Source organism: Excalfactoria chinensis, chromosome 1 (genome assembly GCF_039878825.1).
Source record: "Excalfactoria chinensis isolate bCotChi1 chromosome 1, bCotChi1.hap2, whole genome shotgun sequence".
Lineage (NCBI taxonomy): Eukaryota > Metazoa > Chordata > Aves > Galliformes > Phasianidae > Excalfactoria > Excalfactoria chinensis.
Window position 1 is genome coordinate 142,410,515 of NC_092825.1, and position 288,358 is coordinate 142,698,872.

Sequence of the window (288,358 nt, forward strand, 5' to 3'; positions counted from 1 at the left end):
AGCATTAGAGGAGCTCTAATGTGTTAAACTTCAGTAGCTCCAGTTGCTGGAGACAGGCATACTGTATTTAGAACTGCTCATTACTGTCAGGACTGGAGATTTTCTTCTGGATATACTGATAATCAAAGCTTTGTACACCTGAGAACTTGAAATATATATACGCAACCATTGCTTTCAGTTTTCAGCTATGTCCTTCAACACCTATAAATGTGAGCTATATGAGACTTGTGGGTCTGAACTTTATTTTTCCCCTGAATCATAATGTAATTGATTTAGTGGGGAAGAAAAGAACCATTCATGCTGAGACAGTTCAACCACGGTACTGATAAAATATAGAATGACAGTACACAACTTTGTTATTCAGATGGTCAGGAGAGTTTAATTTTGCTGGCAAAAATCCCATTCTCAATTATATAAATGGAACCCAAATCAATTTCAGTAAGTTGAAATTTAAAGACCCAATCCATCTCTGAAGTAAATGTCATTGGCTCAAAGCCTTCTTTTAGCAACCAAAGTAAATGTTGAGGAGAGGGAACAACTGCTTTGCAAATGTTCAGTTTAGAGCTTTACTTTGCTGTGCGTTAGTAAAGTAACACACCAAGGGCTCTGAAACTGAGATTTTCTGATACAGAGATTATATCTGTAAAGATGTACTTATAAGAATGTAAGATATTTTATGTACTTTTTACTAGTTTCAGAAGCAAAGTTCTTGAACTTTTTGTACAAGTAGATGAAACAGAGTGAGGCTGTTCTACTCATTCAAGCATGAATATGATTGTTTTATGTATATATAGCTATGCTTGGAAAGAAAAGATAATCCTCATGCTTCACTTGTATATCATCTGATCTCTAATAGGAATCTCATATAAAAAATAGATATATAATTTCTGTTCTTTGCTGAGATATTGAATTCTGCATCTAAAATCATTGGAACTAACTTGTAGTGAAAAACAAACAAAAACAAACAAACAAAAAAACCAAACAAACAAAAAAAAAAAAAACACTCTTGTCAGCATTTGGCATGGGAGTGTGTATGCAGAAAACCAGAATGATGTACTAATTTCAGTCACTGTGGCACACTATCATCCAAAGAATATATTTTTGTGAATCAAGTGTTGAGGATATGAACATAAATGTCCGTAAATTTCTAATAGTTTTAGTAAAACAAAACAAAACAAAAACACAGTTGATTTTACTAAGGCAATTCACATTAAGATCCACTAAGCATGGTCTAAAATGCGTACTGGACAACAAGGGTTTCGTCACAATGAAAAATATGTGTGCACTCTCTGTGAACCTGGAAAGGAATTTAAAATGAAGGCATCTTAATCACATATCTGAACATGTGGTTTGCTAGTTCATCAGTTCAATCACTTTTATCCATCATATCCTTCAACTGTTGACCCAGCATGTGAAAAACTGTATGCCTTACTGTACCTACTCAGAAGCAGGTTCATCCACACAGCATGCAGTGTAGCTACTGGATTTATTAATGATACAAAGTAAACTTTATTATCATTCTACTATTTATTCAAAGTCAAGGCTAGTCCCTGGCACTCCTGAAATAATTTTCTTCTCATGCAGTGGTACAAGAGGACATCAATCTTTCTATTAATAGACAAAGCAGGAATTATATTTAAATTGGAACCGCAGGATTTTGAACTATTTTAAAATGGATTCACATACTTAGATATCTAACATGGAATTGAAGATCCTAATTTCAAGAGCTTGTTATTGAAAATCTTGCCTCAGAATGGCCTTGGAGACTATGGAATACCACGGGGACTCTGTTTCGCGTCCAATGTACAATGATAAAAAAATTAATATTCCAAAATTCATTTCAGGTGCCTAGCTCTCTCAAACATTTTTATCAGTCTTCCATTACATAATTAATTATCATAATGATGTGAATAAGTGCTTCCGAGTCTCCTTGCAAAATATGCAGTTGTAATTAATTCCTACCATTAATTCTAAAGTATTCCTAGAGTTTTCTTTAAGTGGTTCCCAAATACAGCTGACATGCTTTGATACACCTGCTGCTGGGTTGAACACAGGTTTTCGAAAGCTGGTTGGATATATAGGGGACTTTATTTTCCTGAGTATCTCTGGGATTATTTATCACTTGACATTATTCACATAAGAAGGGCAGAATTTATGAGTCTCCAAGTGGTTACGTTCCCACATTTTTCCTAGCTATGGATATGAACTTGTAAAAAAACACAATAGCCTTTCAATAAGTAGTGTGTATTTTCTAAATAATTAATATCTGTGTAATTTGAGATAGCGTAAGTACCTAGGTTCTGTTTTCTGATAATTGTGATACTCTTCTGAAAGTAAATGCGACAAGCAAAATTCACTGGCTAAATTTATGATTTGGTCATTCAGCTTTATAAAAGATGGAGGATGGGAATGCAGATTACAAATCTTCAAAGATATCTTCCTGAGATCAGCTCATTTTTCTATTTACAGTTGTAATACAGAATTGATTTAATAATAATAAAGTACAAACATCTCCCTGTTTCTTTAAGCAATAAATTTAAAGATCAAAGCAGTTTTTTTTTTGTTTGTTTGTTTTTGTTGTTGTTTTTTTAAGAAATTTTCACTCACAGAAATTAAATTGCAATGCTTGTTTATTCTGAATAAGTGAAATTCAAAAAAGCCACTCGAGGTAGTTTTTGCTATATATTTGTAACATCCATATTCTGTACAGTTAAACACTATTTCAATCTCTGATTTACAAGCACATATTTATCTTTAGAAAAGGTTTACTTTTCCAAAGCAGATATGCTTTCTGTTGATAAGGAGACAGATTATACATCTTGCATTTCAGCTGTGATGTAGCTCATTACATTAGTACAAATAACACAGGAAATATATTACTGAAGTGTATTCAGCCATGGCCAGATTTGATAGTACCTACCCTGCAAAGATCCATCATTCAAGGAAGGTCTTGCATGCTGAAGGGCCAAACCTCAATGAAATTAAGTTCCTAAAATAGATACATGCTCTTCTGCATCCTAATATTGAATGCAAAATGAGTAAAGTGTAAAACACTGCAGTGAACACTCTTCAGTATTTTCAGTTTGTTCTGCATAGATGTAATAAGCATCCCTAATAAAACAGGATAAATGCTTTATGATCATGGGACTGCTTGAATATGGAATTTAAATATCTTCACTTAACTGATAATTTATGAGAGAAATGTATAGAAAGCTGTTTGAATGGATAATATTTCATTTCAAAATAAGCAGTGAAAATTAAGATTTATTTCAGTTAAACTGTAAGTATAAGGAAGAGATCACTAACTTATTCTTTTTAAAATATCCTCTGATCACATATGTCATTACTTCACCAGAAATATTTAAATCTGTTAACTGAGCCAGCATATCAATGCATGTCTTTTTCCATAATCAAGTAACATTTTTTTCAGTCAAAAAACTGTTTTTTATTACATAAAAGAGACTAATGCAAGAGATAAATATGTGTAATTTTTATAGGCAAATTATTTTTAAGCACATGAATAAAGATATCTTACTCAGACTTGAAATACACTTTATATATATTTTTTAATTTTTTGACAAAATGATAGAAAACAGAGTCTGATTAAGTAGACTAATTGCCCTCCTTAAACATTTGATTAACTGTGGGCCAATATGTTAAACTACATAAAATCATTCAGTAGAGCTTCTCTGAATATACATTGCTATATTATTGCACTGAGTGAAATTATTGTAATGTAAGTTAAACTACACATTTTTTTGACAGTATAGAAAATATAGAAAGTGATTCCTTTTATATACCTTTCCCTTTCTATACATAAGAAGGTGCAACTTTAGGTGGATATCAAGCAGAAATCCTTATTTCAAAATCACTGAATGGAAGTCTAGGAGCTGCAGGACTTTGTCTGTCCTTTCATGATTCTCTCAGATCTTAAGAGCTACAGCAACTCACTGGAAGGATGACAGGGAATTAAAAATGCATTTGCAGTTCACATTAAATCTGCTCCTTTTGCAGTTGCAGTCTATTGTTCTAGCTACTCAAGACATAGATAAAATTAGTGCAAAAAGGATGAAGTGATAGATGTTTTTTAAAAGTAAGTTAAAAAACAGTTCCTTACACATTTTTGTCAGACATTAATGTAAATATACAGATACAATGTGAAGTGGATAAAGCATATAAAATATATTGGTAATCAATCATTAAACACTATGTCATTATTATAAAAAAGAATTTGAAATAAAATTTATTTATGTAAATGTGTCTATTCGGGATCTCTCTCTAAGCATGTTTGTCATAGAATTTCTGATAAAAAATGTTTGTAACTGAACAGATTAACTGCATGTATAATGCTTGGCTCATTTGTTTCCATAATATTAAGTGTCCCATGGACATATATCATACTTACAGGACACTGACACCAATAAAAATGAATCAAAGGTGAGTAATATTTGAAATGGCTACCAACACCTGTGCTATAGAAGGTGATAAAAATCCCAAACCCCAAATCTGCTACAAAGTAAACAGGATATGACTGGGAAACTATTGAGTATTTCAGATATACTTCAGAAGCAGCCTGAAATCAGTAGATAAGTGTGAAAAAATAAAAATAAAAATTGAGAGTTTTTTATGGAAATTAGTGGAGAAGCTAGGCAAGAAAACTGAATGACAACACTGTTAGAGGATACAATTGAAGATGAAGGAAAATATGTTAAAAATATCTTGGCTGACACAGCATAGATGTTCTAGACAGAGGCTGAGAATAATAAAAAGAAATCAGATAATTTCTAGATAATGCTAGAGAGCTCCAGGCTGTTAAAGGAAGTAAATTGGTGAATGTTTTTACAGCTATGCAAACCTAATAAGAAGGTTAGAATTTTAATGTGAAAGAGTACTTGCGGGAATAATCCAACAAAAAAGCCCTTAAGTGGCAGGGAGGGAAGAAAAATCTACTGTTTCAATGCAACTTCTGTTTTATTTTTCCTAATTATTAATTTTCTATAATAAATTCTAAATTGACCAACATCTGTCAGAGTATAGTTGTTTATCATTGTTCTTAAACCCTCTAAAAATTGTAGAATTCACTTCCTGTACATACACTGGGATCTTTGACCTCTATTAACAGTCTGACTTCATGTTTTATTCCTTTCCTTGTTCCTAACTATTTGCATCTAAGACAAATTTCAAACCATCATTTGCTAACTCTTTTTTTTTTTTTTCCTCTTCTTCTATGAAGAAGCCTGAATCTGCTGAATTTTGTCATGACTCTCTCCTCCACAAATAAGAAAGCATCGAAACATCAGTATCAGTGGTTACTAAAATGTTAAAATATAAGGCAATTAAAAATTGCTTTGGCCCAGGAAAGTCTGAAGTATTTTACAAAAAAGTATTCACTACTTAGAGAGATTATTAATTAATATAATGTTTTACTCATTTATGCATAATACTTTTATTTTTTAACTGCATGCATTAACATGCAAGTGCATTTAGTTTTAATACATAAGTTAGGTTTATTTTGTTTGCCAAGAAAGATCTAAATTATATTTTATGCTACTGTTTTTCCAAGTATATTTGACAAAATTATTTCTGTCATAGATCCTGATCTGATATTCAGGAAAACATTCTTATTTATTTATTTATTTATTTATATTTTCCCAAACAAACACACATTCAGATTCACTAATCGACTCATTGATCTAGACAGAAAATCATTTTTCCTAAAGTTAAATGTGAGAGGCTGGAGAACAAGAGAAAATATATATATACATATGTATATTACAAGAATAAGAACCAGGAAAACAGTAGTGTTCAGAGTGTGGGAACTTAAAGAAACTCTACCAATAAATGCTGAAGTCTAATATAGACAAATAAAGTGTGGAGACAGGAGAATATATATATATATATATATATATATATATATATATATATATATATAATTATTATTAGACAAAACAGTCATGCAGCACACCAGTTCCAAAAACACATTTAGAAGTTATTGCAGAAAAAAGTATTGAAAGCATTACTCTAGTTTATAGGCATAGTTGAAAAGGTAAACAAAATCATATGAAAAAATAAGGAAAGAATGAAACCCAGATTGAAAGAATCATTATTAAGTGTGAAGTGTTGGATCTTCTTAAAACTCCTTTAGTATACTATCCTTAATTCCACTCATTCACTTTTTTATAAGGATGTTCTTGTTCTGGACAAATATATATATATATATACATATATGTACATAAGACAATAATCTCTACAGTAGTGAAAGTAATGGATCTATCCTGCCTAGGTGACCTAAGTAATGACATTCAGAATAAGGAAATTTTGGTATAGTATCAAACTATTCGGACTGAACAGATAAAAAATGAATAAATGGAACAGTGAAAAAGAGGGAACTCCTGCAGAGAATAATTTACCCATATAAAGAAAAATATTTGGTAACACAAGACAAGACCACTAAAGCAACCAAACAACAACAACAACAACAACAAAAAGAAACAGGCAGAGATTGATTTTTTTTTCTTTTTCTTTTATTTTTATATATATATATATATATATATATATATTTTTAGCAAAAGAAGATATTAAAAGACACTAAGAAAAAAATATAGTAATAAACACATTTTAAATATATTTCTCTTCTGGGCTTCCACCAGGAGTGGGAAGCTTGGCTGGAATTTTACCAGGAGAGAAGGACTGCAGGAAAGTTGAGTCAGTTCAGTATTATTTGACAATATGACACATATGAACTAAAGAGATAGTAGCAATAATGATGGGATTCATCTGAGCAAGAAGAACATTTAAAATGTAGGTATAAAAAGCTAGATAAAATGAATTCTGCCAAAAGATTACTTAAAATAGTCTTTTCTAAAGCTGGATTTTTCTTTTACTTTGATTTGAACCTTGAAATGTCCTTCATTTGGACTATTTTATTTTCTGTACTCACAGATTACCAGAAGTAATTTTAGTATATCTTCAACAACATCGTTCTGTGACAAGAGAAAAAAACCTGTGGAAGAATGAAAAATGCATGAAAAGAAATAATATGAAAAGCATATCTGCTTTGATATAAGGGAAAACTTTTATATAGTTTTAAAACTCAAGATTGTTGCAGTGGAAAATATAAGTGCTAGAAATTATTTAGATGAGCTGCTAAACAAGAAGTTGCATTTTATTTGTATGAAGGTTAAACACAAGTAAATACAATGGATTACTCTGCATTTGAAGTTGCTTCCAAATGCTTCAAAGAAATCTGTGTAATTAATTACTTGTGCTACTTAATTAACATTTGTGCCAATAATTTATTCTATTTAGTTTTGAAATTTACTTCCATGATAAAACTCCAAAAGAAAAGATCTTTGCACTTTCCTTGGGTTCAAAATCTTCAGGTGTTATGAAAGAAAAATGATGGATTTCTTTTCCCCAGGCTCCAAGAATGGCAGTATTAGAACAGTAAGTATAGATTGTCCTGAGGCAGAGCTTGTACCTTATAAAATAAAGCTAAGTATTCACTTTTTATTGTAAAATGATGACAATTGCATTCTTATTCGTAACTCTGAGCTGTGGACTTCTTCAAGAAGGATGGAAGTACCTTGTGTAAATTGAACAGAAATGTGTACATTTCTGATTTATTTTTGTATTTATGTACTCATTTATTTATGTATTTATGTATTTATTTATGTATTTATTTATTCATTCATTCATTCTCCTAACTGGATGACACACAAGCTCTCTTATCAGGATTATTTTTTTTTTTCTATTCTTGTTTTTTTCAAAGACATGAAATATTTTTGTTGACTCTAGGAGGTTGTTATTGCCTAGAAAAGTGGGTGAGGGATAATAGCCAATCTATTATAGTAGAATGCAGTCCACATTTTACAATTTTTGTATGCCTTGGTATGTCTGCTTAGAGATGCAAGGCTTTTGAAATTCTTTGACAGAATGTAAAGTAGGAAACTGCTTAGAAAAATAACATGGTGAATCATCTAATCTAAAGCAGAAAACTAGAAAAATGTGGTCTCCATGTTTTCTGAAGCTGTAGAAAGGTATAAGAAACAATTCTACTGATACATAAATTGAATATTTTTAAGCCAATAAATTATTAACTGAGAAAGAATTAGACCTTGATGACTTTTTTTCTGATTTATAGAGGATAAATTACTTTCCATTCTGTATCTCATAACCAGCTTTATAGACAAACCCACACATCATATGGTGCCATATTTCACTAAACTATGATTTTCTGTAACAGTAATGTTACAGGCAAGATTATTCATATGACCTATGTAAATTATAACTTTGAAACATATATCTGAATTTGCATTTTTTCTTTTCATGGCTCATACTGAATCACTTGCCAGTGAAAGATTTAATTATTAAAATTCTAGCTATTTAATTTTAAAGATTTTCAAAATGTATGTGTATAATGATGTGTATCTTAAAATATTTTTTATATACGTATTTGGAATTATTCCATTAGTTTTTCTATGTAAAGTGTTATATGCAGTCAGTCCTTGCTGTCTAACTTGGAAGCAGTTTATTATGTATTACAAGTTACAGAATTTGGAGAAATCTTTGTTCTGTTATAATATGCCTCTTTGTTCACAGCATGAATATTAAATATTAAGTTCAGTGCCATGCTTTCAACACTTTATCTACTGCATCCAACTGAAAGCAATTGTAGGTGAATTGTACAAAATTTTCCAATACAACTATTTCAGCCCAAGAAGCTACGCTCTAGAAAAAGTGATCAAGCATTTCAAAGAGCACTCAGTAGCTTCTGACTCCTAATTTTTAAGAGAGCTCCCTCCTGTTGAGTATTAATGTAAAACTGACTACTAAATTTTGATCCCCTTGTCAAAACTACTGAAAAGTTGCACTGCAAAGGGAAAAACAGAATGAGGGAAGTAGAAGAGAGCATGAGTACCAAAACTCTGAACGAATGCAAATACTGTGTAAAAAATGCGAGAGTTATTTGAATGGTGATGGAGTGAAAAAATAGACTTGAACTTCAAACAGGGTATTTCTGTTCCTATTATGTTCCTCTCATCTCCAAATGTGCTTTTCTCATTCCTGTGTTACAGACGCAGAACAAATATAATGGTTACTTAAAGATTAGGATTACAAAGTTGAAATCAAATTTGATATTTCGATCAGATTATGTCGGTATAATTTGTCTTTGTGACAAAATTCTAATTAATTCAGTGAGAGATTAATTGGGGTTTTCATTGTCAGTGCAGTGAATGGTCTGTCTCAACTAGAAAGTAAAGGTAATCTAGCTAAATTTTAAGCTATAAGGCAACTCAGCAGAAGCATAGATTCATAGAATGGCCTAGGTTGGAACAGACCTTAAAGATCATAGAGATCCAAATAAAAACTTCAAATCAGCCTTCTGAAGCATCAGCAAATTAATTTTAATAATAAAAAAAACAATAATTTGTTTTAGCATATATTTGATTTATTATTATTATTATTATTATTATTATTATTATTATTATTATTATTATTATTATTATTATTAAATATTATTTCTGTCTACTCTCTTGTCACTTGCACTGGATTTGTTTTTTTTGAAAAGATAAAATGTGGAGTCTTGTACTGAGCAGTGTTTATGTCATGCTGCTCCATTTTTATCTAGCCAGCGGTAGGGCTATGAAAACTAGCTGTGCTCTTTATGTTTGTTTTATGGTTCATAGGTATGCTAATGAAAGGTACTGGCTCCAAAGGAATTATTTATTATTGTTTTGTAATATTGGTTACTACGTGTAGTTAAACATTGCTACATGTGTATTTATATCAACCCTTTAGTTAATAACTATGTCAAATCAGTAATTTTAGGTTATTTGTTACACAGTTCAAACATGAACAAGTATTTCTGAACAGTAAACACTCTAATGTGCTATCAAGGAGTGACCTCAGCATATTTGTATTTGTTGTAAAAACAAAACAATGAAAACCCCGACAATAACAAAGATTTTTCAGCTCTAATGTGGAAAGTGGCTTTGTTGAGAGTTGAACACAAAAAGGTCATGTAATGCTATAAATTTTATTGTTGCTAATAAGAATCATGAGAAAATACACAGGAGAGCATCAAATAAAACTCTGGCTTCTGTGATTAAAAATAGATTTTATAAAATCTTTACTAAAGATTAACTTGCTATGTATGTGAATCCTCTGGTAATGGTAGGATGGTCTTGACCCCATTCCAATCCTTTAATTCCCTTTTATGGGTATTTTGGAATAAAAATCTGAGGGGAAAAGAAAAGAAAAAAAAGGAAGAAAGCATATGTTACTTGTTGTTCTTTTTCTAGTATATTAACTTCAAGTTCATCAATAAGAAATAATGATTTAAGAGAATCAATCTGTGGAAAAGGAGTTTGTTTATTAATTCTGGTTGTCTGTTTCTTTGTTGTTTGTTTTTAGTTTTTCTTGGTATTACTTAATATTCATATGGAGACATTAAACCAAATATTGTCTTTGATTTTATGAGAGAATAATACTTGATGTGTAATATATTCTGATTCTTCAGATTATCAGATCAAATTATGCATACTTCAACACTTGAACTAACATAGACAAAATTTATTCTGGGTGTGCAGTCATACAGTATCTGTCACATAATTTGCTTACAGAGACTTTTTTGAATTCATGCTTCAGTGAGTAAAATCATATTCTTTAACATTTTTATACTTAATGGCATACTATTTGGTGTTTTCTAATATGATAACTTTCATTTCAAGAAGTCTTAGATAGATTAAAAAATATTATTTTTTGATGTTTTCAGTATAAATTAAGGTTTTACCCTCCCAAAATATGCAATACGTATGTTATGTAAAACTGATTGCTTAGTATATTTAAGAAGATTCTAAGCACATCTAAGTGTTGTTAGTAGTCTCAATTACATAGAGATTGTTCTGAGAACTACTTACTAATCTTTTTATGAAAACTCTTGTCATCCATACCACAAAGGCATAGAACCAGTATTAACAATGAGACGTGTTGTATTCATTTTCAATGACTGAAGCAGGTCTTGTTTTCTTTTTCCCATGCTGTGGAGATCTCAAAAATTTACAAAAATATGTCAGAATTAATGTCAATTTACTAAAACTCTCTTAATTATAAAGCATAGAATCATCTAATGCTTGGAGTTGGAATGGACCTTTAACGGTCATCTAGTCCAACTCCTCTGCAATGACATGGGATATCCACAGATAGATCAGGCTGCTCATAGCCTACTCTAGTCAGGGGTATCAACCACATCTCTGTTCAACCTGTTCCAGTGCCTCACCTCCGTCATTGTAAAATACTTCTTCTTTGTATCCAATTTGAATCTATTCTCTTTGAGCTTGAAACTATTTCTATCACTACAGATCCTGCTAAAGAATCTTGCTTTTTCTCTTGTAGCTCCATCATAGTTACTGAAAGGACACTATCAGCCTTCTCATCTCCAGGCTAAACAGCACCTATATTCTCAATCTGTCTCCACAGGGGAGGAAATCCATACTCAGATTATTTTTCTGGATGCACTTCCAAAAATTCTGTCTCTCATTTACTGAGGACTCCACATCTGGATGTAATACTCCAGCTGACATCTAACCAAAAGAGCAGAGGGGCAAGATCACCTCCCTCAGCCTACTGGCCACAGTGCAACCCAAGATATGGTTGGCCCTCTGGGTTGCAAGGGCACATTGCTGGCTCATGTCAAGCTTGCCATCCACCAGTATCTGGAGTATGTGATGATAAAATAATGATTCAAAGAAAATAATTTTCTGTCAAAACAAAAGATTTTTAATGGAGAAATGCTAGCTTTGAATGATGTTACATATAAATAAATAAATAAATAGGATGTAGCAGTAACATATCTATAGTGTTTTAATTTTAAAAAGTCAATTTTGACTTCTCACAATTTCACAATTTTGCGTTTTCTTATTGTATTGAGACACTAGCATTCTGGGCTCTCCTTTATTTTGTTGGTTTTGTTTGTTTGCTTGTTTTTTTTCTTTGTTATCTCATTTGGATAAAAACACTCTTCTTCAGTTTGTATTCATGAATAACTTTCAGAGAACTCTTTTTCAAGAAATATCTTTAAAAAAAAAGAAAAAAAAACTGCAGAAAATTATTGATGTTTGAAGTGCTTCAGAAGCACTGAAGAAAAAAGGTTAACTTAGAATTAGAATTAAAAAAAACAAACACAAAAACACAAAAGCAGATATTTTTCAAAGTAGTTTATCTATTTTGTACATCTAAAGAAGAAAAAAACAGAGCCATTTCAAGAAGATAAGTCTTAAATACAAGACCACCCTGTAAAATCAGTGTTTTGATACTTATTTAGTAGGACAAAGAGATTCCTTCTGCTCTCTGTAAATAAGCTACAAAATGCTGTTCTCACATAATATTATTTTCCTTATCATTCTTTTTGATGGCCAAAAGAAGTGAGATATCTTTGCTGTGGTTAAAAATACTGTTCAGTGTACGAGAGAAGGAAAAAAGCACAGAAAAACTGAAGTCTGAAGACTGTGGAGCAATGCCAGCTCTGCACACCAACAAGTATCTCATTTTTAGCATGCTGGACAAAGCACTTCTTTCATGGAGAAACTGTCTTTTACACCCTCCCCCACTTTCCTAGCTGAAAATTTTCACTGACTCTTCTACACAGTGTTATGTCATGATCGATGCTGAGAAAACATTGCCAGCTTCTTTCATTATAACCTGTTTTCTGTCTGCAATGTGAGGCACCAGAACTTTTAAGATTATTTTGACAAATGTCAGGTAAATGTTTTACTAGTACCACACCATTTCCATGAATAGTAAATTGAATATAAAGACAATGGAAAGTTTAAAAACCTCAAAACTCATGCAGAAATGTCAGAGTACTGAAGTAGTGAAATTCACTGTCCCATGGAGGTAAAGAGAATTTAAAAGACTGTGATTCAGCTGAGTTTGGAAATCAGATGAAACTTTGAGTTCTAGTCATTTTATAATTTGAAAAGGAACAGCAATGAAAACTGAGACCATAATCAAATGACAACAGCTTTATAGTAATAATAATGAAGCTTGCCCAGAGAACACAGCAGAGGCTGTGACTGTATTGACTTTGATGATGAGTGAACATAAAAAATACAGATTTGCTCTCAGAGACTTATAAATGAATTTGTGCTTCTTTATATTGTTTACACTGAGCTGTGATTTTTACATTTATGCATTCAAACAGAAGGAACTAGTTATCACCGAATGATCACAGAATGACCCGGGTTGGAAGGGACCTCAAGGATCATGTAGTTCCAACCCCCCTGCCTCGCAGGGCCACCAAGCATACGCCTTTACTAGATCAGGTTGCCCAGAGCCCCGTCCAACCTGGTCTTGAACACCTCCAAGGACGGGGCATCCACAACCTCCCTGGGCAGCCTGTTCCAGGACCTAACCACTCTCCTAGTAAAGAACTTCCCCCTAACATCCAACCTAAATCTTCCCTCTTTTAACTTAAAACCATTTCCCCTAGTCCTGCTATTATCAGCCCTTTCGAAGAGTTTACTCCCCTCCTGGGAGTAAGTTCCCTTCAGGTATTGAAAGGCTGCAATGAGGTCACAACAATGACAACAAATGAGGTCACCCCGCAACCTTCTCTTCTCCAGGCTGAAATGGAAGGATGCACTCTGTGTACTACTAATTGTACTCATGGCAAGCAAATCCAAAGCAAGTATGTTTCTTCCCCAGATAACTCAAGTCATTTTTTTTCTCTTCACTGAAAAAATCTGCAGTCTCATAACTATTCAGGGTATATAAACCCACATAATCCTGCATAAATCTATACTTTCCCTTCTTAGATCTGTTGAAAATAGAAAGAGATTGTCTTCAGTTCCTGAATATGTGATTTGTGAGGTGAATCAAAAAAGGTTCACGCCTTCTGCTCCAGTGAGGTAGGTATTCTATAGCAATATGATCAGTTAATGTCAGGCATATCTTACTTCAGACTTTGTCAGGTGAGCAACCACATCTCACAGATGATCCATATAGAAGCAATATTCTTGATGGAAAAAAGAAACTGAAAACAGACTTCTAATAACAATAAAAAGTGAAATACAAAAACAAAAAGGCAAACAAACAAAAAGCACTATTAGATTGGAATTTCATGTACAATTTCAGTTTGATCTTTCATGTGTGTTATAAGGCAGACTGTAATTATGATTTTATTTAATTGTTTATTATTTTCTGGAGACACTTCTGTCATTATGGGCAAAGGATAGCATACATATATTAAATAAGTGGCTAGATATCCAATTAGATTTTAACTTCACCATACTGTAAATAATGCCTAAGTTTTTTACAGGACACTATTTCATCTGTACATTGAATTCACAATTAACTTTCTCCGGGGCATTTTTGAGATACATATCAATGTGATAACTGAGTGGCTCACAAATATATTGCACATGCGACATCACTTTGAGGAAGGATAATACTATTATACTCCCCTGATGGATAAGGAGCTTAATATCAGAATGTTTAAGTGTTCATTACCTCTGGAAATTTGCCACTTGCTATGCCTGCAGTTTGAACAAATTATTTGTTCAAAAAGACTTCGTCTTGCAGTTCACCATCCTTATCACCTTCTGCCCTTCTACTCCTTTTACTACTAACTTAACATGACCAGGACATCCTCACTTCTTGACTCTGCTTTTCAGTTTGTCCTTTTCTCCTTCCAACTCTCCCTTTGCAGATTGGTTAGTACAAAAAGATTGTGAGCACGTTATCAAAATTATTTTTGACTAGAGAAATGTCAGCAGTGAAGTTTCACTGCACTCCTTGAGAGTTGCTCAATCTTTGCCAATACAGAGAGATAATAGTGTGCTAGACATTGCAATCTGGCACTCTGGGTGAGTATACAGATTGGCTGCATTAACAGTACACAGCAGGTGGCTGTGGTTAGCACTTTAAGCCCAATCTGTTACACAAGTGTCCTTTACACAGTCTCAATTATTACCAGTTCAAAGTATTGGAAAATTGTATGGTCTGTGTTAAAATCTATCAAAACTATATTTATAAAGAGTAAGTTTGAGCTACTAGGGGCATGGTCTGAATGGTCTAGTGGATATGGAAGTTTTTGAAATAATGTTACAAAACTGAGCATAGGGTAACGAACTAAGTGTATGATCTCATCCGTGTTTCCAAATGAGAATAGTCTTTCATGGTTTCTGTCCCGGTGGCCATGCCTAGAAATCCTTGTAGAGATCTTTGGAGATCACTGGTTGGTGTAAACAACAACCTATCAAGCAGCATACTGGGAATGAATGAAAACTGAATGAAAGAGTGGGATCCATTACTCATCCAGGACCCAGGACCCAAGGATCTAGGTTTGTTTCAGAAGAAAAAAAAAAAAAAAACAAAATACAAACAAACAAACAAACAAAAAAACAATAGGTGTACTTTTATTGTTTGATAGGATATGAGAAACCATCTTCAAACAAACAAACAATCAAACAAACAAAAGGTAATAAGGTTTCAAATTTTAAACTTGCCAACACTATTTTTTTCAGGGAGATACTAAAAAGGTATCTTTCTGCCCATGTTACCGCACTTTCATTTATCAAATCTTTTCATCATTCATTATATTTTTTAATTTTTTTTATTCTTATAAGATTTTATCTAGCAAGAACTTAATGAAAGTAATTTAATTGCTTATATGAAAACAGTAAGAAAAGCAGCAGAAATAAAGCCCTATAATCCTGATCAGTTTTAAAAAGGACTTGTAGTAGACAGTGTCAGGCAACATTTCAGGAAATATCAAATCCCACTGACATACAAGTTATGCTTAAACCTAGATTTTGTGCCATTTGCAGTTTTATGAAAATCAGAATGATAACAAATAATTCTGTTTTAAACTGGTTTATATAGTTAAATCTTTCTGAGGCAATGTTCCTGACTTAGTGGTCTTTAAAAAGGATCTGTATATTTTACGCATACAAAAATATTATAAATAATGAGTACTAGGAAGAGCATAAATTAAGAACTTCAGACCAGAACTAGGAAAATAGACTCAAAAATTTGCTTATTTCTAAATAAGCAAATACACCAATAAGATAGTAGTGTCCTCTGCTTTTTTAGTTTAATAAGGTGGTTATTTCCTTCTGTATATATTTCAGACTTAGAAGAAATTGTAGACTGACCAATATGTAAAAATGAAGAAATTATGAAGAAAAAAATCAGGAACTTAGAAGTTTATTGAAAAATAAATTAAAAATACCACAATACAGAATAGAATGTGGTGTTACAGTTTATTAGAAATGGAAAAGCAACCAATAAACTTATGTACTGATTTATTTAAAAGCAGATCATAGATCTGTTTTAGTTAGCTCAGAATTCTGTTTTGCAAGAAAGACAGAAAAACAATGCAAAACAAGTTTTTCTACTTATAGGGACAGTTATACAACAAAGAAGTGTGAAACTTGAGACAATTAAGTGGGAAGCAGGAGTCTTTAGTTCTTAATGGAGTCTGCTGAATAACTTGCTTATTCATTAATGAAGTAATTGCAAATGTTGGCTCAAGTTTAGTCTCATGTCACAATTTCTAAGTGAAAGGCTGCAAAGAAAAGGACAAAAGAGAGTTGTTTAAAGCTATCTTTACAGTCTCTGCATGGCTTTGGTCATGTTCCAGATACACTGAGAAAAATCACAGAGCTGTTCCTTCTTTATTATTTTTCTCCTTTTTATGTTTTCCTTCCTTCCTTCCTTCCTTCCTTCCTTCCTTCCTTCCTTCCTTCCTTCCTTCCTTCCTTCCTTCCTTCCTTCCTTCCTTCCTTCCTTCCTTCCTTCCTTCCTTCCTTCCTTCCTTCCTTCCTTCCTTCCTTCCTTCCTTCCTTCCTTCCTTCCTTCCTTCCTTCCTTCCTTCCTTCCTTCCTTCCTTCCTTCCTTCCTTCCTTCCTTCCTTCCTTCCTTCCTTCCTTCCTTCCTTCCTTCCTTCCTTTCTTTTTTCTTCCCTTCCTCCCTTCTTCTTTTCCTGCTTTCTCCATTTTCCCCTTTCTTAACCTTCCTCCCTTTTATCTTTTTTCCTTTTTCTTATTGTTTTTTTTTTCTTTTTCCCTCTTTCCCCTTCCTTGTTATCACCCCTACAAAGCAAATTCTAAAAATTACACTTTTCAAAAGAGTGCAAAATATTTTCTTAAGAAATATAAATAAATAAATAGATTTTAAAAGAAGATTTTTACATCTTGATATCTAGCCATACTTGATGTATTTTACTTTATTTGGCACATTTAGAATCACAGAATTATGGAATCCTTACAGTTGGAAGAGACTTTTTAAGGTTTCTAGTCCAGCTTCTCTGCAGTGAACAGGGACATCCTCTGCTAGACCAGGTTGTCCAGAGCCTGGTTCAGTTTTGTCTTGCATGTGTCCAAGGATAGGGCTTCCTAGTGATCCTTCCCCTCTACTCTGCTCTTCTGAGGCTATATTCAGAATACTGTTTCTATTTCTGGGATCCTCAGTTTAAGAGAGACAGGGATCTCCTAGAAGAATTCCAGTGAAGGGCCATAAAAATGATTAAGTGCCTGGAGCATCTCCCATATGAGAAGACTGAGTAACCTGGATGTGTCCAGCCTGGGGAAAAGAAGGCTGAGGAGAGATTTGATTAATGTTTATAAATATTTGAATTAAGGTGGAAGGCAAATGAATGAGGCCAGGCCCTTAGTAGTGTGTAGCAAAAGGAAAAGGAGCAGTGATATAAAACTTGAACATAGGAAGGTTCCATAAGAACCCTTCCAAGAACTTATTTACAATAATGGTGACTGTCAAATGTTGCTGAGATAGGTTGTGGAGCCTCCTTCTGTGTGAATTGATTCAAGACCTGTCCAGATGCCTATCTGCATTCTATTCTATTGTAGAGTACCTGCTTTAGCAGGGAAGCTGGACTTTTTAGTTGAGCCTGGGAAGGAAAGTCACCTTCATTTAAACCTGAACGTAGATAGAATGCATTGCTCTGGAAAAAAAAAAAAAAAAAAAAAAAAAAAAAAAAAAAAACTCTGTAAGTTAACAGTTTCTCATCTTTATGCAAACTGTTTAGTATTTCTGTGATTTCACAAATGGACTCTTTTGTTCCTAAAGTTACTGGATCATTATAGCTAATTAAATGTGTTTGCAAAATCATAGCAAAAAATTTGGTAGTTTGGTTGTAGGCATTTATCCTACATGGAGTATTATTATTTCAGATCTAAACCCTTCATTTAATAAATAATGCAAACAAATGGAAGATCCATAACTCATAAAAAGACATTTTACTTTCAACTGGAAAGGAACATTACATTGAAAAGAACAGTGAAATTTCTTTGAAATATGAGCAAAACGTAGCTTCAAGGATGCTTGTTTGTTTGTTATTTGCTCCTAGGGGTGCATCATCATTAATGGTATGATAATGGAATTATCTCACATTATTTAATCTGTAAATTTGTACCAGAGAGGTCAACTTGCTTCAGACAGGTCGTGGGTTTTTTTTTTTTTTTTTTTTTTTTTTTTTTTTTTTTTTTTTTTTTTTTAAATATCTCATTTTGGAGAAACTAATCACAGTGATTGATTCATTATAGAACACAGAAAGGAGGGCAGATGGAAATAATGACTGCATGCTAATATTTTTTCAAGATGAGTTGTATTCAGCCTCTGAAAATACAATACTTATATAAAAGGTCAATGTTTTAATAACAATGATTATTAACTGATGATTATATAATGCATGATGGGAAAAAATATTTTTTTGATAAATACTGTCCAGCTATAGTTCAGGGCCTGAGACAGACTCAAGAATATAGTAGTTCATTACAGATAGTGATTACTCTTCTGTAGCACTGAAATAGACTCAAGAAAATACCTTTAAATGTGTAGATAAAATTTTGATTAACAATTCTCATGGTTAATTTTTTCTGCTTGAAACAGTTATTTCTCCATTACTTTGCAAAGACTGAGATAGAATTAAGCAATATTTTGTTGGGAAAGTTTTATTAAGTTTATAATAAGAAATGAGCTGCATAATGGTTCTACACTGAGACTTGATTTGAAAGAAATCAAATGAAGAAGAAAAACAGCAACAACAACAGCAACAACAACAGAAAGAACCCTAACTGGATCATTTGAATGGCACAAATTCATGTAGTTACAGAATCTATAGTAATAATAATAAAAATCTATACGAGTAGTTGTCATGGTTTTGTGGTGTTGCTGTCAATATTCTACATCATAACATCATGTGCAGTATGTTTCACTGGAAAGTTCATGCTCCAGTTCCATGGAATGGCAGCGTGCCGAGTACTCGGCTCTTGGAGGAGGACTACATATTCCAGAGGACTTCGCAGAAGATGGTTCCCTGACCATGACATTTCCTGACTGGGAATCGAATCGGGGCCACAGGGGTGAGAGCACTGAATCCTAACCACTAGACCATCTGGGATATGTAGAATCGCAAATTCACATTAGGAGAACGTAAGCAGCCGTGTCATATGTAAATTACAATGATGAGCATATCTTTTGTGAAAATTTATGTACAGTTTTTACTGATAGCATAATGCCAGTTAAAAATGGTAATTGCATATAAATTTGAATGATAGGGTTGAGCAATTTGAGCTACAGATATAAGCAGGTAATAAGTAAAGATGAAAAATGATATTATAGTTCCTAAGATTTGATCATGTTCCTTTAATGATACTTCATTTTCTGCCTAATGAATATATACTTCTTTAACTTCTTTCAAGTAAGTTATGATTTGAAATGTTCATACTTTTTTTGAAACATTTAAACTAATGATTTCCTAACATTTATTTCAATTGGTTGTATGAAACACACCTGATAGAAAGTTACTGGAAAATTTGGTTCATAGATTCTCTATAGCTGCATGTACCCTTTAAATAAGCTTCACTCACTTCACTCATTTCTGCAAATCTAGAGAAGTCACAGGTGCCATAATAATTATTAGTAATACAGCAGTTTAGGCATTCTGCTCAGTCATACTGTCATTTTGTAAAATCAGTTGACACTTCCATTTGACAAAATACTTCCCTTGCATGTCAAGAAACCTACTAGTTCATAGGATAAATTCTGCATTACTCTCGAGCTTGACTGCAATTCAGAGAGATACTGTGATCTCAGTTTCTGTCAGAGATTAATCTATTAAACTTACTAAGCTCTGCTTAACTCATTGGGTCTGCATAGGGCTCAGTTGAAAAATATTGGAATCTATCACATTCTTAACTTAAATATCCAGTGAGTGGTTTAAGTACTTTCTCAAGTGGTTATACTTACATGTCTAACATTGATGGAAATTTTATAGACAATGACAACAACAAAGTTGATGTTGGGTTATTTATATTCTTTTCTCTGAAGTGTGAATTACTGTGAGGAGTAAAATGGAAGAGCCCTGTGGTATGAAGGAAAAATACCAGGTAAGAAGTTAATGATATGTTCCTAATGCAGGACGATCTGCATTTGTAGTTAAAAATCATCTGGCAAAAATAAAAAATAATAAAAATAAGAAAGGAAAAAAGAATATAAAGTGCAAGGTTTTGTCCACCATCATCCTACTTTTTACATATTTACATATACTACTCATCCAGTACATCGTCTAGTCATCAAATTGTTTCTGTCCTGTCTGTGTCCCTTTTCAACTTCCTGCTTAATCTCAGCCTCCACAGCCAGAAATGGAAATACTCTGTAAGTTAACAGTCTCTCATCTTTATGCAAACTGTTTAGTATTTCTGTGATTTCACAAATGGTCTTTTTTGTATCTAAAGTTACTGGATCATTATATCTAATTAAATGTGTTTGAACTTTTTACATATATTCACATATACTACTCATCCAGTACATCGTCTAGTCATCAAATTGTTTATAAACTGATTATATTAATCAGTTTTATAAACTGATTATATTATATATTATATAATATATTATATATTATATAATATATTATATATATTGTTTATATATAAATATATATAGATATATATATATTTAAATGTCTGTGCATATTTCATCATCTTCTTATGAACTTATTGCACTTATGTTCTTTTCACCAACAACTCTACATATGTTCATGGACTGACTCTCACAATTCTCTATTAATATTACATAAGACATCATGTTTAGTGGAGAATCAGTAATCTATTAGTATATTTAACTTCAGCAATTTTGTCATTCATACTTCTTAACAGATTTAAGTTACATTTCTCTTTTCTTTATACTTGCATTTATTATAACATCAATTATTTAAAGAAATAATTTGGAATGCAGAATTTTATAAATCTAATTTCTCAGATTTTATCATAATAAATCCACAATTCTTTAGTTCTCCAAATATTTTAAGTTTTATGAAGAAAGGAAAAAAAAAAAAAATCAAAGGTGAATAAATAATATTTGGGAACATTCTGTTTACTGAGATAGTATTTCCACATACAAGCCAAATTGTGAAACTTCAAGAGATATTTTTACAGATTCGTAGTATTTAATATTCTACTGTCTTGAATACTTAACTTTGACAATAATTTTAACTTAGAAAGAAAAGAAAAAATAATAGAAACTTCAACTGACATACATTTTTGTCATATAGTATTCTTAATATTTGATCTATTATGTGACTAATCTGAGAAATAAATATAAAAATAATTTATCATTTTGTTGTTTCTGAGTGAATCATTTCTGCTAATATGAATTATTTTCATAAAAGAATATACTGGAAAATATGAATAATAATGATGTAATAAGAAAAATATAAATGTTAATTGTATCAAAACTAAAGACCTGGGCAGAGAGAAGAAAAGTTATTTATATAAATGGAAAATCATAATTCAGAAACACAAACTTATGATCATCAGAGTTTGAATATGTAGAGTTCAGTAGTTACATATATTCTTTTTTTTTTTTTTTTTTTAAAGGGAATTCATAGAACAAAATTATTTGCTATGTAATTCAACTTTTCTGATGTGTATGAGTAGTGCAAAGTAATACATATTTACCATGATTATTCTATATTATAAGCAGGTAGAAGTTCTATACATGAAAACATGTATATCAAAATGTCTGATAAATTAACTGTTAAATTATGTCTATTCATAGATGAATAAAATGAAAAACAAAAAATAAAAAAGAGGAAAAATAATAAAAGCAATTAAAAAGAAAAAAAGAAAATGATAGTGACTTACTTGAAGTATGTTAAAAAAAAAAAAAAAAAAAAAAAAAGAAAGGTTACCAATGCAAATCTCCTCAGACTAAAGTGAAAAGAATAAAATAGAATCAGAAGCATCAAATCACAGGAACATCGAACCATAGAAACACAGACTGGTTTGAGTTGGAAGGAATTTTATAGATCATCTAGTTCCAGCACCTGTGACAGGTAAGGTCATCTTCACCTAGCTTAAGTTGCCCACAGCCATCTAACCTGGCCAATATGTGGGAATATGTTCTGGTGCCTCATTACCCTTGCAGTAAATAATTTCTTCCCAATATCTAACCTAAACCTACTCTCTTTTGGTTTAAAAATTATCTTTTGTCCTGTCACTACATTTATTCTTCAGCTGTTCTGTAGATCTCCTTTATGTACTGAAAGACTTCTAAAAGACCTTTCTGAAGCCTGCATGACTTCAGGTTAATAACTCCAACTACCTCAGCCCATCTTCATGGGAGAGGTACTCTAAATCTCTGGTCATCCTTATGACCCTTCTCTGGACTCTCCTACAGTTTCATATCCTTCTTACGCTGAGGGCCTTGGAGCTGAACACAACACTGCAAGTGGGATTTCACAGGAGGTGTTTGTTCAGCAAAATTATCAGCATTAATCTCCTAGGAACTGAATCTATCTAGAATTCAGCAACTGTTCTCAAACACAGTCTTTAAACATCATATTTAATGGCACATGTATGTTCACAAACATGTTTCATCTTCTCATCGAGGTATGTGGACTACATATATTCATGGACTACATACATTCAAAGTTCTACTTATGACTAATTGCCTTTTTTCTGCCTAAACAGAAGATATGACAATGTTCTCTTCAGATCAGTTATTCTTTTATCCTACAGGAGAGTGCAGCAAGGATCTTGCCATGCAAGGAGATGAAAATACCCTACATTATAAATATTAGCAGTTCGTAGTTGAAATATGTTCAATATGTAGTAAAGCAAACAACAGTGGTCACTATGTCAATTCCTTTCAGTGAAAAAGGATATGAATTGTAAACTACTTTAATTTTGATGAATCTTCCAGTGTGAAAGGGTCACATTGAGCTGGATGATTGTAAGGATGTTTTAACATGTAGATATCTTGAAGAAATCTGGAAATCTAATTTTGATTGCTTGCCTTGTCTTGTGTATTTGGCCAATAGGTTGATTGCCTGGATTAATTTTTTCTGATTACATAGTTGATTGCATATAGGTGTATTTTGCAAATCAACACTTAGCTCATAACGAACTTCACAGATTATCTTTTGCTGGTATGAATAAAAAATGCCTAATAATTTAAAGTTAATTGTTTACAAGTTCCTGGGTGATAGACTAAATTGTCTTTATTTTCTTACAAAGAAGAATAATGGTTTTATTTAAGGATAGCATTAACATAGCCAGATTTTTTTTTAATTATTATTATAAATTATTATTATTATTATTTTCTGAAAAAAATCAGTTGTATAAATGTGCACATTTATTTATGCCTAATAACACTTAGATACTCTGGCTGCTATGTTTAAAGAATGTAAACTCTTTACTGTTATGGGTATGATGAACCTATTTTAGTTTTATTAAGTAGGTGAAGGGAGATCTGAAGAAGAAAAAATTAGATAAAAAAGATCAAGATCTTCAGACTTAATTTAATTAAAAATAATTTGGATGCATAAGGGTTCATTTTACATTACCAATGTGCAACTAAAATGGCTCATTCCACGTGTTTCATCAGGAAGAAAATAAAAAATCTGAAATGAGCAGATTTTAAAAGAGAAACCAGCAATAATTTCTCTTTTTGCACATAAGAAACAAAAGAAATATAAGAGACAGATTAATCTGTTGGATGTATTCTATTGCAGAGTGAGCTTACAGTAAATTAGATTGAAGAAAGCATGGAGTTTTTCTCAGTGACAGTGGACTAAGATGTAAACAATGTTTTCAAAAGTAATAGAGATTAACAATTTTGTATTTTTAAAGATATTCTTCCTCCCTTGATCCTTCTTCTCAACATGATTTTACGAATATTCAAAAAATAATGGTGCAAATTAGTGACAATACTTCTAATTTTAAAATGTGTCTGATAGTCTTCTTTGTAGTTTATTTGTCATAATGTATTTTTCTCTGAGTCATAAAATGGTTTGAGTTGGAAGGGACCTTTAATATCATCTAGTTCTAACCCCCCTCCTATAGGCAGGGACACCTCCCACTAGACTAGGTTGCTCATAATGCCATCCAGCCTGGCACTGAATGCTTCCATGGATGGGGCATCCACAATCTCACTGGGAAACTGGGATTTTTTTATTATTAATTATTATTTTTTTCATTATTTCTCAATGATAGTATGCTCATACTTTAAACACCTGCTCTATAATCCATTTTGCCCACAAATAAAATATTATATCTCGAATGAGAATATAGATGATTTTGGCTTCACTAGTTTCTTGTTAAAATTTCAGTGGATGTATTCTAAATCCATTTACTTATTTATGAAAATTATAATTTCCTGCTATGCAAACATTTGGAGAGATCAAGAGACTTGTAGAACCCTGACTGAAGAGAGCTATCTTGTGTTCAAGGCTCAGTCCTTCAAGGAATAGCTGTGAGAATGTCAGATGGGAAAGACTAAATCCGTATCTCACAAAAATCCATATGCTTTGAATTTGTCTTTGCATAATAACAAATATTTGTTTTTTTGCATTGTGATATATCCCTAAACGCATGTTGTTACTTCACCTTCCTTGTTCATTATCTGATTGCACAAAGTATGCTAATGCATTGTTTTATAGTTTTATTGTAAAATTCAGATCAATATTTCCAGTGTCTTTTTTTTTTTTGTTTGTTTTCATGAACTTCACATACGGGTATGATCCACAGTGCCTTAAAGCTAGATTGTTAATATTTATCAGTTTAGTAAGGCTCTACTTTCATTGCACAGTGCAATGAACTTCTCTGACAGTAATGATTAGATCTCCATTACAAATGATGATCATTCAAATATCTAGCTCACAATTTGTGACATTTAGCCACTTTGAGGTATCTATAATAGAAAAACAAAACTTTTTAGAGACACTGATTAAATTCAGCAGCTAAAATTTAGACATGTTATTGAATTTGAGTTACCATAATTTATGAGAGATTAATACTCTAATGTATAATTTATAGAGGGGAATAGTATATTTACCTTTACATGACCCTTGTCTATCTGGAGCAATACTTGCCATACACAAAATCATATGTTATTGAAAATAGTATATTACAAATGCTCATGTTTTGGCACCAGAACTAAGCTGAAATTTGGCTAAATAGAAACCCAGGCCATTTTTATTTTTTTTTTCTTCCCCCTACACTTCTACTGCAATAAATAAATAGAAAAATAAATAAATAAATAAATAAATATTCTTTAAAGGGTGCCAGAATCCCTCTTCTGCATAGGAGAAAACATGGAGAGGTATTTCTAAGATAGGTATTTAGAGACAGATGAATGAAGGATGGAGAATAAGATCAAAAGCTGGGCTCTGATCAGATTGTGTAGGTGGTAACTTATTCCTTGGATCTGTTTTGAACAGTTTCAAAGTATTTCATCCAAGATAAATATGCTTATAAGGCGATAGTCTAAAAAGCTGTGAGTGTGTAGTCATCAGTTCCTCACTCTGCATTATGTAAGAGAGTAGAAACAGAAGATCAAAAATAAAGATAGATGCAAATAGTTCTGTAACTATGTCACTACTGATTCAGAACAGTGACAACAGCAACCAATTATATCTGAGATAATTATTTTATTTTTTCCTTATTAATCATCATTTTGAAGTGCATTTGTAAAAGTATTTTTCAGGGTTTTTTTTAATTCTCTTTTCCAGATATTCTAGCAGCTTATGTGATGCTGTGGCTATGACTGAAAGCATTTATTAAACAATTAAAGTTTTACTTGAAAATAACTTATGAGAATTATAAAATTGTCAAATTTTACCCATTATACCAGAGGCAGAGATCTATCTTTGGAAAATACCAGCTTGCAAGAGTCTACAGTACAGGGAAAAAAGGGCTTTTTTATTCATGGTTGCTTCTGCTCCTTCTGACACTGAAATAAATAAATAAATAAATAATACAGCTTTTAGCAGTTAGCATTTTTTAGTTATTTAATTAACTTTTTCACAGTTTTTCACATAGTGAGGAACAAGAAATAACATGATGTTGGAAGAATAAATGTAATAGACAGAAACTATGTGACTCAAATTTCAAGAAAATACAGTAGAAAATAGAAAGGAAGTGTAAATAAAATACGATAATCTCATTATGAATCAGTGCCAAAGAGAAAAACAGTGAATATCTTGAGAAAGAAAGGTTGGTGTAAAAAGGCAGAATAGCTCAGTGAAACTAGAATTAGATAGACAATATTAAAGCATATGCTGTGAAATAGGTCAGTGAGGGGTCAAGTACAGTTTGTTGGAATGTTCAGGGTAAGAATACTGAAAAATGTACCAGTATTATAGAGAATAAGAGAAAAACCAGGAAATGGGAAGGGAATTTGCCTGAGATAAAAGGATTCAAATGGGAGAAAAATATGTACTAAAGAAGGCAACATGGCCACCCTAGGAAAATAAAAAAACAAAACAAAACAAAACAAAAAAAAAACAGGTTGCTACTTCAACACCAAACATTCTTCCCTGGCTTGCTGTGGAAAATATCTCCTCTAGATTTAAACGCCCACTAAAACACTATAATATAAATATAAATTCAAACAATTAATGTTTGATGCCTGTCTCAAGATGAGGTCAACCGTTCTTTAAGGGACACAACTCAGAGACCAAGTATAGGTCTCTATAGTATCTATGCAGTATGAAAATCTGAAGTACTTGACAATTCCACATGTCTTGTAGATATGTCAGAGGAACTATAGGGGACGTATGCCTTCTTGGAACAGCAACTGAAGATCAAACAGAACATCTCATCCAGAACTTGACGCCTACATTTTTAGTCAATTGAATCCAGCTGAGGATGTTTCCTATTTAATTTTTACAATAAATTAACAGCTCTTCAGACTCCCTCATGTACAGAATAAGGGTGAGATTCAGTGCTGTGCATGCATAAGTGTCATACATGGATGTCTTAGCAAATCTGACCTGGATTCCAGGTGCCACTTCAGACTTCCTTGAGTGTATATCAAATATGCCAGAGAAGAACTGAGGTTTCATATGGCCTAAAATTTCAAACATCACTCAAGGTCTACATTTAGAAGTCCTCAGTACTTTAGTGATAACAGTAGGAACTCAAACCCTTTACTCTTGTGAGTCTAAAATTGGTCATTTAAAATAAAGTCCAGATGGAGGGTAAGAACCCCGTCCTTAATGATAGATTAGATTATCTGCCATTAAATAGACTATCCCTGATTCTGACACTAGTTATTGTTTATTAATCTCATTGCCAAAATAAACGAGAGATGTTAGTGAAATTATTTTTTCTGTACTTTGAATAATTCAAATTAATTCCTATTAGTAACAATATTTTTAATTCAAAAAAGCAGATCATATGTCTCAAATTTGGCAATAAAGGAAGGATAAAAATCTCTGTGCTTTTTTCCTTTATATGTACAGTGGAGAGAATGATGTGTGATTATCTCATGTGTGTTCACCAGTGTTGCACACCGTAATAAAGGGGGCCAAGGAAAAATTCCAGAATGAATTATTCTTATGTTCTATGACTTTGACTATTGTGTCATAAATAAGGCATATGTTTAACAGGGAAGAGAAAGGAAATTGCCAAGTATTAACTTGCCAAGTTTGCACAACCTGTTCTATGTGCTCACTGCTGCCTCTGGAAAAATCATGTGAGAAGTCAGTTAAAGACAGTACATACACAGAAGGAACAAATTAAGTTCACAGACAGAACCTTATTGTGGATTTTCTAGCTTTTGCAAGTTATTGGCTTCCTAACCCTTATTTTAACCTAATTTCTGTTAGCCTATAACATTATTTAACTCATACTGGGTGTCTAGTGTCTAGTGATTGAAAGGAGTGCACTTTAGAAACACACTACTATATAGAGTAACTCTGGTTTTGTCATAACCCACTCTCTTTCCAGTATTATTTTAAATTGTTTAATGCACAAAAATTGCTGAAATTGGTCTTTTCAGCTTTTCTTTTGGCACTAATGGACTGAAAGGTGTCCTTTGAAGTTTGTATTTATAGTAAAGTTACCTGCTCTTAGTTGTACTTTTCTAAAGCTCTGTTAGAATTCTGAAGCTCTTACTACATTTTTCAGCTCAGCAGACAAGTCCCTTTTATGCACTGAACTCCTTAATGTTGCAGAACACCTTCTGACAGCAACATTTTTTGTTCAGTTGCCCTTGTCTTCCACCTCTCGTTCACACTGACTCTAAAAACCTTTCAGTCCTGCAGGCACATTTTAAATGTTGAATAAAAAGCCAGTATGTAAGTCTTTCAGTCCACTATAAATGCAATGACCTAAAGACTCTCTGCTTCATTGAAGATCATTGTCTAAGTTCACCAATCATTATTATTATTATTTCCTTTAAATGTAAAAGTAATGTCTGGAGCTAGATTGTCAAGGATGCTTACCAAACACTGTTAAGAACTGTGTAAAAAATCAACATTGCAAAGTATGACTGTATAGGTTTATTCACTTTTAGGTAATGTGATAAAAACACTTGTTTTTAGAAATCATATGATTAGAACTATTATAAAATATTTTTTATACCATTATCTATGACAAGGAGAGATCAAAAAGAATAGAATGCAGTCAAGTCAAAATCTCAGGCTCATGTAACCATGACTATTAAGATCATCTAGCAACAAACCCCCTGATATAGACAGGGACACCTCCCACTAGACCAGATTGCTCAAAGCTCCATCCAGCCCAGCCTTGAAAACTACCAGGGAGGGGTATTCACAGCCTTGCTGGGCAAGATGTTCCAGTGTCTCACTAGCCTCACAATAAAGAATTTCTTCCTAATATCTAGTCTATATCTACCTGCTTCCAGTTTAAAGCCATTTCCACTTATCCTGTCAGTTCAAGCCCTTATAAAAAGTCTCTCCTCTGCTTTCCTGTAGGTCCCCTTCAGGTACTGGAAGGTGGCTACTAGGTCACCCTGGAGCCTGATAAAGATATTCATTACAAAAAATTAAATTAAAATTTAGAAGCCAATATTTAAAAATATTGTGGACTCCAAATTGGAAGTCTTAAGTGATTCTTATTAAAATAGTTTACCTTTCTTTTTCCCTTTCTTTTTCATTTCTGTATATAAATAAAAGAATATCAGAGCGTGAAATAAAATACATGTGGATACGAATCCCCTTCTCTTACTGTGTATGTTCTTCATATATCTTAGTGCATTCACTTTGTTATTATGCCTGAGATTGTGCAACTGCAAATATTTGTAGTTTGATTGCATTTGCATGCTTTATTTGGGACTGAGATGCTAGTTGCTTGCATCTAAAGTTATTACAAACTAAACATTTCAAAAAGGAAAATGATTTAAAATGATGCATATCACCTGATATTTAGTGCATTTATTAATTATGTTAATGAATATTTGTTTAGTGTGTTTTCCTCTTGGTAACAAGAATTGGAATAAAGGGGATTGAACAATGAGAAAGGAAATAATAGACATAAATCAACATGGATTTAGTCCTATACAAGTAAAGCAAATACCACTTGGCTATGTTTTAGAACATGCTGGTGTATGGGAACTTTTGAAACACAGTTTTCACACTGTTGAAGCCTGAACCTCTGATCACCTGAGCAAGCACTGAGTCAGCTGCAGGGAGCACAATTCACCTGTGTGACCAGAAGGGGTGGAGCCTGGCTGCACCTCTGCTGGACCCAATTTAAGGACTGACTGCCACTGAGGAAGGATTTTCCTCCTGGAGATTGCTCCCTGTCAACAGTTTACAGGCTGGTTTGATGCGGATCCATGACTATTGGGGCAGAGGGATTTCTCAAAATCCTTGCCTCCAGAAAAGGGGAACAGGGGGCAACAAAATAGTTAAAAAAAACAAAACAGTGGCAATTATCTGAGGAGAAATAAACTAATTTATTAAATACGGTATTGGAATGCAAGATAACACATTATAATACAATATAATTAGAATTGAAGCTAATAAATCAAATATAATGATCTGAAAGCTGTAAGCCTTACAGTAATACTGAAGTGATGTGTGAAGTCAGGACAGGCAGCAGCAAGGAGATGTGAAGGAGAAGAGTACAAAGATGAATCACAGAATCATAGGGGTTGGAAGGGACCTCCAGAGGTCAAGTCCAACCGCCCTGCCAAAGCAGGTTCCCTACACCAGGTCGCACAGGTAGGCGTCCAGGTGGGTCTTGGATATCTCCAGAGAAGGAGACTCCACAGCCCCCCTGAGCAGCCTGTTCCAGTGCTCTGTCACCCTCACTGTAAAGAAGTTCTTGTGCACATTTGTGCGGAACTTCCTATGCTCCAGTTTCTGTCCATTTCCCCTTGTTCTGTCTCCACACACTGCTGAAAAGAGTCTGGCCTCACCACTTTGCCCCCCACACCTCAGATATTTATAGACCTGGATCAGGTCCCCTCGCAGTCTTCTTTTCTCAAGGCTAAACAGACCCAGTTCACTTAGTCTTTCTTCATAGGGGAGATGCTCCAGGCCCTTCACCATCTCTGTGGCCCTCCACTGGACTCTTTCCAAGAGATCCCTGTCTTTTTTGTACTGGGGAGCCCAGAACTGGACACAGCACTCCAGATGAGGCCTTACCAGGGCAGAGTAGAGGGGGAGGCTCACCTCCCTCGATCCACTGGCCACACTCTTTTTAATGGACCCCCCCCCAGAATGCCATTGGCCTTTTTGGCCACCAGGGCACACTGCTGGCTCATGGTCAACCTGTTGTCCACCAGGACACCCAGGTCCCTATCTGCAGAGCTCCTCTCCAGCAGGTCATGAAATCTATGGAAGAAATTACTCAGACAGGTCTGAGTACACATGAAGCACTGACATAAGTAATCATGCAGACTATCACAGATAGTTAACTGAAAGCAGGTTTGGGATGTTTTATTTTGGAAGTGGAAATGCTAGTTGTCTTTCAGTGAAATATTAGACACTGTTCAATACTAGAGTGTGGTATAGGAACATCCAATATACAAGTGATGTCCTCACCCAAACAGGGAATGAGTCAAAACTGGGCTGCAGGGACCAAGCTTGATTACCTGAATCTGAAAGCAGTGCAACAGTGTATCAGTGGCAACAACTTAACTTCAGATCTAATGAATCTGTCAATTGTACTGTTCTTTGAATCAATATATGCTTATGTCAAAATCACCAATATTGTGTGATCATGATAAAAAATAAATAAACCAGGGACACAGAGACAGAACTGTCAAGTACAGCACAAGATCTGTAAGAAGCCTTTGTCCTTCTGAAGCAGAGATTAGAGGACAGCACAAATAGCTAGGACGTGATGTTGTAGGGTGTAACAGACAATATCAGTGGTTAACAGACGAAAGCAGCAGAGACCTGTTGGAACCTGAGTCCTGCTAGAACAATGTAACATTAGGAGGATAATTTGCATACATCTAATCTCAAGTAGTTCTAGATGTCTACATTTGAGCCACTGAACCAAAACAAATATGGACTGGCATAAAAACAATGTGATTCAGTCTGAAATTGTAATGCCTAAATTTAGGTGGGTACAATCAGAAGCTTATGTGTGAACTAGCTTCTAACCACCTATTATAATCAATGTAGATGTAATTAGCATTGTCACCAGAGCATACAAATCAATTTATTCCAATCTAATATTAGCATTTGAGGTTGAACTCAAACACAGACATCTGTTGAAACTTCAAAAACTAAATTGTGTTCTGTGGTTTAGAGAACTGCACTTGAGAACTGCAGAGAGAATATCAGGCCTGAACTGCTATTCTGTGCATTCCTTTATTCATCTGTGTTCCCCAAATGAATATGTATACATATAGTTATGTTATTAAACTTTCATCTATGACTATATCCATGCTTCCCAGAAATAATACCAATAGAAGAGAGCTCGTCTTCTTTTCAGGCAGTTGTTTTCCCACAATATCTTTTTTTCATATAGAACCCTTAGTTCCAATTATTTGCACTCTGCAAACACAAAACAACAACAAAACAGAAAACAACCCAAAAAAATCCAATTCCTCCCAAAGAAATGAACAAAAAAAAAAAAAAAAAAAAAAAGACAACCTCAATTTCTCCCAATCAAACAAAACAAAAAAGGATCTATCACCTTATCTATCACCTTATTTCAGTTTTGTTTTGCTTGTTTGTTTCTTTACTTGTCTTTTCTTTTTTTTTTTTTTCCCAAAAAGTTTAAAAAGAAATACATAAAAATGGACAACCTTATTCATTTTTAGAGCATTTTTAATTTAGAGAAACAACATTTTAAATAATTAGGAATGTGATGATGACCTGAATACATGTAATAGTAGGTATAGTGCACAATGCACATTGCAGTGTTTCAAAAAATGTACAACACTCAGTTGGCAAGCCTTGTTAAAACAATTTTGGTTGCATAAACTGAAAATAAAATAAAATAAAATCATAGAATAATCTAGATTAACATCAACACGACCTGCTGAGATCCATCACTAAACCATGTGCAGAATGCATTAACAAATTAAGTTCTTCAGCTAAAACTATTTCCTGAGATTTCAAATGCCTCAGAATTAATACCACATCATGTTTCTGGAAAATGAAAACATTGTATTTATCATCTTCCTCCAAACACATGAGAATGAGTACAGTCATTTATTATAGTTGCACTTAATTATTTAGAAGATAACATCACATGCCAAGTTTATGTATGTACATAAATCATTTTTTAGAGTCCAAAAATAATAAAATAATAAAAATAATGTAAGATGGAATATGAATTAGTTTGGTAACGTCAGCTGCGTCTTCACACATGCTTTGTAAAAATGCTAAAAGAGTAATAAAACAAGGAAAAAGTGGGATTTTTCATTTGTTTTGTTTTTTGTTTTTCTTTCCTTAGGTTTTATTTGTTGGTTTGTCTAATTGTTTTTGTTTGTTTGTTTGTTTGTTTGTTTTAGTTTCGTGAATGAATTCAGTGCAGGTTTATACCTTGTATTAGTAGTTTACTGTTTTCAGGTTTTAGGTTATTTAGTTTTTATCATACTATCTCATAATAACAATATAAAACAAACAAGAAAAAAGGAAAAAAAAAAAAAAGGCTTAAGTGACTTGAAGCACATACTTTTGTTACAAATTCAGATTTTCCCTGGAATAGGATTTTTTGGTACATAGACTTGTGAATACTGGTGTTAAAGAACACTACGAATTCAGCTAGATGTCACTGAAAGTTTGTCTTACAGTAAGACCCTGGGAGTCAGTATGTCTTGCCAAAAACTTGAATGTTTCAGTGAGTGACCCTTCCAAAGAAATGTAACTACTATGATCTTCTCTGTTTAGGGTTGGTCTAAGATATAAATGGAGCTTGAGAATGAAAATCAAGGTCAACAATTTAAACCAAAAAATGACCTTCTGACACCTAGTCTTTGGTCAGATTGAGAATGTAAACTACTTCATTATATGCTTAGTGAGGATAATGAAAATTCAACCTTGCAGCTGTGAATAGGCTACAAATCTTATTTTGTCCAAATTACTGAAGTAGATTTTTTTCTAGTTATCACCACTCTGATCTTGACTAGGGAGCCAACTGCTTTACACCTCTATAGGCTTGGCTGAACGTAGTGGTTAATGTTTGTAAATGGAACTGAAAGCTGAATATCATTGCTATTCTGCTTTCATTCAAATTCATCATATTTTATTCAGAGCCATCACAGTACAGTGAACACAATCAATGATAGCATGGGTTTCTTCAGGAAATTGAGGATGTGTGTAGGAGAGGGGTGATTAGTCTCCTGTCATTTCACCTCTACTAAACACATATGTATATTAATTTATAGAAAGGACATAACTTTATTATTATTATTATTATTATTATTTCTTTTGAAACTTCTGAATGATCTTCATCTTTCTACTTTATATTTTGGAGGAAAGAAAATTTCTTCCATAATCCTCGTATGAGGCAATTCCAAGGATTCAAGAGTTTATCTTCAGTTACCAGTAATTGCCACAAAATTGCCAGCAACTCTAGAATGAAGTCTCTCTTTTTTTTTAAACAGATATTCCATCTGTATATAAAGACCACATAAATGAACATTTAATGGATGTTTAAGTTTGCCTTATATGGACTGTTGTATTTGGGGGGTTTAATTTTGTTATATTTCTTTTGTTAAAATATAAAAACAAACAAAAAAAATAAACAACAACCACAAAATGGACAAAAATTTCTGATTTAATCATTGAAAGAAAACCAGGACACTGATTTTATTTGTTTGTTTGTTTGTTTTTGTTGTTTTTGTTTTGCCTTGAGTTGCTTTGTTTTATTTTCCTCAAGGATGAAATACTGAATAGGGAGAAATATCTAGGGTTAAGTCATGCCTTTATGTAAATTGGGTATGCTGTTGAATTATTCAGAGTGATTCACAGATAAATTTCCCCCAAGGACTTCTTTTATATGACATTCCTTATCGCGAACAAATCTGTGTAGACTAACTACATATCACAGACTAGATTTTAAAAGAAAATCAAGAGCAATAACGGAAAGAGAACTGATGAATTCTCAAATGGGAATGTTGTAGTTCATGTCAATATGATTTCTGCAACTTCTTTACATATTACAAAACAAATGTAATATATACATTTATATATAAGTTGAGGTGTAGCACAATAAAGATTATAGATAAAAATGTAGAATACAATCTATAGATTACAATTTCAATTACAGTGTATTATATTACAATCCAAAGACATTTCTCATTTATTTATTTATTTATTTATTTATTCATTTATTTCGGTCTTAGCTATCTAAACATAGCAAAAATTCAAAGCTGGATTCTATGAATTTGTTTTTTGTTGTTGTTATTTCCATTATCTCACATTCCACAGAAAAGCTACACAAACGCTTGTTACACTTGAAAGAAAAAAAAAAATCTAACTGATATCTTAATGGTATAAATAAATAAATAAAGTTATCTCAGATTTAATCGTTATAGAAAAGGAAGGGAACTGTGACTTGAAAGTACAGAAGACTCAATAATATAATTTTAAATGTTCTTCATACACTTTCTACTGTCTTCATCCTTGGTAATATGCAACCTTACCATATCACTCCAGACTGTAGTGCAGAACATTTCCTCTCCTGAGGAGAAATACAGTGAGTGTCTGTGATATTTTGTAGGAAGGAATACACTGCTGTTGGTGAGAGTTTCTTATTGTTTATGAAAAATCTGATTATAATGTTGATAAGTTCTTCCTTCTGGCAATTCTGCTTAGGATCATATTTATTTTTGTCTTTATAAAGTAACCACAAATGATCAGTTACTTGTCACTAGCAAAGTCTATCGTGTAAACTGGTTAAAAGCAGTTTTACAGATTATTACAGATATTACAGCTATTATGAAGAAAATCTACTAGGGATACCTAGCTTTTTTCATTTTCAGTTTTATGTATAAACTAATATATAAACCACTTGTGATTAGTGATTACATACTTGAAGACTATTAACATTGTCTGTGTGCATTTTCAGTTTTTTTACTGTCTCATTGAGTTCGCAGTCTTACAGGAACCAGTCATCAGCATCCTGGTTTTCTTCAGTAGCCCTCCTATTATTTTGCCCTGATAATAGAATCAATGCTGTATTACTGTTAACTTAGTCAGACATGCATCTTTGTTCTAGGGCAGTGAATAGTCATTGCTAAAAAATAAAAATCCATTAAACCATGTATGTGTGCATAGAGAGATTCACGTACATACAGATTAAAAGTTTCGGTAATTTAGAATTCCATAGACAAGGATAAATTTGGACATTAGGAAAGGGTTGTTCACTGACAGTATGATCAGACACTGGAACAAGTTTCCCAGGGCAGTGGCCATGGCACTAAGCCTTCCAGAGTTCAAGAAGTGTTTGAAGAACACATATATATGGTTTGAAGTCTGGTCGGTCCCGCATGGTGGAGCCAGGAATATGATACAAATGAGCCTTGTGTGTCCATCTCAACTCAGCATAGTTTATGATTGTGCATAAGAGCCTCAAAAGTGCAAATGATCTCATTCATTCCTTCCCTTTTGGAGAGAACTGAAAGAAAATTTTAGCATGAGTAATGAATTTTCTCAGTCAATTTTTATTATTAAAAAAGCTGTGTGGCTGGTTAAACAAACTCTTTTCTTTCTTATTCTTTTCATTTTCTTCATCTAATTATATTTTCAGTAATATGACTTTTCATTATCCAACAAATTCCAACTGATACAAGATTTATAAATAACTATAAATAAGTAAATATAAAGTTAAATCAATGAAAGATCCACTTGTTTGTTTTGTTTTTGTTTTTGTTTGTTTGTTAGTTTTTTTTGTTGTTTTGTTTTGTTTTAATTTGATGCTGTCTACCTCTTAAAGCACAGGTCAAAGTATCTTTTATTTTATTTTATTTTATTTTATTTTATTTTATTTTATTTTATATTATTTATTTTATTTATTTTATTTATTTTTATTTTTATTTTTTTTTTATTTTATTTATTTTCCCCTGAGTAAAAAGCCTGGCAAATAATCAGTCTTTTTTTCAGATTGTAACATCAGTCTGACAAGACTATAGACATCTGAACAGACATGCTTTTTGAGCTGTCTGTAGCATGAATCATTTAAGTTAGTTCTATGCTTTTGGAATTTGGCTTAGTTGACCTCTAGGCATTTCAGTGATTGCATTGGACGCTTCACCACAAAATTCCTTCCAAGATGAAAGAACTACTATTTAGGTTTGTCATTTTACTCCTAAAATGTGAATTAAAAGATCATTTATGTAAAACTTACTTTTTATCCAACTGTCTTAATAACGCAGACCAATGAGTCATCCTGAGAACTAGTAAAATATGCAAAAATTGACATGAATCTTTAGATGGTATTTAACCTAGGTCCTCAAATTCTGGTACATTTTTGTGCTAAAATGCTGAATTATATGAAGTTAAAATGAAAATGATAATAATAATAAAGTTGCTTTTTTTTTTTTTTTCACATCTTAATGAGTATTTATTTAATATTTTTTTAATGAAAGTGCACTCTTTTACTTGCTGAAATCCTTGGGGAATACTTCTAGTTTGTTTAAAATAGTGCAAAAAACTTTATGCATACTAATAAATGATTAACTAATAATGTTGAAATGCTCACAATAACATGCAGTTCAGAGTATCTGGTGAATTGTATAGAAATAACATATCTGATGAATTTATGATAAGCAGTTTTCCTGTTCAATCCATAACTTGTTGCTATTTTTTACAGGTAGATAACTATACATGATGATTTATCTAATATTTCTTTATCCACTTTAAATTATTTTTCTTCATTGTATATTTGTATCCAACTGCACATGATGGAGCAATTATGTAGCTATTATTTACTCCTCTATAAAATATTAACTTATTTATGATGAATTAGAACACCAAAATAAGAAAAGTCAAGATCTCTGCAGGTAATCTGATCAGGTACAGTAGAAATAATTTCCCTGATAGATATGTTTGTTTGTTTGTTTGTTTGTTTTTAAATGTCTGTAGTTTGACATTTATATTCCTTGACTTCCAGATGCATTCATACAGGATATTATCAAGCTTATATAGCAACCTAGTCTAAAAATGCAGCCACCTCACTGATTAGAGCTGCTTTCTTTACAGCATATGCAGTAGTAGAGGTTGACTGCTGAGCTAGCTCTCCTATTAAAGAAAAGCTGTAGCTTGATTTCTGTATATGATAGATTGGAATTCAAATTTTTTTCAGACAATTACTTGCTAAACTGAACATAAAAAAATAATAATAATTAAAAAAAGCATACTTTTTATTTGACTTGCATTATATGTCAGTATAAAACAAATATGAATAGATTTTTATTATTATTGTTCAGATGCATTTTACTTGAGCTATATCCAGTAGTTTTTAATCCTTTATCTCTTTTGAAAGCAATACTGAAACAAAATACTAAAAAAAATCCAAAAAAAAAAAAAAAAAAAAAAAAAAAAGCAAACATAAAAAACAGATAAACATTCTAAAAACTTTCCTCAAAATTATGTGAACTTTCTATCAGAATCAGGATAAGATATGAAGGTAATTAAAAATCTCTGAAGTATCTGGTTTATAAATTTATAAATAGCACCTGAATAGTTTACTCTTTAAAATTTTATTCAAGATATTAAAATTTTGGATTTAGTTATACCAATTACATATATACCCATTTTCCCTCATATCTTTCTCAAAATATTTTTTTCTCTCTTTGTAGCTAAAAAAACAACAACAACAAAGTAATGGCAAAGGAGCTGACAGTTTCTCCTATGCACATGCACATACACATGCAGACTGGTAATTTTATATTTCTATAAGCTATAGAACAACCCAAAATAGTACACCAGAGGTGGGATTCACCTCACTGAACTCTACTGTCCTCCAGTATAAAAATCCCCATCTGAGCTGACAGTTTAGCCTTCCATTTAAATTGGCCTATTTTAGCTATCTATTTTAAGTTGAGATGAACTGAGCCCTGGTATACTCACCTGGAAACCAGTTACCTTGAAGAATTTGTTACAGGTACACAGGGGACAATGATGTAAAACTGAGGCAACACAGCTGAAAATTGGGTAGGAAAAAAATGACAAGTAAGTACATGAATTTTCCTAGCCTTCACAGAGCTAGGATGTTAGCTTTTCACAAAGTATGCTCCAGGCAGCATCTTATTTAGTTTCACATAAAAAATTGAATTTAATCCCTTAACCTTTTAAATCTGTACTCTAATACACTGTAATCTAGTAAATCTCATTATGTTAGCTATGTTTTCAGTCTTGTTTGTTTTTCTGTTGTTGTTGTTGTTGTTTGTTTTTGTTTGTTTTTGTTTGGTTGGTGTTTTTTTGTTTTTGTTTGTTTGTTTGTTTGTTTGTTTGTTTTTGGTCTGGGTAACAGAAATACAGGTGATATCTCAGTTATGCCCATTTATTCAGAGTAACTCCAAGGAGTTTTTTTACCCTGAATTTTTAAATCTCTTCTTGACTTTTAACATCTCAAATTTCTGGACATACATCCTGCATCGTAGAAAAATGGAATCAGAATCATTTGAGTTGGAAGAGATCTTTAAAGGCCATCTAGTCTAGACAAGGACTTTGACAGCTAGATCATGTTCTGAGCCTCATCCAACCTGATCTTGAATGTCTCCAGGGATGGGGCAGCTACTACCTCCCTGCTGGAGAAGGCTTTTCGGTATTGGATAGCATACCCAGGAAAAGGGAGTATATTATTAATTGTGTGAATAGAAAGAAGAATTAGATTAAAACTACTTTCTCCTCTCGCTCACCTTTGCATTTTTGAGCTACTATAATTATTTTCTATACATGTCTGATACATTTTATTTGTTTTCTGCTCTGATGTTAAACATTATTCAAATTTTTTGTTATTCTGGGGATGCTGATGCTGTAAAGATGAAATAAAATTTGCATTCCAATGTTTATACTGATTCAGTAATATAAGTTTAGACTTTAATTTTTTACCACATTCTTTTTTTACCATGTTCTCTGTAGGGATGCTGTTGAAAGTATTTCTGTTGAATAGTAAATCAGGAATCCTGCAAATCAGATGACATTCTTAATTTCTCAGCATAGCAATAAAGAAATGGCACAATAAGGAATATTACTTAATTTTGGAAATTTTAAGTTTCAACTACAATTTTTATCAATACTGTTTTCAAATTGGAAAAGTAAAAATGAAATGAAAAGTATATTTCCCCCTCTTCTGGTTTCTTTTGGGCTCTGAGGTTTCTTTTGCACTTGTGCAGACTGTGCACAAGAAATATAATAATGTATAATTTTTGAGATGATTTATACTGAAAACAAACCAAATATGTTTAAAAGAAACTTGCAAATAACCTGACAGAAATGTCATCTAGGCTTCCATTCACAAAAATCTACTTCTTAAATGTACTATTCAACTGTGAAAAAATGACCTAACTTCTGAACGTGTTATGTAAGCTTTCAAATCCTGAAGAAATTTTATTTCTACATCTAAACAAATAAACCACTGATATTTTTATAAAATATATTTTTCCCCCCCAAGCTTAAAAGGAAGGCATTTTTTGCACATTATATGTTTCAGAAATAGTAGATTGGCTAGAGACTGATGATAATCTCATAGTACATTGCATAGCAGTCTGAGTTGAGATTCTCTTTGAGACTGAATTCCCATTAGAGGCATCCAGAATGCTGTTTAGGAGTGGAATGATCACTTTCTCTGCCAGTTATTTTAAATTGTGAAAGCAGTAACTGATAAAATATAATGTGTCAGAGTGGAAAAGTGCAAGTGTTCACAAAGAAATGCTGCTTCTTTTTACCTGTCTGCAAGATAAACCTTCAAATGCTAGAAAAAGGAACAGCTCCCTGGGAGCTACAGTGAGATATAAGCTGCAAGGTTTAAAGAAAAAAAAATAAAAAAATAAAAAAAAATGCTCCTGAACTACAGAAGTTTAAAGATGTTATTATGTTACCCTTCAAGGTGGAAACATAATTTGTACATGAAAATAGGGACAAATCTGAAACTGAGTTCAAGTGTGATAAAATTTGCTGAAGTGAACAAGAGGAGAGAATAGAAGGGAGAAACCTTTAAAACTTTTGCTCATTGTAGTGCAATGAAAAAATAAAAAAAAAAATGTAGACTAATGTGTACAAACATGATAAAAGAGAATAGAATCATGGATTGTGTCTACACATTTTACATTAAAAGCATCCGAAGACCCCCAAGGTTAACCTCCTGAGTAGCATCATTTTCCATTCCCAAAGCCTGTCCCTAGCCACCTGAGTGTATGAACTAGAATATTATAAAGTTCATATAGACAAACACTCAGAAGTTAATGTACCATTGACTGTGCCCAGATGGACCAGCTACAGAAAGCCCAGAGATAGTGTATGGATGAGAAGAAGTCACTGAAGATCACATGTGATCACAAGGCAGGTTGATATGCTCAAAATTTTTATTTCTATTGCTTTGAAAAATACTGTTCAGCTGAGCACAATGGTGCATCTGTGCCGGAGTTTGTCATAACATGACATAAACTAATTATATTTGTCATTCTTTGACTTTGAATTTAACTGAAATGAAGCTAGCAGATTTTTTGTTCCTTTAGAAAAGAAAGTTTGGTTTTTAATTTGTACACAATTCATCTACTGTATAGCAGCATACTTCCATACCAACTGATAATTACATTTGGTACTGTGAAATGCAAAGCTTGCACAATCTGAAGCATCATCAGCTAGTACCCAACTGGCTTAATAATTTTGTCTTCAAAAGAGTCTACATTGACATCTGAAGACAATTTTAAATCACATTTTAAGATACAGTATGTAGGTGTTGTTTGTGCTGGTTGTCAGTTTGTTATTACTGAAATCCTTACTATCATTGTTGCAGTTTCAGTTGACAGTAGCGATATGTGTTTCAAATGGAAGAAGCATGCAGTTCAGGAAGACTCATCATAGGTCAGTTCTCTAGTGCTTTTACTATTCCTTGAAGCTATCCAAGAAAGAAATGAAATCAGACAAGACTTACTGATGTACTGATCACTATTTCGTATAAGCCCTAGAAAACTGACAGTATTTTAAAACCCAACATTATTGAGATTAAATTCACTTATTTTTTTAAAAAAATAAACTATGGAATGAAAACAAATCTCCAATATAAAAATACCAGGTAACATACTCAAGCTTCTGCAGAAACTATTTTTGTATTACACTTCTCTCTAAAGAATAAATTATATATCTCAACATTCTGTTCTTATACAAGATGTGTTTAATAATAATAATAATAATAGTAGTAGTAGTGCTATCTTTTTGTATTTTCTCTCTCAGTTCATTAGACAAGGATTTTGTACAACTTATGTAAAAAGTGTTTACAATTAGAAAGGCCTAATCCTTATCCAGTACTAAATGGTGTAAATATTTAAATATTAAAATAATTTAAAATTTTAATATGTTTTTAAAATACATTTTTCTTTCTGAGTGATTGCAGACATGATCAACAAAAGCAGACTTAGGCTCTCTATGCAACTGAATGGAGATACTGATTCTTCACATATGGTGACACTCACTGTAACTGAAATGTCATAGTCCTCTATATGATGATTCCCTTTAAGGTGTCAGTTTTCCTGACATACACAGCTTATTTTGCTATTCAGATAGAAACAGAGACTTGATGACTCATGAGAGACTATAATCTACTCCACAAAATGTATCAAAGTATGTACTTGGACAAAGGTACAGTGACCAAAATTAATCCACTCAAACTGTTACAGATTTTGCTACAGATACATTAACTTTGTGGAGGAGTTTATACAGACCTCTCTCAGCACCTGAAGAAATAATTTCAAGTAATATTTAATTGCACAACCCATGTATCTCTCAGCTTTATATATAGTGATATAAAGCTAGTATAGTAAAGCAAAGCTGACGTGTGAAAGAGGAACAGAAAGTAAGATGTGTGTAACACTGGAGGGGGGGGGTTCTCCAAAGGGTCCGCAGGAACAGGAGTGTAAGAGGCCATGGTTTTTACACTATTGCCTCAAAGTTTGCTGAAGATGGACAAGTCCAGGCGAGCCCTGGTCAGGGATTGAGACATCCTTTGTCTGAGGGTAACAGATGAACAAGTCCAGGGGCAACGAGAGAGAGATAAGCTGCAGGTGAATGGTTGTGGTCTTTTGTGTGGGCTTATCTCAAGGAAGATGGCCATCTCAGGGGTACTCACATGACTCTGACCCAAGCCCCCAGGAATGTCACGTAAGCAGGGAAGAAGTAGGATAAAAAGACCATGGACAAACCATGAAGTTAGGTTTTCTGACATCAGATGCCTCACTGCATAAACAAATTCCTCTACTGTCACCCTACCGTTGCCAATGGACTCTTCTGGGCTTCCTGCTCGAGACTCTGCTCCGTGAGACCTCACTGCTCCTTCCACCACCTGCTCTGCGCTGCACCGGTCTGCTGCTTTTGTGGCCTGCCACTCTGCTGCTGCTCTCCCTTGTGCCTATTTCGCAGTGCAATTTAGTGTCGCAGATGACTCTAAATTGGCTGGGAGTGTGGATCTGCCTGGGGGTAGTGAGGCCCTACAGAGGGATCTAGACAGGCTGGAGAGCTGGGCTGAAGCCAATGGGATGAGGTTCAACAAGACCAAATGCCGAGTCCTGCACTTTGGCCACAACAACCCCAGGCAACTCTATAGGCTTGGGGCGGAGTGGCTGGAAGACTGTGCAGAGGAAATGGACCTGGGGGTACTGATTGATGCACGGCTGAACATGAACAACAGTGTGCCCGGGTGGCCAAGAAGGCCAACGGCATCCTGGCTTGTATCAAGAATGGTGTGGTGAGCAGGACTAAGGAAGTCATCCTGCCCCTGTACTCGGCATTGATGAGGCCTCACCTCGAGTACTGTGTCCAGTTTTGGGCACCTCAGCACAAGAAAGATATGAAAGTACTGGAGCAGGTCCAGAGAAGGGCAACGAGGCTCATAAAGGGCTTGGAGAATCAGCCCTACGAGGAGAGGCTAAGGAAGCTGGGGCTGTTTAGTCTGAGGAAGAGGAGGCTGAGGGGAGACCTTATCGCGCTCTTCCAGTTCCTGAAAGGTTCTTACAGTGAGAGTGGGGCAGGTCTCTTCTCACTAGTGACAAGTGGCAGGATGAGGGGAAATGGCCTTAAGTTGTGCCAGGGCAAGTTCAGGTTGGATATTAGGAAGAACTTCTTTACAGAAAGGGTAGTTAGGTACTGGAATAGGCTCCCCAAGGAGGTGGTTGAATCGCCATCCCTGGATGTGTTTAAGAGCCGTTTGGATGTGTTACTCAGGGATATGATTTAGCAGAGGTTTTTTTTTTTTTTTTTTTTTTAGAGATGGGGTACTGGTTAGGCTGTGGTTGGACTTGATGATCTTCAAGGTCTTTTCCAACCTGGGTAATTCTATGATTCTATGATTTTGCCCTGGACCAATGAAACAACGTGTGACGGGACACTGCTGCATCCAGGTGGTGACTATCCCTGCTTTTAAGCAATTCTTGCCCTTTTCCTACCTTTCCTATTGCTCACTTTCCCGTCCCCATCACCCTAATTTTTGGTAGTCGCTCTCCCTTCCCCATCCTCTCAGCTATTATTCCTAATAAACTTCTTAATATCACACTGGGCATAATATATTAAAAGAAACCTGTCTCCCTCCTGTAAATTGGAGCGAGACACAGGAGCCAGTAGCCTGACTGTGTAGGAAGCCTTGTTTCACACAAGGAAGCAAGTGAAGCCTCAAGTGTTGTGTTACTCATTATTGTTTTTCAAGTAGTACATTATTCAATAGTATTCTTTTAATTATTACAGTTGTAATGTTATTTTTAGTTATTATTGTATAATTAATATTAAATACCAAAATAAGTATTTGAATTAAGCTACGGATTATCTATACCCTTGGTATAATTACAACCCCATTAACTGATACATATCACAACCTGCGGTGTCGTGCTCACTGTATGGATGTCACAGATGGAAACTTCACTTGTAAGAGAGCAGCAATATATTTGATATAATACAGTGATTTAGCAAATCTTAATTGTGAATAAAACAGCAGTTAATAAGAAGATTGGAGATGACTGGATTTTCTGTACAGAGTGTAGGGTTAAATACATTCAGCCAGGAGATCCTCCTGTTGAATTGTGAGGATCGGAGTGGATCCCCCTGCTTTCTGAACTCCCTGAAACAGAGAGGTAAAGTGCCTAGCTGTGGCTGGATCCACTCCAGGTCCCAGACTTGGTCAGTAGTTTATTTTTAAGGTATTATGTGTGCACAATCAATCTAAAATATACAGTGTTAGCAAAATTATCAAAGGTTAAACAATTAGTCACTTACTGAGGATCAGTATTGGCAAGGTGATCTCTGCAATAGATGCAACACTGATAGGCATCCCTACTTGAAGAGAGATCCTGTCATGTAGCCAGATGCTATGCAGGAGAGTTTAAGGGACTCAGGCTACTCACTATTTATGAAGTAAGATGATGGACTCATAGTCATGTTTTGGCTGCCAAACCTGTTGTCTGCCCTCAGTTCTTTCTGCTCCTAGTTTTAGATAGATTTGTGATCACTGCCTGTTTTAGTGAGGCCTTCAGAGTCACCAGTACTGTGCTCATTACACGTCTGAGCAAGGCTTTGTGTAAGGGCTAGGCTGAATGAGAAAGCTGGGTGTGGGAAAGCACACTAGCACAATGGGAAGAAAGGACAGAAGGTATTAAAAGCCAGCACCATAGTTACCTTACGACAAGCATGAAAGCAAAGATTTCAAAGAAGCCTTGAGCTGTAAATACCAACAGAGCTACTGTAAGAGAGTCTTTTAAGTAGGAGGATAAGTTTACAGGCTTGCTGAGTCATCAGAACAACCTCTTGTGTAATCTTAGACAAGCTTGAGCTTTCAAAATCTGAAAGTTAATAATATGAAACCTTCTCCACTTTCACTCTGTGCTGGAGTGAAAACTGGAATTTATTTTGCTTAAGTGAATATTTTACTGTTTACTAATGAGTCATGAATGCAAAAAAAATATTACAAATTCATTTTTTTTGTTCTCTCCATCTTCATTTATCCACATATTAACTGACAGAACAGACTTAGCAATCACAATATTTTTCAGGGAAATTCAGAAACTTGTACCATGAATTCTGATTCAGTTTTCATGTTATTCTTAGCATGGACAGGGGGGAAAAGCAGTAAGTTACGAAGTAAGTTATGAAACAATTATTGCATGAATCAAGGGCAGCTGCTTGGCAACTGACTATTCTTCAGTTGCTAAATCCTTCTGTAGGTGTAGGATGACAAAGCTCATCACTGACATAGTAGAGCAGTATTAATGAAAAGGCAGCACAACCTAACCTAGGAAGCTTGATAAGTATTGCAAAAACCTTCCTACAGCTCAGCAGCCTATTGCAAGGTCTTGCAGAACAGCTTTCACTCGTTCCTTGTATTCACAACTCAGGATGTGAGACAGGCCATCTGAATTTAAAATATCTGCCTTATCACAGAATCACAGAATTATGGTGTCTTTTTTTTTTTTTTTTTTTTTTTTTTTTTTTCAGCCTCCTGTTAACTACAGGAGAAGATGGGTGCAGAGATATCTTAGATTACCATGATCTTCCTTCTACTGCAATAAGATGTGGCTTATATTTCATATGTTGTAGTAAATTAACTCAAGTATTTCAAATACAACCAATGAAGAAGGTAAATTCTGCTTTTTGTTTGTTTTCCAGCATTCTCATGATGCCAAATTATCATCATTTGTTGATAAGTTCCTATTGACATATCTAATATTTCAAATCACAATGTGCCATAGTTATTAAACTCATGCATCAAATATTTTCACTGAGTTTTGTTTATTTCACTTTAGACAGATGAACTTGAAAGCCAAATTTGTAATTTCCACAGAGAATATGATCAGTTTTTAAAAATATTTTTTTTTCTACAAAATGAAGTCAATTGTAATTTCTGTTAGATTCTCTAATTCCTTATTAAATAAACCACACAGCAGCTTTTCCCTGGTTTTCCATAGAAAATGGAACTTGACTACTGAAGAATTAACTTGAGAAGTTCACCTGGCTTTTTTGTAGGGGGAGAAGTTCAATTGGTCTACCAGCATAAAAATCTGTGCAATTTCTGTTCTGTATATCAGTGCTAAAAAGTTAAAAGCAACTTGAGTCTTTCTGGTGCAAATTTTATTTGTACTTGCCTGACACTCCTAGGACATTTAATCAAAAGACAAATGAAGTTAAGAAATGTGTGATTCACCTTACAAGAAATCGATGGCTGTAACTAAATGCATACATCTGTGCTGAACACTTTACACACTGGTTATGCCCCTTTTTCAAGCAAGTGAATACTCATGAAGCTTTATCATATTTTCTATGAAAAAGAATAATTTATTTTAGTTTTAAAGTCTAGCACTAAGCAAAGCTTCCTTGAAACTATATGAACAGAACATTCACAGTGAGGAATATTTAACCTTGAAATTACTTCAGTACCAGTATATTATCACAATTTGCTGCATGCTTTCTGATGCTGGTAAGCCTACTTCTGTTTTCCATTTAGCTATATTTCTCTCACATGAGTAATGTCAATGACAAAGTGATGAGTTATTTGGCTCAATATCAAGTCTTGAAAATTTGTACTTCATGTCTGACAGCTTTTAATAGAAGTTGGATTTAATCAGTTTTTAAAGAAAACCCTTTTTGCTGGAGTTAGCATTCACAAAAGCACTATTTGAGCACCATAGTTAACATTAGAGGCCAATGACTTCTTAATTTTAAATACAGAGGCAGCAGAATTTCCAGTTTTTCCATCTGACCCAGATTCATTACTTCTAGGGACAAAAATATGAAAATAAATAAATAAATAAAAAATACTGGGACACGCTCATCTATTTCAGTGGTATTTATCATAGGATTTTTATTTATTTATTTATTTATTTATTTTTATGATATTGTTCATAAGAGTACAAATTAAAAGAATGACTATCAACAAGTCAAATATATTGCTCTGTCATGTGTGGTTTATAAGAAATAAAGCTGATACAAACATTGGGCAGCAGAAGATACAGCAAAGTAATAGAATGATGGACAACCTTTACAAACTAGGTCTTATGGAAATCAAGGAATAAGGAATGCCTGGAAATGTTAAAATGATTTAAATTACTCAGAAATAAATTTAAATAACTAAGATGATAAAAGCATTAAAACAAGTAAACAAACAAACAAACAAAAACTAGAAGTTGTATTTATCTTTGGGTTGTTTTTTTTTTTTTGCCAAAGAGAACCGTACTGTTTCACAATCAGGCCCAAGTTCATATTCTTCACCCCTTTCTTGGTATCTATATTTTGTCTCAACTGTATGTCAAGTAATTCAGTCCTTTCAATTTCCAAATACTGTTATAAAGTAAAGAACAGACATTTAAAGGCGTGTGAATGAAAATTAGCCATCACAATGTATTTTATGATCTGGTGTAACATTCAGAGAGAATAAGATATTATCAATTTGTGATTCTGTTAGAGCCATTGAAAAAAAAGAAGTCATAGATATTCCTTCTTTGTAAAAGGTGAAAAGGTTCTTAGGCACAAAAAATGGGTATTCATTACACTCAGTTCAGTAGGAAGAAGGATGTCTCAGTTACTTAATGGGGAATAATGAAGACAGAAATGCAAAAATGTAGGAATGTAACTGTTGCATTAACTTATATGCAGAGGGCTACATCTCCATAAATATTCCACAAATGGAAAGAGAGACAATTAGTACTTGATTTCAGCTACTGTTGTTTTTGTTTGTTTGTCTTTGTTTGTTTGTTTTCCTGAAATTGAAATATATGACAATAATAAAATTATAATAAAATGTACTTCATATTTATATGATGGATTAATATTAACAAATATCCTAACAAATTAACAAGTGAATAACATATATGTATTATATATATATACATTTATATACATAAATATGTGTGTTTAAATAAGCAGATTGTAAACTATTTCTATACATTTAGAATTTTTTAATTTATTTCAAAAGCAATTGCTTTAGAGACAAATTTTACCAGCTGAGGCTTTTAATGTAATTGTTTAGGCTATTTTTCAGCATACTCTGCAGGTCTGAGAAAGATACTGTGGAGGAAAAACTATATATATATACTTGTAGCTTTCTCCTTTAAGATCCTGTACAGATCCTCTATTTTTATGTTACTCATAAAAAGTTGTTTTTTTTTTTTCCTTTTATTCATATTACACCAGCTTTCAAAAAGTTTCTGCAATACTATATACCAAAGGTTTTATCAGAGGACTGTAGGAAAAGCTTTTTTATAAGACAGAAAATTATCTAAAAGGTAGGAAATTGAACATAGGGAAGGGTCAGCAATAGCATTCTCCAGAGACTGATGGATAATTGTATTCTGAAGCATTGGTAATCAAAAAAGGAAGAATAAGTATGTGAGCAATAAAATTATCAAGTTAGTTCATGACACGAATTTCTTCATTTTAACTCAGTGCCATTCTCCAGAAGACCAGAAGAACATCACTGTTCACTAAAAGGACTAGTTTAATGGGTAGCAGCTGTCAAAACAAAGCAGCAAAATTTGGTTTTATTTCAAGCTTATGTTTGCACATATCTTGAGTAGTGTGTACAGTTCTGTCTGCCATTCTAAAAAGCCATAGGGAAATAAGTTCACTAAGAATGAAGAAAATACTTTACAAGAATGGAAAAGATGAATTATTAAAAATTACTCAAAAGGCAGGACTGTATCAAAAGAAGGCTTGTGTTTGAGATTTATAAAATACTGGAGTCATTTTTTAGATAAATAATTCCACCATATTTTAAATTACATATAATCAATTGGAGTCATTATCCAGTTAGTATAGGGAGTACTCAGACTCTCTTAGCCACATATGAAGGGACTCTTCCTTAGCTTGAGCATAATTATGTGTTGAAGTAGAGAGGGAAACTTCAGAAAACAACAAAAAAACAAAACACAAACATAGGCTGAAATGTGTGATATTTTTGTCTATTCCTTGTATAATAAACTTGAATGGTATTAACTCCTCCTACATTGCACCTTTGTATTTTAAAAGGATAACCAAAAGCACTGGACAGCAGAGAGAAGTAAAAAATCATTGAGGTTCTGACCTAAAAGAAACAAGTAACAGTAAAATGAACACAGAAGCACCAGAAAAATTCAAATATTCCTATAATGACATGCAAAATCTGATCAAATTTTACTTGAAGGTATTTTTCCTTATTTGTATATCTGAATACTCTACCTGAAAATGTTAATGTGTTGGAACCTGTAGCTGCTGATAATATTCACACTACCGCTAATCTCATTCCTTTAAAAACTAACTGAGACAAAAGATTTTCCTCACTCACTGGATGTGATTTGTGATTGATAGTATTCATCCATCATGCAAGATATGACTGTCCAACAAATGTCACTGAAGAACTAGCTAGTGTTCAATAAAATTATTGGTAAATCAGTTTAGAAGAGATGAAAGAAGTAGTCAGTCATACTTTTTTCATCTAAATACTTTTCCTTAGACTCTGTTATAAAATCTTACAAAAACAATCCATAAAGGTATTAGAACATGGAGGAACAACAAAAGTTAAAAAAAAAAAAAAAAAAAAAAAAAAGCATTTTACCCAAGAAAGATGTTGCCTGATTGAATTTGACAGAAAAACAAACACACAAACAAACAAAAACACAGAAAACCATACACAGACCACAGACACACTATTGCTTGAGCCTTTTTTTTTTTTTAATGTAATAATCTAATGCAAGATTATTTATCTATTTATTTTAGTTAGATTTTGCATGAATTTGCTTGTTATAGGTAAGAGGAATTAAACAGCTCAGTTATCTGCTCCTTCAGCTGTTGACTTAAAGAATTTTTAAGTAATATCTCTCAAGAGTGAAATGAAGTAAAAATCAAGATATAGACTAAGAATAATTACAAAAATTCGGTAGTATCACCACAAGTTTTCTTTAAGACTTACATAATGCATAAGATAAATAAGAACAAAGGTCAGCTATTCTGATAACCGGCTTGGATGTGTTTCAGACAGCTTGTCTTCAAACCCCAGTTACATTCATCTACTTATTTTTTTTATTATTTTTACTTCTCTTTAGAGAAGTTATGGATTTAAATCTGTACCCCCATATAACATATCGTACCATGTAGTATATGTAGTTACCTAATTCAGCAACAGTAGAAATACTAGTATAAAAACAGTATCTGGCCATCTGGCCATTCTCTGGCCATCATATGTCTTTGTTGTCGTTGCTATTAATATTATTACTGTTTCAAGACTTTTAATGATTCTTTTAAATTACAGGTGGTAGAAGTAGACAGGAATATGAGTTGAATACTCAACATCCATAATTACATAAATCTGTACTATACATCGTAACACTGTAGCTGCGATAATTTTCTTTCAATGTTTTCAATACTAGAGACATTATAAAGACCACTAAGTCCAGGATTTGCTCAACAAACCATGATGATCCGCTATTAACAAAATGTATATAATCAGGATGCTTTTACAATTCAACACAGATTGAGCAAACATATAATTAGAAAGCTATTAATTTTAGCAATGCAGAACCACTGAACATTTCTGTGCTTAGGCGTTCTTAGCTAGACTTTATCAGAAAATGACCAGATACATTGTGACAATTGTTCCTGCATGTTAAGCTTTGCTAAAAGTCATCACAAAAAAGGATTCAAATTGTTCATTTTTTTCCATTGTCTGTGAATGCATATTCTATCAGCCTAAAACTAGAGAAAAGATCATTTTTGCTTTATTATTCAGCTCAGAGGAATCCAGCTAGTTTTTGTTGTCTTATGGGTGGAAAGAGTGAATGATTTTCTCACTGTGTGTCCTCAATTCAGGTCTATCAACATTTCAGTCTATTGACAGCTGTGAATATAGAACGTTCTATCAAAAAGATGCGCAGACACTGAACCTATCTCCTCCTGCATTACTTAATTTTACATTCAAGCAAAAATGAGCAATATCACATAAAGGAGAGTTTGATCATATATCTGAAATCTCATCTACTTGTTTTAATCCCCTAGGCATCTCATGGAAGTCATAGGTCTTAATTCACAGCACCATGTAACACATGAAAAAGTGTACATTGCAACATAGTAACTATTATAAAATTATAAAATTATATTTAACTGCTTCTTCTATTATTGCTGTTAATTTCTTCTACCCAAAAAAACTACTTGACCTCTGTATTCTAACCTTAATATAATCATAAGTAAATTACTTTTGTTAGATGTATCTCACTGTTTCACAGAAGATATTGAGCTTACTGTGCATTAGCTTTGTCACAAAGATATATAAATGCAGTAGTCTATTTATCTGTATAAAGTGTCTGTTTATCTTCTGCTGTCCAGTGGTCAAATCTGTCTATCAAAATATCTCTATAATGTTCTATTTTATAACATACATTCTGTAAATTATTCTATGAAAAGTTATAAAATGTTTATAAAAACCAGCCTTTTATAGATTTATAGTCCTTATTTGGAAAAGTGGTTTTAAGAAAATAATAGCTAGATTTAACTCTTCCAGTTTTAGAAAAAGGAGGGCACATTCAAACGACTGTTCCCTCACCTATCATTATCAATGAGTCATATTGCTATCAAAAGCAGGGCCATATAGAGATTGCATTGTACAAACTAAAATAAACACTTTAGAAACAGAGTTGCATTAAAAAGCAACTAGGCAAATAACAACAGCAACAACAAAAACTAAGAAAAATATCTTTTTGAGAACGTAACAAAATAAGCATACACAGAATATACACAGATTATACAGAGAGTAGATGCAATGCTAAGAACTTTGTTATGACAGCATGAACTGCTCTCTGCTTTTTAAACATTTATACTGTGCTTTAGCGTCGTTATCATCTGGTTATTAGAGCTTCAGAAAAAACATTTAAATGCTTCATCTCTCCTCTCCACCAGTAAATGCTGCAGAAATGATAACTGATGAGAAATAATGTAGTATTTAATCACTATCAAAGTGAGCTTTAATGGCTGCAGGATGTAAAAAACCTTGAACACTGAGAATATATTCCATGGAGTTGCATTCACCAAGTGCAGTTCACTTGGACAAAACCTTAAAATGGTTGTGGATTTCAAGTAAAGAACAACATTCCTGGAAAACCAATTAGCTACTTTTATCTTCGTATGCTTCTGCCATATGGATAAGGATCAATTTTAGTTAATTGTTCACTATGAAAATGAAGAATTGGGATTTAAAAAAAAAAAAAAAAAAAGACAACAAAAATCTGAAAATCTGGCTAACTTCTGGTTTCATCACTAAGTTAAAGCTCATTTTGCAACTGTACCACCCAAAAGAAGTGTTAATTTGAGGCAACACCAAGCCAACATCTTCTGATTAGCAGAAAGTAGGGCAGAAAGCTGGAATCAAGATGACAGTAGAAGGAAAGAAGGAAATGAAATTCCACACACTATCTCACTGCTTTCTTAAGAGAATGAAGAGCATGTACAAGAAGAGTGCCTGCTTCTTTAACAGGGGGAGCCATAATAATCAAAAGGGCCATAAAGCCGTTACTGCCGCTTGCAACACTGGAGGCTTGGGTTCGAATCCCCCCTGTGGTGCAAGTGGTAGAAGTGCTGCTCTGCTACACAGAGGGCTTGAATCCCGGTGGTTGGACTTGATGATCTCTAAGGTCCCTTCCAACTTGCACGATACTATGATACTATGATACTATGAAAGCAGAACATGCAGTGTCAAAACTAGCCAGCAAAATCCAAAAGAGTTTTTTTTAAGAACCAACCTAAGTGAGGCCAATGGCTGGAACAGGGCTGCAGGTTGCAACCTGTGTATCTGGTGCTGGCTGTTAGTAGGGGCAGTGCCTGTATCTGCCCCAAAATGGTTATGCATGTGTATTTTCTGGCAAACCCTGAGGGGTGTAGAAATTCAGGTAATGTGCCAGGCTAGTAGAGGTGTGGTGCCAACACTTGGACACTTATGTGTGTGTATGTGAGGGTCAGTCTGGATGTGTGTGAGTGTGCCTGAACCAGGGACCTGCCAGCCTGAGGTGGGGACAAGACTGGACTCTTTGTGATGTTGTGGTGTGCAAAGATTTTGGGGTGCTGCTGAAGGCAGTACCTAGCCTGTGGTGATCTATTACTCACCATGTCATTGTTCTGTGTGTGCATTTGTGTACATGTATATGTGTGTCCTGGTCTGGGGCTGCTGGACTGCCACTGGAGGGGGTGGGTTCACTCTTAATATCCTTTTAACAGTTCTGTAAGAGTTAAAGAAATGTGCTGGAAGAAAAATCTTACTGCATTACTTTCATTATTTAGGTTTCCTGACTCCACTGAAAAATATTTCACACTCTGCTATATTCTACTGAGTTTCTGTGAATAGAAGGATTTGGATGGACACAAATTTTTTAAGTTCCTTTTGGACTTGAGTCACAGATGAGGATCATGAAAGGTCTTAATTGCTCTTTTCAACTTATAGCTAAAAGACCAACTTACCTATTAATTTAGCTGTCTATAAGATATTAAGAGTATAAAATTGCCAATTAATCCTTGTAAACATCAGAAGAAAAAGAACAAAATCTCTGAATCAAACATCACCAGATTCAATTTGATTGCTTTTTTAACCTCACACTTAAGATTTCTATCACTCATTTGCACTCAGCACTTCCTACTGAATGTTTAAAAAAGTTGTAAATGCTCCCTTTTGTGATTGCATCTAGACATTTATAACTATTTGAATGAACAGTCAGAAATAGAACAGAACTCAGTTTTGATAAGTAATTAGTATTTTATGTACAAACAGAATACTGACTCATTTATCTCCTTGTAGTATTAACATGATATCTCCTGAACTTATTTGTCCATGAACATTTTCACTGCTTCCCAAAGATATTTTTTCAAGCTATTTTGAAACTGGATTATTTCTCAAAAGATCTGCATTTAAACTCTAATGCTTTGGAAATAAATAAATAAATAAATAAATAAAAATCTGCTTTAATACTAACGAAAGACCTAGCTTTTCATTTGACAAAAGACTTTCCAGATTTAATGCTGTCATAAGTGTTTCACAGACCAGAATATTGTCTAGCCAGCATATTTATTTTTACTGCCATTACAAGTCAGAAGTGTTTCACAGACCAGAATATTGTCTAGCCAGCATATTTATTTTTACTGCCATTACAAGTGAGACACATTATTTATAGCTAAGACTGAAAAGCATGGATCTCAATGTATGTCAGTGTTAACTTCTACCTTTCAACATAGTATTCAGATTTACTGTTAGCTATTTCTGAAATTGTGATGTGATTTACATATCTGACTACAAATAGTTGAATAATAATGATTAACTGTGATGTATGAAAGAACTCTAAAACTTTCCTTAAGGAAAATTTTTATAATGACAAAATAGAGAAAGGAAAAAAATAAAAGAAAACTAATAAAAGAAAAAGTAAAACAATAAGAAAATAAAAAATAAAACATTCTGGAGTATTGTGCAAATAGTATTTCAAAAGAGCAAGTCCTCTAATTGAGTAAAAGGAAAATGCTATTTAATTCCCCTCAAGCTGTCCACATTGCTGCAATTGTGAATAATTAAGTCACTGATCAGTCTTTGTTAAAGACTTAAAAGCTGCTCTAGTATTAAATGGAGTGTGCTTTCAGGAAAAAAAAACAAAACATAACAAAACAGAAACAAAAAAAGTATGTGTATGGAAACAGTTGACCACAAATAAATAGAAAGTGTATGTATGTGTATTCATCTAGACACACTGCATGCATTAATTATTCTAAACCCATATAAAAGTATGGCTGCCCAAGAAGACTGAGAACTTGACTAATCAGACTGGAAGAAATGCTTTAAGTATGAAATTTCTGTTTCTTTTCATTTTGTCCTCCTTTGGAATCTAGTATTTATGACTGTTTTGATCAGACCTGGACTACATTCAAGGAATGCATTATTTTTCAGAGTTTTTAATATAGTCTTAGAATAATCTCCTTATAAACGGATTTGTTCAATTTAAAATAAAACCTGAGTCTTTCCTAGGAGTTTTCACTTCAAGGAAATGGTGATCTTGTTAAAACATGGCACTATATGATAGTACATACATAAAAATGACATGTCAAATTGTAAAATCAACACGTGGAGTGTTTCAGGTGTGCTTTAACCTGCTATGTAATAACTCGTTTCTAACTGTGCTGAATAGAAATTAAATACCACCAGTTGTCTTCTCATTGTAAAATATCAAATGTCATGATTTTTAGGCAATAAAAGGCTTGTCCTTACCTTATTGCTGAGATTATGAAGAAACTATGATTAGAAATTACTGATGCTGAACTGTATGATCACCAATTTTGCAAGGTCTGCTTTTTACTAAGTTGCGTAAAGCACCTCACTGCTAAAATGCGAACACCAGTCACCTAAATGGATGCCTTCCAAAATGAGGTCTAAAGAGGCTGCTTGGAGGAAAACAGGTCAAAGGTAAGTTTACTGAGTCTCTAAATAACAAAGTGTTCTGTTCACTGAACTTGTAATACAGTGCCATATTTGGACACAATATGTTACAGTAAATGCAATAAAACAGCTTAATAAAACATTAAGATTACACAGGATTTTACTTAGAAATCAGGAAGCTAATATATTATCTTCACTGCATCGATACATATATACATGTAAGTATATAAAATATGTATATTTTACTCCAGAATCATGCCTCTCTTTTTTTTTTTTTTTTAAATTTACATTTTTTTATCTTCCTCCCTCCCCACCACCCACGTCCCCCTCTCCTTACTCCCCCCAGAAACTATGACAGATAGGAAGAGCACAATAACACATTTTGATAGAGAAAATTCTCAACTACAAAACACTGTTTTTCAATATATTTGTCACCATTAGCTCTGCATTTTCACCTGTAATGAATAAAAACCAGCATGCTATGCTTCCAGAAAATCTTCATGGCCATCTGGAACGTGGCTTGTCTTTCCCATTACTGTTACCACTACTGAAATATATCATCTGTCTACCACCTGACTGTTCTAATATCCACTGTTTGCTCTCCATAAACATTCAACAAGCATCAATGAATTTCAGTGGGTGATTTTTTTTTTTTCCACATGGAGGAGCTAAATTACACACCTTTTCTTCATGCGCATTTCTGTGTCAGATGTCATTTTGTCAGACTGCCCCTCTGATGCCATCTGACAACAAAATTGAATGATATGTTGGCGTGAAGGTTCAACCTCTACTGCCATACCACCAATATCTGCCTTTGACCTCGTGTGTAAACATAATAAAATAGGAGGCATTACATTTGGAGCAGCACTTATATTGCCTGAAATATGTGTGTCACATAATATACAAGTATTTGGGTCATTAGCATCACATTTTAGTATTCGCTAAGGAATTGTTGCAGCCCTATCTTAACTCTACACATTGATAAGCTTTTCCTGTTTATCTAACAATCAGTTTCTATCAGAATACAAGTTGTAGTAAGGTTGCAATCTGTCTCTTATCTTTTATGAAGTAAGCAAATAGAAAGAAAACTTAAAATGGACATTGAGATGTTAGGCATGACTTCTCGTATATGCCTGATATAATAGCTATGAAAAAAACAGGAAGGGCAAGATGTTTAAAAAGGACAATGAATTTACAACTACATTTTAGACGAGATATACAATATTATAAACATAAAAGATTAAGTTTATATATGCTACATAATATGTGTATGTATATATGTATTATCGACTCTTTATTGCATTGTAGATTTAAGTTCCTGTAAGAGTTTTAATCTCCTTAAACATTTTCCTTGTGCTGGCACTGGTGTTATTAAGGTTGTGCTGGGATCTCTATCAGGTAAATAATTTATCTGATAATTAACCTTGCCCCAACTCCTCCCCCAAGATCAGATTTTCTCAGCTGCATATTTTTATATTGAACTGTGTATGTGGAGCCTAGAGGCTCATATTTGAATGCTCACAATCACAGTTTAACTTACATGTTTGCGGTGAACAACTTCTACTACACCATTAAATTCAAATTAAGAAAATTATCCTCACTTTATCAAGTAAATGTAGTGTGTGGGAGAAACAATACTATATTGTAAGAAGAAAAACTGTTAGACATTACAGCTAACTGCATAAGTACACTGCATAAAATAATGCCAGTTTTTACTTGCCAGTTTTGTTCTTGGTTGACCTGGGTTCATATATTATGCCAGTTTTCATCCTTTCTTTGCAACTCCCTTGTCTGCAGTAGAAAAACATAAAAATAAAAAAGGACTCCTTCTTTATAGTAGAAAGTGCTCTGTGTACTAAATGTAGGCAGAACTGAACTGAACTGAACAGTGATATTTCAACCATGAATCTATAACTCTTAGCAACAACTGCCTTTTGTGTTCACAGAGATCTCGAACAAAAAAGGCCTTTCCATATTTGCTTCTCAACGCAGCATGGAAAGCATGTAGCAAGTCAGTGAACTCATAGGCAAAGATTAGTTTCAGAGAATTACCAGTCATCAGTATGAAGTTGAGAATAAAAAATAAAAATTCATCTAGATTTTCTTCCCCCCTTATATAAAAAGTTTACCAATAGTGCAGTGATCTGTGCTAAGGGTTTTAGGCTCCCAGTCCTGGATCATTCTATTGTGGTTATGTTCTATTTCCTCTGTGGCTCTGGCTCTGTACTTTGTGGCTCTATGAAAAATAAATTAATTAATATAAATAAACAAGATGATCGCTTGTGGGACTGTTCTGAGGAGCCAAGGCTGAACATCTGGCAGGGGGACTGGACAAGATGATCTTTCAAGGTCCCTTCCAATCCCTGACATTTTATGATTCTATGATCATAGTTGTTCACATGATTCATCCAGTCTCCAAAACTGGCTGGCTTTATTCAAGCGACCTGTTTTGAGGAATCCCTCACTCATGCTTGAGAAAATGAATTGCTGTTTTGCCTAAACAAAATACATTACAGGGGCCACACTAGCAGCATGATTATCAAGTTTGAGTCATAGAAATGTCCTCTAGTATCATTTAATTTACTGGGACAGGTCAAACATTGTCTTAATTTGGGCTGGGATAGAGTTAATTTTCTTCCTAGTAGCTGGTATAGTGCTCTGTTTTGAATTTTGGATGAAAATAATATTCATGACATGCAGATGTTTTAGTTGTTGCTGAGCAGTGCTTATAGTAAGCCAAGGACATTTCTGCTTCTCATACTGCCCTACTGCTGGGAGTGCACAGGGAGCTGAGGGAGGACACTGACAGGAGAGCTTGCCCAAACTGTTCAAAGGGATATTCCATACCATATAATGCTATACTGAACAATAAAACTGGGCTAGTTGGCCAAAGAGAGCAGCTGATGAGTGACGGCTGGATATTGGACAGAGGGTGGTGAGAAGTTTTACTGTGAATTTTTGCTTGGTTTGTTTAATCTTTTTGTGGTGGTTGTTGTTATTATTGTTGTTGGTTTGTTTTTGTTTTTTTCTTTTCTTTCCTTTCCTTTCCTTTCCTTTCCTTTTTTTTTTTTTTTTTTTTTTTTTTTTTAATTTTATTTTCTTTCTTTGTTATTGAACTATGCTTATCCTTGTCTATGGATTTTCTTCAATTTTCTGCCCCACCACACTGTGGGTGTTGGCAGTGAACAAATGTCTGTGTGACATTCAGCTGTCTGCTGAACTAAACCAGTTAAATGCATACTTTTATCTGTCTGTTGGCAGATAAAAACCTGAGATCCTTTGGGATTTCAAGAACCTAGAAAATGAGTTCATCTAAAGCAGGCACTCATCTCCTGGTTAACACCAGAAAGAATGAACTATTTTAAAATCTCAAGATTTGGTATTCTCCAGAAGTTTTGAGGCTTCATGGTGTAAATTTGCTGTAGATCTCAAAATTATTTGGCTTAAAACAATCATGTAGGCTCTCATCCTCCATAATGGAGATGTCCAAAAGTTTTTAAGCTCAGTTCCTCTGATACTATTCAGCAATACTTCTACTGACAGGAATAAACTTCCATAAGCACAATAAAAAATATAAAATTTATGAACATTTCTAAGATAACTTACACCATTCTGGTATAAAGCTAATCCAAGCCTTTATTAGGTCCTTAAGGTACTGACTGCTGAAAGTCATGAGACAGCATTAAATTAAAAAACAACAACAACAACAACAACAACAACAACAAAAACAAAAAAACAAGAAAACATGTATTTGATACTCTATACATATTTCTATTTCCTGTTTTCTGTCTCAGTCTTTCTACTCCAGCTGTTACAAAATGAAGTAATGGGACAGGTAGACATCCAGATTTGTATCCCTTATTGTGGGGTTTGTACTATCACTTAAAAGAGTACGCGTCATGACAATCTCTTGACTTATTATACAGTTTATTTTTATATCTCCTACAGCAAAGTAATGTAATTTAACAAGCAATAAGATGGAGACTAAACATATCCACTCAGTAAAGATGTGCACCTCTGGATACCTCTATTTGATCTTAGAAAAATAAAATATTAAATGTATTTAGAAACAGAAACAAAGATAATAATAATAATAATAATAATAATTTTTGTCAGCACTTACCTTTTATTTAGCATATTGTACAGGACATAAAATCATAAAATACATTTTTTTTTTTTTTAATTTTTTCACAGATTTTGCTCAGCTTCTTCAGAATTTTAGATTCTCATCTTTTGATTAAGAAAACCCATCAACTTTCACTTCCAAATTATTTGCATTAAAAATAAATAAAGTCTTTAAAAGCCATAGGAGTTAATATTGCAAATATATAGTGAAAGCAGCATCTCAACTTGTTGCTAAATTAAGTTACAGAAAATAGAGGAACAATATAGCATGACAGGAAATTAAAAGACACACTATAAAATAGTACACTTGAAATCTAGGCCTGAGCAATAACTTGATGTATTTTTGTATTATTTTCCAAGTGAAACAACATACTGACAAACATATAATAACTAGCATTATTTTGATCTCTCTGCACTCATAAACACATAGGTGCTGGCACAAACACAGAATAGACAATCTCCCCTCCCAGGAAAGCAGCTAAAAACTGAATTTAATAAGAAGACAAAACAGCGTGATAAACAGGAACAAGCATATTATCATCAGTCTGCTTACATGTAGTTGATGTTTCTTATCTCCTTGTTTTTCTGTTTCCTTGCTTATTCTTCCTCTAAAGCACCTAGATCCCTCTCTTTCCATGTCTATGATTCCTCCCCTAAAAATGTGCTTTCTGAAATCCAAAGATGTTCTTCTACATTCCATGAGTTCCATACCCCTCAATAAGGCAATAACCCTCCTCAGCTTGAAAGGTAATAAAGAGATACTCCTGTTGACTTAAGAAATTTTACCTCCCAAGCCATGAGGCTGAAAACTGTACTCTGGCAGCCCTGACAGAAGCTGGAAGAGGGTACTCATTTTTCTGATTAGATTATTTTAATTCCTCTTCTTGTCACTTCTCTTCTACCCTTTATTGTGTGCGCAGATACAAGACTTTTATGACATGATCTAATGATCTTTAGCAATTAGATACAGAGGTTTGAATGAGTAGATTGACAGTGGATGCCACACTGTCTACATGATAGACATTTAACTATAATAAGCTGAGTACCAATCCTTAGCACAGGAACCTAGAGGATGTTTTCCTACAACTGGTTTCTGAATTTCAGCTTGTAAATCTCATGTGATTGGACTACAGTAGACAAAGCAGCTTATAGATTTCCTGCTGATGTAATTTTATTGTGAAATAATCAGTAGATTATATTCTAGTACAGGTGTCCACAGTATGTACAGCTGCACAGGCATTGTATGATCAGTAAAAATTGTTATTGCACAATTTAGTAAGTTCCTTTGGAAAATGTATCGTCTTGTTATATATGTTGCTATGCAAGAACTGACTGCAGTGATTTTTCACTATGTTTTTTATCCTTTTTTTCTTTAAGTGCTCACTGAAATCCACAAAATTAGGCCCACCAGTTACTGCTTTTCCCTCTGTAAGTTCTACATTTCCTGTTACTGAATCTTGTTGAATGAATTTCTTTCTACTTCTGAAAATGGACTGAGATTTAAAACAGAAGCTCTGACATAGCTGAGCTTCAGTAGTTTAATAGAAGCTTTTGGTAAAAATCAGGTCAAGTAGATAAGAGAGACATGTTCAGTAGGTCCTTTTACTTATTTTTCATGTTTGTGTCTATCATGTATGAGAAATGCTGGGATAGGAGTGTATGCTCATCAAGAGCCTTCTGTGAGATTATGCATGATGAATTTGGAATGAGTACCTCTGGGACTAAATTTGAATACATAATGTTGCTCTGCATATAGCTATAACATCCACAGTGACATATTCACCACTTTCTTGATTATAAAGCTGTGCCACATGTGCCACAGTACACTCTGATGTGAAAAGAAAAATAAAAAGGTTATATTGCGCAAGACTTGAAACACTGCAGTAAAACCTCCAGGCAGAAAAAAAATGTTATCAAGACATCAAGGAGCAAAATGATAGCAGATTCAAAGTGCAGAGTGATCAATACTCAAAGGAAGAAATAAAAGGAAAACTGTATACTGATTATCTTTCCTGTCACAAACGAAAAGAAAAATCTTCAGAATAACTTAAGACATAATATGCTACATCAGGAATCTGACAACACCTATATAATGAAAACAACTTGTAGAAGAACTAGTCCAAATAATGTAATGACAGAGTATGTCATTTGGAAAATAATATAAAATACTTACCATTTATGTTTTTACAGTAATGCAGGATATTAAAAGAAAATAGAGACAAACAACATGTAAGAGAAGTATTTTATTTCATTTTATTAAGTCAACTAAAGGAACAGGTTGTTCTGTACTTTTTTTCCAGTAAATGAACAACCACCTATATTTTCATCATGAATATTGTGTCAATCTGGAAGATAGAAATTAATGTTTTGTAGGGTACAGGCTAGGCCTTATTATGTTAATATAATTTGTTGAAAACATCTCACCTTGTCTTTGCATAAATTTATTTGAATTTAAAAATAAAAAGGCAAATAAATAACTGATCCCAAATTTTTTTTTCACTGAATCCTTCAACAGGAAGGAGCAGTGTATTATTAAATTCCACAAAGGGACAGAGTTCAAAAGCATCACATTTGAGATTCTGAGTTGTAGCTCTGCTATTTGTGGCTCAGTTCAATTCTGTAATTATAGGCCTTTTAATGGCTCTTCACACATTCCAGAATAACACCTTTGGCACTTTGCTGCTGATCACCTCTTAAGAACTATGCAGTTTTAAGGGAAAAAAAAATGAAGCTGACACTGTCTCTTTATTTAAAAATAGAGAAACAGGGTTTCACAATAACACTGGAAAAAAATAAATCCAAATTGTTGGTTCCTTGTAATGCTTTCACTGGTGCCACTCTCTTAGTACGTCTTAGAAAATAACAGGTTAATCTTCTGAGATACATATATCTTATTCATACAGGAAGGTACTAGTATTATTTGCCATTATAACATTCTTAAATATGCAAGGAAGAAAAGAAACACATAATAGCTAGGTACTCTTAATATTGTTCACAAAGAATACACTTTGTGCTTACCAGAATGTGTACATGAAGTTATAATTATTCACACATTTTTATTTTTATTTTTCACTGTGGTCAGGATTTTTCTTCAAAGTGAGAGAAATTTATACCAATGCATTTGCTTATGGTAAAGTGTTTCAAATAGTTGTCATCTAACCTGGTAAATGGCTAAACACAATACTGCCTACCTCTCCAGTGGGATAAAGGAGTATATTGAAAATTATGAAAACTAATGGACTGAGAAAAGGATAGTTTAAGTAGAAAAGAAGCAAACTACTACTACTACTACTAATAATAATAATAATAATGCAGGAAAAACAAAAAGAATAAACAAGGCATGTAATGCATAATGCAATTGCTCAACACCTCCTGACAAATGCATAGCCACACCCTCAGCAAGTGCATCTCCCTGTCCCAGCTAATACCTCCCTCATTTATTGCTGAGTATGACATCATATGATATGGGATATTCCTCTGTCCAGTTTGGATCAGCTTTCCTGGCTGTGCCTCCTTCTATCACCTTGTGAATCATCACTTGTAAGGCAGTATGAGAAGCTGAACAGTCCTTTACTTATGCACAACTAAGTAGCAACATCTGTGTATTATCAGCGCTATATTCATCCTAAATTAAAAACTTGGCATCATATAAGGTACAGAAGGAAAACTGAGGAGTAAAAGGATATTTAGATGTGAATGAACACTCACCTCAACCTGAACCAGCAGGGTGCCCAGATGACTAAGAAGGCCAGTGGCATCCTGACTTGTATCAGAAGTAGTTTAGCCAGAAGGAGCAAAGAAGCTCTCCGCCCTAGTGAGGCCACACCTCAATTACTTCATTCAATTTTGGGCCCCTCAGAAGAAAGACACTGAGGCCCTGAAACATGTACAGAGAAGGGCAGTGAAGCTGGTAAGGGGGGTCTGGAGCACAGGCCTTATGAGGAGTGGATGAGGGAGCTGGAATTATTCAGTCTGGAGAAGAGGAAGCTCAGGGAAGACTTTATAGCTCTCCACAACTACTTGAAGGAGTGTTGTGGAGAAGTGGAAGAAGCTCTTCTGTGGAACTACACAAAAGTTGTTTCCTGCAGATGTTCCAACTGGGGAGGTTCAGGTTGAATATTAAGAAGACTTCTCTTAAAGAGTAGTTAGGCATTGGGAAATGTTGTCAGGAAAGTGGTAACGTCACTGTCTATGGAGGTGTTTAAGGAAAAGGTAAAAGCAATACTTAGGGACACGGTTTAGTGAACAAAATTGATGATAGCTGGACAGTTAAACTAGATGATCTTATGACGATCCCACCATAACGATTCTATGATATTCTGAAGGTAATTAACTCTATCACAGTTGAAATCAAGGCACACATGCTAATTAATAAAATGTAAAACTTATTTTAAAATAATACCTGACATATATTGTATTGCCATTCTGTATATTATTTTGTACTTCTCATATTTAAATATTGTTAGACCATTGATAAGCATGAGACATTTTAAGTACAATAGAGGAAAACCAAGAGAAAATATTTCAGATATACTTTTAGCTACTTTACTTATGTTTTTACAACTGAATATAGAAAATGATTAAGAAAAAACTGCTGAATCTGTAGTAGTATCTTATATGGAACCTATAGGAAATAATTTCCTGAGAGCATTGAACAAATGCAATATCATAACTTGAAAAAACCTTACAGTATTCAAGATTTATAGATCAGTTTGACTCCCAGCAATTCTAAAAAAGTCTTAGAAATATTTTGCACATGTAAATTGGGAAAGGTGCAGTTCTATTAAAACATTTTATTTGTTATTTGTTTGTTTTTGAAAGTAGGTGTCATATTTGACAATTGTGTTGGAATTCAATGTCAATAAATCTGACAGAATGATGGAAAGGTGCAGTAAACATTGTGTGGCAAGATTTCTTAGGGATCTCTTGTGAGGAGTCCACATTAGAGGCTAATATTTAATGTCATGAGTCATCTTGAAAGAGAAAAATAAAAGACTAATGAAATGAGATACAGATATGCTAAATGACAGTGAAATTATAGTAAGCATAAACTGGATATTTTGTGTATACAGTAATATGTATAGCACTGGAATGTCAAAATCCAGTTTGCAAAAAAGACGAACATTTAAATTAAGCAGCTCTGCGTTATCTAATTTCAAAGGGACAAAATTCTTTAGTGTACTGCTGAGTCATCTGTGATATAGCTATTGCTGCCTTCACAGCTTTGTCTCATTTTCCTTGATGTAGACATATTTAGACATATTTTTCTATAGTATAATTAACTTATATATATATATATATATATTTCCTCCTGTATGCATGGCACAAATACGCTTTCAGTTTTTCCACAGCAGGGAAAAGAACTGGAAACCCTGAATTGTTCCTTCTGCTCTAACCTAACTCCAACGAACTCCAACTGCAATATCTCTTCCCTGGCAAAATGTTGAAACAAAACAGAGCACTGGGAAATCAGTCTGCAATCAAGAGATATTAGGAGAGAATTAGCTGTACAAGGATAGAGTTTCTCATACCCAAAGGACTACCTTTTGGGAGATTTTCATGTTTCCGTGCAATTGTATCCAATAAGACATTGAAAACCCTCAGGAGTAATTTCTGAGCTCAAAATAATTCCTCAAAAAGAGAAAAAGCAAGAGAGAGAGTGTTAGTAAAAAAGATAAAGACATCTACCCACTCTCAGTCCTCTGAATCTTTTTAATTCATTTTCTAATAGCTTTCATAGTATTTTGAAATTCGGTGGCCTTAATACATGAAAAATGCTGTCCATTTCTAAAAGAATCTCATATATACTAAATGTGGAATTCCTGGTTGTAGGAAAAATAGATGGTGATTGATAAGGACTGATTTAAAAAGTTAAATATATAGACATTCTTCAGTGTTTACTTACACAGTTCAGGTTATGTCAAAGTATGTTGTTGACATTATGACAGTCAGAAAAATGAATATCTCATCCACAGTAAAGAAATTATAGTAGGAAAAATAATAATAAAATAAAATAAATCAATGTTTATTTTTCATAGTTTTATTTGATCATAGTTAAATTACAGAAGAATATTGAAATAAATAATGCAATTTAATAATCTGTACCTCTTAGATTTGCAGAAAGAATGTAGGTGCTAGGTGATGTAGGTGTGTAAAGAAAACAGCAGTTTTTGTAGATATTTGTGAAGTGGTGAATGAAATGCAACTTCACATTTAACAAAGGGTAAAAATCAGCAAGATTTATTTATTCATCTCAGCTTTAAATTAGAATTAAAGCAGAAAGCTAAACCTCAGATTCTGATGTCAAATGACTATTGCAAATATCTGCCTGTTGTCTCCTTTAAGAGTAGGGATTATTTATGTCGGAGCTCACCTAGTTAAAAAATTAGTCTTCAGGACAAAAGGTAAGAAAATTTGTAATATCTGATGATGAAAGATTAACTGTGAGAGTAGAACTTACACCTGTAGCTTACATTACCAGGATGAAAAAACTGAGATTTGTTTTCTCATTCTTTCAGATTAAGGATTTTAATTTCATTTGGAAAATGCATTAGAATTTCTCTATACACACAAGTATTCTTTCATATTTTCAGATTTGGATTGTGATTTCTAAAGCTAAAAATTATGATTTTTGTTTTCATTCATCTTATTATTTAAATGTTCTACTTTCTTTTTAAGCAAAACTCAGCGAACAAATCATTAGGAATAAAGTAGTATATGAACTTAGGAAAAAAAGAATTTAATGTTTTCATATGTTCTTCAGGAATAAAGCAATTTCTTTTACAAGTGAAGTTGTTTATTCCTGATTTAACTGCTGCTTAACTTAAATATGCTCCTTACCACAGACATATTTTAGATAACTAAGAGAGAAGTTTTGTCTTCTGGTTTTCATGGACCACCATGCAACATCTTTACAGCAGTTTCTACAGTTCTTAAAACATTTGTCTGTGAAAACATCAACTGATTGGGAAGAAAATGACTAAATAGGAAAATTATTTACAGAAACAAACAAACAAAACTTGATAACTAAAACTGTATCTGGTGAAAAGTTCAGGATGTGGGTGTAATCAGATACGTGAGGTGTATATAACTGACATTAGAATCAGGTGCTAGAGATGAATTTTGAAGATACATTCTCTGTAGTTCCTGGGATATGCTTGACAGCTTTATTCCAGAGAAAAATTACAGAGAAGAAAGCAAAAACAATATATTTATTTGTCTTTAGTCACCTATAACAATGTCATGGTTTTATTATTTTTGTTATCATATTCTACATCATAACATCATGTAAAGCACTTGGAGTTATAGAGTTAGTACCTCACTTCAGTGGACTGCTGATTTTTTAAATACCTGGTTCTTAGAAGAGAAGAACTACATACCCCAGATGTACTTTGCATTCAAAGGGGAAGATATAGGTCCTGGCAAGTCACAGGACTTGCTGTCTCTCTCACTGCCTTGCAGTGTGTGGGTGTTCTCCCCAGCCATTTTGCCAATAAGGCCTTTCAGTAAGGCCTTTGGTTTCAGACACTCTCACTCATTTCATTTGATTTATTACCGTCAGTTCCAATTATATATTATATTATATTGTGTTACCTTGCATTCTTATATTTAGTAAATTAACTTTCCTCCTCAGATCACTTATACTGTTATTGTGACAGGGGGGCAGTAGGCTTGTAGTTGAATATCTGATTGCAACTCTATTTTTTGAAAATTTGCAGGTAATATATTTGTGTCAACTGAAAATGGAGTCACTGATATACAAAAATAATGATGATTTTTCATCAAGCTCGAAAAATATTATCACACTGCTTTATCAAAAGGGAAAGCAAAGCTGCCATATTTTTCACTATTCACAGGATTGTGTTCAGCCAGTGCATCAGAGTCCATAAAATTATTTTTTTCTGTAACTTCAGTGAGCACAGCACTGCAGCCTCCGCGTGTCCCAATTTTGGCTGAGGTAGTATTAATAGTACACCAATAGTTTGGTTGTTACTGAACAGTGACTTCATGCCTAAGGCCAGGCAAGATTGTCTGATGAGGAAGAGCTGCTGCCATGATGGCATGGGACAGGGATCAGTCTGCAGTACAAGCTGTTCTGGGTTTCATGCTTTCTTAAAAAATGATCATCTAGTTGTAGCCTCCCTACCATAGACAGGGTTGCCAACCAGTAGATCTATTTGCTTACGGCCCCATCCAACTAGACCTTCAGTGCCTCCAGGGATGAGACAGCCACTACTTACTTCTCTGGGCAATCTACTTCAGTGCCTCATCACTCTCTGAGTAAAGAATTTCTTTCTAATGTCTAACGTAATGTCAACGGTTTACAGGCTGGTTCAGCCCAGTTCTGTGACAAGTGGGGCGGAGGGATTTTGCAAAATCCGCACCTCTGAAAAAGGGAAACAGGGGACCCAAAAATAATTAGAAACATCAGCAACAATCTGAGGAGAAACAAACTAATTTACTAAATATGGTATTGGAATGCAAGATAACACACTGTAATACAATATAATCAGAACTGAAGTTAATAAATCAAATATAATGAAAGAGTATCTGAAAGCTGCAGGCCTTACACTAATACTGAAGTGATGTGCGCAGATGGGACAGGCAGCAGTGAGGAGAGGCAAAGGAGAAGAGTGTGAAGAAGACTGATCAGTTGACCTTGTCAGGAGTTCTGTCTCCTCTATGACCGCAAAGCCACAGAATGTAGTTCTTCTCTTCCAGAAAGGTACTCAGAACTGGAGCATTAACACTTTAAACTCCCAGAGCACTACATGATGTTATGATCTGGATTTTTTTTTTTTTTTTTTTTTTTTTTTTAATATCAGAGGCGTTATACACTCATTAGTCTACCTCCTCTGAGCACTGTACCTATAGAATCCTTTCATGTTATTTTTCACATTCCTTGTCAAGTTTAATCCCATCTGAGTATTGGTTTTCCAGTTCCCATCTCTGCATGTCTGGATAGCATCCCTGTATTTTTCCCAGGCCACGTGTTCCTGCTTCCACTGCCTGTGTGTGTCCTTCTTATCTTTGAGTTTGACCAGTTGGTCATTACTCAGTCATGCTGTATTCTCTCCATTTTCTATAGTGGGCAATGAAAAGCGCTTTTTTTTTTTTTTTTTTTTTTTTTTTGCAATCAGAAATGTGACTCACCAGCTCTGTTCCATTCCTATGTCCATGAGGACAGTTTCCCAGGGGATCTCATCTAATAAATCCTTAAATAGCTGGAAGTTTACTATCCTGAAGTTCAGAGTCCTGACTCCAGTCTTTGCCATGCCTACATTCCTCAAGACAATAAACTTGACCAGGGCATGATCACTACAGCCCAGACAGCCCCCAGTCTTAATCTTTTAAATGATTTATTTTGTATTGTTGAGTGTCAATCCACTAATTCTTCACCTCCAGTTATTCAGTCATGTTTCTCAGATGAGAAAGTCATCCTCAATGGACTCCAGGAGACTCCTGGATCTCTTGCAGCCCACTGTATTGGTTTTCTTGCAGACAACCAGGTGATTAAAATCCCCCATCAGATGAGAGATGAGAGCCTGTGAGCACAACACTTCTTGCAGCTGAAGCAAGAAGGCCTCATCAGCAGGCTCCCCTTGATAAGGCAACCTGTATTAGACTCTGACCATCTGATGTCATTTATTGGTCTTGAATTTTAACCCTCAAGTTCTCAACCTGGTCATGACTGTTTTCTCAGAGGTATTTATTCACAGTCTACCCACTCCTTCACACAGAGAAAAACTCACACACTCCTGCTACTTTTCCTATGCCTTCTAAATAGTTTGTAGTTGTAGTAGAGCAGTGGTTCCTAGATTCCAGCTTAAAGGCAGTATACTCGTTGGAGGATAAGTATGTGCAAAGCAATTTTTAGTGTAACTGAAAGAGACATTATACAACCTGCAAACAACAGGTCCACCAGATGACAAAGTCTGGGAGAGGTAGTATAAGGGATGCTCCTAAAATAATGTCTCCTATTTTATTATGTTGGCCCACAGTATCACAGGCAGATGTTGGTGGTATGACAGTGGTTGCTGAGCCTTCCTGCCTATATTCTATTACATTTTTTTGCTGTGTGACAGATGGCAGAAGAGGAGCAGTCTGATAAAATGGAGGCTGTTATATATATATATATATATATATATATATATATATATATATATATATCTCCATGTGTTATACACATTTCACTTGTGTATAAGCAAAGGTGTGTCATTGATTTCCTCCATGTGGAAAAATATATATTCATTGACATTCATCTATTTTTGCTGTACATTTATGAAGACCAAACAGATCTTTATGGTGGCAGCATGCAGACTCTTATTCATCAATAGCAAAAACAAGTCTTATGATGATGACTGTATATTGTAGGAATTTTCTGTACCAAATAGTATTATTGTGCTCATTTTATTTTTTGTAGTTTCCATATAAATAAATGAGACTTCACATGCAGAGTGACCTGTGTGCATCTGTATTCTTTTGCTGATAATGTTTGAAGTGTATAGATCATTTATGGTGATGATATCTTTCATCGCTTTCAGAAATATCTTGATTACAACAGGATTAGCAAAAAGCAAAATCTAAATCTTGGTGAGGGGAAAAAAAAAAAAAAAAAGTAACTTCACTTTCAAATTATCTGCCTTGAAAGGAATGAAAAAGAGCAAAAAGAACCTAAAAGAATCTGTCTAAACTGTCAAAACTAATAAAAACAACTTTTCTGTTTTGCTACAGCTGTCTTTCAGAACAGTCAGTGAACAACAGCAGTATCTATTTGAAAGTTCTTTATGCCTCTTACAGTAATGTTGCTTGCGTAACTAGAAAGAAATGTTTAGTCTCAGATTCAAAACTTTTCTGAACTATAATCAGTTTGCCACCCTTAGGATTTTTAAAAGATATCTGTAATATTTCTGAGAATAACTCTGCTGATCTTCAGTATACAGAACATACCTTAACTGTACATTTTTTGTTCAGAGACTCAGAATACAAAGTATAAATTATTTCAGCTGAACTATTAATGGTATAACTGTAAAAATGAATGTATGTTGGTATGTTTGTTTTTTTTTTCGTTCCCCCCCCCCCCCCCCCCCTTCCATATTCAATGAAGAATCTCTTGGTTACTTATTATTATTGAAAATAATGTTACTTTTCTGAACATTTTGAATAGATTTTGTCTCTTCTTCCTAGCATCTCTATAAAATATTTTCTATCACTTGATCCCCATCAAATGTATTAATATATTGATTAGCCAGTATCAAAAAGCATGACTGAGGTTGTGCAGTTCTATGTAATGAAGTATAAGACAAAAAAGGAATTAAAAAAAAAAAAGGAAGAAAAAAAAGAAAAAGAAATACAAAGTATGATCAGTCAGATTTCTGAGGAAAAACAAATAAGAAAAAAAAACCAACAAAAAACAAAAAAAAACCCACACACAAAAAAAAACAAAACAACAACAAAACACCTCAAAACACCATATTTAAAAGGGTAGAAGATCTGACAATTTTCTGAATGTCACTGTTTTTTGGCTCAATGTATTTGTCATAGTTTTATGATTTTTGGTTATTGGTATTCCACATCATAACATCATGTAGTGCACTGGGATTTAAAGTGTTAATGCTCCAGATCTGTGTACCTGTCTGGAAGAGAACTACATTCTCTGGGAGGTTTTGTGGTCAGAGAGGACCTATAACTCCTGGCAAGTTCACCTGATGTCCCTTTCTTATTCAACTTTCCTCCCTGTTGCTCGTCCTGACCGCACACATTGCCTCAGCACTAGCGTAAGGCCTACAGCTTTCAGATACTCTCTCACTGTATTTCATTAATTTTTTTCATTTCTAACTATATTGTATTATAGTGTGCTATCTTGCATTCCAATATCATATTTAGTAAATTCGTTTGTTTCTCCTCAGATCTTTGCTGCTGTATCTAATTATTTTGGGGTACCCTGTTTCCCCTTTCCAGAGGCGAAGATTTTCCAATATCCCTCCACCCCACTAGTCACAGAACTGGGCCAAACCAGCCTGTAAACCGTTGACATTCTTGGTGGCAGATATGGGCAAATGCTGCTTCTTAGCTTTTTAGAACAAATCTCTCTCTGTTCTTAGAGAGCTTCGTTGGAGATGTTTATTTATTTTGCAATGCTCACTGAAGTCTTGACCTTGAAAGTCCAGGTGGACTGCCAATATTCTAGAATATTTGTAAACTTTGAGCGCTGCTATCTTGAAGGGAGTATGGAGAGGATTGGGAGAGACTTTAGAGTGACGGACATCCACGATGTCATGGAACTTTACTCCTGAACACCTGGAAGATCTTGAGAGCCTAAACAGATATTTGAGACAGGAATGTTGTGTTTCAGGCAGATCTGAGGAGGCACAAATGATTTGGGGCCTGGCGAGTGCTTATCGGCCTTTTTTTAGTACTATCACAGAGAGGGAGAGAGTTTCTGAAATTGAGAGAGTCTCCAAGTTGAAAGAGTTAGTCTCAGAGCTGACAGGGAGAGCATCTAGTTCTAGAGAGAATCTTTTTGCTGAGAAACAGAATCTCCAGGCTGAAAGAGAGTTTCCAGGAGAGTCTCTGAGTGGAAAGGGAGGGTCTCCGGAAGACAGTATGAAGTTCTGTGAGAACTACCTTCAATCCAAAATCAACAGCCTTCTGAATAGTGAAAAAGGACCCCATAGTAGATGAAAAGAGAACACTTTGCTACAGAAAGGGAAAAGGAGCCTCACTAAGGCAAAGGGTAGTTACAGATAGATAGTTTATGTTAAGGGAGGGCAGAGAGAGGGGGAATTGCAGACACTATGTTTGAGAAAACAAGGGGATGAAGGCCATGAAGATAAGGATGGAACATCCCGAGAACAGTATGGTGATTAGATGTCCACAGAGCAAGCTGGAACCAGTTTGGGGGGTGCCCCTCCTGCAGGGTCAAAAGTTTACAGCAAGGAAGACGATGAGCCTTCACGAGGAATATTATGAGCCTTCATCCCACGACCACCCCCGCAACTCACTACACACACGCAAGGAAGGAGGGACTGCATGCTAATGGGGAGTCAGGAATGTAATGAATATGTATCCAAATTCCTGCAAACTATAGATTATGTATTAGTTCAACCTATATCTGTTGCACGCTTTCTCCTAACGGTGTGCAAGTGAGGTGGAGCTATCCCCCTTGCACCAGGGTGTATGTGCATCACTCATTAAACATACCTGCCTTATAGCTACTTCGTGGTTATGGAGTTTGATTCCGCAAGTCACTTCAAACAGTGAGACACCCTCCAATCTGAACTAAATACTCTCATAATCAAACGAGACAGACTCTAAGCCAAGCTGCAGACTGAGAGCATCGGAACTGACCAATCTGATCAACCACAGTTGGCACCAGAATCAATGTCAGTTGCCCCTGTAAAAGGACAGAAAATGAAATGAATCTTGACTCAGAACAGAAGAAGAAGGAGGAGGGGAAAGGAGAGAAGAGAAGAGAAGAGAAGAGAAGAGAAGAGAAGAGAAGAGAAGAGAAGAGAAGAGAAGAGAAGAGAAGAGAAGAGAAGAGAAGAGAAGAGAAGGAATCTGAAAATGAATGAAATTCAAGGCCTAAGATAAGACTTCTCATGCCACCCAAATGAGCCTATTGTCACCTGGTTACTTCGATGTTTACACAATGGGGCCAGTAGTGTGTGGCTAGATAGTAGGTCACCAACTGGGTGGCATTGCTAGAGACTCAGCCATTGACAGAGGTACGTACCAGAATGGGTCCTTCACCCTCTGGAAGCGGATGTTATTAGCCGTAAAAGTAAGATACCCCTTCAGAGATAATCTGATGCCTAAGAAAAATAAATGGACTTATATGGAAAAAGGCATAAGTTATTTGAGAGAATATGCTCTGGTAGAAACGTTACATAGCCCCACTTTCATTCCTGACGAGCAAGACCAAGAGTATGATCCTGAGAGAGTGAAATGTACACCAAATATGTGGCATATTTTCACAAAGACTGCACCAGAAAGGTATGCCAGTACATTTGCAGCAATGTATGGCAGAGGGGAAAGAAGACCCCTTGTAAATAAACTGATTAATAAACTTCAAGACTCTAAGTTGCATTTACCCCCTCTATGAGCTTGTGTTTCAGCCACTGCAAAAGTAGCTGAAAAACTGGACGGAATAGAGAGCAATCAAGATGATATAATAGACGAACAGTCTACTGTGTGTTATGCTGAGGGACCTATGGCAGCACCAGATACAGCTAAGAAAGGAGGAGGGAGAACAGCCTGAGAGAGGGAGAGATTAGAATGTAGAGACCTTGTGTGTTTAGAAAAAGTAGTGACTTTTACAGGTGGTGTAACTGTTGGATTTATACTGTAAACCAACTCAGTTAAATAGTCTACATTTAAAAATGTGATATAATACATATTTTCATTTCTACAGCAGAAAATGAACACAAGATTATATTATCAGTCAGATTGTTCTGATGATTGATATTTTGTCTGAATTATCTCTGCAGTAAAATGGGAACTACAAGTACAAAATACTCTCCCTATAGTGATTTAGCTAGGCAGGCAGCAATTAAAAGAACACTTGTTGATCCAAATCTCTACACATTGCTAATTAATTTTCAGGGAGAGGAAGCAAGTATGTGAGAAACTCTTGTATTCACTATTCCAGGCTTATGTGGAATTACTATGAATCACAATTTATTTCTGGCTTTTGCAATAGTGATCAATCTTGCGAAAAGGTGCATGGGATAGGAGAGATAGAACAGTTTATATTTCCCACTTCCCAAGTCGAATTTTCTTGTCTGTTTCCTCATTGGTGTCACAGGGTTATCCTTAGATATACACCTGTGACAGGGGAGCACAGGCCTCAGGAAAAACAAAACAAACAAAAACAACAACAATAACAAAATGGAGTTTGCCACATGACCCAGCTGGCCCGGGAGAGAAGGAAGGGCAGAGAGTGAGCAAATAGTTTTAACAAAGAGAAAACACAATGACAGTGATCTGAGGAGGAACGGTAATTTACTATGTTTACTACATACAACCAAATCATACAAAATGAGAGTAGCCAAAGTAGAAGTCAAACCACGATAGCATGTGCTTTTCACTGCTGTGAGCTGAGATGGCAGAGGTAGAGAGTGTCTGGGGTCCGGTCCAGAGTCCCACCCCACTTCCTCTTTGCGCCAAGTCTGCCAGGGATGCTGCCCCTCCCCTCCCTTCTGGGAAACCAAAATGCCCAAAAAAAGAAATAGAGGAGCAAAGCACTGCATATCATTTAGTCAGAGAAGTCCCTAGCAGATGCAAGATGGCAGGCTCCTCCACATAACTCTTCCTACTTAGTCCAGTGGAGAGTCCTGCACTGCCCAGCTACCATCTTCCATCTGATATCCACACACTGCAAAACATTCTTGCATACTTTTTGCCTGCTTCATCTGTGCTATCACACAAATGACCTTCAATAAACTTTGGGGAGAAATAATCTCATCCTACATTCACCTTGATCCTACAGTCATCTTCTCAGATAGGATTATTTTGGCATCTGTTGGTAATTCAGACACAAGTAAACACAGAAGATCTCATACTCAACCTTTAACAAAAGCCTAACATAGATACTAAAAGTATCTATGACTAAACTAAACTGTAGACTAAACTACATTGTTATCATCGTGGTGTGGAGGTCATTTTGATATGTGACAAAAAGGAAAAGGGGCAACTGTGGTGCCACATGAATGAATTCATGTATGGAAGCTCACAGTAGTGTCTAAGTAAACATAATTATTTTGACTCATTATATAAATGTTTAATTAGGCAATGCAAAAAGGAATCAATTCATACGGTCTAATACTACAGAAGTCTGAAGATATTCAAGACTGAACACCTACTTGTGCAACTTGGTGTAGGAAACCTGCTTTGGCAGGGGGATAGGACTTGATGATCTCTGGAGGTCCCTTCCAACCCCTATGATTCTGATGATTCTGTGTGATTCTATGTGATTAGCATGTATTAATGCAAAGAAAACAACAAAGAGTGCTTGGTTTCTTTGCACTTTTTAATCCCGAACCTTTATTCAGAGACAAGATAGAGTTAGTTCATGTACTTGCACAAAACTGAAGAAAAGGTAGCCAAAGAACCTCCTATTTAACCTAACTGTGTTAGGGTTGATCATAATAGAAATTCCCATGAATCTCTTATTGATCCTTTCTCTATTCTACAAGGTGTAGGGAGCGGGGGAGGGGGGGGGGGGGGGGGGCAACTAAAATGTTGTAAACTTTCACCCACTGTACTCCTACAGGTTTTAAAAACTCTATGGATCTTCTTCTGCAAAGGTGAATTTGTAAGTCAACAATGTACTTCATAAATAATAAATGCAAACCTTTCCATACAGTTACCTACCTTAAGGCAAAAGATAGAGACAACTTTCAGCTTTCTATCTGACATTTTAATCTCTGTTTGCCTTAACATTCAAAATCCTTCTACTCCTACTGCTATTATACAGACACCTCTGCAGCGCTTACTCATCATCAGAAGATGTGAGCTGAAGATCTGTATGAGGAATTTTCTCTAGCCTTAACATTCCCAGTGTGCCAATTTCAAACTACTTTTATGGTTTTATGTTTGCCAAGTAGACATGCCAGCTTGTAATACTTTTCATTTCAAATCTTCTGCTGACATGTTTTTGTTTTAATGCATTCACCCTTTCAAATAAGCTGCATGAAGAACATTCAGAGTACTGGGAAGAATAAGCAGACTTTATAATAACTGCATTTCTATGACAAGCTTTGATGTATTCTATATTCACACCTATCCAAAATGTACACATCTAGATAATGGCTATTAAAATAAGTCTTTTCCTTTTTTTCTACTCTTCATATTTGTTTTGTCAGTAAAAAGCAATATACATATATTTACATTACTTTTCAGCTATGCAAAGTAAGCAGAAATTAAGAAAAACATGAATGAGCATTTCTTATCTTTGAACTGAAAATTTCAAAAAGTCAAAGAACAAGTAAATAATAAGTCAATATTATGAAGTAATTAAGAAAACTGCACACCATTAGAACCTAAAGCAAGTACTAAATCAAGAAATAGCATATAAATACTGATGATAGATTTTTATTTTTATTTTTATTTTATTTTTATTTTATTGTTAGATGTTGCAATAACTCAAAAATTCTGCAATTAGAGTCAAATAGTCAGTACAAAAGACCAACATTCTATACTTCTGTAGAGGACTTCTCCACTTTAATTTTCAAAATTACACTATTTGCTTTCACTAAATATGGATTAAATATTTACTTTATAGATCTCTACATGCCTTTCACCTGTCCCCCCCCAAATAAATATCTCAACTCTGTACCATGTGTTGTACCTTTAAAGAATCTTTATGCTAGGAAGCAACATGAAGGAAATTGGTAGAACAACAGTAAAAACAAAACAAAGAAAAACAAAGTAAAATAAACAAACACAAGAAGCAACCAAATCAAACCTCCTGTCTACTCTGAGAAAATAGCATCTTTGCTAAGTACAACTGAATGTCTAAAAGGATATAAATGATCTGACTGTTAATATTTGTAGATATCTTCAAATCCTTCAACAAATCATTCTTGACCTATTTTGCCGCTTAAATCTAGGTTACCTAGCATCTGTTAAGAGACATTTAACTAGTTCTCCTAGTCTCTTCCCCTCGTACTCAAAAGGGTTTACCTACCAGATTTTCTGAAGAATGCAATGTCCATTAAAGTTGCCTACATGGAAGTAACCGAATTGAGCCTTCTTGATAAGGTAACCCAAAATGTGTATACAAACTGGGAAAAGAACTCTTCAAGAGTATCCCTGCTGAGAAGGATGTAGGGGTCCTGGTTGATGAAAACTTAATGTGAGCCAGCAGAGTGTGTTTGTTGCCTAGAAGGCCAATGGTATCCTGGGTTCCATCCAAAGAGGGGTGGCCAGAAGTTCAAGGGGCCACTAACATGGGAAAGTTGCGGAGCTGTTGGAGAGGGTCCAAAGGAGGGCAATAAGGATGATCTAGGGGTTGAAGCACCACTTCTATGAATACAGGATGAAGAAAGTGGGCTTGTTCAACCTGGAAAAGAGACAAGGCTCTCTACAGGGAAACCTCATTGTGGCCTTCCAATATCTAAAGGAAGTTTATGAACATGAGGGATTTATTTATTTATTTATTTATTGTGATAGGGCAAAGCGGAATAGTTTTAAACTAAAGGAAGGGAGATTTAGATTAGATGTCAGGGGAAAGCTTTTTGTTGTTGTTGTTGTTTGTTTGTTTGTTTGTTTTTTGTTGTTTTTTTTTTTTGATGAGAGTTGTGAGGTACTGGAACAGGCTGCCTAGAGAGGCTGTGGATGCCCCCAACCCTGGAGGTGTTTAAGGCCAGGTTGGATGGTGTGCTGGACAGTCCGATCTAGTACTTATCTAATGACTTACAGAACTGCCTGTGGCAGGGGGAGGTGGAATTTGATGAACCTTCCAACCCAAGTCATTCTATGATAATACATAGTTTATTCCAGGATGTCATGGTTTTGTAATTTTTATTATTGGTATTCCACATCATAACATCATGTGGAGTAAAGAGAAGAAGAACTACACATCCCAGAGGACCTCTGGGAAATACATCATGGAAGTGATGCTTGCCCTCTCTCTCTATATCCCATTGCCTGGAAGCGGGTGTGGTGCCTTCAGCTTCAAAGTAGGGTTCTCAGTCTTTGGAAACCTCTCTCTCTTTCTCTTAATTTATTTGATTTATTATCCTCAATTTCAGTTAGACTGTATTATATTGTGTTTTCTTGTATTCCAGTGTCATAGTTAGTAAAATAAGTTTTCCTCCTTAGAACGCTGCTGCTTCTCTGTTTGTTTCCTTCAGCCCAGCTCCCATCTCCCTACCTCTTTCCCCTTTCCCTTTTCATTTGTCCCAACCCCATCATGGACATAGATTGATCTAGATAACTGTGACTCAGGAGCATCTATTTCTCTTCAAGGTCAGGAATGACAATTAACCACTGAAAATATAAAAAACAGGACATATAAATTTCTCTCTGGTCTCTTCACTAAACAACTCCGAAAAGACACATTTAAAGAGGAAATAAGAAATAGAAATGTATTTTAATAGATACATATAATTTTGCATAAAATGCACAGGTACCCTTAAATGAAGAACAAACTTTGTTACTTATAAAACTGTATGAAAGTAATATCAAGGAGAAATACAAATGAAATAGTTATGTATTCTTTATTAAAAGATTAAAAAAAAAATTTTAACAACTCAGCTACATTCTTAACAAAAAAAATGGATATTGGTGGATGCTTTCAAGCACAGAATATTTATTCTACTTTCAACACACACTGTTTGTTATATATATATTTTTTCTAAATGCTTACTTAGATAAATGATGTGTCATAAAGATGAGTAAAGCACAGAATCAATTGTTTGTACTATATCTTGATGGAGGTCACTTCTAAGACTTCTCAGAAAGATTCAGTTCTATTGTGCTGGTAGAAAAGTAGTGACTGTTGTGGTAAGGAATTTATGAAGACTTTGAAGGAAAATCTTTGTGTTGCAGTATATTTATAATTTATATTCACAGATGGTGAGATATGTAGTGTGACAAGTAGAAATAATCACTCTGTCATATTGCCTAAACCTATTCTCATAGATATGATGTTCAAAATATATTTTTCAGCATTGTAAGAATACAAAGGCATATTCTTTCTTTTATTTATTTATTTTTATTTTTTTAAAAACTATTTACTATTGAAGATAAAATTTCCATCTGTTTCGAATTACATATTCATCTTGCATTAGGAAATGAACCTTCCTGACTGACTCTCCTCATGTCAAGAATTTATTACTCAAAGAAATTCTTTTTTTTCCGACCTATAAATATTGTTCTGTCTTAGACTGCTCCACCAGGGTCTGTCATTCACTAACAGAAAAAGACCTCTCCTTCAGAGTGGTGGCCTCTGTATATGTTCTTTGAAGAACATGTTCTTTGCTATTGCAAAGCCCTTGCAAGATACAAATGAAAAATGCTTTCCATTTTGTAATATTCCTTTAATGAAAAAACAGTGACTTTTTATAAACTTCTTATACAGTTTCTTTCAGAATGTGTGTTATTTCTCCATTATTTATTTTTCTGAAGGTTTTAAAAATGCCTGATTTTTTTCACTTTTTTCCTGAAACCTTATGTATCACCAATTCAATTGCTTGCAATCATACCACAACTTCCATAATAGTATAAAACCTTACAATCAGTTTGAGACGCATTAGTCCTCTTCTGTCCATTTAGTAAGATAAAAAGATATTTGATAATAGTTACTTATTATCCAATGATATAGTAGAACACAGAGGGAACAAAATAATATAATTTAAAAAAAAATAAAAAAATCAGATTTACCAGAGTCAAAAGATTAACAAAGTTATTCTGTATTATTCTGATAATTTTGTAAGTCTTTAATTTTAAAGGATGATAAATTAGGTAAAAGTTGAAAATATAGGGGAAAAACAAAAGATGAATGTCATAGGTTAACCAAAAATCTACCTGCACCCATGACAGGGGAATAGACGGCCTCCAGGGCCGCTATCCCAAAAGGAAAAGGGAAAAAGGGAAAAGGAAAATAAATAAAGCGGCAACAATCTAAGGAGGCACACTTATTTACTAAATACTATATCAGAATAAAGAATAGCACAATATAATACAATATAATTGGAATTAAGACTAACGAATCAAGTAAAATAAGAGAGAGTGAGTCCCGAAACCGAGAGGCCTACTGTAACTCTAGGTGAAACGGCTGGAACGCTCCCACACGGCTCCCCCCTGGCTGGCAAGATCCAAGAGAGTGAGTCCAGCACTGAATATAGAGTCCTTGTCATATGACTGACCGTGATGTTCTCTGGGACATTCAGTCTTCTTTTGTGAGCAGCATATTTGTCAAAATTATCCATGCTTTATCATGATGTTATGATGTGGAATACTGATAGCAAAATTACAAAATAACAAAATTGCAAAACCATGACAATGAATTATTAGCGTAAATTATACAGATCTGCAATTACAAGCCCACTTAAACATTTACAATTGTGCAAATCACTACATTAACTTTCATGAAAAATAAATAAGTGACTTTTCAAGATGATCAGACAATGATGATCTTCTATGGGGTTGTGTAACAATGCCTACAGAATTCAAGAAATATTCCTAGTTGACATAAGATTTATAGGAGATGTGCAACATGAAAAGATTTAGTTTTTAGCTACTGTATAGAAACAGTAAAATATTATCCCAGCAATTAATATCTAACTAATCAAAAAATGAAATAAATTGGCATATGTCGATGGGAAGATTAACACAATTGTTTACACATATATAAACCAAAGTACTCTCCCAAGAACCACAAATTTCAAATGTGGATATTCACATTAAGACACAACATTTCTTGCTAATGTTAGGTTGTTATTTATATTGCATGTTCACTCACTAAACTACTAGTGATTACTGCTGAATCATGCTACTGGACATTGCTCTAATAAACTATCCTCATTCATGCATCTCTCATTCATATCTAGTAATGGTAAGACACTGATAAAAAGCCTTTAAGTACTGAAAAGTAATTGTTTGTACATACTATGTCATGATTTTATGATTTTGTCATTGTTATTCCACATTATAACATCATGTAGTGCACTGGAATTTAAAGAGTTTATGCTCCAGTTCCAGGTATTGTTGGTAGTTCCAGGTATACCTTTCTCAGAAGAGAGAAAAGAACTATGTATCCCAGAAGACTTCACAGTTCCATTTCCATTTTTGGTTCAGAGGGAAAGATAAAACTGTTTGCAAGTCATGAGGCTTCCCTTCCTTTTTTTTTTTTTTTTTTTTTCTGGGGTGGATCACAGAAGTCTTCATAGTTTCAGGTTCATCCAGTTGTGTCAGAACAAAGAAAGGACTTATAATATTTCAACACAGCATTTGAATATACATTATAATGGATGAAAAAGCAAATTAGTAGAATAGTTTTACTGGGAAGGTTCTGTGATATCTGCAGAGATCAAATCTGTAGAAGTATTTTTGAAAACATACCAATAGTGGCAATGGCACATTTTATTTTCTCTCCAGATCTATAGGAAGATGCAGAAGGAATGAGAAACTAATAATAATGTGAGACCTGGAAGATCTTAACTCCTCAGTCTACATGCACACTTTAGTTCCATCAGAGCTAATCATAACTAAGCTCACGGAATGAGCTGTATGGGCACCTTATTCTACCTTTTTCTACACTGTGTAATGTTTTGGAAAATTTACAAGGGATCTATCTGCTGTACTGTAAGGGAGTCAGAAAGAGGTGGAGGGAATGAGAGTTACAAGAGAGATGAACAATCAAATAATGCTGACTTTAGGGAAAGAATATGCTTCTAAACAGATTCTCACAAGGAAAGCTTACTGAACTGATGGAAGAGATTTCTAGCATGAATGTCAGCATGACTCATTCTAATGTTTCTATCTTTTTGCTTCCTGAAATAGATATTAAATAAATAATTTTCTTCACAGGATTCCTACAAGTACTGCTGTAGCTGCCAGGTTGAAAAAAATAAAAAGAAAAATGAGTGCACAGTTTGAGACACTGAGCTCCAACAGAGACCTTTGCTGCTGCAAACCCACATGCAACACACGTTGTAAAGAGCTATTTAATGAGAATTTCCACCAAGAGGAGCAGACAAGTTCAGGGGATATGTTTATACATGTTGTGTTCCCAGGTGCAGAAAATTCTTTCTATCTTTAATGCATCATCAAAAGGTTTCAGAAAACTTGGACTGGATAGACAAGGCTACAGGTCAAGTAGTGAAAGTATAAAATAGCAAGCATGAGCTTACTGCAAGTACCGAAATATGCCAATAGCTTTATATTTTTGTAGAGGATTTGCATTTCTATTAGCATCCAGTGAGCCAAACTGAACAATTAGCTTGGCAAATATGTTGACTTTTGAGAGACAGGGTAACAGAAGGCGCCTGTTGTAATGTTCAAATATTTAATTGTATTTTTGATCCACTTGTTTCTTTTCTGAAGTATACTGATGTTAAATGTCCTGTTGTAGACAGATGAAGTTAAAGCAGTTCTTTTGTTACTGATAAAACCAGTATGTAAGAGAAGCTTCTCTGAGATAACAGTATCTTTTGGTCTAAACGTTGTTTAGAAGCTTTGCTTTGAATGACTGATATTTGCTACTAAAAGGAAAAATACCACTAGTCACATTGGGCATAGTTGCCTAGAACCCACTGGACATTATAAAATAGACTGATACAAGACTATGTCTAAACATGTAGATAACAATTGATTACATATGTGATCATCTGCATGCACAATAAATGTTTAATAAAGGGAGGAAGCCCATGTCCCACTCTTTTCTTTGAAGGGAATGAAAAATATATCTATATCTATATTTTTGAATTATTTCTAAGATGAGTGCCCTTTTGTATAAAGCTGAATAATTAGATCACAAAACTAATAAATAGGAAGCTATGTGGCCTACTCCAAAAGGCTTCTATTTCATTATGTTGGCTCACAAAGTCAGAGGCTGTTGTTGGAGGTATGGCAGTAGATATTGAATCTTCCCACCAATATTTTGTTACATTTTGTTGCTGTGAAACAGATAGTAGCAGAGGGAAAGATTCATTAAATGGTGTCTGACATGGAAGTGTGTATGAAGAAAAGGAGTGTCACTGAATTTCTCCATGTGGAATAAATTGCATTTGTTGATATTCATTGATACTTGCTGAATATTTATGAAGATCAAACACTGGATGATTGCACAATGATGCTATGGATGGTGTATTTCAACAGTGATGACAGCAACAGTGGGCCACTTTGACTGGCACAGACTTCTGTGACTACAGCATGCAAACTCTTGTTCATCATTGGAAAAATGCATAGCTAATGGTGGTGACTATTTTGAAAAACAGTGTCTTGTAGCTGAGAATTTGCTCTATTAAACAGTATTATTGTGTTCTTTATATTTGTTTTAGTTTCCATGGAAATAGAGAGGAGGCATTTCTTTTGGAGCAACCTATGTATCTCTTGTTTCCCTGTGTCTGTGCAGTTTCATCCAAGCTGCTATAATTTGAGCAATAGAACTTTCCATTTCTAAAATAAGTTCTGCAATTATTAAATTATGCATTTGAACTGACAGCAACTGAATTCCTCTGCTTCTGCAACTTCTTACTGTCTACGGATTGCAGTGCAGAAAGGAGCCTGAAAGCATGGACAAGGAGTCCAAAGTCAGAAGCCAGACATTATAATTGTTCCCACCAGATTAGCAGAGTTCATTGCACACAGGCGCAGTTACATATATTACAACTTCAGTGGAGAAAGATTAGACCCTAAAGGATATGGAAGTAAGTTCTATTTATTTTTCTGAATCTCTCTCTCTCTTTCATCTTTATTCTTCTGTGTGGGTAGTTTGAATTGTGTTTTGTGGTTCTAAGTCTAATAATTCTCTGGAATGTTTGATATGTTCAGTGGACCAAACTGTATTTTTCTGTTTCTCACTGACATGTATTCCCCATATATACAGCTATTTTATAGAAACATCAGAAGATTTCTTTGCTTGCATCATTTAGTGTATTATAGTACATTAAAAATGTATTTTGCTAAGTGACAGATCATATGTTATCTCAATCTCTGAAATTAATAAGTATATATAGAATAGTACTTGTAGTGTAAATATTTATTGAAGATCTAAATCTATTGTTCTTAGTATTGGACTTCTATTTACAACTTCTCTAACTATTTTATGATCCTGTACAACTTGTCACTGAAATCCCCACTTCTCCTTGTCATGCAAATTCTTATATCTTTCATAATTAATTATAAATAAAAGTGACTTTAAAATATGTTATATTTGGAATTTTTTGTATTCCTGGGTCAAAGCTAAGACTAGGGTAAAACTTGGCTATGAGGTACGTGATTTACAGTGTAGATTAGGAGTAAAACTACCTTGGATATTGAAATCTGTGAAATATAAAAAAAAATTATGGTAGAAAGATGGCCAGATTCTAGATCTGCCTTAAGAGCCTTCACATGATGATGTTGAGTAGACTTTGGTTGTGTTACTGCACATGTTGTCAAGATGAGAAAATAAAAAAAGACCGAAGGGAAAAAATAATAGTAATTTAAAAAAAAAAAAAAAAAGCATCTAAATATTTAGAACAAAGTAAATTAAATTCTGATGTAACAAGTAGCAAGGCTTGAATGAGAGGAAAAGGAAGATAATTTCACTATAATTTAGTGATTTAGTTTTGCATAAGTGTGCAATTTTGCCATAAATTTCCAGTTTATCTTTATTCCTCTGAACCAGTTTCATGAAAAAAAAAAAAAAAAAAAAAAAAAAGCCATTGTTATGTGAAGAGGGTTCATTATGGCCACCAGCCTAGAATATTCTGTTTATAATTGCATTCAGCTTCATCTCAGACTTCTGTTCCCAAAATCTGTAGCAGATCTCAGGGGTCTTTCTGTTAACAACTTGCTTCTCAGTGTGTTAGAAAATGCTTGTCTCTCACAGAAGTCTATTATGTGCTTTGCCTAATCACATGGATACAGACAGTTCCCAAATACAGGCAGTTACCATTTACTAATGAGAGATGAGCACTGATGCTATGGTTGCTATTGTATAAATCCAAAACATGAAACAATATGATCTTCGTTATAATAGGCTCGTTGAATAACTCAGGCTAGTAAGAACATATTTCCCAGAAAGCTTTTGATTTTCATTGTCAGATGCCTGTCATGACCAGATAGGTTTATAAAAGCTGTATCTTCTTCTGACTTTTGGAAACTCATCTAGATCCTGGATTTTTGCCACTTCACAAATTTGCCAGCCAGCAGAACAGATGGAACTCACAAGAAACAGGCTCTTTTCAGAGCTGGGAGGTGATTGTGTAAGGTGACAAGGCTAATCAATTTATCCGCACATCCTAGGTTATATTTAGCAGAGGAAAACCTTTCACAGACTCACACCGCACTAAGCACAATAAAGCAGTAAGCAGTCATGCATAGTGAACAGTGAAAGAGAATGTGATTTATGAGGAAGGTAAAAGGAAGAAAGAAATCTTGATAAGTTTGCCTTTAGATCATTTAACACAGCAAATATTTCCAGTGTTTTCTTTTGCTTTCTAACAGTTTACTTTCTAGAGCTACAAAATCGCACCTTCTCTGCTTTATATCACGACACTTTTAATGTAATCTTTTGATTACTGTAACTTAAAAATCATTACAATTTTTCCTCACAATTTTTTGCTTCAGTTTCTAAGTAGGTTTCTTGGTCTTTGGAAAACTCTCCCTTATTTTACTTGATTTATTAGCTTCAGATGCAATTAGATTGTATTATATTGTGTTATCTTGCATTCTGATATCATAGTAAAATAAGTTTTCCTCCTTAGATCTTTGCTGCTGCTCTGTTTATTTCCTTGAGACCTGCTCCAATCTTCCTACCCCTTTCCCTTCAAATTTTTTAGGGAGCCAGAGGGTCCATGGGCCCACTGCCCCCTTGTCACAGACATAGATTGATCTAGATAACTCTGTGATGCCTTTCTTTCTTCCTTTCTTTTTTCCTTCCTTCCCTTCCTTTCCTTCCTTTCAAGTTCACCCACAAGATCTGAAGACAGATGTGTAATTCAACTATAATATAAAATGCCTGTAAGCTTTTGAAATGAGTTCAGAAAACAAAAAAACAAACAAACAAGTGAGCACAGCTAGAAAGTGTCTTTGTAATATGCTGTCTCTTCTATTGCTATAATTCTATTAGTCAAACATTCAAATCATTGAATTCACTTGAATGACTTGAATGTGTACTTACGAAGGAAAAATATGATTTTGAAATTTTCAATTAACTCTTTTTGAATTCTTTCTAGCAGCATATTAATTAATAAAGTGATAAAATGCTGTATGTTTCATTCTCCTTTCCTTTCCTGTCCTCTCCTCTCCTCAAAAAAGAAAAGCTGCAAAATTCTTAAAATATGAATAATAAAACATAAGCAGAGATTACTATGATTTCAAAGCATTAGTTGCTCTGCTAGGACATTATTTTCTATAACTCAACAGCTATCAAAAAACACAATCACATATTCCCAAGCAAGTGTTTTGCTTTGACTTCTTTATTTGAAATAGACGATTTTAAATTAAGAATTCCAAGCACCAATTATATTACACTATAATAAATGTGAACTAAAGAAATCTTATTTTGAACTTTTTTACTTCTACATTTCTAAGGACAAACAGAAATTTAAGAGAAATTACAGAGTTAATAACCACAGATTCTGGGAAGCATGTATTAGATTCTAGGTAACATCACATCTTAGCATTTTACATTCTGATGCCTTAGATTTCATTTCTGAATAATCTGAACTCTAAAGCATTATAAAATATGAACAACTCTCTTAAACATGCATGATGTATAGAGAGAATGGTATTCACTGTAATAAAAATGTAGTCTTCTGAAGTCCCCTTGTTTCAGTGAAGAAAACCTCTTCTTTCTAGCTATATTTTATTGTACCCAGGTATGAACCTTAAAACTGCTCCTTTTCTCTAAGGGCAATATAGATTTCAAGAGAAATCTAAGGGGTTGTGTAACTCCTTACTATTAATCATCTGGAGTTACCTGAGTGGATTCACTCATAACTGCTGTTCTTATTCAGTAATTTATTTGAAATGCAAGTTAAAGAATCAGAATGCTAATCTCCTCTTGCTTTTATATTTGACAAATGTACTGGAATATCTTCATATCAAGTTGCATATATCTGCTTAATGACAACAGCACATGTCATATCCAGGAGTCTGAATTTACTTTTGCCTTGAATCATTATGACCATATAGGACTGGTTCACAGGAACATCAAAAGAATGTTGAAAACTTGGATTTATATGAATCTGATTTATATGAATCTGACTAATGATCACGAGAGAAAAGAATGAAATTGAAGGGATCAAGGACAATATTTCTTTGGGTATGTATAATCAAACTGACCTAAGGAAGGATGGAGGACTACCTTAAAAGTAACTGGGAGAAACATTAAAGGATACACACACAGGAAAGCTAAAACCGTGAAAGTGTGAAAGTGTGTGTGGGGAAAAATAATAATAATAAAATAGAACACAATGCAATATTTGTTTGTTGTTTTGCTTTTTTTTTTTTTTTCTTTCATATCCTCATGTATTATCTAGTTTTTTTATTTTAGTAGAGATAACAAGCTCCTTCTTTAAAAAATAAACTGATAACTGTTTCCTGATAAATGACGATATACTCAACTAACTTTTACTAGATAAATACAGATACACTAGATAAATACACATGCTTGAAAGTGATGAGAGAAAAATTCTTACACAGTAGCTTCAGAAAAATACATCTCCTTCAAAGTGGACCTAAAGTAAAAGTATATACATATAGAAGTGAAATAAAGAAAAAAAAAAAAAAAAAAAAAAAAAAAGAGGCTTTCACATTACAAAGATTATGGCACCTATGATGCTTCACAACAGTATTAAAATATAATGTAATTATGTAATGCTAAACATTATAGTCCAGAAGCTAACTCTATTCATCTGACAAAGACACAAAAACAATGGGAGGTTTTCCTCAGGTAATGGCTGTACAGATAGTCATTCCAGAATGATGGATGACTTGATATGCAAATGCACAGTGCTACTGATATTAATTCACCAACTTCTGTGATATTTGAGGGGAGATATATGACCCTGTAAAGCTCCTAGTTCAGGAAATCCCTACTGAAACCAGATTCTGTTATTCTGCAGCTTCATTACTGCACTGTCATTCCCAAATATGAAGCCTTGGGTGTGCTAAACTTTCACTGCTATGTTCCTGTCTGGGCACTGTACACATATTTAACATTACTGTGGACTATATTAGCAGGTTTGATACATACTCTATTATTAGGGTGGACTCTTCAAACTCATACATAACATTAAGCTCAAATGCATGCACAATGACACTCTTATTGCCATGGTCAACAGTTTTTATGCTTTTAATTTCCTAATAAGCAGCCAAACGGTGCCTCCTCTACATATGCTGCTGAATATATATATAAAATACATTTATTTGTCTAACCATTTATGTATCTTCTTTCATCCTCTATTATAATCTCCCTACTAGTATAGGTAAAATAATATATATAAAGGACTAGACAAATGTTCAATCACATCATATTTACCTTTCTGCTTCAATCTATTCTGTTAAGGGTTCCTTACACTCCTGCTTCACTTCACATTTTCAATGCCTTGCTTTCATTGACCTCACAGGTTTTATCTACAGTAAACAATGATGGTGCCTTGAGCTGAAGCTATTGAATTTCTTTTACTTTTGAAAACTGCATTATTTGTATTTCTGTTGATTTTCTGTAGGAATCATAGAATCATTTTTTTTTTCATGTTACAGTATATGCATATTTTCTGGACCTCATGCCCTCTGGAGATGCTGGCGTCTGGTGAAGAGATGACTTGAATTTCCTAGAAGCTGAGAATATACTTTAGGGGAAGAAATAACTTATAACAGATCTGGAAGATGAAGATGGATCTGGGAAGTATAGTCAAACTTCAGGACCAAGGAGGAAGGAGGAGGGAGAGAGCAAGTAGATGAAGATGGCCAATCACATTTTATAAATGAAGGTGACTTGACATGTTTTGTAAATAGAGGGAGTCTTATTGTTGCTGATACCACACACTGAATTTGATGCAATGATAACAGGACAAAGTTTTAGTGGATGATTGCTATTTTCATAATTGAAAATACTTAAAACACCTGATCTCAAATTATTAGATAAGGACTTATATAACATTAGTATGTCACTATTCATTTTTATGGTAAACATATTTAAACTGCTATTACAAGACATGCTTTCTGTTCCCTCTTCCCATAGCCTGAAGTCATTTATATCTAGCTATAGCTACCTATGTCTAACATCTTTCTCTGCATACTGGAAAAAGTGTGCAGAAGAGCAGCAAAGACTTTCAAGGGTGTTGACAAAAATTAAATAAGACAGATGAGTAATGGAAGAAAAAAATGATGACTTTGAAACTTTGAATGGCATAAAGAAGACAGTTGTTTACTGTCGTCTTTCAAAATACAAATTAGGAAACACTGAATGAAACCAACAGATGGTAGTTTCAGAATAAGCATACGGAGGTGGCTCCTTATAAAATGCATACTTCAATTGCATAACTTCTTACCACAGCGTACAGATGAATTTAAAAAGCTTGACAGACATTCAAGAGATGATAGACAAGTCTGAGTAAAAGAAATCCATCTAGAAGCTCCAAATACTTAGGATGATTAATTTGACAGGCTCTTCACATGGAGATTATTGCAGACTGGGAAGTTATATGTGAGAAGTATCATCAAGAGGTTATCCTACCCTACAAATATGTTCCTACACACTCCTATCTTTCTACTGTTATTTCCTTTTGGAGGTGGTCTTTTGAAATAGATGGGCCTTTGGACTGATCTGTTATGTCCACACTTATACTATGGTATTATGTTCTTTTATGCTCTTATGCTTTGACATTGCTTAATTTGTTCCACTATCAGAGAAAAGGCTGCAGTTATTACAGGGAACCTCAAAAGGAAGTACCAGAGATGTCTTGCTTTCAGTCATTTCCAGGAGGTGGTTTTAGATTTTTAAAACTTTCTAGAGATTAAATTAATGGTTTGAAATATGAACGATAACAAACAATAAACAAAATTAAGAAAAATAATTTAAAAAAAAAAAAACACACAAACAAAACATAAAATCAAAAAATCCCTAGAGTTGGAAGGGACATAGGGACATTTCAAGGTGACCTAGTCCAAATCCTGTGCAATGAACAGGGACATCCACAGTTAAATTAGGTTGCCCAGGTCTTGATCCAGCCTCACCTTGAAAGTCTCCAGGAACAGAGCATCAGCTACATCGCTGGGCAACCTCACCCTACTCACTGTAAAAGACTTTTTCCTTATATTCAACCTAAATCTGCCCACTTTAAGCTTGAGGCCATCCCCCTTGTTCTATCACCACAGACCGTGATAAAGAGTCTGTTCCCCGTCTTTCCCATTTTAGATATTGAAAGGACACTAATAGGTAATCTTGCAGCATTCTCCAGTCTGAACAGTCCCAGCTGTTTTCAGCCTGTCCTCATAGGAGAGGTGTTCTGTCCCTTGGATCATTTTTATCGCCCTCCTCTGGATGTGCTCCAACAGGTCTATGTCTCTCCTGTACTGAGAACTCCACATCTGGATGCAATGCTCCATAGGGTGCCTCACCAGTGCAGAGTAGTGGAGAAGAACTGACCTGCTGACCACACTTCTTTTGCTGTAGCCCAGTTGGCTTTCTGGGCTGTGAGTGTACATTGCTAGCTTGTGTCCAGCTTCCCACCTACCAGTACCCCTAGTTCTTTTTCAGCAGGGCTGTACTCAATCCTTTCATCCCCTGGTTTGTATTGGTAATGGGAGGTTGCCTCAACACAGCTGCAAGATCTCACATTTGAATTTTTTAATCTCATGAGGTTCACCTGGCCCCACTGTTCAACTCTGTGTAGGTTCCTCTGGATGGCATCCCATCCCTCTGGTCTGTCAATTGCACCCTATAGCTTGGTGCCATCAGCATACTTGCTGAGGGAACACTCAACTCCACTAACAGTGTCACTGACATTAAAGAGCATTGGTCCAAGCACTGACTCCTGAAGGACACCACTTGCCTCTGATCTTCATATAGACACTGAGCCAATAATATTTCCCTGTTATTTTTTCCTAACTACTTCTGATCTAGAAATCATTAAATCCATCTTGTAGCTGAGGAAAAGGATTCACATAAATATTTGCTTGCAATTCATCACACACACCAAAAAACAAAACAAAACAAAACAAAACAGCAAAACTAAGAAACTGAATAGTCTGAGCATGTCTGCTTCTTTATTTTTAATAATAAACAGTATAGATGATATTTTGTAGTGATAATACTTTAACAATTTAAAATGCTTAAGAATGCTTAAATGTGTAGCTATAACTGCAATAAATTAACTTTTATTGCTATTGTTGAAAGTATTTTATAACAGAGAACACAGAAATTGTGAATGTTTTATAATAAATGTTTAATTCTCAAGCATTTCAAAAAATCTGCTCAGATATTATTATGTGTATTCAAAAGCAATAGTTGAAGTTTTATGGTGCACTTATATATATAATCTGGAATGCGAAAGTAGAGTCTTCCTGAATCTCCTTCTTTGTTCCCAGGATAGTCAGAAAGATTAATTAGTGTATCAGTGACACCCCTGCCCTCAGCTGTCATACTGGGGGTTATTTAAGATCACAGGTAAGATTTTATTTTAATAGCTTTCTAGATATTTGTATTATTTATATTAATTAAAGAACTCCTAAGGTAAATTTCTAATGATCATAAAATGACTAGTTTGGAAAAGACCTCAAAGATCACCTCTTTCCAATCCCTTGTCCATTACATCAGATCCACTAGATTAGATCCATTAGATTAAGCTTCCCAAGACCCCATCCAATCTGTCTTGAACACCTAGAGGGATAGGGCTTTCACAGCTTCTCTGTACAACCTGTGCCAACGCTTCACTGCCTTCTGAGAAAGCATATATTGTTGTTTTTTTTTTTGTTTTTTTTTTTTGTTTGTTTGTTTGTTTGTTTGTTATTTTTCCCCCTAATATTTAACAAGCATTTCCTTTCTGTTAGTTTGAAAAGAGACTCCCTTTTCCTATCACTATCAGAAAGTGCAAAATTGGTCGCCCTCCTTCCAAGCTCCCTTTAAGTAATGTAAGGTAACATCACCTCCCTGAAACCTTCTCTTATTCAAGCTACACAAACCCAACTCCCTCAGTACGTTGAGAGGTGCTCCAGCCCCTCTGATCATCCTTGTGGCCCTCCTCTGGACCTTCTCCAACTGCTCCACATCCTTCCTGTGCTGGAGGCCCTAGGCCTGGATGCGGTACTCCAGATGTTGCCTCACAAGGGAGAGTAGAGGGGGACAATCATCACTTTCACACTGCTGGCTGCCCCTCTTTTGATGTGGCCTAGGGTACTGTTAGCTCGTTTCAGGATTTTCACCCACCAGGATCCCATGTCTTTCTTCACTGTGCTGCTCTCAACGAGTTTTTCTCCCAGGCTGTACACATATCTGGAATTGCCCCCAAGTAAAGATTCATGAACCAACTTGAACTGTATTAAAGTTAGGTAGATAATGTAAAGCAGTTGTTGGCATTACAAAATGAAACATTTACAACACCAGAGTGTAATTCATCCTAACTGTCTTAGACAAAGAATCATAGAATCACCAAGTTTGGAAAAGACCTATGATATCATCCAGTCTAACCATCCACCAATCACCAATAGTTCTCACTAAACCATGTCCCTCAATACAATATCAAAATGTTCCTTGAACACCTCCAGGGTTGGTGACTCCACCTCCCAGGGCAGCCCATTCCAGTGCCTGACCACCCTTTCAGAGAAGTAATATTTCCTAATATCCAGCCTCAGTCTCTCCTGGCACAGCTTGAAGCCACTCCCACTAGTCCTATCACTAGTCACACAAGAGAAGAGTCTGACTCCCAGATCACTACCATCTCCTGAAGTTATAGAGTGATATAGACAGCAATAAGGTCTCCCCTGAGCTTCCTTTTCTCCAGACTGAACAATCCCAGCTCCCCCAGCCACTCCTCCTAAGGCCTGTACTCCAGTCCCCTCAGCAGCTTTGTTGCCCTTCTCTGAAAGCACTCCAGGGCTTCAATGTCTTTCTTGCAGTGAGGGGCACAAAACTGGACACAATACTCAAGGTGCGGCCTTACCAGTGCTGAGTACAAAGGAATAATTACTTCCCTGTTCCTTCTGGCAATACTGTTTCTGATGCAAGCAAACCAATCAACCTCCAAAACAAACAAACTGATGCTTTTAAGAAATGACAGTTTAAAAAAAAAAAAAAAAAAAAAAAGTCTCTATATTCAAATAAATTTATAAAATTATGGAGGAGCTATTAAATGCTATCACTTGCTAGACAAAGAACACTGTATTGCTTCTTTTTATTCCATAAATTTATCATCAAACCTGCAAGACATCTTATTTTTATTAAATGATTCAACTTTCAGATAAAGAAAAATTATTGTACATGCAGTAGAGTCAGAGAATTGATTAACTGTAAATAAAAGTTTTATGATGATATATGCTAGGCTGACTTTAAGATAATTTGCATTTTTTCCCAGTTCATTCTTTGTAAGAGTGATTTTGTCCTGTCTTCAGAAATTGAAGGTTTTACATTGTTCAATCATTCTGAAAGAAATTTGTTTAAGTAAACTTACAATTATCTTTCACATCAGAGATAACGGCGGATTCCTATCATATAACTTTCTACCTTCCTTTCCTTTCCTTGATTGGAAATTCACGAGCAGTGATTTTGCGGGATACAGTAATTTAGAGGAAGGAAGCTGTATGTTTTTGGGCAGAGTTGCTATTCCAAATCACCCTGGCAAACTATAGGAATAGGTTGATGGTCTACTGATTAATCTCATTAAACTACATCAAATGTAAAATCCTTTATGAGGCAGAGTAATTTCATGTCTCTCTTGAGAGAGATGTTGAAATGTTGCTTTATGGAAAACAACCCAGTTTCCTCATATGCAAGAACAGGAAACAGCTCTGGACACATATTCAGTGCGACTTGACAGTAAGAACATTAACCAGGTTTAATGAGCAAAAGCGTATTTTGTCCTGTTTTAGACTTCCCCATACAAAGAAGGAATCAATGAATAGCAGAGTTCAGCTGAGGAACACCGAGGCAGACAGGGGTCTGGAGCATTGGACATACAAAGAAAATCTGAAAGAGCTGGATTTGTCAAGGCTGGCAAAGGAAAGGCATCAAGTTAATATGGAGTGACATTTATCAAATACAGCAAGAAGATTAGAGGAAACAAACCAAAGTCACTAGAAGGGAAATTCCTACTGAATACCAAAAGACATTCTTTACAGTGAGAGGCTAAATATTAGAATGGCTTACTTAAATATATTTCTATTTTTGATGACATTCAAAACTTTTCTAGAAAAGTTGCTCCTTCTTTGAGCAAGAAGTGTGACAAGATGACCTATGGAGGTCCTTTCCCTCCCTTCCCCCCGCATGGTTGTATGATTCTTTTTATTGTTAGACTTTCCATTTTTTATTTTATTTTATTTTTTTTGACAGTCTCATCCATAGACTCTGATATATATTTGTGTATATTTATAGTTGTTTACATATATGCACATTGTAGATACATATATAAAATATATACAGGAAAATAAACTAATGCTGTGTCACATAAATCTCACTGAGTCTTTTTCTCAAAATTTATTTTTAATAACTGAATTAAATGAGGAGCTTAAATTAATCATGAATTTGATTTAAATGTTTATTTTTCAATTTTATTTTTTTTTCTTTCCCTGAACTTGTTATTAACATGAGTAAATAGAGAAAAGAATGTGGAAAATATAGTAATTTAGAGAACTAAATAATCCTTCCCAAGAATGTGGGAATGAACAAACCCTCTACTGGCACACGTAAACTGAAAAATGATAATGACTTACTTTCATCAATGACTATCAGAGTTATTTTCCTGTAGATGTGACATCTCTGTGTGGACTTACAAGATACAATAAGATTTATCTATTACACAAAATTCAATCAGTTGAAGCTCATTCTGAAGCTGTCTTTCATTTCATGCATTAAAAACTGAATGTAGCCGTTTAGGTCAGCTGCAATCATATGTCAACTATTAAATGTCTAGCATCAAGAGACATTCAGTTCATAGTGTGTAGTATTTTGCAAATTATCATAATGTGAACACATTTGTATTAAAGCAAAAAAAGCAAAAAAAAAGAAACAAACAAAAAAACACAACCAACCAACCAAACAATCAAAACCCCTAGACTTTTCTGTAAGATGTTTAACTGCTTTTTCATAAGCCATCTCTGATTTCACAATTATGTGAAAGTAGAGTTGTAAGGTTAGAAAAGCAACAATGTGGGAATCTGGTTCCTGCTTGAAAGAAAGGACTGATGAAAGAAGATGGAAGGACTTGGCTTTATTTTTATCTTTTCACATCAGACTATGCTGTTGTTTTTAACAAAATATTGCACAAATAAAATAAGAATGCTATGTAAAAAACTTTGTTTTCTGCAAATTGACCAAATATTTTTGAGAGAAAGCATGAAATTGATTATGAGAATGGTTTCAAATAATATTTGAGAAATTAGTAGAATGTAATAGTTCTTTAAAGAAATCATCTGCCTTAAGGAGTACATCTTTATTGGGATTTCTGATAGCAATCTGTATTTTGTTTAATTCCATATGGAATTGCATTATCAGATAGTTCAGTTTTTGTAAATATTCCACAATCTCTTTTATTAGGCTGTGATAAAATATATTTCAGTAAGCTTCAAAAGCTCGTGTGCTTGTTTTCATACTTAGTTGTTCCCATATTAGATATGCATTCATTGTTAACATCTTTAAATATATCCACACTTTATCAACATAAATTTTGCAGTTAGTCAAAACTACTAAAATACATATAGTCATGCTTGATCACATATGTAAGAGGCCATAGTTTTTACATTACTGTCTCAAAGTTTGCTGAAATGGACAAGTCCAGGCAAGCCTTAGCCAAGGTTCCAGAACTCCCTTTGTTTAAGGGTGACAGATGGACAAGTCCCTGGAGCTACAAAAGGGAGATAAGATGCAGATGAATGGCCCTAAAGTGGTCTTTTTGTGTGGGCCTATCTCAAGGAAGAGGGCCATCTCCGAGGTATTCACATGATTCTGACCCAAGCCTTCCAGAAATGTCTCAAAGGCTGGGAAGAAGGAGGATAAAAAGAGCATGGACAAACCATGGATTTAGGTTTTCTGACATCAGATGCCTCACTTCGTGAACAAGGAGTTTTTCTGACATCAGATGCCTCACTACTTGAACGCCTGCATGCTGAAGAAGATGCTTGCATGAAGAACTTTTAGGTTTCTGGCCTCAGATTCCTCCATCGTCGTCCTACTGCTGCCAACAGATTCACCTGGGCTTGCTGCTCGAGACTCTGCCTGTGAGACCTCTCTGCTCCGCAAGACCTCGCTACTCGAGACTCTGCTCCGTGAGACCATGCTGTTCCCCGAGACCCTGCTGCCCTTTCTACCTCCTGCTCTGCACTGCACTGATCTGCTGCTTGCGGCCTGCCACTCTGCTGCTGCTCTCCCCTACGCTTGTTTTTCCCCAGACCAATGAAACAAGGTGCAACGGGATGCTGCTGCATCCAGAAGGTGACTTTCCCCGCCTTTACGTAATTCTTACCTTTTTCCACCTTTCCTATCGCCTACTTTCCCATCCCCATCACCCTAATTTTAATATTCGCTGCTCTCCCTTCCCCATCCCCTCACCTGTCTATTATTTCTAATAAACTGGTTGGATCAACATTTGAATGTTTTTCTTCTTAATCTCACGCTGGGCATAACTTATCAAAAGAACCTTGCCTCTGTCTTAAATTGGAGTGAGATAACATAAAACTCAGAAGAATATAAATAAATTGCTCTGGACTCACATAACATACAGAGGTACTTAAAATTATCATCCACCCCTAAAATCAATATAGTTCAATGATGTTGCATTAACAAAAGCTTCTGAAGATTATGTCAATTTCTCACATTAAGGAAGCAGAAAAAAATATCACTGCTATGCAATGACAAAATATAAAGTTATTAATATTTCAGTGATCTTGAAATGTAACAGAAGTTACTTCTTAACTTTATTTTACCATGGAAATGAAAAAACAAACCCTACTGAATTTAAACCTTCTTATGAACTCAGAAATAAGTGTCTGGGCTGACAACTTACTTATATGCAGAGTCTCTGGCTGATTCTATTTCAAATTGTCAAGTTATTATTAACCCCTGAGAACAGCAGCTTCTGGTAGAAATTAAGAGTGTACCTGAGAGATAGAATTGCTGACACGATTCTACAATAACAACTTATCTAGCTGTAACATTAATTCAAACTGACCTCAGCTGCCACGTAAGCGAGTTGAGTTACTAAGGAGACCTGCTCCTTGCAAAATTTTCTTTCTGACGTTTGGTAAGAGAATATTCTTCAGCTGTTTGAGTGATTCTGACTGTTCTAGTGATCAGAAAGGTCTTTTAAGTTGTGCCCCCTGAACTGTGGCCACTGTCTCTGAGGGAGGGAGACAAAGACAATGAGAAATAGACATAACATAAATCATAAAATCAGACTTTTCTGGGACATTTTCATCTTAGAAACAAAACAATAGTAGAAATCTAGATAAAAATTATGCCAACATCTGATTGTATTTAGTATGTCATTTACCATCAGTGAACACAAAGAACTGCCTTGTATCTTCAAAAAAAAAAAATTATCATTATTATTATTATTATTATTATTATTATTTTTAATGCCATCTTTGTTATTTTGTCTTTCATGAAAGGTGACCACAACATTTACAGTATCTTCCATAGTCACTGCTTATATGTAGGTTCATTTGAAAGTTATATCTCCAATTTATTTCCATGTAAACTACAACAACTACAAACAGCATGAGAACACTGTTGGATAGAGGAAATTCTCAGCTACAAAACATAACTTTTCAACATAGTCACCACCACTAGCCAATTTACACAAATGAGATGATCTAGATACTCTTCATTTTTTATTTTTTTTTGTGTGCCAGCTGCACATGGCTGTCCAGAATGTGTATGATCTTTCATGTTGCTGTTGCTGTTGCCACTCCTGATACTCACTACCCAACACCTGACTGTGTTAGCACACCCACTGTTTGGTCTCCACAGATGTTCAGCAAATGTTGATGAATGTAATGAATGTCAACGCTTGGATTTTTTTATTTTTTTTCTTCATGTTGGAATTCAAAGATGCACCTTTGCTTCACAGGCATTTCCATGTCAGATTCCGCTTTGTTGGATTGCCTAGAATCAAAATTTATCAGAATATTGTTGGGAAGGTTCAACCTCTACTGCCATACAACCATAATTTCCTCTGACTTTTTGGGCTTACAAAATATAATGAGAGGCATTTATGGAGAAGCCCTCATATATATTTTCTAAAGCAAATACTGAATTTTGACATGCAGTGGTATATGCACATTACTTCTACATAGTAAATTTTATCATGCTTAGGCTTGTATTTATACTTAGAAAGAAGTCTTTTAAGTTGTCTCTCCTGAATGGTGTTCAACTCCTCAGCTGCCTCTACACCAATGTGCAAAGACTAGGAAATAAACAGGAGGAGTTGGAAGCCAGCATGATACTAGAACACCATCAGTTGTCATCACTGAAATCTGGTGGGATGATTCTCATGACTAGCCTGGAGAAAAGGAGGCGCAGAGGAGCTAAAGAGGAAAAGGAAATTAGGAAAGAAAAAGAGGAAGGAAAATAGGAAATTAGGAAATAAAAATTAGGAAAGAAAAAGGAATTAGGAAAGAAGTGCACAGGCTGGTAAACATGACAGGAGACAGTATATAACTGTTAAAACATGTACATGGCAGAAAGGATACTTATTATAGAAATGTAGAATGTTATTTTCTGTGCCGTATGCTCCAGGCTTCTAGATATCAGCATCCCTAGAACTTACAGAAACAAAGGTTATTATATACCCACAAATTTAAATTCCTAAATTCAGTCATATTTTTGCTGAAGATGAATCTCACACTTCAGTGAAATTGAGACCAAAGTCTTTTACTTTGATTAAATGCTTTATGGATGACTGCAGTACAAATAAGAAACTAAACTAGATTTAACCTAAAAGAAGATACTTCAGATAATGTCATGATTGCATTAATCATTTTCTTACTCAAAGCTTGTAAAACAAACTATTATGCTGTTCAGACTGTTTATGTTTGCTACTGAAGTGATGGAAAGTCCAGAAACATTTCAAACAGAGTCTAATATGTCTGACTTTTGTCTATATGACATGTCTAGTATAGACATATGTCTAATATGTCATGGTCTTTGAAATAACTTATAATAATTATTATTATTATAATTATTAGTTTTATGGATTAATATCTGAACAAAATTCTTATCTGTCAGTTTAAGAACAAACAAAATATTGATAAATGATTTTTTAATTATTTTTTCATCATATGTATAGTCAACAATCACACAAATTTAACAATTAAGTAGAAATATGCCAGTTACTTTGAATGCATGGCATATAACATGTACTTCATGTGAATTTTTCCTGAGAAGCAAGATGGAGGACAAGAGAAAAGGAAGACATGTAGGACTGGGTGGAGGAAAGTGCTCAGTTACAATGGTGATAACATGTATATCCAGGCAAAATGTCACTTCAGGAGGTTATATTGAATGCCTGTGTAACATGGTATTCAGCAAATATAAATATTCTTTTTCTATTTGAAAATGATGGCATGCAGCTTCAAAATGTTAAAGAAAACATGGTTTTTTTTTGTTTTTTTTTTGTTTTTTTTTTTTTTTTTTTCTCTTTCTTCATAGTTTGAGTTCCATTTACTAACACTTGAGTCCTTATGATGTTGAAAGGTCATGACAGCATTTCTACATTTCATCTGACCTCTACTGCTTTTGCTCCTTGACTTCAGTATGGCATGTATTGTTCTGCTTAAGAGCAGAAAGAATAAACATATAAAAGCACAAGAAATACATCAGCCTTTATATTAACATAATAATAATAATAATAATAAATTCAGTGAACATTAGATGTCAGGAAAAGAGAACATACAATTAAAATTATAACAACAAAAATGACAACAAATAATCATATCACAAGTGGAGAAAAGTAGAATGCTGCAGAATTAGGAAACCAACCAAACAACCACAATAACAATGAGAACAAAACTTGCCCGGGATCTGGTGGGACTTGTAGAGAGGGCTTTAAACTAGATATGAAGGGGGAAGATAAAGCCAGGCCTTCTAGAGATCAGCCTGGGGAAGCAGTATTGGGATAAGGAGTGAGGCAAGGGGCTCAGCTGAGGTGCATCTACACTAATGCACGCAGCATAGGCAACAAACAAGACGAGTTGGAAGCCATTGTGTGGCAGGCAAACTCTGACCTAGTTACCATAACGGAAACGTGGTGGGATTGCTCCCATGACTGGAGCACTGTGATGGATGGCTACAAACTCTTCAGGAAGAACAGGCAAGGAAGGAGGGGTGGCAGTGTGACTCTCTTTGTTAGGCAATATGCTGTAGGCGTTAGCGAGGATTCAGAATGTGACGTGGCAAGACCTCCCCTGTTCCTTCCCCTGCCCTGTGATGTGTATTGGGTGTATATTTCAGACGTACTCTCAAGGGGGCATAGACAAAGTGATTAAAGTATATAAGGTGCTAAATGCCCTTAATAAACGCCATTTTGCCATCCATCACACCGGTGTAGAGGGGCTTTGGTCTTGGCGGGGAAGGACACTAGATTTTAGGGCAGGGGGGGTGGTTGAACCATGGAAGCACACAGCGACGGGGAATGATTTCATGCTACTGAGATTGTGACTGGGGACAATACAGTTGAATCCCTATGGGTAAAGACCAGAGGAAAAGGGCTGACAAGGCATACATCATGGTGGGTGTCTGTTATAGACCGCCAAACCAGGATGAAGAGACAGACAAGGTGTTCTATTAGCAGCTGGCATGAGTTGCATGGTCACCAGCCCTTGTTGTCATGGGGGACTTCGACTTCCCTGACATATGCTGGGAGTACAGCACAGTGCAGAAGAAGCAGTCTAGGAGGTTTCTGGAATACGTAGAGGATAACTTCCTGATGCAGCTGGTGAGAGAACCCACGAGAAGACCTGCCCTGCTAGACTTGCTATTCACAAATAGGGAAGGCCTGGTGGGAGATGTGGAGGTTGGGGGTTGTCTTGAACAGAGTGACCATGAAATGGTAGAGTTCTTGATTCTTGGTGGAGCCTGGAGGGGAAATAGTAAAACTGCTACCTTGGACTTCCAGAGAGCAGACTTTAAACTGCTCAAGAGACTAGTAGGGGGAGTCCCCTGAGATACAGTCAGATAGTAAAGGGGTCCAAGACGGCTGGTTGCTCTTCAAGAAGGAAATCTTAAGGGTGCAGGAGCAGGCAGTCCCTCTGAGATGCAAAATGAGTCAGTGGGGAAGAAGACTGGTGTGGATGAATAGGGAACTATTCTCAAGGCTCTGGGAGAAAAAGAGAATCTACCGCCTGTGGAAGGAGGGATGGGCAACTCAGAATGAATACAAGGAAGTCATTAAGATGTGTAAAGGGAAAATCAGAAAGGCAAAAGCCCAGCTTGAATTTAACCTGGCCTCTGGGGTAAAAAGGAATAAGAAACTCTTTTATACATCAGCAGTAAGAGGAGGACAAAGGAGAATATCCACTCTTTGCTGGATGAGGCTGGGAATGTGACCACTGAGGATAAGGAAAAGGCAGAAGTTCTGAATGCCTTCTTTATGTCTGTCTTTAAAAGTCAGACCAGTTATCCTCAGGGTACTCCTCTCTCTGACCTGGTAGTCTCAGCTGGGGAGCACGCTAACCTGCCTGTGATTCTGGAAGAAACGGTTAGAAACTTATTACTCCAACTGGACTGCCACAAATCCATGGGGCCGGATGAGATTCACCTGAGAGTGCTGTGGGAACTGACAGAGGTGATAGCTAAGCCACTTTCCGTTATCTATCAGCACTCTTTGTTGACTGGTGAGGTATCAGAAGACTGGAGGCTGGCCAATGTGACTTCCATTTACAAGAAAGGTTGTAAGTAGGATCTGGGGAACTACAGGCCTGTTAATCTGACAATTTGGAGGTAGGCTATCTATCCAACACTATAAGGTAACACTCATACTTACGTGGAGCAGTTCTTTCAGTTTAATTATTTGTAGTTATTTAATACATTGCATGTGTTTATTGATTTGTTTACTTTTATTTTGGTAACTTAATAGCTCACTTATTTTAATATTAATAATTTTGGAAATAAATTAATCTGCACAAATAAATTACTTTAGAAAAATGAATTATGACCTGTTGAATTAATCAACCAATTTCTTCCATGCAAGTTCACTTACAACCCTGTCATTTGAATGGAATATTAATATATAGTAGCAATTTTTTCCCTTATTTAATTGGCTTATTAATCACAAGTTGGTAATATGAATACGTCGTGTGTTCTGTTTTATGGTCCATGCTCAATATATATTGTATCAAAGGAGAAGAATAATTTCTGTTACAGAAATACTTATTAAACTCTTCCGTATTTCTTGAAATATTGTATAGATATGCTCCTTTTAGATGCTTGAGATTCCAAATGATTGTTTCTGCTTAAATAGAACTAAGGAAAAAGGAAGCAACAAAAGTACACAAAGACAGTCTAAAAGATCTGCTTACTTGTAGCAAGATTTAAATGAACTGAAACAAAAATATTGTTCTTTTGGAATAGAATACAATCTGTTTGTTGAAAGAAGTCTGTCTCGCTCCAATTTGCAGGAGGGAGGCAAGGTTCTTTAATATGTGTATATACCCGGCGTGAGATTAAGAAGCAACGGTTCAAATGTTGGTCCAACCAGTTTATTAAAGTCCTAGCCGTTTTAGGGAGATGGGGAAGGGAAGGTGGGCGATAGGAAAAGTAGGAAAAATAAGCAAGGAGTCTGTAGAGAGCAAAAGAGATAGTCACCACCGTGGGTCCAGCGAGGTACACCGTAGGTCCGTTGATTTCAGGAACTCGTCTGATCACCGTGGGGGATGGGAGAAAGTCAGGAAGCACTGCAGCAAGCCGGCCTTCCGAAGAGGTTTCCCCTCAGGGAATTCTCCGTCAAAGCCATTTCTGGGAGTTCGTCTCCAGAGATCGTCTCCCAAGATCGTCTCCAAAGATCGTCTCTAAAAAATCGTCTCCCAAATCCCCAGTTTAGCGAGGGCCTTTTATCCCCCATTTTGGTGGGGTTGTTTTTCTTCTTCTTTGAAGTTTGAGGATCACAGGAATGCTCAGCATTTTTGGGGATGTATCTTGAACAAACACTGAACTTCTAAACAAGCAGGAAAACACTCCTGGTAAAATGGTTTAATATCCGCTTCTCTGATATTCCTGGCAAGCAAGGATTGGTGGTGCCAGACACAGGCATTATCGCCTTCTGCAGTGGTCTGCTCCTTCGAGCAGCACCCCCGGAAAAGACTGTTTGTCCTGTTTGTGCTTATCTTATCAATCATAAGCAGAGATGGCACAATAGCAACCACCATTCCCCCTCCTAATCGTTAGCAGTCGCCAGTCAGAGTCTTATCATCAGAGAAACCTCATGACACAAGCTTTGAGACAACAAAAGAAAACCAGTTCTGTCCTTCACAAAGTCTTGTGCAATTAAGACAATACACATAGCTTCCTAAGTTAGGCACAGACTATTACCCCTTGACCACTAAATATAGTTCAAATGATATGTTAGTTTATAAATATTTTGTTGTATTTTTAATATGTGTTATATAACATACATCTTACTGCAGCCAAAATCCTTGCTCTACCACTGATTGAATTTAGAGATTAAAAAAAGTAATAATAATAATAATAAATAAAAAATAAGTGATCACAAATATCACAACATACTGATTAAATGCTTTAGTCGATTTAGTCTACTCACATGGGCAGCTGAGTCAATTAGGAACACAATATTTCCTAGCTAGAATTAGAAAATCACAAAACAGGTCTACACTACATATGATTGGGGCTTACAAGATAGGCACTGTACGCAAATAATCATATTTGGAACATCAGTAAAGGTAAAGGAGTAAAATGCTGAATTGTACAAAAAACAAGGTTTTTTGTTTTTGTTTGTTTGTTTGTTTGTTTTTTCCCAGTTTTCTCTGATCAAAGGAATACTGGTCATGATGATACAAAAGTATTTAAGAGTGAATTGACAATGCAGAGACAAAAGAGCACAGATAGAGAATATATATATATATATATATATATATATTGTTGACTCATATTTAACTTGATGTTAACCAAAAACCCCAGATCCCTTTCAGCAGCGCTGCTCTCCAGTCTCCTATTCTTTATATATATTCAGAATTGTTCTTTCCCAGGTTGAGACTCTGGCATTTACTCGTAAACTTCAAGTGGTGGTGATTACTCGACTCTTTAAATTGTAAAGATCTCCCTGGAAGGCCTCTCTAGACTCAGTGTAATCCACAAACTTCCTACATATACCTTCAAGTCCTTCACCCGAATCACTGATTAAAACATAAAAGAGAACTAACCCTAAAATGAAGATCTACAGAATCCCATTAGTGACTGATCACCATCCTGATTTAACCTCATTTCCTATAACCCTCTGAGCATGATCCATCAGCCAATCATTCACACACTATGTTTTTGTCTAACTGTATGCTAGACAATTTGTCCAGAAGAATATAGTGAGTAACAGTACTGAAGTCTTGCTGAAATTAATAAATATTACATAAGCTGTCTCCCCTTGGTCAACAAAATGGGTAACCTTGTCTTAAAATAAGTTAATTATATTGGACATTTCCCTCATGAACCTGTGTTGATGGTGACAAATGACTGCATTATCTCTCACGTGTTTTTCAATAATTCCCAGAATAATGTTTTCTATAATTTTTCCAGGCACTGAAGTGAGATTTTTAGGCCTGTAATTATCAAGATAGCATTTTTTTGCCCTTTTTAAAAACTGGGACAACATTTGCAAGCTGTCAGTCATTTGGGATCTCTCCAGATTCCAAAGTCAATTGAAACACAATTGAAGTTTCACACTGGCATCAGCCATCTCCTTGAGAACCCTGGAATTAATTACATTAGTCCCCTCAGCCTTGGATATGCATCTAGCTAGGGCAGTAAATCCCACAAAAGTTCAAGGTTGACTGGAAGCTTATCGTTACTGCCGTCACAGTCCTCCAACTCAGGGCTCTAGGAACTTCCAGAGTTCATCTCTTGTGTTGCAGACAGACATAAAGCATTAAACATCAGTGCTTTGTCTGTATTGCTGTTTATGACGTTTCCATCCCTATTAAGTAAGTGTTATCTTTGGTTCTCCTTCTACTGTTCTCATACTTTATAAAAGCTTTTTGTTTTATTTTGCATTGCAATGGCCAGCTTCAACCCTGAGTTTTGTCCACATGAATTTTCTCCCTTTAATGACAAATATCATCACTGTAGTCCCCCCATGTTGCCTGACCATACCTCTTGTTGCCATACACTTTCTTTTTCTGCCTAAGCTCTGAGAGAAGATCCAGGCTCAGTCAAGCTGGACTTTTCCTCTGCTTGCCAGACTTTCAGCAAACACTTTTGGAATTACCTGTTCCTGTGTTCTTAAGAGATGGTACTTAAAAAATGAACAGCACTGATGGAACTTACTACCTTCCAGAGTAATCTCCACAGCAACCTTTCTAATTATTTCTCTGAGCAGCTTCAAGTCTATTTTCCTCACATCCAGAGTTGAGGTTTTGGTGGTAGTTTTCCTTCTATCACCAAAGATGTATAATTTGACCTCTTTTGTCCACTATGGCCAAGATAGCCTTCATGAGACTCCCCATTTACAAGAAACAAATCTAGGGTACCTTTCTCAGTTGGATTCTTTTAAAGCTGTTCAAGGAAGTTATAACCAAGGTGTTGTAGGGATTTCCTGAACTTGTTTATACCTGTTGTTTGATATTTCTTCTTCTGGCAAGTTAAAATCGCCATAAGGACAAGAGTATTCAGTCTAGAGGTGTCTTTCAATTTCTTAAATGTTGTTGTCATTATCCTGGATGGCTGACCTACAGTATATTCCCACAACAGCAACAGATTTACTTGCTGGTTCCTTAATCCTAAACTTAGAGGGTCCCAAACATGTCATCACAGATGAAAGCGCACATATAGCCTAGTGCTTCCCTCATGCAGCACCACCCAGTCACTTTACCTACTCTGTCTGTCCCTGCTGAAGAGCCTGGAATCATCCACTGTGACATACCAGTTACAGAACTCTTCCTACAAGTTTTTGTTTCTGCCAATGATAGCATATCTCTGGGACTGAGCCAAGACTTCTAACTCATCTTGCTTGTTTCCAACAATCCTTGTTACTGAAAAGACATTTATGTTTGTTTTTTTGTTGTTGTTGTTGTTTTTTTTTTTTTTTTTTTTTTTTTTTTTTTTTTTTTTAATACATTAGTGCTATACAATGAATAAACACTGAATTATTGTCCCAGATTTTGATCCATCAAGATGGAAACAAACTCATCAAGGGAAAGTCAAAAGTATAGATGTTTAAACCAATGTTTAATTATGATTTAATGATGAATGGCTGTTAAACCTGGAGGTGGATACAAATTCTTTGCTCATAAATTCCTAAACTTCTTACTAACAGAATTTGGCATGATGGTGTATAACAATGATCCTTTTAGTTTTTTAATTCTCTCTCTTTAACATTGCTTACTATTGGAGCTGCCTACTCCAAGATATCACTTTGATCTCACATGTTTTACTAATTTTTATAATAATAAATAATTCCCCTTCTCATTCTCTGTCCATCCAGTTGTTGTTAAGTTCAGCTTCTAGTACACTATGCATATTTCTTTTTCCAGAGATTTAATTTGAATGCAATTTCGTGTCCACAGAGAAAAGTAGATGCTTCACTGGTTTCTACATAAATACTTCTATCACTAAGAATTTTCCGAATTGAGGCTTTTAGCGTCAACTTTTTATATATTGTAAAAGCAAGTGAAGGAAGCAGAAAGCAAGTTAGATTTGTTGTACACTGGCAGCACTCAAAGAAATCATTTTTCTGTGAAAATGTATTTTTCTGAAGCTTTTACCTGTGAACGACTGAGCATTTCCTCCTTGCCTGAATTAGAATTTATGCCTGCTTTAGAATTAATGCCCAATCATCTCCTAAGTCGAATGCAGGCAAAAGGCTGAGAAGGAAAAAAAAAAATAATAATAAATTAAAGAAAAAAAATCTATTGTTTCTGATGTATATATCATTTATAAATTGAATACTGTAAGATGGTATGTTATGAAAGTGTTGCATACATGCTTCAAAACTTTTTATTGCATTTATAATCATGATATGTTGATATGATACAGAAATTTGAGTTCAGACAAATCTGTTAAAAAAAAAAAAAAAAAAAAAAAGTCAAGTAGTCCAAAGTCTTGTCAGAGAGATCTAATTCTTCCTTATTCTACATTCTCATTCCCACTCAAAACAATTCTCACTCACATATGCTACATATAAAGAAAACAACAGTGATAGATACAATTTTTTCAGATGAAGTTGAGATGAAGAATAGCAATGCCTATCAAGACAACAAAAAAAGCTAAGTTTGGTTCCTCTGTTCACTCTGGAGTCAATTAGTAAATTAAGTCAATATGACCAGTGACTGTTCTGTCCCTGAGTATAAGCATGTATGACTTTTGAAATAACTTGAGGTATTTAGAGACAGTAACACAGGACTAACAAATGCAGAGGTAATTCTTCTGAACTGCAGCACTATACAGTACAGGATATCTTGCACATTTGAGATGAGCCAGAATGGCTTCACCAAAGGAAGATTGTGCTTGACCAGTCTTGTAGCATTCTATGATGGAATGACGGCATTAGTAGACAAAGGAAGAACAACTGGTCTTGTCTAACTGGACTTCTGTAAGACCTTCAACATGGTCTCATGCTACATCCTTATCTCTAAACTGAAGAGGTGTGGATTTGAAGGCTGGACAGTGTGGTGAATAAATAATTGATTAGATGGTTGCAGCCAGACTGTTGTCAATGACTGTGTATTCAGGTAAAGACCAGTCACAAGTGGTGTCCCACAGGGGTCTGACTTTGGACCAGTGATCTTCAAAATCATCAGCACAGACAGTGGGATCAAATGTATCTTCAACAAGTTTGCTGATGACACCAAGTTGAGTGGTGCAGCTGACACAAAAGAAGGAAGGGATATTGTTCAAGGCCTGGACAGACTCAAAAATGAACACAAGAATCTGCAGTAATATGTCCAAACCTGGTGCCCCCAGTACAGGAAGGATAAAGAGCTGTTAGAGCAGGTGCAGAGGAGGACCACACAGGTGATCAAAGGGCTGGAGCACCTCTCCTATGAAGAAATAATGAGGGGTTGATCTGGTTTAGCTTGGAGAAGAGAAGGCTAGGGGAGATCTCACTGTGACTTTCCTGTACTTGAAGGGAGCTTACAAGTAGGAAGAAAATCAACGTTTTACACAGATCTCCAATAGTTATAGCAGAAGGGAGAATGCATTTAAATTAAACGCAGGGAGATTTAGGTTAGGAAATTTTTACTCAGAAGATGGTGAGGCACTAGAACAGGTTGCCTAGAGAAATAGTAGATGCTCCTTCTCTGGAGACACTGAAAATCAGCTTGGATGAGATCCTGGGCAGCCTGATTTACTGATTAGCAATCCTACCCATGGCTGAGGATTTGGAACTAGATGGTCTTTGAGGTCCCCTCCAACCAAAGCCATTCTATGATTCTGTGATTCTATGATATTCTGATGCAGCATTTGTGGTAATGAACACCTATGCTTTGATAAATATCAAATTACTAGCTAAGTGTAGATCTCTAAAGTTTTAAATGGAATGTTATCCCCAGAATCCTCCTAACACTGCACACAGAATATTGAATTATTTTTAATTGCATTCTGTTTAGAGATTTAACTGTCAATCCCATTATTCATATTCTAAATACTTCATTTAAGCTACTCATGCAATATTATCAGACTATATTACTCTTCATCTGAAATGTTTGCTAGCCCAAAGAGAATATAGAGGATTGGAGAGGAAGGACTGAATTATCTGTTGGAAAGAAGGAAACAGGAAAAAGAATCCTACAAGGGCAGTTGAATGTTTCCAGAATATTGTTTGAAATTAGTATGATTATCATTAGTATGATTAAAGATACATGCTATTATTATTTCTTTGGAACTGGTAGCAGTTACAGTATTCCTATTTAAAAACATGGAAACATTAGCAGGATTTTAATTTTACTGCTGGGTATTTTGCCACCTTGTTTCATAGCCACTTAACTTACATTCGTTTCTCTGTCATTTGTTGCCTCTCCTATGTGAAATACTTCTATGTAAAAAACATTTACGTTCAAAAGCTCAGATGTGTTTAAGTATATGAGTTACTCAGTAGTGGCAACAGGATATTCAGTGTGCTCCAGGGCACAGAGATAGTGTGACACTGAGGCAAGTTTGTTCTTGTCTGATTCTAAACCAGTAATTCAACAACATAATTCTTCCACATATGTAGAAGCATCCTGATGATTCTTTTATTAAAACAAACAACAACAACAACAACAAACAGCAAGCAGTGGTCCTGAACTTCCGAAATGACAGGAAGTGAAGACATAGCTAAAGGTCCTTACCATAATTCCTGTACTATGAAAAAAAAAAAAAAAAAAAAAAAAGGACTTTTTCAAATCACTGTAGAGTCACTGAGATAATTCTTTGAAAAGCTATTAATATGCTGAACTTATATGAGCTTATAGCTACCTCTTATAAGTTATAGAAAGCTATGTGAAAGTTATTGACACAGTGGAATATAGAAAAATTGAAAATTTTCATCGGCCATACTTGATATTCTGAGATTATCAGTTGGTTCAGCCTGTAAATTTCTTAGAATAGAATAATCAAATATTAAATTACTTTGATGATGTACTTATAGAGAACACTTTTTTCATATAGACTAAATTTACTTTTTTCCGTGACTACCTATCAGAAGAAAACTATGACTCTTATTACGTAAGCAGCATGGAGAAGGAGCAGGAACATGCATTTTCACTCGGCATGCTATACTTATTTGACGTACACATATATACAAAGCCTATAAGCTTTGACTCCACCCAGAAGAAGGTTCTGACTAAGTTTAAACTTTGGGAGTCAAGTGCTCAATTCATTTACCTCAGAATAAATTATATTGAATATGGTACTGTGTGTATGCCCCTTACTTCTCCCCCTTTTCTGTCTTATGTTCTCATCACACTAGGATAAATGGACAAAGAGCAAGTACCAACAGGGGACTTTAGGGACCACCACAGTCCCATCTGCCTCTGAGTGATGAAGATACATTTACTGAACTAGCTTTATTCCTATGCAGATTTCAAGTCTGACTTATATTTCAGAAGACACAGACTTAGAAATATCTGTTTTCTGTCCCAAATACTGGAGAGTTACGTCCTTACAACTTTTTTTGAATGCACAGAATCACTTACAAAACTAAGTGATATCAAATAACACAACTGGGAACAGCTAGATGATGGAAATTCTACCTCACACTGACACTTGTGGTATTGCTACAGATTGATGCTACATTGAGAAACCAGAATATTTTTGTTCTTAAAGTCTGATGGTTTGTAGTCCAGATGGCTTACTTGCCCTATTCTAGGAGAGAAGGATGAAACAGAAGTGCATTAACAAACAGATCTCCCACTACCAGGGTGACGTAGGTTCTGCCAGCTCCCCGTAGTGCAGTCACAGACATGGGAACTGTGGGAGGTGTGTCAGCTCTTCTCACTCAACTAAATGTGAGCAAGTCACACAACTCCCATTCTCAGTATATTGTCTCTTGAATAGGTGAGGGAGAAAAATGAGCAAACTAAGAAAGTCTGGGACAAAGAATTTGGGAAAGAAGCTAATCAGTTAATAGAATAAAAAAAGTGGCATTATGGGAAAGAACAAGAAGTATGTTAGCACAAACTACTGCATCTTTGTGTCTTTTTATGAACTAGAAAGTAATTATAGCTCATTTACAATGTATTTTAGAGCTACAATCTTGTATAAAAAACATGTAACTTCGATATCCAGATTTTCTGCCAAAGTAACAATCCGCACCATTAAGAGTTATCTGACATTAATCAAGAAAAAAAAAAAAATAGTGCACCTTACTGGTTCTATTTCACTGTTGAAATGGTCAATGTATTTTTATTAGGCTCACTAACTTTGTTTGCAAATAAATACACATTATCCTCTAAGATCTACAGTTTTGACTGTTGATTTAAAATAACTGTAACCCTCTTGTTTGTGTCAGAGCCTTTCTCTGCTGCAACTCCCCCTTGACTCTGAGCAATTTTGTGTGATATCCATGTCATTCAATTTATGGAGAACAAGACACTCAGCATGAATAACAAAACCAGTTATTATGCTTTGTCTTCTAGACAATAAAAAAGTTAATGCCCTGCAAATGAACATTGTCAACCACTGCAGACTTATCTTTTCTGAAAGATTGCATAGGCAGACATATTCTTATTAAATTAGATTACACTTGGCACTTGCATTACACAAGTTAAGTTGCATTCTGTAAACTAAATGTTCATTTCAAGAAACATGAGTGTATTTTTCCATTATACATCTTCCTTGCATATAGATGTGTTGATTCACTTACAGTCACAGCTTGGAAGTACATGGGATTTTTTTTGTTGTTTTTCTCCCTCTCCAAACCTCCCCCCAGTACTTGTCCCTTCCCACCTCTCTCCCGCCCCACCCCCCACCCAACCAACACACACACACACAGTGGTAAAAGTTGTGATGTCCAAGACAGAGTTAAATGAACACAACAATAATTTTTTTCTAGATGGAATAGTCAAAATTTGATTAAATTTCTAGTAGTGTATATGCAAAATGGAAGATGCTATGTCAGAATATATCAGGAAGGTTATGTCCACAAGAAATGGAACAGAGTGCCATTGGGTGAGGGCCAGACAAGCTTTAGTCCTGTGCACTATTTTTGTCATCTGTATTGCAGGAAGATGGAAGATGGACTGAAGCAGAGAATCGTCAGTGGTATGGATGAGCTATTTTACTTTAGAAAACTTCAAGGTTTCTCTGGATTATCCTACTGTATTAAAAAGAAAATAAATAAGGCTTAACACTGAATTGCTCTGAGGAATTCACAGAGGAATGTGGTACTAAATATGACCAGCACAAGAATAAATTAACACTATTTAACTATTTTCATTAGCTAGCATGAATTGTTGTATAAGATAGTAATCAAGTACTCCAGATCTACATTCTTTCTATATCTGAAAACTCAAGACAGCACTACAAAGGATATTTATATAGAGTGTCAGTTCACACAGACATGTCACTGCTAATTTATTTTGCAAGTGAAAAAGCTTACTGAAATGCTGGCAAAATACCACTACTTTGTTCAAGTTCAGTGATCTAAACTGAAGCTCAAAAGTTCTTCCCAGTCCTCTCCTCAGACTTTTCTCTCATGTTTATCCTTCTGCTGCCTGCACTACAAGGTGTGTGTAGGTGCTTGTAGGGCTGCATGCTGAACCAGAACAGAGAAGCAGATCTAGCTAAAAAATAACAGATAAATGAAAATAAATTATCATTTCATTGTCATGCAAGAACTTAATCCACTCTACACTTAGCAAACAATTATACTAGATAAATAGAAAGACAGGAGAAGAAAAAAAATGAAACAATAGATGTCGTACTTTGTACAGTAAAGTTTAAATTCTGGCATTACTGTTGTCATGGTTTTGCAATTTTGTAATTTTGCTATCAGTATTCCACATCATAACATCATGTTAAGCATAGATAATTTTGATGAATCTGCTGCTCACAGAAAGAAGACTGAATGTCCCAGAGAACACCATGGTCAGTCATATGACAAGGACTCTATATAATCTCACTTCAGTGCTGGACTCGCTCTCTTGGACCTTGCCAGCCAGGGGGGAGCCGTGTGGGAGCGTTCCAGCCATTTTGCCTAGAGTTCCAGTAGGCCTCTCGGTTTCGGGACTCACTCTCTCTTATTTTACTTGATTCATTAGCCTTAATTCCAATTATATTGTATTATATTGTGTTATTCTGTATTCCGATATAGTATTTTAGTAAAATAGTGTGCCTCCTTAGATCGTTGCCACTGTATTTATTTTCTTTTTCCCTGTTTTCTTTTCCTTTTGGGATAGTGGCCCTGCAGGTCATCTATACCCCTGTCATGGGTGAAGGTAGATTTTAGCTTAATCCATGACAACTGTTTTGATGTAGATTTAAGAAACATATATTCTTAACCCATGCAAGTAAATTAAGATTATGTGTGAAACAGAAAGGGACATAAAAGATAATAAATACAATAAGAGAGAGAAAGAGAGAGAGAGAACAACAACAAATAAATAAAAAATAATAATAAAAAAAATCCAGTGAGATTTTTACCTTGATTTTGTGAAAATAATGCATCACTGTCTAGTGCAATTGAATTGAACAAATGTTCACATTGCCAAAATATGATTACATGAATAAGATGTGACTGTGAAGAGAGGGATCTGTTCTCTGGTAAGACTAGTCTTATAAAACACTAGTAAAGAGACATGATCTTTTTCCTATTTATATATATATATTTATGTTGAATATCTGATTGCACGAGTATATATTCTGCATAAGAATTCACAAGGAATTTATTTATATTGACTGAAAATGGAATTACGAACATACAGATGAAAACTGATGATATTTCCAAAAATCTTGAACTATTTTCTCAAATTCTTTTATAAAAATGGCAAGTAAGACTGCATATTTTCCCTGCTGTTCACAGGACTGTGTTTAGCCAAAATATTAAGTATATAAAACTATTTGCCATAAATTAATTTTCATTTTGAATGTTGCTATGGTTTGCAACATAATACAGATCCGCTGGTTTTAACCTTGAAGACACACGTATAACTCATTTAAATTACAAAAATTTTAAGTACTAGACTTTCACAATGACTGTAATAACATTATTTTATGAAATAATATAAAACAAGATTTATTAACTAAGTGAATGTTCTCTTAATTACAAAAAATGTGTCACTTCATAGGCACTTGTGTAGGTAAGTTGAAATTTTATTGGTAATCACTGTGTTTTACTCAGCAAGTGGCTCAAGTTCGTGTAATATGTAAAACAGAACCACAAGTACATAGAATCACAGAATCACAGGGGTTGGAAGAGACCTCTGGGAACCATTTAACCAACTCCCCTGCTAAAGCAGGTTCCCTACAGTAGGTTACAAGAAAGTTTCCAAGTGGGTTTTAAATATGTCCAGAAAAGGAGAATCCACAACTTCCCTGGACAGCTTGTTACAGTGCTCTGACACTCTCAAAGAAAAGCAGATTTTCCTCATATTTACATAGAAATTTCCATGTTTCAGTTTGTGTCCATTGTGCCTTGTTCTATTACTGGGCACACCAAAAAGAGCGTAGCCCCATCCTGACTCTTATCCATTAGATATTTATAAGACTGAAGTTTTATAAATGCTGCCTAGATGCTCTCAATAATACTCAGCCCAAGGCAGTCTGTGACCTTTACTCAATAGTGGGCACAGAATTCCATGAGAGTCTGTAGGTTATCAGGGTTGCCTTTTTTTTTTTTTTTTTTTTTTTTTTTTTTCCTGCAGGAAACCACTGAGGGATTTGACATCGGTGTCAAAAAGATTCTTGATCTCTGTCATCTTGGGGTCTTGACAACAGCCCTGGGTAGCCTGTTCCACTCCCTTTTCCTAACACCAACCTGACCCTCTGCTGACACAGCTTCAAACTGCATCCTTATGCCCTGCCACTGTCACCAGAGGGCAGACATCACTGCTACCCCTCTGTTCCCCTGTGAGAAGCTGTAGACTGCCATGAGGCCTCCTGTCAGCCTTCTTTGTTCTGGGCTGAACAAACCCAAGCATCTCAGTTCCACCCCACCTCACACATACTGCATCCTCCAGGTGAGCCCCTAGGATGCGGCCAGGACTGGGACTGGTATCCTCTGAGGTGCCACACTGAGACAATGGGAGGAGTCCAGCAGATGGCCCTGAGATCCCTGCGGCAGCCAAGTGAGCCCTGTGGCAGAGGGCAGAACCGGGACTGATGTCCTTTTACCTGTGCTGGGACAAGAGGACGAGTCCAGTCGATAGCCCAAAGCACTCTGAAGCTCTTTAGGCAGTGTCTGTGAGAAGCTCCAGCAAAAGATGTTCCTCTGGAGAAGCAGAGGACTTTGGTTTGGTTGGGAAGAAGGGATGATGTTCAGCAAGAAGGCTCATTCAATTTGTTTTTTCAGCACTCTTTTTACAGGATTGGACAAAAACCCACTTAAAAGGGCAATACAAAATCATAATCATAATAAAAATGCAAAATCAGGAAGTGCCGCTCTCTTTTTGGTACATTAGTGTGCACTGGGACTACTGCAACCCCTTCTGCTCCCTCCAGTGCCATACAACTTTGCTCTCTGGGGTGAGCACCCCCCCCAACCTAAAAATATGGGAAGCTGAAAAAGTGTGTGATGATGATTGAACAGTGAGGGGAGATTAGAACTGACTGGGTGGCCATGAGCCAGCATATTGCCCTGCATGGTGACCAGGAAGACCAATGATATCCTGGAATACATTAAAAGCAGCATGGCCAGCGGGTGAGAGAGATGATCCCTCCCCCTATAATCTGCCCTCATCCAGCCTCATCTGGAGTACTGTATCCAGTCCTGCACTCCCAAGTACAAAAAAAGACCGTGATTTCCTGGAAATAGTCCTGCAGAGGGTCAAAAAGATGAGAAAGGGCCTGGAGCATCTCTCCTATGAGGAAAAGCTGAGAAAACTGAGTCTGTTCAGCCTTGAGAAAAGAAGACTGAGAGGGAATCTTACTAATGTTTATAAATAACTTCAGTGTAGGAAACAAAGGGACATGGACAACCTCTTTTCGGTGGTCTTTGGGGACAGGACCAGGGAAAATGTCTACAAACTGGGGCATTGTGAAAGACAGAACTGGTTTTCTTTTGTTGTCTCAAAGCTTGTTTTGTGAGGCTTTTCTGATGATAAGACTCAGACTGGCGACTGCTAACTATCTAGGAGGGTGAATGGTGGGTGTTATTGTGCCATCCCTGCTTATGATTGCAAAGATAAGCAGAGACAGGACAAGCAGTCTTTTTCAGGGGTGCTGCTTGAAGGAGCTGACCACTGCAGAAGGCGATAATGCCTGTGTCTGGCAAACAGAGGCACCACCAACTCCTGCTGGCTTATCTGTGGGCCAGGAATGTCACAAAAGCTGGTTTTAAACCATTTTACAAAGAGTGTTTACCTGCTTGTTTAGAAGTTCAGTGTTTGTTCGAGATACTTTCCCAAAAATGCTGAGCATTTTTGTAATCCTCAGACCTCAAAGGAGAAGAAACTAACAACCCCACTGAAATGGGGGATAAAAGGCCCTCACTAAACTGCGGACTTTGGAGACAAACTCACAAAGACACCTTTGATGGAGAATTCTCTGAGGGGAAAACCTCTTCGGAATACCGGCTTGCTGCAAAGCTTCCTGACTTTCTCCCATCCCCCGAGGTGATCAGACATGTTCCTGAAATCAACGGACCTATGGTGTACCTCACTGGACCCACGGTGGTGACAATATCTCTTTTGCTCTCTACAGACTCCTTGCTTATTTTTCCTACTTTTCCTATCGCCCACCTTCCCTTCCCCATCTCCCTAAAACGGCTAGGACTTTAATAAACTGGTTGGACCAACATTTGAACCGTTGCTTCTTAATCTCACGCCGGGTATACACATATCAAAGAACCTTGCCTCCCTCCTACAAATTGGAGCGAGACAGGCATAGGAAGTTCTGCACCAATATTTGAAAGAACTTTGCACAGTGAAGGTGACAGAGCACTGGAACAGACTGCCCAGTCTGACTGTGGAGTCTCCTTCTCTAGAAATATTTCAAGACCAATCTGGATGCTTACCTGTGTAACCTGCTGTAGAGAGAGTGCTTTGGCAAGGGGCGTTGGACTTGATACCCTAGAAGTCGCTTCCAAACCATACATTTCTTTGATTCTGTGTGTCTGTGATCTTTGAAATGTTATGAATTGGATACATGCCTAATGACTGGTGGAAAGCCAGTGTCACTCCAGTCAAAGATGGAGAAGCCAAGAAATTACAGGTCAGTCAACCTCATCTCTCTCTCGGGGAAGGTGATGGAATGACTTATTTTATATGTCATCTCCAAGCAAGTTGTTGTGTATTCAGCAAGGGCATATCATGCTTGCCCTTTCCGGTAGCCTCCCATGATGTCAAAACTGGCTGTGTAAATGAGGGGAAAGCAGTGGAGGCTTCAGTAAGGATTTTGACAGTGTCTCCTACAACATCCTCCTAGGTAAGCTTAGAAAGTATGGAATAGAATAATGGACAGAGAGATTGACCAAGAGCTGGATTACTACCAGAGCTGGAAAATGTATTAGATGATGACTTTTTACCTTAGACCATTATGAAGAAATTATTGCATCAATTGATTGATCATATGCTAGTAACAAAATGAGACCAAGGAAAGGAAAGATTCATACAGTAAACTGGCTTTCCTTAGGGAGCAGAAATGATAATATATCCCTGACACTTGTACTGATTTTACAAAAAAAAAAAAAAAAAAAAAAAAAAAAAAAAGACATTTAAATCATTAAAAAAAAAATGTTAAGGTGATACTTTAAGAGAATTAAGAAAAATATGTTAAATTGCCCTGTTTAAAAAATGTGTCTAATTTCAATTTTTTTTCCTATGACTTTCTAAGGTGAAGATAACCAATAATATCATAAGGGGAAGGGAGGGAAGAGCGACTCAGAATGACTACAAAGAGGCTGTTAAGATGTATAGAGAGAAAATCAGAGAGGCAAAAGCCCAGCTTGAATTTAACCTGGCCTCTGGGGTAAAACAACAAGAGACTCTTTTACAAATGCATCAACTGTAAGAGGAGGACAAAGGAGAATCTCCATTCTTTACTGGAAGAGGCTGGGAATGTGATCACAGAGGATAAGAAAAAGGCAGAGGTTCTGAATGCCTTCTGTACGCCTGTCTTTAAAAGTCAGCTCGGTTATCCTCAGGGATCCCCACACTCTGACCTGGTAGTCTCGGATGGGGAGCGGACTGAACCTCCTGAGATTCTGGAAGAAGCGGTCAGGGAATTACTACTCCAACTGGACTGCCACAAGTCCATGGGGCTAGATGAGATCCACCCAAGAGTGCTGTGGGAACTGGCAGAGGTGATAGCCAAGCCACTTTCCGTCATCTATCAGTGTTCTTTGTTGACTGGTGAGGTCCCAGAAGACTGGAGGCTGGCCAATGTGAATCCCATTTACAAGAAAGGTTGTAAGGAGGATCCGGGGAACTACAGGCCTGTTAGCCTGACCTCAGTGCTGGGAAAGGTTATGGAGCAGATTGTCTTGAGGGAGATCACACAGGAGGCGTGGGATAACCGGGGGATCAGGCCTAGCCAGCATGGGTTCATGAAGGGCAGGTCCTGCTTAACCAACCTGATCTCCTTCTATGATCCTGTGACCTGTCTGCTGGATGAAGGAAAGGCTGTTGATTTGGTCTACTTAGACTTCAGCAAAGCCTTTGACACTGTCTCCCATGCTATTCTCCTGAAAAAGCTGGCAGCCCTTGGCTTGGATGGGTACACTCTTGGCTGGGTAAGGAGCTGGCTGGAGGGCTGGGCCCAGAGAGGGGTAGTAAATGGAGTCAAATCCAGCTGGCGACTGGTCACAAGTGGTGTTCCCCAGGGGTCAGTGCTGGGGCCTGCCCTCTTCAACATCTTTATTGATGACCTGGATGAGGGCATTGAGTGCGCCCTCAGTAAGTTTGCAGATGACACCAAATTGGCAGGGAGTGTCAATCTGCCTGAGGGTAGGGAGGCCCTACAGAGGGATCTGGACAGGCTGGAGAGCTGGGCTGAAGCCAATGGGATGAGGTTCAACAAGACCAAATGCCGGGTCCTGCACTTTGGCCGCAACACACCCAGGCAGCGCTATAGGCTTGGGGAGGAGTGGCTGGAGGACTGTGTGGAGGACCTGGGGGTACTGATTGATGCTCGGCTGAACATGAGCCGACAGCGTGGCTGGGTAGACAATAAGGCCAGTGGCATCCTGTCTTGCATCAAAAACAGTGTTACTAGCAGGAACAGAGAGGTAATTGTTGCCACAGAAGAAGATAAGGCAAACCTATGTTGTCACAGAATTGTAGGGGTTGGAAGGGACCTCTTGAGATCATCGAGTCCAACCCCCCTGCCAAAGCAGGTTCCCTACACCACGTCGCACAGGTAGGCGTCCAGGCGGGTCTTGAATATCTCCAGAGAAAGAGACTCCACCACCTCCCTGGGCAGCCTGTTCCAGTACTATGTCACCCTCACCGTAAAGAAGTTCTTGCGCACATTCGTGTGGAACTTTCTATGCTGAAGTTTCAGCCCGTTACCCCTAGTCCTGTCCCCACTCACTACTGTCCCCTGTACTTGGCACTGGTGAGGCCACACCTTGAATACTGTTTTCAGTTTTGGTTTCAAGCTGCGCCAGGGGAGATTCAGGCTGGATATTAGGAAATATTACTTCTTGGAAAGGGTGGTCACACTATAATACAATATAATTAGAATTGAAGTTAATAAATAAAATATAAGGAGAGAGTATCTGAGAGCTGTAGGCTCTACAGTAATACTGTAGTGATGTGCGTAGTCAGGACAGGCAGCAGCAATGAGAGATGAAGGAGACAAGTGAACAGGAGCGGAAGAGCCCGATAATGTGATCGTGACAGGAGTTATATCTATCTCCACTCTGACTGCAAAGCCCCCCCGGGGGTCATCAATAAAGATATTGATGTGGACAGACCCCAGCACAGACTTTACTAGACTTTCATAAGACCTATCTTACCTGAGAAAATATCTTTCAATTTGCCATCATATTAGTGTTATTTGGCAGTATGTACATTTGTGAAGAAGGAAAAGAAAAAAAATTCAAAAATCCCTAACAACCACCTTGAGAACTCATTAAGAACTGCAGTATTTTCCATTAAAGTGGAGTGATGCATTAATTTGAAAAAACAAGTTAAAATACCCCACTAGTTTTCTGGTTTTTTTTTTGTTTTGTTTTGTTTTGTTTTTTCATAAAAAAATATGTATATACAGTTTTATTACTTATATGTTTATTAATGTATTATGTATTTTCTAGGCACCCAATTCCTCTCCACTTAGTGAAGCTCAGGAAAGCTAAAAAGTTCGATACCCATGCTCTAGATGTTCAATTTTAATTCGCTGTCTACTGTATTTAACCAGAAGAACACAAATCTAGTAGCTATAAAATGAGGATTTTAGAAAATTTAACTGTAAAGAGCAATAGATATTTTGTCATGTAATATTCGAATCAGTTTTTTTCTTCACTGATCCTGTGTTAGATGACCAAGATGCAGGCTGTGTCCTAGAGATTTCAGAAGTGTTGCAACCACTGTGAAAAACAGATAAATAAAAGCAGATATATAAAAACCCTCACTGAGTCATTCCTCCTCCATCTGTGCGTTACACAGCCTGTTGTCCTAAACAACCAAATTTATTTTTTTTTTTTTTATTTTATTTTTTTTTTAGATACAGAGTTTGAAACAGATGCTAGGATTAATTCATCTTACAATTAGATTCAGCAGGCTGTTCTCTTCATCAGAGGTAAGAATTGCAACATCTGTACATTTCTGATTACTCTTCCAGGTTTCATCTATCTTAGTTGTCTGATAACATTTGAACTTTGACACTGTGTAAAAGGTACATAGTCATTGTAATAACATATATAATTATCCTTCCCAATCAAACTGCTTCATCGTATTACAAAGGGTCACCTAAATTATCACAGAAAAAAAAATTCTTTCTATACTTCAGGTCAAAAATCTTGTGCTTCACTAACAATACATACAAATATGATAAATGATACAGTATTCAAAGTGGTTCATGTTGATAATGCTAATGATTTATAAAAATAAATTGAAAATGGACACTGGAAAATAAACTCAAATACTTTTATGTGACAGTTAATTTGATGTAGTTTGTAAATATTCTGCAGAGTAAGAAACAGGCTTTGTTTGTCTTTTTTTAAGATGAGATGCTATAATGTGTTAATGAACATTATTTGTGGCAGAAATTTCCTACTGAACCTGCTTGAATTGGAATTACCTGTACATTTTTTTTTAACATTAAAACATTGTTATTTGTTTATATAAACTTAACAGAACCATAGAATAACTTACTTTGCTAGTCATTTACTCTAGACTCTCTCTTCATTGATTGCTGATATGTGATATACATTTTCTTCCTGTCTCCAGACAAAATTGTCCAACAAATCCAGCTGCATTTTGCCAATATTACTATCTCAGTATGTGTTTTACATACACAGTATGTGTTTTTCAGTGAACATAATGTTCAGGACACATTGTGTAAAATTATGACTTTATTTTCCACACATTCTGCAGGAAAACAAATTCAGCTTTATAACACTAGGATGAAATTAGGAAGAATGAGGCTGGGTCTGTTCAGTCTGGAGAAGTGAAGGCTCCAGGAGGACCTGACAGAGGCCTTTCAGTAACTAAACAAAAACAAGGAAAAAAATGGGACAGACTCTTAAGAAGGTTCTGTTGTGACAGGAAAAGCGAAATTGGTTTCAAAATAAAAGGGGAGAGATTTAGAATGTATAAAAGGAAAAAATATATATATTGTATGAAAAGGGTGGTGAAGCACTGAAACAGGCTGTTCAGAGGGGTGGTTGATACCCCATGCCCAGAGATGTTCAGGGTGAGTCTGTACAGGCATTGAGCAACCTAATCTAGCTGCAAATGTCCTTATTCACTACAGGGGAGATGGACTAGATGAATTTTAAGGGTTCCTTTCAATTCAAATGATTCTGACTCTATGATTTTATAATAATTATTTAATGGATTTTTCATTTTAGAAGTTTTTGCTCTACTTTAAATATTCTTATAGGACAGTGTTTTTTAGTCACGCAAACTAATGTGCTTTGAAATACCAAAACTGCTTGTTGCAAAGCAAAATGTAAGAAAAATGCAGTGGAGCTAAAAAAAAGTTTTTAAAATGAGTAGTTTAATAATCACGTTGTTAGCAATTGTGTCAAGGGAAATAATGTTCACATCTTTTCAAATGTCAGCCAATTCTAATCCAACTAGAAGGGGAATTAAGTATGATTTAACACTACCTGTCTAAATTCTGCTATCTTCACACAACAGTGGGCAAATAAATGAGAATATGAACATCTTGAGCATAAGACTGCTGGTGAAAAAATAGTAAAAATGGGGTTGAGAGAGAATATCATGAGAGGGGAAAAAATAATGATATAAAATAAAATAAAATAAATACAGCAATTCTATGAAATTAAACTTTCCAAAATAAAATAATCTGATTTTGATCTTAATTGTAGTAAGAGAAAAGTCGTGCATTTAGAAATGTTATGACTGTTTCTGTCAAGGAGACAGACATTTTTCAGTGTAATAGAAGAGACAGATGCAACATCATAAGAATTTCTGATATCCTTCTTCCTGAAGTAAACCATTATATTGTTTTAAAAATAAACAAACTGAAAAACAATCTTCCTGAAAGTAAGTATAAGTTATTTTTTAAACAAAAATTGGAGTAGCAGCAGAGGAATGAAAATTTGTTATCCCCTTCTGAAAATCAGAATAACTCTCTACTTCTCCTAAAGAATAAATACCAGTAGAAACAAATTCTTCCCCTCCTGTTTATGCTCAAGGCTATACATCAGACTTTCAGTTTGACTTATGCACATTCAGTCTCCCACGGCATGCTAGTTTCTGACTGAACTACTTACTCATTTTGGTGATAGTGTACCTCAGCAGCCTCATATTCCTCCAGGATACTTGGTCAGGTCAGGCTCAGGTCTTTAACTATCTTTCCTAAATTTCTTGAAGATGCACACAAAATACTGGAGCTTCTAGTCTATCAATATGGGCTTGAGAGGAGAAACAAGTACCTGGACTCCAAGGGCAAATTGGAGTTACAGATGAAAATAACTAAAAGCATGAGAAACACCATAATTACCAAGAAAACTGTAATATAACATTATAGAAATACCAGAAACAACTGGTCTTTCTCAGAATTTGATCTAATTTTTTCAAGGTACCTTGACTTATATTTGGTTGCAGAAGTGGCTGTATGCTAACAAAGAATTTTCAGTTTGCTTTTCTAAAACTGGGATGGATTTTATTGGACAATAAGAGGGACTGATGTGTAGGATGAGAAGTAATGGCCTCAAGTCACATCAGGGCAGTTATAGATTGGATATTAGGAAAAAAATATATATTTTCTGAAACACTCATCAAGTGTTAGAACTGGCTTCCCAGAGAAGTAGTGGAGCCACTGTCCCTTCAAGAAACATGTAGAAGTAGCACTGAGAAACATGGCTTTGATGGCATAATGGTGAAGGGTTAACTGTAGGACTAAATGATCATAGAGGCCTTTTCCAGCCTTAATGATTCCATATGATTCCATGACTATAATCTTGAATATCCTCACTGGTTAAGAGACAGGAAAAATACAATAAAATAAAATAAAATAAAATAAAATAAAATAAAATAAAATAAAATAAAATAAAATAAAATAAAATAAAATAATATATATATATGCATGTACTTTGACTTTAGTGTAACAGTGCTTAAATGTTGTCAGTCACACTATCAATGTTCACTTGCAGGTGCAGAAACAGTTGGAGAAGGTTTGTGAAGTTAATATTTTTTTACTCAGTTGAAAACTGAAGAATCAAAATTATTTATTTTAGGGAACACTGCACATTTGAACAGTGGAATAAATATGAAGTTTGTCTTTTGGGGTGTTTGCTTGCTTGCCTTAACAATTTTAATAAACTGACCTCAAAATCAGATATCTTTGCAACTGTTATTAAGAACATATATTTCTTACATTCTTCATCCAATAGACTGCAGCAGCAGAAAATTCTGTATATTAAACTGTATATTAAAATAAATAAATAAATAAATATAAAATAAAATAAAGACTTCCATCACATTTATGACTTTGTTGCTTTATTTGAATGCTTTGATGTGACTACAACACTTCCTCTTGGAGCACCAAGATACAAGGAGACTTTCTTGCTTAGAATTCCAAGCTCCATGAACAGTGAATTTGTGAAACAATATTTTTGGAGGAGAAAATTCATTTTCTTTTAAAGAAAGATTAATTTCCCTCCCCCCTCCCCAGAGTAATTTGTCCTGATATTATGCTCTAATTCAGGAACCTTAAGGTTAATTATTTAAATCTAAGCTATTAAGCTTAAGAAATTCTTAACAGCAAATGAATAAACAGGAAAATCCCAAAAGGAAATATACCACATATAAATTAATAGTTCTCTCCATTAGTTATAAAGGAAACATAAAATTACTTATTTATAATTAATTATTACATATCTTTAACTGGATGAGACATTCACACACTCATTTAGTAAGATAACTTTCTATCTTCAAATTTTATAATTTATTCTCCTTTTCATTAAGGGTTTGACAAACACACTCTTACAAGCTGTTACAGCTTATTACAGCTGTTAAAAATGAGCAAGTTACTCTTTCCTTCTGTTTTTTTGTTTTGTTTTTTCCAAACATGTTTACTCCTATTTACTTGCTAATCAAGACTGATGTCCAGTTTGTTAGCCAGAAAATCACACTTGTGCCTCTGGTGTTGCCCTAAAACATTTCATTACAAGTTTTCTACATTCCCATATGTTTTATACAATTCCACAGGACACCCCATATATTCCAGCATGGTTATTTGTCCCCATAACAACCATGGCAGCATTTCCTCCCCGCATATTTATTTGCTTGTTTGTTTGTTTGTTTTCAAATCAGATACAAGGTCATGACAATCTTCTCTAAGGCTACATCTCAGGGGTTACTTTAAAGATCCATCAGTCGGTGACTTAAGACATCTGGTCTTGGTACTGTCTCCATTATTCTCTGCTTCTGAGAGTTCACATATCTGGACATTTAATCATTTTTTTTCTTCTCTATTTTTATGCTGTGTCATTGTTAATATTCTCACAAACCAGACTATGCACTCTTACGTTGCACTTTGATTACACATTTCCATTTCATATACACTTGCAAGTGCAACTTGAAATTGAGATGATGCCATTTGTTCAGCAGATAATAGAACAGTTCAATTAAAATAGATGAGACCTCAATATGACAAATTTAATTCCAAAATAAAGGGAAATTCTCCTTCAGTGTGAAACGAAAAGAGATATAGCATTCCTAATATCTTTGAGTTAATAGCAGAATGACTATAATCCACTATTGTGATGCAGCCATGATGAGGGGAAGGGAACAAAAAACAAAAACAAAACAAAACAAACAAAAAAGAACACTTATTTTTAGAGTATATGAGTGGGACATATTCTGGCATATATAATTTAAATTTATACATTTGCTTCAATATGTTTGACCAAGTGGGATAACATTTAAATTGTTACGGACAATTCAGGTCACCTACATTCTAAAAGTGGAATATATAAGGAAAAGAGTCTTCAGTCTTTCAGTATGAAAGAATAAAATGGTATTGTAACCTATTAAAAGGAAAACAGTAATCTCATAAGAACTTCAAGGAGAAAGTTATATAAACTAATAGGCAGTGCTAACACAAAAGTAGATCAATACAGACTGGACATCAATGAGTCTAGTCTTTAATCCTCATAAAATTAAGATACTGGAACCTAACTTCCACATCAGAACAGAAAGAAAAAAATGAGAAGATCTGTGTGTAATTAGATATCACTGGATATATATTTTAAACTTAGATATTTCCTGTTACAGTGATTAAGAACCCGAAGACTATAACTTCAATTTCTTGAGACAGATTATTTTTTAGATCAAAAACTACTTCTTTAAATATGTGTCTATGATGTAGGGGAGATCAATTCTTTGGTGCTGGTTGCCCTCCCAATCCTTCAAAAATTTGGACCTGGGATCTGTTCAAGACACTCATCATTTCACTTAGTGTCCAGAGAAGGGTAAGAATGGAGAAAAAAGAGACTGTATCAATTCAGGAAACAGTCAGAATATAGACGGTGACTTGGAAAGCACTACTAGTTTTCATGATATATATATAATAATAATTTCTTCTTTTTATATTTAATGAATAATTAGGGAAGAATGAGTTTATGTAGTGGTGTGTGTGTTTGTGGGAGATGGTAGCAAAAGATTAAGACAGAGGTGAACAGAGATAAGAATACTAGTTTATGTCCCCATGCCCTTCCCTATCACCCTGGGAGTTCTGTAGTATCTTTTATGATGTCCAAGCTATTCCTATCAATGCCATTCTCAATCACATTGTGTATGTGTGGGGGCTAGCAGACAGAGTTGGATCACCTTCAGCTGAACCACCAAAACATCCTGGATCCATGGCTCTGGCAGGCAGAAAACCTCCTTCACTGATAAATCAAGTTGACACATGGCTTCCTTTGTCCCCCGCAGCAGAGTTACAGTGACTTGTCACTTCTTACCATCTGCCATGTGTGGTTTGTTAGTAGGCACATCTGACTCCTCTTCAATGTTGAGGGCACTGAATCTACTGTAAAACTTCATAAAATTTGGAAAATTAAGAAATGTTATAAGGAGAGATGAGTCTCCAGAGCAAACTTTCACAGATCCCCAGAGAGCTGGGCTGTAGGAAACAGTTATCTTTGCACAGAATTCACAGTACACAGTCTTTTCCTCATTTAGGTAGTTCTAAAGGTTATCAAAATAATTAACAAAACAATTACAGTGAATAAAAATAATTAGCAGTATATTAAAGAAGATGCAGAAAAGATCATTAATAATCTAGCCCAGCAAAAGCAGTGCTAAACTGAAAGAAAACCAGGCTAGATATAGGTCCAAATATAATTTCTATATTTTATCCTATGATTGTCATGACTACAATCAGGATATAAACTATTGCAGCTGAATAAAATGACTCTACTTTTATGTTTTTGTAATATCAGTCTGCCTGTGGTCTTAATAAGGTTTATTTGAACATGATTATTTCCAGAGATAGAGGAAGTATGATGTGAATTTGAAATAAAGTACATTTTTCCCCACTCGTTTCTCTCAATCAAGGGATAAATTAAGACAACAATGAACTATATGTATATTCCACATAGAACTCTGTCCCACTTCTGGGAAACAGCAATAGTAGTTCACAAGAAAGATGTCCAGTAGAAGATTCTACATACTTCTTGAACTCCGGCAGGCTTGGTACTGTGATCATTTCCACAGGAAGTCTGTTTCAGTGCCTGACCACCCCCTAAGAAAAGTACCTTTACAAAACATCCAGTCTTAACCTCCTCTGGTGCAGCTCTGGGTCAAAACCCAGAAAAGTTAACAGGAAACCTCTGATATTTTTTCTTTTACTCATGTCCCTCAAACCTTTGCTCTTCTCCTGGAGTGTGAAAAAAGTAAGCCAAAATAGAATAAAAAAAAAAAAAAAAAAAAAAAAAAAAAAAAAAAAAAAAAAAAAAAAAAAAAGAAGAAACTAAGATGATTTTAAAACAAGATTATAATCTCCTTATTAACATCAGGATTAAATCAGATAATCTGACTTTAAGTTCTTCAGGTAGCTAGTCAACAAATCCCATGGGGGGATCTGTCTCAGAAACAACAGAGCTGGCAGATCTTTAAGGAGGACTACCTTTAAGAGCACATGAGCTCTCCATCCCCAGTATAGGAAGTCAGGAATGGAAGGCAAGAGACTGGCATGGATGAACTTGGATATGCTGATCAAACTGTAGAGCAAAAAGAAAATGCAAAAACAGTGGAAGTAGGAACAGGTAGCCTGAGAAGTTCATAAGGAAGCTAGACTGTGTAGGGGTGGGTCAGGAAGGCCAAAACCCAAGTGGACCTGGACTTGTTTAGGGGTGCAAACAATAATAAGAAAGTCTTCTACAACTATATCAAGTAGAAAAAGAAATTCTAAGAGGGTATTACCCTCCAAGTGAATCACAGACTGTTAATAACAGACATGGAAAAGGCTGAGATGCTCAACAGAATTTTAATCTCAGTCTTCTCGGCAACTGCTCTTCATACACCCCTTGAGCAGATGGGTCAGAAGGTGGGTATTGGGGAACCAATGTACCTTCCTCTACAAACAAAGTCAGGTTCCTGACCACCTGAGAAACCTGAACATCCATGAGCCTACTGGTCCAACAGGATGCATCCCAAACTACTGGCTGATGTAGTTGCCAAGCCACTCTCAATTAAAGTCTGGAAAAAGGCAATGTCACATGCCTTTCTAAGTAGAAAGGATGATAAAAATTCTACTCATAAACCAGCTAAGTGGCAGTTGGAAGAATAGATTATATTTCCATTTGTGCCTGTGAAGCTAAATAAATCATGTAAGTTTACCTTTTCCTAGTTTTATCCATAGATAAAGTACCAAAACAGATCTTTCAAGCAGGGCCTAGATTCTCATCAAACACATGAAGTACCTGAAATTCTGTTCCTGTCCCAAATAGCATGTTGTTATATAAGAGGAAGGACACTCACAACTCAAAACAGCAGCAGCTACATTGCTGACACGTAAGTCTTCTGTTACTTCTTCCCCACTCTGTCTCATTTCAGTTTTCATTTACTGCTCCTAATGTTCTAGGAACTCTTTGGGATTTAGACTCAATGCATTAATAAATTAAATATTATCATCACATTGTGGAACATCTGTCTTCCTTCTGTCACTTGGACTAACTTTAATTCCTCTGGAAGTTTACCAGCTCTGAGGTTTGGGGTTCACAGGATAACTATGTAGGAAGCTGGTGAGAAATGAAACTGGAAAGTTCAGTGAAATATCACAGAGAATTTATTCAAGTGTATGGATTTGAGTATATATTGATATAGAGAACACCAATGTAGATAAGAAAACATTCTTTTTTTCCTTTGAAGTCCTTAGTTGCTATCCTTAGACCATAGGATAATTAGATCACTAGCTAATTAAAACGTACAAATTAATTGCACTGATTATTCTTTATATGATATGATAGCCCTTTCCTGAAAAATGTTCTTTGATGAGGGAAAGGAAGCACTTAACATTTTGCCATTGAAAGTTAATTGCTCTCGTGCACCAATTAAAATGACACAGAATTTGAACTGAAATGCTTAATGTGCTGACAGAAAAATAAATAAATATATAAATAATTGAATAGAATAGAACCACAGAATCATTTAAGATGAAAAGATCCTTAAGTTCATCAAGCTAACAACCAACCTAATGTTATCAAGTTCTCCACTAAACTGTGTACCTAATCATCATGTTGACACAACTCTTAAATATCTCCAGGGACAGTAACTGGCAAGAATGCAGTACTCAAGGTGTGATTTCAAAGAACAATGTCTTTGCCTCAGAAAATTTATAAGACTTATAAGACTTTATAAGAAAAAAAAAAAAATAAAAAAAAAATGTAGGGTTTTTCAGCAAGCCAGTGGCAGAGAGTTGATTCTTCAGTGCTGGCTTTAGCTTTGGCAGAAGCTTCCCATGACTTAGGGAGAGAAAAGTAAATAATACAAATAACAAATACTAGACTTAAGAATGGCTATGAAGAAGTGGCAAGTAGGAAAAATGACCTTGATCATGACTGTAAGTTATTCTGAACATATTTCATACTGATCACTTTTACTGTAAAAACAAGGGCAGTAGTGCAACACAGAACATCGGAATAAATACTGTCAATTCTGCATGTGAATATGGGTCAGAGAGTTCTTATCTCCCATACATCACTTCCCTCTTTGTAATAAAATTTGTTTGTGAATTTGTTCTTGTACATCTTCTTAGTTACATAATCAAAATGACTAACCAACTAGTCTCTTTGAGTCAGACAGGAAATGTAATATTTTAAGTAAATAACATCTAAATACTAAGTTATAATTCACTAAGCCACAGAAAAATATAATTTTATTGTTTATTATCATTTTTAAGAAACTTTTTAGAGAAGACTAGAACCCAGTATTCTCTTCTGTGGTATAACAGTTCATCTAATTAATCACACCTATGCTTTCTTCCTTTCGTTTCTCAATGACTTTTCTGCACCTCTGCATTGTTTCTGTTTTAACGTGAGAACGTTAATTCCTATTTTTAATTAAGCTCCTTTCCATCTTTTCCCTTATTACTATATATAGCTGGATGGTTAGACTTGATTTTATTAAAGGGAAAAGGATATCACTTTTGGCTGAGGCATTGTTATTCATATGAACAGAACTGGAATGATTTCTGGGCTAGGAGATATACAGCTCTTTCTGTGGAAAGAGGTTAACACAGTCTTAACACTGAGAGATACAGCTCTTTCTGTGGAAAAAGGTTAACACAGTCTTAACATTCCCAGTCATACAGAAGGCACATCACAAAGTAGCTGTCCCCTTCGTATCATCACTATGGATACATATTCTCTTTGACTCAATAGCCTGAAGCCATAAACAGATTTTCTCTTTCAGCTTCACTGAACACCATCAGGACTGCTTACTTGAATGCTTAGGACTTAGTCTGCTACTATTTCTTTTTCCCCCAGTTCCTCCTACTAAGGTTTGTAGGCAATTTACTACTTCAAATAACTTCATATTGCCCTCAAAACAAAACTCTATTGATTATTTGCAAGCAAATAAAACATTGGTGTTTCACTGTATACTGTTCTTTATCTTGTGTCAGTGTGCTATCTGATGATTTTGAAAGCCACCTACCATGGATAGCTTGGATACCTTTTTCCTTGAGAAATAAATGTCAAAGATTCTCTTGAGTTCAATAATATCAAGATTTCACCACTTGCTTTTCTACTTATGCCTAGTGCATGATATAGTATCCAACCAATTAAATGTATTTAGTATCCATGGATCTACATTGCTCAATCATTAGAACCTCTAAAATGTTTGTAGCATTTCAGAATCAATTATTTTAAACCAATCATATGCATTTCAGCTTTTAGTGATTTAGAATTGTCAAGACAATGATAACAATCAAATTAATTAGCATACAGGTAAACTTGTTCTGTTTTTATAGGTCTTTTTTTATGATTTTTTTTTTATAGATCTTTTTTGCTTCAGTTGAAAGTTTATAAAAGTATTTATTTTTATTTCTAAACATCTTAAATCACGTTTTGTCATATTTTTCTTTCCCACGCTAGTCAAATCAATACAAGTAGCAAAACTGTCCCTCAGGTAGCATAGTTGTTAAAATAACTATAATTTTGCAAAATCAATAGAAAGGACTACAGTACATGAGTATAGAATTATACATCTATAATGTCTAAGAGTATTAAGCCATAAAGTGTCAACAGTTTATGGGGGCTGGTTTGGTCCACTTCCATGACTAGTGGGGCAAAGGGATATCACAAAATCCACACCTTCGGAAGAGGGAAAAAGGGGACCCCAAAATAATTAAAAACAGCGGCAATGATCTGAGGAGAAACAAACTCATTTACTAAACACGGTATCAGAATGCAAGATAACACACTATAATACAATATAAAACTGAAGTTAATAAATAAAATATAATGGAGAGTATCTGAAAGCTGCAGGCCTTACAGTAATACTGAAGTGATGCACACAGTCAGGATGGACAGCAGCAAGGAGAGCCCCATCAGGTGACTTTGCCAGGAGTTCTATTTCCTCTCTGACCGCAAAGTCCCCTAGGGAATGTAGTTCTTCTCTTCTGGGCAGGTACCCAGAACTGGAGCATTAACACTTTAACTCACAGTGCACTGCATGATGTTATGATGTGGAATGCACTGTTGCTGTCAGCAATAGGTAAATAGTTTCAGTATGTGGATGGGAAGGCTATGATCACTTAAACAATAGATGACCCCAAAATTCACTTGTAAAGCATTGTATCAGACTTTTACTAGGAAAAAAAAAAAATAAATTACAAAATATAGATTGCTCTGACCTCCAACTGTGTCTTATCAGGTCTTTCATTCTTCCTATTATATCCTGCATTTGTACTACTCCCTGGAGCACAATCCTGAATATGCCACCTATGAAATGTAGCTGTCTACCCACAGGCCTGCTAAGAGAACACTCTCAAGTACTTCCTTTAGTTCTCATCTGTTTGTGCTTGAGCAATGTGTAAACCTCCCCTTGATGATTATTTCATACTGCTCCTTTTGGTCTTTTTCCTTCTGAGTTCCTCTCTATCTTCAAGACTGAGTTTCATCACTGATTTACATAATCTTCCTTTCCCAGTTAAACTCCAGTGTCTCTGTTTTCCAGAGTCTGGTAATGAACTGCATGTTTCTTTCTGACTCATTTTCGTTAACTAGGAAAGCAAGCTAAAATATGGGAAAATATTCTGCTGAGCCCTAAGCACCTTGAAAATCTACCTTGGAGGAAGAAAATGTTACATAACAAATTGAAATTAATAATTCATGGCTTAAGATCAAAACTGTTAGGAACAGAGTAAGAATGAAATGTTTTGTGCTGCTTCACATGAAAAATCTCTTTGGGACTGATTGGACTAGAAATGATAAGTAATATCAACTGAATTTATTTGTGCATTTTTAGAAAACTCTAAGAAAAGCATAGCAACAACATTCTGGGAGAAAGGGTAACTCATTGCTTTCACATGTAACTTGTCAATTCCTTATTCTGAGACAAAAGAATCAAATCTGAATTTATATAAAAAATGAAACAACAATTGAACAAAACAGTTAATAGTGCACTGAACAAATCCAAGAACCAATTAGAATCATAGAACTGTAGAATTATAAAATACTTTGAGTTGGAAGAGATTGGAAGGAACCTCTGAGGACCATCTAACCCAAATCCCTCACAATGAACAAGGACAACCACAGATAGATAAGGTTGCCCAGGAACCAGGAACCAGCCTCCCCTTGAATGTCTCCAGGGATGGAGCATAAATCACATCTCTGGGCAACTTGTTCCAGTGCCTCAGCCTCCTCACTGTAAAAGAGTTTTTTTCCTACATCTAACCTAAATGTACTCTCTTTGAGCTTGGAATCATTTCCCCTTGTTCTATCACAACAGACCCTGCTAAACAGTCTGTCTCGTTCTTTCCTGTAGCTCCCCTTTAGATACTGAAAGGCTGCTATCAATCAGATCACCTCACAGCCTTGTCTTCTCCAGGATGAAGAGTTCCAGCTATTTTGGCCTGTCCTTGCAGAAGAGGTGTTCCATTCTGTGGATCATTTTTGTGGCCCTTCTCTGGACACTCTCCAACAGGTCTATGTCTCTCGTGTACAGAGGACTCCACATCTGGATGCATACTCTGGATGAGGCAAAGTAGGCAGGATCACCTCTCTCAACCTGCTGGCCATAATTCTTTTGATGCAGCCCAAGATATGGTTGGCTTTCTGGGCTGTGAAGGCACATTACCAGCTCATGTTTAGCTTCCCATCCACCGCTATCTCTAGGTCTCTTTTGGCAGGGTTGCACTCTGTCCTTTCATCCCTCAGCTTGCATTGGTAGTGACGGTTGTCTCTACTCAGCTGTAAGACCTTGCATTTTGATTTGTTGAACTTCATGAAGTTCACCTGGGCCCACTTCTCAAGCCTCTCTAGGACCCTCTGGATAGTATCCCATCCCTTTGGTGAGTTGACTGCAGCCCACAGCTTGATGTCATCAGTAAACTTGCTGAGGGTGTACTCGACTCCACTGTCAATATAATTGACAAAGATATTAATGAGTACTGGTGAATATGCACTCCATGAAGCACAGCTGGAAGCACCACTAAGAGGGCAAGAGAAAGGGTGGGTCTGGGCTTCACGCTACAGGCACTTAGACACTCACGTACTGGTGCAGGATGTGAACTGGCAATTCCTGTGCTACATATGTACTTCCATATCACATGCCATTTTGTCAGACTGACTCTACTCCCATCTGTCACACAACAATAAAATGTAACTGAACTCTGGGAGAAAGGTTCAGCATCTTCTGTCATATCACCAATATCAGTCTCTGATTTGTGGGTCAACATAATAAAATAAGAGGCATTACTTTGGGAGCAGCCCACATATATAAACATAAGTAGGTATGTATACACAGTTATGTGGAAGCAAAATATATCCCTTAAAGTTTGATTCTTTGATTCTTATTTTTCTTCCTATATCATGCTTGCTGTGCAGTGATACATTTAAAATTATAAGATGCCTTAAACAGCCTATAACCTATCACCCAGTAGATGCTTACAATATTTTTTTTATTTTTTATGCCATCCATCTCATACTTTCTTATTCATTCCTCCCTCTCACATTTTCAGTTAGCACTTCTTCTGATAGCATGACTTCTTTCATCTACATTTCTGATGATCAGCAGGTATAAAATTTGTGTTTTACCCATGGTTACTGACTGATTATTATTATTATTTTTATTTATCATTAGATCCCTGTACTCCAGAAGATTACCTCCTAATTTATACTGATGTAAATCATAAGTGAATTACAAAGGTAGAGTGGAGATAAATCTGTACAAAACTAAATCAGAATCCAGTCCTGCTCTGTATCAAACACTGGCAGCTCTGTATCACGTCTGTTTTTTTTTTGTTTTAAGTCAGGAATAGGGCTGAGTTTTAAACTTTTTTAAATACTAGGAAGTTCTTTCTTGATGGTATGTCAAGGAAAGGAAGAAAAAAAAAGTGGGGGGAGGGAAAGGGAGGGGGTGGGAGGAAAGAGAAGGCCCCACTGAAAACAGGAACCTATATCTAAATTTCCTTACTATTACAATGCTGTGATATTAACCTCAACTTTGATTACAAATTTAATTGATAGTTTGTTCTTCATTTTATATTCAAATCAGACATATTCTGACTCTAACATATGAACCTACATTGAATGAAGAAGATAAATGGAACAGAAAGAACAAGGTTTTTGTGTTTTTTGTTTGTTTTGCTTTGTGTTACCACAATCACAGTATAGCAGCTTTAGGAAGACTGCGATAAATTAAAGGTGTGACTATATTGATTCAGAGAAAAAAAAAAAAAAAAAGTATCTACTGATATCTGTGGTACTTTAAAATTTATTAAAAAGGCATTACAATATGAGCTTTACATAAAAGAGATACTTTTCCTTTTGATCAAACATCTGTCACGATGTATTTGCTGTCATGTAAAAAAGTTGTATTTATGGACCACATCACTTGAGGGAATTACATTGCTCTTAACATTGTAGTAGGCTAGTATAGAGACTACTTGAGGCATTGCTTCTGGGCAGATGTTTGAAATATTAATAATGCCACACATATCAGTACTGGTACAGTTCTGCATATGCACGCGACAACGCTAAAAAGACTTATTTATTTATTTATTTAAACTTGAGATATGGGACCAAAAAGACACAAGAGGAAAACACATTATTTTTTTCAGCATCTGAGAGTCTAAAGTTAAAATAATAAATTTTAAAATTAAATTAAATGAATTCCGCATTGAGAAGAAGTCACAGAAATCATTCCTGAGTGAAGTAGTACTTCAGTCATTCTTCAATTATTTAATCTTACTTTTCCAAAGATATCTAAATTGTCCACAAAATAGTGGAGACTGCTAGTAATCCTGAGGGATCTAGAGTGACCATGCCAGAACCATTTTGCTAATCCCTTAATCCTTATGAACATTGGCAGAACAGTTCCTTGGAGTGGTTGAGCTTCATTCTGAAAGCATGAATTTTGTGAAGTCAGCTCTAACATCAAGATAAAGGCCTGGGTATTTCAGTTTTACATTGGTTTACTTTTGTAATGAAAGAGTACTCTTCCAAGTGTTGCATCTGGTTCTTCTAGCACGTGTTAACCCTTGTGTGTCTGACCAACCGCTTGGTCAGTAACTGCAGGCGTACACCAGTGTGGTGAGCAGCAAAAGGCTCTTATTGTAGCAACACATTTTATTTTTATAGTCCCCTAGTACATTCGTCAATCCCCGATTGGTCTGAGATACAATCTCCTATATACTGATTGGGGAGCTCAAGCAACACGCCACATCAGCAATCTCCTTAACGATCTTTCTTCCATTGTTCTATTTCTTGATCAACTCCCCAAAACTTGTTTACTACTTCTTCAGGGTCATACTGACCTTCTTATAAGCATTGTTCCATATTCAAGCAAGCATATGCATATAGGGGCATTAGGGAGAACTATCCCATACAACCGGGTCCCTGCAATTGCTTACTGCAACAGCCAAGGAGAAAAGATACAGTCTCTGAGGTAAATAAGTAAATAAATAAATTCATATAGGATTTTGATATTAAAATTCTACTTTTTAAATTTCTCAGTATCGCAGATGATATTTAGGAGCTAGAAAGGTTGTTGAATCAAGTGTACAATGTTGAAAAAATATTTTGTCAGCTTATGTGGCAGTACAAGATAGTGGCTTGAATATTTTTTACTTTGTTTGAAATTAGTAATTCAGAACTTCAAGAGGAAAGATATTCAGACACAAACAAAATAGGTTAATTGTCACTGTTCTCTGTAACAAACAATATAATTTTAAGTTTCTGTCAGACTGCTATTAGCAGAACATTGTGAATCCATATCCTTCCCTTAGTATAATGGATAAATATTTTGCATGCACCATGTTTCATTGTGAATACAAATGGATATTACTATAAAGAGATTTATTGAAATAGTTGTCATATTTCAACAGCAAAAAGGCATCAACTTGAGATTCAACATTAACAGTTCTAAGGGTTTTAGAAATGACTACAATTTAATAATGAAATAATTAATGTAGAATTAATAGAAAAATATGTATTTGCATTACTGTGTGACAGAAGAGGCTAGTTATCTGACAAAACACTTATACTTTTTTCTTAGTAAATCCTAAATGAGGTGCCTTAAAGTAAAAACAAAAAACTCGGATATCCTGAGTTCCTACTATATGTTGAACAGGACTGTGCTCAATCCTTTCCTCCCCCAGCTAGTAGTGAGGGTTGCCTCTACTCAGCTGCAAGGTTGCACATTTGGATTTGTTGAACCTCATGAGGTTCACCTGGGCCCATTTCTCAAGCCTGTCTAGGTCCCACTGGATGGCATCCTATTTCTTTGGTGTGATGGTTGCAGCCCACGTTTTGGTGTCATCAGCAAACTTGCTGAGTGTGTACTCAACTCCACTGTCAGTGCCACTGATGAAGATCTTAAAGATTATCAGCCTCAGCAATTACCTCTAGGGGACACCACACTCATCACAAATCTCAATTTACTGAGCCATTGACCACAACTCTCTGGACTTGCTTCTGCAACCAGTTCTTTGTCCATCAAACAGCCCACCCATCAAATCCATATCTCTCCAATTTGGAGAGAAGGATGGGGTGGAGTACCATATCAAAGGCCTTACTGAAGTGAAAATAGATAACACTGTCCATTGATTCAGCGACAACAACATAGAAGGCCGCTAGCTTGGTCAAGCAGGATTTGCCCGTGGTGAAGCCATGCTCATTCTCCCATATGACCTTCCTGTCTTCTATGTGCCTTAGCCTTAGCATAGCTTCCAGGAGGATCTGCTCCTTGATCTTCCCTGGCATGGAGGTGAGACTGACAGGTCAGTAATTGCTGGGGTGATCCTTTTTACTCTTAATGGGTATGATGTCATCTTCTCTTCAGTCACCAGGGACTTCACCTGATTACCAATGACTTACCAGTTAAATCCAGCTGGCGACTGGTGACGAGTGGTGTTCTCCAGGGGTCGGTGCTGGGGCCTGTCCTCTTCAGTATCTTTACTGATGAGGGCATTGAGTGCACCCTCAGTAAGTTCGCAGATAACACCAAATTGGCTGGGAGTGTGGAGCTGTCTGGGGGTAACGAGGCCCTACAGAGGGATCTGGACAGGCTGGAGAGCTGTGCTGAAGCCAATGGGATGAGGTTCAACAAGACCAAATACCGGGTCCTGCAATTTGGCTACAGCAATCCCGGGCAACACTACAGGCTTAGGGCAGAGAGGCTGGAAGACTGCATAGAGGAAATGGACCTGGGGGTACTGACTGATGCTCAGCTGAACATGAGCCGACAGTGTGCCCAGGTGGCCAAGAAGTCCAATGGCATCGTGGCTTGCATCAGAAACAGTGTTGCCAGCAGGAGCAGAGAGGTGATTGTTCCCCTGTACTCAGCACTGGTGAGGCCACAACTCGAGTACTATGTCCAGTTTTGGACCCCACACTACAAGAAAGACATCGAGGCCCAGGAATGTGTTCAGAGGAGGGCAACAATGCTGGTGAGGGGTCTGGAGCACAGGCCGTATGAGGAGAGGCTAAAGGAGCTGTGAATGTTCAGCCTGGCTAAGAGGAGGCTCAAGGGAGACCTCATTGCTCTCTATAACTTCCGGAAGGGAGGCTGTAGTGAGTTGGGGGTCAGCCTCTTCTCTTGTGTCATTAGTGATAGGACCAGAGGGAATGGTTTCAAGCTACAGCAGGGGAGATTCAGACTGGAGATTAGGAAGTATTACTTCTCAGAAAGGGTGGTCAGGTACTGGAATGGACTGCCCAGGGAGGTGGTGGAGTTACCAATCCTGGGGGTGTTCAAGGAAAGACTGGATGTTGTGTTGAGGGACATGGTTTAGTGAGAGCTATTGGTAATAGGTGAACAGTTGGACTGGATGATCTTTTAGGTCTTTTCCAACCTTGGTGATTCTGATTCTATGATTCTATATCAATGACAGTGTCTTGGTAACTACATCAGCTAATTCCCTAAGGACTCTGGGATGCATCTCATTGAGACTCCATTTTCATAAGGAAAGAAGGTAGTCCAACTTTTTATTTTATTTTATTTTATTTTATTTTATTTTATTTTATTTTATTTTATTTTATTTTATTTTATTTTATTTTATTTTATTTTATTTTATTTTATTTTATTTTATTTTATTTTATTTTATTTTATTTTAAGATGATGATTGCTTGCTTACCTGTGGATCCAGAGATGGCATTTGGGAACAACTTTTTACAGGTGCTCTATTATAAAATACTTAATGTGATAGTTCCTGTTTTAAATGTTCAGTGTCAGACCTCTGTACCAATAACTCAGAGCCCTGGGGTAAATGGGCTGTGAGGAAACAGTTTTTCTGCAAGCCTCAATTTGAGTGAGGAAGTGAGACAGAAATTAATGGATTGAGCATGCATTCTGCTTCAGAGACATGTGTGTAATGCTGAAATCAGGTTGCCAATCAATTCATGCTCTCAGACTGAAGGGCCTTTGCAACTCCTTCTCCTGATTAGGCAAACAAGCCTAATGAAGAATCAGATCAGAAGAATTTGTATGCTTGAAATGAATTACACATATTTTCAAACTACTGAGGCATTCCATGTTAGTTGTAAAATAAAAAGGAAATCTTTAATATTTTATTAGTAAATACAGCAGCATACGATCTTTACTATATATTTTTGGAAATGGATACTAGTCTTAGAAAGGATTCCAGTAGTAATGATGATTTATTTTAACAATCAGGTATCACGTTGAAGATAGCACTTTTCTCATGAGACTTCTTTCAAACCAATTAATTAACCTGAAAGATTGTCACACTGAATTTTCAAAACATATCAGAAACCTCTTAAGATTTTATGACTACAACTGTAGTGTGTGTTCTCAATTCATTAATAAAAAATGAGGTTTAATAAGTTTCACTGTAATTCCCTTCTGTGGAAGAAAATAAATAATCACATACCTCCTAATATGAAAGGAATCTCTGTAAGGCATATATGTATATCATGAATATGATGTCTCAGTTATGTAATGCATAAATTCAAAATAACAGAGAGTTTACACAATAAATAATAAATCATTCTGTGGTATTGTTCTGTTATTTCTAAAGAAATTCTTTCTAATAATTCCTGAAATAGGAAGAGAGAAAAGAAATTTAATTTACTCTTAATGTATGTGATCTCCAAACATCATTTCATCACTGAATCCCTGAATTAGTCAATGGTATTTTGTAACAGAAAAAGAATCTGTATTTTTTATTTGCATTTGCCCAATTTAATTCTTAATATTCTTATAATTCCTATTTGGTTAAGGAATCTGTCTCTTTGGGAGACTATAGCTCAAAAGAAAAGGCACTGGATAACTGAATATACTGGTAGCAAATGTATGGGAGACTCTGTTTGTGTTCAAGTAATTAAAAAGCTTGATTACATAGTCTCAAAGATGGAGTCAAATTGATGTGCGTATTTTAACATTCAGTAACTTTTTTTTTTCTTTTTTCTTTTTAAACCAATGATTATTAAATTATGACTTACTAGGAGTTTATTAATAATGAAGAAGATAATCTTTCACCTGTAGAATTTGAGTCTTATCCAGCTCAGTAGGAATTAAAAGCTGTTCGTATCTAATTTAATACTAGTTCGTACATGAGAGATTTTCAGTTTGAGCTCCAGTGTCACAAACTTACCACCATACTTTTATTATTTGTCAGACTCATCAGACAGCAAGAGGTTTAAAAACTCAGCCAATTTAAAACATAAACTGAGCTGTTTGTAATATTTTCTTCCTTTACAAGGGTCAATCTAGACTGAAAAAGTGCATATGGATAACAGAATTTAATGGGAGCATGCAAAGAGATGAATTTACTGTGGCTGTTGATAGAATCTTACAGCCTTGCTAGTTCTACTCTGTGGCTTTGAAATTAATGTGATATGTAGGTTGTAAGTAACCCACGAGGAGCTATATTTTCTTAAGCACATTGAGAAAAATAGTCTATAATTTAAAATCAAGACTTTATATGACCAATTCTAGTACTGAAGCGCACAGCCAGTCATTTTGTTCCAGGTACCTTTATCTTACAAATATAGAATCTGCAAACAGAATTTAGGCAAATTAAGAATTTTTTATTATCACAGCAGTTTATTTATTGGCAAATACATGCAATTGGAGTGCCATACTAGGAACAGAGTGGTACTAAGCTAACAGGCTCAGCACTCCGATTGAGATATCCAGCGAGTCTCCATTGACAAAGCATGTGCCAATTAGATAATCAGTGTTGGTTTTTTGTTTTGTTTTGTTTTGTTTCATTCTGGTTTTTTACTTGGAACAAGCTAATTTTCATGTTGCTATACTTCCTCCATCTCTCCCTCCGTCCCTCCCTTCCCTTCCTTCCATTCCATCCCTCTCTTCCTTCCTTTCTAATGTATAATGGAAATCTTAGCAGGCTCATTCAAGAATCAGCATTAGTTTAGATTTACGTAAAGACAACAGATAACAACTTCTCAAGGCCAAATTTTACTAGGAGCTCCCATAGTTTTGCAATGTGACAAGTCAAGGCCAGGGTCTTGGTTTAGGGGAAGTCTCATTTGAAGCATCCAAAGACAGTGCTGGACAGGGCAGAATCTAAGAGGCCCATCAAGGAGAAGCTCCCCACAGAAACAGGGCCAGAGATGGGGCTGGGTAAAGAAACACTTGCAGTGTTTCTGGGGCCAGACTGAGTTCCCAGCTGAGCTGAAACGGGGTCCTAGGCCTAGGCTTGGGTGGGGGTTTCCAGGTGAAAACAAGGATGGTGAGACTACATGGTGTTACTTGGGTCCTAAGTACAATAACTGGGATAAACACCACAGTAGGTCTCAATAACTTGACTCCACAAACAGGGAAAATAATTTAAAAATAATAAATAAATAAATAAATAAATAAATAAATAAAAAAAAAGAAAAAGAAAAAAGATTTTAGGCAGGTATTTTTATTTTATCTGAATTTGAACTAGTATCTTTCTGTTCAGTACTGGCAGTCATCATTACTGGTTATCTGAACACCTGGAATTATTTTAGGAACTGGATGTATAATGACCAAATTCTTATCCTTGTTGCACAAAATGAAATAAGTACTGATCTAAAAGCATTAACTCCAGCTTTACATCAGAGAGCAAAATCTAGAACTATTCTTATGGAAAAGTCATCTCTCATAGCAAACAAACAGTGCCACTGTCATGGTTTTATGATTTTTGGTTACTGGTATTCCACATCATAACATCTTGCAGTGCATTCTGAGTTAAAGTGTTAATGCTCCAGTTCCAGGTACCTGTCTGGAAGAGAAGAATTACAATCCCAAGGGGCCTTTGTGGTCAGAGAGGAGGTAGAAATCCTGGTAAGGTCACCTGATAGGGCTTTTCTCTTTGTGGCTCTTCTCCTCCACCTCTCCTCGCTGCTGCCCATCCCAACTGTGTGCATCACTTCAGTATTTCTGTAAGGCCTACAGCTTTCAGATTGTCATAGGTTACCCTAAAATCTACCGGCACCCATGACAGGGGTATAGACAGCCTGCAGGGCCGCTATCCCAAAAGGAAAAGAAAACAAGGAAAGAGAAAATAAATACAGCGGCAACGATCTAAGGAGGCACACTATTTTACTAAATACTACATCGGAATACAGAATAACACAATATAATGCAGTATAATTGGAATTAAGGCTAACAAATCAAGTAAAATAAGAGAGAGTGAGTCCCGAAACCGAGAGGCCTACTGTAACTCTAGGCGAAACGGCTGGAACGCTTCCACACACTCCCCCATGGCTGGCAGGATCCGAGAGAACGAGTCCAGCACTGAAGTGAGATTATATAGTCCTGGTCATATGACTGACCGTGGTGCTCCCTGGGACATGTAGTCTTCTTCTGTGAGCAGCAGATTCATCAAAATTATCTATGCTTAACATGATGTTATGATGTGGAATACTGATAGCAAAATTACAACATTGCAAAACCATGACATTCCACCCCTTATTCTACATCATTACATTATGCTTATTATACACACACACACATATATATAGTCGTGAGCAATCAGCAACCTTATTTTCTTAACATTTTATATCTATTTTCATGCAAATCTTTAGGCTGAAAATAAAACTCCGTAACTTAACACACTATTATTTGCTAAGTCGAGGAAATGGCAAAACTGCCAGAAAGAGGAACATGGTGGAGGGAAGAAAGGGAGAAAGGCAGCACTAGCAGGGCGTCCCCCACGTCAAGGTGCACTCATCCTTTCCCTAAGCTACAGGGCCACTGCACAGAGGACTTCTTGGGACTGTCCTCCTCTGTCTCCATCACTGGATGTCAGGGCAGGAGCCCAGAGCATAAGCAGAGGGGAGAAGCAGACCAGCATCACTGCTGGTGGTATGGCCATCCTCCAAGTCATCCATTCCCTTCAGTGGAACAGAAGCATCAAGGAGAGGCTCAGCAAGAAACTCCCCAGCAGGTGATCACAGTATCACAGTATTGTGCGAGTTGGAAGGGACCTTAGAGGTCATCGAGTCCAACTCCCGGGATTCGAGCCCTCTGTGTAGCAGAGCGGCACTTCTACCACTTGTGCCACAGCGGGGATTCGAACCCAGGCCTCCGGTGTTGCAAGCGGCACTTCTATCACCGCGCCACCGGGGCACACGATTGTGCCAGCAGCTTCACATCCTGGCCTGGAGAGTTCAGCTCCAAACCCTCATAGGGGAACAGTGAACCCAGGCCTCGTGGCTGCGGGATGACCCCCCTCACTGCGGGGTGGCTCACTTGGCACATCCACACCATCCTCACCATGAGCTCCTGCTTCTTGCCCAGGTGACAGGGATAGGAGTGGAACTGCTGGGGCAGTGTCTGGAGTACCATGCCTCCATAGAACTTGCTTCTCCAGCCCTAATATGGTATTTCGGGCGATAGCATGGGGTACTGGTACTGCGTATGTTTCAAGCCACCCAGTGGTTGCCTCCACCATGGTGAGCACATAACGCTTACCATTGCGAGATCATGGCAAGGTGATATAATCAACCTACCATGCCTCCCCATATTTATATTTTTGCCATCGCCCTTCCCCCCAAAAAGTTTTCATCCTCTTGGCTTGTTTAATTATGGCGTATATTTCACAGTCATGAATGACCTGAGCAATAGCATGCATAATTAAGTCCACCCCTCGGTCTCTGGACCACTTGTATGTTGCATCTGTTGCTTGATGGCCTGAGGTCTCATGGGCCCATCGAGCTAGGAATAATTCAGTCTTGTTCTGCCAGTCCAAGTCTATTTGAGCCACCTCAGTTTTGGCAGCTCGATCGACCTGATGGTTATTTTGATGTTCTTCAGTAGCCTTACTCTTAGGCACGTGAGCATCTACATGGTGCACCTTTACAACAATGTTTCTTATTTGGGCAGCAATGTTTTTCCACAGTTCAGCAGCCCAAATAGGTTTACCTCTTCGTTGCTAGTTGTCTTGTTCCCACTACTGCAACCACCCCCATAAGGCATTTGCCACCGTCCATGAATCAGTATAAAGATGAAGCACTGGTCACCTCTCCCGTTCAGCCACATCTAAGGCCACCCCTCATGCCGGACAGCCGGGCCTCCAGTGGGCTGGATGGGGGCAGTGCAGTTCTCCTGCCCCATGGCCATAGCGGTGGGCGCCTGCTCAGCCTGGAAGCGCACCAACCCCTTCCAGATATGGAACAGACCCACCGGGGGAGCCGAGACCGGTGTTGTCCGCTTGGGGTTGCGCTGCTCCACTACAGGCTGCCTCGTCTGGGCTCGGGAAGGAGCCTTGCTCTGACCGGAGGTTGTTACACTCGGACCGGAGGGCGTCGTGCTCGGACCGGAGGGCGTCGTGCTCGGACTGGGGTGTGTCTTGCCTGGACCAGAGGGCATCAAGTTCAGACCGGAGGGTGTCACGCTGATATAGGAGGTCATTTCTCTCAGCTCTGAGACTCTCCATCTCAGTTCTGAGACTCTCTATCTCAGCTTCAGAAACTTTTTCCCTCTCTGCCTTTTCAGCTCTGAGACTCTCTCTCTCAGCTTCAAAATTGAATAAGGCCCAATAGGCATTAGCCAGGCCCCAAATCATTTGTGCCTCCTGAGATCTGCCTGTGCCGCAACATTCCTGCCTCAAATATGCGATCAAGCTCTCAGGATTCTTCAAGTGTTCAGGAGTAAAGTTCCATGACACTGAAGATGTCTGCCTTTTTGAAGTCTCCTCAAAGCCTCTCCACACTCCCTGCCACTCAGTATTCTCTGGTTCTGGGGAAGACTTCCTCAGAATGTTATAAATCCAGATACTGAGTGAGATTAATAAAATAACCAACAGTATGTTCAGGGAAATTAACAGTGTGGTCAAATGGGCATTCAAAAACTGCATTAAGGATTCAGGGAGGGGACGAGGAGCATACAACACCCTGAAAAGCAGTTTTACTAGCAGTTTTAACAGAGCACACATTTTTTTTCCTCTCTACAATAACGAGATAGCAGAGCTAAAAGTTTACAAAATATTCTGGGGTATTGGCCGTCCGCCTGGACTTTCAAGGTCAAGCTCCCAGGTGCAGAAACGTAAACTTTAGATAGCTCCTTAACGAAAAAAAAACTCGTAGCTCTGTAAAAGCTAAAGGAACAGCAGGGAAAACAGCAGCTTTTGCAGTTTTTCCCCACTTTTGCCCCTTTTTGCCCAAATTTCTTGGCAATCTGCCCGCATTCTCCACCAAAATTATGTCATAGGTTACCCTAAAATCTACCGGCACCCATGACAGGGGTATAGACAGCCTGCAGGGCCGCTATCCCAAAAGGAAAAGAAAACAAGGAAAGAGAAAATAAATACAGCGGCAACGATCTAAGGAGGCACACTATTTTACTAAATACTACATCGGAATACAGAATAACACAATATAATGCAGTATAATTGGAATTAAGGCTAACAAATCAAGTAAAATAAGAGAGAGTGAGTCCCGAAACCGAGAGGCCTACTGTAACTCTAGGCGAAACGGCTGGAACGCTTCCACACACTCCCCCATGGCTGGCAGGATCCGAGAGAACGAGTCCAGCACTGAAGTGAGATTATATAGTCCTGGTCATATGACTGACCGTGGTGCTCCCTGGGACATGTAGTCTTCTTCTGTGAGCAGCAGATTCATCAAAATTATCTATGCTTAACATGATGTTATGATGTGGAATACTGATAGCAAAATTACAACATTGCAAAACCATGACACAGATACTCTCTTATTATATTTTATTTTTAATGGTTGGACTGGATAATCTTTTATGTCTTTTCCAACCTTGGTGACTCTATGATTCTATCATTCTATTTATTAGCTTCAATTCTAATTATATTGCATTTTAGTGTGTTATCTTGCATACCTATACCATATTTAGTAAATAAGCTTGTTTCTCCTCAGATTGTTGCCAATGTTTTTAATTATTTTGGGGTCCCTTGTTTCCCTTTTCTGGAGGTGCAGATTTTGTGAAATTCCTCTGCCCCACTAGTCATGGAACCCGGCCGAACCAGCCCGTAAACTGCTAACAGCCATAATATGAGTTTGTGCAGTATGCATTTGGTAAGCATCAGTAAGTATCTTGTTGAATCTAACCTATTATCTGTACTACAAATAACAGCTACAGAAAATGACAACCAAGGCGTAAAGGTGCTAACAGGTATTATCTGTTGAATGGTATCACTCGTTAATGTCCTAACACACATTACTGTAGAGTCTAAACAAAGGCACAAAGCATGAAGAATTAAAATGTTTTTGACTGCTAAGCCAGTGTTCTCAGTCACCTCTTTATCAGAAATAAATAAATAAATATGGAATTTAAAATTAAAAAGAAATAGGAGAGAAAGAGAAAGAAAGCCTGAAGCAGCAGTTATTTATTGTCATGCAATTAAAATTTATTTTAGCCCTGTGTTACTTCTAACTGAGGGGGACGTTTGATTGTCCTAAAAACTATAATTTTCACTACAAGCTTTGTCATCTTGCACAGAGCAATGGTAACTTGCATAGACTCTCCTAACCTTCTCAATCTGTTCTATGTTAATTTACTATGGTAATTTCATTATCCTTTTGCCACTAAGTGATTAAAATGCACCATTTTATCCAAAAGACTTGTTCTGCTTTAAACACATTGACAGTCTACTCATATTTTCATGCTTAGCTTTATAACTGTCCATCAAACTGTCTTTTAAAATTTAAAATTTCAAGACTGTTCTGCTTAGGGAAAAAAACAAAAACAAAAAACCACGGTAGTCTAGGTAGACTACATCAACAGTCTTTCCCTCATCTACCAGTCTGGTCACCCAGTCGTAGAAGGAAATGAGGTTGGTCAAGCATGACTTGCCTTTCATGAACCCACGCTGGCTGGGCCTGATCCCCTGGACACCATGCATATGTCGTGTGATCTCACCAGAGATGATTTGTTCCATAACTTTCCCCAGTACCGAGGTCAGGCTGATGGGCCTGTAGTTCCCTGGATCCTCCTTATGGCCCTTATATCCTATCTTATGCTGAGAATTGAAGGGCACAAGTAATCCAACTTCATTATTGGAATCATTTTGATTTTTATATGTTTCAGCTGATTGCCATCTGCCTTATGTCTAATGCTCATAATTCTGTTACTCTAATATACTATATTAATACTCACATTATTTCTAACAATTCCATCATTGGTTTTTTCTCCTTTACCAAATAAGAAAGTGCAAATCCTGTAATACAATTGACACTTGTCCTGTTTACATTTTAACCATCTTGGCTGATATATTCATACAACAAACTTTCTGAAAAAAAATGATCGTCAAATTATTCCCTAAATCCTCACGTATTTCCCAAAGAATTTAGGGAAGTAACACTAACTCACTGCACCTTGTTGGGAAAAAAAGTCAGTAGCTCCCAGACTTTTATAATCCTTTTTCTTTAGCATCTGACTAGGGAGTGATATTTGGAAAGAAAGATATAAATCTGCTTTAATAAGTCTTAGTCAAACTTCACCAAACTTCATGTTATGGGAAAAACATTACCTGGTTTCAATTTTTTTAAACATGTCTATAGAAATGAGTGCCTCATGACTGTGAGAGTTTAAATTGTGTTGTTTTTTCCTCACATACCAGCTAGGGTATGCTTAGATAAACAGACAAACAGATAATCAGATATTGAGAGGCTCAGCTGTCACAATTAGGAAAATGAATGGGGCAAACACAATGAAGAAGAGGTAACAAAGAGAAGGAGAGAGATATTAAAGGTTGATGGGATTAGGATGTAGATACAATAGTAAGCATTGGGTAGATTGTGAACCTGGAGTCCTCAATTAATGAAGAAATGGGAGGTATTATTGGCATTGGTGAATAGGGGATACATGGCTGTGATGTGTTTTTGGTTGCACAGTCCTGCTTGAGAGATGCCTACTGTTGCAACTGTGAACTAAAGCTTTTTCACTAGAGATCTGGTCTCTGAAAAAATCATTTGAGTTATTTCTCACATGAGAAACATTTATTAAAGATATCTAATTCAGATATTCTGCAATTAGAGAGGATTTAGTCCAACAAAGTCCTCAAACGTGTGCTTTTTTTTTTTTTTTTTTTTTTTTTTTTTTTTTTTTTGTACAGCCTTTTGAGGGTAACTGGTAAGAGAAGTTATTATGATTAATTTACTTAACTACAGAAAAATCAAGTTAAACTGTAAGGCAACCCACTTAATTTGCAGTAAAATGACTCAATTACTGAAAGAGGAGGCTGTAATCCAGCTGGTGCTCCAGCAACATTTTGTGCACTTAATGTTTAAATATTCTGATAAAACAGCAAGTAGGGAGTGCACAGCTGACAAACCTAGGGTTCTCCCATCCTAGCCTCCCTCATCTAATAATTAAATATAAAATTTAAATTAATTCTAGTCTTAAAAAAAATAAAAATAAAAATAAAAATAAAAAAAAATAGGGAGAATATATATACTTAAAAGTTATTCAGTCACTACCTTTATGACCTAGATCATGTGGTAATGTGGTTAGGTAATTCTCTGAAGTGTTTACTACTGTCATTTCAATCTTTTGAGATGAATTAGAATATCTCATGTAACTTTTTAATGCCATGAGTGAGACACTTAAGAGATGATTTTTAAACAAAAAGTAGGGCTGCACTATTGTTTTATCTTTCTTTTATGTTTTCAATAGAAAACAAGAAAGTATTCATCATTAAAATAAAATTCTGGAAATTCTGGCATTTAAAGCTTCAGCATAAAGATACTTTTCCTTATAGTACTGGCTAAATGTCAATTTTTTCATCATCTCCAGTTGTGTTGGTTTTCCATTCAGTAAGTTGCCATCCTTCTTGCCTAGGAAGTAAGTTATATGGCAACATGTAGTTAATAAATTCTGTATTACAAGATAAGCAGTCCAGTTAAGTCAACTCGAATTTTGGGAGCAGAAAAGTTATAACTTTTTATGTTTATTAACAAAGTATGAAGTCAGCACTCCATCAGATCTCTAGCCTGAAAGGGAGAAGAAGTTCAGTTGTTCGTAGAATTTCAGGTACAAGTATCGTAAAAAGCTTTGTAGTAGATTTACCTATTTTGTTTTAAAGGAGCTCTCTTATTAGAAAATGATTTAAACCAATTTAGATAAAAAGTTAACTAAGGAGGAAAGGTATAAATACAAACTGGGAAAAAATGTCTTTACAGACAACTTTCTATTTGTTTACTGTGAATTTTTACAGTGCTGCTTTAATTAACTCAGTCTTTTAACAACCTTAGATGTCTCCTGATTTATTTATATTTTTTATTTTTTTGTTTATTTATTTATTTCAATCTCTCCTTAAGCCACAGTTTCCTAGTTTTCCAAAGTGATTGTCATCAGTTTTGTTTAAGCCATACACTACTCTGGAGTCATTCTTCTTCTAAGTTTACTTAGTTGGTTTTCAAGGATCAAATAATTTTCCTTTCTTCCTGAGCATCTGTCCAGGAAGGGCATGTTATTTGTTCTTTATTTGTTTATTTGTTATTTTATTTTTATTTTTTCAAATATTAAAAGAAACCAAATTAGGCACAAAAGAACAAATAAAATACATTTGATTCTAAACACTCATCCACTGAAAGAAAAGACATTATAGAGGCCTTCCAGTTCCTGAAGGGAGCCTACAGGAAAGATGGTGAGGGACTTTTTTCTAAGGGCACATAGTGACAGAACAAAGAGAAATAGTTTTAAACTGGAAGAAGGTAGATTTAGACTAGATGAAAGGAAGAAATTCTTTACCATGAGACACTGGAACAGGTTGCCCAGCAAAGTCATGGATGCCTCTTTCCTGGAAGCATTTGAGGTCAGGTTGTATGGGGCTTTGACCAACCTGGTCTAGTAGGTCTCAACCTATAGCAGGGGGTTGGAACTAGATGATCTTAAAGGTCCCTACCAAACCAAGCCATTCTATATTCTGTGAATCTATAATTCATTCTATGCTCTGGTATAATTATATAAAAATTGCCATAGCAGAAAGAGTAGGAGCAGTAATATCAGTAGCAGTAGCACAAGCAGCGTCATTACAGAGTGCTCTTATTTCCTCTTCTTCCAGACACTTAGCTGCTAATCTTTTATTGACACGTCTATGGGATATTGTTACTGTGATTCCTCAAAGCAAATTCCTAATCATGCATACCTATAACATAGGCATTTATCTTCATTTGGTAGATTGGTCTGAATGCAGGTGAAATTTTCCAATTAAATAGATAATTACTGACAGTATTCAACTTTGGAAATGGGTTTAGACGAAAGCCGGTATAAATGAAACTTCAACTGTTCTTTCACACATCTCCTTGCTGATGTAAAATGTTACATAACAACGTGGTAACGTCTGTATCCAGATGCAATTGATCTTTCCTGTTATTCTCACTGCATATATTCCTGGTCTCTATCATTTCTTATCTCTATGTTCTTGCAGCCCACAAGGTGTCCAAGCATCTCTAGTAGTGACACATTTCTTATAGCTAAGGAAAGCAGTGAAAAGCCAATTAGAATTGCTTCCTTACTAGACCCTGTTGTGTTAGAATCCTTGTATTTCTCACTGCTTCATTTTCTCTGAGCTGCACTGCTAAACTTCTAAAGAGACTGCCCTTTGAGGCAGTTGCCATTTTCTGAATCAGAACTGACGGGGAACACAGTGGAGGAGACACACTGTGCTCTTTCAGGGGAATTTTATTTTAGTTTCTTCTATGTTGCTAAAACTAAACTTTTAAAATAAAGTTGAGGTGGAGGTACTCATACCACACTATTAATTCTCATTGCCACTAAGTTTACAAAAGGGAAAATTATTGTTAAAAGAATGCATATAATATCAGTCTGTCCATTCCTTTCTTATGCTAGAAACAGAAATTGTGAAAATACTCTGTTCAGAAGTCTAAATGTTTAAGATTGTAAGCTGTATGGGACAGCGTAATATCCTATAAATAATTAATTATGAATCTTACTGAAGTTTGATGATACAGCTCAGGATAAAAGCCAATTAAATCCAGTTTCTACTGACTGGCAGGAAAATTATTATTTCACACATAGTTTGCTTCTACATCAAATGGGAAGCAGCTTAAAATGTAAACACTAGCTTATTTTAATGAGTGACCTTGAAAGAACAAGACTGGGGTCTAAAAGAAAAGCTATTCAGTAGCCTTGGAAAGAAAAACTGTAACGGAAAGTGTTATAATATGCCATTGTCTTCATTTATTTTACTATAAATACATGTAATAAACTCTTTTAAGTAAAACGTAATTTTGCAACAGGCTCGAATTTTTAGAAACCATGATTGTTATTGACTATGACAAATAGTTTAATCACGTCTCTCCATTCTACTCTTCCAAAATTATAGGGAAAATATGAAAGTGTCTGAAGAATTTACTTCAACACTTTAAGCATAAAATGCTTCATAGATTTCTACAAAGTAGTTTTTTGTTGTTGTTTGTTTGTTTCTTTGTAGCCTGCTTATTGAACTGAAAAATTCATCCTCAACCAGAATTTGAGAAGACATATAGTAGATTATAGCCATTTCTTTATCTGCAATAACATTTTAGAGCATTTCTGAATTTGTCTCTTCCTGACAGTATCACAGAGACATATGCTTTGCATCATCAAAGTTCTTCCATGTAATAGCTCCTTCTCTTTTATTCTCCTGAGTCAAATTGAATCTTATGAGGTATATTTCTCTTTTTCACCTCAGGATACATTTTGCATTAAAAAAATAAAAAAATTGGTCCTCTTATAATACTAGCTTTCAAAGTATATGAAATGTAGTTCTCTTATAGTTCAGTATAATTCAATCTTAACAGAAATCAAATTGTGGTTTTCCTTTTCTTGCAACAAACCAATCCTATAGATCGAGCAAAATGATAGTAAAGTCAGAAAAGTAGAAATTTAAAGAAAGTGATATCATCTAACATACTGTTCTTCCCTTATAGAATTGTTAATCATTACAACTTTGTAATTGTGCTCAAATTTCTTATTCACCTTACAGTTGCAAAGCAATGCACAAATCCAGGGAACCTCTTGGAATAAAACAGGTCAGAAAGAAGTCAAAAATTGTTTGTTGTTTGCAAAATACTCATAACTTTGTTTTTTAAACATGGCTAATATATTTAACAAAAAGAAATTTCACATTGAACAGCATGCAAAATGTTGGTTTTGAAATGTAAGCATTTCGTAGAATCATTGAAACCATAAACTCATAATCTATGTTGAAATTATTGGAGATTAGCTAGTCCAGATCTCTACTCTACAAAGAAGAAATCCAAAGTCTCTTAGAAAATTACTCCCGCTGCAGTATTTAATTGCTTTCAGGATAGTGTACATTTTACTTGTTTACCTTATTTCAAGTAATACAGTTATATATATATATATATTATTTTTTTTTAAACAAACTTTCCATGTGTCTTATTAATTCCATGGCTTTTATTGATTTGATTGTTTTCAAATTATTATGGCATGTTTTTAATTTTGGCAGTAAAGGTAAGATACATTTGTAACCAGCTGTAATCAGTAAACTTCCTACATTTGTCAAACTTCGACAACTACAAATGAAGCAGCTGTGATTAATAGGATGTTGTTAATTATGCTTAACTGATCAGAAAAATGAGTTCTTTTAATTTGCAGTTTTCTTACAAACTATTTTATTAGCAATTTGTTTTTTACTGAATTCATGATTTATGAATTATTGTCAGAATCATAGCTTTTTGGTCATTTTGAATGATGTCAGTAATAAAGGGAGAAATCCTGAAGAGGCAAGATTTCTGCATACCTGTCAAGCATACGTTTACTTGGGCAACTAGCCTTCCACAAGTATTTCTGATAAAACGACAGCATTCCTCTGGAGGAACTAAATACTCTATTCTTGTTATTTACTTGTGTAAGGGATTTTAACTATGTATATCTTCTCTCCCACTCAAAATATAATTATTATTTTTTGTCAATTTAATTTCAGAAATAGATTTTTAACATTAAGTATCTTATTTTCACTTAATATTCCAGAGAAGAACCTGTTTAAAGAAATTACTCTCATATTGAGAATAAATCCACTTAGAGATTCTAAGTTTTTTATAAGAAACAATACATGTTAGCTTTCTTCTTTCAAAAATTGGTGACTCTTCACTATTTAAATACTTTTAAATAGCACCTCTATTTTGTTTTCTTTCCTTCTCAGAATACTGCGCTGGTGTACTGGCATGCTTGTAAAACTACACTATTTTATTTTGTTTTACTTTATTTTGTTTACTCATATAATTTCTATATTCACTATTTCAACATATTGTGAAAAAAAAATAAATACATACTTGGAGAACTAATTATTAATATTTTAATCATATTTATTATTGGTGCTGGGGAAATAACTAATCATCATCCCCTTCTATACAATACCCTCATTTCAAAACATAAAATAGATCGATCATTTACTATAATTGAGAAATTTACTCTGTCATTTACATTTTCCTACGCTATGCAAATGTTTATTCATTCCCTAATGTATTTAAGCTCTTTGCTATCTTTTTCTTCTACCAAAATTCTATCTTATCTTCCAAGAATGATTTCCATATTAATATTTATATTTATATTATGTAATTATGATTATATTAAATACATATTACTGTCACTTAGTTTTGCTTAATTTCTTAAATGATCATAGCTCAGTTATAGTTCAGTTCATGCTTAATAGCTTCAAACCAGAAGCTGTGGGAAATGGACTGACAAGTGGAAACCTGGAGAGACTTGCTAAGGCAAAACATTTGTGGGACATTTGATCATGACCTACTTTCTATTATAAGAAAAGCTGAGATGCAAAGTTCCAACTAGATTTAGACATCTTAGTCTCAGACTGAATTTCATCCTTAAAATCACATAATTGAAGACTGCTTCAATACGTTTTCCTTTGTTGCTTTTTTTTTGTTTTGTTTTGTTTTTCATGCATAAAGATAATTATTTTGGACAAAGAAAAAATGATTTTGCATTTTAAATAATTATATTTGTGTGAACATGTCAGTCTCTTCATTCCTGCCTTCATATAACAATTCCTAAAAAATTGATACTGGTTTGATTTGATTAAGAGTTCTGTCAGAGTCTGAATTCTGTTTAAAAAGATATTAAAATATACCAAGTGAATAGTTACTATAATTAGATATTCTGAAAATACATGCTATTAAGCCTTGAAATATTTTTTTCAGTAAATGAATTTATTATTGTTGTTATTATTATCATTATTATCCCCAATTGTATCTGCTCACAGAATCTATCTATATATACCACTTCCAGTCCTAAAGTAATATATGCTAGACATGAATTTATTTGTACTGATAAAGTAGAACTTTTGTATTTTATTTTGTATTCTTCTAATTAACAGCTTCCTAAATTCTTGAGATCACAGTAATCTTAAAAATTAGCATAATTTTAAACAAATGAAATTCCTTTTTTTTTTTATTTATTTTTTTTTTTTTTGGTACTTTTCCTTACAGTACAATGCTTCAGAGACATCAGACTTTAGCATTCCAAAATCTTTTCATATTACTTTTACTACTCACCACTCTTCATCAGAGGAATATTGCAGTGAATTTCCTAGTAAAGCCAGGATCTTTATATAAATTAGGTCTTAGTTAGTTTTCTCCTTCTTTTCTTCCAAAGGACATTAGAATAATGTGTATTCTAACCTTCCTAAGTACTTATTCACCTGCCAGTAGTAGGAAAATTAAGCAGAAAAAATGTATCTTTAAATATTGAAAGTTTGTACTAATATTCTGTTCACTGCAAAACTTGTTGTTATTTTATTTTATTCTTAAGAATCCCAGTCAGAAGGAAAAAATAAAATAAAATAAAATAAAATAAAATAAAATAAAATAAAATAAAATAAAATAAAATAAAAAGTAGGCTGCAGATTACCATAGAAGAGCATTAAAAATACAGGCTTATTACAATGAAGTATCATTTAAAATTTTATGATTATTTTGGATTCCATTTTTTTCTGCTATAAGACTTTTTGGTACAAATGTAAGATATCCAGATATATAATCTGATAAGTTTTATACCATTTAAATAGTAAGTATAATACTTATTTATTCTCTCCTTCAAAATGCCATGACAAGAATTTTATCTAGAATGTGAAAAACAAACAAAAAACAAAAATTAAAAAAACAAAACAAAACAAAACAACAACAACAACAAAAAAAAAAAAAAAACAAACAAATTTTACGTACTTCCCTTAGGCTACATAAAACTTTGTGACTTTCACTGTTGTTAATTCTCAAGATATATTATACATTCTGTCAAATGTGTTAATCTTCATATTTTCTTCATTTCTTTCTTACTTGCTGAAATATGATATTTGGCCCATTCTGTAGCCTGTTAAACCAGACTATGCTTCTCTACTTGTTTCACTTTTATAAATCTTTTTTATTTTAATCTTTTTCTTAAAAAAAAAAAAAAAAAAAAAAAAAAAAAAAAAAAAAAAAAAGGAAAAAGTACAAAGAATAACCTAGCCACAAAATGAATACCTTAGCAGCAAACATATAGAAACTCAGGTAGTATTTGCTTCCCCAACAGTCAGAATATGTACAACAAAACAACATAAGCTTTGCCAAAAAATAAGATGAAATATTGTCAATACTATGTGTAATCTTTCATACTAATGCTGTGACAATGTGATGTCATTCTGTGCAACATACTTGAATCAAGTCCAAATTGGAAGTTATTATATTGTACTAAAATTAAAATTAATTTGATTTTTTTGTTCTCAATTAATTTAAAGTGGAAGTGCAGTTAAATAAATTAAATTTCAATACTTACAAAAAGTCATATACACTTGACCTTATTGGTGATTTGACACGTGACAAAAAGCAAATAAATGGAAGAATCAAAAGTCAAGACTGTTTTTCTTCTTCTGATTTGAAGGGGGGGGGGGGGGGGGGGGGGGGGGCATTTATTTTACAAGCATACAATTCCTGTTGCAAAACATGTGTTTTAATATGTGTTTTAACCAAGACCAAGACAGCAATATTGTCTACTTTATTATTATTTTTTTTTTTTTCCATGACTACTTATTCTCATTGGAATCCAAAAATATTGTTACTTCCTTTTAAGCCTGAGGTCTGTGGTTTTCTAATTGCACAAGAATTCTCAGGAGAAGTTACCCAGGGAGAACTGATCCATGTTCAGGGCAATAGCTGAAGTCCCCTCAAACAACTTAGCAGTTTCCATATGGAACAACTTATTCCAGATTTTGTGTTGAAAGTGTCTAGATCTGACATTCAATAAAAAAATGGGAAGATATTGGCCTCAAAGGAAATGAAATATATACATATTTGTCAGGAATATGACAAGTGCTAAAGAAAGGACTATTTCTATCAAGCATGGTCTTCACCATCCAGAGAGAAGGGGGAAAAAAACTGTTCTGAGAGCAAGAATTAGTGATGCTTACTTTCAAGCTAAATGCCTTAAACTCCAGAGTCTGTGTTGTTTTCTTTATTACTCATTAATGACTTAGTTGCCTAATTGCAAGGAAAAATTGAGCTTCTTAAAACAAAGATTGAATGTTCTTATTGTGATAGCACTCTCCTGGGATGCAAGACATTTTACTTCCCACACAGATTGAATGAAACAAGGATTTTTTGCATGTTGTATTTAATTTAGTTCTCTACAGACTCATTAAAAGAGTTAGGTATTTAATTTACTAGACAGTATTTACCACTAAGTATAAAATAAACTGAGGCTTTTTTAAAGACAGTAAATCTTTCTTGAGTAGAGGTCTCTTTGAAAAATTATCAGAAACATTAATATATATTCATTTATGTCATAAGGAAATCATATAAATTGCAATGACATATACGTCTAACAAGATCCATAATATTCTGGTAACACCTCAGATAGTCACCTAAATTAATTCTAGTAGATATTGTCTGTGCTTCAAAATCTTACAAACTGTAAATATTCAAACTTATGTCCTGCATCAAAAATGCAAAGCTAGCAGGGCAAAGGAAGGACCCTCTTTCCCTGCTCTGCTCTTGAGACCCCATCTGGAATACTCTGTTCAGCTCCAGGCACCACAGCATAAGACAGACTTCTTAGAGTGAGTACAGGGGAAAGACACAGGAATGATCAGAGGGTATCTCTAATGTAAAGACAAGCTGAGAAAGTCAGTTATTTAGCCTACAATTGAGAAGGCTCCAGGGATATGCTTTAGTAACCTTCCAGTACTTAAAGGGAACTTACAGAAAAGATAGAGATAAACTCTGTTAGGGAAAAGAAAGGAAAAGACAGGAAAAGAGATGAGAAGAAGACGAGAGGAGAGGAGAGGAGAGGAGAGGAGAGGAGAGGAGAGGAGAGGAGAGGAGAGGAGAGGAGAGGAGAGGAGAGGAGAGGAGAGGAGAGGAGAGGAGAGGAGAGGAGAGGAGAGGAGAGGAGAGGAGAGGAGAGGAGAGGAGAGGAGAGGAGAGGAGAGGAGAGGAGAGGAGAGGAGAGGAGAGGTGTCACGGATTACCTAGATTTACCTGTGCATGTGACAGGGGTGACTGCCCTGTAGGGCCCCTGGCCCGGAAAGGAAGGCAAATGGGAAATGGGAAATAAAAACAGCAGCAGCAATCTAAGGAGGAAAAATTTATTTTACTAAATATGATATCCAAATACAAGATAACACAATATGATACAATATGATTGAGGCTAATAAATCAAACAAAACAGAGAAAGAGAGTCCCTGAAAACCGAGAGGCCTACTGTGAACTCTTGGCGACATGGCTGGAATGCTTCCCACTCTCCGAGAGTCCAAGAGAGAGAACTCCAGCCTGGGAGCGAGATTATATATGTCCTCCTCCCGTGACTTATCTCTAGCCGTTACGTCCTCTGGGATATGTAGTTCTCCTCCTCAGGGAAGACCTTACTGCTTTCTATAACTACCTAAAGGGAGGTTGCATTGAAGTTAGTCTCAACCTCTTTGCTCAGGTAAGCAGTAATAGGATGACAGATAATGGCCTTAAGTTATTCCAGGGGAGGTCTAGATTGGATATTACGAAAAATTCTTCTCAGTGGCAATACATTGGAACAAGCTACCCAGGGAATTGTTGGAGTCACTGTCCCTGGAGGTTTTAAAAAAAACGTGTAGATGTGGTACTCGGGGACATGGTATAGTAATGGCATGGTAATCATGAACTGACAGTTGGACAGGACAATCTTAGTGATCTTTTTCAGTCTTAATAATTGTGAGACTGGAAAACCTACTTATTGACAAACTTATCAGTATAAGATATTATAGACAGAAATTACTTTTTCTTAACACTTGTTTGTTGTTACTCATGAAGTTAGAGATGGTCATGTCATACTGACGAAATGTTGCTTGACCCGAATTGCAATTAAAAATTAAAAAAAAAAAAAAAAAAAAAAAAAAAAAAGAAGAAAGAACCATCCTAATGTACAAAAGCATACAACTTTTTCATGTATATCCACACTGCAATGTTTTCTGTATATTTTTTTAATTTAATTGCAAAGTGAGAAAATGTAACAGCATGCCTTCTAGGTATTGAGATCACACATTTTAATGGCCTTTGTAGTAGGCTCAGCAGAAAAAGCAGTGTTACTAAAATGAATGGACACATGTACACTAGTTTCTTGAAACATGTAAACTTCATTTAACATATAGAACAACAGTTCTTCTCTTTTATCTCTTTCCATCACTAGCAGTAACCAACGGGGGGTATAGCAGTTTGCTACTTAATGAGTTATAAATGATCTAATTAAATGTCTCCTTGCAGTTGTCTTCACACTTCATTAGTGAGTTGGGTTTTTATTAAGCTAGGAAATGTGCTGTCATTTTAATAATTCATTCAATTTTAGTTACATTTATAAAGACCTTAATGATATTATTTGAATGGAGGTTTAACAAACTATGTAAAAAAATAATAATAAAAGAAAAAAAACTGAAAAGTAAATATTCTTCAATAACATATGTTTGATTTTTTCATGTAGTAGTGGATATATACATGTTATTTGTTGGATATATGCATGTTATTTGTTTTACAGATGATTTCAGCCAGTATATCTTGTATTCTGCCAAATTATTTTCTTCTTTTAACTTTGAAATATGAAGAAACTTGCTCTTCCAATAAAATTCTTCCATTCTTTTAATATTTTATCTAACCAGTAAGTTCATCATAGGCAATGTTCATTGGAATTCAATTATGGTGTGAATGTCAGCTGCCCCTAGCCAATTCCCCTTAGTTTTATTATTGTTTTTTGATTGTTTGATTGTTTGTTTTGTTTTGTTTGTTTGTTTGTTTTTTCATGATACCATATGGTGTGGAAGATGCCTTTGTCCAGTTTAGGTCAGCTGTCCTGATTCTACCACCTTCCAGCTCGTGTTACTCCTCAGCACCCTTGCTGATAGGACAATAGAAGAAGCTGAAAAGCTCAAATGTACCTGACTGTACGGTACTGGTCAGCAATAACTAAATCAGTGGTGTGCTATTGTCATGGGTTACCTAGATTTACCTGTGCCTGTGACAAGGGGCAGCCTCCCCGTAGAGCCTCCGGCCTGGAAAGGAAGGGAAAAGGGAAATGGGAAGAAAAAACAGCGGCAGCAATCTAAGGAAGAAAACTTATTTTACTAAATATGTTATTGGAATACAAGATAACACAATATGATACAATATGATTGAGGCTAATAAACTGAACAAAACACAGAGAGAGAGAGTCCCTGAAAACCGAGAGGCCTACTGTTAACTCTAGGCGACATGGCTGGAACGCTTCCCACTCTCCAAGAGTCCAAGAGAGAGAGAGCTCCAGCCTGGGAGTGAGATTATATATGTCCTCCTCCCGTGACTTATCTCTGGCCTCGAAGTCCTCTGGGATATGTAGTTTTTTTTAATGATCAATATTGCACATGATGTTATGATGTGGAATATTGACAGCAACATTACAAAACCATGACAGCTATCAACACTGCTTTTTCTCCCACAGAGGAAACACAGTATCGTACTCCACATTAGGAAAAAAAAATCATCTCCCAGCTGAAACCAGGACAGAGACCCACACTGGTGCAATCCATTCCTAAAAATGGATTGCATGGTACAGACTCACCTTGTTGGAGCAGTTCTTGAAGAGCTGTACCCTGTAGAAAGCCCAAGTAGGATCAGTTTGGGAAAGCTGCATGCTGTGGACAGGACCCCATGCTGGAGAGAATGAGGAAAGAATGGGGAAAAACAAACAACAACAAGAAAAAAGTTACATGCTGACCACAACTACCATTCGTTCTCCATCCTCCCATGCTGCTTTGGAGAGAAGGTAGAAAAGCATGGATGGCAGGGGCAAGAAGTTCTAATTTGCTTTTTGCTTTTGTTGCTTTAGTTTCTTACTAGTAGGTAACAAATTACATTATTCTTCCTATGCTGAGTCTGTTTTGCCCTTGACAGCAATGAGTAAGTGATCTCCTTGTCCTAATGTCAATCCATGAGTCTTTTTTCATCCCATTTTCTTGGGAATGAGTTAGCCATGATGGAGCTTAACTGTCCATCAGAGTGAAATCATCCCCTGCCAATATAAAATCCAAGAAATCTCTCTTCAGGAAATATGTTCATTTTTGTGTTGTGCTGTCTGTGTGCTTGGTACCAGACTATTTTTGTTTTTCTTTTAATGGTGTGCATTTTAAGCATGAATTAAGAGTGAAAGTCTTGAAAATAATGATAAGGCTTGAAAGCAATACTCAAGAACAATAAAACAAAACAAAACAAAATACTGATGGCCATTATTATTATTTCTTTTCCCTTTCCTTTCCTTTTTCTTCTTTTTCACAATGTTTGGCTTGGTTTGAAGAATCATTCTTAATTACTTCTCTCTGGAGTCCTCAAGCACAAAAGAAGAACTCACCTGACATCTGTCCCAGATCTGTATTTATTGAACAACACTCAGCAGGAACCTCTACTCATTGGGTAAACATTTCTAGCTCCCCTTCTGGAGGGTGGCTAACAGCTCTTTGAGTCATGAAGGTGGCACCTGACATCCTCCCTTGTAGGGTCATAGGAAGCAGAATGCATGGGGGTGGTGGGAAGAAACACATCTGTGTGGTATCTTGGTACAAGAAGCCTGTACCTGCCATGGATACCATGTTCACCCTGGTCAAGGTTCTAGGGCACTGCTGTGTTTTGATTGTATCCTTAATCCCAGCAACCTTGACAGTGATTGATACAGTAAATTTTTGAGCCCAGAGAGAGAACATAAGGGTGATTTTAGCACTAGAGAAGAGGAATAGATTCCCAGAAGATGAACGTGAAAAGTGAGCTGTGGTAGGCTATCCTCGGATATGGGCCAAGCTCTTGTGTAATCAAACATTTAGAAGGATAGAGAAGAAAATAAGTTGAATTAAAGAAAGGAGGATTGGTCACCAATTACTGTCATGGACAAAGCTGAATTGATTTGGGGTAAACTATTTTACTGCTAATAAATCTTGATGACAAACACAAGGATTAAAACTACCCCTCTGCTCCTTTCTTTCCCAATCACTAGTGGAAGGATAATCTCAGCACCAGAGTAGAAGGATAAATACTTTGAACTGTGCACGTAGGAAATGGAAATAACATTTTTATCTGTATTATTACTAATACATGTGCATTCATTAGGCAATTTGGACTGGTAAAATCTTAATTAAACTATTACTCCATATTTAGTTCACTACAGTCAGTTCATTTCCTTTTGCCCCAAATAAGACTGAATGCAACACTCTGCAACTCCTCCTGGAGTGGTTGAAAGATTACCACAGAGCTTAACAGAGGCTTGTTGGTAGCCACCCTTTATTTAAATTCTATTTTTCTAACAACATTCTTGTAAGATGCCATGCTTTTTACACTATTGCCTCAAACTTTGCTGAAGATGGACAAGTCCAGGCAAGCCCTGGGCAAGGGTTGAGAAATCCTTTGAGGGAAACAGATGGACAAGGCCAGGGGCAACAAGAGAGAGAGAAACTGCAGATGAATGGCCCTGAAGTGGTCTTTTGTGTGGGCTTATCTCAAGGAAGATGGCCATTTCATGGGGTGCTGCACATGACTCTTAGCCAAGCACCCAGGAATGTCACGTAGGAAGGAAAGAAGTAGGATAAAAAGGGCATGGACAAACCATGAAGTTAGGTTTTCTGACATCAGATGCCTCACTACGTGAACACCTGCATGCCTGCATGCTGAAGAACTTCAAGATAGGTATCTGGCCTCAGATTCCTCTGTCACCCTACTGTTGCCAAAGGACTCTCCTGGGAAAGCTGCACGAGACTCTGCTCCGTGAGACCTCACTACTCCTTCCACCGCCTGCTCTGCACTGCACCGGTCCGCTGCTTGTGGCCTGCCACTCTGCTGTTGCTCTCCCCTGTGCCTATTTTTTCTTCAGACCAATAAAACAACATGTGATGGGACACTGCTGCATCCAGGTGGTGACTATCCCTGCTTTACACAGTTCTTGCCCTTTTTCTACCTTTTCTATTGCCCAGTTTCCCCATCACCCTAATTTTCGTTAGTCGCCGCTGTGCCTTCCCCATCCTCTCAGCTAACTATTATTCCTAATAAACTGGTTGGAACAACATTTGAATGTTTGCTTCTTAATCTCATGCCAGGCATAATATATAAAAAGAACCTTGCCTCCCTACTGTAAATTGGAGTGAGACAATGCTGCACAAGGAAAATCAGTTGTCTATAAAACTCAGTGCCACACACATACCAACATGCAGTCATTCATGAACTAACATGGAAAGACATATGGAGCCTCTCTCCCTTTCTGTCATGTCCATTTATTTATCCAGAGACTGAAAAGAGAGTAGCACCCTGACAGCTTTCACTGAAGTTTCATTTAAGAGACTGGAATTTCTTGTAGAAAGTAATACTTGCATTTACTGATTGAATAGAATGGTCTTCTCATGCATCAGCATGCAAATTAATACATACAATATGTGACCAAGTAATTGGAAAGAACAGTTGTGGGTAAGGCTTAGTGTGAACTGTATTATGCATGTGATAATAGGAATAATTCCTAGTCAGCAGTGGCCTAATGCTTTCTAACAGCAATGGCATAAAAAGGGCAGTCTTAATTAACATTTAACCTACTAATCTATGCCATATCCTCAAAATGTAATTTTATTTTCCAGACACAATTTTCATATTTTCCAGGGTCTCTTCAATAGTCTGAATTAATTAATATCTATAAATTTATAATATCTTATATAAACAGAGTATGAGTAATAGTAGTACATGCTCAATTTTGCATAAGCTTTTAGAATAATTGTTGCATAATAATGTTTGCTAGCAATAGGAATTTAAAGAATTTAATGGTTATATCTATACTTTAAAGAAGGAATTTAAGGGGAAAGCATATAATAGATTTTACTCCAGTGCTGTAGTAAATCAAATACTTGTCTAGTACTTGAAATATATCTATTTTTTCATTTTTTTCAGAAAGCTATTTTTAGTCCCCAGTATTAATAACTTTAATGTCCTAGAATGCATATTCTCCTAATATGATTATGTGTGATCATCATGAATAATGTTCACCTTAATGTAGTCTGCAAATATTACCTACCTTCTCTATTTCAGTCATTTTTTGAGACTTCTATTGCTTAGTAGGAAAAATTGCAATTTAAGTGATTTTAATAGAAAATTTTAGAGTACTCAATTTTATCTCTTTCTTACTAGCCCTGAAAATGCCTTTTGAATTGTAATCATTAGTTCTTTCAATTAACTTTCACAGTACTGAAAAGTGCTTATCCGCGTACACTGGGCAATCCCCGTGTTACAATATAATTCGATTAATGTAAGCTGTATCGAATCTGAGGAATTTCAAACTAAAACAAGTTAGGCCTGCTATAGGAAATACTGCCTGTAGCTATATTCACCTATTAAGATAGCTTCAGATCCATCATCCAGGAAATGGAGTCTATTTATTTATTAATTTGTCTAATCTTACCCAGTTTTCCTGGTTGCATATTATTTCATTTTATTTATTAGAAAGGCTATTATCAAATAATGCTTGACAACTTAACACACAAACATTAATGAATTAGAATAACATATTTTCTAGAATCTACCTATACATATTTTCCTATTTAAAGAACCAATAAAATTTTACTATATCTATTTAATTATTAAATTTAACTATAGCTTGAGCCTTGCTTTATCACTTTTCTGTGGACAAGTATGGTTATTTCCCCAAAATCACACAATACACAGTATTTTAGTCTGCAAGATTTCATAGCATTTTCTGGAATGCTGTGATTGACAATTGGAATTAAATGAGTGCTATGTTACAAGTCAACATTCTAAGAGACATCCACACACAGTGGGCACTGTCATTCCAGTTTCATTCAACATATGAACTATCATAATTATGGATTCACAAATAGCACCCTGTCAGATCTGTCTAGTGGCATTTCTTGAGCTTATTGATGACCACCTCATGATTTGTCTAGAGGTGTTCAATCAGAACACACATGGTTGGATAGGAAAGGAATTTTTTCCACACCAAAGCAGAACTGACACAGTGAGCTCCTCTGAATTGTGCAGTTTATTAGCCACAGACTACAGGTTCTTTTAGATTGCCGGTGAGGAACAAAATGTATGCGAAGTACATCAGGTTAGCCAAGAATAATCCAAAGCGCATGCATTAAGAGTAATGCATTAAGAGTAATTCAGCTTGGCCACAAGAACATTACATTACAAAGCAAAATATATAGGTTACAAACTCTCCCAGGAAAGCACTCAGCATAGACAAATGTGTGAGCCTTTCCCAGAAGGCATTCCTACAGGAAGAAAAGTTCAGCTTATCAACTAATCCTAATAGTCAGAGATGGTCTGTGTCTGAGATGCTATCTTCCCTTGTTCTCCCACTCTCTTAAGAAAGAGAACTATTTCTTATTCTACAGGTAGAACTTGAGTCTACATATCTTTACTCTGACTGGTGTAAAATTCTCATCTCATTTTTAAAAGTATAGGACAAAGAAACATGGAGTGCATGCTCCTGAAGGTGTTGTTGCAGCTTGGAGATGAGTTGATTTTTGGATGAAGGTGTATTTTAGTATTATAACGAGTGCATAATGAGCAAAGTTCACTAAAGGACATTTTGTCAAAAGGATGACAGACTTTTGGCCCAGGGGTAGCACATAAGAGGCTTGGCACTACCAAATCCTCATCCTGGTGTTGTTCTTACAGTCAGTACATCAAATTATCCTGATATTGCTGACACCTAATGTTGCCTAGGGAACTACTTTGGATGCCAATTAATGGCATGCACGCTGCTCTTATTCTTGTATACCATGAATAACTTGTAACTTAATTTCCAGTGAAAAATGTTATAATTTAAGCAATTATCCTAGTGACATAGTTAAAAATCTCATAGACATTAATTGCATTAATAGAAATAGATACATCAATTATTAACATTTAATCCATGAAACTAATAACATCAAAAGGGAAATAGATCGAAGCACTGGAAAACTAGTACAAAAAACAACAAAGGCAAAAATGTCAGATGTTGCAGACAAGGGGCTATGGAGTCACTTAGCAGAAAGGGATCAGGGGGTGCTGGTCAACAGTAGGATTAACGAGTTAGCAGTGTACCATAGCAGCAGTATCAGACAGCTCCTTCAGGATACTGGGATGTACACATATTCAGTCTCATGAGATGTTTTGAACGTGCTCTTCTCTTCCAGTGGGAGAGATTTTGCTCCAGGGATGGGAGGTTTGGAGATGTGAGACACATGAGACATCGGACATTCAATGAAGACTTCAGCTTTCTATGTGTCCATTGAAATCAGTCCTCCCTTCTCATTTATCAGAGAGTACACATTCCTTGCACTTTCTGTTTTGATCAGTGTACCCCTAGAATCTCTTCTTGATATTTTTTACACCCCTCACGAAGATCAGCTCTGTCTTTCTTAGCTTTCCTAATCTCATCCCTGCATGTGCAAACAGCATACCTGTATTCTTCCAGGGTGACACATCCTTGTTTCCATTGCCTATGTGTTCTTCTTTTCCCTCAGTTTAACATACAGGTCCTTGCCCAACTATGGCAGTTTTCTGTCCCCTCTGTTTGTTTTGTGTTATGGGAGGACAGAGAACTCCTGTGTTCTCAGAGCAGCCTACTTAAAGAACTGCCAGCTCTGCTCCAGTCCTTTGTCTTTATGGACAACTTCCAAGGGATCACATCCAGTAATTTCTTAAATAGTGTTATTCCCACTCTAAATCCAAACACAGTACTATATTAGGTATTTTGAAGATTAACTCTATCCTAGACAAAACCAGCATAGAAATAGGTTGTATTATAGCAGTTACCTTCAGTGCCCGAGTATGCTCATTTTATTGTGAACTTAGCACTGTTAGTGCACGCAACCAGAAAATCTTGAAAAATATTTCTTATTTTTGACGTTCTCTAATCTGAGAATTGTACTTTACAAACAAAACATACACAAGAGCACAAAAAATAAAATATAATAATATAAAAGAAAATAATAAAGAATTCTGATAGTCTGTCAGCTAACATTTACCTTTCATGTGAATCAAAATGAACATATGAGCTTGCAAGCACTGCATTTTTCTCATGTCATATATTGAAAAGAAAATTGCTAGCAAATTTGAATGATCAGAAGTCAGTCATCAACGCTTATCAGTGTTCACAGATTTTTCTTATCAAGCATATGAACAATATTTTTCATGTCCAATTATTACTTCATTGTCATCCTCATTCTCCACCTATTTTTTCCATTTTCATACAGCCAAAGGTTTTGAACTTGTTTTCTCTAGAGAATATGACTGAGAGAATATTACAAACATGTATTATCTCTGAACAAAAACTTAAAAAAAAACTGTAAATGACTTATCTGCTGTGTCTGCCAGATGTTTTCTTTTCTTTTCTTTTTTTTTTTTTTTTTTCTATACAAGTTTTAATTCTATGTGTTCTTTATAAGTGGAAGCAGAGAAGGGAGGGGAAAGGTCTGCAGGGGAGGGAGGAAGAGAGGAGAGAAGTTGGACTGATTTACTTGAAGGTAATCAGCAGGAAGACTGGGTTTTCTCATGTAACTGCTAAAGTATATTCTCTCTGTAATGTGCAAAACAGAATACTAGGTCTCTCTACAGGTAAACAAAAAGCAGAAATTGTTTTCAGAACTGCAAAATCTTTCTTCCTGGAATATTGTTCTTCATTTCATACACCACTGAGCTCACTGAAATTTCTTGTTCAGCTGAGTATAGCTTTCATTGCTAGTCCCTATTTCTCTGACTATCAGACAACCCCTTTCAGAAAGAACTGGCAAAATGTATACATATTTCATGATCTCCAATAATGAAATTTTATTACTCTTTAAGGTTCGTGGATCTAGCATTATATAATGCTGATGCTTGCAGTGCAGCATGGACAGGGATCTAGAACTTTTGTTTATGATATTACGCAGTATTTTAAGAAGGTTGATGGGTTTCAGACATAGTCGTCTCTCAGAAACACCCTTTCTAGTTAGCATTCTGAAAGAATTTTGAAATTCTGTTTGTTGTTCCATAGACAGTAATAGAGTTGAAGATGCTTTGCGTTATGTATTAGTCTAGTAATAGTATTTTTGTTGTTGTTGTTGTTTTACATGCTTCGTATATGTTTTTCTATAAGCTTTTTCTACATGCTTTTGTACAAGTTGTACATGTAGTTGTATAGGCTTTGAGCTTTTGCATAGCCCAGTAACAATATTTTAAATATTTAAAGGTTGTCAACTACAGCCTTTCCCAAGGGTGCTTAATCCAGTAGGAAACAAAGAATCCCATAAATGAGTTAGGTGGATAGCAATTATAGGACAAAGCAGATAGTGCATTGTGCAGTATGTGTTAAGTTTCAATAAAAGCTTAGGTTCAGTGCCATATAATTTATCACTGACAAAGTCAGAATGGCAAATAATCAAGGTGCAAGTCACAGCTGTGCAAATCAGTGCAACTAGTTCTTAAAAACACCCTTGCCTGAGCTATGACTTACTCAAAAGCAATTGCCAGCTATTCTTCTGCAATTGCCTTTTAAAAATCAAGAGGTTAACCCTTTATTGTATTCATAGCAGTTGTTGCTCATGAAGGATTTCCAATTCAGACATAGAAACACATTTTATTTTTTATTTATTTATTTATTTATTTTTTTGCTGCTGTTGTTTGTTTTTTTGTTTGTTTGTTTTCTGGGATCATATTTTTCAAAATTGATTTGATCCTATCGGAACTCTAATTCATAAATATGGCATACATTTAAAGTTTTGTACACAATGTACAAATGAGTTCTGACAATATTATTTCATTTGTTCTTTCATACCTTTGCAAATGTTCCTGGTATTGTGAAAGACAGATCTGGTTTTCTTTTTGTTGTCTCAAAGCTTGTTTTGTGATAAGACTCTGACTGGCGACTGCTAACTATCTAGGAGGGTGAATGGTGGTTGCTATTGTGCCATCTCTGCTTATGATTGCAAAGATAAGCAGAGACAGGACAAGCAGTCTTTTTCAGGGGTGCTGCTTGAAGGAGCTGACCACTGCAGAAGGTGATAATGCTTGTGTCTGGCAAACAGAGGCACCACCAACCCCTGCTGGCTTATCTGTGGGCCAGGAATGCCACAAAAGCTGGTTTTAAACCATTTTACAAAGAGTGTTTGCCTTCAGAAGATGCTTGTTTAGACCAGAAGATGCTTGTTTAGACATTCAGGGTTTGTTCGAGATATCCTCAAACTTCAAAGAAGAAAGAAAAACAACCCCACCGAAATGGGGGATAAAAGGCCCTCGCTAAACTGGGGATTTTAGGAGATGATCTCTGGAGACAAACTTTGGAGACATCTCCCAAATACACCTTTGACGGAGAATTCCCTGAGGGGAAAACCTCTTCGGAAGGCCGGCTTGCTGCAGTGCTCCCTGACTTTCTCCCATCCCCCGCAGTGATCAGACGAGTTCCTGAAATCAACGGACCTACGGTGTACCTCGCTGGACCCACAGTGGTGACTATCTCTCTTGCTCTCTACAGACTCCTTGCTTATTTTTCCTACTTTTCCTATCGCCCACCTTCCCTTCCCCATTTCCCTAAAACGGCTAGGACTTTAATAAACTGGTTGGACCAACATTTGAACCGTTGCTTCTTAATCTCACACCGGGTATACACATATCAAAGAACCTTGCCTCCCTCCTACAAATTGGAGCGAGACAGGTATTATTAGGGCCAATAATATAACACTGTCGTCAGATAGGAATGTAAATAAATAGGAAACTATAAGTGCAACAAGTCAACAGAGAATTATATTTTTTACACTCAAATATATATTTCCAAATATGGGTAGAAATAAGATGTCAATTATTAACACAAAAATGCATATGTCTAATGAAGTTTTCTGTATATGAACTATGTTGTCTATTTGGTGGAGATTAGATGTGGAATTCAGTTACCTAAATAAAATTACCTAATGCTATTTGAGATATTGTATAGAAACTAAGATGCTTACACCTAGCTGTAAAACATGGTTCAGGATATAAAACTTCAGTTGATTTTGCTTATATGGGCAGCTGTTGTCATTTGATATTCCACTGGGGATGTTTCATATTCTTCAGTTACTGCTCAAAAAATTCAAGGTCTCCTCTTGGTGTTCAAGGTATGTACAAGGTTAGTAGATATAACAGAGGACACATAGAAGATGTGCGTTCTGGCTGACAACTAGATGTCAAGAAAAATGTCTTAAGGCATCTCAGATGGTACAAAACATTTACTTAGTGGCAACTTTATTGACACCATTTCCTTAAATGTCTAACTGTCTTGAATCTGGAACTGTATCACAGACCAGAAATGAAATTTGATGTAACCACTAAGAACTAGCCTGCCTGGCCTGGAATAGTTTACATTAGATGCTTTAGATCAATTGGTCAGGGAGTCAAGAACCACCTCCTATTTTAGATTTTCAGAAGCCTGGATATCATCTTAATGATCTCTATTCATGATGCAGGAAGTCTACAGAATTAACTCAGTTGTATAAATCTAAATCACAGTTCTCTATGTTTGACTAGGTGAATCCAACTCAGAACAGCTTATATGATACTCTTCATTTCATAATAACATGTAAAATTACCATTTTTCTTCAGATGACTTCCCTGAAGTTTCTGTTTATTTCTTCTTGCATGTCATTCCCTATGCAGTCTTTAAATCTGAACAATCTTCTTTAAAGATAATATAAGTATTATTATTTTTTACAAGTATTTGCTGAATCAGAATCTAACAGCCAGTAACTGTGAATGCAAGTAACAAAACAAAGGCAATTTTTAACAGGTATATGTATTTTTCCCTGAATTATATGTAGCTGAGAGAGTATACTTTATAGAAAGAAGTCATTATTAAGGAAACAAATTTCAGGTAACTAGGTACACTGCTCAAAAGAAATATATTATACTGTTTCTGTTCTATAATAAAAATTAATAACAAATAAAAGGAATTAAATAGAAGTTTTAAAGACATTTAAACTAGGTAGTGGAGTAATTTGATAGTCTACTCTGAAGGACTGAAGAGAAAGTAGCTGGAAACATAAAATATAATGTTTTTAAAATACTGCATCCTGTTTCATCTTGTTGGTTTTTATTCTTCAAATATAACACGAAAGTTACAAAATCTTAAGTAACAAAATTTACATCATAAGATTATCAAACATTTGTAGTTGTATTTTAAAGTTGGATTTTTCATCCCTAATAAGTGCTGCAAATGATGCTAAATAAATGCAATAGAGAAAAAAGCTTTTTTTTTTTTTTTCTTTTTCTTTTTTTTCTCACATTTAAGAACAAAAAGCGTGTGCACACCCTGATTTGCTTGTGATTGACTTTAAAGTACCTTATCTGAGTAATTAGAGATGAAGAACTTGGAAATATTTGAGGAAATCTGACAGATGGCTAAAGATGTAATAATCATTGTCCTCATTCCCAGACAGTTTCTAGGTATTACCAGTCTGATATGATGATGGGAAAGATGTTGCTCAACTGTGGACATATAAATATATATTTTGTCATTTGTTTGTGAACTGTTTCAGACCTAGCCAATACACTTCAGTGATTTACTTTTAGAATTACAAGATCTTTTGCAGCTCCTAATATTTATATGCATAATAATTCTGCAGCACAGATCAAATCAAGAAACACAGACACAAAAAAAAATCCCTATTCTTTGCTGAGATTTTTTTTTTTTTTCCCTTTAGAAGAATGATAATTAGTGTAGTTTGGGACATAACCAAAGAGCCCAGAAAGAATATCTTGTCATAGGATAAAATCATTTTGAACTGCAAGTTCCAATTAAACTCTATATTTGTATTAAAGCAAAGATGTTCAATTTAAGCAATTAAGTTTTTGTTACAATTACCTCACTAATCTTGCTTGCCAATATTACAGAATCATTTTAAAATATAAGAATTGATAGTGTTTGCTAAAATGTCAGTATGCTAAGAAAATTTATTGATTCATATATGATAAGAACATCTTCATGTGACCCTGAAGGGACTGTGGCTCATGGATAACACCATGTTGAAGCAGGAGCAAAGGGGAGTGTTCATTGCAATGTTAAACTTTGGCCTGGTCAAAAAGGATGAAAGAGACTGTCGTGGATACACTTTTTATTTGTGACCAATGATTTGAATTGCGTTTTCTAGAAAGTGTCTAGAGAGATTATCTAGGCAGCAAATGGGTGCCTTGATGCCATTCAACGTGGAGCCTCCAAATACCAATACTCCTTGCCTATTTGGCGGCATTATCCACATTCTCTTTCCGTCAAAAGGGTGGTTCTTCCATCTGTTTTGAGCACAGACAAGAGTACAGTTTTCCTCAACTTGCATGCTTTTGCCATCTGTCTCCTCAGGGTTGGAAGCTTGCTTATTTTCTTCCTCTTGCTGGGATTTAAGACAGGGTTGTCAATATGCCATATCACTGCATGGTACCTAGCATAAATCTCTCTATCTAATTGCTGGATAGTTCTCAGCCTTCCTTGTGAACACGCAAAATAAAAATTATGCACTACATATCATGTGTTAACAGTAACATTATCTAGAGATTATCCTCTGAAATACTTCTGGCTTCAAATATGGATTTTTCTAAATGAAATAGTGTCATATAGTGAAACCTTTGACTTAAATTACTCACATAACCCACAAAACCTTTTAAATGGAAGTGGTTTGTTTTTTGTTGTTTTTGTGTGTGTGTGTTTTGTGTTTTTTTTTTTTGTTTGTTTGTTTTGGTTTTTTTGTTTTTTTTTTTTACTTTTTTCTCTTCAGCCTTTTTGTAAGGAAACTTATTGCTTAAAATGTCAAAGTCTAACAGAATTGTAGGAGTTGGAAGAGATTTCTGAATATCTATTCCAACATACTGCTAAAGCAGGTACTCTGGAGTAGGTTATACAGGAAAGCATCCAGATGGGTTTCGAGTATCTCCAGAGAAGAAAATACCTCTATCTGCCCCTTTCTCTCTCTCTTTCTCAGACAAAGGGTTTTGCAACCCTTGCCCAGGACTTGCTTGGACTTGTTCATCTGTGCCCTCAGCAAGCTTTGAGATCATGATGCTAAAGAATAGTCTCTTACAAGAAGTTTTTCCTCACATTCATATGGAACTTCATATATTCCAGTTTGTGCCCACTGCTCCTTGTTCTGTCACTGGTTACCACTGAAAAATGGTTGGCTCCACTCACTCGATTCCTGTACATTGTATATTTATAATCATTGATAAGATCTCCCATCAGTCTTCTCCTCTCCAGGCTGAAGAGCCACAAGTCTCTCAGAGTTTCCTCATAAAGAAGACAATCCAGGCCCCTTATCATCTTTGTAGACCTCCACTGGACTAGAAGTTCCCTGTCTTCTTTGGACTGGGGAGCCAAGAAATGGATACGATACTCCACTGATCATTATTTTGTTTGTAGTGATTTGTTACCTATTAGGGTTAAAAACAGGTTTTAATAAGTAAATTACTGTTTCTCCATAAATAAAACCAGGACATGTATGAGTGATAGTTTAGATGTTTTCACTGTTTGAATAGAAATAATGTTTCAACAAGATCAGTAATTAGTACTTGTTATGTACCTTTCTGCAAAATTGCTTCTATTCTGAAATGAGAGTTGCTTTCCACTTTGATGTAGTAAGACAAGGTCAACAGTATTATTCTATATTCTCCTTACTTGCAAGGTCACTGTGATTAATTACATAACAGGAAATGCTGATGCTGTATGGTCTTTCTGATAAAATTCCATAGTACCTGTTAACAGTTTAGCCCTACAGATTGCATGTTTGTCATTCCAATTGTTCACTAAGATTCCTACCACTAGATGCTGGTTTTGGAAGTAATTGTTGTACCTAACATGACTGCAAAAACATAATCACAAAATGATGATAGTAATTGAAAAGATCTTTGAAAAGTAATTAATAAATAGATAAATAAATAATATTTTTTTTAAAAATGAGCTTTCTTATGTTGGATGTAAAAGAGTGACACTACTGTAGTAACTAGCATTGCAGCCATGTAATTAAGTTCATATTCAGGTCTTTGAAATGCTAGCCACAATTTGTCTACAACAGCAATGATTCTTCCAATAACCTTAGTAGAGGGTGCAATAAATCAACCACATTCAGACATCTTGTGTATTTACAAAGAGGAAATAGTCAAAATCTCATTATTTTTCTGATATGTTTAACTTTTCTGATAGAGGACATTTTTTCTTCCTCAAATAGTAATTCTGTATAACTAAAAGAAATAATAAACATCAAGTTAATTAAAAAGTGCTATTTCCTTCTGCTTATGGTCCAGTAATTCCAACAGTTTAATAAGAAAATGAACAGGAAGACAGTATTTGTCACTGATCTTTTTTGGCTATTAACGTAATTATGAGAAGATTTCCTGAATGGCTAGCAAATGCTGTCTGCTTCACTGAGTATATTAGATGAAGCAGAGGCCTCACAGCACCCCATACTCTGAGAATAGCCTTAGAATATATCACAGGTGAAAGAAAGCTGCACAAGAAAGAGCTGTAGCTCAATTAGATGATTTGCAGCTGCCCTGCTTCACATTTCCTGCTGGTTAACATTGGCAACTTAAGAAGATTTTGTTGTCATTTTAGAATAATTAAAAAGCTTACCCATCTGAGCTTTCTAGGACATAAGTAGATGATGACTGTGCTTGACACTGACATAGCAGAGTGGCCTTTGCATCTTCAGGCCTTTGTGTTTATAATTGAAGTTAGTTTATGCATAGCTTGTGCACTGTTGTAATTCTAATGTGTTAAAGAAAGAACAAAACAAACAAACAAAAAGACATGCATACAGAAAGCACTGGAGGTAAGTCTGAAAAAATATATTTTTGTTTTAAAGTTGAACTCTGAAACAGGGAGAATTTGAAAATTACATAGGCCTATTCATAGTATTCCCTTGAATGAATAGATTTCTGGCTGTGCTGGGTTTTCATTGTTTGAGAGTGTGGTCTCCTGTCACCTGAAATAATCCTAGAGTTAAGTATATTAAAGTTCTGTATTTTAAAGTGTGCTTTGCTATGCAGTAAGACTTATACATCTGCAGCAATCAGAGCTTAAAAGTAGTTGTTTTAGTAATTTTCCTCACTACTCCACAATTTGTTTTTATTATATTGTGTTGTTGTTTTTTTGTTTGTTTTTTTTTTTTTTTCCCTTATTCACAGAGCTTGTATTTTTGAAACTCCTTTTCTTACAGGAAGCTGTTCATTGTAATGACAGATTCTGTGAATTATACTTGTGGAGAGATAATATATCATTTCAAAAAAGCTCTAAACTGCAATAAACCCAGGATCTGTAATTTCTTACACTGTGTCTTTTAATAACAGTTTAGCTGCAGATATACTTTTTTTTTTTCTTTCCTTTTTTTTTCCCCCCCTTTTAATACATTTTAAACTTCCTGTTCTGTTTGATCTGCTTGAAATTTCTTTGAGACTCTTTTCCTCTTTTTTGAGGAAAATAATAATAATAATTCATTTTTCTTCTATGAAGAAATGTTTACAATTTCCCAACTATTCTATGTCTTTGATGGTAAGTTTGTTATGTATTGTGATATAAATTTAGGGTTATAAAGTTTAAGACATTTTTTTCTAGTGTATCTATTTCTTTATGTGCAAGATTTTAGTAAACACATAGCCAGAAGTTTACTAAAATACTTTCTTCTGTATTTTTATTGAGTGAAAGTAAACCCAGTATGACAAACTAGGCAGTTAATTGATCTGCAGAAGTTCTTCTTTGCAGTTTATAAAATTATTCTTTGCTGTTAAAGCCATAGTATTAAACTGATCCAATATGAGCAATTAATAGCATGATATTTTCTCTCTTTTTAATTTTTATTTATTTATTTATTTTATTTATCTTTCAGCAGGGGAAAAATAACACACATTCCACTGGAACAGACCACAAATGAAGCGGAGTAGACAGACATGCAGAGGTTCTGATATCTTATATGTCAAGGAGCAAGAAGTGCAAGGCTTCTCTCTTCAGTCTTGTGTGCTGAGGAAGATCACACAACCAGCAGGGTCCTCACAGTCCAAGGCTTATTCATATAGATACCCAAGCAAGACAAGCAAGACAGGCCTTGATATGGTATTGAGATTCATGCAATAGCTCAGATCATAATGAAATATATCAAGGTGACGAGATAAGCTCAAGTTCAAGCTGGAAAGTCAGTCTGTGTATTAAGGTTAGGTTCAGGTACAGTGATCACTGCATAAATACATAGAGATGAGGTGAGTCTGGGATCAAGCCTACATAAAGCTAGTGATTACATTGGTAAGAAATAAACATGCATGCTGTCAAGTTCAAGTCTGTGTGAAAGCTGAGGTCTATATTTAGTGGCTCTGTGGATGAAGCTATAGATGGAAAGCAGTACTTTTCTGACACAGCTAAAAGTTGAACATCGAGGACTGAATGTAAACAGAGCTCCTGGGCCCATGAGTGCTGAGGCACAGGTTCTAGCTGAATGTGATCAAATCAAAACTGCATGAGGATTGTAACCTAACAACTAATGACATGGGAAAGGAAGAGGCTTTTTTTCTCCCTTATCTTATTAATATTAATTATAAGTCTTAGGCCACTTGGCCCACTGAGTTGCAGGACCACGATTTTGGGAACAGTGACATTCTTCAATATTTTTATCAACAATCTTGATAGTGGGATCAATTGCACTTTCAGCAAGTTTGCTGATGAAACTAAGCTGAATCAAGGAATTCATACGGTAGAATGAAGATGCCATCTCTTGGCCATACCATCCAAAGAGACCAGGACAAGCTGGAGAAGTAGGCTTATGTTTGCATTTAGATGATCTTCAGTGGAATGCGGTACTTTCATTTTTCAGAATCTCAGAAATGTTTTTGAATCTGTGGGACTGAATGTAAACTCCATGAGTAAGTTACATGAAATTACTATAAACTGTGTATATAGCTACCACATCTATATGACTATACATAATATAAGCCCTAAAAACGGTGCTGGTATACAATTAGAAAGAACATTTTTAAGTAATCTGGAGGGTTTTGGATGACAGTGTAAGCTTCACTGCATGTCCAGTTCTGAGGAGGAGTTTTTGCACCTCTATAGTGTGCCCCCAGTGGCGCAGTGGTTTAAGCTGCTGCCTGCGGCACTGGAGGGCCCGGGTTCGAATCCCCCCTGTGGCGCAGGGGTAGAAGTGCCACTTCGCTACACAGAGGACTCGAAACCCGGGAGTTGGACTCGATGATCTCTAAGGTCCCTTCCAACTCGCACGATACTATGATACTATGATAGGCATTTAAAGGCTGCATGCAGACAGTATATTTTCTTAGTTCTCATCTCATTCTTTTCAGATTTTCAGTAATGTATGTAGAGTCTCTTTGTAGCACACCACCGGAGTAGCTATTATTAATATTTCATGGTGTGCATTCTATCACCTGGCTTTTGTGAGTTTTTGGCAGATTCGGAATAGAAAAGAAAAAAAAAAAAAAGGTGGTGTCTTATCCTTTTTAAGTCAAATGTCTTCTGTGAGGAAGTTGTCATTGACAGATAATGTAGTAATAATTGCAAGACTTCTGATAACACGCTGAAAGAAGTAATACTTTAAATGAGAAATTTAACGTTTGCATAGTGCTTGACTCTTGAGAGATATTTGCCTTATACAGGCTTATTAAAGTTATAATTAAATTGAGGAAATTGTTGCACAAAAGGATGTTGTGGCGGTAGGGAATGTAATAGGTTTTAAGAGACATTGAACAAACTATGGCTATTAATTATCTTCTTTAATAGAAAGCTAGGAAATCATTGACCACAAGAGAATGAGAAGTAACAGCTAATAAAGGATTGCTTTAAAGTTTTGTTTTTAATTAAAGACAAAAGCAGAAAATATAACTTTCAGATGAGTCAGTTTCTGCCCATCCTTAAAGTCAGTGTTCATGTACTATGTTTAGTCATAGGCTAAAAAAAACTACAGAGACTGAAGACGCTTTCCACATGTAATAGTTCTGCTTTCTTTTTAGTTGGGCTAACAGTTACACCCAGTTTTACTATGAGGATTCTGCAAATAACTTGATGCTTAAGGGAAAATGGAGAATGGTGTTCATCTCTGGTTTCTTTTGCCTTTACTCTTTTAGTTTGTCATAACAGGACAGAAGGCTACAAGCTTGTTCAAAAATAGATGCAGAGATGATGGTGATGATGATTTGTATTGCGTGTAACTCTCCAAAAATAGGAACAGGGCAACTAACTTGTTGGATTATGTTAGATCATGCAAATTTATAACAAGGCTTAAATCAGATTAATTGGCTCAGAAATATCTCTTTTTTTTAGCATTATTTATCAGTAAAGAACTGTGAAAAATATTCACAGGGAAATTGCAGTCCTCTGGTTTACTTTGTTATTATAATTAAATAAGAATCAGAATGATTTATATAGCTAACGAAAGGAAAACAGCTTTTCCTTACATCTAATAATATTATGCCCATCAAACTTTCCATACATGGCTTTTCATTCACCTTCATGTATTACAGGATATTTCTTGCTTTCGGTATTTTCAGTGTATATCCTAGTGCAGTTGTATGTCTTTAAAAGACCATTTTCCTGCCAATGCCTGTATATTAGAACATTTTAATGAAAAGGAGAAAGGGATTACTTTGTTATATCATCTATTTGAATACTATTCCAAGCACAATTGAATGTGCAGGCTAATTAAATGATTCTCACATTCATTTTAAATTCTGTTATATCTACAGTCCAATACTTTGTTAAAGGTTATTTTAGCATTTCTGTTTTTGCATATGCATTCCTAAAACACTTACACCACTTCTTTCTTACTGCTCCCTGTTATTTGAACAATATCTTGCTTGTGGGTTGAGATAGAAAACCTAATTATAACAGAAGATTGGACAGCCCTCAGGTGGGGTTAATTTGTTTAACTCAGCTTCATTTGATGGAGCTGTGCTGAAATGATAACTGAGGATCTGCTTTCAAATTTGCAATTCTGTATCTAATATTCATTTTTAGTTTAACAAGAAAACCTAAAGATAAAATGCTAGATTCTGATTTTATTGATGGTAATCTAAAACTGGAATAATGTAAATTACTTCTATCTTTATACAACTGAGCACAATCTACTCATATGCACTGAGCAGAGTAACAAGGCTCATACATGAAATCATCCTCAGGGAATAAAAATCAGCCTAAGGACATTATAATGATTCTTTTGTTTAAATAAAAACTACCAGCAAAACTGTGTGTTCTTCGGTGTTGTTTTGTTTTTCAGCTCTAAGCAAGCCAGCTGTGTGGAGTCAAGAGCTTTATGAGAAAGCCCAAAGGAAGAAAAGAGCAGCAACCTCTTACTGAACAAGCGTGCCTCATGGCTAGAGTGTGTATAAATTCATTATCACATATCTTTTGCTTTAAAAATCCAAACTGAACATTGAAATAAAATAAATGTCAAATTAGACATCTAGAATCTGAAAGTTTTCTAAACTTCTAAATTCTGGTTTTGCTTGTGATAGAACAAGAATATACTGTCCTTTTTGATGGTAATGCCACAGGAAATAATCATAGAATCATAGAATCACCAAGGTTGGAAAAGACCTAAAAGATCATCCAGTCCAACAGTTCACCTATCACCAATAGCTCTCACTAAACCATGTCCCTCAACACAACATCCAGTCATTCCTTGGATACCCCCAGGGTTGGTGATTCCACCACCTCCCAGGGCAGTCCATTCCAGTGCCTGACCACCCTTTCTGAGAAGTAATACTTCCTAATGTCCAGCCTGAATTTCCCCTGCCGTAGCTTGAAACCATTCCCTCTGGTTCTATCACTTATGATATGAGAGAAGAGCCTGACCCTCATCTCACTACAGCCTCTCTTCAGGAGTTTGTAGAGAGCAATGAGGTCTCCCCTGAGCCAGGAAGGGGTCTCCCCCTTCTCCAGGCTGAACATTCCCAGATCCTTCAGCCTCTCCTCATATGGCCTGTGCTCCAGACCCCTCACCAGCTTTGTTGCCCTCCTCTGAACACATTCCTGGGCCTCGATGTCTTTCTTGCAGTGAGGGGCCCAAAACTGGACACAGTACTTGAGGTGCAACCTCACCAGTGCTGAGTTACAGGGGAACAATCACCTCTCTGCTCCTGCTGGCAACGCTGTTTCTGATGCAAGCCAGGATGCCATTGGACTTCTTGGCCACCTGGACACACTGTCGACTCATGTTCAGCTGAGCATCAATCAAAACCCCCAGGTCCATTTTGTCTACACAGTCTTCCAGCCTCTCTGCCCTAAGCCTGTAGCATTGCCTGGGGTTGTTGTAGCCAAAGTGTAGGATGCGGCATTTGGTCTTGTTGAACCTCATCCCATTATAATAATGACAAATGGAAAGCCAATATACATGCACCGTTCGAGTCTTGTTCAGTGTGATATGTTATTTTCTTAACTTTGTGAGCTGGAAGGTATGGAAATATAAGACTTCTACAGTACATCCCATATTCTGAATTTATAACATGTGATCATGCCCAGTTCTGGACTCCCCAGTACAAAAAAGACAGGGATCTCTTGGAAAGAGTCCAGCGGAGGGCCACAAAGATAGTGAAGGGCCTGGAGCATCTCCCCTATGAGGAGAGACTTAGGGAACTGGGTCTGTTTAGCCTTGAGAAAAGAAGGCTGAGAGGGGACTTGATCCAGGTTTATAAATACCTGAAGTGTGGGAGCCATAGTTGTGAGGCTGGTCTGTTTTCAGTAGTGCGTGGGGACAGGACTAGGGGAAATGGGCTGAAACTTCAGCATAGGAAGTTCTGCACGAATGTGCGCAAGAACTTCTTTACAGTGAGGGTGATGGAGCACTGGAACAGGCTGCTCAGGGAGGTGGTGGAGTTTCCTTCTCTGGAGATATTCAAGACCCGCCTGGACGCCTACCTGTGCAACGTGTTGTAGGGAGCCTGCTTTGGCAGGGGGGTTGGACTCGATGATCTCAAGAGGTCCCTTCCAACCCCTACAATTCTGTGATTCTGTGATCAGGGCAAAACACAAGTTACTGTGCTAGGTTGAAGAATGTGCATTTCAGTGACTGTAATTATTAATAAACCTATTTTTAGAAGCTTGGAAGTCTTTTATAGTTTTCTATTGATATTCCAGAAATTCACCTTCTATTTTTAGAAAAGTGCAATAATTTTTGGGTGTGAACTGTAAGCCTTCAATTCAGTCTACTTTATAAGTTCTTTCCTTAACAAAACTGTGGCCACTGCACTTTTTATAACTAGCACTTGAAGTGGTGTAAGTAGAGCAATAGCCTTTTGCTAATACGTGAAAGAACTCCAGGAAAAATCAAAACTAGTTCCTTCAAGATCCACAGTGTTACGTTGCACTTAGACTTCCTATCTGCATATATGCTGCAAAACAGTTCAGGGAATTTGTCTATTAACTAACTAGATGAGTTATCTGTTGGATGCTGCTATTGCAGCTGGTCTACAGCCTAAGTTTTCCTCTTTATGAGAACAAGGACACAGGCTATATCAGGGTCACCTAGTTCTGATTATAATGTAGAGGTGGGAAATGAATAAAACAGAAAGATTAAAGGAATTAATAGCATATAATGGCATAAAATTCTCTAACAGAATGAATACAGAGTTAAAAATTAGCAGATAGTATAAATTTTCTGGTAGAGAAAAACTGGAGAAAAAATACAACAGAAAACAGTACTGTTTCCTCTTACATTACTTTAGCAAACCTGTTTCATAAATGCTGAGAAGATACTGGATTTTCATCTGGAGACACTAGAAATTAGGTATCTACAACATAGCTGTTCGTAGTGTAGTAGGAACTCTTCAATTCTATGTTCTTTGAGTTATCAGCTGAACTTTTGTTTAATCCTGTCTTTACATATTTTATAAATCAGTTCATTATGTAATCAGTGCTTTACATAGCACTGATTATAGACCTTAAATATGTCAACTGATGTTTACAATGCATTCTTCACAAAGGTCCTTGAAAGACTAAATTGAAGTTCATTTTGCTAGGTGAAGATGGATGAGTTCTGCTGAATATATAAATTAAATTAATAATAATAATAATAATAGTAATAATAATAATAATAATAATAATAAATAAGCCCTCTTAAAAATAGAAATATCCTTGATGAAGAATAATAAGTTTGTTGAAGTCTTAAATATGCATAAATAATGCAGTCATGATCCTACAGATCATGACCTGTGCAGATTCTGGTTCAATAACATACTTTCAGTCTTACAGATACTCTAGTTCACTTTTAATTTTAATAAATATGCTTAAGATTGAAACATGCATTTAAATATACTCTGAGATTCCAGCCATATTATTTGGATTTGTATTATATTTCTGGCTATTTATTCACATAAATGCTGCAACAACTTATCAGATATGAAGTATTCAAATGCAGATCAGGACTCTGAGATTCTTTGTTTTAGATGAGATGGCACATGTTTGATATTCTTATTCTCAAGCATTTTGACTTCTGCATTGGTCTTATAAAGCATAAATCAGCATAAATTAGCATAAAATAGCATAAGAACCTGTTAGATTAAGCAGTAGTATTACAGGGAAATACATTAAAAAGGAAAAAAATCATAGATAAGAACACTTAAGAGGTGCTGACATTTATATCTATTTAAACACAATGATGAGATTTGTTCACAGTGGTTTGACTTCAGAATATCAGAATGAAGTGCATTCGCTTAATAAATTTGTGTTAATATACCCTTACATTGGTGATTTCAACTTTATTATTTTAAAATATGTTTTACTTGCAACCTTGTATCATGGTTTTGTCATTTATTTATTATTATTATTTTCCCCAGTGAGTACCTATAATAAGTGTAAAATTACTTAATGTAGTTTAACTTTCAGTTAGTAGTCATGGACAGCACAAACATCACAAAAACAGATTTGTTTCCTTCATAATTCTAATTCACTTAAATTCTACTGGCATGTTTCAGATTTCTGTCCATCTTCCCACTATCCAAATAATCAATTTATTTCCTTTCCTTCTCCCAGCTTCATCTGTTCTAACACTACATTTTCTGCTCTCAGATGTTTTGCTGTTCTTGCTACTTTTAGTTAACTATAAATGTAATTTTCTCCTCATTGTATCTGTGTTTGTTTTTGTTTTTGTTTTCTTTTCTTTTTAGGTTATGAAGTATTATTAACCCCCATTATCTTCAGCCCAGCTGATGACTTGAACTTTTGATTGAATAATGCTACGTTAAGTGCTGTTGAGCAGACACAAATAGATAACATGGACTTCAAATTCAATTACAGAAGGGCTTGTGTGGGAAGACGGAAGTAGAAATATTGTGAGTATTGTGTCTGAGACGAGCTGTATACAAGATGTCTAATGAGTGTAACTGGCTAAACTGAGGGGGGTAGAGGGGGGAGGAGGGGGGCGCTGAGAGAGGGGGAAGCACTTGCCTGAATTTAGAATTCTTACTACAAAAACTGGCAGAACACCTATAGCTGCTGACAACCTTTTACAGCTACAATTGAACTGCAGTGCACATTCTTTACTGGAAAATCTAATATAATTATGTAACTTATTCTTAATTTATTATTCTCCAAATATTCTTTAGATAGGAGATTATAACGGTCAGAATGAGACTTAGGAAGATTTTATTGTCTTGACTATAGGAGTTAAATATTAAAAATCCATATTCATCTTTTTTTGTTACTCCCAGTCCTAGGGATCTATTAAATTTATTGCTACCCCTTTTAATTTTCCATCAGCACTTTAAAAGGAGTAATGGAAGCTGATTCTGAATGTGAAAAAGATCAACATTTCAAGATAATCCCTGTAAAGGAAAGCTTCCTTTGGCCTGAAAAGATAAAAAGGCAGCTGCTGAGCAAAAAGTGAGAGCTTACTAAATGGATTATTCTATATTGGGAATGGGAATCTGTAAGAGTACAAAGGTCACTACAGCTTGTATTCCTCTTCCCACTTTCAGGTATATCTGAAACTTAAGTATAACTAATCAGCGAAACCAGGCCTCTCTGTGTTGTGAAATTACTGCAGAGACAGGATAGTACACAGACTCTTTCAGAGTTAAAATAATAATAAAATAACATAAAATAAAATAAAATAAAATAAAATAAAATAAAATAAAATAAAATAAATAAAATAAAATAAAATAAAATAAAATAAAATAAAATAAAATAAAATAAAATAAAATAAAATAAAAGGTTTGTAGGAGTAGATCTGAAAATTATTCAGAGTGCTTCTTTTCTTGAGGTTGGTTTTCTTGAGGATGGCTGAATGAGGAACTTTGAAGTGGAAGAGAAGAACTGGTTGCCCTGATTCATGATGGCAACAATAAAGTAGGGAAAAAACAGAATTAATGTTTTAAAGACACAATTAAGGTTCTGCCCAGTAAGGAGCCTAGATTTTCTCACAGTATCTTGTAGAACACTGACAGTTACACGCACAAGATCTGAAGAAATTGTACTAGAAAGAAGAGTTTCAATATAAATATTATTATTAAAAGCAAAGGGAAATCCGATAGGTATCATACAATACTTGGGTCTGATATAGTAAAAATCTTGTTTCTGACAGAAAGGAATTGTGTGTATTATCAATTTAAAAAAGTTGTCACAATAAAGACATACAAAACAAAGTTGCAGGCACTTAAAGAAGCATTCCAGCAGAGCAGCCATGAAAACCTTCAGTTTTGAGATCTTGTAGACTCACATCAAAATTTAAGTTTGATGGTTTGTTCCCATGGAGGCTGAGAGAGATGGATGATGAAGACATTCTGAAGGACTTGAAGAAAGTAAATGTCATTCTTGTCTCCAAAAGCAGAAAGTAGGAACAGGCAGGTCTGTCAGTCTCACCTTAATTTCTTGATTGATGAAACAAATCCTCCTAGAATCCATTTCCAAATATATTAACGACAAACGTTGACTCCTAGCTGCCAGCATAAATTTACAAATGAAATAATGCTTATCAAATCAGATAGCCTTTTGTAATGAGCTGATAGGCTGTGTGCACGAGGGGAGATAAATGAATTTTATTTATTTCTGTTATAATAAGTTTTTTGTCTCAGTTTGAAGAAACATTCTACTAGACCACCTAATCAAGTACAGGTTCAGTAAGTGGACAGTAAGGGGGATTAAAAATTGATTTGATTATATTTCTCAGTTTGCACTCAGGGGGGGTCTAAATAATTTCAAATAAGGGACAAGGTTCATGTGAGATTTTACTTTAAATAAATAATTTCCTCTGTTTCAGTGAGCAGAACAAACACTTGTTGTACTCTCATGTGTAATTTGTACACAGTACAAAGTTACTCCCAAGATAGTAACTTCAATAGAACTGCAATGAATATATGTGGAATTTAATATTATTAGGCTAAAAAATTACTGCCTTGTCAATCCTGAGACTGTAATATTACTTCCGTTAATATAATAACTTAAACTAGAACTGAAAAAGGTTAATTCACACTTCATGTACTGAAGCAGAAATGACAAATTAATGCTAATAAAAACAAACAACAACAACAACAACAGTAACAAAACACTTTTTCTGATCAAATGCTTAACTTAATATTTCCTTACATTCCCTTTGGCTGGATGACTGTGAATAGAAAAGGGACCAGGAGATGCTGGTCAGTTCTCTGCTGAACATGAGCCAGCAGTGTGCACAGATGGCCAAGAGGGCCAATGGCATCCTGGCCTTCATTAGAAGTAGTGTGGCCAGCAGGAGCAGAGAGGGAATCATTGCCCTGTACTCATCACTGATGAGGCCACACCTTGAGTACTGTGTTCAGTTTTGAATCACTCACTACAAGAAAGACATTGAGGCCCTGGAAATCATCCAGAAAAGGGCAACAAAACTGGTGAGGGGCCTGGAGCACAAGTCTTATGAGGAACAGCTGAGGGAGCTGGGATTGTTTAGTCTGGAGAAGAAGAGGCTTAAGGGAGACTTCTACAACTTTGGAACGGAGGTAGTGATGAGGTGGGGTTTGGTCTCTTCTCCCAGGCAGCAAGCAGGACCTGAGGAAATGGCTGCAAGTTGTACCAGAGGAGGTTTAGATTAGACATAAGGAAAAACTTTTTCTCTCAGAGAGTTGTCATGCACTGGAATGGCCTGCTCAGGAAGGTGGTGGAGTTGCCATCCCTTGCAGTGTTCAAGAGGCATCTGGATGAGGAGCTGCGAGATATGGTTTAGTGGCTTGTGGTAGTAATGGGAGGATGGTTGGACTACATGATCTTGTAGGCCCTTTCCAACTTTGTGATTCTATGATACATAAATAGGAATCTGAAAACTCATTATATCATTGCATCATGGTATGTTCAGGCACAAACTACAGCTCAAACTTTTGTGACAGTTGTATGATATCAGAATGTGAAAGAAATCACTGTGCAAATACTAAGATCAGTGAAGATGAAAAGGAGGAGGTGCTTTAGGCACAGAGTAGAATTCTCCTGCAGCCCATAGAGAGGCTTGTGGAGGACAGAAAGTTCCCCAGAGAGAGAGCAGGCTGTCCCCATGCAGCCCATGAGGTATCGCATTTGTAAGAAGAGTGATTTCCTATTTTTAGATATTTATCTAGAGACACACATTTTTTTCTACAGATATCCTTGCATATAATTATGCACTTTCATTTACATGTACGTGTTGAATGCACTACTCCAAATGCATTCAAGTTTGCTAACAGAAGTAGATCTAAGTTTAAGTACATTGAACTGCTTGCAGACTGTGATTAGGTACATGATGGACTACATTACCATTCATATTCTTTTAACTGTTAGATTTATGTAGGTATGTGTTCAAAGGAGATAATGTGTTATTATGTCTATGTTGTTATGTAATCAGGAGAGCTAATATGTTTGGCTAGCAGGCAGAGCTCAGCCTCTTTGGTCTGTTGCCCCCTAGAGCCTTTGTATCCTACATCTTTGTCTCTCATTTTAATCCTACTCTGGCAGTAACTGTCAATACAAAAGCAATCTCAGCTTTACTGTATGTAACTTCTATGTTTGAGAGTAACTAATTTTGGTTAAAGCTTAATGTTTTCTTAAGTTTTAGACTATTATTAGTAATTGTAGTAGCATTATGGAAAGTATCCCAAAAACTAAGCTTATTGCAAAAAACATGAAGAAAGATGTTATAGCTGATAACAACAGTGATAGTAATTGTCATCTGGTATGCAAATTATTTTTTTTTTTCTTGGTAAGCTTCCATGACCACATGTCCTATGGTTTGTTGCAGAGCTTAAACTCCAAACACCATTATCTATAAATTTATATTTAATTGTATTCAGTAGGGTACTATCTGTGAAGAGAATGAGGCCACAGGTCATTCTTCCCCTGTTGGCAATTCTATATTTTGTATGATCAATTCAACACTTAATTTTGTCATTATATAGACTCCTTCAGGCCTGTGTTCTTCCTTCATTTTATTTACTGGCATTTATTTTTTATTTTTTTTACATGATATTCATCATATTCATATGTTTACTTAATGATCTCAGATGAGATTCCTAAGTAAGGAGTTTCTTTTCCATTCACTGAAAAATAGAAATCACGTGCTTTCAACTGTAAAGTTAAATTTTACGTGAGCTGAATAATCTTCTGGAGATGTTTTCTGTCAGAGCTCTGAGTGCACTTATAGGTCTGAATTACTTTTGCTAGCTTCATTTGGGACCTTCACTATTCTCCCTCTGTCACTGACCCAGGAGCTCCATTTAAGATCAACCGCAGGATCCTGGTCCTTTTCTGTGAGATGCTGCAGCCAAATGTATTCTGTTTTATTACTGATAGGCCTAAGTCTTTAAGTTAACTTGTGGATTGACCTTGGACTTTCCTCATCACCTGGAACTATTCTCATGACCACTAAGTGGTTGACTGAACTTGCTGCTTGTAAAGGATCTTCTTTGTTTGCTTGGTTTGGATATTAGGGAACTTGTTCTTCTTGGTGAGGTGATGAATCCTGAATATATTGCTACTATATTTGGCTCTTGCCTTGTCTTTACTTGCAGAACAACTCTTCCCTTCATACACCTCCATATTACCTTTTTCCACTGATTATATTTCTAAAATTTGAGGGGATTAAGGTCTAGACCTTCATATAACTGTGCTGTATAGTAACACCTCAAGCTGTTGAGAGACAAATGTGTTTTGTGTTGGCAGTTTATATCTGCTATTCACACCTACATTAGCACTTATAAATCATTTGGCCTAAACACAAATCTCTGAAGATTTATGAACCTGTATTTCATTTACAGTACTGTAGATCGAAAGCGTATAGATATTCCTCCATTTAAATCTTAGAACTTAATCATTTATCATGGTTTTATGATTTCTGGTTATCAGTATTCCACATCATAACATTAGGTAGTGTACTGAGAGTTAAAGAGTTAATACTCCAGTTCTGGGCACCTGTCTGGAAGAGAAGAAGAACTACATTCCCCAGAAGACTTTGCGTTCAGAGAGGAGATAGAACTCCAGTAGGGTCACAAGACCTTCCCTTTTTCTTAATTTCTCCTCCCTGCTGCTCAACCTGACTGTGTGTCTCACCTCAGCGTTATGGTGAGGCCTTTCCATCTTTTGGACACTCTCTCTCATTATATTTGATTTATTAGCTTCAGTTCTAACTACATCATATTATAGTGTTTTATCTTTCATTCTGATACCATAAATTAGTTTGTTTCTCCTCAGATCGTTGCTTGCTGTTTTTAATTATTTTGGGGTCTCCTGTTTCCTTCTACCGAAGGTACAGATCTGCAGATCCCTCCACTCCACTAGTCACAGAACTGGGCCAAACCAGCCTGTAAAAGGCTGACTTCACTCCATTAAATGATGGGTAACAGTACTGCATTTAAGCTTTCTGATTTGAGAATTTTGGATTTAATGGCTTGAGAGCAGCTCTGAGAAGGATTTGAGGGTGCTGGTTGATGAAAGACTCAACATGAGCTGACAATGTGCACTTCTAGCCAAGTAGGCCAACTGCATCCTTGACTGCATTAAAAAAAAAAAAAAAAAGCATAACCAGCAGGTCAAAGGAGGTGATTCTGCTCCTCTTGTGACCACACTTGGAGTACTGCACCCAGTTCCACTGCTCTCTACACAAGAAGAACATAGAGCTTTTGGAGCAGGTCCAGAGGACCACAAAGAAGATCAGAGTGCTGGAGTACCTCCCCTGTGAGGAAAAGCAGAGAGTGATGGGGCTCTTCCATCTGAAGAAGAGAAGACTGAGGAGACCTTAGAGCAACCTTCCAGTACCTGAAGTGGACCTACAGGAAAGCTGGGGAGGGACTTTCTAAAAAGATATGTAGTAACAGGTCAGGGGGAAATTGTTTTAAGCTGGAAGAGGGTAGATTTAGACTAGATATTAGGAACAAATTATTTAATGTGAGGTTGGTGAGACACTGGAACAGGTTGCCCAGCAAGGTTGTGAATACCCCCTCCCTGGAAGTATTCAGGGCCAGGCTAGATGGAGCTTTCAGCAGCCTGGTCTAGAGGGAGATGTCCCTGTCCATAGGAAGAGAATGATCTTAAAGTCCATCCCAACTCAAACCATTTTGTTTCTATGATTTTAACCATCATTTCCAGAAAATTGTAATACAATCTTCATTAGACATATATTCTCAGATACATGACATTTTTTAACCATGGGAAATGAATTAGTTTTTTATTCTTTATCAGTATTTTTCTAAGAATGAAAATAAAATGGTATTAAGTATTTCATCAGCTCACAAGAAACCTATAGGAACCTGGATTAAACAACAAATTTTTTATTTTAACTTTTCTGCATGCTTTTTATCTTCTTCATGAAGGTGATTTCCTACTAAATGCTTCAGAGTAAAGGAAGGGAGATTTAGGTTAGATTTAGGAGGAAATTCTTTATTCAAGCATTGGATTAGATTGCCCAGAGATGCTATAGATATCCCCAGTCTTTAAGGGACTAAAGACCAGGCTGGATGGAGCCCTGGGCAGCCTGATCTAGTGAGAGGCAATGCTGCCCATATGAGGTTTGGAGCTGAGTGATTTTTAAGGTCTTTTCCAATTCATGCCATTCTATGATTCATTTTATGTTAATATGGTTTTCCATTTTAAAATAAAGGCAGACTGTTCCCTTTAAATTATAGTGTTTTTTATGTATTTCATTAAACGTAACCACACAAACCCTAACCATCCAAAAGTAGATTTGAGATAGAAATAAGAGATGCCTTTATTTATTTATTTATTTAATTGATTGGAAGCTGAAGTCTAGTATTTTATGTACTGGTAGTTTCATAACTTTGAATACCTAACAAGCAAGAATTTGTGTGTGAAATGCTGGAGATCAAAAAGAAAGTAAGACATTTCTATGATCTGTAGGATGATGTAAAATGTAGGAAAGAAAATCTGCTTTTCTTTTACTCACCTGACAATTTCAACTGATCATTACAAGAAAATTAAATAAAAACAAACAGACAGGCATATGCTTTATGAAGTTGGTGAAGCTGAAACAATTTAAGGATTTAATTTCAGGAAAGTATGTACAAATTAATCACCACTTATTGGAGAACCTAAAAAGAAATACATTCTTTAATAACAATTTTCAGTTACTGAAGCTCTTATATCTAACTAATGAATAAGCAAATCACATCAGCATTTCCAGGAAGGTAATGACTATGAACATTTAAATTCAACAGCAATTGAACCTGACCTTAGTTTGGTAAATTAATGATAGTGTTAATACATCACTTTTATGGAAGCAGTTTTTTTGCTACTGCAACTGTAAACACTAATGTAATAATACATTAAAGGTATATCCCCATGGATCAGCTTTTATTTTCTGCTTCAAAAAATATGAAAATATGAAGTTAAGTGCATCTTCCCAGAAAATGTTCTAGAAGAAAAATAACCTCTACTGACCTACAATAAATAAGAGCTCTTTTCCTAAATCTCACCATCTCAGGTAACCACAGTGAACTGATAAGAATCAGGTCATATTTTAATGCTTAAACTTGTGTTGTCTAACTCATGTTGGTGCTTGAAATTACAGAACAATTTTTTGTCATGTTCAGTGATCTCACTGCGTTCATCATAAGACTACAGAAAAATAACCCTTCATTCTTAGCTGCTTAATCAAGGACTTGGAGAGTGTATGCATTCACAGTGGAAAATGAGCCATTAAGTTCATAAAATACCTGGAAATTCTGCATTTAATTTAGTATTGAAGGAGAAAAGCATTTTAGAATACCTGGCATTGTAAAGAATAATGAGGAGTTAATAAAAGGAAATATGTAAGAATAACAATGTCATAGTTACTAGCACAAATGAAGATCTTATTTAAATCTTGGTGAGAGGGAATAGCTTTTAGAAGCTATTCTTTTAGAACTGTGAGAATTCTCCTTCACCTTTGTCATTTGCACTCTTCAAGTGATTCAACACAAGCCCTACTTTTCCCATTGCTGTTTTATAAGAAATAAGTAAGAACTGGCTGGAGGACCGGGCTGAGAGTGTGGTGGTAAATGGAACTACATCCAACTGGCGACTGTCACGAATGGTGTTCCCCAGGGACTGGTGCTGGGCCTGTCCTCTTCAATATCTTTACTGATGACCTGGATGAGGGCACTGAGTGCACCCTCAGTAAGTTTGCAGATGACACCAAGTTGGCTGGATTACCTGGAGGTAGCGAGGCCCTACAGAGGGATCTGGACAGGCTGGAGAGCTGGGCTGAAGCCAATGGGATGAGGTTCAACAAGACCAAGTGCTGGGTCCTGCACTTAGGCCACAACAGCCCTAGGCAGTGCTACAGGCTTGGGATAGGCTGGAAGACTGTGTAGAGGAAATAGATCTGGGGGTATTGACAGATGCTTGACTGAACATGAGCCAGCAGTGTGCCCAGGTGGCCAAGAAAGCCAATGGCATCTTGGCTTGCATCAGAAACAGTATTGCCAGCAGGAAAATTGAAGTGATTGTCCCCCTCTACTCAGCTCTGGTGAGGCTGTGCCTTGAGTACTGTGTCCAGTTTAGGGCCCCTCACTGCAAGAAAGACATTGAGGCTCTGAAGTGTTCAAAGAAGGACAGCTAAGCTGGTGAGGGGTCTGGAGCACAGGCCTTATGAGGAGTGGCTGAGGGAGATGGGATAGTTCAGTCTGGAGGAGGCTCAAGGGAGACCTTATTGCTCTCTATAACTACCTGAAGGAAGGTTGTAGTCAGCTGGGGGTTGCCCTCTTCTCTTGTGTAACTGGTGATGGGACTGGAGGGAATGGCTTCAAGCTGTGCCAGGGGAGGTTCAGGCTGGACATTAGGAAATGCTACTTCTCTGATAGAGTGATCAGGCAGTGGAATGGGCTTCCCAGGGAGATGGTAGAGTAACCAACACTGGAGGTGTTCAAGGAACATTTTGAAGATGTGTTGAGGGACATGGTTTAGTGAGAAGTATCAGTGATAGGTGGATGGTTGGACTGGATCATCTTGTAGGACTTTTCCAACCTTGATTATAACTTCTTAGACATTTAGCCTATGGCAATGCTGCTAGAGTTGCTGATTGAAGGAATTCAAGCATAACTGAGATTGGATAGAACTCCAGGAGCAACTATCATTGCCAAACTTATACTTGAATGAGGGCTATAATGATAAATAAAAGAGCAAATATTTCATCACAAGATATTAGGAAGAGGACAAAATGTGTTAGATTAATAATGAATCCAGACTGCATTATCATTTGCTTTCATCTTGCTGTAAACAAAGATTATAGTAGGTGATCTTTTGACATACATCTCAATTTAACTCCTTGAGAAAGGGCAAATATATGTGTACATTTAGTGTTTGATAGTACTGCCACTGCTAGGAAGAGTATCAAATCAGAGGAGCAACACTTCTAACTTTATTCAGCCTGAGATATCTCAGTTCAGTCCCAGATTTAAAGGTAACCTTTCTGAGCGTACAGCGGCTTTCTATTCCCCAGAAGAAGTTGAGCAGTGGAGGTGGGCCACTGATGTGACTGTTCAAGGACCTGTAGCTTAAACTGAAGGAAAAGAAGGATACTGTGGGGGAAGATATAACTGTGAGCAGTCACCAAAAGGCTTATCAGACTCTCTGATATACGCTATCACTCTGAAACCTTGGGAGACCGGAGCGTGAGACAGAACAAGCAGTGTCTACTTGCATCTAAGTGTAGACAGGAGGTTCTTTTTATATGCATTGTTAATACTGTTACTCTTAAGAAACCTTTCATCCTTTATCACTGTGTCATGGTGTTGCAATTTTTGCTATTGGTATTCCACATCATAACATCATGTGGAGCACAAAGAGGAAGAACTACATGTCCCAGAGAACCTCATGGTTGGAGAGGGAAATACATCACGTGGTCTACCTGGACTTCAGTAAGGCCTTTGACACTGTCCCCCATAACATTCTGGTAGAGAAGCTGGCTGCCCGTGGTTTGGATGGGCGCATGCTCCACTGGGTCAAGAACTGGTTGGATGGCCGGGCCCAGAGAGTTGTGGTCAATGGAGTGGAATCCAGTTGGCGGCCGGTCACAAGCGGAGTCCCCCAGGGCTCGGTGCTTGGGCCGCTTCTGTTTAACATCCTCATTGATGATATGGATGAGGGCATTGAGTGCACCCTCAGTAAGTTCGCAGACGACACTAAGCTGGGAGGGAGTGTTGATCTGCCTGAGGGGAGAAGGGCACTACAGAGGGACCTGGATAGACTTGATTGATGGGCCAAGGTTAACGGAATGAGTTTCAACAGGGCCAAGTGTCGGGTCCTGCACTTTGGTCACAACAACCCCAGGCAACCCTACAGGCTTGGGGAGGTGTGGCTGGAAAGCTCCCAGATGGAAAGGGACCTTGGTGTGCTGATGGACAGTTGGCTGAATATGAGCCAGCAGTGTGCCCAGGTGGCCAAGAGGGCCAATGGCATCCTGGCTTGTATCAAGAATGGTGTGGTGAGCAGGACTAAGGAAGTCATCCTGCCCCTGTACTCAGCATTGGTGAGGCCTCACCTCGAGTACTGTGTCCAGTTTTGGGCACCTCAGCACAAGAAAGACATGGAGGTACTGGAGCAGGTCCAGAGAAGGGCAACGAGGCTCGTGAAGGGCTTGGAGAATCAGCCCTATGAGGAGAGGCTAAGGAAGCTGGGGCTGTTTAGCCTGAGGAAGAGGAAGCTGAGGGGAGACCTTATCGCCATCTTCCAGTACCTGAAAGGTTCTTACAGTGAGAGTGGGGCAGGTCTCTTCTCACTAGTGACATGTGACAGGACGAGGGGAAATGGCCTCAAGTTGTGCCAGGGCAAGTTTAGGTTGGATATTAGAAAGAACTTCTTTACAGAAAGGGTGGTTAGGTACCGGAATGGGCTCCCCAGGGAGGTGGTTGAATCACCATCCCTGGATGTGTTTAAGAGCCGTTTGGATGTGATACTCAGGGATATGATTTAGCAGAGGTTTGTTGTTGTGTGCTTTGAGATAGGCTACTGGTTAGGCTGTGGTTGGACTTGATGATCTTCAAGGTCTTTTCCAACCTGAGTAATTCTATGATGATTCTATGATCACGGAAATGACGCTCGCTCTCTTTCTCACTGCCTGGCAGTGGGTGTGGGTGTGCTTCCAAGCCGTGTACCTTCAGTTTCAAAGTAGGCTTCCTGGTCTTTGGAAACCTCTCTCTCTCTCTTATTTTACTTGATTTATTAGCCTCAGTTTCAACTAGACTGTATTATCTTGTGTTATCTTGTATTCCAATATATATATTTACAGTAAAATAAGTTTTTTTTTTCCTTCTTAGGTCATTGCTGCTGCTGTTTGTTTCCTTGAGCCCAGCTCCCAACTCCCTACCGCCTTACCTTTTCTCCCTTCCAATTTTTGGGGTCAGGAGGCCCATGCGCCTACTGCCCCTTCCCCCCCATCATGGACATATAGATCAATCTAGATAACTCCGTGACACACTGTTGTTTGGAAGAAGCTAGGACCAATTAACTGACTAGAGGAACTGTTAGAGAAACAGGGAATTCTCGTTTGAAGTGAATGGTATATGAGATGTACGTTGAATACAATAAAAGAGAACCATTCTGATGCTACAAGAGTTATCCATACCTCTCCTTCTCTGAAGAATGATGTATAGACAATTTATACAGACTCAGACTGGAGAGAAACAATGGGCAGTTTTTGTGTTTTAACAGCTTTTATTACAAATGAGACTGTGTAAATATGTATGTATCTCAAAGTACTGGAAATTATTTCATTTAATGTTCCAGAGTTAATAATGCCAAATAGAATCATAGAATCATAGAATTACCCAGGTTGGAAAAGACCTTGAAGATCATCAAGTCCAACCGCAGCCTAACCAGTACCCCAACTTTAAAAAACAAACAAACAAACAAAGAACCTCTGCTAAATCATATCCCTGAGTACCACATCCAAACGGCTCTTAAACACATCCAGGGATGGCGATATATATTATAATATTGTATGTTAATATAATATATTATTTTTATTAATATACAATATATTAATATTATAATATTATATATATAATATTTTCATATATATCAGATATTTCAAATAATATTGTAAATAATATAATATAGAAGCTTTTCAAAATATGCAGGTTTTTAAGATTTAAAATTAGTTAATTTTGTAAATGACATAATAAACAAACTGATGTGTTTCATGACTGCATGATTTCACTCTCTGTTAGTTATATTTTTTGCTTATGAAAAGGGATCTTCTCTTATCTTCTCCAACAATGAAAACAGATGCCAAATCTGGAATGCATTTCTATGCAATGTCTCATGGCTTAAATATTGTTTGTCTGATCTCTTTCATAGCTATATATCTATTCCAGTTTTTGTAGTGGTTACTGAAATGTCTGAAGGGTGAGTTCAAGTATAAGATATTGTACTAGCGTTTTATGGTCACATGGATATTTGAACTGGTCCAAAAGAAACTAGCTTGTGTATCAAAGATCCTGAAACACTGCATATTGCTTGAAAATCCTTCTGATACTTATATACTTTCAAAAGCTAAGATTTTACTACAAATGAAATTGGAATGTGCTTCATAAATACTATGCATTACTATGAAATCTTCTTTATACAGAAAGCTGCAAGTCAAATCAATGCATGATGTGATGTTTTAGGTAGAAGTGCTTCCTCATTCTTCATTATTCTTTTCTATCATAACAGATGCACATCTCTCAAAGGTACACATAAATGTATTGCTTTGGCTTTAAACACTGTTGTCATTGGCAAAATCCTTGGATGATATTTTTGTAAATTCAGAGTTAAACTGAAGAATTTCAATTATCGTTACCATTACTTCCATTGAAGGTTGGTTAACTTGGCATTTCTCAGGACCTCAGGGAGCTAAAATGAGTGGTAAAAGTAAATAGTTCAGAATATATATATGTATAGTTGTTGTATTCTGTAATACATAAATAAAATACAGAAATTTATTGCTTGTATAGTTTATTTACTCTTCAGGACAAGTGTTGTTTTGTTATGTTCTAAACATCAAAGATCTACCTAAACAAAATTCTTCTGAAATTTAAGTTGAGACATGTTTATAAAAAATGTAAGTTATGGGTAGAAAGCTATAAAAGAAAATCATTTCACTCTTCCATGGTTCTCCTTTCTATTTATGCTTCCACAAGTCAGAGTTCTTGCTCAATCTGTGTAGTTTTCCATGGTATAATTTGAAGATTTGTATGAAGGAAATTGTACTGGATTTATATGGCAAGGTTTGGGTAGTAGGGATCTGAAGGTGTGGCTTTTGTGAGAAGGAGTCCAGAGCTGCCTCAATGTCAGACACAGTGTTGCCATGTGCTTCCATGATCAAACCCTCCTTGCCCCAGGTTCTAGCATTACCCAACTCAAGGTGGCATTATCAACTAAAGGTGGGTTCAAAAGGAACCCACTGCTGGCTAAACCTTAGCCAGACACCATCAATGTTGATAACATATTTTTAAAAGGCTCAAAAACTCTGTGCCAGAGCTGTGAGAGAGAATTAAATAATAATAATAATAATAAAAATAAACCAGAAAGAAAACTCTGCAGACATCCAAGTCAGTGAAGAAAGAGGGTGAGAGGTGCTCCAGGAACCAAAGCAGTTTCTCTGTAGCCTGTGAAAAAGATCATGGTGGAGCAGGCTGTCCATCTGCTGTCCACAGAGTACCATAGAAGAGCAGATATTCATACTGCAGCCCATGTAGAACCGACAGAAGCTATAGCTTGTTGTGGGTAGAGCATGCTTTCTGCAAGGCAAACTGCATGAGGGAGACTCATGATGGAGTAGTCTGTTCCTGGTGGACTGCAACACATAACACAGACTGATACTGAAGTTCTTGAAGGATTGAAATACATGAAAAGGACTAATGTTGAAGAAGTTTATGAAAGACTTCATCCTGTGGGAGACTATTCTGTGTCTATTCTGAACCAAGAAAGAATGTAAGAAGGAAGGGGCAGCAGAGAAAAGAGTGTTATGAAATGAACACAACTCCGTTTCCCACTATTATTTATTTATTTATTATCTGAGGGACAGTATGTAGAACACCTAGGAATGAAGGAATAAAGTTCAGCCTGAGAAGAAAGATGTGAGTTGGGAGGAAGATTTTTTTTTTTTTTTTAGTTTTTTGTTTTGTTTCGTGTTTATTTCTTGCTGCATTTCTCTGTTTTTAACTGGCAATAAATAAAATACATTTTCCTCAAATCAAATCTGTTTTAGTTGTGACAGTATGGACAATCTCCCTGTCCTTATTTTCACTCATGAACTTTTTCATCTTCTATTTACCCCTGTTCTGCTGAGGAAAAGGAACAACAGAGCAGCTTGGTGAGCACTTGATAACTAAGCAAGTTTAACCAAACTGGAAAACTAAGAACACAAAGTACAAGATGCTTTTCTTTAATCTCTTTGTTAATAAGCAGATTATAATGAGCCTATTACTGCAATTATGCTCTGATTACAGGGCTCATACACATACCTGTTGTATCTGAATGAATTGTAATTTGGATAATAGGAAAAATCTCTGAAAGGTTAACCAAGCATTGAAATAGGCTGCCCAGAAGGGTGGTGGAGTAACTGTTTCAGAAGGTTTTCTAGAAAAGTGTAAATGTGACACTTAGATACAGTCTGGTGGGCATGGTAAGTATGAGCAGACAGTTGGAGTTAATGATCTTAGATTTCTTTTCCTACCTTAATTATTCCATGTTTCTATTATTCTGAACTGTCACAAAATATCAGGTTTCCTTTATTGACCAGCTTTGTTATTCAATATTCTACAGTGATTCACTGTGAATTTCAGTTTTCTACTCCATCCAAGACTCCTCTTCTTATGCTCTATTTAGGTTAATGTAATGTAGAAGAATTTCAGCAGTATGCATGTGTCAAATACAGCTTCTGTACATTTTTCTTTAACATAAGTCATTTTATGATGTTAAGTAACTAGAGAAAAAAAAAAGTACAAAATTAAGACTAAAAATGAATATGAGATGTAATTTTTAGCATTAAATACTTTCACTTTCTTTTACTCTTCCTACAGAATTGTAGAACTGAATGAAAATAAAAGATTTTTCAGAAGCTCCTGTTCTATAAACAATATAAAATCTATTTTTTAATTTGCTAAAAAACAACCATATTTTGCACATAAAGAAGAAAATTGTACACCTGTATGATTGAATCTTGTTCTCATAAAATATCTTTAAATTAAATAATTAAGTTATTAATCATTATTAAGTGGATTATATGAATGTAATCTGTTTTTATTCTAAATTATTTTCATTAGACTTTTACCAACCAAAATGCAAATTACATTCTGAATGATGAGTGCATACCTGCATTTTAACATGAGTCAAATAATGGAAAATTCAAAAGCAATTAGTTTTGCACCCTGAGAAAATTTATTTAATTAATGCACTGAAAGCATTAATTCTGAATAAGTTAATTCATTTTTCTCTGTCTAAGATAGCTTAATTTCTTCAAAGATGATTATTTTAAAAATGTTTTTTTCATTGTCAGTAGAAACTCCAAACATTAGTGGATTCTGGGTTGACTGCTTTATCTTTAGAACCAGAAGAGGATTTTGAAAGAATAATAATTAAAAAAAAAATAAAATAAAAAATAAAAAAAAAATCATGATGCTATATTTAACTTCTCAAAGTAAGGTAAAATGCAGAGTTGGCCAAATTTTTGTTAGGTGAACACTCATGTTTGAATAGAAACAGTCCACACTTAGAAACTGTTCTGCAAATTTGTATTGTACAGTGAAATATCTAATAACTGCTTTGTGACTATGTATATATTCAAGAGTGTCCAGGAAGAAATCAAGAGAGTTTAACTTCAGAGTTCATCTTCTTGAGAATTTCAGGTGTACCCCCTGCTGTCCATTCACTATTTACAGAATTAGGGTCTCTGGTAGACAGTGGAGAGCTGCTCAGCAATCACCCCAGCCAGCTCCCTCAGCACCTGAGGGTGGAGCCTGTCTGGTCCCATGGACTTGTGACAGTCCAGGTGGAGAAGGAGCTCTTTAACTGTCTCCACCTGAATCACTGGGGGTGCATTCTGCATTCCATCCCAGACTTTCAGATTGGGGCATAAAGTGCCCTGAGGACAACTGTTCTGCCCATTAAAGGCAGATGCAAAGAAGGTATTGAGGACCTCGGCCTCCGCCTTATCTTCAGTGGTCATATTCCCTGCTGCTTCAAGTAAGGGGTGGACACTTTCCTTGGTTCTACTCTTACCATTGATATATTTGTAAAAAGATTTTTTATTCTCTTTTACTATCTTGGCCAATCTAAATTCAAGCTGGACTCTAGCCTTCCTAATTTCCTCCCTGCATTCCTTAGCAACCTCCTTGTAATCTCCCCAAGTAGTCTGTCCCTAATTCCAGAGGACATACTCTTTTTCTTCTGGAGTCTCAACAGTAGATCCTGGTTCATCCACACCGGTCTTCTTCTCCTGTGGCTCACCTTGCAGCACTCAGGGACAGCCTGTTCTTGTACCTTTAAGATATCTGTCCTGAGGAGCATCCAGACTTCTTGGACCCCTTCACCCCTTAAGGCAGGACTCCCAGGAAACCCCTGCAACAAGTGTCCTGAATAGGTCAAAGACCTCCCTCTTGAAGTTCAAGAGAGCAGTTTTACTAGTCATTATTCTGACAGTTTATGTAATTGGTTATCCATTTTAGCAAATCAGTTTTTCAGTTAAATAAACTGTCAAAATGTCAGAAACAAAATATAGCTAATACACTATTGCCAAGATTTTGCCCAGAAACAGGTGTTTTGTTTATTTTTTTTCCTCTATTAGAGACAAAGTATTTTTTTTTTTCAAACTCACAGTTCCAAGAAAATCCCAAAGATTCACTTTTATTCCAGTTTCAGAAGTATCTTAAACATGACTTGAAAAGCACCAAGAGCAAGATACTATTTCATTGAGAGTTAACATTATTGCTTCTCTGAATCCAAATGACAGGTTCATACAAGGTCAGTATTCTGAAAGTATCCACTCACTGCAGAATACTCTTTACTACTGAATTAAGGTATTTTTTTTGTCTGTAGAAAGCAGTTGTTTATTCTTCTAAATGGCATAAAATAATTTAATTGGGGAAAATCTTGATTTTCTTTCTTTACAACACAGATGAGGGAGATGCATCTTCAAGTATTTGATCTGTGTCAGAAAAGAAGACACCTAAGCACAGCAGTTAAATTTCAAACTAAGATTGTTTGTAGCTACAATATGCTATAGGTTCATAAACATCGTGAAAAAGCCTTCCTGTAGGTCCCCTTCTGGGAAAAAGCCTTCTGCAGGTCTGCTACAAGGATGTTACAGATGTAAAAATTGTAGCATTATGACAGTGCTTCATGCCATTCTTTTGGTTTCCTATCTGTTGCTGCAAAATGAGGAATTTTTTTTTTGTTTGTTTGTTTGTTTTTGTTTTCTTCATGTTCTTTCTATATGTGAGAACTCTTCTTTGTTTTCTGGCTCAAAGTTTGCTTCCTGAGGTATTTCTTGTGATAAGACTCTAACTGATTTATGGAGATTTATGGAGGAGGAAAGTGATGGGTTCTACCATGTGACAATCAACATCACTTTGTGGACATTTGAAAGCACCTTCCTTCAGAGCTTTTTGCCTTCTACAGAGAGTGCTCAGGATGGTTTACTGGCAGAAGGTCTGTCCTGTGACTTAATAGCTTCAGCTTGTTATGGGAAAATTGGGGAATTATACCAGCATGTCCTGTGGAAAAAAAGGATGCAAGTGGGCATTCCTGCTCCCTCTTAACTGCTGGCAAGTCTTGGAAGATAGGAACAAAGGAGTTCCTGCTGGGACTCCAGAGTCAAAAGTTGCCATTCCAAGGAGAGCTGACTCAACCACTTTGGATTCCACCTGTCACTCCAAAGAACGCTGACTTGACTTCTTTGGACTTATAAGTTTGTACTACCATTGGAAAATGTTGCCATGGTCACCATTGTCATCAATGGAACAACAACACCCAACAACCCACCACTACTGAAGATCAATGACTGAACTACAAGCCGCACTGGATCCATGGTGGTGGTTATCTCCCTCTTGCTTCCTACAAAAACTCCTTGCTTCTATTTCCTATCTTTTCTATCACCCTTCTTCCCTTTTCCATCACCCTACATCATAATAGTGTCCACCCTCTCCCTCCCCATCTTCCTGAAAACATTTGAACCATTTTTTTCTTAATCTCACTCTCAGTATACATATATCAAAGAACCTCCTCTCCTATAAACTGAAGCGTGACACTATGTTACTTTATCTTGCTTTTACTTAATGCATATAGCAGTAAACAAAAGCATTTTTCAGCTGATTGAATATTTCAGCTTATGAAAATGCAATAACTATTGAAAAGACATACCTAAAGATCTTTCAAATGCTTGGTACTATTAGAAGATAAAAATGACAATTTATATATTCAGAAAGCAACATATCGTATCTGACTAATGTTGTAGTCAAGAGCAATAAAAAAAAAAAAAAAAAAAAAAAAAAGTGATGGTCGTTAATCATATGGGCACAAGGCATCCCCAGTAGTAATACTATCACATTAGTGTGCTATTACAATAATGTAAAATAGAATTCCTGGGGAAGGCCTGGGGCTTTGACTTGCCTCTATGTCTTGTTCTATCTGCTGATATACAGAGTAGGATCCAGCTTCCAAGTTATTCAAAGTTGTTTGAATGTTATTGCCCTGTGCTTGATGAAAAAAAAACAAACATCTGCCTTCACATATTTGAAAGGTAATATAGGAAGTCATATGTACTACAGACAGTATAATAAAGCTCCTCCTGTATTTTTGCGGAGTTTATCAAATACAGTACTTACTAAATGCTGAAAGAAAATCAACATATCATCAAGACATGCTTGCAACAGCTGAAGAAACCTTCAGGGAATGTTACCAGTTACAACACCTTCAAAATGGCAACTTCTAAATTAATCTTTTCCTACAGGAAATAACTTCATCATAGTGTGCTGGCATTCTCACTTTTATTCCTTTACTGTTTGGTTGCTGACATTTCACTGTTTTGTGCTTTTTTCTTGTTTATTTTTTGTTTGCTTTTTAACTTTCTTTTTCTGTTATCTTAAGTTATACATATATATATATTTTAAATTAAAAAAATAAAAAAAATGCAAAAAAGAAAAAAAAAGGAGCAAACTTGAGACAGAATGCGAATAGAATATTATTAGGAAAATTTCTTGCATCAGAATCTGTTAAACAAAAGTGAAAAGTGTGTTGATACAAACATTTTCTTGTTATTTACCCAGGAGAAGTTAGGATTTGCTGAGATTGCTTATATACGATTTTAATTTAAATGGTTAAATAAAACCTGTTAGCCAGTACAATTGAAACAGAAAGAAATAATTTTTTGTGCAGTATACATCTTTGTGTATTTGACCTACCCAAGCAAAATGCATTCCTTCTAGAGATATAACAAGCAAATGACAGTGCTACTAGTTCTGGTTGTTAATTGCCACAGAGAAAAAAGAAATCATATGGAGGGTAAACTGGTAATGGAGACCTGTAAGTTTTGTACAAAATCTACCTATGCCCACATTGTTAAAAGTCTATTCAATTGAAAAGTATAGCAACAGCTATTATCCCTTTCATCCTTCTACTTAAATGGATCTCTCTTCTCTGAAAATATGGTTAATTTCATTCCTGGATACCAATAGTAATATGTTTTTAACGGCATCTGCAAGGTGCAGAGTATGTGTATATGTATGTGTGAACACGTCATTCTTTCAAAAGAACCTGAGCTGTGACGTACAACAGTTACATATATATATACTCCAAATAACCAAACAAACAACCTAATCCTATAGAAAACAAACAAAAATCCTTGGTTACATCAGTATACCTGCTTAGGTACAGAAGTGACATTTACATAATAAGTATTCCTGAGACTTTTATCTGGCAAGCATTAAAATAATAATAATAATAACACATTATTAAGCACATCTTTATCCACAAAAATGTACTGATTGCAAATATTTTGTTGGAACTGGCAGCTGACCTGTGCCAACTATCAAATCATAACAAGAAACCGCTTGGGTAAATACCAGCTGGCCTGGACCAGAGTTGTTTCCAGGGAGCATTTTAAAGGATTAATGTCACAAAAGACTGAGAGCCAGTGCATGTAGAAGAACATTTTCTGTCAGTATCCAATTTGCTAGCACAGATATAGTCTTACTGAAGTAGCACTATCATGGAGAGTACCTCCATCCCTCATATAAGCAACAGAACAAGAAGCTTATTCTAAGGAAAAAGAATCTCCCTTCAGTTTTAGTATTACCTCTATCTAAATGCCTTACATACAGAAACTAAGATACTATCTTCTAAACTCTATCTGAGTTTAAGAATATGAACGATACTACCATGCACAGATATAACTACATGTACATTAGTCATATTGATTTAAGTTATTTGTGTAATATTAAACAATTAATTGAAAGTATATTATAAATACAAAAATAAATAAAAATAAAAATATAAACAAGGAAAATAATGAATGCATGGATGCTTACATGTAAGAAGTCAGAAATAAAATGCAAAATCACCAAATATAACAGAATCAAGAAATTGCAAAGGTTGAAATCAACCTCAAGTGTTCATTGAGTCCAATGCACCTGCTAAAGTAGGTTCTCTACAATTGGATGCCTACACAGCTAGGCATCCAGTTGGGTCTTGAATATGTCAATAGAAGGAAACTCCACAACCTTTCTGGGTAACCTGTTCCAGTGCTCCATAACCCTTACCATAAGGAAATTCTTCTACATGTTTGTATGGAACTTCCTACAATCAAGTTTTAGGCCATTGCTCCCTGTCCTAATGCAGTGCACCACTGAGAAGGACCTGGTCTCATTCACTTGCCTCCCATTTCTCTTTAGATACTTATAAACATTTATCAGTTCCACTCCCAGCCTTCCTTTCCCCAGGATAAACAGACTCAGGTTACTCAGCCTTTCCTCATAGAGGAGATGCTCCAGGACCTTTACCATCTTTGTGGCTCTGTGCTGGAGAGGAAATTCCTGTCTTTTTTGAACTGGGGAGTCCATAACTGGACACTGCATTTTAAATGTGGCTTTGCCAGGGCAGAGTCAAGGGGAAGGATCATCTCCCTTGACTTGCTGGCCACACTCTTTCTAATGCGCCCCAGAATACTATTGGACTTCTTGGCCACAAGGGCACACAGATGACTCATGGCCAACCTGTTGTCCACTAGGACACCCAGGTACCTTCTCTGCACAGCACTTCTCAAGCAAATCATTCATTAACCTCTACTGTTGTACGTGGTTATTCCTCTTCAGATGCAAGACTCTGTATTTGCTCTTGTTAAACTTCATCATGGCAACTCTCCAGTCTGTCTAGATCTTGTTGATCTGCCTAGATCTGTCTAGATCTTTTTGGCCTTTGAGTGTGTTGGCCACTCCTACCAGTTTTGTATAATTAGTAAACTGGTTGATTAAAATTGTTGATTGAAGAAAAAAGTTTAAGTGAGACTGAAGTGAATTCAGACATAAATAAAAAGGCAAGAAAAAACAAGTGTTTTTATCCAGTGTTTGGAAAAAACTCATTCTACTTTTAGTAGTATAGAAATGTTTGAATGTTTCTAGTTTCAGAGTTTAAAATATATTATTTGCTAGATGAAGGTGAAAAATTAAATCACGTATTTTCCCATGAAAATATTAATCCTGAATTGGTTTATAAAAGCACATATTTTTACAGAATAAATGCAGAAAACAAAACAAAAGAAAAAGAAAAAGGAAAATCAATCAATCAAACAAACAAACAAAAAATAGAAGGATTCAGTTAATCAAAATGCAACATCTCAAATGTAAGTATCAGAGCAAAGTTCACCTAGTAACTCTCTATTATCAGTGAAGCTATATTCAGAATCTTCGATTCATAGTATCACCTTTAAAAACAATTGCCTTGCATTAACTTGAAAAGAAGCTCTTGTGTGACTTTGAGTCTGCACCTAGGAGTGCACCATTATCAAGTCTGTAAAATGAATCTTCAATCTTCAATTTTTAGTCATATGAAATAAAAATTATCTTCTGACTTCAGGGTAATTAGCTTTTAATTTGACTTTTTTTATTAATATTTATTTGCAAAGCAAGCTGTGAATGAAAGAAAAAAATAAATATATGAATAAAGCCTTCTTGTCCATCCCCACAATTTTGTTTTAACTTATTTACATTTGGTGAAAAACATAGCTTATAATTTTGTGAATGTGCTTTTTAGAAACAAATTCTTATGATGGGTATATATTTCCTGACAAACATAGATGCAAAGTCATGATCTCCCTATCTATAGTTAATACACATAGTTCATGGCAACACTGTCACATCAGTTATGCACATTTAACCTACAAGGATATTAAAACTGCTCTTAACTGCAGCTCAGGCAGAATATTTCTTCCACACATATGTGTGATTGAATTATGGATACTTTCTTAGTGTAAACATTGAAAAAGAGTGTAGAAAATACACATCAATAATTAAATGTGCATCACGTGTTTATCTTGAGTAGATTAAAGTGAGACATATTCTGCTATGTTTAACGAGGTGAAAATCTATTAATTCAGAAAAAAAAAAATCTGCAATCGAATGTGTAGAAATAATTTTATAAATGTGAATTTAGTGTTGAAATATTCATTTTTATTTTTATTTTTATTTTACTTGTACAGACCTTATAAGCAATAAGCTCTAACAAATCAAAGAAAAGAAAATGAGAAAAAATATAGAAAAAAGAAAAAACTGCAAAACACAATTATTGCATAAGGTTCATTATTTACTATATTTTACATTAAAAAATATATATGTGTATTGAGAAATCTACGACCTTTACAAAAACTATCTTTCCTTATTTAGAAAATAGCCAACTTCCCAAATATTAATCTTCAAAATGGTTGCCAAAATTTAGATGACTTTTCTTTTTCATACTCTACAAATTCTGACAGGTAAATAGTTCAATAGATTTTTGAACATCTTAGAAAATAAGTTCAAATTTGTTCACATTTGACTTTTTTTTTTTTTTTTTAAATTGAATGTGTAAATGTAAATCAATATCTATTACTTCTACTGAGCAAATTAAAATCAGGAAAACTGACTCATTTGATGGAATGCAAGCTCACATATAGACAATATAGTCTCAGAAAATGATGCTTTTACCTACAACCATTTTTGTACCTAGCGTTTAAAGTAGTGACATCTTATTGAAGTACCATAATAGTAAGCTTGTTAACTAACCACAACTGTCACAAATATTTTCAATCAACATATTACTTCATGAAGTCAAGCTGTGTAAAATTTTCATTACAGAAAGCAAGATCATGCTAAACAAGATTGTGTCATGTTTAATTTGTGAATGCAAAACTCATCTCAGTTCTTTGGCAATATCAAGAGCACAAGAAAGATTTTGGTAAAATGTTAACTGTCTCTTCTGGTAAGCGTACTCCTTTTCCTTCAGGTTTTTAAAAATAAGACGATGTTGATCATAAAGTAGGCAGTTAAACCACACATAGTGTTCCACAATTCTATGATTCCCTGTGATTCTATGATCAGGTGAAAAGATCTAATCATACTCTCAGGCTTTTGTACAGATCTAAAGAGGGAGATGTGCCTTATATCTTAGTTCAGAAACAAACACACAAACAAACAAATTAATAATGGAAGGCTAGATGCATCTTCCCTTAGATTTTCTGTGGAAAAATCACCCAATGACAGTGAAACAATACATACAGGAAGAATAAATATTCTTCTATCTTCATAAAAGTAAATAATTTTATCATTCACCAACAAATACTTCACTTCAGATTTCTGTCTTTGTTCAGTCCACAAATCTGCATCTCCCCTGATCACTTCCAGTCCATAGAGTATTGTGCACGTGCTCTTCTGTGTGCATTTGTGGTTAACTACTCCCATGAAGAGGAGGGGTGGATTAATCTGTGAGAAAATGAAAGACAAAGGAGAGCTGCCAAGACTATAAATAGAAAGAGGGTCACTGAACAGGAATAAACCAGCCAGGAGCCTGCAAGGAGAGCAGGTAGATAAAATGAGTTTTCTTTAAGCTACTAATTAGGAGAAGAAGGGTAGCTAGAGAGAGTGACTTGTAGCAATAATATATTTCGTGTAGTCCTTTAATATCCTCATTCCTTTTTATCCAATTTTTATGAGTTCTCACAAGACAAGTGGGGGGATGGAGGGTGAAGAGGATGAGAGAACAAAGGATTTAATCTTAAATGGAGGATTACATAAGTAACCTCTGTGACTAACACTCATATCTCTATTTTCCCACAAGCTTTGGCCTCAGGTATGGTAACAGGCTAAAAGGCAGATGCTTGGGAAGCTGTTGTGAAATCTTTCTGTCGTGTTCTGTCAAGTCATCTTGTTCTTGCAAAATGTTTCTTCCTCTATTCGAGGTCTTATACAAACAAAATGCACCAGTTATATTGAATTGTACATACACTGATTTTCAGTGGAAGAAATCGGTATCAGACTATAAATTTCAGTCCTTAGAGAGCCTTAGTCAAAAATCTCCAAAAATGAGAGATGAGACATTCTATTCCCTTATTAAATACTTTTTTTTCATTATTTTATAAATATATATGTATTTTCATAATAAAATGATAGTTTATAGCAATTATATATATATATGTATATATATATATATATATGTCCAATATGATGTTTGTATGAAGAGGTTAAAATAAAAGTACAATATAAAAGAAGAAAAAAAAAAAAAAAAAGATGTTGAATACCATTGACAAATAAAATTCATTGCTTGATTGACAAATATATTGGTAACATTAGTTTACTGATGAATGATGTTTTGAGGAGACAATATTTTATATTCATTGTTTCAAAGACTGCATCTCTTTCTACTTAGCAAAGCACAACATCTACAAAAAAACTTTGTGGTGGCTAATCAACTTCAGTTAATCCAGGAAGAGACAGAAAAGACAACTGTCAAATTTTTAATCTTCTCTATTTTTCTTATTAAAACATCAGCTTGACTGAATTCCATGTACTTACACAAAATTTTTGCATGACACCACAACTGAATACTATCTGCAAATAGGTAATCAGCAGAGAGTAATACAGCAAGCTGCCCTGTTGCACAGTCCTCAGTCTATGAAATATTTTTAGATATTAATCTAGATTAAAAATATCAGCAAAAAAGAATTTTCTAAATAATAATAATAATAATAATAATTTTTAAAAATCAAAGTATGTTTTATCCTGTTGAAAAGGGATTATTATTTTTCTGGAAAACCAAAAGCCCACTCTTTTTCTCACTGTGGTTAGTTTTCATCCAAGGTTTTTACTAATATATGCTGGCTGTATCATGAAATTACATCCACATTAAGGAATAGTTATTAAAGGAATGTTTAAAGAGTACATATAATCCTGCTTAGATATTTTTGAATATGTATTTTTCAACTTAATATTTGACAAACAACCTATACACAGTGATCCTTTGAAGAATAATGCACCAATGACTCTCTGTAAGAGCTGCAAACTTTTCAGGAAGATTTCACAGAGTTGAAATAGAATATAGAGAATTTTATAATAAGATGACCAATTAAAATAGAAAGATACTCTCAGGGATTTATTTTGCTATACTTTATTAATTTTTTCTATGCTTCTTTTTTCATATCTGATTGATGTCTCTGTGAGAAAAGCACAGTGGTACATATTTTTTGATAACATGTCTATTTCATAGACAGCATAGCAGGAATGATTATACAATCATTAAAAAAAAAAAAAAAAAAAAAAAAAAAAAAAGGTTTCTCTTCTCAAGACTTCAAGATTAAATTCCTCAGTTGGCAGAGAGACAGCACAACAGATCATAAGGTGACAGTGCCCTGGGGTGTGGGGAGGGTGCAAAATGCATTAATGGCTTTTACTGCTATGGGAGCAGCAAAACATGCTGTTTCATGTATTGCTAAAACCATAACTCTGATACAAAATTTATTTTTTCCCAGTCTTGACCAGAGTTTTGGAGTAGAATAAACCATTCCAAACTATATATATATATAAAATAAAATAATTTTTTTTTTTTTTTTTTTGTCCTATACATCAATTCCACATAGGCATCTTTTCACCAGGTTGTTTAATACATGTCTCTCTTTGAGCAAGAAAATCAAGGTCAAGTTATAGAAGGAGTCTAGTCATGCAACTCACATGCAGGCATTTAGAGATACTCGTTAACAAATTTCAGTAACTAACTTCCACTATTTTGCATGATGGTACAAGTTGGCCGCCTTTTGGATTTGCACCAACTGCAAATAATATATGTGAAAATAATATTAAAGCCCATAGTTTTCATTTAATCATTTTCTTTCTTCTGCCAGATTAATTTTTCATGAATATTTCTAGCTGCACAGAACTTTGAAGATAATGTGTCCCAATGTTTCAGACAGTGGTTTAAAACTGAACCCATATTGTAATTAGCTGATTATCATGCAAGAGTCATAGTGCGAGAGTTTCAAATCTGCACTACTTCTTTTGAATTCTGAAGGATCTCCACAAGAAGAAGCTGAGTTTGATGTGATTCAAAGGAGACAAGATTCCACAGAGTCTAGATGTTCAAATGAGTAGACAGTGAAACAGAATACTCCAGCTGATGACACCACTTCTTAAACTATATTTTGAGTAAATCATCTTTATGGGAAATAAATATGTAGATCCAGATCCTCACAATGTCTGTCTAAATTAGAAATATAAAGGATAATGCCAATGAAAATACTGCAACCAACACTGAGAAAAACTAAAACTTCCTCAAGAAATACAGAAATTTTCCCACTGAACTGAACACACAGCTCAGTCCTAAAATTTATATATATATATATATATATTCTAGTATATATATATATATGTTTATATTTATATTATCTAGTATATATATATATTTTCTAGTTTGTTTAAATTTTGAAAAGAGCGTAAGGTTGTTAGGACAAGATGTTAGCACTTATTTAGTAATACTATTATCAGTTGATGGCAGTCTGGAATGCAACAAAAATGTGACAGTATTATGTTTAGCAAACATTGAACCTGTATTAGATTTTTGTTTCCTTGTTTCCAATCTTATATACATTATTTTTCAACACAGTCACCACCATTAGCTATTTATTTTCACCAGCAAAAGCATGAATGCTGAGCTCACAAAAAACTACAGCAGCCAAGGTGACCCATCGTTTTACACCTGCTATGACGCTCTCATTGCTAAGAAAATGTTTCCCATGCAGTTCACCCTTCATTGGTTTAAAGAGATGAAAGCCATTAAATACAGACTATATGGTGGGTGTGGTAGGACAGTGCAGAAAAGATTAGCAGTCTGCTCTCCATAGTCTTCAAACTAGTATGAGGCCTGGCATTATCATGTGGCAAGAAGAAGTTTATCTTCTTCTCTGGACTGATTCTCTGGACTGTAAGGTCAAGCCTTCAGCTTAGTCAGGACTGAGATGGAGCAATCGTGGTTCATTTAGGTTCCAGGTCATCCAGAAGAATCACCCTTCTTATGCCCCAAAAGATAGTACACATCACTTTACCCACTGAGGGCTGCATCACTCACTTCTTTGATGGACAGTGCACATGTTATCAGTCCATGGACTGCTGTTTTAACACTCGCTCAAAGTGGTGACACATTTTGTCACTGATAATGATGTGTTGCAGGAAACTGTCACCTTCAGCCTCTTATTTGTTCAGTAGATTCTGACAAACTTGCCTGCAGTGTTCTTTCTGTTTCTCTGTGAGTATTTGTGGGACCCACCTGGTGCAAACTTTTCAATACTTTAATATTGCCACTGTAATTTCCAATGCTTTAAAGCCAATATTCAGCTTCATATACAGTTCCCTGATTGTAATCCAATTATTATCATGGATGAGTTGGTCAAGATGCCCTTCTTTTCTTGGTGTGACAGCTGTGTGTGACCTTCCAGAACATGACTTCTATTTCACCTCACTGATTACTTTTGGAACATCCTTCACAGGAATAATGATGGAAGGGTTTTTGAACTACCATGAGATTAATGACATTGGATAAAATAAAACATTTGAATGAATGTTCTTAAGTACTAAAAAAATAGGTTAGTATGATTTCTTTTAAATTTTCCATTTTTTTTCAAAACTCTTGAGTGATCAAGATACATTGCCCTACTTGTACATTCCATATTCCTTATTGCATACATGTGTTGTTATTTATTTTGTTTTGTTTTGTTTTGTTTTCCTCTTTCTCTGTAGTTATTCTTCATTTGCTCAAGAAGTCCACAGTTTATTCTTGTGTCTCAGTAGCCTTGTCCTCTATGCTGTATAAATGTTAGTTTAATCCCTTGAAGTCAGTCAGTGAGTTCCTGCCTGAAATACTTTCTTGGTTCTGTAAACAGTCTACCCTTGGGCAGCTCTCATTGTAAAATACAAATAGTCCATATTTGGGGCTTGGCACTCCTACATACTCTCCAATCTACTCAATTATACTCAATAGTTATAGAAGACCTTGATTTTTTTTTTTATTTTTTTATTCCCCCCCCCCCCCCCCCCCCCCCCAACCCCAGAATTTCTCCCACTTTGTAGTGTTCTTCTCAAGATAGAGAAACATCATTCTTATTGTCACCAGACTAGTGACATAATCTTATGTCATGGTTTTGTAATTTTTGCTATTGGTATTCCACATCATAGCATAATGTGGAGTACAGAGAAGTGTATCACAGTATCACAGTATCACAGTATCACAGTATCATGTGAGTTGGAAGGGACCTTAGAGATCATCGAGTCCAACTCCCGGGATTCAAGCCTTCTGTGCAGCAGAGCAGCACTTCTACCACTTGCGCCACAGAGGGAATCGAACCTGGGCCTCCGGTGTTGCAAGTGGCACTTCTACCACTGTGCCACCGGGGCACACACGGTCAGAACAGAGACTGAAAATTTGTGTCCATCCAGACATCACAAGAATATTTCATCATAAGTCTGATTTCAGGCTCCACTATAAGGAGAAAGAAAAGAGAAAACACAGTACACTTCAGACTTGCAAATGCCTTGTCAGCTGTTGCTGTAGGAATGTTCAAAGGTTCATTCCTTGCTACATTAGTCATATGTGTTTGCCAGCACTATTCCTTTTAGTCTTAGAAAATGATAACCTTTTCCATTAATGATATGAGGAGATTAAGAAAATAAAAATTATAAATAAATAAATAAATAAATCTCTATTTTCCTGCTTCCAGTAGTCCTAATTGTTAGTTGGCATCTTCTCAAATAAAATCATCACCCTACAGAGTAGCAGACTAGTTTCAAGGTTTTTGGTAGCAACTGTTTCATACAGAATCATATATATAATAGAATCATAGAATAACAAGGTTGGAAAGGACCTACAAGATCATCTAGTCCAACTATGACAAGTTACTTCTGTTTGCTCTCTTAAACTGATAAATAATACATAAGATAAAAGTCTCAAGGGTATTACAGAGTGTAAAAGGGATATGTAGAGTATTAAGGATTATTAATACATAGTATATCACAGGATGGGAGACATGAGTGGCAACTGGAGAGAGATTACAGAGAATTATTCAAAAATCAAACACTCAATCAGAATGTCCTACTGTGAAAATAATGGAAAAGGATGAGTTTGTTACAAACACAGTGAAAATTACAAGTGATAAAACAGGAAAAAATGCTAATATATATTGAGAAGAAGTCATTTTAATTTTATCACTTTGATGTGTTTAAGGATTTAAAACTTGTGAAGAAATAAGTGAGATAGAAAGTAGAAATTTAAATTAAAAAATATAATAATTTTTTTATGGATCATGGCTGGAAAATAGTGAGAAAGGAATGATGGAAATTCAACCAGAAACAAAGTACTTGTGAAGTCACGATCTGTGATCTGAAAATGTGCCTGTTTAAGATCTGATATAGTCTCCGTGTATTCAGAATGTGAATTTTTAAGATCTTAGCATGAATGCAAATTGCTTTGTGAGAGTTATCAATTTGGATACTAATATTGTCTAAAATATTTACATTTTCTGATCCAAAGGGAAAACAGATGCTTTAAAATGAATTTAAAGGCTACAGTTTTACTTTAATTTCCCTATATATATGTATATATATAATATATATAATATATATATATATTACAAAATTAATGAAAAAAATTATGTGTGTCTAAGGAAAGAAAAAGAGAAAAGCAGGCACATTTTCTGGAGCATTAACTCCTCAGATAATTAATGTTTATTAAAGTGAAAATCAACACACTTTACTACCATGATAACAATGAAAGTCCTATGACAATCTGAATAAAGACAAATCTCGTGACTGTGTAAATATCCAATGAGCCGTACTAGATTTTTTTCAAAAGAAAGATAAAATAATATTTTAATAAACAAATTTGGGGTTCTTTGTTTCACTGCACTGAAGAGAAATATATTCAACACTGAATTTGAATTAAAAAAGAACAGAAAGCAGAAAATGATAGGAAAAAAAAAAAAAGAATAAAATAATAATAATTTAAAAAGAAAAATAAAAGGGAAATGTAACATTTATTAGACAAATTAATGCAATATTTTCTTTCAGAAATAAAATTTCTTTTTCTAAGAGAAGTTTCTTGTTTGGCTGAATCACAAATACTCATCACCATTGCTGTAAATAGGGATATATATATATATATTTCATTTATGTAAATGTTCCCACATGTTCTAGTTTCAGTAGTAGCCTTGGAAGAAAGTTCTGACATCTAAAATTGTTCATTTGATGAGAAATGGCTTTTGTTTCATATTTTTCTTCAACTGAATGACCCTTTTGCATGAGTTAAAGTGAGCTGAGCCATCTTTATAACATACTACAGTAATAGTCCTACCTAGGAAATATGTATGTGTCCATTAATTCTGTTCCAACAAATAAATGTTTAATTCAAATTTTCATTCCTGATCAGGATAAATGCCAGTTTTAAAATATTGACTCTTTTAGTTAAACCCTGAAGGAGACAAGAAGTTTGGATTTGGAACCAGTAATTACAGAAGTAAAAATTAAAGTAATCATCAAAGTAATTTTCATGAAAGATGGAAGTTGGAACACTCTTTGCAAAGGGGAAAAGTTAGGAGACAAAAGCAAATGCCTTCTCTTAAAAGCACTTTCCATAGCAAAGACACATTACATTCTAACATTACAAGGATAAAACCTTTCAATTTATTACCCAGCATGTGGCACATAAAACAAAGTAACTGAAGGTGGTGAAAGAACTCCTAGTAAGGCAGATCTCATATTGAGTCAGACTTAAAAAATATAACTCAAAGTTGAAGCTTGGAGCTCACAATACCTAGTTCACTCCCTTTCTTCTCTTTTCGTTTACTATATTGGCAGCATCTTACACATTACCAAAGAGTTCATTTTCATTAAAGGACTATGTTGATTTGAAGTGGCAGTGCTCTTCAGTCACATTGGCAAATGGATGGTTCTCCTCAGCAGCTTTCTGAGAAGTGTCAAGAAAGAAATGTCATTCTGGAATGACAGCTGGAATTGCAGGATACCAGTGTTACAGCTACTAAGAAAAAAATATTTCTGGTTCTTAAATGGCTAGCAGCAAGTCCTTGAATAACACCGAGAATTTGATGCTTGGGTACATAATGAAGAGTAGGACACAGGGAATACAAAGATATCTAATTCCTTTTACTGCCTCCTCAACAAAGCAATATCTGTCACTGGTTTGATTTGAAGAAACACGACAAACAACATTATTTTCAGGCGTTCAAAGAATGATTTAGCAATAAAGTTTGTAGATACTCTAATAGAGCTCTTGCATCTTTCCTGTTTAATCTTACATACTTGTAAAAATATAAAATACTTGTAAAAAATAATAAAAAAATACTTGTAAAAATATGAAAAAAGAAAAAAGATAACATTAAATAGTGAGGTTATGATTTGTAAATCCAAATGGACAACAAATGAGATGGTATGAGTCCTGAGTTAAAAAAAAAAAAAAAAAAAAAACCACCTTATTAATTCCAGCAATTTTATCATAGAAAATAAACTGTTATCTAATCATTTCAATCCATGCAATTCTCGAAAGTTTTATTATGAAGTACTATGTTGGTAGATAAATTTACATCAATAAACAAAATAAGGCCTGGACATAGATCAAAAGGTTACAAAGTATTATCAGTGTTGTCAGATTTTAGCATTGTCTCTGATGCATGCCTTTCAAATAATATCCATACAAGGTTTTGAGGATTAGCATGGTGTCATAAAACAAAATAATTGAAAACCTATAGTAGATTTGGATATGTGTGTTTATATAAGATCCATCAGGATTATTTTTTATCCTGTTTGATTATCTCCCACCCTCACTCTCTCATTCACTCTCCTACAGCAATACATTCACTGAAACTTTACCACCCTTTCCAGCAGGAACATCACTGCTGCTTTGGGAAGGTTGGGCAGAAAGTGGTGTTGGTTCCCTCAGTGTGGTTGCTCACAGTCAGCAGTCTCAGGTGTCAGTGATCAGGGTCAGACATTTGTCTCCATTTTTCTCTCCCATCTTTAGGATCACCTCCAATTTACAAGAGTTTTCTTTCAGTCAGACTTCACAATCTTCCTTTTGGGTCCATTTACTGTTTTCATGACTACTTATTCAGCTTGAGAAACCTTATTTTTCTCAAACACTAAGTGCCAAGTTTTTCCAATTAAAATAGTCTACATGCAGAAGTAAGTATGTGATGACCTTCCTAATTTGTTTTTGTTCTATTGCTGGTTTCGTTTGTTTGTTTGTTTGTTTGTTTGTTTTTGAAAAGAACTATATTTAAATGTATGCATATCTGATTCCAACACAGAGTGAAAGTGCATCAAGCATTTTGGAAGTAATAGGAAAAAAATTTATCAATTCCAAGCTGCCATCCTGCTGTCAGTATAACAGTAAACCAGTACAAAACACAGTAGTCTGTGTACCAACTAACATAGTACTTTGAGATAATATTACCTTCATGTTTCTTATTGAAATTCTTAGTTTGAACAATATAAAGCAAGTGTTTACTATTCCAAAAATCAGCTCAACACTTAGTCTTTCACCTAGAACACTTTTAGCCTTTACTGAGAAACCTCACCAAGAAATTCACTCAAACACCTACAGTATTGCATATTTAGTAATATTAGATTTCTCTCAGAGGTGTCACATCAGTGTCAGCACACAACTGAATGATCAATTGTAGAAGTATATTTTATGGGACTATTCATCTCAAGAGGTACTATTTCATAAAGAGTAAATCATAATCATTAGGTCAAATGTAAATGAACAGTGCAGATAACTAGATTAAAAAAATTATATTTCAAGGCCCTTTGAAATCTCTGAGGCCAAAGTATTTCAAGTACCATGGGAATCACAATTTCATGATTCTGTGCCTGAGACTCTATTCATTTGACAGCATTAGGAATTAGCTGGGTGGTTTCAGGGTGCTGAGTAGTTGCTGAGTGCTGAGGGATTGCTTAGTACAATTGATATTTTGGCTTTACTGTCAAAGTGAAACTGATAAGAATGTCAACTGAATGTCTCCATCAGCATCTGTGAAATAGATGATGCGTCAAGGGAGGAAAAAAAAAAAAAAAATATATATATATATATATATATATGTATGTATCTTGAAATGTTTCTGATCTTAATGTTTTGGGTTTATTTTAATTATTATTATTATTATTTTTGTGGAGGGGGGAGGGTGTGGATAGGAGTTTGGAAATTGGCATCTGGGGAGAATTTACTGAGTTGTTTGCAGTATTAGTGATAACTGCTAACTACGACATACATGGGATTATTAATTATTATTTTCTGAAGAGGTACTGGAGATATATCTATTTATTCATTTTTTATTTTTTTTAATGTAGCTGATTAGAGGAGCTATTTTGACTATGCACTACTGCAGCAGTTCATAGCAGTCAGTTTTCTTGAACTACAAAATGTGAAAAGAAAAAAAGAATAATTGATATGAACTAGAAAAGAAAGATTAATATATGAAAAAAACTTACCTATTGTCTCATTGAAGTAAGGAAGGCCGTATCAGCGATTTCATTTCCTTTGTCTTGCTGTGACAGCAAAGTCACATAACCTTAAGCTCATGAAAAAGAAAGAATGTACTTCAATTTGCTCAAAAGTTCTAGAACAAATACACAATGGGCAGTTAGGAACACCAGGCATTACTACTGCTTTTATCTTTATTTCATCAAACTGACAGCACAGTAACAGCTTTTTATGTAGCACATACAGTGCATTTGTGAAAGTTCTTTAGTGTTTTGGCAAACTGGGAATACTCAGCATGATTTTCATTCAAGTAACAAGTGACAGCGTTACTCAGTAGTATGCACTTTCTTTCAGAAAGGCCATTAATATTTTTTTCAAAGAAATCCCGTGAAATGTATGCACTGTTTTCATGCATGTTTTTGTTGCTGTCTACACACAGGTAAAGTTTAAAGCCAAGGAAATGAAATCCCAAATAAATCTCTCTAGATGATCTAATCTATTCTATATCTGTTTGAACTATTTATGAATGCACAGCTAGAGAAACTGATAAAATCCAAATTTGTTTTTTCCATAGTATAATGTGATTGCATAACTTACAATCACAGCATTGTTAAGATCAGAAAGGGCTTCTGGAGATCATCAAGTCCAATATTCTTACTTGGATCAGGTCACATGCAGCAGGTTATTAAATACTGTGTTCAAAATGGATAACTGCAAAGAAGTTTACACACTATGACCGGGCAACTTGATCCAATGTCTAAACGTCTTCACATTAGAAAATATTTTTCTTATGTTTACATGGAATTGTTTTTTGTACATCAACTTGTACTCTTTTGTCCATTCGTTGAGTACCAGTAAGAATCTAGATCTGTCTTCTTTATTATCCCCACTACTCTCTTCCTATGTATTCACATGCATCAGTGTGATTCCTTAAGCCTGTTCTCCAGGCTGAACAGTCCCTGGTCCTTCACTCCTTCAGCCTCACACGTCAAATACTCCAAGCTATTCATGATTTTCATGGCCCTTTGCAAGACTTAGTTCATTATATCAATGTGGGTGTGCGGTTTATTTATTTATTTTTTGTACTAGAGAACCAAGGCTCAGATGCAGAACTCCAGATGTGGACTCATTATTGAACAGTAATCATTGACAGATTCTTGGCAATGTTCTTCCTAATGAAGCTCAGGGAGTTGTCCTTTTCTGCAACAGAGAATTGCTGACAAGTTTAATTTAATGTCCAACGGGACTACAGCTTATTCACTGCATGGATGCTTTTCTGCTGATCAGCACTCAGAGTGTATACATGTATGGACTTTGCTTTTCCCTCTGATGAACTTTGAGGGATTAGGGTTGTCCAGTTTATCCAGCTTATATAGATTCTCTTGAACAGCTGGACCATCTGATGTTCATTAATGTTGATCTTTAATGAAGATGCTAAACATGGATCTCACTGCCAACTCTGGAATATACATTGAGGACTGATTTACAACTAAATACTGTGCCACAGATCATAACACTGTAAGTCTAGCAGTTCAGGCAGTTTTGAGTCCAACTTGTTGTCCACTTACCTGAGCCATCTGTATTTTAGAAGTATTGTCATGGCAACTTAGAGTTGTAACAAGGTAAACCTATGATTTACAGCTGAATGAGTCATCATCAAGTACCAAATTTTCATCACCAAAAATAGATCTACACAAAGAGCAAACCTGATAAGAATTTGAGTGTTTACAGAGAGATTATCCGAATATATAGGTTAATTTGTTAATTTTGTTCTTCTCTTACTGTTTGACCCCAGATCCTCATTTTGTAAATAAAAACAATTAGTTATTGGATCTGGTCCCAGTGTCTGCAGTGGTAGTTTCAATACCACTGATTTAATACTCAGACCCAGTTTGTTCAGTTTACAGTGCTCTATACCTGCTATTTTTTCTGGATTCAGGATCTTCTTAATTTGCTAGGGCAGAAAATTTCATCTGATTGAGTTTTAAAAGAATTTTATAGATTGTTTCCCTATATTTATTATTTAATTTCAATAGTCATTAATCACTATATTTGCTTTTTTTTTTTTTTTTTTTTTTTTTTTTTTTTTTTTTTTTTTTAAATACAACATCAGTAATACTTACATCACAGTTACTTAGGATACAGGTATAACAGCACACAGGAAAAAGCAATTTTTGTTCAGTCAATGATTAGAAATCATTTATGCTATAAGGTCAGAGTCAATCTACAAATGACAGACTGAGACCTGAATGATTGATGTTATATAAAAAAAACACCAAAAACCAACACCAAAAAACTCCCTATCATTATCAAACTATTTAAAGATCAACATGGTTGGAAAATTGTATGCATTTCAGCAGAGATATAATATCCTCATTTCTAAGGTTGACACAGAATGAAGAGGTTTATCTTCAGAGTCTCTGTCAAGTATATTTAGTAATATGTTGTATATATCATTTTTATTTTTTAAAAAATTCTACTACAAAAGCCAGTTGACAAAATAATCAGTTTATCTATTGACTTTTGTATTTCTGCTAATTCAGTATTAGAATTAGTTAATTCAAGTTTAGAGTATGAAAATATCACTCTTTATAAAGTAGAGGATGTTTGTATAGCCTTTTTTATTATTTTTTTATTTATTTTCAATAAAATTTACCTTCTGTTTAGCACTCCAACAAAAGGAAAATGTGGAACATGCCAGATGTAGACACTTCCTATTGTTAACAATACATCTTTTTTTTTTTTCTGTTTGTTTGTTTGTTTATAATGAAATCTCTGCATTATCAAAAAGCTCTTCTCTTTTTCAGGTTGTTGGTGAAAATATTCTTTCTTTCAGATGCAATAAGTTTCAAGACAAATTTTATGACATCTCAGAGTTTGAGCTTTGTTGTTGTAGACATCATTTTAAGAAAAATGTATGTTGGCACACTTTATTTACTTGTGTAATTTCAGACTTCTTAATAAAGTAAATAAATCACACACACACACAAGGCATGATTTAGTTTCTCTTATCTGCTTACATCTTTGCTCTTGTGGAAGAGTAAGTTCTCTAACAGAAAGTAGTTATGCTGTAGTATATCTCTTTTTCATTCCCAAGTTTTAAGTTGCTGAAGACTATCCTTTTCTGTCTAGGGTTCATTTTTTTTTCCAATGATTTTCTAATGAAGTTAGAGTAGGCTCCATTTACTATGCATTCATAGCCTGTGCTAGATTACATTATGTCTCTTCAATGAAATTGGTCAACTTTGATGACCAAGAACACAACCCAGAAAAAATAATATATATATGTATACATATACACACACAAACACACCCACACACACACAAAGTTACAAATACTTCTAGTGTTAGGCTAATATTTTGCAAGAACAGTAGCACATTTTGCCACTATTATTCTATTGGTTGGCCTCAGATCACTAATTTCATTGCACTTTCTTTCTTCATGTCGCCTTGATGAACGGAATTGTGAAAACTGTAATATCTACCCTTCAAATATAATTTTGGTGTCACCAAATCAACAATTTAAAGTCTGTATTTCTGTTAACTAATAGTGTTGCAGGGCAAAGTCTAATGACAATATCTGACCTACTACAATGTCACTGTTATATGTGCCTGCAGAGTTGCCAGCTTTATAGGTTACACAAAATGTGAATGTTTGTTTTAGCTAATTAAAATATTAGGTATTCTTACAGCTTCATAAAAACGATGGATCTTAATTTGAAATTTGGCCTTCCTATCTAGTTACCTTCAGCCAGACTGGCTTACATTCAGATGTCTGTCATTTTCTAATAGCCTTTTTTTGGAAACAGAAGTTTTATTTTATGAAAGATATTGCCACTGTGCCATTTAAGAAAGAACCAAATTATGCAGCATATCTTGGAAAAAGGACTGTAAATGTAAATGGGATACTGAGGAAAAGGGAAAATTAGAATAGACTATTGGGAAAGTAAAAAAAAAAAAAAAAAAAAAAAAAAAAAAGGGAGGGGGGGGAGGGCTAAAGGAAAATAATGTATGCGTGTATGTGTATAAAATAAGTGAAATAAGTGCTGAACAATTCCAATTGACGTATATTTATGTATATATATTGTTCTGTGTAGTCATAAACTAGCTGTGCTGTACTTGGAGATTCTAGGCTACAAATAAAATTCATATAAAAAGATCTATCTAATCATGGATATCAAGTCCTATATAACAGCAAGAGAGAAAACACTTTGTTGAAAGGACTTTATAAATGTTCCCTTTAAGCAATCTAGAAAACAAGGACAGAGGAAGAGTGACCTCTGTTGTATCAGAAGCTAAGAAAAAATACTACAGAACCATGATTTTGAATCTGGAATGGTTATTTACAATGAAAGAAGATCACTATTTGAGCCAAGAAAACACTTGTGGGTTTTGGGCAGAAGGACTAACACTCAATATTTTGAGTTATCTGCTTATTATAATAATACAGAGCTAGTTTAATTGTCAGTAGATTTTCTGTGAATATGAAGAGGATTCACGGCACTTTCTCTAGCCCTACCAAAATGCTTAATTTTAGCAGACCATAAGAATGGAAGGCAGGAGGGAGAGTACTGTACAAGTTAGTTCCATCTGCTTCCCAGCTAGTCTCTGAAGCTGCAAGCCAAATTAGCATGTCACCTCCCAGCAAGTCATAGAAGTATTACTAATTAAAATATTATCAACATGTCAGGTTTGATTTTAATCAAGCAATTACTTGTGCTGTGCACTAAAATAGAACTGTAAAATAAATAAATAACATATATATATTAATCCTTTTTATTCATTTGTTTAAGAGAGAGATTATTTTAATACTGAATCAGTCACATCAACTTATCAAATTTAGTGTCCACTGTGTAATAACCTCTGTATGCCAATTTAAGAAGCTTTTTACTGAGCTAGAAAGTATATGTAGCAAGGAGATAAGAACAATTCTTAATACTTCTTAATATTACTAAAAAAAAAACAAAATCACTTAACATTTGTGTCTCTTTTAAACTGTTTCCTTTCTGAAAGACATTCCTAGACAGTATAAATATTTGGATATATATATCAAGTTATTAATTATAATAAATTAATGCACACTATAATAATGTATAAGATATAAAATATGTAATATACAATACATAACATAATGATTAATATACAATAAAATAATAAATGGTTAATTGATAATATTGTAATAATTATTAATTAGTTTCATATGTCACTTTATTTGCTCTGGAATATTCTAGCATTTCTGTTTCACCTGGGTGAAGGTCTGTTATAGGACCATGTCGTATCAATAACATCAGTGTACAAAGTGATGTCAACTGTAATATCTCAGTGACAATCATATCTCAGATTCTGTTTAATCAGTTAAGCCAATCCCAAGGTCTATAAATTACTACTTTAGAAGAAAATTTATGGTAAATTTTGGTTTCCTAAGGTGGAGTGTTTAGTCTTATTTGATATGCCTTGGTATATATATCGCATTACATTTCCTAATACAACTCTAGGAAAGCATACCATTCTGGCAGTCAAGTAACATCATGCAAGTTACAATTATGTAATCAGATTTAAAAAATTAAACTTAGGTCCAAAGTCTCAACGTGTCTAATCTTAGGCTGTGCCAAAAGTAATGCTTCCTTTTTATGTCCATGGAAATTACAACAGATACAAAGACATCAATAATGCTGTTTGATAAAGATTCCCAGCTACAAAACAATGTTTTTCAACATAGTCTCCATTATTAGCTACGTATTTTCACCAGAGAGGAAACAGTCTAAGTGACTCACTATCAGTGTAATCACTGCTGTAATGCACCATCCACTGCCTCGCTGTGATAGCATCCATTGTTTGGTCTCCACAAACACTCAGCAAGCATCAGCAAATGTCAATGGATGCAGTATTTTCCACATGGAGGACTTCAATGATGCATCTTTGCATCACATGCTCTTCCGTATCAGACACCATTTTGTTAGTCTGTTACTCTGCTACCATCTGTCACACAGCAATACAATTTAATGGAACATTGGCAGGAAACTTCAGCTTCTACTGCCATACTATCAACATCTATCTCTATTGTTGTGGGCCAACATAACAGGAAGCATTACTTGCAGGGCATTCCATGTATTTTGTAAATTGGTTTGGAGTACATTCAATGCATTTTTAATAAACATCTATTCTAATAGATCAAAAATCCAAAATTGCTCAGCTGAAGCATTACTAAATTTGCCAATATATTTCAATTTCATGAATCAAATACACAGCATATAATTTTTATTTATTTATTTATTTTAAACAGCAGCAACAACAAACTTATACACATATTAAAGAATGGACTTTAAATGTTTACACATTTACACTTGGAAACTAAATCATACTGATATATTTAATTTATTCATCCTGTATGTTTCTCTGGTCTTCATATTAGTGGTCTTAGTCTTTACATGTATAGTAATATTACTCTCAGCACCAGAATAGTGATTGTTCTATGCCTCACCCTCTTTGAGTCATTCCAGAAATAATCTGAGACTTTTTCTTTTTAAAAAAACAGTGCATTCTGAAAAATAAGTATAATTTTAATTAAATGAAAAACATACATAAATTGTTCTTTCTCTGGGTTAATTCAATTCATATTTGAGTGAAGGTGATCTCATATTGCTCCATTGAACCATAAAAAAATAAAATATTTGTTGTTTAATTTTTATTTTCCTGTGTAACAGCAGTAGTTGAAAACTTGGGATTAAGAATTAGGAAGCGTGAGCTGAATGATGTAACAGTGTGTATATAGAGTAATCATTGAAGTATTCTTCATTGTTAAATCTAGGTAAAAGTAACCACAGAATTTAGTCAATATTTGCAAATTAAATAAACTCTAGATCATAACATATTAGTTTCTGAATGCAAGGAAAAGGTCTAAGAATTTGTAAAGGTTGTCATCTCATGTTTTAGGACAGTGAAGAAACCAATAACTTTTTTCTTCCAATTTGAAACCGACTGTTAGCAAGTAGAGAAGCTATTATCCTGTTATAGTCAGCTGATGCCTTTTAAGTGGATTGAATAAATGTTAAAAAGCAATCCTTGCTACTAGTCAGTGAATCACATTAGCATTCTCAGAGAAATAATAGGTAGGAAAGAACATAAGTTGGATAGAAGGTTACAGTACTTTTCATTACAAGATAACAAGAACTATAAAAATATACATTTCTAAAGCTAGGTTGCTATTAACACATTTGCCTTTCTTCACCTAATGAAATTATTTTGAAAAGCAAACTTATTAACATTTAGAGGTGTAATGTATTGATGATTTTTCTTTTCTTCCCTTTGTTTCCTTTTGTTTCATATTTGATTTTTAGCATGTCTGTTAACTTTTAATCCCAGGCCCTACATATCTAATTCATCTGGCGAAAGTGGACTCAAGTGTGGTCTGCCACTCCAAGTGGGCTCAATGCAACTCAGTTTTATTTCAAAGCAGTTTTTTGCTGCCAACATAGTGGTACACTTGAGAAACTAGTCTAATTAGCTTAATCATTGTGAAGTTCAACATAGTAAGGCAAATTTTGAACTGGAGCTGGTTTGTACCATGCCATTTTGGAACACAAACACTGTATGATAAGGACTGTTGGCAAAAGTCATAAATGTGTAACAAAGTAAATATATTAGTTTTCAGTGTACCTTTATTTTTCAAGAGTCAGAAGCTGATTATATCACTCTAGGAAAACAAACAAACAAACAAACAAACATATCACTTCCCATGGTATTTCTTTTCTAATTGAATTATTTTTTCAGGTTACTTTCTGAAAGCTTAATCTATGAATATTTGTGTAACTCATTTGTGAGTAATATTACTTTTTTTATTGTTTATTTCCTTAATTTTCCCAAAGTCAACTACCTTATCTAAATGCTGTAATTCATGCCTCATTCTCTCCAGGGTCATCTCATTGACACAACTGTTTGTCTTTAGGAAGAGGCATCTCTTCAAGAACCTCTTTAAGAACCCCTTGTCTTAATAGGCCTATGTGTAAATGTCTTGCTTCCCTGGGGCATTTTCTTGCTAGAATGTAGCTTGTAAGATTTAATTTTAAGGATTTTCTTCTTGTTTCCAACTTTTTTATTTATTTATTTTTTAGTTATTGTAATTTATTCAATTAGAATATTTGAATTGTAATCTAGCTAATGAAAGTGCTTAAAATTTCCATTTGAATCACTTAAAGAATTAAAAACAGTCAATAACATTGAAAATAAAGCAGATTGCTTTGAAACTTTCAAGTTTGACATCATGTTACTGGTAAATATGGGAAGGATGATTTTTTTCCAATCAATTATGCAATTATGCAGAGATCTCACATCTCCACCATATATCTTTTAATTTAAGGGTCAAACTCAGTAAGGACTTAGCATTAAGGTTTGGCAGTTATCATGATTAACAATTGTGAACAGATTCTTTTATAAACTACACCTCAATTCAGAAAAAATGATTTAATTCTCAGTGAAATTACATCTCTGCCAGAACTTGGCATTTATTCAGGTCCCCTGTAGTTACAGCAACTGTGACTTTTTTTTCTTTTAATTGATTCATTTGAAGTAGAATATTTTTTCCTGTCTTTCTGTCTTTTTGTAGAGAAAATGTAACATCAGTATTGCAGAAAATTGAACTTATATTCTTTGCCAAACCCCTCAAATCATTACAAAATATATTTCTGGTCACTGGTTAAAACAAGATAAAATAAAAATACCTCAGTGAAAGTTTTGTGACTTTTTATTTTTTTTTATTTATTTTTTAGCTCTTCAGAATGGTAAATTTCATCAAAATCTTTTTTTTACAATGCTTGTATTTTGTAGGAGAGAGACGTGCTAGCTATATTCAGCTGTAATGAATGATCTTAAAATAGTGTTCTATTGTAATTTTTCTAACAACAGCATGGTATCGATTGAAAAAAAAAAAAAAAAAAAAAATCAGTTCTGAAAATGATAATAGGCAGCGAGCCATCAGTATGCCTCTATGTCATCCTAGGGTGCATGAAAAAGAGTGTGGCCATAAGGTCGAGGGAGGTAATCCTCTCACTGTACTCTGCCCTGATGAGGTCACATATGGAGCACTGTGTCCAATTCTAGGATCCTCAGTTCAAGAGACAGAAATCTCTTAGAGTCCAGTGGAGGGCCACAAAAATGATTAGGTTCCTGGAGCATCACCTATATGAGGAAAGGCTGAGAGACCTCAGCCTCTCCAGTCTGGAGGAGAGAAGACTGTTGTGGAATTTCATCACTCTTTATAAATATCTAAAGTATAGGAGTCAAGACAATGGGGGCAAAATTTTTCAGCGGTGTGCAACAATACTACTAAGAACAACTGGCAGACACCGAAATACGGGATGTTCTGTACTAACCTAAGGAAGAACATTTTACTTTCAGAGTGATGGAGCACTGGAACAGGCTGTCCAGAAAGACTGTGGAATATCCTTGTCTGGAGATATTCAATACCCTTCTAGACATCTTTGTGTGCAATAAACACCAGAGAACCTTGTTTAGCATGTAGTTATATATGTGGAAAAGTGAAAAAACAGGAAGACAGAGGAAATAATAGTTAAACTATTTTGTTGCTTTTATTATACATAGTATTTTATACTACTTGTTTGTATTAGTACTAGAAAGTAGTTTTATGGGACATAAGCAAGAACCACAATGTAAAGTATACAATATATTTAACAAAAACAGAAAAAGAAGGAAAGAAATGTGCCAAAACAATCTTTCTATGCAATTTTCTGGGGAAAGGATTAATTTATGTTTCAAAATTTGAGTTCACATTTATATGAAAGTAAACATATCTCTGCATTATTACATAATGTATGTTTGCTCTGTTGTTGATTCATAGATTCACAGATTCATAGAATACCCCAAGTTGGAAGGTACTCACAAGGATCATCTAGTCCAACCTCTGGTTCCATACAACATCACCCAAATTCAAACCCCATGTCCTGGCCCCTAACTAATCACAAAGGCTACATTACAAGTACTGCAGTGTTCTATTAAAAAATAACACCTACAGTACATGTATTATATTGGAGATATTTTTATTCTTATGAACTAGCTATAGACTGATAATATGTAACATACATTCATCAACACTTGAAGCACTTTAATTATTTGGTTTTATTTCTTCCGAGAGGAATACAGTTTTGCATGCTCTGAGATGGAGCAGTTTTGAAAATTTTGAACTAAACTGAACAATGTAAGAATGATTGCAAGATTCGCCTTGAGTGGATTTTTGACTAAACAAAACACTGTTACTGTCACAGCTAATGAACGTGTTTCTTATATTTGAGTCTCCATTGTTTTGCGAGCTAATTAATTCCTTTGTGTAGTAATACCACATATGATTCAGTGTATTGTACACAACAGTAATCTATAAACAGAAAGGGTAGTACTATGACAAGTTTAGCTCCCTCCATATTATCCAGTACACTATTAAAATATCAGCAAATATATATACATACATATATATATATATATATATATATATATATATATATTCTTGCTAGATATCTCTTAAAATGTTCTGTGTGTGTAAGGGGGGGTGGGATGGGGGGGTTGGGGGGGGGGGGGAGTTGTATTTCTAATAGTAATTATTTTATATTATTATTATTTTACATAGTAGTAATTTTATTACTAAAAGTAATATTACCAGTATGTATCCATTAAAAAGCCTTTGAGTCAAAGGGTCAATAATGGATTTTTGTTCTAACAGAAATGTGCTGGGTTTTTCTTTGTTTGTTTTGTGATTCATTTTTGTTCTCTCCTTTTTTTTTTTTTTAATTTTAATTTTTTTTTATTTCCACTCCCCCCTTCGTCTCCCCCCATTTTCATAGCTATTAGAAATAATCATGTTACATTTTATACCTCTAATTAAATATTTGCAAAATATTTGCATCAGATAAATCATTATTTTTTTTAAATTATAATAGTACTTAACACTGAAAATATATTTTTTACTTTTTACTCATAAAGAGCAACAGTTAATTTTAGTAATCTGTTTTCCATCAGAAGCGTAAATGTGAACTAAAACTATTCATATGACAGTAGGTTTATTTTATTTTATTTTATTTTTTTGTTACTCGTATTCACTGTTATGTAAATTCTTCTTCCAGCCTATCCCCTTCATTTTTATATTATGAGTTTAGCTGTTATGCTTAATATTTTTTAAAAGAATACATGCACCCAGACAAAACACAATTAGCATCTTAATTTCTCTCAAAGATAATATTAATTTCTGCATGTTTCTCTAACATTCAAATTGCTTGATAAATTAATTACTTATGCTATATATGAAACTAGACTATTATCATGTAGAGATCATTTGGATGAAATCATACAATCCTTTCAGAATAAGAACTTGAATAAATGTACAGAAAATGTAATCAATTATCTGCTTCCACTAAAAATACCTCATGCTTCTATGATATGTTTTAGGTTATTTTTAAAATCTTTTTTATAGTTTTAAATATGGGCATGCCTTATGTCATAGTTCCCTAGAATGACAGAATGTGAGTCAATATTAATCTGAAGCATTCTCTTTTGGAGAGGCATCCTCCTATATCAATAATCATGTTTTCACCTACTCTACTTCAAAGTCCTTGTAACAGTCACTATGGAAAGGTTATGTGTGTCCTCTCTTCCTGGACTGTCACAGTGTAAGAGAATAATGCTCATTTATTGTGGATTGAGGCAGCATGAACACAGAAGCAAACTTTCCCTCCCACATCAATTCCTGTTTCAGAGGCAAACAATTAAATGATTTAAAAATCATTACTTCATGGCTCACTTCATTCTCCCCCTTCTTAAGTGAAGACAAATACTTTCTCTCTTCCTTTTTCTCTCTCCCTCCTTTTTTATTTACCTGTTCGCCTTTTCCTATCACTTCTCCTCCACGCTTTCTCCAAACTCCCTCCTTCCTCTCTCCATTTATCTCATCCAAAAGACAGAAAACACACTTGCACTGTGTAATTTTGTTTTTAAGGAAAGCAATTAAGAGCTGGGAATGAACCACACTTGCTACTTACATTCTACAGTTATGACAAGAGCTAAAATATGCCAGATGTACAGATTGTCCACAGCTGTTGTCTTTCAAATCTTTCTATAATACCCATTTTCTCTCCAACATTTACAGAACTTATTACCGAAGTGAGAGCTGATCAAAATTACATTAGTGTAGAGCACTAGTGGTGTAATATCTCTTAGTTTTAAGCTATCATAATGGAATGTATGCCAGAAATAATTCTTCACATAATGCTTTAGACTTCACAGATGTCCGTGTTTGCTCTAAGAAGGCATAATTAGGGAGAAAATGCTGACAGAAATAAATTATTTATTTTCTCCTTTCTACATTGCCAAGCTGGAGTGGGGGGATGGGGAGGAGAAAAGAAAAGGGGAAAAAAAAAAAAAAAAAAAAAAAAGGCATGAGGAGGAAGCTGAAATTCCAGTGTTTGAGGATTTCAATGAGCAAAAAATGTCAATTCTGCAGTTCTGCTAAGAACAGAAAGACCAAGGTTGTATTTGTCAAGGCTATTCAAGGGAATATAGGGCAGAGAAGAGAGAAAAACAAATGAACGAACATACAAGCAAACAAAAACACAAAAACATTGCTAGCAACAAAATAAGCTTGAGTAGTTCAGTTTTTCAATTAATCAGTTCTGATCTATAGACTGTTTTAATATTTTGTCTGTGAATACTTGTAGTACCAGTTCATAGCAAGCAGGGAGAGGAAAATCAAGAGGCATATTAAATATAAATACATGTATGCATAAATGTGTCTACATGCACAGAAATTTAAACTTTAGTGCTGAAACATTAACACTGTGAAGTTTTGGACAGATGGAGAAAAACAACATATTCTCTCACCTGTACAAGGAGCATCTGTTTCCTTGCTTACTTAGATTTTGCTCACATCCCGTGAGATCCACTGTAGAGTCACAGCTGATTTGGCAGTTGCTGAATAACTGGCTTTTGTGCCAAAAATGTATGTAGTCTGACATGCTTTTGAAGTCCGTGGGGAACTGGACGGTCTAGCTTTGTCTACTATAATAAATAAAAGATAAAACAGGGATCAGCTCCTGACTTTGAACTTTAATACGGTACAGATTGACTTGCATTACTGTTGAGTAATACTTTCAGTGGCACATTTATACTAGAGACTTAATCAGAATGGCTCAAATCTGAGAAGGAAAGACGAAGAGAAATGTACAGCATTGAAACAATGTTCAGATTCTGACTACCTTCAGAAATATACAAATGTTCAGACTTAGTCCTACTGATCAACTATTAGTGATGTTAACATGTGTATAAATAAGAGTACCCAGAATAATATATAGCATATTGTAAATGAGCAATTACGTGATGTGTTTTACATGTATACCTTATGGACATACATTTTTATACAGAGGAAAAAACAGAGGGGCATACAGACAAATGCACAGAATTATGTAAACACATAGACATATTTATTGGTGTCACTAAAAAGCTGTGACTGGGAAAAAGTGATGAATTGTGTCTTGATGAAGTCTTCTCATGCGAGGAATGAGAAATTAGGAGATTCTATCCTGTGAGAGAAACCAACTGGGAATGTGCAGTCAAGGCATCTTTATTGGGCAGTGAGTACAATAGGAAAAGACATAGAGGACATGTAGCAGATGGAGTCACTAAAAGGAAAACCATTTTCTGAATTTCCCACAGAATTTCAGTGTCAGTACAGATAGTGACAAGAAGGGTAGTGCAAATGTCTCCGTGAAAGTGTCTTCTGCTAAATTTGCTGAGACCCCACAAAACACTTATAAAAATGTTTATACCTCGGACATCTGTGATTACTAATTATCCTAAAAATACGACAAAGCCTCTATGAGTCATTTTTAACTATCTGCAGAAGACTGTATGCAATGCCAATTTCTCCTTCTTTGGAAAGAAGTCTTTGGGGTGGAAAGATGCTCCATGCTATTCACACAGTTAAGCGTACTAACAGGGCTTATCAATTGCTGTAGGCACATCAGGAGATGAGTGAAAAAAATCATCTGGACTGTGTGAAACTGTCACCTGGAGAACACCTGTAATCATATATTAAATATTCCATTGTAAAGGCAGATAGGAATTCAGTAGATCCCTTTGTCTCATTTTCTCATCTATATAAGCACATGAACTAATGATAAAGTAGATTGAATGTGCACACAGGCAAAGCTTGATAACGATCCATAACACAACTGATAACTACAGGACAATCTATAGTTTCTCCATTTCTTCTTTATATTGCACACATTATTTAATTACCACATGCACATCTATAGCTAGCTAAGGCTGTACAGAGTTCCATCCAACATGACCTTCAGTGGCTCCAAGGATGAGGCATCCAACACTTTTCTATTCAACTTCTTCCAGTGCCTAATCACTCTTACTGTAAAAAAAAATAAATAAAATAAAAAATTCCTTATGTTCAATCTAAATCTCCCCTCCTTTAGTCTGAAACCACTTCAGACTTTTGCTGTCACAACAGATACTGCTCAGGTGTTTTTCCCTTCATTCTTATAGCTTCTCTTTAGATACTGAAAGGTCACCATTAGGTCTCCCCAGAATACATACATATGGTTGTATCATTTTATAGACATTATGTATCTCCAAGAAATGTAAAGCTGAAGCTAAATTTTTTCACACTTAATTAGGACAAAATCCATTCTTAATGGGAAAGTATATTACTCGCTGAAGATCTTACTGATGTTATTGATTCATATTTAACACAGACAATGAATTCAGATACGCTTATTGCTGAAAAGAAATCTTGGCAGTTTTGGACAACTCTAGAAGGAATACAATGCTGTAGCAAAAGCAGTGGAGAAGTCTGTTACAATTTGATACAGTAATTATTATTTTTCATTATTTTATATTATAATATTATAATAATGATAATAATAATAATTTTATATATGATTTTTATATATTATAAGATAATATAATTATGTGTATATATATAATTATATTTATTATTACTTGTCACATTATACAAGCTATAAATTTACATTATGATTACCTGTAGGCACATAATTGAATGTTATATCTGGTTTAAAATATATTTTTAAAGAAAAACAATGTTCAGGAAAAAGAAAAAAAAAAAAGAAAAGAAAAGAAAAAAAGAAAAATAAAAAAAGCAAAAGCAAACAAAACAACCAGTAGACATGATTAGTTTAAATCTTCTCTATTCACTATAAAACCAAATATATGTACCTAAATTATAATGATGATTTTGAAAATTACTGTTAATGCTATTTATATATTTATTAATGATCTTGAAGAAGCAAGAGAGGGAAAAAAAATAAAAACTTTATTATTATTATTATTTTTTTAATGAGGAATCAAGAAGGCATGGTCAAAGGTCCATGTGTAGCTCTTGAATTTCTCATTGCAGAAATCAATATCAATTAGACAGTAACAAGTTAGATATATGAAAGTGTCACAGGTTAACCTAAAATCTACCTGCACCCATGACAGAGGGACAGTTGGCCCGCAGGCCGCTGGCCCAGAAGGAAAAGAAAAACAGGGAAAAGGAAATAAATACAGCAGCAACAATCTAAGGAGGCACACTTATTTACTAAATACTATATCGGAATACAGAATAACACAATATGATACAATATAATTGGAATTAAGGCTAACGAATCAAGTAAAATAAGAGAGAGTGAGTCCCGAAACCGAGAGGCCTACTGTAACTCTAGGCGAAACAGCTGGAACGCTCCCACACGGCTCTCCCCCTGGCTGGCAGGATCCAAGAGGGCGAGTCCAGCACTGAAGTGAGATTATATAGTCCTGGTCATATGACTGACCATGTTGTTCCCTGGGACATGTAGTCTTCTTTCTGTGAGCAGCAGATTCGTCAAAATTATCTATGCTTAACATGATGTTATGATGTGGAATACTGATAGCAAAATTACAAAATTGCAAAACCATGACAGAAAGTAAGTCTTATGAGCATTTGTTTGTTTGTTGTGTACCAATCTTATGAAACAAGTTGATGCTGACTTCCCTGCTTCCACTGGCCTGCTGGGACTCCAGTGCTGAACAGGTTTGACAGTTTAAGTGTTTCATATGCTTTAGTGAAACTGTATGTCCAAGTAAAAAATAAAAGACTTAGCTGTAACATGAGGTCTATTTATACAAATTGAGGTTGTTACTTTGTTAAAACTTTGTTTTATTTACCTTCATATTCTCACTGTCTTGGCTCTTGGGTTATCATGGCAACAGTGGGAATAAAACTAATTGCCTGAGTGAACTATAAAATGCAACATCTTTTAAGAAACACTAGAGAGCAAGTAAACTGAGTATATATCAAAACAAACCAGTAAGCGTATACATAAAAAATATTCCCATTCATTGAAAGTAAATTATTATTTTTTTCTTGTTATTTTCCTAATGCTTTTTATAACAGAGAACAATAGAGAGTTCATCTTACTGAGCAAATACTAGGAATAAATTCAGAGATCTTCTGTTTGAATATTTAGAGTTAGTACTTCAGATGTAGTTTCTGTTAAAGGGAGGCTACTGACTGTCCCCAACACCTTTAAATGTAGCTAAAATTGAATCTTTAAAAACTTTGCACTCCAAAGCTGGCATATTTCATTAAAAATTATAATATATATATGTGTGTGTGTGTGTGTATTTATATATACATATACATTTATATGTACATATATATACATTTATATATGTATATATATAAATACATATACACACACACATATATATTGTATAATAATATAAATATATATATGTTATATATATATTTATATAATAAAGATCGAAAATGTCTCCTTCAGTGGAAAAATCACTGAACTCTCTATATAGCTCCATGCAAGAAAAATACATTGACCATTCAAATACACAAAGACATATTAACATACCACCCCACTTAAACCAAGGGTTTTAGGACATGTCTTTCAACCACATTCTCGCTGCTCCAAGATATTTTTTAAAGGGAACTTACATTTAGTTACAAGCTTACACTCAGTGTAGTAGCTCATTCCTTACTCACTTATCTGAATGACAAATAACTCTTCCTCTGTCCCCCCTCCACTCCCTGTTTCCACCAACAAATTAAAGCCAACAAGCACTACAAAAAAAATTCATAAGTTAAATAGATTACAGTGATATATCTCATGTTGCTATTTTAGTACTTCATGCAAAAGGCTTATCCTGTTCCACTGGTCAGTCTGAGTATTACAAAAGGAACTATTTCTAGAAGATGAATTCAAGCTGGGCGGAAAAACAACAACAACAACAAAACAAAAGAAAACAAAACAAAACAAAAAACCACACTGTTCTAAGTTCAAACACAGTTTTAAAGGAAAATCTATCATTATTCTAAACAGTTGTAAGCTTTATTCTTTAGAGAATATCTCCAAAGAAAGCAGACAGTTCTAAGTTTATTTAGATGACTGTTTGACACTAACGTAGTAACAGAAACTTGTTTTGAGAGTAAAGCTATAACACTGTAATTATTCAAAGGATACCAGTTACTTTTGGTTGGCTGGCTATTTTTTGTTGTTATTGTTGTCATTATTTTAGTTTGGTTTGTTTGTTGTTAAAATGTTCTTCAACACTGTGCATGTTTCTTTTAGAAATGGGCTTACAAATAAGTTAATCTGTCCAGAACATCTGTATGTGTTTTCATGAATCCAGTTCAATTACTGATATATTTAAAAATAGAATATGATCAAAGCATTTCCACATTCTTTATTCAGCGAAGAACTTTTTCCTATTAGAATACAATACTTAATTTTTCTTACCAGTTTATATCTTATGTTATACTTCTAAACTGATATAGGAGCAAAGCATTCATGATGCGATGATATAAAAATCCATTTTTTGAAGTAAAGTTAGGGTGAAAAGTAGAATGTTTTTGGTTTTTTTAGAGGGGCTGTGCTTTTGCAGTTAAGAAATAAATGATCAGCTTCTGGAATCCCTAGAGTATTTTAATATCTACAGAAATAGTAGACAGCATGGTGCAGACTAGCTGATAATCCATTGAAATGATGAATTCCTTGTATTATGCTATTTTTTTTTTTTTTTAAGTGTTTCTATTCCAAATGATAACATAGGCCAAAAAAAAAAAAAAAAAAAAAAAAAAAAAAAAAAAAAAAAGTGATTGTTCTCTACAATCAGACTGTAATTAATTGATGACTACTTTTTCTTATTATTTAAGTAAGTATGCTTGTTTTGGAACAATCAAAATTCGCCACTATGTCATCTCTTTCAAGACTTCTAAATATGCTTAATATGCTAAATACTTAAATTCTTAGAAAAATAATCTTCCTCAAAGGAAAAGCTCCTTTATAAACTACTATGCTCAGAAACATTGATCTTCGAATTTAATCATGTTTAATAGGAGATTAGTATGTACATGATTTGATGTTATATTAATGTGAGAAAAATAAAACTTTAAAAGTTCATCAGTAATTATTTCAGATTTCCTTTTCAAATAATCACTATTTGTTGCTTCATCAGCATGTAAAACTTAAAGGTTAGGGTAAATGGACTACAATCCAAATCCTGCCACAGACTTTAATTTTTTCTCTTAAGTACAATGTTCTTTGAATTTAGTCCATTATCAGCAAGCAAGTTAATTGTCCAGAACATTCAAACATACAAATGTTTAAGGTGAGACTTTTTTTTTTAAGCAGTGTATGATTTATTGCAATGCACCCTAATCGAATATGTTTCATTAAAAATGAATGGAAGAGACCATAGAGAAGAAATGACTGTCTCTTGACTATGAAAATAAGTTAATGCTTGTTTAATGAAATTACAATTTTACTTCTCAAATAATTTTTCTCCCTTTTAAAATGACATAATGACTGGAATGGTTATACTATTAGATCAAATAATTGAATTTAAAGCAATGGATTAATATTTTTAGTTTAATAAGGTTTTTACAAACAGGAGTTTCTAAGAAATACATTTCCCCATGCATTTTTAGGTGATCTTAACAAATAATGGATGACTCTGTAGGTCCGTACTGTCTGAAGACGTATGATCTGCTTCTAATTCTGTATACATAGATTGGACATAAAATAACAATCAACAACCAACGGAAGAACAGAAAGAAATACATTTACAAATCCAATCAGGAATAATAGATGAATTTCTATTATAGAAGACATATTTACCTGTTAACAAACAGCTGAAATGGCCATATGTTTGAGCCACAGCCAGTGAACAAAGTAATTGTCCAATGTATAACAATAATGTGAAGACTGTCTTGAAATATTCAGCATTGTTTCCACATTTAAGATATTCTGCTATGCTATAATTTCTCAGCGGATTTTCCCTAGATTTTAATTTACTAGTAAACATCACTTTCTTTTTTTTTTTTTTTCAGTTATTTCTTCAGTTACATGTATTTTTATTAGAAGCTGAGGTACTACAAGAAAACACAGTTTATAGCTGCATATAGGCTTTTACTCAGTTCTATTGTTAGTATACATGTTGGCATAATCTTACTGCCTATGTTTCTTTTACTCAGATTTTTAATAGAATGTATCAGACTGAATAGTTAAAAAGGAATTTTCACATTCATCAGCAAGAAATAACAACTTTTACTTAGTGTCTTGAGAGGGGAAAACAATTCTCCCTCCCCTCCAAAACAAAACAAAACAAAACAAAGAAAAACTTTCAAAGAGAAATGGTAAGCCACCAGATAAGTGACTACACAGGGAGGAGGGCTGTGATCTTGTTGTGAAGCTAGTGATTTTCAGGGAAAACTCTGAGCAGATCACGGAACTGTCAGGGCAGGGCACTTTTCCATATAGGAGGGGGCTTAAAACTCAGCAATTAACAAGTCACTTAACAGGTTGTTGCTCTCTGGACACACTGAGGTGCAACCATGGTGCAGTGAGCTGAGGATGGAAATGTTCAGGAAATGAAAGCAGGGTTGTGTAGTCTGGGAGGAATACAGGGCTGTTGTCTGTGTGTGTAGTGATAGGAGTAGGAAAGCCAAGGCATAGATGGAGCTGAACTCGGTGAGGGATGTGAAAGAAAACAGGAAGGGGTTCTACAGGTACATAGGCAGGAGGAGACGGGCCAAGGAGTGTTCCCCCTCTGAGGAAAGGTAGTGGGGAGCTGGCTTCCTCAGACACAGAGAAAGCTGAGGTACTCGATGAGTGTTTTGCCTCAGTCTTCACGGATGGTGAGATTTTCCATGTCTGCCAGGACCACGAGCCTCTAGGTGAGGGTGTGGGGAGTGGTTTCTGTCCCACTATAATAGTGGAACAAGTCCAAGTCCTCCTCATGAAATAGAATGTGAATAAGTCCATGGGGCTGGATGATATTCATTCTAGGGTTCTGACTGAGATGGCTGATTTGGTTGCGAGCTGCTCTCCATTATATTTGAAAAATCATGGCTTGCAGTGTTTGAGGCATGGACTCTCAAGAGTCATGCATCACAACTCTCTCTGTGAAAAACTTCCTCCTAATATCTAACCTAACAGACAGACAGACAACAGCCCTGTATTCTTCCCAGACTACACAACCCTGCTTTCATTTCCTGAACATTTCCACGTTTTTTTCCCTTACTGCCTCCCAAGTTGACAACACTCTTATGCATTTCTCTGTTATCCAGTACACCCCCTTTCCTCATCATATCTAGTTTAAAGTTGTGCTAACAAGCCCAGCCACCTTGTTCCCAAGAGTATTTGTGGCCCTTCTAGTCAGTTGGCTCCCATCCACCATCAGCATTCCCCCTTTCTCAACGCTGCGTCCCAAACCATAGTGAATGATCCAAACCATTTATTACAAGTTCTCATATCCTTTATATATATTCACAAGTTTTTTTTTTTTTTTTTTTCCAGCTTCACCAAGGGCAGATCTTGCCTGGCCAATCTGGTGGCCTTCTCTGATGGAGTGATGGCTTCGGTGGATGGTGGGAGGGTGATGGATGTCAGCTACCTGGACTTCTGCAAAGCTTTTTACATGGTCCCTCACTACATCCTTCTCTCTAAATTGGAGAGGTGTGGATTTGAAGGATGAACTGTTCTATGGTTTAGGAACGGGCTGGCTGGATGTAGCCCAAGTGGTTGTGATTAATGGTTCTGTATTAGTGTGGAGGCTGGCCACAAGTGGTGTCCCTAAGGGGTCAGTCTTGGGACCGATGATCTTCAACATCTTCATTGATGACACAGATGATGTTATTGAGTGCACCCTCGGTAAGTTTGTGGATTACACCAAGCTGAGCGGTGCAGTCAATAGACTGGAAAGAAGGGAAGCCATTCAGAGAGACCTGGACAGGCTGGAGAAGTAGGCCCATGAAAACCTAATGAAGTACAATATGGCCAAGTGCGGGGTTCTGCGCTTGGGTTGGAGCAATCCCAGGTATTTATACAAACTGGAAGATCTACTTGAGAGCAGCTTTGCAGAGAAGGACTTGGATGTCATAGTGTACAGGAAGCTGGATGTGAGCAAGAAGTGTACACTTGCATCCCAGAAGGCCAACTGAGTTCTGGGCTGCATTAGAAAAGGGGTGGCCAGCAGGGAGAGGGAGATAATTGTTCTCTACTCAGCTCCTGTGAAGCCCCATCTGAAGTACTGCATTCAGACCTGGGGCCCCCAGTACAGGAAGGAGGTGGAAATCTTAGAGCAGCTCCAGAAGAGAGCCACTAATATGATCAGAGGGCTGGAGAACCTCTCCTACGAGGAAAGGTTGAAGGAACTTTGACTGTTTAGATTGGAGAAGAAACCTCACTGTGGCCCTCCACAGGGAGCATATAAACAGGAAGGGGAACAGCTGTTTACAGGGGTGGATAGTGATAATACAAGGGGGAATGGTTTTAAACTGAGACAGAGGAGATTTAGGTTAGATATTAGGAGGATGTTTTTCACACAGAGAGTTGTGATGCACTGGAAAAGATTGCCCAAGAAGGTTGTGGATGCCTCACCCCTGGGGGCATTCGAAGCCAAGTTGAATGTGGCTCTTGATGACATGGTCTAGTGGTTGATGACCCTGCACATAGCAAGGGGGTTGAAACTAGTTGACTATTCTGGTCCCTTTCAAGCCAGGCCACTCTGTGATTCCACTTCACTATGGTTCAACCTCTACTTAAGAAATAGAAACATAATGAGAAATTTGGGGGAAAAATGGAAAGAAAATAAAAATAAAAATAAATAATAATAATAATAATAATAATAAAAGATTAAATGCTCATTAATATGATACACTTAAGATGTGTATCTTGTGTAATGTAATTAAAAGGACTCTTAGGAGTATTTGAAGTTAGAGTAAAGCCAGCACTTCTTTGATGTGAAGGAGAAAAATAAGTCAAGGTCACAGTGTGAAAATGCTTTTTTCATAGCAGAAGAAAAAAAAAAAAAAAAAATTACTTGCATCACTGTTAAATGCATAAGGAATGAAAAGTTTGGAAACAATTTTACTCCATCTTTATTTCCAATGTATGTACATATATGAGTAAGGAGGTACTCCACAGTCCAATACTAATATTATCTTTAAAGAACATATCCACCAAAGTAGATTCTATATATTAAACATATGACCTTCACTCTTCTGTTTGAGGCTAGACTGGTTTTACACTTAGCAGGACATTCTGAATAAAGGTTGCAGCAGACCATATGAAGCTTGAAGACCAAGTCAAACTACAGATGCAAGCAGACCCAAAAAGCAATGAATTCATTTTCCACAGTCTTTACTTTCAGAATCTTCCCAGGTGCTCTCTTTTCTGACTTTGTATGAAAGCTTATTTGCTGCCATTTTACTCAGTCAGTGAGCAGTTATTAAAAGTTACTCTCAGTATGCAAGGCAGAGCACTGTGACCATAACCTCTCCTTTCAAGGAAGCCTTTTAATTCTCATTCAGTTCTCTTCTTTTAACTGAAGTTGGACCTACATCAAGAAAGAATATTATCTTCATGCCCTCAGATGTAACCTCTTCATTTTTCCCTACCGCCTGTAGCATTCTATACTTGTCCCAGGTGTACAAGGTCAAAATGATGTCCCTCCTACACTGTTACTTACAGATGGCCATCTTTGTGGGAATCCTATGGCATTTCTGATCCAGATTAGATAGCCTTTCAAGTTATGCGACTGAACTACAGATGAAAGTTTTCCATGAAAAATGTGGTGTCAGGACTTCATGTTCCCTCTGGAAGTCTCAGAAGCTTAATGTCCTTTCTTTGCTGTGGGATGTCTGAAATTTTTAAGTCATGTTTTGAATGCCAATAGGATTTTGTATGAGGATTTACTCCGTCCTGAGTCTGGGAGTTTTTCTTTGCTTCCCATTCTCTGGAAAGATTTGAGTTTTAGTTCACTAATATTTTAAATGACAAATTTTAAATTTAGATTTCTTTCCTGGACACTTTATCTCTAAATCCAAATTAGAATGTCTCTACAGTTACTTTTTTGATGTCTCCATTCCTGGTATTCCCTGTATATTTATTAGCTATGGTGCAAATTATTTACTAAACTGTCTTTTTTTTTTTTTTTTTTTTTTTTTTTTTTTTTTTTCTGTTTTGAAGAACACAAATCCCAAATAAACTGATTTAATTTGCAGTTTGCCTTCTTATGTTGAGAATTCATATGGGGTAGCAGACATAATTGATTTTTATTGAAGATAATAATCAATTATCAAATTATGCAAACTCAGCATTTTTCATATTTTTTTTTTTAATGTGTTTGTTTGTTTAATGCTGATATCTATAATTCTGAGTTGTTTTAACATGTTAGTATTTGACAGAGCTGAGGAAAGCAAAGTCACACATTATGAAGTAAAACACATCTAATATCTTTTTTACTTCTTATCTCCAACAGAGAGCCTGAATCAACAGACATAATGGAAAACCACTAGATTTAGGCTATGTCAAATAAATAAGTAGAAATATAGTCAGAAGTTGAAGTGTTTTCAAGGTAGGCACTCCTATGATTTCTTCTGTCCTTACATAAAGAAGTACGCGTACCCACATAAATACATATACAGAGATATTCATATTCAAAATTATTCTTAAGCTCCCAGCCTGTAATCACACAGGCAGTCAGTGTATTCAAGGCAAAGAGCTTTGCAGTCCTTCATGTTGATCACAGAGTTTCTCTTTGTTTACTCCTCAAGTTTATCACTTTCCCTATAGACTCTATGCTCCACACTTCAGCATGACAACCACTCAGCTTAATAATAAAATCATTCAATTCTAGTATGAGATGTAGTACTGACTTCTGGAATACTCAATTAAGTGTGAAGTCATCTGCTACTATGCTGCTAGCCAACAAAACACGAACAGATTTCTTACTTTGATTATCGCCTTTTACTTTTTAGCAAGGGTATTTGTTTTTATCACCCATATTACTTTCATGTTGACTCACTATTAGAAAGTAGCAGCATAGACAGATGGACAGATTTGAGTTGTTCTCTTATAAAACAGTGAGTATCTACAATCTGCTTATTAAGCATTAACGGTATTATAAGGATATATATACTATATATATACTATATATATACTATATATATACATATATATATATATATATATATATATACTATGATGCTAAAAGCCTCAGGGACTATGATGTTAAAAGCCTCATTGCAGCCAGCAGGATGCAGGCTTCACCAGTGAGGGCTTGTCTGACTATTTTCAGTAACAGTTCAGGGCAGGCTAAGAAGCCAGCTGGGAAAAGTCGTCACCCTAGGGCACATCAGGCAGCTTACTGACTGCAGGGATGAGTTAAGGCCATGCTGGGATGGTCTGGGTTGAGGTCATTTCCTGACTGCAGATTGAGATGAAGGTCAGGCCCAGTAGAGCAAACTGGAGCCAAGTATAGTCTTGGTGCTGTGTGGCATTAAATTTTGAATGAACATTCCATGAGTGACAGTGTTGCTTTGAAAAAGCATTAGGCAGTACGTTAGTACGATGGTAGTGCAGAATAACTTATGGTCAGGGAGTGATCTCCAGCATTAGAGCACTGATCAGCTGCAGTGTATATGTCTTAGTTTCTTGTCATGCTTTGGAGGAAAAAAAAAAAAAAAAAAAAAAAAAAAAAAAAAAAAAAAAAGCCTATTTGTCATAATGGAGACATAATTATAATTATACAGATTTCCTTTTTCTGCCTTGAATGTCCAGTTTAATTTCTAGTCAGATGACAGACTCTCCTGTCTGTCTAAATCATTTACAAAGTTTCAGAGAGAAAAGAAGAACTCATTATAAATCTTCCCTTAGAGACATTTTGAGTATTTTTCACCTATCATGTGGTGTTAACCTTTTTATTGGTCATCTGTCTTAAAAATTTGTACTGATAATGAGTTTGTAGTTAAAGCTGCTAAGGCACACGTAGAAAGCATCTTGACACATAAACACATCAGACAGCTTTCTAAACTAAACTATCAGGCACATTCAAATAGTCTCTTCATTGACTCATGTGTCAACAGTATGCTAGTGACATGGTATGTTCATGGCTCTTCTTTTAAGCAGCCTGATACTGTACCTGAGACAGCTCATTTTATATAATGAGATGGTTCTTATTTCCTAACAGGTCACATTCATCAAAACTTATTAAACAAACAATCAAACAAACAAACAAAAAACGTTTTGTAAATGTCAGTATGACACAAGAAAAGTAGGAAACAAACCACAAATTATCCAACACAAAAAATTCATATTACCTAGATGTCCTTGATCACTATTATCACTATAAAGATATTTAATTATATCAAACCTTTAGTAGTTGTGTGATTGAATTATTTGTATAACAGTATGTACTTTCCTATGTACATAAGCTTACACAAAGAACTGCAAATGTCGATAGCGTTTTATGAACACTGAGGCACACACTAAGGTTTGTTCAAAAGAAAAATTTCATTAGTAGAATATTGTAAGAAATCAAATATAATATTTCAGTGTTCAAAACATTACAGTCCTATGGTGCCACGGACAGAAGTTGACTGTCAAATCAACTAATTCTTCATTATAAATGAAAATGGATATATTCAATGTTCCACTGTACAGAAGAGACATGCCCAAAGATTCATGAAGATAGTGTTTTGTTCATCATATTTTATCTCAATTTGATGGAACCACTTCACAATTTCTCCACTGCAAGTTTTATCCTCTGTCCTAACTATCTTTTCTGCATTGATTGTGTTTTTCTCACTAAGTGGAACTTTTATTTCTTCTACTAATGACACTTAGGAAGCCCTGCCTAGTCCTTGTCTATTCTCTATCCTCCACCACATACAAGCCTTCTTCTTTTAGCTCTCCACATTAAATCAGTATTGATATAGTAGTAGTATTTCAGTCAGAATACAACTGTTCTCCAGACCAGATTTAGCACTAGAGTTTTACAGTTAAGAAGATAAAATAGACCATTACATACTTTCACCTGAATCCTTTGCAATGATTAAATGAAATTGAAATTGTTCTTCCCTTATTATTTTTGTTTCTGTAGATCTGGATGCCATTAAAGTAAGAAATGTCAACATATAGATCAAAATTCATGACACTAAAAGGCAGCAATTGTGATAGATTTAGAAAAAAACTGCAAATATTGTGAAGGTAAAATATTAACATAGTCAATATGACAATCAAGTATACAGTTCTGGTGCAAGTTTCACAACCTGCAGAAAATTTGTTCACCTTCAGATTAATTAGTTTTGCTGTGATTCATTGAATGCACCATGAAATTTTAACACTGAACTCAAGAATATTCTTTCATTGTCAGAGGGAATTCTCTGATTATTTGCTGTTTCCCTCTAGCCATGCAAAATTGTTTTTTACGGTATTAACGTATTATGACAACTAAGTCTTTCTAAAGTACACAAAGAAAGACTAAGCTGACATAAGTGATATAAAATTTAAAGAAACAGATAAGAAGTGTTCCTACTTTAAATGTGAAAGCACATAGTTTCCTCTTTCATCATTGTATTGTTATCATTATTATGCTAAGATACACTAAAATACTTCTCTTCAGTATCAAAAAGGCTTAAGTGATCTATTTTGTTAATTCTCCCTTCAGAATTAATGTAGAGTCTTGGGGCAGGCATGATTCCTCCTTCTTGACTCTAAACTTTCAAATATTCACTGTCAGTTTCATTTTGGGTCACAGTGACAAAACCGATAGAGATAAGCTGACCTAAGTTATATTTACAATTAGGTTGATAACCTAAAAAAAATACATCAGGTTTTAGGCCAGAGAGTAAACTGTGTTTATGGAGTCTTTATTTCTCCTTATTATTCTAAAAGGAGTTTAGGACAACTAACACAAAACTAAGCCAGATAATTTACATTAGCTATTCACAGATATAGAATCATAGAATCACCGAGGTTGGAAAAGACCTAAAAGATTATCCAGTCCAACCGTTCACCTATTACTAATAGCTCCCACTAAACCATGTCCCTAAACACAACATCCAGTCCTTCCTTGAACACCCCCAGGGTCGGTGACTCCACCACCTCCCTGGGCAGTCCATTCCAGTGCCTGACCACCCTTTCTGAGAAGTAATACTTCCTAATCTCCAGCCTGAATCTCCCGTGCCGTAGCTTGAAACCATTCCCTCTGGTCCTGTCACTAATGACACGAGAGAAGAGGCTGACCCCCAACTCACTACAACCTCCCTTCAGGAAGTTATAGAGAGCAATGAGATCTCCCCTAAGCCTCCTCTTTTCCAGGCTGAACATTCCCAGCTCCTTCAGCCTCTCCTCATAAGGCCTGTGCTCCAGACCCCTCACCAGTTTTGTTGCCCTCCTTTGAACATGTTCCAGGGCCTCAGTGTCTTTCTTGCAGTGAGGGACCCAAAACTGGACACAGTACTCAAGGTGAGGCCTCACCAGTGCTGAGTACAGAGGAACAATCACCTCTCTGCTCCTGCTGGCAACACTGTTTCTGATGCAAGCCAGGATGCCATTGTCCTTCTTGGCCACCTGGGCACACTGTCGGCTCATGTTTAGCCAAGCATCAATCAGTACCCCCAGGTCCATTTCCTCTACACAGTCTTCCAGCCACTCCTCCGCAAGCCTGTAGCATTGACCGGGGTTGTTGTAGCTGAGTTGCAGGACCCGGCATTTGGTCTTGTTGAACCTCATCCCACTAGCTTCAGCCCAGCTCTCCAGCTTGTCCAGATCACTCTGTAGGGCCTTGCTATGCCCAGGCATATCTACACTCCCAGCCAATTTGGTGTCATCTGTGAACTTACTGAGGGTGCACTCAATGCCCTCATCCAGGTCATCAATAAAGATATTGAAGAGGACAGTCCCCGGCACCAACCCCTGGGGAACACCACTCGTGACCGGTCGCCAGCTGGATTTAACTCCATTCACCACCACTCTCTGAGCCCGGCCCTCCAGCCAGCTCCTTACACCAGCTAAGAGTGTACCCATCCAAGCCACAGGCTGCCAGCTTCTGCAGGAGAACACTGTGGGAGAAGGTGTCAAAGGTTTTGCTGAAGTCTAGGTAGAACACATCAACAGCCTTTCCCTCATCCACCAGATGGGTCACTAGATCAGCAAAGGAGACCAGGTTGGTCAAACAGGACCTGCCCTTCATGAACCCATGCTGGCTAGGCCTGATCCCCCAGTCATCCCGCACATGCTGCATGATCTCCCTCAAAACAATATGTTCCATAACCTTCCCTGGAACCGAGGTCAGGCTAACAGGCATTTAGTTCCCCAGATCCTCCTTACAACCCTTCTTGTAAATGGGAGACACGTTGGCAAGCTTCTAGTCTTCTGGGACCTCACCAGTCAACAAGGAGTGCTGATAGATGATGTAAAGTGGCTTGGCTATCACCTCCACCAGTTCCCTCAGCCCTCTCAGGTGGATCTCATCCGGCCCCATGGACTTGTGGCAGTCCAGTTGGAGTAGTAAGTCTCTGACCATTTCTTCCAGAATCACAGGGGGGTTAGCGAGCTCCCCAGCCGAGACTACCGGGTCAGAGAGAGGAGTACCCCGAGGATAACTGGTCTGACTTTTAAAGACAGACGTAAAGAAGGCATTCAGAACCTCCGCCTTTTTGTTATCCTCGGTAGTCACATTCCCAGCGTCATCCATCAAAGAGTGAATATTCTCCTTTGTCCTCCTCTTACTGTTAATGCATTTATAAAAGATTTTCTTATTCCTTTTTACCCCAGCAGCTAGGTTAAATTCAAGCTGGGCTTTTGCCTTTCTGATTTCACCTCCACACATCCTAATGACTTCCTTGTATCCATTCTCAGTTGTCCATCCCTGATTATATAGGTCTACTCAACTGGCATGCCTGAGTAGAGTGCTTGAGATGTTCTTGAGGACATATGAAGAAGAACGTAAGGACAGTTAAAACTTTTCTGAAGGAACAGCTACTTCTGGATAAATATATGTGATCAACAGAATTAAAAAACCTAATTTTCAGATATCTGAATTTGAGCCAGAAAAATGCTATCTAAATGCTACTCTTTGTTTCTTAAATCCGTACTTTTACTTTTCACCAAATCTGTTAACTGGACCAATATCTCTGAGGAACATAGGCAGTACTGACAGTACTCTACATCTGAAGGTGATTTGCAAAGTTATTTTGCTATTTTGATGATATTGCTCCATTTAAATGAATAGAATTAAGGCCCATAGAGGATAGCCAGGGCTATCAAAGTCAAGCATCATACACATCAATGCTATGTTATGAAGAGACAGATGCTGCAGAATAATTGTTATATGCCTGTGATTTCAACAGCATGTAGTAAACAAACAGAGGGATTAGATTAAATTCACAGCTATAGCAAAATGTAGATAATTTATTGAATTGAAGGCTGTATTCCTTTACAATGTGTTTATACATGGCTCAAATAATTTTATTCAGCTTTTATGGTAGTTACCCACTGTTATGAATTTTCAAAGTGCTTCCCTTGATTGATTTTTTTATTTCATTTGTCAAGGCTGTTATCTCTTCATAAACAGTATTTCATCAAGTTGTTTGTCATGTTCTCTTCTTAATGAGCTGTCAGAATACATATCGTAGCAAAGGGCACCGCTGTACATCTGTATTCAAGAAATAAAATAGATTCTATATCAGCCATATAGTGAAATTGTGGCCATTGTGTTGTTCAAATTTTTTTATTATTATTTTTTTTTAATCATTATTTTTTTTTCTTTCAGTTCTCACAGGTACTAGATACTTTGATTTTTTTTTATTTTTTTATTTTTTTTATTTTTTTTTTCAACAGAAACCATTAATATGTTAACTCACAGGACAATGGACTGCTTCTGATTTGTTTTTGATGTGTTAAGTATTTCCTTGGATAGGGGAAGGAGTATAGCTCAGCAGAAAGTATAATTTATTTAGCAAAATTAAAGTCTAGTCCTTAAAAGGACATAATCTCCCTGTGTTTGTTCCGCTGGTGCTTAGGTTTCTATGCTAGTTTCTCTCTTCATTTATTATGAAATGCATGAATTATATGAAAGAATGCTTATAATTATTTTCCTATTCTCTTTGTTTTAGCCAAAATATTATCCATCACTATAATTTAAAAAGTATGCTAGACTGTCACCTATTCCAGTACCAATCATTAACACATGCTAGTTTTCATGGTTTTATGATCATCAGTATTCCACATCAACACATCATGTAGTGTACTGGGAAATAAAGTGTTAATGCCCCAGGTCCACACAGCAAAGAGAAGAGACTACATTCCCCAGAATACTGTTCACTCTGCTGATATCATTCCCGCACAGGGGGAATGCATATAAGGCGGTGCTGTGTCATCTGACATTTTCTTGCTTCCCTTCAACTTTTCTCTTTGCCGCTCTTCTCCTTCAATGCTGTCTGTCCTGACTGTGCAATTACTGTATGGCCTACAGCTTTCAGATGCTCTCTCATGATACCTGATTTATTGGCTTCAACTCTAATTATTTTGCATTCCTATACCATATTTAGTAAATTAGTTTGTTTCTATTCAGATCGTTGCCACTGTTTTTTGTTTGTTTGTTTGTTTTTGTTTTTTTCCTATTTATTTTGGGGTCCCCTGTTTCTCTTCTCCAGAGGCGTGGGTTTTGTAAAATCCCTCTGCCCCACTAGTCATGGAACCGTGAGAACCAGCCCGTAAAACGTTGGCACTAGTTTAATTAATAAAATGATTTCTCTTATTAGTCGAAGTATCTTATTCTGTAATCAAACAGAATAGTAGGGGGGGAAGGAACAGCATTACTCTTCTGATATATCTACCTGTGGGCTACTTTTAAATATTCAGTTGGTTTTATAGTTTGTTCTGGGAGTGAATATTTCTTCTCACTTTGTACTGTGCTTTATATCTCACCATATTTTAAGTCCCAGATGATTTAAATAATAAAAAAAAAATAAAAAAAATCTAGGTCTTAAAAAACAAACAAACAAACAAACAAAAAAACCCAACAATACTATACTTCATTATATTTCATTTTCATGAGCATTAGTTTACCCACCTTCATAAATAAATTTTTCTGTTAGACTCGACAAATACTCTTAGAAACTGAGATTAAATGATGAACAGAGCAAGCCGGAAAGTACTAAATAAGTTGCATTCATGTGAACAGACAGACTGGTTGCCTGCAGATTGCTCCTTAATACCAGCATAATCAAAAAGCAAGATCACATGTATTGAATTACTGTCAGCGGTTGGACTTGGATCTCAGCATGGTAGGTTCAAATAAATGTTAAATTTTGTTTGTGCTTTATGAAGTTATGAAGTTATGTGCTTTATGAAGTTATGTACTGAAACTGCTGCAAATATTAATGGAACTTTCCAAATTTAGTAAGAGAGATTTAAACCTAGGCTATATCAAGTACTTATATTAAGTTAAAGTATACCACCAGAATGCATACACACACATGTATAAAGCTAAGTAACTGTATAAGCACATGTATTCACAGGGCTTCCAGTAAAAACAAAGAAAACTAAACTATTAAACATAGAAATAACACAACATAAAACATGGTGTGCAAAAATATTAGCTGCAGAAGAAAGCCACTTCCAGTTTATATGTACTGAAAATAACTTCTGTTTTTTCAAAAATCTTTTTGTTCTTCTGTTGCAATGTGGATATGTTAATAGCTAAACGTTGCCTAAAGTAGGGAAGCATAGTAATTTGTTCAGCTATTTTGATCAAAAATTGACCTGATTTTTACAGAAGATTTAATGGGACACAAAAGGAAAATAAACTCAGTGGAGATTTTTACTTATATTATTCTAACTTGTGAAGAGACATGTAGCTTTTTGCTTGAGATATCACTTTTGATAATAATCTTCTCTACTGAAATGCTTTTCACTAAGGCGATAAAAAACTCAGTTTCAAAAGTTCAGCGCAAAAGCTACTGCGACTCTTTCTTTTCTGAACAACTCCATGTTGAAAATGTGTGTGATGGCAATCACTATGAAATATTTTTAATGTTTCCCATGAATAAGTCTGTACACTGCAAGTATTGTTTCAATCTGACAGTATAAGCTTAACATTTTTAGGAATGTGTCTTTTGTTAAGCTTTCATAAGGAGCTGCAACCTTACAGTTTATAGAGACTTGGAAGGTGTAATTTATATCAAGCCATTCAGGAGAAAAAAAAAAAAAAAAAAAAAAAAAAAAAAAAGCTGTTCTACTATTCTCATTTTTACCTCTGAATGTGGCATTCAACATACAAAAAATAAGTTGGAAAGGATACAATTGGAAAATTAATATGAAATTCATGCCAGTGAGTTACTTTGCTTAAAGAAAGAAAATGCTGGGATTGCAGGAACATCAGTTGGAACATTCACAACCTAGTATGTACTTTTTATAATGGGGAAATAAAGAAGAAAATTAATCTAGAAAAATAGAGATAAAACTAATGCATAAAGTGTTATAATAAAAAAATGCTTGTATGTGATATTTTAATCTCTTCTATCTGAGGAGCTGATTAACAAAAGGAAGGAGTGATTGGAAGAAATTTGTTAATGCAGAGGAAATTACAATGATACATTGACTCATCATTATCAGCAGTTACAGAGCTTAAATGCTAAAAGTGAACAAATCTTGAAGTAATTGTTAGGTGTTAAAATACAGCTTTCTAGTTTTTTTCTTATCTGTTGGAAATACTCGGAAGTGGAGCTTCTCCAGGTACAGCTGTACTCATTTTACAAGTATCTCTTTCTTTATGACAAATAATGACTAAGTTAAGGTTCTATCCTGTCAAGGGTTTACAAGCTGGTTCAACCCGTTTGCGTGACTAGTGGGGCAGAGGGATTTTGTAAAATCTGTGCCTCCATAAAAGGGAAATGGGACCCTAAAATAATTAAAACCAGTGGCAGTTCTGAGGAGAAACAAACTAATTTACTAAATACGGTTTCAGAATGCAAGGTAACACATTATAATATGATATAGATAGAATTGAAGCAAATAAATCAAATATAATGAAAGACTGTCCAAAAAGCCTTACATGAATACTGAAGTAATGAGTGCAGTCGGGATGGGCAGAAGCGAGGAGAGGCAAAGGAGAAGAGAGAAGAGAGCAATCAGGTGACCTTGCCAGGAGTTATATCTCCTCTCTGACTGCAAAGCCCCCTGGGGAATATAGTTCTTCTTCCCTTCCAGGCTGAAACTGGAGCATTAACACTTTAACCCACAGTGTCTGACGTTATGATGTAGAATACCAATAAGCAAAAATCACAAAACTATGACACTGCCTATGCAACCTACTGTAGGAAACCTACTTTAGCAGGAGGCTGGGCTCCATGATCTCTAGAGGTCCCTTTCAACCCCTACAATTTTGAGTTTCTATGATTCTTTTCCAGCTGGGATTATTTTCTTCATAGAGGCTCATATTATTATGTATTTTGGATCACAGTAGTGATAACAAACCAAACTTTTTAGTTGTTGCAAAATATTGTTTACACAGATTCAAGGAGTTGTCTGCTTCTCATGTTACCCTGCCAGCAAGTGTACGAGAAGCTGTGGAGGGACACAGCCAGGACAACTGTCTCAAACTAACTAAAAGGATATTCCATTCCATAGGATTTCATACTCAGTAATATAAGCTGGGGAAGAGGAGAAGATATGGGGAAGGTCAGTGGGTGGTTGGATTGGTAGCATTCATCTTCCCAAGAAACAATCAGGCATGGTGAAAGCCTGCTTTCCTGAAGTGGGTGAACATCTGCCTACTTCCGAGAAGTAGCAAATTAATTCCTTGTTTATGTTTATGCACACAGCTTTTGCTTAATCTGCTAAACTGCCTTTTTCTCAAACCGAGTTCTCAAAATTTTTCCTTTCCAATTATCTCCTCTATCATGCTTTGGGAGAATGAGCAAGTAGTTCTATAGTACATAGTAGGCTTAAATCACAAAATAGGGCTCAACATGAGCTTTGAGGAGATTAGGTGATGACAGATATGATTGGAGTGTGAAGTGGACTAGACCAAATGCATAGATGTTATAGCCCTCTAGCTGTTAATTGTAAGAATCCCATGTTTGCCACAGGGCTTATTTGTCTTAATGTATCTACATTTGGGTGCTTGTTAGTGGCTGCTTTTGCTTCACCTTTTGTTCTACTCATAATCATCCTTGCTGTGCCTGGAAATGTTTTGATAACAGCTATGACTAAGCAGGGCACAATTGAACAGGCTGGAACTTCATAGTGAACTTGAGTCAAAAGGACTGTGACCAGTGGATGAGTCTACACGGGAATATGTACACACCAAAGTTTCAGTGGAAATGGAAAAGTTTACTCCAGAGTATGCACACATTGAAAAATCTGTGGACATGGAGAAGTCTATACTGTAGCAGGTACACATTGCAGTATCTGTGTCCATGTATAAGGCCATGCAATAATACTTCAGAGCATCCGTGACCATGGTTAAGTCCACAACACAGAAGGCAAACCTCTGAATGATCTGTGGCTCATAACTAAATCCATATTGGAATAGATATTCGACTAACAGACTGTGGTCTAGGCTGGAACTGGGGCAAAGGGAGTTAACTGCAATCTTGAACCCTATGGTATGGCTTAAAAGGAAAAGGAGTGGAGACTGCAATAAATACATTTAAAGTGACCTAGATCATTATTTGAGTTTTGTATTATAAGCACTACCATAGCGGGAAACTGTTGCTGCACGAGAAACAAGAAAAGGAGATTACTGCAATGTTAAACCATATAGCTGAGACCGTGGGGGGGAGGACTGTGGTCGGTATATCTTTAAATCTTTGTAACTCATTATCTGAGTTGCATGCTATAGGAGGTCCTATGGCAGAAACTACTTTAGTTAGTGGAGGATAAAACTCACAAGAAGCTGTGCAAGTGACCCAACCTGAGTTGGTGTTGGCATCCAAAAAATGCACTGCCCCAAGTAACCACTATAACAGATAGAAACTTAATGCATAAGGATATTATAATAGTATAATGTTAAAACACTAAGTACTAAAGTAAGAAAATACTAAAAAGTCTTTCTTTCATTCTTAGACAAAAATAAGAAGACTAAAACCAGTAAGCTCCTTCCTCCCCAACTTGAACTATATTTATTTCGCATTTCTTTGCACTAGATTCTCTAAAGACAGAGATAACTTACAGTCTGTTCCAATACATTTTTCATCCACAGTCAGCAAGTGACTAAAACCCCTTAGAGATCAATAGCATTGTAGTGACTCTAATTTTAGTCAGATGGTAAGAATGAATATGAAAAAAATATCAAAAAGATTTTATGTTGTGACTACTGTTACCACACCCTCCTTTCTCCTAAGTATTTGCTTTCTTCTATTGATTATGAGAAAGCATTTTTGTTCAATATGTCAGTTTGATCTGCTGGGAGCATTTCAGGGGCTAATTACTTACAAGAATTTCAAATTTATTTTATATTACCATTACGTGGTGTGAATAACAGTTGTCTATCTATTTTTATTGCAAGGCAAGGGAAATGAAAGCTCTTTATTCTTCTCCTCCTCCCACCCCCCGTTCATATAGTAACACAACATTTTACAGACTACCAGGAGACAAACAATCTGTTCATATTCCTGGTAAATGGACAGTATGATCTTTATGATCTCCTGGGTTACCATGGATACCAACATGTATTCACTCAAATACTAAGTCATAAGATATACTTACATTGTTTCTGAATTAAAAATCAGTCTTCAGAATTGTTAAACACAATAGAACAGATGATTTTTTTTTATTATTACTGTTTTTTTGTTGTTATTATTTTGTTTTTTTTCCCCCTCAAATAAGGCACAGTAATACTTCACGTGGGGGAAAAAAACATAGAAATCATACTCAACAGTAGTTATTTACAACTTGGCAGCTTCATTAACTGAGATGTCTTCCTAGCTGCTGAAAGAAAGTGTTTTCATTTTATGCAATTTTGCTTTTAACTACTGAAGGTTTCTATGGAAACCTCTACTCTTTCCCTTTTCACATTCTTTGAACAGGTCCCCTCACAATGCGGAGGAAGTGCCACATCGACTGAGACACTGTTTGAAAATCAAGGATAAATTGCTTTTATCATTCATGAAGCTATGTTAAAGTAGGAATCATTTCAGAGGGGAGAGAAAAAAAAAAAAAAAAACAAAACAAAAAAAAAACAACAAAAAAAAAAACTTAATTTAAATCTTTTACTATCCATCCAAACACTTCTTTTTGTTTATCTGAATTTCATGATTTGGTTTTGTATTTACCACAAACTTTTCTAAAAGGAATGTAACGGGTTATTTATGGCATTGCTCAGATCTTTCCTCATAGTCAATTTACTTATAGCAATTTACTTCTATTTGATTTTTTTTTTTTTTAATCAAGTAATAAAACAAAAAATGAATAGATTAATCAAATCAAATCAAATCTACAGTTTGCACCTTGGTCATTGATTCATTAGGTTTTACGTTTTCTTTGGGTGTATTTGCTTTGGATAGAAAACTTCCAATGTCAAACAACAGTCAGAAACAGTGAATATAACACCTTTGACAATTATCTTTACAGGGCTTTTAATTGCCAGAATTTCATTTTGTATTTTTGAAATATCTATCAGCAGAGATTGTACTTTGCTTTTTAATTTACATTCAATGTTGAACTGAAGGTCAGAAGAGACCAAAACTTCTTTCACCAAGAGCAGATGTCGCATTGCATATCTCCAAAGCTGCACAAGCAATATTAAACTCTAAATCATGTTGTACTGCAACGTTGAAAACTTATCCTTCTTCACCAACACCAATCATCAAATTCAAGTACACGTGTGCTGCATTTTATGTTCATTTTGATTAGTTAGTTGGTACAGTTAAATTTTTATTTAAAATGAAAAAAAATAGCTTTTGCACATAAATACAGATTCAGATAATCTTTTCTGAGACATGAAAATGACTGTTACTTTCTACTCATTATTTTTATTTTCTCCTTTGACTTTTATCAGAAGTACAGTTACACAATCAATATAAAGTGTTATAATACAGGCTTAAGTGAAGGTTAAAGTGATGACTATAGCTGTAGTTGTAAATAATTTACTAATCATTATTTTTTTTTTTTTTTTCCTCACATGGAAGAGAACAATAACCTGATGTGTCCGCCTTGAAAATTGCTCATTCTCTACCTTTTTTTCCACTACCATTGCCGTTATTCTCTTAATCATCCTTTTTCTTACTGGTTTGAACTAAATAACTTCATCTGAATCTTTATTTACTAACATATAGAAATGGTCCTACCTTCATATCTGTATGATAACTGTCGAGTCATGGCCTGAAATGCTGATTGAGCCCCTGTGGAAAAGACCCAGTCAGCCCTGGGAGCACAGGTGGTGGCAATTCAGCTGTGTGACTAGAAGGAGAAGCCTGGCTGCACCTCTCTTAGACCCCACTTAAGAGCTGACTGCTGCTGTAGAAGGATCTCTGGTTGACAATGTTTCCCTTGTGGTGCCTCTTCTACATGTTTAGATCTTTGGAGATAAGTGAGCACTCTTCCTTTGAAATACCATTTTATCCATGCTAGTCCCTTTCTTGCTACATTCCTGTATTGAACTTCCACTGTGTTAATCTTTCTGATTGTAGCAATATCCTACATTCTTTTTTGATATACTATTTACTCTCAGAAGTGGGGGGTGGGGGGGGGGGAAAGTAAATGGTAGTCCAAACTTAGTGGATCATCTAGATAATCACAGATCACATAACCACAATCAATATTACTCTTACATAAACAAATTTGTATAAGAATTTTGCTGTATCAAGTTCTTAGACTGTTATTAGCACTAAAGCATAACAAACTATTTGATAATTTAAAGGAAACTATTAATTTCAGGGTTTGTTTTTTTTGTGTGTGTATGTGTTTGTTTGTTTGTTTTTGTTTTTGTGGACAATATTTTTCTAGAAATAGGCTGGGCTCAAGGAAGTATGATTAAAATGCATTGCTGACATGTTTAAGGGTTTCCACTTTGTCTTTTGCTACAGTCAAAAGCACTCTTATTCATGAATTTAATAATAACTTTAGGAATTTCTACCATTTATTATAATCATACCAACAGCAGTCAATAATTTTAATATATCTCATTTATTAGCAAACATTTTGTCTTCATAAGACAAATAAATTATGTAATATTCATCAGGTTTTGTTGTTGTTGTTTAATCATATGCTGAGCAATTTGCTCAAAAATTTGTTCTAAGGACCCTGAAACAATAACTTTAAAAAATTGGGTTTTAGTTTAAGAAATTGCTTGCTTGTATTTTGTCCTTATGCAACTCAAATACCATTCATTTCTACTTAATGGAATTCTGTCTGGATGTACTTACTATAGACTACATTAATTCACAGTATTAAAACTAAGGAGGAAGATGAGAACTGTGTGAAGTAAAAATCAGGCAAAAACTGTAAGATCAAACCTACGCTAAAACCCTAAGCTATCTTGTCATAATGTGTTTTAAATCAGTATTTCCTATATTCTTGATAATAGTCACCAATGAATTAAAGTAGCCAATGCTACCTTTATTCATCTTATATTTAATTAATAGTCATAGGTACAGTAGCACATAGTGAATACCATCTACAGTATCTACTTTTAGGCCTGAAGATAGTAACTTTGATTCTCAGGAGACATAAATTTTTGATGCAACTGTTAAAAATTTTCCACATCAAGTCTCCATTTTAATCAGTCATCTTTAATGGTCTGTGTTAACCAGGAGAACTTAATCATCACCAAATGGTAGAAGTTCAACAGCTGCTTCTACTTTCAACTCTGGGTTGACAAAGAGCAATATAGAAGAAAAGGCTAATAATGGTACAGGACTGATGAGCACCTGTAATTGGGAAAAGCAGATATAGAGGTCCAGGACCACCACTGTATTATAAATTAGAAAACCGCCAACAGGAGTAATAAGGGAGCAGGATCAATATAAAATCTATTGCAGCCTACATGTGGACTACCACTGAATAAGTAATTGTGCATTTGTTTCAATTTGTGGTAATGAGTATTCAAATTTTATGTGGACATCTATATTTTCAGTGATTCTTAATTTAAAATACTTAAGCTGAACACGTGAACAAGATTCCAAAACACCTCTCCTTTTGGCAGTATAAAAATAAATAAAAACAAAAATAGAAATTAAAAGGAAAACATAAATAATAAAAAAAAAATGTAGGTGTTTCTCTTGGAGAAAACACTTACTAAAATGTTTTGTTGTTGTTTTCTCCCTATATTCTTTTTATGCATTTCAGTTTTACTGTCCTACTGTCCAGTTCTTGATAATTACAAAAGGTATAGATCTGTCTGAAAAAGCCTGTATGATCTTCAGGTACCATTTTTCCTAAAGATTCCCATTATCTAAGTCATAGGTGCTTCTATTATTTTTGACAAGTCTTTCATTCTTTCATCTTTACCCTGACATTTATTGTAGGGATACTGATCCTAAAACAACTTTACTTATTTATAGTGCTCCTTTCCTTTGTCATTTAACTCCACATCATTCAAATCAGATAAAATGACTACACTAATTCAGTAACATTACCATTAAAAATAATAATAATAATAATAATGTACTTGAATAGCAGTTCTTTTCTCAACTAGTTAATCTTTAGTTGGGCTTCAAGACTACAGTTATGGATGTAAATTCCAAACAGTCCTTAACAGGCTTTACAGCTGTTCCTACAGTGATTGCTGAGGTATGGGATAGATGGCAGGATGGATTACAATTTGCAGGGTGTATTGGTCTTTAATGAGTATTTGATTAATTGTCACTATGAACTGATGCTGAAAACTCCTTCTGAATTGTTTATGGTCTGAGAGAGCTGAGATTGTTTAGCCTGAAGAAGAGCAAGCTCCAAACCATCCAGCACACAAAAGAGGTATACAAGAAAGCTGGAGGGACTTTCTACAAGGACAGTGATAGGAAAAGTGTTAATGGATTTATGGTGGTGAGATACTGGAACTGGTTTCTCAGAGAACTTGTAGATGTTCTGTCCCTAGAGGTGTTCAAGGTCAGGCCAGATGGTACTTCAGGCCATGTGGTCTAATGTAATGTGTCCCTTCCCATGATGGGGATGGGAGGAGGCTGAAACTAGATGATCTTTAAGGTTCTGTTCAACCCAAATCATTATGTGCTTCTGTGATTCCAAGATATCCTGCAGTTTGCTGGTAATTGCTTCAGAAAGAGAATAGCTCAAGATAAATTTAAAAGTAATGACAGAGGGCAGAAGGTCTGAGATGATTTGAGATCAAAGAAACAGTTGGAGGGGAGTGAAAGCAAATCAAAATGAAACAAACAAACAAAAACAACAACAACAAACAAACAAAAACTTTAATTATAAAGAAATGAAAAATTAGTATTGTAAGCAAGTCTGCTACTTTCATGCACACTTCATCACACTTTCTGAGTGACATTTATTCAATCTTCTACTGTCTTTTCAACCAGGAAATTTATGCAGATTCTGGTACATTATTGATATTCTGTCATGATTTTATGATTTTTTTTTTTTTTTTTTTGTTATTGGTATTCCAAATCATAACATCATGTTACAAGGAGTTAAGGAGTTAATGCTCCAGTTCCACGTACCTGTCCCAGAAGAACTACATACCCCAAAGGAATGTTTGCTGTTCTGTTACCATTCCCACTCAGAGGGAAAGATAAAAACTGTCCACAGATCACTTGACCTCCTTTATTGATCTTCTGTCTAGTCTCTGCTCCCAGCCATATCACTTCAGCATTAGAGTAAGACCTTTATTTTCAGACACTCATTTTATTTATATAATTAGCTTCAATTCTAATTATATTGTATTGTGTTATCTTGCATTGCAATATCTTATTTAGTAAATTAGTTTGTTTCTCCTCAGACCATTGCCACTGTTATGGTTTTAGGCCCATCTCTGTACTCCTTTCCTCCTTTTCCCTCTCCCTGGGCGTGGGTCCATGGGTTTCCTCACCCCACTGGTCATGGAACCAGGCTGAACCAGACCATAAACCATTGACATATTCTTTCTGTTAAAATAATAAAGGTGCAGTCATTTATTTATTTATTTATTTATTTATTTATTTATTCCTTGGAAATGGTAAAATACTACTCCATTAGCATGTGAAAGTTCACTTGTGAAAATTTCTCAGTCCAGAAACTGGAATATGAGCCATCTAGGATGTATGTCTGCTTACTCTGGTTTTCATCTACATATGTATATCTTCTCTGCCTTAATCACTTCAAACAAATTGATATAATAGTCTCAGCTTTCTATGATGTGGACTTAGCCCTAGAAAAAAACTCTTCAGGAATATCCTGTGACCATTCACCTTTTCACTTTCTTCCAAACTTAAATTTTGTAAAATGTATGACAGAAATCCAAGTGGCTTGTTTCAAAGTCAAATAAATTGTTTTGCATTTAGGCACAGATTTCAGTTTACTTACGTTTCCAAGCATGTAGGTTATATGTCACTTCTCTCTAACCTTTCTTATATAATAATATCTCATTTTTTTATTTTATTTTATTTTTTTTTCCTAATTGAATAGAAAAGTACCAAAGCTAGTATTCCAGGAAAGAGTAACATATAATTATAAAAACAACACAACTGCAATAATGACTTTCTGACATCATTACTTTTATTTGTTATTATTAAATATGATGACTTACTGCATGTTTTGCCTTGAAGATTGTCTTAGTAATTAGACAGAGGGGATCACTAAATATTATTGTGTTTTGTAACTCAAAACTTGCTTTATGAAATAGTGTTATTGCATTATCTGTTGCAGGCAATAAACAGGAGGCATTACTTTCAGAGTGATCTATGTACTTTTACATCCATTAAATAATGACAGCGGAACAGTTCTTCAGGGCAATTACCTATTCAAAGTCAAGTTAAGTATGTATATGTAGCATTTTTTCCTCCATAAACTCCACTGCAACTTTCCATGCGTACTAGCAATTCCTCTGTTTCTGATTAAGAACCAAAAACCTCACACTGAAAGGTCACAGTTACTTAGTTTTGGCTCAGAAAGTTGCTAACTTGTGAGAAGCTGTAACAACGACTGTAGAAGAAAAAGAAAGATAGAAACGTGTAATTTTCTTTTTAATTTTATTATATATATATTTGAAGAAACAGTAATTAAAGATTGAAGAGGAAAACAAAATAGTTATGGAAAGGAATAAAATACTGAAGGGGGAAAAAAAAAAAAAAAAAGCCATAATTTCATCATAGTTCATTGATCGGTCAATCATTGGTTAGTGTTTCTGGTATCATCAGTGCTTCCTCACTCTCTGAATAAATATTTTCCACCTACAATATAATCTAAATGTCCCCTCTTTTAGTTTTAAACCATCCCCCCTTGTCCTATCACCATCAGACTGCACAAAGTCTTCTCATCTTTTCCTGACTAATGTATACCTTTCCAGCAATAACTTCCAATGTTGTCTTTGAGGTGTTTGGAGCATAAATTCTTCTCCCATCCTCTTGTTACAACATAGTTATTTTTCATGTACGTTGTAAAATATTTTTAGTGTACATATATTTTTATTGAAGTGTCTTTTAGAATCAAAGCCATCAAAGACGGCTGAACCAATTGACATAATCAGGAACAACATTCTAGATCATGTGAAATGCTATAGAATCACAGAATACCCAGAGCTGAAAGAAACCCACAAGGATCAAGTCCGACTCCTGGTTTCAACAGAGAACTATTTAAAAATTAAACTATATATCTTAGACGTCCAAATATTTCTTGAATTCCTGTAAGCCTGTTGCCACGACAGCTTCCCTGAGGGACTTGTACCAATGCCCAACCACTGCCTCAGTGAAGAAATTTCCTAACATCCAATCTGAATCTCCCTCGATGCAGCATTGTGCTATTCCCTTAGGTCTTTTCACTGGTCACAAAATAATAATAATCACCTCCCTCTCTAGTCTCTCTCATGAGGTAACTGACGGTTGCCGTAAGGCTTCCCATCAGTTTCCTCTTCTTGGGACTGAGCAAATCAGGTGATCTCAATCACTTCTCGTATGTCTTGCCCTCTAGACCCTTTGTAGATTTTTGTAGCCATCCTTTGGATGTTCCCAAATAATTTTATGGCCGTCTTACCTTGAGACTTGAGGGAGTCAACAGCTTCTGCTAATACAGTAACATCTGCAAATTTACCGTAAATTACTATGAACTTATGTCCTGCATCAAGATAATCTCCAAAAACGTTTAAGATAACTGGCTCTGCAATGGAATCATTGAGAACCGCACTAGTAAATGGTCATGAATCTAATGTAACTTAATCTACTATAAAGCACTGAACCTAACCTACCAGTTAATTGCTCACCCGTATTATGATTTAGCCCAGCTATATGCTGGATGTTTTGTTCAGAAAGAGATAGTTTTGTTCAGTGAGAGATAATATCATCAAAAACTTTGCTGAAATCCAAGAAGATTGTATCAACTGTCTTCCCTTGGTCATCTAGATGGGTAATCTTAACATAAAAGGAAGTAAATTTAGTTAAACAGGAATTGCCCCTCAGCATGTGTTGGCTATGACCATTATCTTTCAGATGTTTTTCAATAAGTCTCAGAATAATGTCTCTCATATTATCAGGAACCGTAGTGAGACTGACGGACCTGTAATTACCAGGGTATAATTGCCCTTCTAGAAAACTGGGGCAATGTTTCCCTGCTTCCAATTGATCAAGACCTCTTCAGATTCCCAACACTGTTGAAAAATAATACAGGAGAGGCCATGTGTTTGAAATTTGCATCTTCAAATGGAACCCAGGCCTCACTGGTTGTTTTATTATTATTTTTATTTTAATATTCCTGCTCTCTAGTCAGGTTGAGTCAAAATTACAATCACATACCACTGACCAGTGCTTTAATTTCACAGTGCTGTAGTTCCATACAGTTTACTGACTTTCATCACTATGAAGAAGTTTCTGACTCCCATCACTATCACCTCTGCTAAGTGTTTCTATTCCTATACTTTGAGTCATGCATTGACAAAGTAGAATGGAGGGAATCTGCCTAGATGAGCCTGGGCAGGCTTGAAAAGTGGGCACATGAGAATCTAATAAGTTTTAACAAGGCCATGTGCAAGGATTGGTATGAGTACACACCAGAAAAAAGAACTCACTGAGAGCAGCCTTGCAGAGAAGGACTTGGGGGTCCTTATGGATGAAAAGTTGGACATGAACCAGCAGCGTGCACTTGCAGCCTGGAAGGCCAACAGTCTGCTGGGCTTCATCAAAAGATTAGTGTCCAGCATGGAAGAGAGGTGATTGGCCCCACTCCACTCTGCCCTTGTGAGGCCCCATCTGAAGTATCATGTCAAAGCCTGGGGCCCCAGCAGAAGAAAGACATGGAGCTGCTGGAGCAGGTCTAGAGAAGGGCCACAAAGATGATCAAAGGGCTGAAGCAGTCTCTATGAAGAGAGGTAGAAAAATCTGGAGAACAACACTGCAGCTTTCCAGTACTTGAAGGGAGCTTACAAGCAGAAAAGAGAGGCTGGTCTCTTTTCAGTAGTGCGTGGGGACAGGACTAGGGGTAATGGGCTGAAACTTCAGCATAGGAAGTTCCGCATGAATGTGTGCAAGAACTTCTTTACAGTGAGGGTGATGGAGCACTGGAACAGGCTGCCCAGGGGGGTGGTGGAGTCTCCTTCTCTGGAGATATTCAAGACCTGCCTGGACGCCTACCTGTGTGACGTGGTGTAGGGAACTGCTTTGGCAGGGGGTTGGACTCGATGATCTCTAGAGGTCCCTTCCAATCCCTACAATTCTGTGATTCTGTGACTTTTTATATAGTCAGATTAGATTTTAAGATTGTTTATTTATTTATTTATTAGTGGGTGGTAAAGCATTGGAACACGTTGCCCAGAAAAGTTGTGGATGCCTCATTCCTGGAGGCGTCCAAGACCAGGTTGGATAGGATCTTGGACTGTATGATCTAGTGGGCTGACAACTTTGCCCATGGCAGGGATTTTGGAATGACAAAGATGTTAAATAACACCAGTCCCAGCACCAATCCCTTAGAACACCACTCATCACTGGTCTCCACTTGGACCAGTATACAGCAAGTGGTCCATCTATCAAACTCATTTTTGTCCAATCTGTCATGTGGGACAGAGACAAATGCTTTGTGCAAGTCTAGGTAGAGTCTAAAAACTTTGCTAGCACCTGTGGTTTAGTTCTGCAAAGAATTTATGTTTTAAAAACAAAACAAAGCAGACTGAATTTTTATATAATTTAATAGTGATAAGACATGGGGAAATTGCTTTATCTAAAAGAAATGAAATTTAGATCAGATAGTAGAAGGGCATTTTTTAATAAGAAAATGTTGAGGTGCTGGAACAAGTTGCCCAGAGAAGCTGTATGTGCTCTACTCCTGGAAATGTTAAAGGCCAGGCTAAATGGAGCCCTGGGCAGACTGATCTTATGGTATCATAAGGAAGTTCTTCTGAATTTTTAGGTTCACTTCTATGACTTTTTAAAAACATATGCTGACATTTTTTTTTCCTGCCATTTCATAGAAAATAAGCCTGAAATCTTCTGCCTTCAGTTTCAAGAAAGCAATTTAGCATTCTTTTCAAGAAAAACGCTGAAAACCATCAAAGGCTCCTGAGGAGAAAAGAAAAAAAGAAAAAAAAAAAAAAAAGACAAGTGAGACAAGTGAGGGACTAGTAGTTATTTTGGAAGGGAAATTTCAACTTCCACTTTAAACACTACAGCATAAATGACTGAGGCCAATGCACCACTAACTTTTTTCTATATGAAGTTATCAACTCCAACAGATCATCCTGACTGACATCATTGCATATGCAACAAAGAAAGAATTAATGGAAAGGAAAATTTTAATGCTTGCATTTTCAGGCAATGCGCAGATATTCCAAGAAAATATTTATGAGAAATTCATATGAAAACAAAATTACCCCAGTTAAATTAAACAGCTACAGATAATGTCAAGAGAGTGAAATGGTATTGAATACTGCTCTTACACACAAGTATCTGCTTTTAAGAAAGCCTTGCCTGAAAATCCAAAAACGTCCACAGAAAATAATGAAGTTTATATAAGTAAAGATTGTAGTATTGTAAAAGCTGTATTAATGGTAGCAGTTTCTGAACCTTTCAAAAATATACATGTTCATTTCTCCTTAGCATTCATGCACTGAGATTTTAGGGTTAAAGAGGAAATAAATGCCCAAACAGAATATTTTGGAAATAATGTCATAGCAGTTATAACCTAATATTCAAAAGCTCATGATTTTTTTCATTTTTGTGTCATCTACTTTATTAACGTTAATGTAATGTTTGATGTATACATAATGGCTTTAAGTCTAAACAGAGTGACTAACATAAGCTATGATACAGCAAGAATTCTTTCACCCGTCTTAAGGTAAACAATCATGCTTTCATATTCAAGTACGTTAAGTAGTTATATACCTTTGTTTACAGACCTGGCTCATAGCAAATACAAATGAAATCTAGTTTAATCCATAGCAGAAGTGATCAGTGCCAGACTGAATTGTCTCATGTTTGCCATGGGTCATCAACATATAAAGCACAGAAATTCATTTAAAGAAAGCAGATTTGTTTAGTAATTTGATCAAACGTATGAGACCTGGAGGCAAGCAGGTACTTTAGAGTACAGACATTAAACATCTTCTTGCTTACTACAATCTTCATCTGCCCACTTATGAGATTCCATTATTTATTTCTATTTAATAAGAGTTCTTTTAATATTTCAAGGTTTGTACCAGCATATTCACCAAACAAGAAAACTGCTAGAGCATGTTTTCAGTCTAGGAGATGTCAAAAATAATTATAAATAAATAAATCTCAGTCTTTCATGAGTTATGGATATCAATCACACAACAGTTTTTCTTTTCCCACACAGTATCCTACTCAAACAAACTAAACACATCAGCTACTATTCCATATTATTCATTGGCTACACCCACTAACAACACATCTGGTAGCTGACAGTCATCCTGGCAACATCCCCATCACTTCCACGTGATGGAAGGTGGTGTCAAATAACCCCTTCTAATTCAGCTATCCTAGTTTTGCCCTGCCCCCTGCTGCCTTGTCATAATGGGGACAGCTCCTCTCCTCTGAGTGGCCTGGGCTGGCCCCCAGGTGTGCTCCCATTGCTCAGTAACAGCCAAAGTATTTTTGTACTGGTAATGCTGTCTCAGTTGAAGCTGAGTTGAGATCCCAAAATCTTTAGCTTGTCCTCTTAATCTTTAGTTGACTGTGGGATATCAGCTGGAAATAAGACCCACGATTAAACCCTCAGTAATTCCTACCTGGAAATGCTTTCAAGCCAATATAGCAACAAATAGCACAGTGCTCCCTGGTAGGATGCTATTGTTGCAAATAAACAGCAGCTTGTATTCAGTAGTTCGCTGCTAAGCAGCATCAGTTGACTGAATAGTTTGTGCAGCTGTTTTCAGAACAGTATCAGCAGTTATCTTACCCAGCTGCACTAGAAGCAAGTGAGAGCAACTTAAATCAGCTGCTGCTGGAGGGTCTCAGATGTGCTTTCCATGATGGATCACCAGTGATAGTTTCATAATGTAATTATCAGTATATCTCTTGTAATCTTGGTCTAAAGCTGTTTAGGAAAATGGGTAAGAATAACTACTACTACAAAAAGAATAATTATGTCTGAAAAAACATAGTTATTGTGCCCTACCAGTGCAGTCTTTCTGGTTAACTTGGCATATGGTAAAGATTTATAGGTTTATAAGTACTAGTAACTAGCCTTTCACACAAAAAGAGAGGTTACAACAAATATATGTTGATTAGAGAGTAAGAAACATTGAGTACATGCTTTTTGTTTGCCTGTTTGTTTTTTGTTGCTTTCATTTATTCTGTTTTTCTGCTTATGGTTTGTTTAACAAGATAACTGAAGCTAATCCAGATAACTTAATAGCTGAAGTAATAATGAAGTAATGGTGATAAACTAAAATATTCCATAATCGGCTTAAGGGAGATCATATATATATATATATATATATATATATATATAAATTATGTCTCAGTGTTATCAGATGTAGAAACAGAGCTACAGATATTAAAGAAATAAGATTATAGTAAATATGAAGGCAGTCTGAGGGCCTTGATATTGAAATTTTCTTTCACAGATTTGTGCATTTATTATTACTGTAGAAGGCATTAAAACAAAGATGTGAGTATTAGACAAATAAGAAACCTGAACTAAATCTGTTCTGTCCCATTATTTTATTCCTTAAATGGAAGAATTTTATTTTTTTCTGTGTTAAGTAATAAAAGACTAACACAGTTCTCTAGCTGTCTTTATTTCTGTAAAATGTTTACTTCAGTGCAAAAGATAAATGGTCTAGGGGGACAATAAATCAGTTTCACCTACAGAAGCATCAACCTCTTGCTCCTTTTTTTTTTTTTCCTCTAGGAACTGAATGTTCTACTCTTAGGCAGTTTTGAGAAATGACTCCAATGTCCTCTGTCCTAAAGAACAGTGATTTCATCACTCCAAGGCCAAAGAAAGCACATTTACTTTTTAAATGCTTATCCTTGTGTTCCCTGTAGGAATATTTCAGTAAGTATTAAGCACTATGTAATTAGCATTACTCATTAATTCAGGGAACAGTCTCCTGACCCTAACCCCTGATTCTGATTACAAATCATTCAGGAGAGCTGTATTTTTGACTTAAGGCGGGGAGGGGGGGGGGAAATCATAACAAGACCAGCAGAATTTTCAAGAAATCTTAGAAAGAATACTTCAAAACTTGGAAGATGAGATTTCAGACTATCAATAAAGCTGCTTTTTATATACCTAAAGAAAAAAAAATAAATCTGTAATTATTATCATCAAGCATGGTCTAATTTTGTGTTGCCTCACTATAACTCATTTACCAAGTAATATGGAATATACTTACTTACTTAGAAATGGAACAGTAATAAATAAGATTGTGCTTTTGAATTTATTATTCATTTATTATTATTCCATTTAAACTGCTTTCCAGTTCAATCTAATTCTCCTTATATTCATTCACTACTAGTTTTTGTTTTGTTTGGTTTGGTTTTTTTTTTATATAGCGTATGAAATCACTTGTATCAGCACAGATAGTCTAGGAACTACAGACTCATTTTTACAAATGTGCTGGGATACTTGCTTCGGTATAATGGTAATGATCTAGTTTTATTTAATTGACAAGTCTATTTATATTCACCAAAAGAAAAAAGAAGTTTCATTACATATATATAGCTATTAGAAAAACTACTGCAAGAGTGCTTTTGTATACAGTAGTATAGTATAGTAGTATGAAAGTAACCACAAGGTTTGTTTTAAGGTGTGTATACTATTTATAGCTCTTGAAACTAAGCTTGTTTAAACTAAAACAAACAACAAACAGCTGTTCATGAAGATGTTTTTGTTACCCTCCTTAATATTGGCTCTTTAATATCAGACTGAATTTGTTCAGGCTTAGCTTCAGTTCCTTCTGAACCTTTATTAAAGAATTATTATAGAGTTAAGAAGCCTTTATTACTAGAGTTCTGTTCTCTATGTAGGTATAGAAAACTGATAGAAATTTACTTTTTCTTTTTTTTTTTTTTTTTTTTTTTTTGTGTGTGTGTTTTCTTAAATTATTATTATTTTGTTATTTGATACAAACTGAATACTTTGAGCCTTCACTGTATTCATTTTATGTTTTAAACTGGGGATGGCACATGTACAATCGACAAATGTACTTTTGGCAGAGTGGTGTGGTTAGGATGGTATTTTACAGGTTGTATAATTAGAAAGATTATCGTGGTTCAGACCACGAATAAACAGTTCCCATACACACACAATATACTGTAAAGTCAAGAATGAGATAATGAAACTACAGCTTTCATTTTTCAGTATTTGGTGCTAGACTTGAACAAATGAATTTCTCTGCCTATCACCTTTGGAGGTACTCTTACTGCAGATTTATATCTTTCAGCTGATATATATTAGCTTAGATTTACCAGCCTCAAGTCTGGTCCCCTGTATGAATATTTAAATTTTAATGTGATGAATGTTGTCACCTTAAGCAAAAAGGAAGAGGTTCCAATCTAATTTGTAATATAAATACGGGTCTTACATATTTTGAGAAATATTTTCCTAAAATTCTTTAAGAACTGGAAAGTGAGACTTACTTCTTACTTCTTGGAAAGCAAGCATTTGTTTTATGTTCTGCTTTTCCACAAAAGATGTACCTAGCCACAAATTATGTGGCCAGAATCTGCAAAATAGAACTGTCTAGAACATAAATTCTGAACTGTTAAGTCTTAGAAATATTTAATATAGGAATTTGTGGAAAAGGACATTTTAATATATACTGTATTTACACCTAAAGAATACTTAAAATTTATTTTTAAAAATAGAAATGAATGGGGTAAAATGATCCTATTATGACTATCCTGTACAAAACATATGGCAATAATAGCTCTAAAGCTAGGTGAAGGCATTATATCATAATAAGGCTGGACTATTTTAATTGGAAAGTTTTGTTTTATTTTGTTTTTCTTTTGGGTTTGGTTTGGTTTAAAAACACCATACACTATACTCATGCAGACCTTCTGAAAGTATTTTTTACTTATTATGGGCATATTAAGGGCATGTTGTGGTATTCAGAAAATACACAAATTTTAAGCTGATAAAATACTGCTTTCCTCTCTGTCCCCATTTTTCAAGAATTATTTCATTTAGTTATTTCAATGATAGTACAATGCATTATGCAATGACAGTAGAAGTACTGGAATAAATATTTCTTGTCTAGATTACTCTGTTATGACTACGTTATGGCTATATTAAGATTTATATAAGTGCATATAAGCACAGTAGAATCAAACTATTCACCTGCACCAAAAAGCCAAAATATTTCTTATCAGTTTTTCCTGGATGGTATCTCTAGAAGTCAGCTTCACTTGAAGTTTGAATTGAATTCTGGAGGTACCTACTTTTCATTTTAAGATCAGCAGAACTTTTATTGACAAGAAAATAATGAAATAACAGGTCTGAAATTGTCAAAATGATGGTTTTGTATGTATAGTCAAATAATTATGTGGTATCTGGAACACCAAATAATGTAACTAATATGAAACCTAATCTGAATGACAGTCTGCCACACTACAGTTCAATGTTTTAATGTGAATTAGAAAAAAAACAAACAAACAAACAAAAAAAAAGCAAAAAAAACCCAGCAACAATCTATTTTCAAGTGCTTATCATTTACTTATTCGTTGGTTACATATATCACAATGTGGCTGAAATTTCCTTTCCTCTCCCGTAAGCAGTGCATTGATAGGACTGGAGACTGATGAGTTGGTTAGGGAAAAGAAGCATTTTGTTCTGAAGGAAACTAGTAGAAACAAAATGGAATAAACTTTCAATGTCATATGGATAATAAGTGGTAGAAACTCAAAAGTATATGCTTGAATCAAGAAAATCTGTACTGGGTAGTGTAAAAGAAGTAACACCGTAATTATCCATCATAGTGTTATTCACTTGGAAAATAAATAGCATTCTCTTTATATAACAGAAAAAGATGTAATTGACTTAAATATAACTTAAATATAATCTTGTCTGCTAAATCTATATTGTTCGGCTATTTTCTGTTCTTTTTCTTTAATTTTTACTTCACTTTTTATTTCTTTTTGATTTTGTCTGTTTTGTCTCTTACTGACTATCTGGTTCAAATTTAATGCTCATTCCTTATAAGAAGAAGCTAAATATAAATATAAGAAGCTAAATCTAGTGCATCAGTGATAATCAAAACCTGAATGAAACAGGACATAAGTATTAACATATTCATTACTCATTGTTTACAAATAACAAATTGTTTGCTGAGAATGGATAGGGAAGTATCTTTCTCTACTGTAAGCTTTTGAACCAAGGATTATGTTAGGATATCACCTGCAAAAACTGAGTTCTTGGTTCTTGGCCAGATCCTTTTTTTTTTTTTTTTTTTTTTTTTTCCTTCCCAGTTATTCACTTAGTTTCACTTAGTGCTTTATTTCTTTTTAGATTGCTTTTTTTGTTTGACCTGATGGAATTTATTTGAAGGAACTGAACTCCTCTCTATATATGTCAGTACTCCAGTGCTCTCATAGTGTCTCACCCCTATTCATGTTTATAGTATCAGTTTCTACAGTGCCTACTTTAAAGTCACTTTTTCCTTTTATCTTGTTTAAGCTTGGAAGTAGTTAGTATCTTCATGGACTTTATCTTTATTCCCTCTGCTCTCACTGTCTCCTGTTCAGGTTGCTTATTTTTAGTTTCTCCCTTTTTCTTTCTTCACCGCCCCACACCCCAAATAAAAATTAAAATATAATTAATTTTATTTTATTTTTATAAAGCTACATGTGTCCTCTAGAGACCATGAGAACTACACACACACACACACACACACACATATTTGTCTTCTTTTTTTTTTTTCTTTTTTTTTTTTTTTTCCCCCTTTTATTTATTTATTTTCATGAAGTCCTTACTGCCTTTCCTGCGAAGACTGCTGCTTTTCAAGAAAGATGAACTTGAGGACCTGCAACTGCATTATATATGTAGTGCCTTCCTTAAAGAACAGTTCTTCTTTATGGAGTGTAGTTCTGAAAAAAAAAGCACAAAATCTTCAAATACTGTTACAACAGTGTTGATGGTTTATGGGCTGGTTTGGCCTGGTTCTGTGACTAGTAGAGCAGAAAGATCTGCAGATCCATTCCTCCCGAAAAGAGAAACAGGGGACCCCAAAATAATTAAAAACAGCAACAATGATCTGAGGAGAAACAAACTAGTTTACTAAATATGGTATTGGAATGCACGATAACATAGCATAATACAATATAATTAGAATTGAATCTAATAAATCAAATACAATGAGAGTGTGTCCAAAAGCTGGTCCTTACACTACTGCTGAAGCAGTGTATGCAGTCACTATGAGCAGCAGGGAGGAGAGTTGAAAAAAGGAACACCAGGTGACCTTGCCAGGTTCTCCTCTTTGAATGCAAAGTCTTCTGGGATATGCAGTTTTTCTTTTCCAGTCAGGTTCCCAGAACTAAAGCATTAACTTTTTAACTCCCAGTGTGCTATATAATGTTATCACGTGGAACACCAATAATAAAAAAATCATAAAACCATGATGAATGGCAATAAACAGCAGTAAAACAACAACAGCAACAACATAATCTTACAGGTTGTATGGTTGGCGCTGCATTAACATGACAAGAAAATAGAAAAAAATATTTCACACATTTTATTATATATTTTTGATTAATTGTACTTTATTATATCAAAGTCAATATACAATTTTATACATTTTGGCTACTTATTTAGAAGAAATAAAAATCACTGCATTTCTAAGGTGACTAAGAATCCAGTCATATTTGTTGCCTTAAGTGCTTGAAAGTACACTCATAATGGAATCTGGTTTTCAAACTTTTGTTACTATTCACATTTCCTAAGACAAAAATGTAAACTTTGATCTTCTGGACAGACGTACAGCTGTTCCCTTTGTCTATTACACCTTGTCCAAGATAGTTTTAAACTTATTATCTTCTAGATCAAAGTTTTAGAAAGTATAGAAAGTTTGTTGTTTCAGGAAGGTGCACACTAATGCTTCTAAGAGCTTCTTAAAACCAATATAACAATTGAAAAGTTGTAAACACGAGAAAGTCTATTTTTCTTTTAGTTATTACTGGTAACAGATGAAGAATTGTATACAAAAAAAGCTTTCTCTGGTAATTATAATTGATTATAACTATGTTTTTTACATAATTTCACAGTCCTGTTTCTTCTTTACTGTTACCTTACTGATATTTAGAATTCAATTTTAGGGTTTTCACAGGTTATTATCAGACTGGGTAATTTTTTGCAAAAATTACATCAATAATTTTTGGGAATTAAAGAAAGCCATGGATATTGATCTAATGAGACAGATCATGCTTAGAACTTTTATGTTTAGCATCTTTTTTTCCTGATAGCTGATTGAAAAGAGGAAATAATGGTGATACTACTTCAGCTTGCTAAAAATCGAAGATAACCAGCAAATAAAATAAAATCTTAAGTGTATAAATATTTTTAATGTGGAGTTAGGAGGTTTCTCTATTAGTTTCATTTTTCATCTGAAGACAATTACTTGCCATGTTACTTTTTCTGGTTTTAGCATCCTATGCTAGATTGCCACAGAAGTTTATATTTGTAACTAGCTCTATGCAGTGCTTCATAAAGTCATACTGAGTCATTTCCAAGCAGGTAGTTTATTACTACAGAGCTGAAGATTAGATTAGAATACTATATATCAGAATTTATTAAGTAAGTAAGAAAATAAATAAAGGAAGGATTTCAAATGAATTTTGTTCTTGTTTGTTTTAGCAGACCTTTTAGCAAACTGAGGTGATCTAAGAATTATGAAGTATCTGTAAGGCTTGTTAAAATTAGAGGGAGTAGGTGTAAGCTGAACTAAAAACCAAACAAACAAAAGCTATATTAATATTTGCCCAGCAAATTCCACCTCTGTAGTAAGGGTTCCTCCCTTCTTTAATTTCTATGGAATTCAAGGGAGGGTCCCCTCCCTTTGTACATGTACACGGGGTCCCCTCGTACAACCCTCCTGAACAAGGATCATCCTAGAGTTTCTACCTTTACTCAGTATGACTGGATGACAAGGGTGGAGTAGTGATAATAGTCTTGGCTCTGTACAACTCTGCTTAGCAGCAACTATAAATATTGGTGTGTTATTAATGTAGTTTTGCTCCTAGAGCCAAAGCATAGAATCATAGACTCACAAGATTGGAAAGGACCTGCAAGATCATATAGTCCAACCATCCTCCCATTACCACTGCTGCCACAAGTTACTAAACCATATCTCGTAGCTCCGCATCCAGACACCTCTTGAACACTGCCAGGGATGGTGACTCCACATCCCTGGACAGGCCATTCCAGTGCCTGACCACTCTCTGAGATAAAAATTTTTTCCTTGCATCTAATCTAAACTTCCTCTGGTACAACTTGTGGCCATTTCCTTGGGTCCTGTTTGTTCCTTGGGAGAAGAGGCCAAACCCCTCCTCAACACAACCTCCCTTCAGGAAGCTGTAAAGAGTGATGGGATCTCCCCTGAGCCTTCTCTTCTGCAGACTAAACAATCCCATCTCTCAGAGTCACTCCTCATAAGACTTGTGCTCCAGACCCCTCACCAGTTTCATTAGCCTTCTCTGGACACATTCCACAGCCTCAGTGTCTTTCTTTTAGTGAGGGGCCCAAAACTGAACACAGTACATGAGGTGCAGCCTCACCAGCCTCACCTGTGCTGAGCACAGGGGGATGATAACCTCCCTGCTCCTGCTGGCCACACTATTTATAATCAGGCTGGGCCTGATCCCCTGGATGCCACACACGTCATGTGATCTCACCCAAGATGACTTGCTCCATTACTTTCCCTGGTACCGAGGTCAGGCTGACAGACCTGTAATTCCCCAGATCCTCCTTATGGCCCTTCTTGTAGATGGGAGTCAGATCAGCAAGCCTCCAATCCTCTGGGATCTCTCCAGATAACCAGGAGCACTGGTGGATGGAAGAGGGTGGCTCAGCAATCACACTCACCAGCTCCCTCAGCACCCCAATGGTGGAGTCTGAATAGAATTATAGACTCTTATCGTATGCTCTGAAGAAAATAAATCTATTTCAATTGAAACTGAGACCCTAAGAAACTATATAACTTTATTGCAATTGGACCTACTCATAAATAATTCCTCAGAAGAGTAAGATGCCTCAGTATAGTAAGATATAGTAAAAAACACATTACAAACATATCCCTAGAATGCCTTATGTTCTGGATCAATATCTTTATTAAAATACTCTAGTAAAATAATAATAATAATAATATTCTCTTTATGGTTTTTTTGTTTGTTTGTTTGTTTGTTTTTTATACCTAATCTTACAAGGAGATGTGGCTTGCCAGTTCTCTCTAGATAACTTGTGAATCCGTTATACATCTTCAGTTAAAGCTGACAGAAAAAGGATGGCATTTCAAGACTGCATGGCAATTGTCTGTCATGGTTTTGTAATTACTAATCATCATATGATTATTTAATGTTAATCATACTACACATAATTAAGCATCAGTCGGAAGAATGCTAATTCTTGTCTACCTCAAAGATTTCTGAGAAGTGAGGTATTATTCTGAGGAAGAATTTGCGATGAGAATGAAAAAAGTGAAAAAAAAATCACAGTGTTTGGAAGAGAATTGATGCTATGAGCTACATGAAATATGACAGAAAGAAATAGAAAGTGTTCTATGGTTTATTTTTTTCTCCTTATTGAATAAAGTATTTATTTTCTTTGTTGTTGTTGTTGTTTTCACCAGTTATGAATTTTGTGTAATTTAACATGACAGAAAGAACATGATTGCCAATCTTGGTAATCAAAGTCATTAATAAAATATGCACAAAACTGAGGCTGTCCTAGTTTCAAATTTCCTCCTACTAATGCATTTAAAACATGATCTGAAAAAGCACGACAGGAGGTGAGGAGTCATTTGGTTCTGTGAAAATTTTTTTCTGTGCTATGATTACACAGATTGGGTAATATCACTCTTGGTAATAGGTTTTAATCATACACACTTTTCAATCAGAAACTGGAATGCAGTAGCTCATTTTGTGTAAGCAAATCTGGAGAACATTTGCTCACCAGTGGTGTATCTGACATGCACATGACCTATAGTTTGAAAGAAACTGTAGTCTTTTATCATTTCAACCATGTTATTCTTGCTGAAGGTTGTTTTCAGAATATATTGTATTTCCTAGTGATTTAAGATAATAGTGAACAAATTGCTTAAGTACCTGAGTGCACACAAAATCTGATCTCCATTCAAATTCAGTATTTTATTTCTATCAAGATTCAAAAAAAGCTGAAAGCTGTTTGATTTTTTAAATGTGAATTTTGAAATCCTTAAGTTAAACTTTATTGAAAATGAACTGAAATGTGCTTATAGTCACAGAATCAGAAGATAATGTTTTTTTACAGTACATGGAGAATTCAATTTGTTGTTTCATTTCACTAGAGAGTGTAAAGTAACCGAGAGCAAAACAAACAGAAAAACTCAGTCTGTAGTGAGTATAAAGCTGTAAATTTCTCCCTTTCCCTTTAATTCAGAAAAGTTTTCCGTGGAACTGTAACATATTTTGAAATAAATGAGAAGCAACAGATATAAAGAACAAAGACCATATTGCTTACTGCTAGTCAACGTATATTAACAATCAGGCTAAAAAGAAAAATAATAAAAAAAAATAAATAAATGGGGATCTCAGTGCTTCATGCCCTGAAATCCTGCATTAAAAATAAATAAATAAATAAATAATAAAAATCAGATAAACTGTAAAGTTTCTAGCCACAACTAAATAATATAGATTTTCTATTATTTAGTGAATGCATCTCTCAGTTGTGATACTTAAACACTAAAATATGAAACACAAAGCAATCTGTAAAGTATTGTGTATTATGAAATAGCATTTATAATATTGCTCATAAAATAATGCATGATTATGTGTATTATGGATACATGTAACTTTCTCATATACAATTACATTCATTAGCATTTTTGCTAAAAATATTTACCTTTCTTCCACCGTATCTTCCTCCATTATTTCAGCTCATTACAGCCACACAAAATGTAAAACTGATTATATATGAAACTTGTGGTATTAATCTGTCCCACAGACAGATGACCAGAAAAGAAAGAAAAGGGTACAGAAAAAAAGGAAGAAAGCTCCATACTGTATATTAAATACTTTACTTTAAATAATTGCCTTCTTCTTTAAGTGAAAACAGAAAGGCAAAACAATAGACATTTCCCATCATTCCAACATTTTTGTTGCTTACCTTCTGAGACCTTCCTGCCGAGCTTATGTTCTTCTGGTAAGACAGTTCTGATAGACCTAATTTAACTTTAAAATTGCAGATAAAGATATATATATATCTTTATGTGTGTGTACATATATATATATATGTATATGTCTGACTTTAAAATATATATATATATATATATGTATATGTCTGACTGGAAGTATTATTATTGTAGCCTGAAAAACAGCCAGACTTAAGAGTCTTTTTGGACTGTTTCAGTTAAGAAAAGTAGTAAATGATGGGGTCATGCATTTATTTGACACAGTCATTTTCATTCACTAAAAATAAAGTGCTGTTTCTCTCAGAACAGGAGTAAACAAATTACAGGAGACAAGTTCTGTGCTCAGATCCTCAAGGGCTGTTCAGACAGGAGCTGACCTAAGCCTTCCCTTTGGGTTCCTTTCAGGACAACGTGTATTTTGCTTTCCGCTAGCTGTATTTATACTGTCTTGTTGACGTGAAGAGATTCATGAGATTTGCTTCAAAAGTACATGTTAGTATAATCGCAAGTGAAGTATAAGGACTAAATAAGCAGAAGTCTTATTTTATACTTGTATTCTTTCTGAATGTTGTTCCTTGAATACTGAACAGAACTGCTATTATTAGGCTTATGAACAGTCAACTGCATGTTATTTTATAGATTCCTGATCACTTACTGACAGCTTTTGATTTATTTTATAACTGAATTTTATTATGGAAAAAAAAAAAAAAAAAGAAAAAAGAAAGAAAAAAGAACATAAGTAAAGATGTAAAACACAAATGAGCCAAAACAGCATTCTTCAGCTTTACATGTAATTTTTAATCAGCTTTAACACAGTTCGCACATACTGTAACCTAAAATGTAGTGACAACAGTAAGCTATACGTTGTCAAAATAGCTTTTAATTGTTTTATCCCATTCCAGGTTGCACAAATGGGACATCCTGTTTAGTAATGGTGCATTAGCTTTTCCTAATAATCTGAAAAAATGAGTCTCAGGACACAAAACCTTTTAATCATGTTGGATAGCTCTAGAAGATAACAAACAAACAAACAAACAAAAATATATATACCAAACTCATCCATTCTATATTTTCATTTATTTATTTATTTATTTATTTGGGTGGAATTACTCTGTAAACAGTGAACTGTGCCAGATATGTGACAGTAACAGTAACTTCCTCCATCCACTTATGCAGGGAATGAAGCTGTCACTTGTCCCCTTTATGGCTGAATACTGAAGCTGCCTTACTCTTTATTCAGCAAATTAAATTCTTTTACATGCCAGTGTGAAATCCTACTGGGGGAAAAAAGTAAAAGGGGGGGGGGGGGGGGGGAGGGACATAAAGAAGAAAGTTGTTATTACAAAATGAAGATTGGAAGCCATGCCTACTCTTCATGAGACATTCTATCATAATGAATTGTCTTTGTCAGAACAGTCAGGAATTCGCACAACAGACAGATGTCAATACGTGAGAACTCTACTGGTATTTTAATCTTTGTTTAGACTACCTCTAATACAATATATGAATGTAATCTGTTTTACACATTTTGTCTCTATGTATTCTTCAGCCTTGTTGATGTTGAAGGAAAAGCTATCTATGCAAACCATCAATGTAAATGGTTTTCATTACCATTTTATTTTTTCTTTATTTCTACTTTATTTGGAAGAATCATTCCTTTGTACTAGCATAAGCCTAGGGCCATGAAAGTGATTACTTTTTTTTTTTTTTTTTTTAATTACTTCTTCCATTCACAGCATTAGGAGGTACTTCAGAAATATATATATATATATATTAAGAAACACAAGCTTTTCTTGTACATTGCAGTGGAAAAAAAAAAAAAAAAAAATTATGAGGATACCTTACTATTTGCATGAGCTACCAAGTTACTGAATCAGAGACTGCTCATGTTAAAAAAAATCCTGATTTATTATGTACACAGGATAACACAATACTAACTGCAGTATTTATTGTAATTTCAGAGGCATTAAGTTGTAAGTGAAATTTGAAATGAAAACCTTCTGAAATTACTCATTTTCCTAATTCTTGCAGCACCAACTTTATGATGTCTAGTACAAATACCTTATTTGGTCATGGCAGTGTGTGTGCAGGCTAGCTATGAAAAATGTATCCTGTATTAGGCCTACTGGCCCATGACTACTCAACAATTTCTCTACTTTCTTTTTTATCTAATGAATTGATATTAATATATAATAGTATTTATTTATTTAGAATACGTATATACAATTAATGTGTATTTACAATTCATGTGTATTTGTTAATTTATAGAAATGATTACAATTAACCTTTATTTTTTACTTGTCAGAACAAAGAGACCAACTAGCTAAAAACAAAACAGAAATTAAAAAAAAAAAAAAAAAAAAGAGAGAGGGAGAGAAAAAAGAAGAAAAAAAAAAAAAGAAAGAAAAGAAAAACTACAGTGAAACACCAAGACAAGAACAAACCTATGAGTACAAGTTAAAATTATAAAAAGTGAGTAATGAAATATTCACAAGTAAGTGACTCCAACAGGTCCCATCTGAAATATCATTGATTTGCCTTCAGGCAAGCAAGGGGTACCTGTAGTTTGGGGAAATTGCATTCAGAATAAAAATACAGGCATCTGTAAATTGTGCAGTTTAAAGCTGTCTTTGTCTGAATGAAGCAGAGGAGATAATATTTTGTATGAAGCTACCATAAAAATTCATATCATGAGCAAAAGTACCAACTTTGGCTATCTTCATAGCTTGTGAAGGGATACTTTTTTCCTATTATTGTTATTATTTTGGTATAATATCAAGATACTGTGAAGGATGGAATTAATCTGATCTTATCATAAGAGGCCTTTTTTGTAGCCAAACAGGCACTAATGTGTCCAGTAATCTATCTAGAACTAGGGCAGCAGGACAATAACTACTTGTTCAGCAGTCATATTTATCTTCAAAAATTGTACTGATTAGGTTAAATGTATATGTCCAATTTCTTCATGTTTCAAGTTAACAGACTTCTCTTGGAAGGATTCAATTTTCATAGGTATCCAGGGACAGTTTTGAACATGCAAGTGTGTATATGAATAAATCCTTCATTTATTCCTGCCCAGTGTTCTGCATTCAATTCTATTTTTTTCACGTAATTTGTTTATATGAAAATTTCTCATAAATGATATTCAGATAGTATCAGCTGTAAGATTCTTGAAGAATCATTAAAATTGGTGTTTCCAGGGTCTCATTTAGACCTTATGTGGAAAGTTACATATAGGAATTTTGTTCTCACTTTCAGTTCTGTAAGCCTGCTTTTATATGTATCTATAAGCACGTATAATTTGTGTATTCAACTTTCTTTTATACACAGGTTTTCCTGCTTTGTCTGTGTTTTCTTCTGTTTTAGTTCACCGCTTAAAGTAAGAGGGATGATCTGTAAGAACTCAAATGATTTTATGCCACAAATATAAGGCAAATGAATCTGATGTTAATGTATTTTTAAACAATGATCTAGCTCTGAATATATATATATATATATATATATATATATATATATATATATATATATATATATAATATCAAACTGCTCTCTGGGCATTGTAATTTTCAGTAGAGAAATTTAATTTTGTCTCATTACATGAGCAGTTTTAGTTATTTTTAGCCTTTACTTCTATGTCTTCATTTCTAGATCCTCAGATCCTCATGCTCTGATCATTCCAGAAATATGCTGTACTGTCCAAGTTGTTTCTTGAACAGTAGTATAAAACATACATAAAAGCATTAAATCAGTACTAAAAAGGGTATGGATCTTCCTTTCCCTTCATATTTAGTTTTACATAGGATACTTGTTGAAAGAATATTGGAATTTATTCAAACACAAAGTGGTTTCTTGTTCATTTTTTTCTTTTCGAAACCCTGGAGTTCATGTCATCAGGCCATGTAGACTTGTATGCATTCCACCACTCCTGAGGTGATCTTGAACTTGCTCTTTTTTTTTTTTTTGTTTTTTGTTTTGCTCTTCCACTCCCAACCTAGAGGTTTGAGAACATAAGAGATGTGAGTCACCTGACTGCCAATGAAGATTGAAGCAATAAACTTTTTTAGTACCGCAGCCATCTCCATGTCCATATCTCATTTTTCATTTATCAGAGAGATATATGCTCTTTTGATGAATATACCTGTGGAATCCCTTGTTGATTTTCATATCCCTTTCCCAGTTCAGCTCCATCTGTGCCTTAGCTTTCTTGTCATCTCTGCATGTCCAGAGAGCATCCCTTTATTCTTTCCAGACCATGTAACCCTGCCTGTACATGTTCTTCTTTTCCTTCAGATTGATTGGCACATCCTTGCTCAGCCACGCTGTTTTCTTGCCTCTTCTTTCTATTATCTTACGCTGGGGGATGGAAATCAATTTTGCCTTAGAAAGGTGTCCTTAAAAAGTTTCCATCTCTGTTCTGTTCCCATGTCTGTATGAACAGATCCCCAGAGGAAGTGATCCAATAATTCCTTAAACAATCGGAAGGTCATTATCCCAGAATCCTGAGTGTGACATCATTTGCACAGACAATCATTCAGTGGGTCTGTTTGTATACCTAGGTCCCACTCACTAACCAGGAAGATCAAAGAGAACACAATTTGTGCTCCAGATCATGTCAACCTTCCCACGGAATATAAAGACTCTTCTAATATTTTTTGAATATCTTTGTTGAATTTTTCTGTGACTCAGCCTAAAAGGAGTGGAGGGCAGTCCTCCAGTTTAATAACTGAAAATAAACAGATAAACAGTTAAGAAAGAAAAAAATTAAAGAACCAGTAGATGGATGATTAATATAATAGATGATCAATTAAAAAACAAAAACAACAACAACAACAAACAACGACAGAAACAAAAACTGTTACCTACCCTTTTTTACCCAATACTCCAGTAGTTGAATGCATTATTTTAATTGTTGCATCCATACATATTTGGGGTAATGAAGAGATATATATTGAAATTCGTTTGATACTTTTCACACAGCTAAAGAGTTTTGTTTTATGATGTGTAAACCATCACAGAAAGATCTACAAATGAGATGAAACTAGTGTCTAATTATTGCTGGGGAGAAAAACTGCATTTAATATTTTGATAGAACAGTTTGTTTACAGTGGGAAGAAATATGCTGATATATTAGAACTAGTGTTTACTAGTTTGGTCAAGGTGAAACTATTCAGAAGTATATGAGAAAATATTGCAGTGGTAATGAAAGCAGAGACTGAAAGATGGATGATGGAACATAACCTTTAAATCTTTGTACTTCAAGAATATATCTCTAAATTACTCTCAAGGTTTTGAAGCTGCAAATCTAGGTTCTTATTCTCAGTATATTTAGGAAGATTTTAATACATCATCATCTCAGAAGTGTACAACAGCTACAGGCTGTTGGATTCTCATGTTCAGAATTTTCTCAGTGTTAATAGGTTGGTGCCCTTGCCTAGTCAGCTGTGCAGCACTTATATGTGTATGTGCGCATCTAGGTTTAACTTCTCTGTATGTGGTTTGGTTAAAAAATAACTGCTGCAGAATGACTGAAAAAAATCATTTAAATTTACAAGTACAAACAAAAGAATAAAAGAAAGATATTAACTGCTAAAGGACTCATCTATGTGTATGCATTCTTACAAAGCTGTACTTTATTACTGATCTGATTTTGCATAGGGCAATAAATAGAACTTAATGAGAAATGCGAGTGCTTAAAAAAGTAAATTAAAAGAACAGAAGAGATTTCTGATTTTTCACATTATGTCCTGATGTGTTTTTTCACTGTTGATAAGCAGGTTGATATCACATTTTGTTTGCTGCTATTATTTTTTACTTTCCCATCTCAACTAAAAATAAAATGGTTCTTCAAGTCTTTGGGGAAGTATATATATGTGTGTGTGTGTGTGTTGTGTGTGTGTATGTATATGTAATTACAGCACTTTATGTTCTTTTAGCTTTCAGTATTTTATTGAAATGACTATAATTCCAAAATGTTAGTTTTTTATGTGATTTTTTATGTATGTTTTTTTATGTATGGTTTTTTATGTGTTTAATATTTATTTTCTGTAACCAAGGACATATCAGGGACTAATGAAAATGACACTAAAGATTACAAAGAGAAAACCACATTATTTTCTCAGTATCTGTATGTTGCATTGGAACTATTAATCATTGAGCAATACAGAAAATTTAGCAAAAGTTCTGGCATGAAATGCTACAAAAGGCAATTATCACCAATAATCTCTACAAAGCTTTGTTACTAGTACTAATATGTGAGCATACGGGAAAATCACAAGAAGGTAACTAAATGCACAGCAGAGAGGGAAGACCAACTGTCAGTTTTAATCACAGTGAAACTTATGCAGCCTTCAGAAATGGTAGTAATCTCAATTTCTCTTGCAAAATGTGCTACTGGATGGAGTTTTTATGAGAGTTTGCTTCAATTATAGCTTTAGATAGAAATTCTGGGTGTTATTATTTGCCTTTGTGACACATATGCTCAATTATGAGTTCCTCCTTTGTACTTCATCTCTGCTCTTTAGGTAACAGTTTGTTCTGGTAAATCGTAGTGATAATACATGAACAACAAATTAAGTCCTGGATATAGTAAGTACTGTGTTGTTGTTGGTGGTGGTGGTGGTTTTGTTTGTTTGTTTGTTTTCTTTTTTTCTATCTTAATGAATAGATTCTTACCTATACAAATACTTTCTGTATAAATTTGCTTCCAGTTCAGCTCAAAAAAGCATTTTGAGACATTTTCAAAAGACAAAATCTGAAACATCTTCAATTAAATTGACAATTTCTGGCTCCAGATTCCAGTGTTTAGTTAAACTACTTTAACTGTTGCATATTTGGGGTAATGTAAAGTTTAACTTTACTGTTTTAGTTAAACATTCCAGTGTTTAGTTAAACTACTCTATCATCTTTAGTTTTTGACAGTATGAAAACAGACTTTTTTCTAGTTTACTGAAAGATTTTTTTATTAAATTATTAATATATTTTTTGCTTGTTTGGTTGATTTTTTTGTTTCTTTGTTTTCTGGTTTTTTGTTTGTTTTGTTGTTATTTTAAGTAAAGAAAAAGACAACCAGGTATTTTATTTTATTTTATTTTATTTTATTTTATTTTATTTTATTTTATTTTATTTTATTTTTTGAGGTGGTTATTTAAATCAGTGTACTCAGTAATTTGCTACATCCTAAAATTCTTCAAATAACCTTTTGAAATAGCAGTAGCAAATAGATTATAGTTTTCTTTTTCTAATAATAACTGGAAAAAATAGGATAAAATAAACAAAAACATTAGAAGTTTTTGTGCTTATTATTTTTTTGTAAAAATTAATTTTAGATTTTTTCAGTAGTTCTTCAACAGGCTACAGAGAATAACTGTGTAAACTCTGTTACACTGGTGTGGACAGGTCTGAGAATTTCTTGCTTCTCCAACTTAAAAATTATAGTAAAATGTTTTTCAACCCAGACTTTCACAGTGTAGTTACCTCTCATTACATGGAGTGTCACAATTATCTGGCCTTTTGGTAGTCACTTGATCACAGACTTATGTTAAATGCTTATGTATCATTCCAGAATATGCCTTCATGTTATTGCAAAATACATATTATATATATATTATTATTTATATTATTATTACTATTATATTTATTTATTTATCTTATTGTATGTACAATTATATTGGGTTTTGCTCTACTGTAGTGTGCTTCTATTGGGCTCAAGGCAGCCTAGTATTGTGCCTTGATTATTTCATTCCTCATTTAAAATGTTATGGGCCTCAACTTTCACTGAAATACTCTCATCAGAAAGTGGTAATGTTTCCTACAGAATGATACCTGTTATAAGTATAGTAACTAAGGATTAACTTGGTCTTGAAAATGTAAGACACCAAAAATAAAGTGCAATAAATTTGAATCATTTTTAAGAGCTGTCAAAAAGCAGAAATGTCACAACATCATTTTCCCATTATAGTAATTGAATTTCTTACTTCAAATGTCTTTGTAATTGTACAGCTTTAAATCACTGTATTAAAGCAAAATCTTGGTTAGCAGGTATGTGTAAGAAACCTAAGATTTGCCTTTGGGGGTAAAGGATCTACTACAGGATGCAAGGAAAGACAGTTCTGAAATTTAGAAGAGAGTTTTAAGATAATAAATGGTTTTCTTATGAAACATTGGAGAGGTCAGGAACCACCAGCTTAGAAAAGGAAGATAAAATGGGACAATCAAATGTTAGCAGAAGCTGGTCATGCTGAGCCTTTAGTTTGATCACCACAGTCTTTTCTACATTTTTATTAAATATTATTTCTAACTGCCTTCTATGAGAATGCCCTGTTTCATCCTCAGTGTGTGAAATTCATGTTGAATGAGTGATAAAAAAAAAAAAGGGATCTGAGTGCCAGCTATTGGGAAGGGTCATGCTCTATGGTCATATTTGTGTGAAACTTCTGGAGAACTTAAAGCAGATTATTTCCATATATTTGGCCTAACTATAACACAGGGGAATGTGAAAAATAATGTAGGGAACAAATACTGAAGCACAGTTCAGTAGAAAAAAAATATTTTTTTCAATTTCCTTTTTGTAACTTCAACAGGGAAAAAAATACCTTCTTAATAAATTCTGAACATTTTGTACTCTATGAAATAAATAGCTATCAAAGACTGAAATTTCTAGTGACTAAATGTCTAAAAAAGGTGAATTTTCTTGCTTTCCATAAATGAACCAGGAGTGAAGTACATACTACCATACTGAGATTAACGACAATTCCTATCAATTTCCTTTGCATTAGAATATTCCTTCAAACATTTGTATGAAATTCTAGTTTAAGCATTAAGAAAACATGTGAAAAGAATGTGTTTCTTCAGGTTCACCAAATTATGTCAACTCTACATTTATACTATAAAATTGGAGAGTAGTGTATATATATTATAAATTTGACGTATGTGCTGCATTAATGAACAATCCCCCCAAAAAGTTGAATTATTTATTTTAATATAATTCTAGTATGGTCAGAGAATTCCGTATGCAATAATCATAGAATCATAGAATTACCCAGGTTGGAAAAGACCTTGAAGATCATCAAGTCCAACTGCAGCCTAACCAGTACCCTAACTCTAAAAACCCTCCACTAAATCATATCCCTGAGTACCACATCCAAATAGCTCCTAAACACATTCAGGGATAGTGATTCAACCACCTCCCTGGGGAGGCTATTCCAGTGTTTAACTACCCTTTCTGTAAAGAAGTTCTTCCTAATATCCAAACTAAACTTGCTCTGGTGCAACTTGAGGCCATTTCCCCTCGTCCTGTCACATGTCACTAGTGAGAAGAGACCTGTTCCATTCTCACTGTAAGAACCTTTCAGGTACTGGAAGAGGACGATAAGGTCTCCCCTCAGCCTCCTTTTCCCCAGACTAAACAGCCCCAGCTTCCTTTGCCTGTCCTCGTAGGGCTGATTCTCCAAGCCCTTTAGGAGCCTCATTGCCCTTGCAACACACTGGTATCAAGAACTTTATATATATATATAAAGTTTTCATTTAATCTATATTCTCTGACCAAAAGTAAATTTTAGCACTAATGATATAATATAAAGTGGTTGACGACCCTGCACATAGCAGGGGAAGTTGAAACTAAATGATCATTCTGGTTCTTCTCAACCCAGACCATTCTATGATTCTATGATTTTTTTAGGAGAAATATTTTTAAAATGCTGGCATTTTTATTATTTATTTATTTATTTTAATTATTTTTATTTATTTATTTATTTTATATATAGTATCACACTCTCTTTAAGTATTGCAGACAAATTGTTTTCTTGATAGAAAACTAAATGCTTTAGATTTCTTTCTACAAGGGCTTGTCTGAAAATAATGTTTTCTATGCTATTAGATTGGCTCATGAAGTCAGAGGCAAATGCTTATGGTATAAGGAAGGTTGAACCTTCCTGCCAATATTCCATTAAATTTTGTTTCCTTGCAAAGGATGGCAGCAGAGACACAGGCTAACAAAATGGCATCTAACATTAAAGTGTATATGATGCAAAGGTGTGCAATTGAATTCCTTCATGTGCAAAAATAAATCGAACCATTCACATTCATTGACAATTGCGGAACATACATGGAGGCCAAACAGTGGATGTAAGTATAATGAGGTGGTAGATGTTTCTGCAGTGATTACATTGATATGAAGACAAGGCACATTCTGGACAGCCATGCAGATTTTTGTAAGTGCTGCATGCTGGCTCTTTTTCATTACTGGTGAAAATTCATAGCTAATGGTGGCTATGTTAAAAGAAATAGTGTTTTATAGCAAAAAAATTAGTCTATCAAATAGCATTTTTGCACTCTTTGTATCTGTTTCAGTGTCCATGGTAATAAACGGGAGGCATTCCTTACAGAACAATCTAGGTAAGATGAAAAAGAAATGATATGTTCCCATTCACATTAACTGTATTCTGTCATTTGTGGTCATTAAAATTATTATTTATTTTTTTTTATGTTTTCAAAAGTTAATGTAAATAGAATGTATTACTTTTGATTTCTTAACTACTAATGGTATTATTCCCAAAGGGATATTTTAATTTTTTTTTCCCCTTTGTATTTTTTCCTAAATATATTAGGATTTCACATTTACTTCTCTGAGTGTATAATTGAAATGAACATTTAGAAATATGGCTGACTCAGAACTTTAATATATTACTTCTCAAATACATAAAACATATACAGTTTTGTGTCATTTTAAAAGTTGTGTGAAGATGAGTGTGTTTTTGTTTGTCTGTGCTCCCGCAAAAAATTCCTTCAGAATACAATTTCATCTCTGGCAGTAAAATATGTAGTTTTAAATGAAAGGACTCTTAACTGTATGTGAAGAACAAATAGCCAATTTGCTTCAATCTACACCTCTTTGAATAAATAAAATACAAAAATTACTCATAATGTTGGTAAAGGATTTATATATTAATTCTATGTGTATATATATGCTCTCTGTGTTGGTGTGTATGTTCATGAAAACGTCTATATATTTGTAGTACTTTTGATTACATGCCATAGATGATTCTTGAAAGCTGAAAAGTCAAAGAAATCTTGTTAGAATTTAATTTAAAAAAAAAAAAAAAAAAGGAATAAAGAAGTGAGAAAAAAAAGAAGACATTAGAATGTAAAAGAAAAACAAGCAAACAGAAATCTCAAAATCTTACAACTGAATGATCTATTTATACTTGGCATTCAAATAAATTACTCGTGGACTTCAAAATCTTACAACTGAATGATCTGTTTATACTTGGCATTCAAATAAATTACTCGTGGACTTTGCCTGAGGGTTTTCAATTTTTTACATTAACTTATACATTCAGTTGTTTGTGACTGATGCTTACTTATTCTTCTAGATGTCAGTGCTGCTCAGACGTTGCAGTGTAATTTGTTTTTTCACAAAATATCTTTGGCCTTTTATATATTAAAGGATATATATATACCATGGAAAAAAATAAAAACAAAAACAAAAACAAAACAAAACAAAAAAAACTTTTATAGAAAGTATAAATCTAACAAGATGACAGCTGTCTATCTACATATTTTCTGATATGATAGCATTTATCATTGCATATTTAACTTGGTCAACAGTCCAAATCATAATCAGTCTTTTAAAGTTATTAACATATTCCTAACAAAAACAGGATATTGGCCCCCATAGAATTTTGCTGAAAAAACTCCTATACATTTAGTATTCTCATGCTGCTGGAGTTAAAGTACTCACCAGATCCGATATGAAGAATTAAGGACTTTCTTGTGTTTTCCCCTGCAGCATGTAACCTAACAGCATTTCTAATATGATC